Here is a 286462-nt window from a genome sequence, read left to right on the forward strand (position 1 = left end):
GTTCCCGGCCTAGAAACTTCCAACTTCCACTAATTCCACTAATGAGATCAACACTGTCAAACACCCACAATGATGCCAGACCTGGGGGTCTGCAGACCTGGATCAAGAGCAGACTCTGCCAATTTTCAGCTGTGTGACCAGAGAAGTCGCCGAACCTCTTTGACCTCAGTACATCCCCACAGGAAGAGAAAACCCACCTTGAGTTGGTGTGAGGTTCACACCGGATAGCTGAAACAGCCTTCAAAGGGACGGCAGAGTGGGGAGGATGACAGGGACTTTACCTGTGGCAGTATAAGCGCTCTCTATGAGCCTGGTTCCCTGGAAGGCGCTACTCAAGTCTTTTCCCATGGAATGCCCAGAGCAGCACTGTGATGCTGTGAACACAGCTGCTTTGCTCTTATATGCCCATTACACAGATGAGGAGACTGAGGCTCAGGGAGGCCAGTGGTCTTGCTCAAGTTCGTGGAGCTAGTAAGTGGCAGAACTGGCTTCCGGAGCTTACTTGTTCCTCCAAACCTCACCACACCACCCACGTTCCCTAACAGACGGACTAACGCAGAGCTGACTTCCTCCCTGAAGTATGAGAGAGGCTGGGGCCCCCGCACACCGCTCTTCGAGGAAAACACCACTGTGTCCCGGCAGGAAAGCAGCTGATGGCTGTAGCTCCTCCCACCTGAGGTTACAGAGCCCACAGCCCTCGGCAAGCAACCCGCACACTTCCCACTCCCCAGGACTGGCATTCCATGGGAGTGAAGGGGCAGATACAACGGCCAGTGGGGGCTCCGGAGAGCCCAGGGGAAGGCCAAGGAGGCTCATGAGACGGGGACACTCACCTAAGACACTGTCATTTCTCCTCCAAGAACGGCCTGTCGTTACACTAGTCTGGACTCTGGTTGGCAGAGAGCCGATTCAAATTAGCTTAAAGCCCTCAGAGGAGAATTCATGGGTGTGGGTGGGAACCCACGGGGTTCTTTCATGTGGTAGGTAACGTGTCAGGGCAACCTTGTCCTCAGGAGGACAGGAGTGTGCCACAAATCAGGCAGGACGGCCATCAGCCTCAGCATTGCCTAATGTATCCACTGGTCGTCAAAATCCGCCCTTGAAAGACACAGTCCGGGAATCGGTATCCCCAATTTACAGATGGGGAACTGGAGTCCCGGCAGATGGAAGACCCAGGCCTAGAGGGCAGGGCCCTGACGTCAGCCTGGGCTGCCCGACAGCACACATTCCCCAGACCTTGTGAACAATTCCAACCTCCCAGCCCCCGGGAGGTCCACCTCCCTGGCCCAACACCAGCTGGAGACACAGCTGCTGGGGGTTCTGGGTGGTCCAGGTCAGTTTCCCCCTCCAGCAGGGACCCAGCTCTCCCCTGAGACTGGGAGAAGGGAGCACAGAGCAGCCCCCAGGCTGGGGCAGGGGCAGCCTCTCTATCGGTTTGCAGGGAAAGACACGGCAGTTCAATGGCAAGCATAAGTAACAAGCTTTTGAGTTTAACTGCAAGATCTGCCCTGACTCGTGGGGCCATCTGAGCCTCATTCAGTAAAATGGAGACCAAGGTCAAGAGGACTTCTCGGCTTTCATGTCTGTGCACTGATTCAGAAATGGGAGATACAGATTGCATAGTGATTTCCATCCCATGGACTCCTTTGCTCCCCTCCGCAAGCCCATGGGGTGGGCATGTGTTCAATAAGAAAATGCAAACAGGCCCTGGCCGGTTGGCTCAGCGGTAGAGCGTCGGCCTGGCATGCGGGGGACCCGGGTTCGATTCCCGGCCAGGGCACATAGGGGAGGCGCCCATTTGCTTCTCCACCCCCACCCACCTTCCTCTCTGTCTCTCTCTTCCCCTCCCGCAGCTGAGGCTCCATTGGAGCGGAGATGGCCCGGGCGCTGGGGATGGCTCCTTGGCCTCTGCCCCAGGCGCTAGAGTGGCTCTGGTCGTGACAGAGCAATGCCCCGGAGGGGCAGAGCATCGCCCCCTGGTGGGCAGAGCATCGCCCCTGGTGAGCGTGCCGGGTGGATCCCAGTCAGGTGCATGCGGGAGTGTGTCTGACTGTCTCTCCCCGTTTCCAGCTTCAGAGAGAGAGAGAGAGAGAGAGAGAAGGGGGGAGGAGCTGGAAGAATCAACTCCCATATGTGCCTTGACTGGGCAAGCCCAGGAGACAGTGTGTCTGACTGTCTCTCCCCGTTTCCAGACAAAAAAAAAAAAAAAAAATGCAAACATTCGCTGGGCACCTGCAGAATCCTGGGGACAGAGAGAAGGAGACCCGGATCCCACCCTTGAAGAATGCTGGTCTATGACAGTAACCAGTCAGGCCTTGCAGTGCGGTGGGCGTGCACCTCCAGAGTCCTTCCAGAGCCATCAGCGACCCACAAGCACCTCCCCACACCGGGACAACCCCGAGCTCCTTTAGAGCCTGGAGCCTCCTCCTTGCTGTCCTTGGTTGGATATTCACAGCAAGTCTGCAAGCCAAGCACGCAGCCACACCCATGGCTGCACTGTGGGGGGGGGGGGCAGCTTCAGAATAAAACTGAGCCAAGTTTTGGAGAAAGTCACGTTCACAAGGCAGCTCCCTCCCCAGCGAGGACGGTGAGGGAAGACACAGGCAGCAGCCCAGATTCTGAGCTCTTTGTCACCCAGCAAAACCCAGCCCCCTCTGACGGAGGCAACTAGAATCGGAGAAAATGCCTTCCAAGGGGCCATCACATAGGAAGCAAGCCTTCAGTGATGGCCCTGCTCGATGGCTCAGATCAGTAAGGACAAGGGAAGGCGAGAGGGATGGAGCCACGTTAGAAAGCGCCGGAAAAGTGGCCCCGGGAAGAGCGCATGCCAGGAAATCTGGGGGGTGCAGCACAGGACAGTCCTGTGGGGAAGGCCCGACCCTCGGTGGAGGTGACAGATAATGACCAGGGACATTTGCTCCCTGAACTCAAAGCTGCCTTCCATGGACAGGCGCTCGCTTATTACCATTTTTTATCACCATGGTTACGTGGGGACAAAGTGAGTACCACACAATGGAAGATCAGGGTTGTTGGAATTTTATTTTTTTAATGTCATAAAGGGACTTTCACAGAAAGCACAGCAAACAGAGCTAGTTAGACATGTGTATTCATTTAACTTTTTATTCTTTTTATTGAATCTCTTGGGGTTAAAACCATACAGGTTTCAAGCGCACAACTGGATGACACATCATCTGCACAGAGCACCACAGGCCCCTGTCACGTCCCTTTCCTCCTGGGCCTCCTTTGCCCCCTCCCCGCCTCCTCCCCGCCCCCTTTCCCTCCGGCAATCACCACACTGTTGCCTGTGTCCGCTTTTTATTTCTGTTTAATCCCTTCGCCTTTTCCACCAATAGCCAAGATCTGGAAGCAGCTCACGTGCCCATCAGCAGACGGGTGGATAAAAAGCTGTGGTCCGTTTACACAATGGAATACTACTCAGTCATAAAAAGGAAGGAAATCTTCCCCTTGGCACCAGCATAGCGGGACCTGGAGAGCACTATGCAAAGTGACCTCACTTATACATGGAATCTAAGAAACAAGATAAACTAACACACAAAATAGAAACACAGTTACAGAGAACAGACTGTATCCATTTTAAAAAGCTATTTTTTTCTTTCGTCCACAGTTATCACTAGCCTCAAAATATGTTCTGAGTATTATCACTGTCGTTTCCTTCCATTCTGAGGTGACTTTCAGCACTAAAGTACTAGGGTGACAGTGCCAAGGGCAGTACCACAAAGCAGAAAGAACTCAGGCCTCCCAAACCAGCCTCGAATCAGTGCAGAGCTGGGAGCAGGCCCCTCGGTCTCTGTGTGGCTCGGTTTCCATCACTGCCACGTGGGGATAATGAGACCTAACTCGTTTAAAGCTTTGTCTGTGGATTATTCTGCAAAGTGGTTTGTTTTTTGTGTGTGTGCTATTCTTAGAGATCAGTAAACATTAATCAATATTGTAGATGCCAAAAGTAATAGTTTAGGGCTAGCTTCCTGCTTCCCTGACTCCTGATTCACTGACAGAAAATCGCCCGAGGAGTCCATCGCAGATATGTATGCAATTAGTTACCATGAACCCTGAGCTGGGAGCCAGACATATCCTGGGATCTTCCCACAACCCTACCACTGACGTGCCCCGGGCGGTGCGTCTCTGCCCTGTGAGCCTCGGTCTTCTCACTGGCAAAATAGGGACATTGAGTCCCACGAGGCTTTGCTATTCTGCAAGATTCTAACTACATCAGGGCGGCCCAGTGTCCTTCTCTCACATCATTGCTCCGAGCCTCGGCGCTTAGCAGGTGCAGGCTCCCTCCCTTCTGGGCCTGGATAACTGGAAAACTGGACTTCGGAGTCCGACTCCAGCTCCCGGCATGAGCTTTCCTGGGGCTGGCACCCTGGCAGCAACGAGTTCGGTGACTTTCAAGCTGTGGATATGTATTGAAGGTCAACCATGTCTCAGGCACAGTTCCAGGCTCTGGATGTGTTGTAAGCATTTCCTCCTCTGGACAGATGGGTGAAGTGGGTCTCAAAGCGGGATGAAGCTGTGGTCTTGCATGGCCTGGGCTCCCATCACCCTGCCCTCCAGGTGGCCTGCACCGCTGGTTCCACTGGACTGGGCCGCTTCAGGGAGGGACAATAAGGCTCTCTGGCGATACCAGGCACTCGCTAGCTGAGTGCTGAGGCCGCCCGGGATCATTTCCCGCATGGTGGAGGCGGTGGTGGCTGGACGGTGGAGCTTAGCGTTCCAACCCCCTGCAACTGCCCTGTAAGTAGGTAGGGCCACGAGACAGTGTGGGACAGCCCGCGGGATGCGTCCAGCCCAGCAGGTCTCTCTGAAGAACAAGTGAGTTCCCCCCGCTGAGTAATTCTCCAACAGCCTCCTTGTGAGCCGGTGCTGGGGGTGAGGCTGGGCCCCGGGCCGGGTGATTATCTCCACCAACAGAGGAGAAACTGAGGCACGACAGGTTTGGCTCCAACTGGCCAGGGCCGGGGTTGGAAGCTGTCAGCAAGCCTTCGCCTTCCTGCTCACCACAGTCAGTGGCGACGAAATCACCTCCCTCGGACACCCCAGCACACAGTAGGCCCTCCGTAACAAAATGTGTGGGGGCCACAGCGGCTCGCTGTCACCTCTCCCTTCATCCCCTCCTGAGGCTTGGAGGGGACCCTGCAGCCTCGGTGGTATTCACCTCGACTCTCCCACCTGCCAAGGCAGGGACGGGTCCCCTGGGAAGCCCCTTCCCCAACCCCTCCACCAAGCTTCTCCACCTCCGGGTCCTTCTTTCTAATCTGGCTCCTTTAAAACTCTGCTCAGAGCCCGAGGCCATGACCTTGCCTTTGAGTCCCCGTCCTGTGTATCTTAGTGGGGAGAGGGATCCTGGGGCCCGGCCCAAGGCCTCCCCCTCTGTTCCTAGCCCCCACCCTTCTACACCACAGACCCCAGGCCTTGATCTCTGAAAGGCCCAAGCAGCACAGACCCCGGGCCTTGATCTCTGCAAGGCCCAAGCAGCACAGACCCCGGGCCTTGATCTCTGCAAGGCCCAAGCAGCACAGACCCCGGGCCTTGATCTCTGCAAGGCCCAAGCAGCACAGACCCCGGGCCTTGATCTCTGCAAGGCCCAAGCAGCACAGACCCCGGGCCTTGATCTCTGCAAGGCCCAAGCAGCACAGACCCCGGGCCTTGATCTCTGAAAGGCCCAAGCAGCACAGACCCCGGGCCTTGATCTCTGCAAGGCCCAAGCAGCACAGACCCCGGGCCTTGATCTCTGCAAGGCCCAAGCAGCACAGACCCCGGGCCTTGATCTCTGCAAGGCCCAAGCAGCACAGACCCCGGGCCTTGATCTCTGCAAGGCCCAAGCAGCACAGACCCCGGGCCTTGATCTCTGCAAGGCCCAAGCAGCACAGACCCCGGGCCTTGATCTCTGCAAGGCCCAAGCAGCACAGACCCCGGGCCTTGATCTCTGCAAGGCCCAAGCAGCACAGACCCCGGGCCTTGATCTCTGCAAGGCCCAAGCAGCACAGACCCCGGGCCTTGATCTCTGAAAGGCCCAAGCAGCACAGACCCCAGGCCTTGATCTCTGCAAGGCCCACGCAGCACAGACCCCAGGCCTTGATCTCTGCAAGGCCCAGGTGTACTCATTAACTCTTCAGATAACCCTGCTATCTGTGCTGTCACCTCTGCCCCTTTCCTATCTGGGTTCACAGCCCATCTTGACCCTTTACTGATCTTAAAAGTTTTAGTTTGCAAAACCCATGACCTTCCTCCCCCAAAGCACCGACGTCCGGGTCTCTTTCTGGCTGTGCGTTTTGATGACTGGACTGATTTCACTCACTTCTCCCAACAATCACATTTTAAAGAGGAGGCTGAGAGATACTGACTTGGAGGTCCACAGCAGGGAAATGACAGAGGCAGGTCAGAACCCAGGCCGATGGAAGCTAAAAGAGATGCTTTTCCACCATTTCCTGCCCCTCCCCCATGTCCATCCACCCTGTGTCACTGGAGAAAGCAGGCCCCGTCCTCGGATCCCAGGCCGGGGAGGCAGGTCCTGCCTGTGTGGGCAGGTGAGCTGGCCGCCGGGACAGTGGACAATTCAGGGGATGGGGCCTGAGACACGCCATGGGGCCAGCGTGTGGCGTCTGGGGCTGGGGCTGGGTATGACCATTTAGTGCGGAGAGCCCTGACACTCAGAGGCTGACCCTGACACTCAGAGGCTGATGTCACTAAGCCTCTTAGAGGTGGTTGTCATTAAGCACCCAGTGAAGAAGGCCCACTGGGGCGTCCAAGCTCCCAAGGTGACAGGAGAGGTTTGTCGTGTCTCCTGAAGGCCTTGGCACAACTGCCACAGCAGAATTCTGGGATCCCTAGACAAGGTCCCCACCCGAGAGTGAATGCCCCAAACTGGCTGGGTCCAGTGACACATTGACTCCAATGAGCAAACTCAGTTGGGAGTCAGTTGCCCCAAACGCAATTGAAATGAGAAGTCTGTCTAACCAGAGGGGAGGAGGAAGCCTGCGGGGACGGGGGGCATGCACTGAGCCCCTCCTGCCCCCACAGGGGACCTCTGCAGGGGCACTTTTGACCTGAGAAGACACTGAGCAATGTCTGGAGAATTGCTGATTGTCACACCTGAGGGCTGGTTTTCTCTCGGATGCTGCCAGACGCCCTGTCGGACAGCATAGGCTAGCCCCGCGGCATAGAATTTTGCAGCCGGACGTTTATAGCTCTGAGCTTGCGACGCCTGACTCTGTGTGTGCGTGGCCCCTGGAGGCAGCCATGTTCCGCTTGGGAAGAGCCAGCAGGTGACCACCCCCTGGACAGAGTGCAGGACCAAAAGCACAGGGGCCCTTCCGTCCTGGCTCCGCCTGACCAGCTGCGTGGGCCGTGAGCAGGTGACTGACCCTCTCCCATCTCACTTTCGACATCCTATCACATGAAAATAACAAGATGCTCCATGAGACAAGGGGTTAATTCCTGTGCGCGAGGCCTCGAGGCGATACCTACGTGTGCTTTCTCCCACGGGCTCCCAGGCCTGGCCCTGGCGGGATCAGAGCATAACCCACCCCAGGCTCAGGCGGCCTCCACGTGAGAGCCACAGTCACCGCGGGGAAAGGGACATGGATGAAGCATGTGGCGTGAGGGAGAGTCGGGGCCAGAATCAGGCAGCTTGGGGTCCTCAGAGCTCTGGGCTGTTCTGGCAGCCGCCCTAGGGCTGTTCCAAATCCAGTCATCCCTGAGCCTGGTTGGACTGCTTCCTGAGTAATTGTGTGCATGTACTTTGTGCATCCTGTGCCTCAGTTTCCTATTTTGTGAGGTGGGGGCTGAGGCACTTGCACCTCAGGGTCAGTGTAGATGTTAGTGGAGCCGTAGAGAGCACGGAACCGGGACCCACACCACCAGTGTGTGTGACTCTGGTCCTGCTACTCCACTCTCCTCTGTGACCTTGGACAGGTGACTTCACCCACTGGAGCTTTGGTTTCCTCACCTATGGACTGAGAATTGTCATATTGTCATATGACCTAGGTCATAAGACTGTTCTAAGAGGACAATGAGACAAGACAATAAATGCTCAGCTGGAGCTTGGCACAGGGGAAGCACAGAGGGAAGTAGAAGTCTCAGCTATTGCTCCAAGTCTCTCCGTGAGGATGAGGGATGAGGTAGACAGTGCTCGGCACAGGGCTGCTCAAAGCAGACGTTTAATAAACTCTGGGTGCTTCACCTTGTGTTAATCAGTGCCAGGGGACTCATGCTGTGGCCTGACTTGGGCATGATGCCCCTTCTCTCTCTTGCAGGACAATGCCATCCTCCATCACGTGGGGCCTCCTCCTGCTGGCCAGCCTGTGCTGCCTGGTCCCTGCCTCCTTGGCTGGGGGACTCCAGGGAGATGCTGTCCAGGACACAGACGCATCTGAGAACAATGATAAGTCAGCCAGCCACAAGATCGCCCCGAACCTGGCTGACTTTGCTTTCAGCCTGTACCGCCAGGTGGCCCGGGAGTCCCACACCAGCAATGTCTTCTTCTCCCCAGTGAGCGAGGCTGCAGCCTTTGCGTTGCTCTCCCTGGGGGCCAAGGGGGGCACTCACACCCAGATCCTGCAGGGCATGAATTTAAACTTGAAGGGGTTACCCGAGTCGGATACTCACCAAGGCTTGCAGCACATCCTGGACCCCCTCTACCAGCCAGAGCACCAGGACCAGCTGAGCAGCGGCACTCTGCTATTTATTGGTCAGAAACTGAAGAAAGTGCATACGTTTTTGGAGAGCGTCAGGAAGCGTTACCACGTAGAAGGCTTCTCCATCAACTTGACAGACGCGGAGGCCAAGAAACGGATCAACGGCTATGTAGAGAAGGGAACCCAAGGAAAAGCTGTGGGTCTGGTCAAAGGGCTCGACAAAGACACAGCTCTTGCTCTGGTCAATTCCATTCTCTTTCATGGTAGGTGTTACTACCAGCCTGAGTGGTTCTCAGGGAGCCGTAAAGCAAACTTTAGCAGAGTGGATGAATCAAATGAGGTTGCTTGCAATATACTTTGATCAACTCTAGTGGAATGGAAGGAGTGACAGGCTTTAGAGTCAGAAAGACCAGGGTTCAAATCCTGCCTCTACCATTTATTAACTGTCTCTCGGCAAGTCACTTCACCTCGTGGAGGTTCTAATTTCCTACCTGAAGCATGAACATAACAGTCCCCTTGTCATCAGGTTTCTGTAAGGAGTAAACCTGTTATATAGAACATGGGACTAAAGTAGGTGCTCCACTAAACTTGAATCTCAGTCTATCTTTCTCCCTCTGAGTGATGAAAATGTCAGAACGCTGCGGAGCCCTGAGGGCGTCCGGAGGCTGTTTAGACAGTCCGTGGAAATAGCCCGGGGTAGGAGAGGTGAGAGTCAAGGGCAGGGGCTGCTCAGAACAGTGCAATGGACAGCACCAAGGTCAGTGTCAGCAGAGTTTGGGTCCCAGTTCAGCCATGGACTTTAAGTGGGTCTTGTCCCTCCCCAGCCTCAGTCTCTATCTTTCATCCAAAGAGAAACTTTGACTCAGGGGTCCCCGAGCCTCCTGTCTACACTGACTTGCCAGGAAGGTGACAGTCTCTTGGTATAGCAAAAGGGAGATGCCCAGACACCCACATTTTATATGTTGCTCCAGGAGAAGGCCATGAATAAGAACAAAAGTGATTTTCCTGAATGATGAGAACCACCGATTAACAAGGGGCCGGCCGGGATACTCAGACAAGGAGGTACCAAGTGTGGCTGATACCAATAACTTTCACTTAGAATCTTCCAGGAGACCCTCACCAGATAAGCATGAAACACAAGTTAAAGTGCTCCCTGCGCCCCACCAGATGGGCATCCCTCAGCCTCCGCGATGTAGAAAGGCTGGACCCTACTGCAGTCTGGCATCATCCTCACAAAAGTCCTTTCAGGGGACTGGTGTGCGTTTCAGCTCCATTTTACAGATGGCGAAACTGAGGCTCAGAAAGAGCCATCTCATTGAGGGGGTTCGGGCTTCCTTCACTCCACTCTGGCAGCTAAACCTTTTCCACCTCTGGCTAACAGGCATCTTCTTCTCTCCCCAGGCCAATGTATGGATACATTCGAGGCTGAGCGCCCTGTGGAAAGAGATCTCCGTGTGGACAAGAAGACCGCCATAAAGGAGCCCATGACCAGCCACGTGGGCACATTCGCGCTGCACCAGGACCAGGAGCTGTGCTGCTGGGGGCTGCTGCAGCACCTCCGGGGCGGGGTCTCCGCCTTCCTGCTCCTGCCCCGCCCGGGGAAGATGTGGCAGCTGGAGGCCAGGCTCCCCCAGAAGCACCTCTCCGATATCCTCACAGCCATCGACATACGGTGATTCCCGGCCCAGGGTGACCAGGAGCTGCCACACAGGGCCCAGCCACAGGCCAGGGGAGGGTGCGCCCACATCTTGTGCGTGACCTTGTGCTTTCGGACAGAGGCCAGTGTCGGTTCAGGTAGTCGGGCCCATGAGAAGGACAGTGCCCGCAGCTGAGCAGACATAAGCGGTGTCCTTGGGGACTTCTAGCATGGACACTGTCCCTTTCCTCTGTCAGCACCTGGTGGGGGGGGGGGGGAGCATCAGTACATTCCAGGAGAGAACCAGGAAGGAAGCAGTGAAAAAATAGCAAGGCTGGAATCCTGTCAGACCCTGCTCGGGGCCACACTTTGTCCCCATGGAAAACAGCAGCTGAGCAATCAGCCCTGTGCTGCCTCATCAGTCACTGAGCAAATGTCACTCAGCACCTGACACCACGGCCCACGTTCCCCTGGGATTCCAGCCCCTAAGTCCCAGTCTGGGGGTGACCAAACCCTGCAGGGCAGTGTGCAAAGTGTTTCCAGTGTACCCTGGATCTGCCCGGAGGGCTTCTCAGAGGAAGTGGCATTTGAGACACTTTGCAGGACAAGAGGACCCGCTGCATGCTAACATTCTCTGGCACAGGGGTAGAGGATCCAAAAATGCAGTAGTCCAACGCCGACCTCATCCTCCTGTGGGCAGAGAGACAGGGCGCTAAGTGGGAGAAATGACCAGGTAAGGAAACACTTTCAATGCTGTGAAATTCCTTTGTTTTCTAACCATCTTAACAGGTCTGCCAGTTTACATTTGCCCAAACTGTCCATCTCTGGCACCTACGATCTGGTAGACGTCCTGGGCAAAATGGGCATCACCAAGGTCTTCAGCCACGGGGCTGACCTCTCGGGCATCAGTGAGGAAACACCCCTGAAGCTGTCCCAGGTGAGCTTGTCCCTGGGTTCCACGGGTCAGGATGTGTGAGGGGACAAAGGGACACAAACACACACACCGACCGAGGTCTCTGAGGAATGCCATTGGTCGCACCAAGACTGGGACGTGGTCAGGCGATGAGTGAAGGAGGCATTTCTGGCACTTTAGGGACGTCCTCTGAGGTGGTGTCACTGACCCTCTGTCTCGTCTTTGGTCAGGGCCTTCCTTTCTTTGAGAATCAGTAGACCCATATTTACAGAGGCTGAGGGTCAGGGATTTCAAGGACTTTGGGCCCCCGCAGCCTGTGACACTGGAGCAAATGATGGCTCAGCAAGTCCAAGTTAATGAGTGATTTTAGCTAAAGGTGTCATTTATTTGAGGGAATTAGAAGTGACCAAAGAAACAACAGCATTTCAATTCTGGCTACAAACTGAGTGCCTATCTGTGAACTAGCCGCTCTGAAGGCCCCCAGCAAAGTCCCGGTCCCCAAGGAGCTACATTCAGATACGAGAAACAAGAGACCTCCAAGGGAGACAGAAAGTTCGAGCACATTTTCTCCGTCCTGAGGTTGTGGGCTGTTCCCAGGGAGGCCGAGCAGGTTGGTCAGGAAGAAGTGAGGGTGCACAGACGCAGTCAGGCAAAGGCCTTGAGAAGGTGGATGGAGGCCTGTGTGTCCCCTGGTGGGGGGGGGGGGGGACCTGGGTGGGGAAGGACAGGCCAGGCGATAAGAGAGGACTGAGTCTGGAGTTGCGGGGCAGGGAGGGAATAGAAAGAGGGGGAGTCTGGGATGAGGCTGAGTAAGTAGGTGCGACTAGTTGATGGTACCCCACAGTTACCCGGCAAAGATCTTTGATTTTGTGGTACTCACGAACACACGCACTGACACACGCCTCTAACATATGCACACACACATACCCACACAGGTACACACACACATACAGTGAGCACCGGCCTGATGGAGGGTCCTCACAGAAAGCACTGAGTGGCCCTTGGGGATCACACGGAGCTCTGACTTTCCTGCCTAGCAAAGCAAGGATTCAAGGAGAGTACCCGTCTCCGTGTGACAAGACACAGTTCGTTCATTAGCAGGAAAAACGACATTCAAACCCAGATCCTGTGGTGGATAGCCATGTTCTTTTCACCACCTCATGATGATTCAAGTTGTGACTCTGGTGGTTCTTTAACAAAAATGCTCAAATGGTAGACACCCGGCTGGCCTGTCTGCTTGTGTTTCATTGTTCTGTTTTGTAAATCAAGGAAAATACTACGAAGACCCAGGTTCCCACTGGGTCTGTTCCTTGAGCTGCCAGACAGCTCCCTCCCCGTCGGGCCTTGCTCCCAGGCCTGGGTGGCAGATGGTGCGGCCTGCCTTTGCCTTACACATGGCCCTGCTCTCTCCCCCGCAGGCACTGCATGAGGCTGGGCTGGCCATTGACGAGAACGGGACAGAACATGCCGGCCCCACCCTTGAGGAGCGTGATTGGTTCAGGCATTTGACTATCAAGTTCAACAAGCCCTTCTTAGTTATCATCATGGATAAAAGCACCAACATCCCCCTCTTCATGGGAAAGATGGTCAATCCCATGCAAAATTAACTGCGTCTCTGGGGTCAGCCCTTCACTTCCCAAGAGAAGCGTCCTCCCTAGACGATAGTAAAGAATGGATAGGCCCTGGCCGGTTGGCTCAGCGGTAGAGCGTCGGCCTAGCGTGCGGAGGATCCGGGTTCAATTCCCGGCCAGGGCACATAGGAGAAGCGCCCATTTGCTTCTCCACCCCTCTGCCGCACCTTCCTCTCTGTCTCTCTCTTCCCCTCCCGCAGCCAGGGCTCCATTGGAGCAAAGATGGCCCGGGCGCTGGGGATGGCTCTGTGGCCTCTGCCCCAGGCGCTAGAGTGGCTCTGGTCGCAACATGGCGACACCCAGGAGGGTCGCAACATGGCAACGCCCAGGATGGGCAGAGCATCGCCCCCTGGTGGACAGAGCGTCGCCCCTGGTAGGCGTGCCGGGTGGATCCCGGTCGGGCGCATGCGGGAGTCTGTCTGACTGTCTCTCCCTGTTTCTAGCTTCAGAAAAATGCAAAAAAAAAAAAAAAAAGAATGGATAAACTGGTCCAAGCCTGAATGTGACATGCAGGTCCCTGAGTCTCTGAGTCTCCTTTCACATCCCCCCGGGACATGTGTGTGGAATCCAGGTCACAACAATCTTTGTATCCACTTAATATTTATTAAGTATTTATACTGTCTGGGCACGGTGCTCGGCAAGCATGAAATTCTGGCTGAAGCTCATAGTTTACTTCCCATACACAGAAAACCAGCCATGACAGGAGATGCACTTACCAGAGATAGGGGAGAGGACACCTGATTAGTTGTTTAGATCCTGGTGGAAAAAAGGGCAAGAGTAAGGCAAGGCTCACCCAGGCAGAGCATGCAACAGGGAGAGAGCTTAGGGGTCCAACCAATTTAGAATAATAAAGACTCAAGTCCACATTAAATAATAGTGTTTGGATTTGAGTTAACAATTTCAAAAAAACTAGATATATGGCTAACAAGTACACAAAAAGATGCTCAACATCACTAGTCATCAGGGAAATGCAAATCAAAACCACAATGAGATACCAACTCACACCTGACTGTTATTTCCTTTTTTAAAAAAGAAAATAACAAACATTGGCAGGGAGAAATTAGAACCTATGTGCGCTGTTGGTAAGAACGTGAAGTGAGGCAGCCACTATGGAAATAGTATAGTATAGTAGTTCCTCAAACACGAAGAATTGAAATGCCACATGATCCGGCAGTTTCAGCTCTGGATCTCTATTCAAAGAATTGAGATCAGGGTCTTGAAGAGATTTTGTAAGTCCACGTTAACAGAAGCATTATTCATAAGAAACAAAAGACGGAAGCACCCTAAATGTCAATCAAATGGTGAATAAATAAACACAATTTGGTATATGCACACAATGAAGTGTTACTCAGCCTGAAAGGGAAAGAAATTTCACAGTGCGGATGAATTTTGAGGACATTATGCTACATGAAATAAGCCAGTCACAAAAGGACACGTGTATGGCGCCACTTACACGAGATGCCTTGAGTGCTCAGAACCACAGAGACGGAAGCTAACAGAATGGGGACTGCCGGGGGCTGGGGGGGAACAGGAGGCGATGTTTCACGGGCATACAGCTTCTGTTTTGCAGGATGAAAACTGTTCTGGAGGTTGGTTGCACGACAATGTGAATGGACTTAAGATGCTGAACTGTATGCTCAGAAATGGTGGAAATGGGCGTGACAAAAGCATCGTGTGGGAATGGGAAGGCCCCCTTTGAAGTCCGCTTAAATCTATCCTTCGTTACCCATCAATAACCAGACAAAGGTTTCTCTGCTTAACACACTGGCGTGCCTGAGATATCCACACATGGGTACATACGAATGTGTGCGTACTGGAGCAGGCAGCCCCACCCACACGGCTGAGTCCACACACCCGGCTGACACAGTAGCAGTGGAAGAGTCAGTGTGCAGCTGCCACACTATGACCAGGCAGAGGGTAAGGGGGGCAGGAGCAGTGCCAGTGCCCAAGAGTCCAGGTCCCTCTGCCAGTTGCAGCAGAGCCCAATAGCAGCTGCCCGGATGCTTCTACAACATCCTGACTACCGTGCAGCAGCACCAGCAGCCATAGGGAACCAGTGAGCAGTGCAGTGGGCTCACAAGCCCACTCCTTCCCACCCAACACGCCTCCCCCCACCACAGGGTGCTGCCCTGAGACCCAGGCAATCTGAACACAGCGAGGATACCTGTCCTCTTGGTCATGCAAGTGGTGACTCCCACAATCACAGCAATGACCCCCACACACACTCACACAAACACCTCAACTCTGGAGGTGCAAGTAGTGCAAGTAAGAGAAAACAAGAACTTGAGCTATAGCGTCATCTATTAGAAAACAAGATAAAGGCCTCCAATTATCAATGTGCCCAACTGTTAAAATCAAAATGGCACCTAAAGAAGAAAAGTGTTCACTACTTCACATGCACCTGCAGAGGAACAACCCATCAAGTATCAGGAACAACCAGGGTAACAAGGTAACACAGAAAGAAAAGGACAATTCCCCCGAAGCCAGACTCAAAGTGATTATAAATGGTAGAGAATTCAAACAGCAATCATGAGAAAAACTCAACCGGGTACAAGAAAACTCAGAAAGGTAGCTTGATGAGCTCAGGAACAAAATGAGTGAACAGAGGGGGTACTTGACTGAAGAGACTGAAATTATAAAATGGAACCAAACAGAAATGCTGGGGCTCACGAACCCCATAAATGATATTAAAGATGCGTTAGAAAGAATTGGAAATAGTGATAGATTATGTAAAAGAGAGAATTAGCAAGTTTAAAGACAGAAATCTAGAAATAATTCAGGTGAAAGAAGAGAACTAAGGTGGTTTTTTTTTTTTTAACAAAAGAATTCTACAAGAACCCCTGATTCCTTAGAAAGGGTGATATAAGGGAAATGGGTATCAAAAGGAGAAGAGAGGGAGAAGAAAACATGGAGTTTATTTAAAAAAATAATAATTGATGAGAATTTGAAAACCCGGGCAAGCTAGCAGAACACCTACTTATCTCAATGGAGGAAGACCTTCTTTAAGGCACATTACATTGAAACTGTCAAAAGTTAATGATAAAGAAAGAATTCTCAAGGCAGCCAGGGGAAAATAAAGACAATAGCCTACCAAGGAAACACTGTCAAAATGTCATTAGATTTCTCAGCAGAAACCCTACAGGCCAGAAGAGCATGGGATAATATACTCAAAATATTTAAAGAAAGAAACCACCAGCTAAGAGCAATATACCCAGCAAACTTATCCTTTAGATACGAAGGAGAAATAAAGGCTTTCCCAGACAAAAGCCAAGAGAATTTACCACCACAAGATCTGCATTACAAGAAATGTTGAAAGGAGGTCTTCTAACTGAAAGACAAAAGTACATAAAACTCCGAGTCAGGTGACAGACAGACAGAAGTCAGAAAATTGCAACTCAATTTCAGAAGATAGTATTAAACACTTTAATTATAAGACAAAGGTTATAAAGAGGAAAAAGCATTAGGAACAACTAGAGCTACTGCAAGTTGATGACAAACTCACAAGGTAAAAAAAAAGGATAATTTGTGGCAACAAATACATAAAAAGGGAGGAGAAAAGGAAAGAACTTACATAGGTGAATAGCGATAAGATGCTACCAGAAGAAAAAGGACTATTTTATCTATGAGATATATATATTTTTTTTTGTATTTTTCTGAAGCTAGAAACGGGGAGAGACAGTCAGACAGACTCCCGCATGCGCCCAACGGGGATCCACCTGGCACGCCCACCAGAGGGCGATGCTCTGCCCCTCCTGGGCGTCGCTCTGTCGTGACCAGAGCCACTCTAGCGCCTGGAGCAGAGGCCAAGGAGCCATCCCCAGCGCCCGGGCCATCTTTGTTCCAATGGAGCCTCGGCTGTGGGAGGGGAAGAGAGAGACAGAGAGGAAGGAGGGGGGGGTGGAGAAGCAGATGGGCACTTCCCTGTGTGCCCTGGCCGGGAATCGAACCCGGGACCCCTGCACGCCAGGCCGACGCTCTACCACTGAGCAAACTGGCCAGGACCTCTATGAGATATTTTATACAAGCCTCATGGTCCCCACAGAGCAAAAAAAAAAATTGAGCTGAGACATAAAATAGTTTTTAAAAATGCAGAAAAACCTCATAGAAAAGCATCACACTAAAACAGCAGACAGAAATACAGGGGAGAAGAAGCAAGGGAGAGGCAGAGCAACCAGAAAACAACAGGTGAAATGGCTGTAGCAAGTCTTCACCCAGCATTAACCACCTTCCATGGAAACAAACTGAACTCACCATTCAAAAGGTACAGAATCGCTGACAGGTTAAAAAATAAGAACCAACTATAGGCTGCCTCAGGAGACTCGCCTCAAAGTGAAGGGGTAGAAGATGCTACTCCAAGACAGTGGTACCCACAGAAAAGCAGGTATAGCCACGCGTATGCCAGACAAAACAGATTGCAAGACAGAGACAAAGATGGACATTTTAGCATGATAAAGGGGACAATCCATCAAGAAGACATAACATTTATTAATATACATGCACCCCAACGAAGGAACATCAAAATATATAAAGCAATTATTAACAGACCTTTAGGAAGAAATGGTCAGCAACACAACAATAGTGGGAGACTTTAACACCCCACTCACACCAATGGATAGATTTTTAGGCAGAAAATCAACACGGAAACATTAGCCTTAAGTGACACATTAGACCAGATGAAACTTAATAGGTATTTACAGAAATTTTCATCTCAAAGGAGCAGAACACACATTCTTCTCAAATGTACATGAAACATCTTTAAGCTAGATCATATCTTGGGACACAAAATCTCTAACCAGAACTTTCACTTGGGAGGCCTTCCCGCAGAAATGTTAGCCCAGGGTGCAAAGATAGCAGGCTTGGGAAGGCTTACTGCAACATTGCTCAGAATGCAGAAACCAGGAGAACAGCCAAAGGGCCATTCACAGAGATTTTTAGATAAATGGGACCGCTTGCAAGTGACTCATTATGTCAGAACTTCTAAATCTTGCTAGTGACTCATTCAATGACTAATACCCAGGCTGACTACAAGGACTATGAGATGATAATTATGAAATCACTTTGGGAAATTGCAAATGGTTTTACAAATGTAAAATAGTCTCAGTAAATTTAAGAAGATTGAAATTACATCAAGCATCTCTTCCAACCACAATGGTATGAAACTAAAAATCAATCAAAAGAAGAAAGGAGGAAAAATCATACATATGTGAAGATTAAACAATATGCTACTTAACAACTATTGGGTCAATGAAGAAATAAAAAGAAGGCTCGGTGATGTGGCTCAGTGGTAGAGCATCGGCCCAGTGTGTGGATGCCCCAGGTTTGATTCCTGATCAGGGCACACAGGAAAAGTGCCCGTCTGCTTCTCCACCCCTCCCCCTCCCACCCTCCCTTCCTTTCCTGCAGCCATGGCTCGATTGATTCAAGCACGTTGGTCCTGGGCACTAAGGATGGCTCTGTTGAGCCTCTACCTCAGGCTCTGAAAATAGCTCAGTTGCAAGCGTGGCTCCAGATGGGCAGAGCATCAGCCCTAGATGGGGGTCGCCGGGTGGATCCCAGTTTGGGTGCATGTGGGAGTCTGTCTCTCTAGCTCCCTTACTCTCACTTTAAAAAAAGTATCAAATATTAATTTAAGGATAAAATGGAAGGGGATGCTAGGAGATTAGGAAAGTTGGGTGGGCAAGGGGAAGGTCAGAGAGCTGGTCTGTGTCAGCCAGAGAAGCAGGGGCCTGTCCTGAAGGCGGACATTGCCCACAAGACATTTCCCTGGGGTGTTAGATTGTGTGATGGAGGGCAATGAGTTTGGGAAGCTCTGGATAAATCTTTACTGCAGAACTTCTCAGCTCCTTGTAAACATTACCATCCAAGTGGGAGAGAGACAGTGCAGAATTTCCCAAAATTCTTTGATCATGGAGCCATATTTTTTACAAGTCACCCATAAGATTCCACAGAACACACTTTGCAAAATGCTGCTGTGCATGAGAGGGCTCTTATGTAGGGGAGTGGGGAGCGCATACATAAGAGCCCCCTCATGCACAGCAGCATTTTAGTTAGCCCACTCGGGCAGTGGCGTTCAGTTAGCCCACTCGGGCAGTGGCCAGGCGAACTGACTGGCAAGGCACGAGGAGGAGACCTGGGAGCTCCCTCTCCTGTCACACACATCTGCTGAGCCGCCTGGGCCAACACGCCTTGGTGCTCAGAGACAGCGACTTGGACACCAGATGCCCCTGCACTCTGTGACTCGGCGCGTCTGCCGACAGCCTGCTGGTGCAGCACGGTGGTGTTCGACATTCCTGGCTCCGAAAGACTGCACCGCTTGCTGCTGCCCAGACACCCAGCCCACCTGCCCGCCCCTCGTCCGGAACTGCAGGGCAGCTGAGGTGCAGGGGCAGCTGAACAAACAGGACTGTCAGCCAGGGAGCAGGTGGCCAGGCCCAGGGTTACACAAGCCCCCATCACCTTGGGCCTGTTAATATTAACCCCATCTCCTGCCCCGGGAGCCCCAGCCATCCCCCACGTCAAGGCCCCGGTAAGTGTTGTTCTGCTCACGCTGTGGGTGGATCTCCACTGACTCTCAGCTGGCCTTCCACTGTGATCTTGCCTTGTCCCTCGTCAATCTGCGGCTTTAATTTCCTAAGGCCACATGGTGGGAGCCACATGGTGGGAGCCACATGGGACAATGCCAAGCCGGTGGAGGAATGGCTGAGCAGAAGCCCAGCAGAAGCAACATAAATGGTCAACCAGAGGACTTCAGGAAAATTGTCATCTTGAGCCATTACAATGATTGTGCCCCCAGAGTTGCTTCTAAAAAAGAACATACCTCTTCCTGGTGGGCACTCCCTGCGTTTGCTGTCTGCATTCATTACTCCCATATACTAAGCTTATGAAGAACTGGATTCAGTCAATCATTCTTTCATTCAAACCATCTGTCCTAACTGAATCATTCATTCATTCATTCAATCTTCTTGTAATAAGTGCCAACCACATCCAGCCCTGGGCTTCCCAACACACATGTGTGAGTTTCATGTGAGTTCGGTGAACGGTTCTGAATTTTGAACATCTTTGTAAAAAGAAGCCAGGGCTTTGTAGAAACTCTGTTTTCCTGCTGCTTCTTCAGATGAATGCACTTGGGGCTAATGAGCACAGCAGTGCAGGCTGCACCTGCAGGCGGACGCCTCGCAGAGGATATGGGGTCTGAAATCCAGCCCACGCTACGCTCGCCTGGTGATACACCCTGGTGTATGTCAACGTCCATTTAGTAAAAGAAGTGTTCTTTCCAATTTGAATAAAGATGCTATGACTCCAAGGGGTATGTGATAAAACAAGCATAACACAATGTTAGCGGTAGAATTTATGTGTAAAAATGTTTCTATTTTGCTCTATGCTTCAAAACTGTCATAATAAACGATTTAGGGGAGGGCGTGGAATGCCATCCTCATCAAGTTATGCGTGGGCCAGAGAGAGGCTGTAACGGGTTGAACTGTGTCTCCCCTCCACCACCCCTGAATTTATATGTTAAAGTTCTAGCCCTCGGTACCTTAGAATGTTGCCTCATTTGGAGATAGGGTCTTTGTAAATGTCATCAACTCAAAATGAGGTCATTAGGATGGGCTTTATTCCCATACAACTGGGACCTTATAAGAAAGAGAAATCAGGACACAGAGACAGGAGCACAGACACAGGATGCTGTGAAGACACGGTGAGGACACAGTGCGGGCACAGCGATGAGCAGAGAGAGAGACCTGGGACAGAGCCTCCCTCACAGCCCTTAGAGTCAGCCCCCAGCACTGCAGGAGAACAAATGCCAGCTGTGCGAGGCGCTCCGTTTGTGGTCCTTGGGTGGCAGCCCCAGCAAATGAATACAGGTGCCATTTCCTAGTCTGCATGGAGGGAGACCCCCTGGCTGGTCTGGGAGCTCCATTGCACTCCCAGGGTGGGCACAAGTGTCAGGAGGGCTTTCAGCAGTGTTGCAGAACAGGGACTTCCTACTGCAGGGTGTGGGGAGCTGGGAACCGACCAGGCTAATGTCTGCGGGAGGAAGAAGCGAGGGATAATGAGGGGAAGTCATTGCACATTGTGATGCAGACCAGCTAATGTCTAATAATGAGGATCAAGGCAAGAGTTTCTGTCACTACTGACTTTTGACACCCAGTGCTATGCCACAAATAAAGACACACCAAAAAAAGCTTGTTTAAAAACCCACAGGAGCCCAAGAAAACAGGGGCGGCAGAGAGAAGTGGAGGCTGGTTTCTAGTCCTGGCTCTCACCAGGCACAAGCTTCATCGTCCCGAGTTAAGCCAGGTAATCTCAACCTTCTCATCCACAAAGCCCCAGGTTGTTATGAGCTATTATAAGCAAATGAGGTATTATAAGCAGAGCTCTAAGCACATAGTAGGTGCTCAAGAAATGGGGGCAGGGGGAATCCAGAGGCAGGATTGAGATAAGCCGCCTGAGGCCTTATAAACAGGCTCAAAGGCTTGTTTGTTCAATAAAAACAAAATAGCTGCAGGTGAAGGTCCGCAGGACTGTGGATGTCAACGTCAGTACTCGGCTGATAGCCGGGGTTTATCCCCGTTAGGCACTGTGATTTCAGTCCTGAAAAAATGTACAGTGGTACAGAAAGAAGACTTGCTCCACGAGGCAAAAGAAGAGGTTCTAATTCCCTCTTTGCCTCAGGCTGTGTAACCCTTGGCATGCAAGTTCCTGTGACGTCTCTGAACCTCTATCCCCTCATCTGGAAAATGAGAGTATTGGCCTACGCTAGAATAGCAAATGTGGCCACGTGCAACGCCTGCTGTCACATCCACAGGCATCACCCATCAGTCATGGCTCTATCTGCATCTTTGTTTAGACACAGCCAAATTCTTCTCCAGTTAATATTCCAGGATCTACTGCAACAGATCCCAGATGGCAGCTTAGATACGCCCCATTTCCTGTCCTGTCCTGGATCACCCCTAAAATGCCCTCCGGTCCCTATGTTTTCTGAGCCTAATTCCGTTCTTGGCCAGATAGGACTTCACTTTGCATCTTTCCAGACTGTCACGTGCTGATTGTTTGGGATATTTCACTGCCTGGGGTCTTAACCCTGGAGTTGTCCTACTGCTCCACATCTGCTTCCTTTGGGCCAGATGTCCAACATCCCCACCAGAGTCCTGATTTGGATAATCCCATTATGTTAAGTAGTTTTCTCTGCCCAGCCCAAGATAGTCACAGTTAACTAATTAAATCACTCTAGCACAGAAAGATGGGAGTCTAAATGCCTTCTCAGCTCAGTCTTCCGGGCAGCCCATACCACTTACTTAACATTGGTGGGTCAGATAAAATGGCCATTGGCTACTTCATCCCAAGGAAGCATGTCCAAAGAAACTGGAGAGAAATTTGTTAAACCAAGAAAGAACTAGCCTGACCTGTGGTGGCGCAGTGGATAAAGCGTCGACCTGGAAATGCTGAGGTCACCGGTTCGAAACCCTGGGCTTGCCTGGTCAAGGCACATATGGGAGTTGATGCTTCCAGCTCCTCCCCCCTTCTCTCTCTCTGTCTCTCCTCTCTCTCTCTCTCTCTCTCTCTCTCTCTCTCTCTCTCTGTCTCTCCCTCTCCTCTCTAAAATGAATAAATAAATTTTTTTAAAAATTAAAAAAAAAAGAAAGAACTAGCTCTGTGTGTATATTTGTGTGCATTTAGAGATATCGATTTTAGTGCCATGTGAATAGCTTTCTCTTTGTACTTGGGACTGAACCTCAAGCCACCCTTCCACCTCTTCTTCCACCTCCGTGAACCTCCAAGTGTGTGTAGTCTCCGGAAGTTCCCTGGTATAGTGGGGTGTACATGTGGGCAGCACAGCGCTTCAGGCCAAGCCCGCCTCAACCTCTACCAGTCATTGGCTTTTCAACAAGTTCATCTCTCCTGGGCTCATCTGCAAAATAGGGCCAATGCCTCCTCAGAGGGTCATTTCAGCACACAGTACATATCTTATCACCCGGAAGACAGTCAACAAATAAACAAAATTGGCTGCTATTCTCGCACAGTTTATTATCATTACTGGCACTATTCCTCTATTGATCCATCAGTCCTGGGGCTTCTGCACAGAGAAATAAGATACTGCTCAGGCCCTAGAGAAGTGTAGAAGGGAGCAAAGCCAGATGAACAAACTGAGAAGTAGTGTGAGCGCAGCGGTCTCTGAGTCCACTTGGGGCACTACTCTGAGGCTGTTTAACCAACGTAGCCGCTTCCCTCCTATGGCCGCCCAAACTCTGCCCACCCTTCAGGACCTAGCTCAAGTCCACGTGCTTATAGGAGCTTCCACTGAGTGTTCAAGCCTCTCCTCTGTCTAGTGGAGGAAGTTTAACCTTACTTAATTCTAGTTATTTCTGTTTGTTCAACATAACCGTTGTCAACTCAAGGTTCTTTCAGTTACTTCAGGTTTCCCCAGTCCTGAGTTTCATACAGCCCACTACCCACCCCTGGGGTATTTCAGTGTGGAAACAATTGGCACCCACAGTCTCAGGTGAGACATGCTTTTTGACAGCAGCAATATGATTAATTGAAATCCCCCCTCCATGTGTACCCAAGGTTAAGTATATAGCAAGTGCTTCAAACATGGAGAGATGGATGGATGGGAGAATGCATGGATGGGTGGATTGGTGGGTGGGTGGGTGGGTAGGTGGATGGATGGATGGATGGATGGATGGATGGATGGATGGGAGGATGTATGGATGGGTAGATGGGTGGATGGGTGGGTGGATGGGTGGATGGATGGGAGGATGCATGGATGGGTGGGTTGGTGGATGGATGGATGGATGGATGGATGGATGGATGGATGGATGGATGGATGGGAAGATGTGTGGATGGGTAGATGGGTGGATGGATGGGTGGATGGATGGGAGGATGCATGGATGGGTGGGTGGGTGGATGGACAGATGCATGGATGAATGGATGGATGGATGTGGAGCACTTTTCTCACAGAATGTGGCATCTGTCCTTCCTCCTCAGCCTTTCCGACATGTATTGAGGCCACTGTCCATGACTAGGTCAGTCCATCTGTTCCTGTTCCTCTAGCTCCCCATGTACCAGGAAGCACTGCACACCATGCACCCAAAGGATAGGGGCAGGGGCTGAGGCTGGAACATTGTCTGAGGGGGATACAACCTGACCTTTCTGGGTGCTTCTGCATCTCTGACCACCAGAACCAGCTGCTGAGGTTGGACACCCTCTCTCACTCTCAGCCCAGGACAGTGGCCCACACTGGCCAGCCTTGAGAGCACTGTGGATGCATCAGACTCCTAGCGCCCGGTCGGTAGGAAGCACCTTCCCCCAGCCTCCTGGCCAGTCCCAGGGCTCCCAGGCAGCACCTGAGCAGGCAGAGCTCTCTGGCTGGCTGTGGACCGGGCAGAGGCAGGGACTGGTCAACAAGGAGAAGCAGCATAGCAGTGCCGCAGACCCGGAAGGGCCCACACACAGGTGGGTTGGATGGCAGAGTCGCCTTGTTCTGAAATAGGGAGCCTGCTCACGGAACAGGGAGGTCAGCCAAAGAGCGGGCCCAGGCCCACAATGCCAAGTACAAATTCTAGAGGAAAGTCTGGCTGTCCTGATCGGCTGCCCACTCCAGACAGATCAGCCTAGCCGGGGTGTCGAGCTCATGCTATGGGAGCTAATTTACAGTAGCGACAACGACAAACAAGTTATTGGAAGATGCTGCACCATACGGAATGTAAGTATAACAGGAAAAGGGCAAGGCCTGTATGAAAAAAAAATACAAGAAACTTCTTTTACTTTTTTTTTTTTTTGTATTTTTCCGAAGCTGGAAACGGGGAGAGACAGTCAGACAGACTCCCACATAAGCCCGACCGGGATCCACCCGGCACGCCCAACAGGGGGCGACGCTCTGCCCACCAGGGGTCGATGCTCTGCCCCTCCGGGGCATCGCTCTGTTGCGACCAGAGCCACTCTAGCGCCTGGGGCAGAGGCCAAGGAGCCATCCCCAGCGTCCGGGCCATCTTTGCTCCAATGGAGCCTCGCTGCAGGAAGGGAAGAGAAAGACAGAGAGGAAGGAGAGGGGAAGGGGTGGAGAAGCAGATGGGTGCCTCTCCTGTGTGCCCTGGCTGGGAATCGTACCTGGGACTTCTGCACGCCAGGCCGACACTCTACCACTGAGCCAACCAGCCAGGGCCCAAGAAACTTCTTTTAAAAGACATAAGTTATTCAAGAGCCATATTGCATCCTGGCTAAAAAGGCTCACTTTTAGAAAGAGAGGCATTTACTCTCAAATTAATAATTCAGATTGAAATCCACTTGGATTTTTTTCAATTTGGCACATTGATTCTAAAATTCATCTGGTGGAATAAGTCTATAAAAATTGCTGATGATTTTTTTGAAAAAGAAAAAAGATTATGTGGTACTGGCAGAAAAAATAAGTGAGTCTATGCGTGGAACAATAGAAAATGTCCAGGAAAACTGTGGGGAACAGAGTTGTATATATGACAATTACAGCTTTTCAAGTCCATGAGGAAGCTTCGGTTTAGCACATAAATGCTATCAATTCAATCCATCATTGATTTGGGGGATGAAACGCAAACCAAATTCCAAATAAATTAAAGAGCTAAGCATAACATTACAAAATACAAAAATACTAAAGAAACAAATACTAAAGCCTGTGGTATTTTTTTATCATCTTGGAATAGAGAGAGCTTCCATCAGCGTGCCAATACGGTCAGATCAGAACACATACAATGTCAAAGCTTCTTTCTTTAGGATGAAAGACAAGATGGTCAAAGTTAAAAAGACAAATGACAGACTCACAAGAGAACGTATTTACAACATCTATGACAGACAACGTTTTAATAACCATCATGTACATAAGAATGCCCTACAACCCAATAAAGGGCGTGGGAAAGACCACAATAAAATAGTACAGCAAAGGCTACTTCCCCTATCAGGCCCTCAGAGCTAAAACCACCTCAATATTCAGTGTCAGAGAGAACATGGAGAAGTAGACATTTCCCACCCAGAGTTTGTAAGAATAAAATTGGTACAAACTTTTTGGATGGCAAATTGGTAGTGTCTGGAAACTGTTTAACTGTGCAGGCTTACTTCATATATAAACTCACATTCTGATATGTTAATAGGTCCTAAGCTGTTCGTGGCAGCATTTTTAAAACAGCAGGAAGAAAATCAACCCCCATCAGTTGAGGATGATTAAACAGTTCACAGTAAGTAAATCCTTACTCTGTAAGAGACATATAAATCCTTACTCTGTAAGAGACATATATATATATATATATATATATCCATTAAAACAATGAAGTGATTGTGTGCTTTCTGAAAAATCAGTGAATCATACTACCATATATTGTTAAATTAAAAAGTAAGTGATGTGAAATAGAATTCCATTTCATTCTGAAGTATGCGTGTATCACTATACATGTAGGTGCGTTCTGTGCATAGTTATTACATATTTCATTCACATACACATCCAAACCAAAAGACAGTCAGACCAACACACAGCACATTCTAAACCCCACCTCTGAGGAGCAGGATTGGGGTGATCAGGTGGGGGGCTGAATTTTTATATTACTGTATTTTTTGCTCCATATGACGCACTTCCCCCCCCCCAAAGTGGAGGGGGAAATGCCTGTGCGTCTTATAGAGTGAAAAATAGGGTATTTTATTAAATATTTTTACACTCCATTTGGCTCAGAATATTTTTTTTTCTTATTTTCCTCCTTAAAACCCTAGGTGTGTCTTATGGTCAGGTGCGTCTTATGGAGTGAAAAATATGGTATATTTTAAATACAATGTATTATTATAACTAAAAGTCTAAAGAAGCCTAAGGGTATAGCGGAGACGTGTTCCTAACACTCATAATTATACGAAACACCTGTTGTGTTTCTCCCACTGTGTTCTTGCAGGAAGCCTCACACAGTTCCCGTCGGGATTCGAATCCCAGTCTGCCGGACTCCAAAGCCCATGCCTTCCCCGGGGGCTCCCCGTCCCCTTCGCGTCTCCCACTAGAGCTCACCCCAAGGCACTCGACGGGGAGGGAGAGCGGGAGGCACTCGGGCACCGTGCCTTGCCGGCCTGGGTGCGGGCGCTCTGTGTCCCTGTTCGTCCGGATGGCATACCCCTCTCTCTTCTTCCGGCTGCTGGTGGCCAGGCTGGGCCTCATGCCTGTGGCCAAGAGGCTCCTGACCAGGAGAATCACCTGACCCCGGCAATCCTGTTGGCCTCCTCGACCTTCCTGAACAACTCCCACTTTGCCTCCAGCCTGTGCAGCAGGACAGAGGCCAGGAACGTCCTCTCCCCACTGAGCCTCTCTGACCCCCTCAGCCCGCTGGCTCTCCAGGCCGGCCCAGCAATGGTGCCCAGATCCTGCCAGGTCCAGGGTTGAGCCTTGCCCAGGTCTCAGACAACAGGGTCCATGGGCTCTGCAGTCAGCTCCTCAGTGCCCTCCCGCCATGCCCCGGCGAGTGTGAGCTGGACGTGGGCAGCGTGCTCTTTGTGGACCAGAAGCAGCACATGGCACAGCAGCTAGTTGACAGTGCCTAGGATCTGCACCACACAGAGGTACAGGTTTAGGAAAAACAAAACAAAACACAAGATACGCTGATGTTAAAAAGGCAATCGTTGTTTCTCTCATATTCACATCTAACTGGGCGTCCTGTACCAAAGTAGGTGGTGGTGGGAAGAAATGGCTTCTGTTCGGAACATGCCGAGCTTGAGGCGTTTCTTGGGCTTTTGGATGGGGGTAAGCAGATGGCCAGTGGGGACATGGGTCTGGAGCTCATGAGAGGTGGGGGCTGGGCACAGAGACTGGAGAGTCTGCCGTGTCCAGGAGGGTGGGAGACCCTGGAGGGGACTTCTCCTGGGCTCTGGTAGTACCATTTCTTTTCTTTAATCTTAACACATAGTATTGTAGTTTTGTGATTCTTAGTCTCTAGCTCCTTAAGACTGCGGGCTCCATCATAAGGGAGATTTGATTGCTTGTGTAACTCTTGCCTTCACTGGAATCCAGATACTGTCAAGATAGGGCTCAGAAAGAAATTCAGGTCTCTGCTACTCTGGTTGCAAGGTTCACCACATGGTCCCTCGGAGCTGCACCCAACCCCTGCTGTAAGAGAAGACAGGAAGCCAGCTCCAAAGGAGGAACGGGCCCACCCAGGGTCTACTTATGACTCCATTCAAGCTTCTCCAGCAGATACCAGGAAATCTTTATATTTGGTCAAGTTGCAGTAAACACTGTAATAATGAATAGCCAACAGTTACTGCACAACTGCTTTGTGTCGGGCCTGGCCTCAGGCTTCACTTAGGACACCTCACTGAATGCTCACAGATATCCAACAAGGTGGATGTTATCACACCCAGTGTACACACGAGGAAACCCATGGTCCCTCTTCCCACTCTGTCCTCATCTCCCACCACCCCTCTCCCTCACTCCTGCTCCAGCTACACAGGCATCCAAAGTCCCTTGAATATATCAGACCTACTCCTGCCACTGGGCCTTTGCACATATCATTCCCATCCACTGGAATAATTTTTCTCCCTGACATGTCATGGTTCACTCTTTTACCTTTACTCCATGCCACCTTCTTAAGGAGGCTTTAATTGAAATTATAATTCTCCTCCCTTATTTCTTATCTCTCCTTGCTTTATTGCTCGCCCGCAGGGAGAGTCCCTTGTGCTTCTGGGGTGCAGACACGAAACGGTGGCCAAGGAGGAAACAGCAGACGCTGGCCCTCTGCCACCCTGGACCTATGCGCTGAGCCAAACACAGAGAGACACAGACTGTCCTACTCCGCTGGGCCCAGTGGCAGGCCACAGGATGAGAGCCAGCAGCACGACTGAGGAGGAGCTTGGGCTCTGGGTTCAGTCCTGGCTCTTCAGGAACTGTGGGACTTTGGGCAAATCATCTAACTCTTTGACCCTCCATGTCATTTGTAGGACAGAACTGTGCCCTGGAAAGGAAGTGACAGCAGAGCCTGAGGGTCTAAGGACAGCAGGTGGATGAGGCAGCAGGTGACAACCAAGGGAGGCCTCAGAGAGGCAACAGGGACGGAAAGAGGAATTAGACAGAAAAGGCATTTGGAGGCGGAGATGCCGACCTGTGTGGCTGACCCGGGACGAGCGTGAATGGAAAGGACACGCCGCCCGCCCATGGTGCGAGCCACAGCCATCACATGAGCACAGGTGGTGGAGACAGCGGTGAAGCGGGGGGAGGGGGGGGGGATCCTGCCATGGAGGAGGGACTGGGAGGAACAGGACAGCACGCCCTTCCTGGTGCAGAATGAGGGGAGACCGGCTCAGGGTGTGGCGCCTCATGGGGATAGGCAGTATCCTTGATCCCTGTGCATGAAGATACAGTCTTCAGAGGGTCGCGTGTCTAGTCGAGACAGAACCAGGACTCAAATCTGGGTCCCCTGGGCCCAGGCACGACAGGACGAGGCCTCTCCATCTCACCTCTCTTACCAGTGTTTGCAGCATCTGAGCTCAGGCCAGGGTGTGCGTGGCGCCCCCTGGGAGAGGGGCAGCTCCCGCTGGGGACAGTCAGCACTTGTCCTTGACACCTCACAGGCCGAGCACAGGGTGCGGCTGACCGTGGCTGAGAACAGAACAGAAGAGGAGGGTGTGGCGGGCTGCTAGTCCCTTCCCACGTCCCTGTCTCCTCGCCTCCCATTTCAACAGACCAGACCCTTCCTGCTGCTCATTTCTCAGGAGGAAAGCCGCAGCCTTCTCTGCATGAGGGAGGTGATGACCCCCCTAGCAAAGGCATAGTCAGATGAGGGCCCAGCCCCTCACCTTCCCCACGCGGTCAGATGCTCCGGGCCCCTGGAGAGGAAGGGAAACCATGACTGGGGCTCCCTGGCACAAGCTCATAGCTAATGGCTCTATTTTCTGGTCTTTGCACAAAACCCCTGAGTTATTATCCCATCATACAGGTTAGTAAACCAAGGTTCAGACACTTGCTCTTTTGGAAACCCAACGCACTGCCCGGCGCCGGCTTTCCTGGAGACTCCATGGATCCACGGCACTCTCATCACCTCCCGCCGGCTTCGCACCCTCTGCTGTGCCCCGGACTGTCCCCTCTGCTTCCCCCCGGACTGTCCCCTCTGCGGTGCCCCGGACTGTCCCCTCTGCTTCCCGTTTCCTTGGCCCCTGCCACCTGGACTGCAGCACAGCTGTGCTCCTTCCGAATCAGCTCAATAGGGCAGCGAATGACAACTTCGTGTGGGGGTGTTCGGGAGCCCCTGGAAGAAGTCTGTGTGACGTGGAGGGTAGGACTGTCCTGCCATCGCTGCCGCCTGGCATCCGACAGGCGCGGAGGGTTACGAGGTGCCAGCCGGGTCTCGGCCCCCTGCGCAAATGTCTGAGGAGGAAAGCGTGCAGGGAACGTCTCAGTGTCTCTTTAACAGAAAGGCTGCTTAATACTATTCTGTGCTCGGAAGCATCGGCATGCCTCACCCACCTTCCCGCAAAAGGGGACCCTGCATGAATGCTCCCTACACCGGCCGTGAGTCGTCCCAGGAGGGAACCTGCTCTGACAGAGGCTTGCAGAGCAGGGACGAGATCTGCACAAGCCTCCTCCCAACACTCAGCTTTAGGTACCACCACCACCTGCCTCCCAGCGCATCCCTCTTTAGCCAGCTCTGAGACCTTCCAGCCCCCTGAGTGTGCCATCCGCTGACGGCCCCGGGTTCCACCCCTCTCTGCTCCCTCATCGCCCAGCTGACTTCCCTGGCCAGTCATGCCCTCACTCCTTCACCTGCTCCGCCTTTATATTCGTTGCTTGGCAAAACCCTCCATTTCTTCCTCTCTTTCAGGCCTGCACTGGAATGGTAGCTAGAGAAACACACAACACACTGACTGGCTTCAGTTTAAGTTCGTGGCACTAGATGCCAGAGAGCCCTCCGTTCAGGGACCGTCACTCTGCCCTTGGGCCCCTCCTGCTCCCATTGTCTGAGCTAAATCCTTTCTATCTTCACTTCTCATCTCAGCCCCAACACCTCCTGCCCCAGCGTCTCTCAGCTGGTGCCCTTACTTCCTGTCTCACTGACAAAACAGAGGGAGTCACCTGCCCACAGCCCGCAGCTGGGGTCAAATCCCCCACACACACACACCCCACCTTCCAGCAGAGCACTTGGCCCTGCTCCTAGCTAAGGCCCTCCACCCCTGCACTGTCCCATCCCCACCCCTCCACCTCTGCACTGTCCCATCCCCACCCCTCCACCCCTGCACTGTCCCATCTCCCACCCCTCCACCCTTGCACTGTCCCATCCCCACCCCTCCACCTCTGCACTATCCCATCCCCACCCCTCCACCCCTGCACTGTCCCATCTCCCACTCCTCCACTTCTGCACTGTCCCATCCCTCACCCCACCACCCCTGCACTGTCCTATCCCCACCCCTCCACCCCTGCACTGTCCCATCCCCACCCCTCCACCTCTGCACTGTCCCATCCCCACCCCTCCACCCCTGCACTGTCCCATCTCCCACCCCTCCACCCCTGCACTGTCCCATCCCCACCCCTCCACCCCTGCACTGTCCCATCCCCACCCCTCCACCCCTGCACTGTCCCATCTCCCACCCCTCCACCTCTGCACTGTCCCATCTCCCACCCCTCCACCCCTGCACTGTCCCATCTCCCACCCCTCCACCTCTGCACTGTCCCATCTCCACCCTTCCACCTCTGCACTGTCCTATCCCCACCCCTCCACCCCTGCACTGTCCTATCCCCACCCCTCCACCCCTGCACTGTCCCATCTCCCACCCCTCCACCCCTGCACTGTCCCATCCCCACCCCTCCACCCCTGCACTGTCCCATCCCCACCCCTCCACCCCTGCACTGTCCCATCTCCCACCCCTCCACCCCTGCACTGTCCCATCTCCCACCCCTCCACCTCTGCACTGTCTCATCCCTCACCCCTCCACCTCTGCACTGTCCCATCTCCCACCCCTCCACCTCTGCACTGTCCCATCCCCACCCCTCCACCTCTGCACTGTCCCATCCCTCACCCCTCCACCTCTGCACTGTCCCATCTCCCACCCCTCCACCCCTGCATTGTCCCATCCCTCACCCCTCCACCTCTGCACTGTCCCATCCCCACCCCTCCACCCTTGCACTGTCCCATCCCCACCCCTCCACCCCTGCACTGATCCATCCCCACCCCTCCACCTCTGCACTGTCCCATCTCCCACCCCTCCACCCCTGCATTGTCCCATCCCTCACCCCTCCACCTCTGCACTGTCCCATCTCCCACCTCTCCACCCCTGCACTGTCCCATCCCTCACCCCTCCACCCCTGCACTGTTCCATCCCCACCCCTCCACCTCTGCACTGTCCCATCCCCACCCCTCCACCCTTGCACTGTCCCATCCCCACCCCTCCACCCCTGCACTGATCCATCCCCACCCCTCCACCTCTGCACTGTCCCATCTCCCACCCCTCCACCCCTGCATTGTCCCATCCCTCACCCCTCCACCTCTGCACTGTCCCATCTCCCACCTCTCCACCCCTGCACTGTCCCATCCCTCACCCCTCCACCCCTGCACTGTTCCATCCCCACCCCTCCACCTCTGCACTGTCCCATCTCCCACCCCTCCACCCCTGCATTGTCCCATCCCTCACCCCTCCACCTCTGCACTGTCCCATCTCCCACCCCTCCACCCCTGCACTGTCCCATCCCTCACCCCTCCACCTCTGCACTGTCCCATCTCCCACCTCTCCACCCCTGCACTGTCCCATCCCTCACCCCTCCACCCCTGCACTGTTCCATCCCCACCCCTCCACCCCTGCTCTGTCCTATCTCCCACCCCTCCACCCCTGCACTGTCCCATCCCTCACCCCTCCACCTCTGCACTGTCCCATCTCCCACCCCTCCACCCCTGCACTGTCCCATCCCTCACCCTTCCACCCCTGTACTGTTCTATCCCCCACCCCTCCACCCCTGCACTGTTCCATCTCCTACCCCTCCATCTCTGTGTTGTCCCATCTCTCACTCCTCCACCCCTGCACTGTCCCATCTCCCACCCCTCCACCCCTGCACTGTCCCATCCCTCACCCTTCCACCCCTGCCCTGTTCTATCCCCCACCCCTCCACCCCTACACTGTTCCATCTCCTACCCCTCCACCCTTGCACTGTCCCATCTCCCACCCCTCCACCTCTGCACTGTCCCATCCCCACCCCTCCACCTCTGCACTGTCTCATCTCCCACCCCTCCACCTCTGCACTGTTTCATCCCCCCACTCAAAGACATCACCCCCAGCAATTCCATCCTCTATCTCATCTATTACACTAGATACACTAGACTTTTTCTACCAGGATGCAAAAATGCTCTTATTTCTGCTATCTTAAGATACATGAATGAACATTTCTCAGGGTTTTTCAGGATACTGTCCACCTGTGAATTCATAGGCCACACCTTAGCTCAACAGGGGGCATTCACATCACCTCTCCACACCTGAAACCAACACCCTCATATCGGCCTCGGGATGTCACGGGATCAGACCGGAGCGTCCGTCTCCTCTGCTCTGACACAGAACAAGGCAGGGAAGGAATGAATGAACATGCAGAGGCAGTGAACTCTGTGTCAGGACTTTAGCTCAGGTACCTGGGTTCATGTTCTCATTAGTCTATGGCGTAGTGTGACTTTAGACGGGTCTCCCAAGCTCCCTCCGCCATAGGTCCCCTTCTGCCCGGTGCGAACAGCAGGACCATTAGCATTCACGCAGCTCTCATGGGGCGTGCCCACCACTCCTCTCACATGTCTCCTCGTGAGATCCTAGGGACTAGGTTCTCTGCTTCTCAGCCAGGGCATAGGGGGTTTGCATAGCTTTGCTCAGTGTAACACAGTTAAGGTCTGGGTTTGAACCCAGAGTCCACGCCCTTGACTGCTATACTGTCTTAGAGGAGAATAACACCTATCCCATACGGTTCTTGTGAGGATCAAAGAGGTCAACGCACTTAAAACAGCAGAGCGGGCAGCCAGTGAGGGCTCAGGGAATGTCAGCTACTGTCCTCACGAGGGGTGGCCCCGGGCTCAGCGTGGCTGTGGAGCCAGAGCAGGGTGGGACCTGGAAGGTGGCCAGTGACAGGAAGGTAACAGCTATGAGCCACCCGACATGGAACCTCATAGGCAAACTACTGGCCCCTAGGGGCTGTCACTGCCTGTCCAGAGGGGTGACAACCTGCTTGGTCTAGGAATAGCCCAAAGGTTGAGTTTATGGGCAGAACAGGAAGCCCCAGCAATGCCGGCAGGCACGGCTGCAGGAGGGGGAACCGGATTGTTCTTTGGACCAAGACCAGTGACAGCCAACTCAGGTCCAACCTCAGAAGCCTAAGAGTTAGCCCAAACTATGCATGCCACCCACCCCCACGCTGGCTACAAGTACTGGCTGGCATCTTCTTTGCCAACACAGCTCAAGATTCCTCAGGTAAACACCTGGCAGGACTCAGCAGAGGCCAGCCAAGACTTCTCCCTGGCGATTGTGATCACCGCAGGCTTTGGCCTGACGTGACCCGTCCCGTCCTGGGCACGGCCTGGGCCCTGTCTCCCTGCAGCCAGGACCCCAGACAGAGCAGCCGCACAAGCAGAACACCCTGAGCCGCGTTCGCAGGCCCGGCTGCTGTGGCTGGCAGAGAGGAGCCCAGAATGAGACACCTGTAGTGGAGTGTGATTTCAGACGAGGAGGTGGTTATTCAAGGGCCTTTGCCAGAAGCTCCTCCCAGGACGTAGGGTGAACCCTGAAAAACCAGTCAATCATTCTCAGATGAGACCCAGATGCAGCAGTGACTGACTGTCCCAGCGGGGACAGGTGAGCTGGGCCTTCTGGTAAGCAGGGAACAGTTCTCATCCCCTGAAGGTGGCTGGCAAGGCCTGGTGGACACAGACCAGTGGCTCAGGAAACACACAGTAGGGGATGAATGTCTGGCTCAAGTGTGCTTCTGAAAAATGGCATTTCCTTTTTTAAAAATTATTTTTCTGTTTTAAGAGGTTGATGATTTTTAAAAATGTCTTCTTATCAGGCACTGTCTAAGCAGAATCCAGTCTTGGTGGGTCCCAGTCACTGAAGAGATAAAATGGTAACAGTTTTAGCAATGGTTTCCCTGACTGAGGTCTGGTCACGTGCCTGCGCTGTGCTAGGGTCACAGGCTGTCCGGCCCCTACAGCCGTCCCATGCGTTTAGATATGAATATGTGTGTATGTGTATGTGCATGTGTGTGTAGTTTAAAGAATTGTTTGAGAGCAAATTTGTATTCATCATGACCCTTCAACCTTAAATATGTCTGAATTTAAAATATTATTTTTTAGTAGAGTGACCCACTTCAGGAAATTTAGCTCAGGTATAACACTTTTATCTATTGCGTCACTCATAGTCCAATTTTGTCATTTTTCTCCACAACAACCTTCATAGTATATGTATCTTTCAGTTGGGGACCTAAGCACTGCATTGCGTAAGCATCAGGGGTGATTCACTGGTCTTTCAGGGGTCACCCCAAACCCTGAGAGGGGCTTCTTGTCAGAGACATTCGAGAATCATCACCTCCTCTTCTTCAAAAGTGCCATTATAGATGTCATGCTTCTTTAGTCTCCTCCAAGAGGTAACATATTTTGTCTTTTATGGCACTGCCATTTTGAAAGAACATAGCCTCTGTTGTCACTAAAGGCATACGTATGAAATCTCAACATACCTATGAAAAAGGAGAAATTTGACCCTTACTTCACACCATACACAAATATCAAATCTGGATGGTTTGCAGCCCTAAATGTGAAAACTAAAGCAATAAAAGCTTCTAAAAACACAAAACAAAACAAAATTTTCACAACATGCGAGTAGGCAGATATCTTAAACCGAACATAATCAGCCTTAACTATAAAAGAATAAGTGGAAGAAAATCAGCGTTAACTATAAAAGAATAAATGGAAGAATGAGGCTCCACTGGAATTGTAAATTACGCTTATCAAAAGATTCCATAAAAAAGTGAAAAGCCAGGTCTCTAACTTAGAAAAAAACAATACATGTATATATACGGCACTCCTCCCAATCCATAAGAAAAAGATAAGTTGACAGGTTACCTGACTTAAACACTTCTCAGAAGATAATATCCTTGGCTAAGGAGGAGAAACTATATCATATTTTACCAGAAAGTCCTGTCTCTTTCATATTTAACAGCAATTTTAAGCTTGTCTATCTTCTCTCACATTTTACTATAAGTAGCCAGAAAAAGCCAGCCCAAACCTTCAACAGTTTTCCTGGAAATCTCAGCGGCTCTTGTTGTATTTTCTGTTTTCACGTCACCGCAGGTGACAGTGTTGTGAAACTCTCCATCACGCCATCATGAAGATGCCCTTCCCCTCGCTTCCCGTCACCACTTCCCGTCACGCCCTCATCGAAGCCTCCTCGAGGGCCATCGGGCGTCCACCAACAGCCTCCCAAAGGCCTTTCCAACTCACATTGGCCAACTGATCCCAGAGCCAATGCCACATTTTTAGGCTTTTGTTGTGCAACACTCCACTTCCAGATGACAAACTCTGCTCTAAGTACTATGGTCTAGTAAATTACCCCCAAATTGTAGTAGCTTAGAGTAACCATTGTTATATACTCTTGGGCTCTGTGGGTAGGCATTCTCAGGCACAGGGCATGGAGTGTCTCGGTTCTATGGTGGCCAGGCACTCAGCGGGGGGCTCTCAGCGGTTTTCGTTAAGGGCAACCACCATACTATCAACAAGGGAATCAATATCTTTTAAACCAATGGGAGAAAATTCGGCCTTTTCAATGCAAAGAGGTAAAGACACAAAAAGAAAAAGAACGTATGGAAAATGGGAAGAAAAGGAACGAAAGAGTATATCAATTCAAACACAATAATAATTAAAACAAATGTAAACAGTTTTGCTAATAAAAATACAGAAACCCTCTTTTTTTTGGATAATAAAAATAAACCCACCAAAATGTTATATACATTAGATACTCTTAAAACAGGAAGGCACAGGCAGTTTGGAAAATAAAAGAATGGGCCGTATCAGGCCAGTGTGAACCAAAAGAAATTAGGAAAGCAATCTTATTAGAGAAAGTAGAATTTAAGACAATGTGTCATACGAAACAAAGGAAAATAAACAATAGAGCAACCGGATATAATTATCAAAAGTGCATATGCTTTAACTGTCTCAAAGTATATCAACCAACAACTGACAAAGAAATAAACAAACAATTGTAATTGAAGATTTTAATGTTCCCTATTAAGTAAGTGAATAGCTCAAGTAAATAATGTATCAATAATTACAATATTAGAGAGTTGAATAAAATAATAAGCTCAGGCTAGTACACACACACACATACACACACACATATAGACATATCTGTCCATATCAAAAGATATTATCCATTTAAAAGAATAAGGCATTTATAAAAATAGACCACATATGATTGAAAAATAAACTTTGTAGCCCTGGCCAGTTGGCTCAGTGGTAGAGCGTTGGCCTGGCGTGCAGGAGTCCCAGGTTCGATTCCTGGCCAGGGCACACAGGAGAAGCGCCCATCTGCTTCTCCATCCCTCCCCCTCTCCTTCCTCTCTGTCTCTCTCTTCCCCTCCCACAGCCAAGGCTCCATTAGAGCAAAGTTTGCCCGGGCGCTGGGGATGGCTCCTTGGCCTCTGCCCCAGGCACTAGAATGGCTCTGATTGCAACAGAGCAAGGCCCCAGATGGGCAGAGCATCGCCCCCTGGTGGGCATGCTGGGTGGATCCTGGTCAGGCGCATGCGGGAGTCTGTCTGACTGCCTCCCGTTTCCAACTTCAGAAAAATACAAAAAGAAAGAAAGAAAGAAAGAAAGAAAGAAAGAAAGAAAGAAAGAAAGAAAGAAAAACTTTGTGAGTCCCAAATGTTCAATATCATATATATGACATTCTTTGACCATAATGAAATAAAAGCAAAAGTAATAGAAAACTATCCCAAAAATTCTAGATAAACTGAACAATGTATTACTAAATTACCCTTGGGTAAAAATGAAAACTATAAAGGCAATTAAGAAATATTTTTTAAAGTGGCGCTGAGAATAGTAAAAAAAAAATTGTGGGACATAGCTAACTCAGTACTAAGATTAAAAAAAAACTTTTAACTTTAAATACTTCTACAGAGACTAAAAATGTTGAAAAGTAAAAAAGAAAGAGCATTTAACTCAAGAAAACAGAAAAAAAAAGCAACAGAAAAAACTCAGAGAATTTTAAAGTAAAATAATAAAAGCAGAAATCAATGCAGATTTTTAAAAAACAGTATTAACAAAACTAAAAGCTTCCTTTAAAAAGATTAATTAGCTAAACAAATCTTCTTTAAAAGATTCATCAAGAGAAAAAAAGAAAATACACAAATAAAATATAGAACCAAAAAATTTTTAAATAATTACTGATATGAGATTTTAAAATAGTAAATTCCTGCCCTGGCCAGTTGGCTCAGCGGTAGAGCATCGGCCTGGTGTGCGGGGGACCCGGGTTCGATTCCCGGCCAGGGCACATAGGAGAAGCGCCCATTTGCTTCTCCACTCCCCCCTCCCCTCCTTCCTCTCTGTCTCTCTCTTCCCCTCCCGCAGCCAAGGATCCATTGGAGCAAAGATGGCCCGGGCGCTGGGGATGGCTCCTTGGCCTCTGCCCCAGGCGCTAGAGTGGCTCTGGTCGCGGCAGAGCGACGCCCTGGAGGGGCAGAGCACCGCCCCCTGGTGGTCAGAGCGTCGCCCCCTGGTGGGCAGAGCATCGCCCCTGGTGGGCGTGCCGGGTGGATCCCGGTCGGGCGCATGCGGGAGTCTGTCTGACTGTCTCTCCCCGTTCCAGCTTCAGGAAAATACAAACAAAAAAAAAATAGTAAATTCCTAGTTATAAGTTCCAAAAATGGCTTAAGTAATAAAACATTCAAAAGACCAGTAAGTATGAATAACGCTAAAAGCCCCTCAGAACTCCAGCCCCAGCTGGGGGCCGACTTCCTTCCTTCCTCATGGACACAGCTCCTCTTGCCCCTGGAGGGTGACACTGTCCACCTGCCAGCGGGTTCTGGACCCTGGCTGGGCATTTCACAGGCCCTATTCTGCACACTGTGATCAGTCTAAGGCTGGAAAACCATGCTTACCGTTCTTCTGTGGACCGACATGAATTCTGAGAAAAAGCGAGTTTCTTTCCTTCTGATGTCAAATAACTAACAGGAACCAGATAGCCTGGACCTGCGGAGGCCACCTTTGTCCCCACCGTGCAGAGATTAGAGCAGGAGAGCAGAGGAGAGCATAGGTAAGAAAGAACTTTTACAAAGAGGGACAGAGAGACCCGATGATCGACTTGGAACCCCTGGAGCCAGCCAGGCCTGAAGCCCTATCCATCTTTCAGAACTCTCATTCATAAGGCCCAATCAATATTCTTTTTCGCTTTAAAGCAGTTGGGGTTTGGTCTCTGTCACTACAATCGAAAGAGAACTAATGAATTAAAATGTGGGGATGAGGGAAGGTGCTACATTTGAGAGTTGCACAGTCTCGGATTCGAGTCTCAAGGGCAGCTCACGTAATCTCCCTGGGTCCTCATCTGGAGAAAGGTGGGACTAGCATACACTCCCAGAGTCACTGTGGATGTGCAGTGAGATGACCTGTGGGAAGAACCCGGCTGCTTCTGTTCCATGTTTGCCTCTTTTACCAGACTGAGGGTCCCCTTACGGGCAGGACCATGCTGACCCATCCCCAGCCTGAGCTTAGCACCAGCTTTTTCATAGCTGTTGGTGCCATCATGCACCTGTGGTTTCTGTGACAGCTGCCACCGGGCAAGCATGAACATTGATGCAATGCCAGCCACATTTTGATATTAAAAATAAAGCTTCAGGTAATTGAACTTAAAAGTTAATCTGGGGCATTGCTGTGTTTACTCAAAGTTCCTAGAAAAGCCTCCTATTGGTTAATAGCTAAGGGGAGGGGACCACCAGCAACTAAGGCCACTGTCCCCCCTCTAACCATTAACCAGCCAGGAAGCTGGCAAACAAGATTTAGGAGCAGCTGCCCCACTGGCTTACTGTACACACACGAGGACCCGGGACAGCAGGATTCAGCCGCAGGTGCAAGCTGAGCTCTGCAGACCGTGAGTATCACCCCATCCTCTGCTCCGACCGGGCCTCTAGAACACCATGACTGCCACTTGCTCATTTGATTTTTTCCATTAGGGCATTGCACAGCCAGCAGGCAGAGGAGGCAACGTGAAGAGGGCTCCCCCGAGTCTGTGTGTCCGCCCACAGGAGGTTTGATTGCCCCTGGCCTCCTGCCTTTCAGGGGTTGACACTGAGCCAAGAGCCATTCCCATCTGTCTCACAACTGATGCTCTTGAGCCAAACAGCGTAACAGGCTCAGAGACAGAATCCGAGAGCTGGCATGGGCAGTGCCCCATGGGAACATGCAGGGTCGGGGGGACAGGGTGCCTGGCTGGCATAGTGCAGACTGTGTCCTCTACAGAGTTACACACACCTCCTGGCTTGGTGACCTGATGCAGGAACACTGCAGATGAAACAAAACTCTCTGCTTCACAATACACGTACGAGGTTTGGATACAGAGGCCCAAGACTGTACCCGGCCCCCGGGGCACTTGAGAAAATAAAGAACACAGGAGGTGTTTACTATGTAGGTCACTTCAGAAATAAGGACCAAGGACATACCTAAAATGAAATTCACCAATAATGCTGACACTCTGCCGTTCAGAGAGCTGTTTCACTGCCCCTTTCGCTTCCTACAGAAAAAGGCACAAGGGCATGTCACAGGCTGGAAGTCAGGCCACTCGGCTTAGAACTTGAGCTCTGACTCCCTGCCCTCAGTTTCTCATCTGTACAATGGGCCCAGGATGACCCATTAAAGGGAAGTCACATAAGGAAACACTGACAACCGCTGTGACTGATAGTCACAACCATCTTGTAGCATTTTAACCCCCATCCAGGGACAGCAGGAAGGGAAGGGAAGCGAGAAGAACTTGTATTTGGGGCCAGCCCACCCCACTCCATGCCACGTACTGCATGGGGTCCTTGCTCAGAAGGGGCTCAAAGACAGGTGTGGAGGTGACTGGGGCTAAAGCAAAGATTTCACCATGGTGTGATAGGGGGCAGTGACAGAGAATCACAGAGGAAGGGCTTCCTGGAGGAGGTGACCTGGGACCCGAGTACCAAAGGGCAAGAGGGAGTGAGCCAGACAAGGCAGGGAGAGGACGGACCTACAGAGTGGAGCCACAGGGGGCAAGAACAGGACAGCTCCTGGGCCAGAGCTGGCTCCGCAAACATTGAGGAACTAAAATGATCTGCCCTGCCTTGACCCCAGCAGATGGACGAAAGTCTGGTATGTTCTGGCAGGAGACCCCCGAGACAGCCAGCCAGTGTGCGATGGCTAAGACTCCAAGGGGCCACGTTAGAGGCTGGGAGCAGGGCTGTCACCAGGGATGGGCTCATGAGGAACGACACCCCCCAGCCCCAGGCCACCTTAGTGAAGATCAACCCCGCCTAGAAGCCTTGGAGCCTTCCAGCAGGAGAAAGCCATTCAGCTTGAATTTTGGAGAAAGCCCCTGGCTTCAGGGGGAGAAAGGGTTGGAAGGAGCCGAGCAGGAGGCAAGGAGGCCTGGCAGGGGGCGGCTGCTAATCCCGAGAGAGGACAGCTCGGACTTGGGCTGTGTGCTGAGACTGGAGGAGAGGAGAAGAGCCAGAACACTGGAAGGTCAAAGGGGCAAGGTTGGGGTGGGCATTGTTACCTCGTTTATACTGAGCAGACTGAGGGTTTCAGTAGTCCACCCAGTCCTAGTTCATAAATCGTAATGTTGGGATCCTAACCCACCTTGATCTCCAGCGAAACCCAGGAAAACAGCAGAATTGTCTATAAAGCCAGGCAGCTGCCTAGAGGGCCGGGTGGGGGGGGGGGGACGCAACAGGGTCCTTATCAAAGCAGCGAGGCTGAGAGACGCTGGAACCCAGCTGGGCATTCTGTCACCAGGCGGAGGGAGCCCCATGGGGAAGGCTGGAAGAGAGCGCAGGGAGGGCAGAGGGGTGCCAGCCTCGGTCTCACGGGAAGGCTCTCGTCCGTCTGTCCATCTGTCCGTCTGTCCGTCCGTCCGGGAGAAAGCCAGGGAAAGGTGCTTGAGGGTGGTCCGTAGGAGTGGGTCCCACAGTCTAACTGCACCACACTCTCGGGGGGCAGGCACAGACTTCACTGGGGTCCGCGGCCTCTCCCAGGGTGGCTGGAGCCCGTGGGCGGGACAGAGCAGGGGAACCTGCTTCTCCGAGAACCCTCCTTTCTCTGTTAGGATGCAGGTGGCCCCACAAAGCCCAGGGCCTGGGAGCTGATTCTGACCTCGGCTCTATTTTGGTTTTTGTTTCCAACAGCTCTTCCCAAACATTTTTTAATGAAATACATTTAATTTTTTCTGAATTTTTATTGTGGTATAATATACAAACAATTTTTCTTTTGGGATTTTTTTATTTATTGCTTTTTGGAGAGAAAGAGGGAAAGTGAGAAAGAAGGGGGAGAAGCAGGAAGCAGGTACTTGTAGTAGTTGCTTCCTGCATGTGCCTTGACCGGGCAAGCCCAGGGATTCGAACCAGTAACCTCAGCGTGCCAGGTCAGCGCCTGATCCACTGCGCCACCACAGGTCAGGCGACGATTGGTCGTTTAAACTGTTCTTGAGCACAGAGCTCAGTGACATCAAGGACACTCACACTGTTGTGCACCCAACCCCACAACCACCTCCACACTTCATCTTCCCAAACTGCAAGTCTGTCCCCATTGAACAATAACTCCCTATCCTCCACCCCAGCCTCTGTTCACCACTGGTCTACTTTCTGTTTCTATGACTCTCACTGCTCTAGGCCCCTCATATAAGGGGAATTATATCATTGTCTTTTTGTGACTGGGTTATTTTACTTAGCATGTCTTCAAGGTTTGTCCATATTATCAAATGTCAAAATGTCCTTCTTTTTCAAGGGTGAGTAATATTCCATTGTATGTATAAAACTATTATTTTCTATTATCTCTTCCCCCAGTTCCTGGCACAGAGCTCCTAAAACTCTTGTAGTTTCCTAAGTGATATGAGCACTCAGACCATCCTTTGTGCTCATATCTGTTTGCTCTTTGGCCAGAGCTCCTGAACCCCTCGGGGTTTCCTGGGGGAGAGCAGTGCCTTCTGTTGTAATGAGGGGACTTCTGGTGGGCCCTGGGTGGCCTCAGAAGGGGGGGCCCCTCCCTCCATCCTCCGAGCTGGAGCCGGGTCGGTCACCGGCCCTGCCTGTGTGATGAAGCCTCCGCACAAACCCCTAAGGCACAGGGTTCGGAGAACTTCGGGGTCAGTGGACACGCGCACACGCCGCGGGGGCGGTGTACCCCAACTGCACAGGATCAGGAACTCCTGTGCTCAGGACCCTACGGACCTCACCCTCTTATCACCTCTTCATCTGTCTATTCATCTCCTTCATTATGTCCCTTAGAATAAACTGGCGCACCAGCGCCACGGCCGTGGAGCCCCGCACCCTCTAACGAGCACTTCCCATTTGGCAGGGCCCGGCCATCCTGAGCAATGCTGCTCTTCCTGTCCACCTGTCTCCTCTGGCTGGCCACCAGCGGCCTTGGGAGTGTCCGGGCTCAGGCCACCGACGCTGACCCGAGCGTGACGAGCCACCACCGAAACCTGGCCCCGAACAACGCTGACTTTGCCTTTGGGCTGTATAAGCACCTCGTGGCCTCAGCGCCCGACAAGAACATCTTCATCTCCCCCGTCAGCATCTCCATGGCCTTGGCTATGCTTTCCCTGGGGGCCCGTGGTGACACAAGGGCCCAGCTTCTCCAGAGCCTGGGCTTCAACCTCACCAAGATGTCTGAGGATGATGTTCATCAGGGATTCTGGCACCTTCATCGCCTCCTCAGAGAGTCAGATACCAGCCTGGAAATGACCATGGGCAATGCCTTGTTCCTCAACCAGAGCCTGCAGCTTCTAGACTCATTCTCAGCAGACACCAAGCGTTACTATGAGTTGGACACCTTGGCTACAGATTTCCAGGACTGGGCCAGAGCCAGTGAGCACATCAATGAGTACATTAAGAATAAGACACAAGGCAAAATCATGGACTTGTTCTCAGAGTTGGATAGCTCAGCCATGCTTATCCTGGTCAACTACATCTTCTTCAAAGGTACCCCTGTCCATCCCATTCTCATAAGACCCCATCTGCTATTGGCAAGAATAGTGACAGCTATCAAAACCCAGGGTGCACACTGGGGCAAAGCCTTTGCTTTACAAAGCACATGCATGTCTGTGAGTCTCTAACTTTACCATAATCCTATTAAGAAGGTGGAATTATATAATCTTACAAAAGATCCAAATTCAACCAGAAGAGTTGGGTGACAAGCCCTTACAGGTTGCTCCGGGGCCCAAACACGTAACCATGAACAGTGTGGCTGCTTCACAGCCTACAGACAGTGGCTGAGCTCTGGCTGTGAGTCGAGCACCGGGCCAGGGACAGGAAGTACAGCCTAGAGGTAGACAGACCTTGGAACCGTCGGACTGCCCCCACGCTGTCATACACGCATTTCCCAAGTGCTCACTGCCAGCTCTGACCAGGTGCCACCCATGCCAAACTGCAGTTCCTCCTCACCCATCTGCAACAGCCTTTCCACATTGCCTGTTCGTAAACATCAGATCCCACACCAGACCGACTAAAGCAAAAACTCCATGCAGGGGTCGTCAAACTTTTTATAAAAATCGCCCACTTTTGCAGTGCTGGTCAACCTGGTCCCTACCGTGCAACCAAACAGCGCCACGATTGGCCCATCATGAAAGCTGGACCGCCCACTAGTGGGCGGTAGTGACCAGGTCTACCAGCACTGCAAAAGTGGGCGGTTTATAAAAAGTTTGACGACCCCTGCTAGGGAAGTCCCAGAATTTGTTCTGTTAGTTTTTTAACAAGGCACCTCCAAGGGTGAAGGGGGAACAAGCTCTAAACCTCCAGAGATTTCCCATTTATCAGGAAACACTGGCAGATGGGCAGGAGACCTTCCCGGGGGCGGGAGGCTGCAGTGTCACTTGCTTATGGGGTCCCCCAGCGCTCAGCTGCCTCCCAAGCTCCTGCCCTCACAGGCCTGTGTCCTTCCCTCCCCTCCCCTCCCCTCCTCCCCCTTCCCAGGTACATGGGCACACCCCTTCGACCTGGAAAGCACCAGGGAGGAAAACTTCTATGTGAACGAGACGACCCTGGTGAAGGTGCCCATGATGTTCCAGTCGAGGGAGGTCAAGTACTTGAACGACCCCGTGCTCCCCTGCCAGCTGGTGCAGCTGGACTACATGGGCAACGAGACCGTGTTCTTCGTCCTTCCGGAGAAGGGGAAGATAGATACAGTCATCTCTGCACTCAGCCGGGACACCATTGAGAGGTGGTCCAGCTCCCTGACCAGCAGGTAAGCCCTCCAGCCAGCTGTGTGGGCCTCTGAAGTGGATGTGTTCCCAGAAAGTGGGGCAGGTGGAAAAGGGGTGCACCTGGGTGCCTTTCTTGCCCCAGACTCAGCCTCCCGGGCTCACTGCTTTCCTGTCTGCTGGGTCCCCAAAGGCCGAGAGGTCCTCTGACCTAGAGGTCACACTTACTTATACATCTGTCGATTGACACTGAGATGCTTGGGGGCATTCCACAAAGTAAGGTCCCTGGGAGGTGAACAGCCATCCTCTGTTATCACATTCTGCATAATTTTCTTAAACTGAGCTCGCCAATCCCTCAGCCTCCCACATATCCATTTCATTATCTTGCTTACTTGAAACTAAGCCCTGCTAAAAATGCCCAAGAGACTACATTTATTAAAATATATATAATGAAAATAACCACAATACACACCATGAAAGCAACACAAAACCTGTGAATGATTCTTCAATCATTCAGAGGCTCTAACTCTTCCTCATCAATCCGTGAATAAGTGAAAAGATCAGGACATAAAGCAGGTAATGCGTGAATCAGGAGAAGGAGAGTGAGGAGCGGCCGCGCTGACGGGTCAGTGGCCAGGAGGAGGACAGACAATGGATCTCAGGCGGGGAGGCTCAGAGTGCATATTCAGGGAGGGTTGGCTAAGCGTGTGAACAAGCAAAGAATAAATGGATGAATGAACAAACGAATGAATGAACTCATTTTCCCCCCAGGGCACTTCCGAGCTAGAGGACAACAAAAATTATGGCCAGGCGTGTGCCCTGCCCCCAGTCCTCACGCTGGAGGAGGAGCAGAGGGTTTTGAACATGATCCTTACTCCCGGGAGATTTGAGTTCTGTCTGTACATGAGCAGTCGGGATGACACCAGCCAACACGAGACCTGGCAGTGGGCGTAGGGGTACAGCCTCAGAGGGCGGAAGAGAGGCAGGGGAGGGAGCGGGCACTTGGATCTAGAGTAGCCCAGGAAGGCTCGTGGAGCAGGTGTCATCTTTGTCATTCCCTCATTCGCTCATTGACTTCTTCACGTAATATACATGAATGGAGGCGCCTGCTGCATACCACACACTAGGCTACGTAGAAGGGATAGAATGGGGGAGCAAGGCAACGTGTAGACCTCAAAGCCATGCGCTCCAGACCAGAGGCCAGAGTCTGGTGGAACTCATAGTGGTGCAACAGCATCAGCCCTGCCAGAGGGGGCGACAGAGAGACAGAGGGAGGCTGCCCAACTCTGCCCGGGAACTGGGGGAGGGGATGCAGAACAGGTTACTTTGGCTTTGAACTGTGTGTGAAGCCTCAGCGGAAGTTCAGGCCGCAGGAAGTGGCCCCTGGAGCATGAGCGGAAGAGGGAATGGCACCAACCAAGGCAGGGAGGCTGTGCCCAGGGCACCAGCAGAGCTGGGCAGCAGCAGCAGCAAAGAATGAGACAAATTCCACTCAGACAAATTTAGCTTTCCAAGTATTTGCAGGTACAAAATCGAGCAAGAAACTCTACTTTATCACATATGTAGGTTTTGAACTTTGCTCTCGAATTATTTTTACTTTGAATCATACCGCCTCTGTTCGCTGCTGCTGTGCCTGGAGAGGTTGATCCAGCTCTGTGAATGGATGTGGAGGTGCCTGGGAGTGTGATGTCACTCCTGCAGGGACGTGGGGTCAACAGGCTCTGGGATTTAGAAATCCCCTATGGCTTCATGAGGGACAGAGAATGTGTTCTTAGAGTCCTGGAGCCCAACATACCTGCCCTGAGTATGTGAGGTGCGAGTGTGTGTGAGTGTGTGTGAGTGTGTGTGTGTGTGTGAGAGTATGTGAGGTACGAGTGTGAGTGTGTGTGTATGCGAGTGTGTGTGTGAGTGTGTGTGTGTGCGAGTGTGTGTGTGTGAGTGTGTGTGAGTGTGTGAGTGTGTGTGAGTGTGTGTGTGCGAGTGTGTGTGTGAGTGTGTGTGTGAGAGTGTGTGTGTGAGTGTGTGTGTGAGTGTGTGTGTGTATGCGAGTGTGTGTGTGAGTGTGTGTGTGTGAGTGTGTGTGTGTGCGAGTGTGTGTGTGCGAGTGTGTGTGTGTGAGTGTGTGTGTGAGTGTGTGTGAGTGTGTGTGAGTGTGTGTGTGTGCGAGTGTGTGTGTGTGAGTGTGTGTGTGTGAGTGTGTGTGTATGCGAGTGTGTGTGTGAGTGTGTGTGTGAGTGTGTGTGTATGAGTGTGTGTGTGAGTGTGTGTGTGAGTGTGTGTGTGAGTGTGTGTGTATGCAGGCTGGTGTCAGGGTGATGATAGGTAAGGATCCATTTGCCAGCTCTTCACCATTTCAACTCCCCATTCCCCCCTCCAACACAAACACTCCTCGCCCCCCAGAAAGGGGACCTGTAATTCAGGTACAGTGCCACCAGGTGCCAGTAATGCACCGTGATTCTAACACATTCTGGACCTTAATATGTTGCAAATGGGGTGGATAATCTTTCTCTTTATACCAAAATTAATCTCTTCACTAAACTACTTTAATTTACCATTAAGCAATAACATATGCTATTTCCTTTTAAATACTTTAAACTGGTTGGCTCAGCGGTAGAGCGTTGGCCCAGCATGTGGAAGTCCCAGGTACGATTCCTGGTCAGGGCACACAGGAGAAGCAACCATCTGCTTCTCCACCCCTCCCCCTCTTCTTTCTCTCTGTGTGTCTCTCTCTTCTCCTCCAGCAGCCATGGCTCCATTGGAGCAAGTTGGCCCTGGGCACTGAGGATGGCTCCATGGCCTCCACCTCAGGCACTAAAATAACTTGGTTGCCAGGCAATGAGCAAAGGCCCCAGATGGGCAGAGCATCGCCCCCTAGTGGGCTTGCTGAGTGGATCCCAGTTTGGGTGCATGCGGGAGTCTGTCTCTGCGTCCCTGCTTCTCACTGAAGAAAAAAAATTTTAATTAAGTTAAATAACAAAGAAACAAACATCCAAGGTAAAATTTTGCACCTCTAGCCCTCATATGTGACTGGGTATGAAAAATTCTCTACTCCAACTGAATCGGGCCTGCCCAGCCCCGGAAGACAACCCCTCCGGTTCCTCACCTCCTTACCCCCATGCTATGTGACCCCTTCCCCACCTACTCTTCCCAGCGTCACCCCACCATGGTCCCCAACGCACTGAGCAGGCACCCTTCAGGCCCCCTTGCACCACTTCCCATGGGAAGCTTCTGCGTCCCACTCACAGTTCACCCACTCTCTCCTTCCTCTCTGGCCCCTTGTCCCACTGCCACTCAGCCACCTGCTGCGCTGGCCGTGCGTCGGGGCAGCTCTCCAGGGGTGAAGAGAAGGGGCTTCGGGGAAACCGGTCCTGGTTCCTTCACAATCCCGCTGCTTCCCAGTGCTGTGACTTTGAGGGGACTCCTTGGCTTCTCTCAGTTTCAGTCGCCCAGCCTGCACATTGAGGGCGGTGACCCCGATGCGGAGGACTGTGTGGGCGAGGGCGGACTAGATGACGCGCAGCCGGCAAAAAGCGGCCGCCAGGTGCGCGCTGGAGGTCCGCCTCCCTTACTCTGGGTTGCTATTTCCCGTTCGCTCACCTGCAATTCCCCGTCCATTCTCCTTGAGAGATGCCTTCGGGTACCTGCCGGCTGCGCCGCCTCAGGCCTCCAGGGCCACCTTAGCTTGAAGTGAGGCCGCCTGCCCCCAACCCCAACCCGCTGTCCCCCGCCTGCTGTGCAGCCCCTGCCATTTCGCTGACGCCCCTCGGACAATATTTATAAAGTGAATGTCTTGATAGGCAAAAACGTTTGGCATCCCATTCCCCGCACGGCTCCACTTTCTTTTCTAGAAACTGCACTGGCTTTATCAGATGGGAACTGCAGGCAGAATCAGGGAGTTCTTACAGAATCGATCTCAGGGCTTCAGCACGGAAGGGCCAGGGCAGAGGCCCGGGCTGCCCGGCGCTGCCGTGCTGTGTGGATGAAGACAAGCACAGATAGGGGCAGGCCTTGGCTATGCCACCCAGCATTAGAGGCACAGCTGGGCCAGGAGCCCTGCTCCCAGTGGGATGCCCCCCCTCCACTTCTGGCAGGGGAACCACAAGGACTTCATTAGGGACCCCTTATTTTCAACGTCCAGTGGCCCAGCTGTATCCCGGGCGGAGTCAGCTCAGTGACAGAGCTGAGAAAGACAGACTTCGCAGTTCAGAGGCCCAGAGAGGAAGCTGTGAGGTGGAAGGAGAGGCATGTCCGGCCCTGTCCCTGTCCCTGCTCCTGTCCTCAGAGAACGTGTCTAACTGGGAGGCAGGGTCTGCAGGCATCACAGGAAGTCTGGCTGGCCAGGCCCAGCCCTGGGAAAGTCTAACCCTGCCCGCTTACCCCGGAGCAGCCTGGTGGACCTGTACATCCCGAAAGTCTCCATCTCCGGAACCTACGACCTCGGGGGCCTGCTGGCGGACATGGGCATTGCAGACCTGCTCAACAGCCGGGCAGATTTCTCGGGCATCACCCAAGAAGCCAAGCTGAAGGTGTCAAAGGTAAATGTCTTTAGAGCCTATCTTTTTTTTTTCCCAGAAAACGTACAAATAAATAATAGCAAGCAACATGCTGTTTACTCATAAACAGGCCCTAAGGCCCCAGGCTGAGAGCTCCAGGTCTTGTCCAAGCCCCTAGTTGACAACAGGCTATGTAGAGGCTCAGCAAGAAAATGTGCTGTCCCCCAAGGTCACACAGGAAGCTAGTGACAAGGCAGAGCCCTAGGCTGGGCATTTACCTATTCCATCGGGCCACACAGAGGGGGCGCTATGCAAAATGAAGTCATCGTGGCGGGCCTGTGAGACAGCCTGCAAAATGGTACCACGGAAGGGGAAACAGTCTGAATGAGATCACACCGAACCCTCTGCCCAGTCACATTCATACCTTCATCAGCTTTTTGCTCTGTTATTCATTCGTTCATCCCTTCATTCGGGAAACACATCTCCTGAACATCTACAATGTACCTCAAACTATGCTAGGCGCTGGGTATGTCTCCCTTACTCAGACATGGCCCTGCCCCCACGGGACCTTACAGTCTAATGGGTGACACAACAAGATGGGGAACAGGACAAGGCGGTAGTGGCAGCAGCCCCCTCACTCAAGCACGTGGATTTTGACCACTGGGTATCTATCATCCCGATTTCTCAGAGGAGGAATTTCTGGCTCAGAGACGGTAAGTAACTGACCGAGGCCACAGAGCCAGTCAACAGCATCTGACATTTGACCCAGGGGCCCTATTCCTCTCAATACTTCAAATCCCAAGACAACCGCTGGGGTTCCTAGCCCAGTTCAGAGGGCCACATGTGCCTCGGTACAGAGCCACTCGGACCCTCCAGGCCCCTGCTGCGCAGTCCGTGAGAGTTCCTGCTCCACAGGACGCAGTTGTTTCATCAGCCAGTTCGTACCCATTGAAGGCTTTTATATAAGCTACTAAAGCATTCTACCAATTTCAGAATTCCTTCTAATTTTGTTCACAACAAAACAGAGATTACCCTATTTCTATACAGAGTAAGCACAAGCAGTTGGCTTAAGTTGAACCCTGGTATCGACCTAGCAGGGAGGAAAGGGAGCCATGGCTCCATCTACCAATGGAGGACCCACTGAGGTCCCATTAGTGCCACAAGAGCCTTAACTTCCATGCGGTGGGTTCCACCTGCCTGCTTCCTAAGGAGGAAGTCTAGGTGCAGCCCGAGTCCTGGCTGTAGACAGACCTCAGCTCCAGTCCCGCGGCTGCCACTCAGATGAGAAGCCAGCAGGTACCTCTGAGCATCAGCTCCGCCACCCATAAAGCCGAGGTGGGAGGGGCCCAAGCAACCAGGTGGGACGAGCTCCCCACACACAGCAGGTGCTGAGCCACCGCCTTCGGCCCATCCCAACAGGTGGTCCACAAGGCCATGCTGCAACTCGACGAGAAGGGTGTGGAGGCAGCTGCCCCGACTGGAGTCACCCAGAACGCGGCGTCTGGGCCTCTCGCCATTCACTTCAACCAGCCCTTCATCATCATGATCTTCGACAACTTCACGTGGAGCAGCCTCTTTCTGGTCAAGGTTGTGAAACCGACCTAAGGGTCTACCCTCCCAAGAGCCACAGCGCAGTCTGACTCCGGGCACCTGGGACCCCACAGGAATGATCTGTGGGATGGGAGGGTCCCCCCAGTCTTCCCCAGGTTCTCCTCGGTAATAACTGGCATTGCGACTGATGACAGTGTGTTGAAGGAGAAATGTGAGACAGCTGATACAATCTGAATAATATTCATAGAATAGAGCACCACTGTGATTTTCTGTTTTTGACCATTGTACTGTGGTCACGTAATAATATGTGGAAGCCGGGTAAAGGGGATTTGGAAACACTATTAGTTTTGGAAATGTCTGTATGTTTGAAATTATTTCTAAATAAAAACTTTAAAAAGAAGAAATCATGTAAGCCGAAATACAACAGGGAGACATTTTTAAAGTGCTTGGGGGAAAATGTCATATTTTTCAAAAAAAAAAAAAAAGGCATAAACAAGCCTTCAAAAATGCAGGCAAAAATAAAGATTTTTTTTCAGACCAACAAAAGCTGAGAAAGTTTATCACCTTCACTAAAGAAATTTTGAAAGTATTCTTTAGGCAGAAAAAAAAAAGATGATTGTAGATGGAAACTTGGACCTACACAAGGAGCCCTGAAAAGGGTAAATACGTATGAGGGTAAATATAAAATATTTTTAAATATAATTCCTGCTTAAAGTAGAAAAAGTTATCAATTTATTGTTTCTCAACTCCAAATCCTCCCTTCACTGCGACTCTGCAAAAATGAATCTGGACCTTTTGAATATTTCTGTGTTGCCTGTCGGGCGTGATGCTAAACTTTGCCAGGAGAGGACGCTAGAGCAACACTGCAGGAGGAAGAAGCCTTGCCCTCCGGGTTAAGGGCAAAAAGTATTAAATGAGAGAAAGAATCAAACTAACTGACTGACAAACAGGAATGTAAACAGATATGAACTAATAGATATGATAGATGATAGATAAATAGATGGATGCATAGGGCATATATCTTGAAAAATAAGAATTGAAGGATACTCTCTTAAATATACAATTTATACCATACATACACATGTGTGTGTGTGTGCGTGTGTGAATGTGTATATGCCTGAATCCTAAAGCCATGACCTTAGTAAGAAAACACAAAATGCATTCCCACTACAGTCAAGAGTAAGACAAGGCTGCTCATTATATCTAGTATCATTTTACATTGTCCTGGAGGTATCAGACAACGCAATTAGGAAAAGAAAGCAGGCCCTGGCCATTTGGCTCAGCAGTAGTGCGTGGGTCCAGAGCGTGGAAGTCCTGGGTTCGACTCCCAGTCAGGGCACACAGGAGAAGCGACCATCTGCTTCTCCACCCTCCCCTTTCCCCTTCTCTTTCTCTCTCTCTCTCCTCCCCTCCCACAGCTATGACTTAAATGGTTCAAGCAAGTTGGGCCTAGGTGCTGAGGATGGCTCTATGGCCTCGCCTTAGACACTGACATAGCAAAGGTTGATGAGCAATGGAGCAGTGGCCCTAGATGGGCAGAGCATCACCCTGTAGGGGACTTGCTGGGTGGATCCGGTCGGGGTGCATGTGGGAGTCTATCGCTCTACCTCCCCCCCCCCCAATTAATAAAAAAGAAAGAGAAAGCAAAGCCCCAAATGGGAAAAACTGAAGTAAAACTCTATTTTCAGATGACATGCAATATACCTGCTTAACCTTAGCAAATCAATGATAAAACAAACTCAGACAATAAAAGAATTCAGCCTGATATCAGGAAAATAAATTCACATGCAAGAACAGAAGCCTTCATATGCCTAAATAACATATAATGAAAGACATATAATGGAAGAGGAAACCCACGAGCAACCAGAAAGATATAACACTTAGGAATAAATAAGAAATGTGGACAATCTGTGTTTAGAAAATTATAAAATACTTTTTATAGATGCAAAATTAGATTTGAACAAATAGAAGGATATTTCTTCTTGAATAAGATGCTTCAACATCATTCAGATATGTTTCCCCTTAATCAATTTGACCATTGAATGGTATTCCAATAAAAATATCAACAAAGACCCTGGCTGGTGGCTCAGTGGACAGAGTATCGGCCCAGCATAGGGACATCCCAGGTTTGATTCCTGGTCAAGGCACACAGGAGAAGTGACCATCTACTTCTCCCCCCTCCCCCTCTCTTGCAGCCAGTGGCTCAGTTGGTTCAAGCCTGGTCCCAGGGCACTGAGGTACATTACCCTCAGGCACTAAAAACAGCTCAGTACTGGAGCATCAGCCCTAGAAAGGAGTTGCTGGGTGGGTCCTGGTCAAGGCGCATGTGGGAGTCTCTTTCAGTATTGCCACTCCTCTCACTTAAAAAAAATTATTTTTTTCTTTTTCTGGAGATAGACAAGATGATACCAAAGTCCATAGAGAAAAACAAACATGCAAGAATAGCCAGGAAAACACTGAAAAGGAAAAGATATGAAGGGTGAGGGGAAGGGAAAGCCTAGGGGACTAGCCTGACCAGAGAGATATTAAAACATATAACACAGATTCTTTAATTAACTCTGTGAAACTGGTACATGAATAGGCAGACCAGTGAAATAGGTTGGGTTAGGAGGTCTGGAAATAGACTAAAGTACAAATGGAAATATAATATTTGGTCAAGAATGACTTTTATGTAAATGATATTGGGACAACTGAATAGCCGTTTGGGAGTGGGGAGGATAAAATCAGACCCATTCCTCACACCATAAACAAGAATAAAGTAAGAATCAGAGATCTGAATATGGAAAAAAATACGTACAAGTACTAGAAGAAAACACCGGTAAATTCCTCTATAATTTATGTGTAAGAAAAGGTTTTCTAACCATGACTCAAAGTCCAGATGAAATTAAAGAAAGAATTAATACTTGACTACATGAAAAACATAGATTTTTAGTTACAAAACTTATAAGCAAAGTCAACAGAAATGAACATTTGAAAGAAATATTTGCAGTATGTGTCACTGATAGAGCAAATATCCCTAATATATATATGGTGGTCACCCATATGAAAATATGTTCAAATTCACTTATAATAAAAATGCAAATGAAAAACTACTGAGATACCACTTCCTATCTAACAGAAGGACAAAAAATTGAAAGCTTCAACAATATACTCTATTGATTGTGTGGGCCATACATTGCTAGTGGAAAATGCAAAAATTCCTCTAAGGAAGGGAATTGGGCAATATATCATATAAGATATTAGTTTCCCGAGAATGATGTAACAAATTACCACAAACTAGGTGGTTTTGAACGCAGAAATAAATTCTTTCCCAGTTTTGGAGGGCAAAAGTCAGAGATCAAGATGTTTACAAGGTCGGTTCCTCCTGGAGGCCCTGAGAGTCCGTCTGCGACTCTGTCCTGGCCTCAGTGGGCACCAGGCCTTGGTGATCCGTAGCCTGTAAACACATGCTCCAATCTCTGTCCCCGTCTTCGGGTGCCCTGGTCTTCTGTCTCTGTGTCTCAGACCTGCCTCCGCCTTTCTTCCATAAGGATACCTGTCATCGGGAGTTAGGGCCCACCCTAAATCCAGAATGATTTTATCTTCAGACCCCTACCTTAATTACATGTGAAAAGACCACTTTTTAAAAAAATATGGTCACAGCCCTGGCCAGTTGGCTCAGCGGTAGAGCGTCGGCCTGGCGTGCAGGAGTCCCCGGTTCGATTCCCGGCCAGGGCACACAGGAGAGGCGCCCATCTGCTTCTCTACCCCTCCCCCTCTCCTTCCTCTCTGTCTCTCTCTTCCCCTTCCGCAGCCGAGGCTCCATTGGAGCAAAGATGGCCCGGGCGCTGGGGATGGCTCTGTGGCCTCTGCCTCAGGCACTAGAGTGGCTCTGGATGCAACAGAGCGACGCCCCAGAGGGGCAGAACATCGCCCCCTGGTGGGCATGCCAGGTGGATCCCGGTCGGGCACATGCAGGAGTCTGTCTGACTGCCTCCCCGTTTCCAGCTTCGGAAAAATGAAAAAAAAATATGGTCATATTCACAAGTACCAGGAGTTAAGACTTGGACATACCTTTTGGGGGACCACTCTTCAACCAAATACATAACAAAATTACAGTTATATTATTTTTGATCCATAAATCTCACTTTTAGGAATTTAACCCACGGAGACACCTCCAACATTTAAAAAATAACAATCTGCTCTGAGTCCTTGAATGAGTTAACTGGCCTCACTGAGCACCCTCCAATGAAAATTTCTCATTTATCTCCTATTCAAATGTTCTTTTGATTCCATCAAATCAAAAGCCCATCTCAAGGAAGGTTTTGTTATTGAGCCTACTGGGCTAGGTGGAGTGCAGGTGCTAACTCAAAAGTTACCCTGAAGTTACCCCCACCTCGCTGGCCACTGTCCTGAGTACATCTTCTCAGGGCAACATGGAAAGTGATGGACTTGCCTGGGCCGTCCGTTTTGCAGTGCTGGGGACAGAACGGATCTGTCCACATTCTCGGCAGATATCAATGGAGCCAGGTGAAGCCAACAGAGGGTCGCTTGACCCCAGGCATGTGTGTGTGCATGCGTGCATCCGTGCGTATGTGAGTGCACGTGTATGCGCATGCGTGCGTATGTGCAGGCCTGTGTACATACATACGTGTGTGCATGCGTGTGTGTTGCAAGGACTCTAGAACCCTACCTGCCCCAGCGTCCCTCGATCTGCACCATCCAGAGTTAACTAACTGCAGTCCTCTCACTTTCTCCTGGAGCTAATTATGCCTTAGTTGTTTCTTGGACACTTAGCCCGGTGGGTTCCAGGGTGAATTTGTTGGAGAAGCCCCTCGACCTCGCCTTGTGCGGTGGCTTCCGCCTGCCTGCGAGGAGTTCCAGGAAGGATGGCTGAGTTGACTCTGGTCACCAGAGGCCTCCCTGTCTGGTCTTTCCCAACCTTTCTCTACAGATGCGTGTGACAAGCCGAACTCGGAGCAGACTGGTTCTGTTCCAGCTCCAACCCCGGCAGGGAAGGCTTAGAGGGCGTGGCCTGCATGTCCTCCTCTGAAACGTCCAAATCGGGCTTGCCCCTGAAGTTCATTCTGGCTCTCAAATTGTGCACAAATACCGCTCATCAGCACTTCTGACCAGGTGCCAAGCTCCACAGGCACGACGCATTAACTAACCCCCGCCTCCCCGCTGCAGTTCTGACAGCTCAGCCTCGGAGGCCCCTCTCTACAGACCCGGAAACAGAGGCAGAGGGGGTGAAGGAGCTTGTTCAGGGGCTGATCGGACCTGCTGGGGGCAATGCAGGATCCCTGTCCTCCCTGTGGTAGGGGCTGATCGGACCCGCTGGGAGCAATGCAGGATCCCTGTCCTCCCTGTGGTAGGGGCTGATCGGACCCGCTGGAAGCAATGCAGGATCCCTGTCCTCCCTGTGGCAGGGGCTGATCGGACCTGCTGGGGGCAATGCAGGATCCCTGTCCTCCCTGTGGTAGCGGCTGATGGGACCTGCTGGGAGCAATGCAGGATCCCTGTCCTCCCTGTGGTAGGGGCTGATGGGACCTGCTGGGGGCAATGCAGGATCCCTGTCCTCCCTGTGGTAGGGGCTGATGGGACCTGCTGGGAGCAATGCAGGATCCCTGTCCTCCCTGTGGTAGGGGCTGATGGGACCTGCTGGGGGCAATGCAGGGTTCCTGTCCTCCCTGTGGTAGGGGCTGATGGGACCTGCTGGGGGCAATGCAGGATCCCTGTCCTCCCTGTGGTAGGGGCTGATGGGACCTGCTGGGGGCAATGCAGGGTTCCTGTCCTCCCTGTGGTAGGGGCTGATCGGACCCGCTGGGGGCAATGCAGGATCCCTGTCCTCCCTGTGGTAGGGGCTGATGGGACCTGCTGGGAGCAATGCAGGATCCCTGTCCTCCCTGTGGTAGGGGCTGATCGGACCCGCTGGGGGCAATGCAGGGTTCCTGTCCTCCCTGTGGTAGGGGCTGATCGGACCCGCTGGGGGCAATGCAGGGTTCCTGTCCTCCCTGTGGTAGGGGCTGATCGGACCTGCTGGGAGCAATGCAGGATCCCTGTCCTCCCTGTGGTAGGGGCTGATCGGACCCGCTGGGAGCAATGCAGGGTTCCTGTCCTCCCTGTGGTAGGGGCTGATGGGACCCGCTGGGGGCAATGCAGGGTCCCTGTCCTCCCTGTGGTAGGGGCTGATGGGACCCGCTGGGGGCAATGCAGGATCCCTGTCCTCCCTGTGGTAGGGGCTGATGGGACCTGCTGGGAGCAATGCAGGATCCCTGTCCTCCCTGTGGTAGGGGCTGATGGGACCTGCTGGGAGCAATGCAGGGTCCCTGTCCTCCCTGTGGTAGGGGCTGATGGGACCTGCTGGGAGCAATGCAGGGTCCCTGTCCTCCCTGTGGTAGGGGCTGATGGGACCTGCTGGGAGCAATGCAGGGTTCCTGTCCTCCCTGTGGTAGGGGCTGATGGGACCTGCTGGGAGCAATGCAGGGTCCCTGTCCTCCCTGTGGTAGGGGCTGATGGGACCTGCTGGGGGCAATGCAGGATCCCTGTCTTCCCTGTGGTAGGGGCTGATCGGACCCGCTGGGGGCAATGCAGGATCCCTGTCCTCCCTGTGGTAGGGGCTGATGGGACCTGCTGGGGGCAATGCAGGATCCCTGTCCTCCCTGTGGTAGGGGCTGATGGGACCCGCTGGGAGCAATGCAGGATCCCTGTCCTCCCTGTCAGGGGCTGATCCGACCCGCTGGGAGCAATGCCTGATTCCTGTCCTCCCTGAGAGCTGGGAGCCTCTGAGCCACACTTCGAGAGCCAGGGCCCACGCTTTAGAAACAGTGTTGCCCATCTCCTTCCTGCTTCCTGGGCGCTGCAGAGATTTCCGTGGCCCAGAAGCTGTTCCCGCCATTTTACAGAGGGGACTGCGAGCTCAGATAGGTTGGGTTCCGTGCCCCAGGTGTGGCAGCTAGGAATGACATGCCCCGGGGTTCGAGGCCAGGCTGTCTGACGGAACCCTCATGCTCTGTCCTGTACAACTCGCTGGCTTCCTTCTGAAGAACGATTTCTGAACGGCAGCAGTTTTAAGAGCTGTCCAGATGGTGAAATGCACTGCGATGACTTTGATGTCATCTCTGAAGCCCCAGTGACTGCTGCCGTGCCTCACAGCGTCCACACTCCTGCTTCCTCTCAAACATCTGGTAACGGTCACACGTCCCCAGCCTGCAGGAAGAAGCCCTGCCTCACCTGGCTCTGGTGCTGCCCCTCAGCTGCAGGGCACAGGTCGGCCAAAGCTGGCCCCGGTGCTGTCTGAACAGAGAACCCGGGGCCCAGCCCCACCGTCTGCGCTGTGACCCCTTAAGATAGGGCCTCCAGCTGCCCCAGAGGCACACTCTGGAAACTTGGTGGGCACTTCTGATTTTCGCAGACTTTTGGGGAGTGGAACTAGCATTTAATGAATGAGGGCCGGAGATGGCCAGATACACTGGGACACTCAGGACCTCCACCGGAATGAAGTGACGTGAATCAGAAATCAGATGTCTCACATCAAGCCCGTATGGGCAAAAAACCCATTCCTAAGTTATCTGAGCCTAGACCCTCCCAGTCCCACAGTTGTTTTATTTCATAGAAAAACACCATTTCTCCCCAAGGTTTTAATTCCCACGGAGTTTTCCATGAAGACAATGACCATATAAATGAGAGGAAGATTTTTTTTTTTTAATTTTACCAAACAACATGATTTACCATTACAGAAAACCACATGGCTGGCAGTAATTCCGATTGTAGTCCTAAACAACAGTTTTCTACACTATGTTTTCTAGTGTAGTTATGCCGGAGCGTTTACCTATTAAAAGAAACAGATACTTTATTTTTATTTCCCTTTCATATTCTAGGTAGAGCAGTATTTTGCTTTTTAAAAAATATTTGTGGATACACTAAATATAACTATAAATTTTACTTCAGGATAGTAAAAGGCACATGAAATATTTATATTATAAAAAGGGGGTCTAATAGGTCTGAGAATCTTTGTCGTAAAGGGTCTTCATCAGCCTTGACTTTGGGTCCTTAAGGATTCCAGGCTCCTGAGTTTGGCGAAGTAGCAAGTTGACCTTGAGATGACTTTGTATTGCTGCTCATAGCAATTTAGCTGTCTCTCCCTCCCCCTGGACTGAGAGTTCCTTGGGGGTCAGGGAAGCAGGTCTTACTCATCTCTGCCCCACCCCCACATGGTGCCCAGCCCTTGGTCGGGGACCCAGGAGGCCTCCCTTCTCGTGAGCTGTTCAGCGTCAGGAACAACTCCGTCCCAACAGGAGCTGGGTCTCATGAAGGCCGTTCCTGGAGTTGAGAAACAAGCTCTCCTGGAGAAATTCCACATTCAGGGTTGGAGGGGCAGCTGGGGAGTATGGGAAGCGTCTCTGTCTCTGCTTTTCCGGGAACACCAGCACCTCTGAGCAGGATGTTAATCAGTAATGGTCCCACGGGGCGCATACTTTGGAATAGCAAATATTTGCTGCAGGCTTTCGGCTACAAACCCCGACTTTCTGTCTTTGCCCTGAATGAAGGACCTTCCCAGGCACCTGAGGGGCCACTCAGCGGTAAGAGGCAGTGGATTGAAGGGATGCCTTCACAGTCTAGCCGGCGAGGGGTGGGAAATGACATTCTTGCCCTCTCCAGATGGGTTCTAAGGTGAGGGGTGGGAGTCGGCACAGTGCCTGTCCCTCACTCGAGGACCGAGGAGGGCAGTGCTGGCGGCAGAGGTGTGTTGTAGGCACAGGGGCTTCCTTTGCAGGGAGGAAAGACGACAAGGCTTTTAGATCCTGAGAGTTTGTGCCTCAACACTCAATATTCAAGCCACACTCAACATCCTAGCTTTCTTCCTGCCCTGGCGAGCGAGCAAGTCCCCCAGATCCAGGGCTGGGTGGGCAGCTCTCCAACTGCCCTCAGGGCTGAGAGCGGGGGGGGGGGGGGAGCTCTCCAACTGCCCTCAGGGCTGAGAAGCGGAGAGGGAGCTGTGGATTTCTTACCACTCGACTTCTATTTAGGATGATACATCCTTGGTGTGCGTGAGGGGACAGGGTGTGCCTGATGCGTGAGGGGACAGACTCTGCTCCAGTCAGCAGATAAACAGTGACCTCAGGGGCTCCGTGTGTCTGTCCAGTAGATGAACAGTGACCTCAGGGGCTCCGTGTGTCTGTCCAGTAGATGAACAGTGACCTCAGGGGCTCCGTGTGCCTGTCCAGTAGGCTGCATACAGGGGCCCCCGTGCATTGCCGGGCTGCCGCTCCAAACCTAAGACTTCGCCACCGGGAGGGGTGACATCTGTTTGGGTGCTGGGGTTGTCTCCTGACCACCGTCAGGGAGAAGGGATCTGAATCCAGGAGTATGCTTCCATGGGATTAATTTATTAACTTACAGAGCAGTGCTGAGTAGTGTATACAGGCATGCCCGAGAGACACTGTGGGCACTGACGCTCCAGACTGCAATTAAGTGAATATCGTAACAAAGCGATCACATGAATTTTCTGGTTTCCCAGTGCATATGTTATACTATACTGTAGTCTGTTAGATGTGTAATACTATTATGTCTAGCCTGACCAGGTGGTGGCGCAGTGGATAGAGTGTCAGACTGGGATGCGGAGGACCCAGGTTTGAAACCCCGAGGTCGCCAGCTTGAACGCGGGCTCATCTGGTTTGAGCAAAGCTCACCAGCTTGAGCTCAAGGTCATTGGCTCGAGCAAGGGGTTACTCGGTCTGCTGAAGGCCCGCGGTCAAGGCACATATGAGAAAGCAATCAGTGAACAACTAAGGTGTTGCAATGAAGAATTGATGCTTCTCATCTCTCTCCCTTCCTGTCTGTCTGTCCTTATCTGTCCCTCTCCCTGTCTCTGTCACACACACACACAAAAATACCGTTATGTCTAAAAAACAATATACATAGCTTAATTTAAAAAATACATTATTGCAAAAACAAACAAACAAACAAACAAAAAACCGCTAACCGTCACCTGAGCCTTCAGCAAGCCGCGATCTTTCTGCTGGGGAGGGTCTTGTCTTGACGTTGATGAAAACGCAGAATCTGCGAAGCCCAGTGAAACAAGGCCGCCTGTGTAATGAAGGCGTGAGCCAGGGGTCTGTTTGGATTTTGCAGGAGGTACTTACCCTGCATTTGCAATGCTGGAGTGAGCTACTGAACTCGGCCTTGACATTTAGAATTGCACAGGAGTCCCTAAACACTAACATTTAAGAAACACAGCAGAACTAGTTCATGGAGTAAGGTAGTGACTTCAGGCTGAATTCTCTTGTGCCATTTAGCATAAGCAAGAACAGTGCACTGAATCCTGGGGCCCGGTGTCATTTTATACTAGGCACAGAGAAGGACACAGCCCGCTGCATTGGGAACTTCACCCTGGTACCGCATTCTGCTACAGGTGGCCTGGTTCAGGATGAGGGTCTCTACTAATGAGAACTCCCATAAGGCTTGTAGCCTCCCCTGTCTGATGCCCACTGAGCTGACTGGTCCTGTCCCACATAGGCTCTTCTGGGGCGGTGGGCCCAGAAGAGAGTGAGGGTGCATCTCAGTGACCTGCCCAGCCAGTCTGTGGGTCACAGACACGGTGCTGTCAGCTGAACAGCAGGAGCTGAGCATGGGACTGTCAGGCGGTGGCCCAGCCCAGCCCTCTGGTGTTTATCCAGATGGGGAATGTGCAGGTGCTCAGGAATCGGGCTCTGTGCCGGGAGATGCGAAGGAGCCCAGGATGGTGGTAGGGGCCAGGACGGCTAGTGGGTGGGGCTTGGAGACCCACTGCTGGGACCAGAAGGCTGGCTCCCGGGGCAGTGAGAGTGAGGATGCACTTCCCAGGTCACTGCAAGGTGTAGACGAGGCCAGCGCAGGCCTCGTGGGGACCGGCTGGCTAGTCATTTCTGTGCTGAGTGCTCCAGGTCTGGTGAAGGAAGGAAGACTGGGATAGGTCTATGCGTTTGGGCCCCAAGGCTGTAGGAGAGGTGCAGGGGGCAAATTCTGATCAGGCAACCTCAGCACTGTCCCTTCTCCTGGTACCGATCGCTACCTGGACCCTCTAAGTTCCTACCCAAACGTGCCCCAGACCCAGGTCCCCCAAACCAACTTGACGGGCTGCTGCCGGGCCCAGCGACCGGGGCCATGATAAAAGCAGACCAGTAAAGGGTCTGTGAACCTTCTGCCCCCAGCCCAGCGCCGACCCATACCCAGTCAGGCCTGGGACCCCGACCATGTCCTCTTTAGTCCACGCTCTCGAGAGGAAGTGGGGTGAGTGGGAATGGTGGGGGAGGCTAGCTGGGTGATGGGACCCGGAAGCTCTGTAACCCCTTCGTGTTCCCAGTCTCCCCAAGGGAACTAACCTGCGTGAGCCGGAGCTAAGCCCTTACCACCCACACCCCAAAGGAAGGAAGGGAGTCACTGGGGGATTGTACCAGAGCACAGCGATGGGCTGCTATGCCAGGCATTAAAAACCTCTGCCCTCCTTTCTCCCGAGGAAGTCTTGCTGCCGACGAGAAGTGCTCCCTTGGCCTCCACAGCTGACCGGATGAAGGTGGTGCAGAGCCTCCTCCTGCCCTGCCTCCTGGCCGAGGTGTGGCTGGTGGCCGGCTTGGCCCCTGGTCCCCAGTCCCCAGAGCCCCTGCAGACCCCCAGTGCCCAGAATGGGAGCTCCCAGGGAGTGCAGGCCCCGGAGGAGGAACAGGCTGAGGACTCCTGGCTGATGGCCGGCGGGCGCCAGCTCTCTGCAGACACCTCCAACATGGGGTTCAACCTACTGCGGAAGATCTCCATGAGGCACGAAGGCAACGTGGTCTTCTCCCCGCTCGGCCTGTCCGTGGCCATGGCCGCCCTGATGCTGGGCATCCAGAGGCAGACCAGAGCCCAGCCGGAGAGCGGGCCCCGCCTGCAGACCCTGAACCAGACCAGGCCCGGGCACTGGCTCGGCCTCTTCCGGCAGCTCCGGGAGCGCCTCGCCCGCAGCCAGGAGCTGGGCCTCAGCCAGGGCAGTCTGGCCTTCCTCCAGGAGGATTTTGACGTCAAAGAGACCTTCCTCAATTTATCCAAGAGGTATTTCGATGAGTGTGTGACCATGAATTTTCGCAATGCCTCCCAAGCCAAAGGGCTCATGAATCATTACATTAACAAAGAGACGCAGGGGAAAATCCCCCAACTCTTTGATGAGATTAACCCTGACACCAAATTAATTCTTGTGGATTACATCTTGCTCAAAGGTATTTGGATCCTGTTCTGCTCTCCCGAAGCCGTGGGTCTTTGCGTCCGTCCCCTCCTTTCCTGTTGGGCCCTCGTGTGGTTAATGCCAGATGCTTTTCTGTGAAGTTCTCAGGTTCCACAGACAGACTGAAATGGGCACTGACCGTGCAGGATGTACCAGGCACAGTGCTGGGCGTGTTCATTTGAGGCCCTGGTGACCCACGTGCTTGGAGTCCTTAGTTTCCAAGCACATCTGGTCCTGACACAGTGAATCTTCTGGGTCATTAAAAGAAAAAGGCCAATGGTCTGAGATATTCAGGATTACATCTGCGGTCCTTCACTCTCTCCTTTTGTGAGCTGGGGCAAGCGACAAAGTCACTTGTCCTCAGATTTTTAATACAGAAAACGGGGCACTCCCACCAACTGGAGAGATGAAGAGAGGCTGAGGGAGGTTAGCTTGCTCAAGGTGACATGATGCCCGGCACAGGGCACGCTCAGTGAGGGACCCTAACACTCACGCAGGTCCTTCCCCTCCTGCCCCTCTTACGGGGCAGTGGACCTGTGTGGCCACTGCTGTAGCAGAAAGCTGACATGAGGGACTTCCAAAGTGCAGGAGGAGAATGCTTCCAGTTGGCCAGGCCACAGCCCCGGGCAGAGGTCTGGGAAGGAAGTCATGCTGCTGCACGCTGGTGGCCTCCCTTGGATTGTGTGGCTATTTGTCAGCAAAGGGCCCCTTCTCTCAGAGCCACCGTAAGCAGCGCTGGGTGGGGAGTGTCACCACATCTGCCCAGTGGACTCTGTTTGCACATGGGTGTGCACCCACGAGACAAAGGCGGAGAGAAGGCCCCTCGCGAAGGCAGGGGCAGGGAGAGGCCCAGCCTCTTCCAGGCAGGCGCTAGCCACAGGGAACGACTAGGAGACATGTCCTTGCTGCTGTGACCCCAGTAGGCCCACGGGTGTGTCTATGCTCTGCCAGCTGGGAGTGAGCCCACCACGGCTGATCTTTGGGGAATAATCTTTGCCTGCCTGAGTTGTGGTCAAAAGCAACTCATAAGAGACTGCTTTCACAGCTAGGGCAGGAAGTGGGGTAGGGTCCTGGCCCTCTGTGGCTTTAGCAAGGACGATGTTCCCTAGGCTGGTGGCTTCCACAGTGAGTCCTTTCTCGCCTGCTCAGGGAGATGGCTGACCCCTTTCAACCCTCTGCTCACCGAGGCGGACTCTTTCCACGTGAGCAAGTACAGCTCGGTTAAGGTCCCCATGATGTACAGGGCCGGCGACTTCGCCCACACCTTCGATAAGAATTTTCGTTGCCATGTCCTCAAACTGCCCTACCGAGGAAACGCCACCATGCTGGTGGTCCTCATGGAGAAAGTGGGTGACCACCTCGCCCTCGAAGACTACCTGACCGCAGACCTGGTGGACACGTGGCTGAGAAACATGAAAACCAGGTACAGCAGGTCCCCTTGCCCGATACAGGCTCAGCCTGCCATCTGGGCCAGCACCCACAACGGCCCCATGACTGAATGCCCGTCTAACCCCGGCGCGTGGGGCTGCACCTGTCCTGTGTCCTGCTCTCTCTGGCACCTGCCACTGTGCCCGGCTCACTCGGTCACTTGGCCGGCACTTACTAAGTTTCTCCTACGCCGGGCACTGTGACGCATGTGCGAGGGAGCCCTCGAGGACCTTACATTCTAGGGACGGGAGACAACTAGGTCAGAGTGCAGGGAAGGTGACGGTGACGGTGACGGCGGCCCCGGCAGGTGCAGGTGGACGTCGGGGCAGCCGTTGCTAAGGGGGTGGCAGTAAGCAAACCCCAAAGTGAAGCAGGATCACGTGGGTATCTGGCGGGCGACAAGTGCTACGGGCAGAAGTGCGACAGTTCGGGGCCGAGAGAGTGCCTGGTGGGTTTAAGGGACATCAGGGCATCCGGGGAGAAGAGGAGGTCTAAGAGCCAGGGGGCCAGGCACAGTCTCCCAGGGCCATGCTGTAGGCCCCAGACACGACTTGGGCTTCTCCTGCGGGTGGCGGGAAGCCGCGGGGGGCTTCGGGCAGAGAAGCAGCATGGTCTGACTCGCACCTGAAAGGGCCACGCAGCCCCGGTGCCGAGTAAGACTCCATGGGGGCGGGGGGAGGCCAGGAGACCGGTCAGGCGGTCACTGTAACCATCCAGACCAGGACGCTGCCCCTTGGGCTGGGGGGGCAGTGCGCCCCACATCCGTTAGGAGGCCGGAGGTGACAGGACTTGCTAAGGGACCGGAGGTGGGTGAGAGGGAGGAAGACTGGGGGGATAAAGCAAGCAAAAGGAAGTAATGTTAAACTCCTACCGTACAGCCGACATTGTTCTGGGTACTTGCGTCTCATTCAATCCTCTGAATGACCCTGGGAAACTGGTGCTGGTATTTGTGGCTCCACTTGACAGAATAAGAAATTGAGACTTCTTTAAAGACTAATTTAGTGACAATTATTCGTTTTCATGCCTTTTATTTTTGAGCCACAATGCATATAAAATAGATCACCTCGGCATTTCTCTGGCTACCAAGGGGTAGGGGGCGGGAAGTTCCTTTCACTCCCCTCTTGCTGCCCTGCCCCCAGACTCCTTTCCCCTGGGAGCCCGCGGTCTACGGAATCCAGACACTGACTGCAGCCGCTACCCTGGAGTCTGGGGTTTGGGTTGCTTTTTAAAACATAGGGAAATGGATTCAAAATGCAGTATTCTTCGCTAAAGAGATTGTGCATCATTGGCTCGGAGGTAAAACTGGTTCCGTGAAGCTGAACTTACCTGTATACAGTTGATGAGCAAGGGCTGCTTTCTCCAAGCTGGACCATTACAGAAGAACAGAGTGGGCTCCACGCACAGCCAACTGAGGGGGACGCGTTAATGGAAATCATCTCAGAGGAAGGAAGGAACGTGTGATCTGTTTAGTGTGCAGAGTCTCTGTGTGGCTTTTGTCTGCGTTTCACCATGATGTCACGTGTACTTGTACCACAGGAACATGGAAGTTTCCTTCCCAAAGTTCAAGTTAGATCAGAAGTATGAGATGCACGAATTGCTCAAGCAGATGGGAATCAGAAGAATCTTCTCACCCTGGGCCAGCCTGAGCGAACTCTCAGCGACCGCGAGAGATCTGAAAGTATCCAAGGTAAGCCGGGACCTGTACTAGGACCAAACCCTCAGCAGGAAATGGGGCCAAGACCAACAACTATTTTTGCAAATCATTTTAGTAGAAATTTAGATTTAAGTTCTAAAGGCTTGAAATAGTACCCAAGTTGGATGTTTTAAGAATTTTGAGCTACTTTATTAAATTATTAGTTCACCTAATTTAATTTCTCTTATGCAGAACTCTCTCTCTCTCTCTCTCTCTACTCTTCCACATGCTCAAGAAAAAATTTACCCCTGAAGAGAAACTGATTCACAGGTTCATTTAACACTTCATGAAATTGTACCACTTGCAAAATGCAAGAACCCCCCAGAGGTCCTCTGCTCAACTTCCCGCCCTTGTTGGAATCCCCTCTGTTCAAATCCCTACAAACCAGCCCTCCAGCTCCTTCCTTCCTTCTTGTTTTTCCTTCCTTCCTTCCTTCCTTCCTTCCTTCCTTCCTTCCTTCCTTCCTTCCTTCCTTTTTTTCTTTCCCTCCCTCCCTCCCTTCCTCCTTCCCTCCCTCCCTCCCTCCCTTTTGCTTTCAGTGACAAGAAACTCAATACTCCTTTGAAAAGCAGTCCAATCCACAAATGGATAAAATTGTATTTAGGCTTTTTTCATATATATATAACTGCTCACAAAAATTAGGGGATATTTATAGCTTCATATTCAGTTTGAAATATTCCCTAATTTTTGTGAGTAGTATATTTGACTTATAACTCCTGCCTAATTCATGCTCTTTGACCCTTGTTCTGTCTCTAAAGCTACTGAGCCTAAGGTTAGTCACATTCCCCAAGGAATCCCTTCAGCTCATCTGTGTTCTCCGTGGAAGCCCTACTGGCTTTGAGGGGAAGCAATCGCCTGTTGTTCAGAGCAGCTCAGCGCATTGCAGGGAACTGGTTAGCCTTCCTGGCCGGCTGACTAATGCCAGCGGTCACCAGTCATCATTACAACTGAGGAAATGTTCCATTAAAAATGGCATCCACCTAAGCTGGATGGTAAGGTCACCGTGGCCTGAAGTCAGGCCTTAGCACCTCAGGGAAGGTAAGACAAGTAGACGTGACAATCCTGCAGACCAGCACCTGAAAGAATTTCTGCTGCACACATGGGCAATTGCAGCAATGTGCTGTTCGACATTTTAAATTGCAAACCACTCACTATTCTCCTTCTGCTCCAGGAAATAAATTTTCACTCCAGGAAATCAGGGAATCTCCAGATGTTGTTACACTGATGTTTCCGTTATCCCCTCTTATAATAATTATAGTATATGGGTGTACCGCCCAGCTAGTATGAGGCTCCTGGACAGAAGGGCCCCCCAGTCATGACCGATGGCCCGAGGACAGGCACTCAGAGTTCAGGAAGACCTCACGGACCCCAGGACTTGTTCCAGGGACCCCTCAGAAAAGTACTGGGTGCTGGGGAGCCTGCAGAAGTCTAGCCACACCCCTGACCCCACCTTGCCAGCCAGAAATAAGGTCAGAGTAGTCAGGAGTTCCAGACAGCTTGAGAACCTTCTGGAGGAGCACCAGCTCCGCTCAAGAATCAGTGGCATGAAGTCCACGCTCAGAGAGTATTTGCTGATCTGTGGCACACGTGTGTGGACCAGCCAGCCAGAGTCCTTGCGTCCACACCCAAAACATGCTTCATATCTGGGTGGTTGGGGTCTCCTGGTATTGTCTTGAGCTTCCAAGGCAAGTTCCATACCTGTCCGCACGGAGGAGTCCTGTGCCACTAATTCCTAGGAGTGTGGCCCTGTGGGTAGGGCCATTGCAAAAACTGTCAAGGGGCTCAGTTAATCCCCTCTTCTCCACTGCCGCCCTCTGGTCCTCCCCTCTACTTCCTGTCCCAGGTTTTACAGAGAGCAGCGATTGAGGTTGATGAGAAAGGAACCGAGGCCATGGCGGGAACTGTCTCGGAGATCACCGCTTACTCCATGCCTCCCGTCATCAGAGTAGACCGGCCGTTTCACTTCATGATCTACGAAGAAACCTCTGGGATGCTTCTATTTCTGGGCAGGGTAGTGAATCCAACTGTCCTATGATTTATGACAGGCCAGAGTCCTCGGTGCACAGGAGACACTGAATGTGGGGCATGGGAACCCATACTGGATGCTGGCTCGGGGGGCAGGAGACAGTGGCCCTGTCCTCTGCTAGTCTGAGCCATTCTTAGACAAACCTGAGTATTAAATTCAAACTAATTTTAAGATGTTTGTCCAATCTGTTTGGTAGTTTAAACCTGTTACTAAGAGCCTTCATTGTTGACTAAAGACAAGCCTGGTAGCCTATCTTTACCTTTCGCTGTTACTCATGTATTGCGGGACTTAAAAAAAAAAAAGGTAGACCAGGACACTGTTTCCAGAGGAAGGCTTTGGGAGGAAGACACGCTGACCTTCTCCATGAGCCATGTGCTTTACGCTCTTTACTGCCCTCTGGAGCAAAGAAAGTGTTTTCTTGCCCTCTATTATAGATCACTTCTTGCTAACGACAATCAGAACAACATGGCGGTAGTCGGCCCTGACCGCAGCTGCCTCAGTGTGGCCCATCTACTCCGGGGCATGTTCAACCAGGCACCCACTGAGACACAGGTCACCAAGTTCAAAACCTTCATTTTGCAAAGGGCAGAGACAGGGTCATATTACTTCCACGGGCCCCCAGACACTTTGGGGGTCATTCTTCCATAAAAAATACAGATGTCTTTATTGAAAGTTGTATGTTATGACTTCACTGACATAATAATGCATATATTGAATAGTATGGGTTATATCTGTCTTTATAGCAGTGCCGTCAAAGGAAGTAACTTGTTTATTGCAAGAGGTTAAACATGTTCCTGGGCCTCAGACACTGTGCCCACTGCACACAATGGACAAGCCACACAGGACATCTCAGATGAAGGCAAGCACTTGCTCAACGCCACCCATGTGGTGATGGCAGGGTCTCCAGACTCCAGGCTCCAACCCATTTCACTTTTCCTTCTTTTACTCTAAACCATCTGGTGAGGTCCAAACAAACAGGATGCATGTGCCCACTTCTCACCAACTGCAGGCACACAGAATAGGAGCGTGGGCCCGGGAGCCCGCTGCGGGCACACAGAATAGGAGTGTGGGCCCGGGTGCCCCCTGTCGGCACATGGAATAGAAGCGTGGGCCCGGGTGCCCCCTGTCGGCACATGGAATAGAAGCGTGGGCCTGGGTGCCCCCTGTCGGCACATGGAATAGAAGCGTGGGCCTGGGTGCCCCCTGGCGGCACACGGAATAGTAGCATGGGCCCGGGTGCCCCCTGACGGCACATGGAATAGAAGTGTGGGCCCGGGAGCCCGCTGTGGGCATACAGAATAGAAGCGTGGGCCTGGGTGCCCCCTGTCGGCACATGGAATAGAAGCGTGGGCCTGGGCGCCCCCTGTGGGCATATGGAATAGAAGCGTGGGCCCGGGTGCCCCCTGTGGGCACACGGAATAGAAGCGTGGGCCCAGGCGCCCGCTGCAGGCACACGGAATAGAAGCGTGGGCCCAGGTGCCCCCTGACGGCACACGGAATAGAAGCGTGGGCCCGGGTGCCCCCTGACGGCACACGGAATAGTAGCGTGGGCCCGGGTGCCCCCTGACGGCACACAGAATAGTAGCGTGGGTCTGGGCACCTGCTCCAGGCACACGGAATAGAAGCATGAACTCCATGCCAAGGTTAAAAGGAAAACAGCAAATACACCTGAAACTTGCCTAGGCAGTCATTTACTGTCACAAAGACAAGAAAATATTTTAGGAGTAAATTATGAGACTCCTAAATAGAGCTGACTAATCTTAGAGTGCCAGCTGTGTTAACTAAATGCCTCGTTGCATTTCTATCTGTCTGATATCCAATTTTACACCTAAAATTAACTTACTGAGTAGTCATCTTAACCGTTAATACAAATCGGAGTAACGTGTGTCCCATTATCCAGGGCGCTGGCTCACACCTGGGGAGGGCGAGGCAGTCCTGGGGCCTAGGAAGAGGGCAGAAACAGAGGACTGCTCCAGCTGGACTCCTCAGGGCCTTGTTAGTACTCGATCAATCAGGTTTACTTATGGAAAAATACTAAAAAGAGAAATAAAAGAGGCTCAATCAAATTACCCACCTTTAGGAGATGAAATTTAGAAAAAAAAAAGTCTATGAAAACATAATATCCTCTGAAATAGAGCTGGCCAAACCCAGTTATGAAAAGGTTCGTTATTATTGAAGGATTCGTAACACACAAAGCGAACTCTGCTCTCCCCTCCCACATGCCCTGCAAAACGGGAATGGCACAACGACTACACCTAACACAATGCTCCCTGAGGCAGAAAACGGCCCTGTTCTCTATTTAAGAAAAAGAATTTAATACCCCCACATATGCTTGAAGAAGCCCCTAAGACACTAAGTTGTCAGGTTAGAGACACAGACCAATGTAAAGTGCAATTAATGATACAAAAAAGTTCAAGGTTTCGACTAAGGGGAGAAATCTGAACATCATTATAACAAAGCTTCACTGTATTTAATTGTCAGGTTTTAAAAACTGTTCCTACACAGACAGATAGACACCCACATATAGACACTGTCTCTCACACATGCTATAATAATTGAGAACAGATTATTGAATCAATCTAATTCCTTTATCTTCACTGTAAAACTCCTACTCAAGCTGAAGAATCTGTTCATTTCAATTCAAACATTTCACGTTTGCCTATTTAACTGCAAATAGACCCGGCCCTTCCAGAGTAAGGTGTCTGCACTCAGGAAGTCAAATAATGGAAGTGATTTTCAAATGCATATGAGGTTGTGGAAGAAAATTTCTACATGCTCTTTATTTTACCTCTATGAAGTAAAATCCTTTTAAGCCTTCTCTATTCCTGCTATTAAAATTGAGTTTTTTGCTTGTAGTGCTAATCTGTGAAATTCTAGAACCTACCCTTAAGAACACAAGTTTCCATAATTACCAAACAGATGAAGGCGCTGTTTTGTTTCTCTGCAGTTACGGGAGGAGATCTTTCTCTGTCACACAGGTTTACAGGAACTATTTGGTAAGTCAGGCAATGAAGGTCTTTCACAAAAGCATCAGTCTCGTTTCCTGTGCAAATCTACATATGTGTGGATATTCATAATTGTCATCAATTTGTTTTTTGCTGTTTTTATATATCTGGTTTTGGAAATATATATAATTTTAACAAGTATTTCAACGATTTTTAACATTATCATGTTCTTAAAAAAAATCTTCCAAGCATAATTTTGATCAACTGTCATAACTGACAACTCGGTGCCTTGGAATAAGACTGCGGCTGACTTCTGCAAATTCCAGAATTGTATGCACAGTGGTGACTTTTCTGTCAAATCGCTTCCCTCTTCTCTCACATGCATAATGGAAATAAAAGTGCCTAACTCTGCTACACTCATCATTAAACAAATAAAGTGAAATGCTCCGTTTTATTTAAAATAAAGTCAATGCTGATTATGAATCCAAGTGCTGGGAAAACTGATGTCACTCCGATGTCCCATTTAGGCACAAAGACTCTGTACCAGAACACGTGTTCAATTCCATGTCAGTGATGCTGGCAAGAGACATCATTAAAATAGTTGAAGGAAATCCACAAAGAATGTATTAAACCGGCCGCATGGTCAAGCTTTTCTCCCTACTCAATTTGTAAGTACTGACAAAAGAGTAGTTGAACAATTTCATTAATGTGATTATCCTTAAATGAGAGATACTAAGAGAATCACTGAAAATAGCCCAAACGAGGCCAACTGTAAGAAAAGGGGGAAAATATTGATAGCATGAGAGTTCCACACTAAACAACTGTTCCTGAGTAATTTATAGTTGATGTTGGTGTGTTTTTGTTAGTACTTAAAAATGAACTGTCTTACTCTTTAATCATAGAATAAAAAACTGCAGAAAGGTATTTAAAACTTTTTTCACAAACACAGGTATCTCATCAACCTATGTTTTATTTGGAGTAAATTCACTATTCATTATTCCACATTATAAAAAGTAACCACACACGCATAAGCATTCACAAATTAGATCATCTTTATCATACATCAATATATTTTAAAAAACAAATATTTTCTAATATCAATATAGTTGTATGCTGATTGCATTTTGAAATAGAGAAGCTGACAATAGCTTCATACAGTATATCTCAAGAACTGACATTTTAAAATTAGTAACATATATGTTCCACAGGCAAATTCTGATGAAAATCTTAGCATCAGTACAAATAAATGCTGTTGACATAGCGTAAGCATGATAGCTTGGAATAACAGCTCATTCAAACTAGATTCATCATTTTTAATTAAATAAAGACAAACATTCTAAAATGTAAACAAAGTATAAAATAAATTTTTCTAGGAAAGAAAGGAAATCATCAATCTATTATTTTTAAGGTAGTTGTGGCTAAAAGTTATCAGAAATCTCTGTGGAATTTTCATTGCCAAATGTAAATTTCAGATTACCCGGGTACAACATGTTGTCACCACAGTGCAGACAGCTGTTTGTCCCCTTTTCGGCGTGACTTTTCAATTGGACTTGGAGATTGGTGAGGAACTGCAATGTCTTTCTTATCCTGTGTCCCCTCCCAGTGACGCGCTCTAGGGCAATGTCAGTGACACGGCTCTCACACAGCTTTGCGGTGCTAAAGCTCGAGCGCAGGGAGGTGGAGGGTCCTGCACAAATAAACGCGCTGTCTCTTCAGCAGTAGGAACGGCTCCGACTGAAGTTGCTTTTCGTTACACTTCACTATGACATTGGGATTCTGGAGTCACATTATTACTCAAGAAATATATATTCTACCTCCTAGGGATTCTAATTTCAAATATGGACCTCTTAGCAACATCAGCTGCCATAATGGATCTCATTCCAGTGAGTAAAAAAAAAAGAAGCCCCAGCCATTGCTTTAAGCTTTGTCCATCAATCATATTATCTCCAGTTGTCTTTGTTTGGTCTCCTTCATCAAGCAGATGATTTACGGGTTGGATTTTCTGGATTTTCTTTGACAAAAAGGAAGAAGGAAAGAGAGAGAGAGGGAGGGAGAAAGAGAGAGAGAGGAAAGGAGGGAGGGATTGAAGGAGGAAGGGTAGCAGGTGGAAGAGAAGAAAGAGAAAGGAAGAGAAGAAAGGAAAGAGAAAGGAGAGAGGAAAGAAGAGAGGAAAAAACAAAACATGAAAAATTTTATCCGTAAAATGTTTACAAAGTAAATAAAGACATATAGATAGAATCAACTTTGAACAAATCTAATATATGAGAATTCTGGTTAAGTGAAAAAAATTACACATTAAATATTACTTGGAATTACCTTTAATTTCCAAATCCTGTGTGTACGTAACATAGTAGTCAATTCAATTCATACAATGTTTCCTAAATTTTTTATTTTGTATAATCATAACAGAAATTAATGCAGCTTAAATTTGTCAATTATTTAGCCTTAAAAGACTATGCATTCCCATACCTCCTTTAAGACACTGGTGTGTGTCACCTCTATGATACTAAAAAGTGGGAAAATGTATTGCATAGACTTTTGCTGAGCAGCAAAAATGGATAATTAATATTTTCTGAAATCACTTCTAGGCTTATTTCAAGTAGAAAAGAATATATTTACACTTGGATATAATATGGTGCTGAACCGTGGATACTGCATCACAGAAATGTAAAGAAACATAAGCACACTGACCACCTGTTCCGGCTATGTGCAGTGTGCATTCATGACAAAGACTAGATTGGAAGCACATTCTATAGAGATTAAGTTATGGATGTGCAGATCGAGTCACATGTTAAAAAGCTTCTGTAATACCAATATCCCTCCTCCTTCAGAATATTCAGAACATAAGAAGCAAATGATGTGTTTTGTTAGCAGAAGTTTCTAGATGCATTTTTAAACAATTATACATGTAATTGATCATATAATTATTAGAATAATTATATATTATATCTACTATATCTACTATATTATATATTATATCTATATAGAGAAAATTCCATCTATAAACAGGAAAAGCATGCTCAACAATGGAAGAGCAGATGAAGATAGTCATCTGGAATAAAGGAGAGTTATATAAATATACAAAGTTTTAATGGTCTTTATTTTTTAAAAGTGCCTGGCATTTAGAAAAATTAGTTGAGAAAAGAATGAACTACATTCTGATGTTATTAATATAAGAATTCCAGGGCAATCTTCTGAGAGGAGGAGGGTCAGAGTGACAGAGAGGACAGATCTCACAATGCCAGAATATGAAAGCACCTTAGAACAAACCAGGAGTCACCCCTGTCATTTTCCTGATGAGTCGAGGCCCAGAGTGCTGAGCAAACGTCCACAGCCACTTAGCTGCCGCTGGAACCTGGCACAGGGCACAGGGCTCCAGCTCCGTGCTCTTTACAGACCATGACCTTGTCTGGCTCTAATTTCACGACTTTTAAATGGATCATCCACAGTATAAACATTAGAGCAAGTGTATCAAAGAGCATTCCCTGTAAATAAAAGTGTCCTCTGTATTAACACTACTAATCTGTAATACAGTATTATTTTTTCTACTTATTACTTTTTTCTATGATATATAGTCCTACTCTTTCCTTGAACTCTTTTCCATAAATTTGTTTCTAAGTTTTGAATGAATCTTAAATACACTTATATTTGTACATACTAATGACCAATTAAAAACTTAGAATCAGTTACAATATAGCTCAGTTCCTAAAGGGACACCAGCATGGAGTTTCCACTAAAAGATGCATGTCAGAAACTTTATTAGAAAATAGTCATGAATTAAGTGACATATGTCTAAAGGAAAATCTGAATGCTATTTAAATTCCATTTTAATCAGAAGATTCAGGTGTCCCGTAGAAAAGAGTAAACCTTTAAGTCTATTTTGGGCAGTCTGGATGAATCACTTCTCCTGTGATATGACCTTTAATCATGGTGATTCTTATGGGACCACCCTCTTCAATGTTTAAACTAAAAGAAACAAAGACTTCAACAATTCAAACAAGATACCAGCAGCACATAAAAAGGAACCACGGGGGGGATGGAGAACAGAGGTCCTTTATAATCTCAACTTTAAGGACAAGTATGTCTGCAGAAGGCTCCAGCTTCCTGACCCACAGCTCTGGACTCTATGCTGCCGAAGATTTCTTAAGTGGAAGCAGCAGTGCCCATCTTTCTGAGCACGGGCCGATGAAGCACTGTCCACTTACGCTAGCTCTTCTAAGGGATGCAAATATACCCAGTGTCTTCTCATATAAAGTTCCTGAAAGTAAACACCTCACAAAAACAATTTTAAAACCTCGGATATTAGTGGGAGCCATTTAAAGTTTCTTGTTGATTCCCTAAGGTTGCCCTGTCTTTGTCATATACAGATCATCTTATTCAAAGTATTAAACGTAACACAGGCACATGCGCTAATAATCCCCTTTAATTTAGAACATTTCCTCGTTACAGACATTTTCTGTTCTTTGGAAATAGTGGGAAGGAGAGTGCACCGCGGAGAAGAGTAGGATAATACACGTAGGAGTACATCGCTGCGTTACTTACAAGGTGGCCTTACGTGGCTGCATATCTTTACTTCCACTGCTCTTTGGATCAACCGAGGTACCCGTCCCGCGGGAGGTGCTGGGGAGGGGAGCATTAGGAGAAAAGGACGCTGGGAGACTGCTGGCATTACGAGTCCGGAACGAGTCATCTGAAAGCAACACGTGCAGAGTCAGACACACTGAATATACGAAGAAAGATGGGAACCTGAGAGAAAAAGGTTAATGGTAGCTGGCATTTTTTCTTTGTAAATAAATTTATTAGGATATAACTTATACATAATAAACTGCAGGAATTTAAGGATTTGTCATATGTACACACTCATGAAGCCGTCACCGCAAGCAGAAGTGAACACACACTCACTATCAAATGTCTCCTCCGGCCCCCTTGTAATGCCTCTCCGTTCCCCACCCCCAGGCAACCACAGATCTGCCTGTCACTAGAGATTAGTTTGCATTTTCTAGAACTTTATGTAAACGGAACCATACGATATGTCCTCTTCTTTTGTCTGGCTTCTTTCAGGCAGCAGTTATGTTGAGGTTCATGCATGTTGCTGCTATGTATATCAATACTTCATTCCTTTCTATTGCTGACTGGTCTTCCATTGTATGGATGTGTCAAAATTTGTTTATCCTTCTCCTATTGATGAGATATTTGAGTTTTCTCCAGGTTTTGACTATTACAAATAAAGCTGCTATGAACAATCATGTATAAGACCGTGTGTTCAGTAACAATCCAGGAGCGTCATTTCTGGATCACCTAGGAAGTGTACACTGAACTTCATAAGGAGCTGCCAATGTGTTGTCCGAAGCAGTAGTGGTACCACTCTGATTCCCCGCCACACCGACAGTTCTGGAGTGCTCTGCATCCTCACACACCCTCCCATCCTGAGCCACTCCTCGCACACCCTCCCATCCTGAGCCTTTAGCCGGGCATTCTAGGGGCTGTGAAGTGCCCTCAACTCGGGTTTTCTTCTCACTGCTCTTAATTTGCATTTCTCTGATGATTACTGGTATCTCTTCATGTTACTTATTTGCATAACTTCTTTTGTGAAATGCATGTTCAATGCTTTTTGCCATTTTAAAATTAGTTGCCTAATTAGTCTTAAAGATTTCTTTGTATATTCTGGTTCCAAGTCTTTTTGTCAGGCATATGTAATATGAATATTTTCTCCCAATCTGTGTCCTGCTATTTATATTTTTATGATTTATATCAAAGCACAGAAATTTTTAAATTTTGATGAAGTCCAATATGTTAATTTTTTCTTTTATGGTTTGGAGAAATCTTTGTCTATTTCAAAATTCCAATGACTTCTGTCTGTATTTTCAGAAATAAAATCTTAATAATTAAAAGTTTTAACTTATATGCTTAAATTGACACACATTTTGAGTTAATTTTGTGTATAGTGCAAGATAAAAGCTAAGGTTCAGTTTTTTATGTTTTTTTAAATTTTTATTTATTTATTCATTTTAGAGAAGAGAGAGTGAGAGTGAGAGAGAGAAAGGAGGAGGAGCAAGAAGCATCAACTCCCATATGTGCCTTGACCAGGCAAGCCCAGGGTTTTGAACTGGTGACCTCAGCGCCCCAGGTCAACACTTTATCCACTGCGCCACCACAGGTCAGGCTAATGTTTTTTTTTAAATATGGACATCCAATTATTCTAGCATCCCTTCTGAAAAATACTATCCCATCACCATTGATCACACGTGTTGATGTAGGCTACACGGTCTTGATTCCTGGAACTAAAATAAAATAATTTAGGTTTCCTAATAAAGTTTTCTTTATCAAAACAGTTTTGGCTATCCTCATTTCTGTGCATTTCACTATTGATGTTAGAATCAGCTTACAAACGTCTACAAAAAGACTGCTAGACTTCTGATCAGGATTGCACTGAACCTCTGGATCAATTTTAAAAGAACTGACATCATAACAACACGAAGACTTCCAAACCATAAACATGGTCTACCTCTCTGTTGTCAGGGTCCAAGACAGGCCACCTCAAAATATCCCACCATGGCATATCGATCACTTTGAATTGAAGCTACTTGACAAGCAGCCCGGGCCAGAATGGCACCGTGACCCTGCTGTCTCCATGACTATAGGAAATACACGTCCCATGTGAAAGGTGTCCTCCCCACAGCTGAACAGCCTTTACCACTAAAATGAACAACTCTAGCCAAAGAGTCTGTATAAGCAAGCCTTACTGTCCTTTGTTTTAAATTTACTATCCTGTTTAAATTCCTTACTAATAAATGCCCAAACCTCGCTTATATTCCTTTCTAATGAGCCCCACCATTTTTTCCCCTCCTTCTATCGATTTCTTCATAAATTTATTGTTTTTTGTCTAAAAAATATTAAAAGGTGCCTGGTTGATCGTTTCTCTTATGATCCGAGTATCATACTGTGACTCCTATGAACATGTATTAAGTTAGTTTGTCTGCTGCCAACCTAGCCTTATGTCAGTGCCATTAATTTATTATCAGCCCAGCTGTAAGAATTAAAGAAGGGGTCTCCCCTGCCCCAATACCACTTGTTTAGGTCCACCTTCATTTCTTTCAGCGACATTTTAAAGTCTTTAGTGTACATTTACCACAATTTTTCAGAATTTATCCCTGAGCACTTAACATTTTGAAGTTATTATTTTAAGTGTTATTTTTAAAATAGACTTTATTTTTTTAAGTTCTCCATTTACAGAAATATTGAGAAGACAGTAGAAAGATGTCCCGCTTACCCCGGCCCAGTTTCCCTCCTACTGATAAGGCCTTCCAGCAGTGCGCCACACTTGTTACGGATACTGAGCCAACAGTGACACCTTATCGAGTCAAATCCATGTGTGCTCAGACTGCCTTAGCTGTCACCTGATGTCTGTCCCAGGGTACCCTCCACAATACCACATTCCTTGTCCTCGGACTCTCCTTGGCTGTGGAAGTGTCTCAGCCTTTCCTCGTCTTCGGTGACTTTAAATAACATTTTTGAGGGGGTACCGGTCAAATCTTTTGTAGGATGCCCGACTACGGCATTTTTCTGATGCTTCTCTTACATCAGACTAGGGTCTCAGGGAGGACGACAAGGAAAAGTGCTATTTTCCTCGCATCTATCAAGGGTGCACACTAGGGTATACTGTTACCACGTTTTATTTTACTGCTTCATGACAGATGACTGGAAATGGGATTCTTTTTTAGTCATAAACCATTTAAAAAATCTAGGCCTCTTGATGAACTTTACCAAACTGCTTTCCAAAAGGATCCCACTGATTTTCACACTCACTCACAATGGACAGTCTACAATCTGTTTCCCTGAATCCTTACTAGCCTCTCCTCACATTCTCCGCCCCCGTCGGCTGTACCCACATAGCCTCGGAATGCTGTCACTGAAGACAGGCAAAAGTCACCAGACAGTCAAGGATGAGTCCATGTTAAGGAAAAAGTATTCCGTAGACCAGCCGAGCTATGACTTTGATCTTTCCTTCCAGTTTATGTAACACTACTCCCCCTTCCAGCCTGCATGCTCCAAACCAGCCTGCTGTTGCTCCTCAGGACACCAGCACTCAGCCTTTGCATATGACAGGGGCTCTGCAGGGGAGTTATTCCACACCACCCTCTGCCTGCCAGGCTCCTAGCACAACTCCCCGTGCATCTCTGCATCTCGCAGGACACAACCATCTTGCAGCCTGTCTTAACAACCATCTTGCAGCCTGTCTTAAGGGCCGCACGTAGATAAAAATCTCTTATCTAGGTGAACACTTCACACATCTGTTCAGAACCATTTCGCTTCCATTTTCTCTTTGTACCTCTATGTGTCATTGTTTAGTGACTTTCTCCTCAGTCTTCACTTCCTTAAGCAATCAATATAAGGAATAGGCACATTTTTCTAACCAAGAAACTTGGGAGATATTTCATTCAACCTACATTCCTGTCTCCAAAATAATTTTGAACCCTTAAGATAAAATCTATTTCAAATATTGCTCATTTAAAGACAATCTTATTTTATTGTATTTAGCAACTTTCTGAGGAGCTCAGATTGCTACTCACCTAGTGAAATCATGGAAGTCTTTGCTAACCCTGAGGCAGAAGGTGTATACGCTGCTGCAGAACTTTTACTAGAAAAGAGCATAAGTAAGTGTAAACCCAAGAACATGCCGTTTCCACCCACTCACCCAGCACCTGGTCCTTTTCAGTCTTGTTTTCCAGGCTGCCCCTACTTCTTATGAAACATGCTTGTTAGTTTTATTCATTTACTTCTTACGTTCCAGGCCTCACAACAATTATTTTGTCTATAACTTCAAAGCATTTCCTTAAACTTTTGCTGCATCGGAATAACAGTCTTTTGATGCTCAGTTAAGACAAGTAATATGAATGAAATTGCCTTGGAAACAACTTATCTTTAGTTCTCATCTCTTTAGTCCAAATGGAGATCACCTTTTTGGCTAGGAACTCTAGTTAGATCTGTTGATAATGTCCTAAAATATAACTAAAAATATGAATAAGCTATCTTCAACAAAAGAAAAACATGTTTTTTTATAGCATATTATTTTTCTGGATAAATAAATACTTTTAAAAACTTTGATGTTTGGCCCTGGCCATTGGCTCAGCGGTAGAGCATCAGCCTGGCGTGCGGGGGACCCGGGTTCGATTCCCGGCCAGGGTACATAGGAGAAGCGCCCATTTGCTTCTCCACCCCCACCCCTTCCTTCCTCTCTGTCTCTCTCTTCCCCTCCCGCAGCCAAGGCTCCACTGGAGCAAGGATGGCCCAGGCGCTGGGGATGGCTCCTTGGCCTCTGCCCCAGGTGCTAGAGTGGCTCTGGTCATGGCAGAGCAACGCCCTGGAGGGGCAGAGCATCGCCCCCTGGTGGGCAGAGCATCGCCCCTGGTGGGTGTGCCGGGTGGATCCCGGTCGGGCGCATGCGGGAGTCTGTCTGACTGTCTCTCCCCGTTTCCAGCTTCAGAAAAATACAAAAAACAAAAAAAAACTTTGATGTTTCCTTAAAATTACTTTGCTTGTTGGTTGATATGCAGCTGTTATACTACATGAGTATATTGCATATAAAATATCATGTTTGTTTCATTTATTCTGATTCTCTTCTAATCTTAACCATTCAGTCTGCGGGGCGGAAGGGGAAACTACACATTCATTTATTGTCAGCAGCACTCTGTTCTGAACACTCTGCCATAGAAACATGTCAGCGGCTTCTTAATAGACAAAAACAATATTAATAGCAAATAGATGAGGCTATTAAATATGGTCATAGCAGTAGTTTTCCTAGAATACCAGGATAGCTATTCTAATGTAAATTGGTTAACTACTATTTTTTTAAGTCTTTACAGAAGAAAACTTAAAAATCATTTACCTATAAAAACCTCAAAATTAACCAATTTTTATAATAATGTAAATATTTCACATACACAAAGACTTGTGACCACAAAATAAAAATTAAAACATGAATAGCTGACAGATCATACCTAGCACACTTATCAAAGTTGCCATATTTTGCATGAAAAGCTTGACTATTAATGGACTGGCTTCGAATCAATTTGGATTTCTTGATTTCTTTGCCTAGAGTAACAAGCAGAAGAAAAACGTAATTGTTCACTTCATCTTTAGATGTCCCAACCCCACTCCCTCTCCACGCCCACCATTCTCAGTGAACCACAGGTGGTCTAGACCCCTTTCCTCCATCTGAGCTGACTGGAGCATCTCTTACCACAGCTGCCCACTGAGAGCTACCACAACAAACAGCACTGAAAGGGCATGGTGACTTCCCCGTAACTAACTTTTATAGAAGGAAGAGGAGACACAAGAAGTTGTTCTTACTTGTTGACGGGGTGCTAGAAGAGGGCCCTGGCAGAGACACGGGGACGCTCTTGGGCAGAGTTGTTGATGTCTTGGTGTCTCTACCTAAAACAAACTCTGTTTTAAGGGCTGTAATTTCTTCTGGGTTCTTACTAATCTCCACAAATATACTAAATACAGAAAAAGTGAAACATTATCCCTTGCTAAGCCACACTCATTCCCAAATAGTCTTACTTTGCATATTTACAGATTTCAATCCTAGTTACTCATGACCAATTTCACAGCCTTTTTGCTGTTACCGGTTTCCTTTGAGGACCGGAAGCTCCACACTGATCCCCATCGTTTATTTATATACTCTAACATCATACAACACTAAGCAGCCAGTTTTTGAAAATGACTTTTAAAAACAAAAGAAAGAAAAGCAACTTTCCATGTAATGTTAACAACTCGACAGGGTCTTTCGGAACGCCAGGATGAAACATGAACTAACTGAGGGACGCGGTGGTGGAGACAGAAAACCGCTTACGTTTCTTGTCGAAGGCTCTCTCACTCACGGGCCTGCCGTCATTCTGCTGCTTCTCCTTCTCCAGTTGTTCCTATTATTAAAACCTTAGCGTTAAAGGTAATCATAAATAGATTTAGGAAAATGTTCTAATGAGAAATTAAGTTTAGAGATACAAATATTATTCACAAAAATTCCTAACAGAAGTACCTTTTCTAAATTAGTGTCTAAAGAAGTGCAGTTTTTTCCAGATTTGTGTTCTTTTAATATCTACAGAATTGTGCCTTGGGGATTTGTTAAGCTAAAACAAAAAGTTTAGTATCATTGTGGTAATAAGCCTTTATTTTCTAGAAGGTATTTACCGATTTTCATTAGCAAAATATTTGTTACTATTGGCCATTTACATTTCTGATTAGTAAAGAGCAAAATAATGTTTTCTTTCAAAAGATTGAGAGAAAAGAAAATTGTCTTTGGGACACTTTAAAAATGTTTTATTGAAGTCTAATATACATAGAAAGTATAAAATTATAAGTGTACAGCTCAATGAATTTTCCCAAAATGAACACACCTATATAGCCACACCAGCTCAAAGACCAGGGTATAAAACATTACCAAAACTCAGGAGTCCCTTATCCCAACAGAATAAGTAGGCAAGAAGATCAATAACCATATCAGGTTCCGAACAAACTACATGTATAAAACACTACACCCTATTACCCTGATCCCAGTAATCATAGCTATCTTGAAGTCCTTCGCTAACTGCCTATCAGGATCACCTATCGGTCTTTTGCTATTGCCTGATTTTTTCTCTTAGGCTTGAATCACTTAGTTTAAAAAAATTTTAGAGCCCTCTTAGAGTCAATCCTGAACTAGAAAGTGAAATTAAAAATTTTAATTCCATTTACAATGATGCCAAAAATATATCTAGAAATAAATGTAACAAAAGACTTCTCTGGAACTCTACAGTTAACACTTAGAAAAAGTAAAGAAGGCTAAATAAATGGAGTGGTAGATAATAATCTTTATGGATTAGAAGACTCATATTAAGATGGCAACTTTCCAAATTGATCTATAGATCCATCCTAATTAACATAATCCTCACAAAAATTCTAGCAGGCTTTTTATGGAGATAAACAAAATAATTCTAAGCTTTATATCAAATAAATTATGATGAAAAGAAGCATGACAAAAATTACATAATATATTATTAAATTTATATAAATTCTCGTAGCAAACTAATTTGTAGAAGTAGATGCTAGATTAGTGGTTTCTGGGGACTGGAATAGAAGATACGAATCACAAAGGGGAGAGAGGAAACTTTTAAAAGAATACAAATGTTTGTTATTTTGCTTGTGGTGTTGGTTTCACAGATATGTCCAATGTCAAAATTCATCAAACTTTACACTTAAAATGAATGCAGTTAATTGTATGTTAATAATACTTCAATAAAATAGTTTTTAAAGCCTTTTAAATGTAGTTTTCCTTATAATTCATAAAATAGCAGATTTTAAAAGATCAGGACTCTTATTCAGTCATTTTTTGGGGGGAGAAAGTAGTGTAAAATTCAAAGAAATTATTTATTAGGTTTAATAACAAAGCACAGTTAATACTGGTCAGAAATATGTATGTCTGCGCATGTGAAAACAACATACCATTTCCAAAAGAAGTAGTTCTTCTCTTTCTTTCTCTTGATCCAACAAATCTTTTTCATAAAACTTTTTCTGAAACTAAGTTTAAAGTTTAAAATGAAATGGTGAAACATTAATGTGAGTATATGCCAACTTTTAAATACCCTTTTCAACATGAGGCAAAGCGAGTGTACTTACAGCATCCATAGACATTTCCATTCTGTCCAACTCCAACACAGTCTATAAAGAAAGTTTTTCAAGTTATTCAACAGTAACTGAATCAACCATCATTTCTCAAAAGACTCTTTTTTAATAAACTAGTCAACTTTTAAAATTCTTCCCAACTCTACATTGTTTTTTTAATCAATCTCTATATATTAATGCTAAGATCTATTTAAACTTAAAAAAAAATTTTAACCTTAAGAAGAGCAAGTCTAGAGGAACATTTTAAATACAAAACATGCACAATTAAACTAGTGTCTAATCATTCCTGGTGCCACTCTTCTGAAGTTTCAGAAATACAGTATGATCTTTGAATTAAAAAAAATTTTTTTAGCAAAAAAAAAAATCTTTTAGCTAAATATATATGAAGCAATCTATTATTTGGCTTAAAATTCTTAATTCCTTTCCACAGAAACTTTTAATCATATGACACTTTAACCAACAGAAAGGAATTCATTCTGAAAGCATTCTCTCAATTTAGTATTTTTCTTTCAGAATACAGTAGTCTAAAACAAATATATGAGTCTAACAGTGGCCCATGTACCCCAGGGTTTTGTCTCTGACGGAGTATAGTGCTTCTCCAAAGAAGTAACTCTAACAGGCAAAATAAAGTACATCTGTAGTCATATGCCAAAGCTATTCATTGCAAACATATTTATTGAAAGCTTTATTTTTATGCTGAAATTTATAAATATTTGAAAGTTTATGCCATGAAATATCCCTTTTAAATAAAATTACTTCCCACCTTACAACACTGACTAGAGTCAGCTATTCCATTTTTATCCAGAAGCTTTGTGTAGGGCACCGGTTCTCAACCTGTGGGTCGCGACCCCAGCGGGGTCGCCTAAAGCCATTGGAAAATACATAATGCATAATAGGTATTTACATTCCAAATCATAACTGTAGCAAAATTACAGTTATGAAGTAGCCACCAAAATTATTTTTTGGTTTGGGGTCGCCGCAACATGAGGAACTGTATTGCGGGGTCACGGCATTAGAAAGGTTGAGAACCACTGGTGTAGGGCCTCTCAAAGGTTCCCATACCAACACCTGAGTCTGCTCACATTACACTACAGAATTTTCATGGGACAGATTGACTTGTACTTAAAAGAAGAGCTGTAATTTTGTTAACCAGTGTCACGCCAGTAAATTCAATAGAAAGGGGAAAAAAAGGACTATCAGACTAAAATAAAGAATCCTCCAGAATAATCTATTGTAGGTGACTAATTCATTATATTAATGATATAATTTCTGTACCTACTTATGGGGTTAGCTTATATTATCTCAAGCTAATAAATTCTTTCAGAAGAGTAACTAACTCTCTCATGTGTACTATTTTGACATATTAATTTCATTGTCTAAATTTCTCCAATTAAATGCAAGCAATGTGTGCGTGCGTGCGTGCGTGTTTAAATTTAGATGCATGTCCAGACTCTAGGTATTTCTGGCTATTTCAGTTTATGAAGAGGAATTCACATTTCAGTATAATAGAATTATACTAATAATACTAAGTTATTAAATCACTTTATTAAAAAGTTCCTCAAGTGACATCTGGCAATAATTTCTAGGGGGAAAAAAAAAAGACCACAGAATTTTTTTTTCAAATCAATGCTATTACTTGAGACATTAATAAATTAATTTCTCTTGCTACAAACACATTCTCAAAAACTATCTGTCCTGGAGTTCATTTATCCAGATGCATAAATGCAACCATTTTAATTTGACTTAATCTTATAAAAGCATTAGTCATTTATTAAGCAAAAAATTCTTGAAGGCTAAAGTATTTTAAGGTTTGACTTCACAAACTGAAAGTTTTACTGTTTTAGTTTTCCAACATTACCAAACAATCCATATAATTAGATCACATACTAAAACAAAACAAAAAATCCTATATGATTGATGCAATGTTATATTATTGATAAAAGAATGCACTTGGGGTAAGAGATGTATATTCTAGTCCTATTTCTGTCACTTAATAATATGATCTTGAGCAGACAATATTTCTAGGTCTAGATCTTCTGTAAAGACACTGAACTAACTTCATGGCTAAGCTTCTATCAAATGTGACTTTCCCAGTTTTAACAACAAAGTTTTCCCAGATTATAACTGCTTGTAAATAAAGTCTAGTGAATGAGGTATTCATTATTAGTTGAACAGCATTTACTGAGCACCTAAAATATGCCAAGCTCTCTCTTGTGGAGCTTATATTACTAGTAATATGGTTTAATGTCTAAGTGCTAACTCTCATATCCAACTGTAGCACACATCAACCAAATCAGTTATTAATTCTTATGACTCTAACATAGTGCCATCCCATCAAGTAAAATAATAAAGATATAATTAAGACTATCTTAATGCAAAAAATACAAATGTGGCAAATGTGACACTTTTTGTTTTATTTTTTAATTTATTGACTGGAGAGAGAGAGAGAGAAACATCGATTTGTTGTTCCACTTATTTATGTATTCATTGGCTGATTCCTGTATGTGCCCTAACCGGGGATCAAGCCCACAACCCTTGGCGTATTGGGTAACGCTCTAACCAACTGATCTACCCAGCCAGGGCCGATACTTACTCTTTTGACAATAGCCAGAACATCTTTATCTTTTTCTTGACATAGAAGTTTTCTCACACACATTTCTAACTGCTGAAGTAGATGTTTATCTGCAGGGATCTTCAAGGTAGATTTCACTTTGGGCAACAAGTAGCAAAGTTTCATTCTATAATAAATGAAATACTATTTACTTTGGATTAATCTATAACTTAAATTTAAGAACTGAATAATAACAGTAACATAAAACTGAAAGAATATTCAAGCTGTAGATAGCCTGAAACTGAATTTACTATGCAACATATGCTATGGAGTGCCTACCATGAAACAAGCATTCATCATTTGGGAGCTGAGATACACTGGTGAATAAAAGCAACAATACCCTCTGCTGACCTGGAGCTTCACGCTAGCACGGGGCTGGGGAGAGAGGGTTAACTAAGTAAATGTCTGCTGGACAGTGGGAGGTAGAGAAAAGAACTCGGGGAAAGAAGCCAGGGAGTGCTAGAGGAGGCGGCGTTTCAATTGTAAAACAGGTGGTCAGAGAGGGCTTCAGTGAAGGTTTCATTGAAAAGATGACACTTAAGCAAAGACCAGAAAAAAAAAAAGAGGAAATAAGCCACATGTCTCTGAACATGACAGGCAGTGGCTGCAGCAGGAGCAAAAGTCCTACATGCGGAGCTTACCTAGGCGTTGTCCCAAAGTAGCAAACTGGCAAATTGGCCCAAATGGCAAACTGGCTACAACGGATAGAACTGGGCAAAGATAAGATTAGGGGATGATCTCTAAAGAGGAGGAGGCCAGATCATCCAGGAACGTGCAGGCCACTGTTCTGAGACCGGCTTCTGTTTTAAGTGCAGTGAGAAGCCACGGAGGGTTTAGGTCGAGGAATGAAATGATGTTGAGGTTAGACTGCAGCTGGTCAAGCACAGCAGAGGCCCCTTCAATAATTCAGGGAAGAAAGATGGTGGCCTGAACCAGAGCGTAGCAGCCGAGCTCGTGAGAGTGGTTAGGTTCTGAAAACATTTTGCAAGCAGCAGGATGTGCTGAGGGATCGGAAGTGGAATGACAGAAAGGAGTTAAGGTTTTGATCTGAGCAAGTGGAAAACTGAAATGGTTATTTACTGAGAGGCAAAAGACCTCAGGAGCAAGATAGGGGGCGGTTACTTTGGACAGATTAAGTCGGAGGTGCCCATTAGATATTCAGTGGAAATGCTAAGTGGGCCAAGAGTTGAGAGGAAACCCAGAGAAGTGCAGGAAACCTTAGGAGGAGGCAGTCCCGAGGAACATTCTGCTTGACTAAACTCAAACTCGACTGCTTTGCTGGGGCTGGTGTTAGAAAGGGATGCTAGGCGGTTATACGTTTTGTGGCTGCTGTTTCATTTACCCACTGAGTGCTCTCCAGATATTACCTTCATTTCTGTGTCAAGCCTTGTGGTGGCTAAGTCCCATGCCTACAGACTTCAGATGGTTTGTCAGCTGAGCGTTCAGTTAAGGATTCTTCTCATACAACAAGATTTGCTTTCTATTCAATCAAAGAGGATAGCTCTTCCTCTAGAATTTTCAACTCTGTAAATAGCTATAATGGTCTCAAACTTATTCAGAGCTCACCATGGATACTGCTAAGCCTGGTGATGTGTTCTCCAATTACGGGATCTCAGTTTTCCCTTCTCACAACTCGGAAGAAGGCTTCTTTGAATACCAATAATATTTTTCCAGCCTTGATATTGTCTAGACTCAGTATTTTAAATTTTAAACACCCAACAAAAAACAACAGTCTATGCACACTTCATTCTTTATAACCCAAGTCAAGTCTAGAAAACATATATTCAGTAGCAGCTACGCAAACTATAGTAATGATTTATCTCTATGAGAATCCTGGGCCCATGCAATTATAAAGATTTTGAGGTGAGGGATGACATCTTCCTGGTAAACTAAACTCTTTATGTACGTTACCTCTGGTTTGTTCCTCAGGACACACTATGGGCTAGGTACTAAAGAGATGGACACACAGGGAGGTTTAGGAACTCACCCAAAGACACACCGCTAGTGAGCAGGTGTGTGAGCTGGGAATCGGAAACTCTCCTCCTAGCCTGCACGACCCTACCACCTTGGCCTGTGATGGTTCCTATTTTATCTGCACATCTCTATAACACTGAGCAAAGGCTTTGGTCCCCCCAAACCAATTAGTATATGCTGAAGCCATTTTTGGGGCCAGCAGCCAGGAACTGGGAACCAAGACAAACTGCTATACAATAATCCCTTACCCAAAATTATCACCAAAACTCACAGAGCAATACTCAATTATTCTCCCTTTGGTTTCTGCATCGGCAGGTTGCTTTCTCTTAGAACCAATGTCATCTTATTAGTCACGTTGCCCAGAGTACAGATGATTCAGTTTCCTTTCAAATAATTTCTGCCAACTGCTTGGCAAGTGATAATTCATCACATTGAAAGCTGCTTTTCTAGAATCACTTCGATGTGCAAAATGTTAACAATATAGTCAGATCCAGTACTTGTTTAGCAAGAGCTAAATTTTAAAGAATTAGCAACAGTCTTTTTTTAAAGATATTTTTGTTTGTTTGTTTATTGTATTGATCTGAGAGAGAAACACAGGAATACGGATCTGTTCCTGCATGTGCCCTGACTGGGGATCGAACCAGCAACCTCTGTGCTTTGGGTTGATGTTCTAACTAACTGAGCTCTCTGGCCAGGGCAGCAACAGTCGTTAAACCTCAAGTCAAGGAAACCTCACTGTCATTTACATAGCCCAGATAAGATGCACAATATACTGCAGCCACTGCAAGAATGCACTCTGTATTTTCTCACACTAAAAATACAAAACAAAAACCAGCTCTAGATCTGTTCCCCTTAAACAATGCTCACAAAGTTCTCAACATCCTCTGACAATTCTTTTTGGTATATTTTCTCTTAACAGCAACACCGTCCATCCAGACCATCTTCCCGTTAGTATCATAATGAGGAACATGGTGCCTGCAGTTCATGTCAGCTGGTTATAAAAGATGCATCCATATCACACAGCATAAAGCGAACTGTGGCTAGCATGGGAAAACTCAGCAAGGGCTCCGGAGTTCCTCTGTTTAAGGAAACCTTGGCCACCAGACTTTGTGTCCTTCCCTCCTACAGATCGGAGGTCCTCAAGTTCAGAACGGACATGGAGCATAGAACACAAGTCTAATGGCTGAGGGTTTAAAATTACCTTCAACTCATACAATGTACAAATAACCCTCATGGAAGAGTATGTGTGTGCTAAGTGCCCCCAAACTATTCACTTAAAAATGGTTAAAATTTTAGGTCAATTTTATGTTATGTATTTTTAACGCAATTTTAGAAGAAATAACATGCTTATTTTGGGAGGAAAAAAAAGGAAAAATATATTTATTCATTTTTTCAATTTCCAAGCAAGCCAATTTCAGGCCTGTTCCATTTAATCAAACAGTTCATTAATCAACTGCAATTAACATCTACTGGATTTCAAAAACGTAAGACAGCTGAACGTTAGAAAAGACAAGAAAAACACTTCTAAGCATCCCCGTTTCTATGAATCAATGGGGCCCTAAAAATGAACAGATCCTCTCCAATTCAACTCAGAACTATATTTTCTTTAGTCTCGGAAGACAGATAAATGAGAGTATCTACTCAACCACCTTTTGATGCCAATGTGTGTATTCAAGTGGCCAGACATGTCTGCCAGGCTGGCTTTGACTATTGCTCTCTCAACCCAATTAAGGAAAGACTCAAGATAGTGTTAAAGGACTGTGTTTCTAAATCCAATGATTGAAGCTTATCAATTAAAACTACTAAGAATTTCAAAGCAAAAAGATTCTTAACTTAATTTTTAATTGACTAAGAAAAAGATTTTGCATATATTCATAATAGTATATACATTAAAATATCATCTTTTCCAATATTTTCTTGGATTGATAGCCATACCTCACATTTGCTACTGGATCATGTGTCAGTTCAATAGCAGGTAGAAAGAAATATTTACAGAAAAATGATTTGGAAAAGATCTCTATAATAAATTCACAGGTATCCAAAAATCGAAGTCTATTCCAATAACTTTTTCCTTGGCCCAGTTCTAGAAACAAACAAAAAAAAATTATCACAAATTTAATCTGTCCTACATTAAATAATATGTGACAAAATCTGACACACAAAATCCATGTCAACTTTCTCTATACCCACAATTTGTCTAGCAAATATGAGAAATAAGAGGAAAAAACCATGTTATACACCGTTTGTAGACCCCTCAAATTAATACCTCAAAAAACAGAAAAAAATTTATTAAACACTGCATTCAATTCCATTAGCATTTAGTAAATACTGGATGACTATTTCTACTGTTTTTGATCATTCACTATGTGCTAAGTACTTGAAACAAATTCTCTCATTCAGTCCTGGAAAGCAATGCAATGGTATAAGCACATAATTATCTCTCCTAAAATATAAGGATACTGAGATTCAGAAACATTAAAGTTACAGAGCAAGTAAGTGCAGGGCTAGAATTCAAATACAGGTGTGTATAACTTCAAAATTTTTTAGCAATCAAATTAACTGTTTCTTCCCCATTTCCTTAAAAATGCTTTGAAGTGGTCTGACCAGTGGTGCTGCAGTTGATACAGTGTCAATCTGGAATGCTGAGATTCCAGGTTCGAAACCCCAAGGTCACTGGCTTGAGCACAGGCTCACCAGCTTGAGCACAGAGTCACTGGCTTGAGCATGGGATCACTGACATAATGGCTTGAGTGTGGGATCATCAACACGATCCCTTGGTCATCTAGCTTGAGCCCGAAGGTTACTGGCTTGAGGACTAGGTCGCTGGCTTGAGCAAGGGGTCACTGGATCAGCTAGAGCCCCTCCACCCCTGTTCAAGACACTTATGAGAAGCAATCAAAGAACAATTAAAATGCTGCAACAATGAGTTGATACTTCTCATCTCTCTCCCTTCCCGTCTGTGTCTCTCTCTTACTAAGAAAATAAAATAAAAATAAAAATGCTTTGAAGTAGATAAAATCTTATATAAACACACAATTATTAAAATAATTCAGATCAAATTAAAAGGATAATTTTCTCCCTTATTATAGTCTTCTTTCAAAAACATTTTACATATAAGATCCTGTCATTAAAAAATTAAAATTTAGTTAAAATATACTTTAAAAGATTAAAGAATAATAAGCATATTTTTTCTTAAATAAAATTTTGCATACTCCTAATTTTTTGAAAAGTAGCAATCACTACTTAAAATAGTAAACTCCAATAACCAGAAAATCCCATTACCTGACTTCATAAAAGCTTTAAGACAAGGGTCGGGAATCTTTTTGGCTGAGAGAGCCATGAACGCCACATATTTTAAAATGTAATTCCATGAGAGCCATACAATGACCCATATACCTTACGCATTATCCAATAAAAATTTGGTGTTGTCCTGGAGGACAGCTGTGATTGCCTCCAACCACCCGCAACCATGAACATGAGCGGTAGGAAATGAATGGATTGTAATACATGAGAATGTATTATATTTTTAACATTATTTTTTTTATTAAAGATTGTCTGCTGCATTCAAGAAAATTCTTGGGGAGACAAGATGGCGCTGGAGTAGGCGGACATACCAACATCTACCTCCCAGAACCAAAGTGGATTACAAACTAATTTTAAGAACTAGCATCTGGAAAAACCAACTTTGGACTAAACTAAGAGGACTCTTCAACCAAGGAACACTGAAGAAGCCACACCGAGACTGGTAGGAAAAGCGGAAATGCGGAGAGGGCTGCCCAGCTCCCCGGAGTGAACGGCAGCAGGGAGAGACTTGCGAGGCGGGAAGTGAGTTTAGCAGAGGGGGAAGGGTCCTGAGCCCCAGGAACAAAGCCCCAACCTGCAGCCCCAGAGCCCAGAAGAGGCGTAAGGACAGTATTTAGCTGGAAACAAGTCAGGATACTGTTTGTGAGAAAGAGTCTGATTTCTCAGACCCAGGATCCTTCTTAAAGGGACTGCACAGAACTCTCTCACACCCACTCACCCAGGGCTCCTGGGGATGGGGAGAGAGGAGAGGACCAGAGTAACAGGAAGAGAGTGTAATCTAGGAGGCACAGGGAGAAACATTTTGGGAGATAGTCACCCTAACCCCTGGGACAAGTCACTCCCCAAAGCTGAAGTGAATATTTCCCCCGGAAACAGCAATACCAGCAAAGGGAAGTAGAAGAGCAGCCAAACAAGCTCCCTCGGGGCACTCAGAGCAGAGTCGCATAGTAGGAGGGAGCTTTTGGGTCTATAGTAGTGAGTCTTAGGGTCCAAGCTGCAACACCCCCACCCACTCGGCTGAGGGCTCCCCGGAGGGTGGGTGGCAGCTGGAGACGAAAGCAAGGTTCTGCTGGAAGGGGCGGAAGCCGGCTGGCCACCACTGGGCCCAGGTGTGAGCTCAATCTTGACGGGCTGGGGAGAAGGGGGCGTGCAAAAGCGATCAAGCTCAGCTGCGGGCAGCCTGTAATCCAGCCTGTGGGAGAAGGGCGGGAACCCTGGAAAGGGTGGAGACCAGCCCCTGAGCAAGGGCACAGGAGCACAGCCTTGCCCCGCCCATGCAACCCAGGCTTGCTGTCTGACTTGGTACTTGGCTCCTCCCGCGGGGGTGGAGCCAAAAGCCCAGAAGAGGCGGAGTTCCGCTACTGAGCTGAGCTTGGGCACGCAGTCCTGCCCAGCGGTAGAGCCAAGGCTAGCAGCCATCCCTCGAACGGGCTCCTCATGCAAGAGCAGGGCGAAAGCCCGGAAACAGGCGGAGACCCGCAACTGAGCAAAGGTGCTCGCCAGTGCCCTCAGGACCAAGCATAACGTCACACACGGGGGCGGGGCAAAGGCCAAGGCCACCAACGCTTGTATAACCGAGCGCATGATCACAGCCACTCTCGCAAAGAGAAAATGCGGAGGCAGAGAAATACAACACAAATAAACCAAGAGAAATCCCCAGAAAAGGACCTAAGTGAATCATATATAACCAAATTACCAGATGCAGAGTTTAAAATAACGATTGTTAGGATGCTCAAAGATATTAGAACAACCATAGATGGCCATTACGAAAACCTAAATAAAGAGATAACAAATATAAAAAAGGACATTGAAATAATAAAAAAGAATCAGTCAGAAATGACAAATACAATATCTGAAATAATATAATGGAAGGAATTAAAAGCAGGATGGATGAAGCAGAGAATCGAATCAGCGAGTTAGAGGACACGATAAATAAAGGCACGGAAGCAGAGCAGAAAAAAGAAAAGAGACTCAAAAAGTCTGAGGAAACTCTAAGAGGGCTCTGTGACAACATGAAGAGAAATAACATCCGCATCATAGGGGTTCCTGAAGAAGAAGAGAAAGAACAAGGGATAGAGACTTTGTTCAAACATATCATAGTGGAAAACTTCCCCCAATTAAGGCAGGAAAACATTGCACATGTTCAGGGAGCACAGAGAACTAACTCCATTAAGGAGAAACCCAAAGAAACCAACACCAAGACACATCATAATTAAAATACCAAAGCTAAATGATAAAGAGAAAATATTAAAAGCTGCTAGAGAAAAAAAGACTATCACCTACAAAGGAGCCCCCATAAGGATGACTTCTGACTTCTCAACAGAAACACTTGAGGCCAGAAGGGAATGGCAAGAAATATTCAAAGTAATGCAGAACAAGAACCTACAACCAAGACTACTTTATCCAGCAAGGCTATCATTTAAAATTGAAGGAGAAATAAAAAGCTTTACAGACAAAAAAAAAAACTCAAGGAATTCACTGCAACCAAACCAAGGCTGCAAGAAATGCTAAGGGACCTGTTGTAAACAGATCAAAGGAAAAAAAGAATATAGCAAAAGAGGAAAACAGTTTTAAAGAAAAAAGTGGCAATAAACAATTACATATCAGTAATAACCTTAAATGTTAATGGATTAAGTGATCCGATCAAGAGACATAGGGTAGCTGCGTGGATAAGAAAACAGGACCCATACATATGCTGTCTACAGGAGACACACCTTAAATCAAAATATGCACACAGACTGAAGATAAAAGGATGGAAAAAAATATTTCACACAAATGGAAATGAAAAAAAAGCTGGGGTAGCAATACTTATATCAGACAAAATGGACTTTAAAACAAAGACCATAGTTAGAGATAAAGAAGGTCACTACATAATGATAGAGGGAGCAATCCAACAGGAAGATATAACCATTATAAATACCTACACACCTAATATAGGAGCACCTAAATATATAAAGCAGACTTTGATGGACTTAAAGGGCAAGATCAACAGCAATACTATAATAGTAGGGGATTTCAACACCCCATTAACATCATTAGATAGAGCCTCAAGAAAGAAAATTAATAAAGAAACAGCAGACTTAAAGGACATATTAGATCAACTCGATTTAATAGGTATCTTCAGAACCTTTCACCCTAAAACATCAGAATATACATTCTTTTCAAGTGCTCATGGTACATTCTCTAGAATAGACCACATGTTAGGGCACAAAAGCGGGCTCAACAAATTTAAGAAGATTGAAATCATATCGAGCACTTTCTCTGATCACAATGGCATTAAACTAGAAATCAACCGCAATAGAAAAATTGAAAAACATTCAAACACTTGGAAACTAAATAGCATGTTATTAAATCACAAATGGGTTAACACTGAGATCAAAGAAGAAATTTAAAAATTCCTAGAAACAAACGATAGTGAGCATACATCAACTCAAAATTTATGGGACACAGCAAAAGCAGTCCTGAGAAGGAAATTTATAGCATTACAGGCATACCTCAAGAAGCTAGAAAAAGCTCAAATAAACAACTTAACCCTGCATCTAAAAGAACTAGAAAAAGAACAGCAAGTAAAGCCCAGAGCTAGTAGAAGGAAGGAAATAATAAAGATCAGAGCAGAAATAAATGACATAGAGGCTAAAGAAACAATACAGGGGATCAATGAAACCAGGAGCTGGTTCTTTGAAAAGGTAAACAAGATCGATGAACCTTTAATGAGACTCACCAAGAAAAAAAGAGAGAGGACTCAAATAAATAAAATTAGAAATGAGAGTGGAGAAATAACAACTGACACAACAGAAATACAAAATATTATAAGAAAATATTATGAAGAACTGTACGCCAAAAAACTAGACAACCTAGATGAAATGGAAAAATTCCTTGAATTATATAATCTTCCAAAAATCAATCTGGAAGAATCAGAAAACCTAAACAGACCAATTACAACAAATGAGATTGAAACAGCTATCAAAAAACTCCCAAAAAAGAAAAGTCCTGGGCCTGATGGCTTCACAAGTGAATTCTACCAAATATTCAAAGAAGAACTAGCTCCTATCCTTCTCAAGCTATTTCAAAAAATTCAAGAGGAAGGAAGACTTCCAAACTCCTTTTATGAGGCGAGCAAAATTCTGATTCCAAAACCAGGCAAAGACAACACAAAAAAAGAAAATTATAGGCCAATATCCCTGATGAACTTAGATGAAAAATCGTCAACAAAATATTAGCAAACCGGATCCAGCAATATATGAAAAAAATCATACACCATGATCAAGTGGGATTTATTCTTGGGAGGCAAGGCTGGTACAATATTCACAAATCAATCAATGTGATTCATCACATAAACAAAAGAAAGGAGAAAAACTACATGATAATTTCAATAGATGCAGAAAAAGCATTTGATAAAATCCAGCACCCATTCATGATCAAAACTCTCAGCAAAGTGGGAATACAGGGAACATACCTCAACATGATAAAAGCCATCTATGACAAACCACAGCCAACATCATACTCAATAGGCAAAAATTAAAAGCAATACCGTTAAGATCAGGAACAAGGCAGGGGTGCCCCCTTTCACCACTCTTATTCAACATTGTTCTGGAAGTCCTAGCCACAGCAATCAGACAAGAAAAAGAAATAAAAGGCATCCAAATTGGAAAAGAAGAAGTAAAACTATCATTATTTGCAGATGACATGATATTGTATATAGAAAACCCTAAAATCTCAGTCAAAAAACTACTAGACCTGATAAATGAATTTGGCAAGGTGGCAGGATATAAAATCAATAGTCAGAAATCACAGGCATTTTTATACACTAATAATGAACTGTCAGAAAGAGAAATCAAGGAATCAATCCCCTTTACCATTGCAACTAAAAAAATAAAGTACCTAGGAATAAATCTAACCAACTAGATTAAAGACTTGTACTCAGAAAATTATAAAACATTGATAAAAGAAATCAGAAGATACGAATAAGTGGAGGCATATACCGTACTCATGGTTAGGAAGAATAAACATCATTAAAATGTCTTTATTACCCAAAGCAATTTATAAATTCAATGCAATACCGATTAAAATACCGATGACTTACTTCAAGGATATAGAACACATATTCCAAAAATTTATATGGAACCAAAAGAGAACACGAATAGCCTCAACAATCTTGAAAAGGAAGAATAAAGTGGGAGGTATCACACTTCCAAATATTAAGTTATATTATAAGGCCATTGTACTCAAAACAGCCTGGTACTGGCATAAGAACAGGCATATAGATCAATGGAACAGAACAGAGAACCCAGAAATAAACCCATAGCTCTATGGACAACTGATATTTGACAAAGGAGGTAAGGAAATACAATGGAGTACAGATAGCCTCTTCAACAAATGGTGTTGGGAAAATTGGACAGCTACCTGCAAAAAAATGAAACTAGACCACCAACTTAGACCACTCACAAAAATAAACTCAAAATGGATAAAAGACTTAAATGTAAGCCGTGAAACCATAAGCATCTTAGAAGAAAACATAGGCAGTAAGCTCTCTGACATCTCACGCAGCAATATATTTGCTGATTTGTCTCCACAGGCAAGTAAAATAAAAGACAGGATAAACAAATGGGACTTTATCAAACTAAAAAGCTTTTGCACAGCTAAAGACAATAAGAACGAATAAAAAGACAAACTACACAATGGGAGAATATATTTGACATTGCGTCTGATAAAGGGTTAATAACCAAAATTTATAAAGAACTTGTAAAACTTAATACCAGGAAGACAAACAAAAATGGGCAAAAGAAATGAATAGACACTTCTCCAAAGAGGACACACAGATGGCCAATAGGCATATGAAAAAATGTTCAACTTCACTAATGATTAGAGAAATGCAAATTAAAGCCACAATGAGATATCACCTCACACCAGTCAGAATGGCGCTCATCAATAAAACAACACAGAATAAGTGCTGGCGAGGATGTGGAGAAAAAGGAACCCTCCTGCACTGCTGGTGGGAATGCAGACTGGTGCAGCCACTGTGGAAAACAGTATAGAGATTCCTCAAGAAAATAAAAATCAAACTGCCTTTTGACCCAGCTATACCACTGTTAGGAATATACCCCAAGAATACCATAGCACTGCTTGAAAAGAAGAAATGCACCCCCATGTTTATGGCAGCATTGTTCACAATAGCAAAGATCTGGAAACAGCCCAAATGTCCATCAGAGGATGAGTGGATTAAAAAGCTTTGGTATATATATACTATGGAATACTACTCAGCCATAAGAAATGATGACATAGGATCTTTTACAACAACATGGATGGGCCTTCATAACATTATACTGAAGGAAAGAAGTAAATCAGAAAAAACTAAGAACTATAGGATTCCATACACAGGTGGGACATAAAGATGAGACTCAGAGACATGGACAACAGTGTTGGGGTTACAGGGTGGGGGGAGGAGAGGGAGGGGGTTGGGGGTGGGGAGGGGCACAAAGATCATGGCTTTTCAGCATTTGCCATATTCCCCCTTTAATGTATAGACAGACAGCAAATATTTACTTATGGTGTTTCCACTATACAGACTGCTGTCTTAGGGACAAATGCTGATGAACTATTTCAGCAGTTCCTCCTTCTTCAAAGACTTATATTAGTCAACATAGAGCTCCATGTTTCATAGGACATACTCAAGCTCACTTCATGCTCCCTGGAGCTTTAGCACAAGGGAATGCCCTTTATTTTTTCTCTTTTCATTTTTTTGTTCTTGTATTTTTTCTTTTAATTATTTATTTTTTGTATTTTTCTGAAGATGGAAATGGGGAGGCAGTCAGACAGACTCCCGCATGTGCCTGACTGGGATCCACCTGGCATGCCTACCAGGGGGAAATGCTCTGCCCATCTGGGGTGTTGCTCTGTTGCAACCAGAGCTATTCTAGCGACTGAGGCAGAGGCCATGGGGCCATCCTTAGTGCCCGAGGTGGCTTTGCTCTGGTGGAGCCTTGGCTGCGGGGTGGGGGGGGGGAGAGAGACAGAGAGGAAGGAGAGGGGAGGGGTGGAGAAATAGATGGGCGCTTCTTCTGTGTGCTCGGACTGGGAATCGAACCCAGGAATCCTGCACACAAGGCCAAGGCTCTACCACTGAGCCAACCGGCCAGGGCCTAGGAATGCCCTTGTTGATCAAGCTACCCAAAAGAAAATTATATAGAGCAACCATGACAGACCGAGCAAGTCAGTCTCATACTATTCATCACCAGAACGCTGCATCCCGGTGTAAATAGTTTCAACTTTCTCGGGAAGTAGCCCGGCAGATTGGGAAATCCTGTCCAAGGGGTCCTATACTGCCCCTTCATTTGGAGTTAACCCTCAAGGACCCCTACCAGGACAACTTTGGCAGATGGATGTTACTCATATACCTTCATTGGGCAAACAGTCGTATGTCCACATTACAGTGGATACATATTCCGGATCTATAGTAACTTCTGTCAGGACAGGAGAGGCTGCTAAGCATGTTATAGCTCATTGTCTGTATGCATTGTTCTATTATTGGATTTCCTAAACTGGCTAAACTGAAAATGCTCCTGCATATGGAACAAAAGCATTCACTGTATTTTGTCATGCTTACAATCTTTAAAGTTAAGGTATTATTAAAGTGTACTCAGCAAACATTTTAAGGTCAATTTAAAAAAAAAAATTTTTTTTTAAAGGGGGTAGTCATATCCTGGAACTCCTACGGGTCTACCATATCATACTTTTTACTTAAAAAAAAAAAATTTACATTTCTTTTGAATGCTGATGAACAAGAGACACCAAATCTTTTTCGCCTGCAAACTACTACCTTCTTTATTAGATCCAGCTAATAACACTGTTTTGTCATTTTCCAAATAGCTCCAGATATATGGAAAAGATTTATATAGGCAGATGGGGATCCTCAAACCCCTCAGCGAGATCTTCTGAGCATGGCTTTTAAGATACCTAGAGGCAGAAAAAGCCCAATAGAGATCAGGGGGAACTACCAGCTTTGAGGATACACCCTTAAAGGCTCCAATGCCCCAAAGGGGTCTCATAGGATGCCATCTGGAGCCTGCTTCAATAGTGAAAAGGAAGGTCATTGAGCTAAAACCTGCCAGGCTTACATGCCTCTGCTGTGAGGAAACAGGGACACTGGAAGGTAGGCTTCCCCCTCACTCTTCTAAGGGAGGGTTCAGTCTCTTCCAGGCCTGCTCCAGCCATTTATGACCTAACCTTGCCCAGAAAGCTGGGGTTTGCCATTGAAGGCTGAAGGTGCCCAGGGCCGTCGGCCCCATCTACAACACTGTGGACGAGCCTAGGGTGTTTCTTCCAAGAAGCAGGTAAACTGATCTCATTTGCACAAGGGCCACTTAACTATGTTTTGCCTGAATAGTCAGGTTTTTTATTCTTCCCTCAAAGATCTCTGTTGTGGGTGTTAATAGTCCTATTTTCTGCTGCTTTGCTTAATATATAGTGTTTCCTTTATCCCTCCTACCTCAATGCCCCACTCATATTTCAGGCTGGGACCTACTCCTAATTTAGAGCTCTCATGCCCCCTTTTGCCAACTTCTATTATGAATCTACCTTTGCCACCCAGCTTAGTGTATCCCAAGGTTCTCTTTACCATGCCACAGTCGCAGAGCTCCAGGGAAAAGCAACCTGGTCTCATCTCTCCAGGCAGAGGAGAACAGAAGCTCCATATCCATACATGCTGCAATTGGCTTTTCCAGTCTACCTGAATCACTACCAGCTAGAAGCAGCGGTCATTGGGACTTGGACATGAGCTGCAAAGTATAGAATGGTGACAACTCCAGTGCCATGCGGACTTTTCCTGGATGTGGACTTTTCCTGGACTCCTGCTCCCTGTGATAGCTCCTAACAGACTGAACTGTGGTTGGGTTGCATTTTTCAGGGATTTGGCATGGTGATGGGGCCAACTTGGACTTGGTGAACATGTTAAGGACACTACTTTTTTATGGATTCTTGCTGTATTGGCCAAGAGTTTGCTTAAAGGCTTTTAATCACTATAAAAAAATAGAAGACTGAATAAAGAAGATGTGGAACATATACACCATGGTATACTATTCAGCTAGAAGAAATGATGACATCGGATCACTTACAGCAGAATGGTGGAATCTTGATAACATTATGCGGAGTAAAATAAGTGAATCAGAAAAAAACAAGAACTGCAGCATTCCATACATTGGTGGACATAAAAACGAGACTAAGAGACATGGACAGGAGTGTGGTGGTTACAGGGGGTGGGGGGAGGGGAGGAGGGAGACGGGGAGAGGGAGGGGTACAAAGAAAACTGGAGAGAGGGTGACGGAGGACAATCTCTCTTTGGGTGATGGGTATGCAACAGAACTAAATGACAAGATAACCTGGAAATGTTTTCTTTGAATATATGTAACCTGATTTATTGATGTCACCCCATTAAAATAAAAATTTATTTATTAAAAAAAAAAAAAGATTGTCTGCGAGCCAGATGCAGCCATCAGAAGAGCCACATCTGGTTTGCGAGCCATAGGTTCCCGACCCCTGCTTTAAGACCTTATGGTCAAATCAAGCATACAATAATTAATGAACTCACTAAGTAGATACAGAAGTAGGCCAGTATTTTTAGAATTAACACCCTCACTAAAGGTTTTTGTCTTGATGTTGGCCTTTAGAAAATTAAAATAAATATGCATTTGTTAATTGACTTTGTTTTTTTTAAGACTTTATAAACCACCTAGACTCACCAGATTCACATTTATGGGTACTATCAACTCTATTCAAAAACAAAAAATTCCCTGTTAATATTTAAAGTAGAAACATGAAATCAATGCTGTGATTCATGGGTAGTCTGCTTATATTTTAGTTCCAAATTTTATTTCATTGGGGGAGAAACTAGGCTTTCAACATGAGTGTAAATATTTTAATTTCTCAAGTGTAGAAATTCACACCAAAAATCCCAAAGTATTATTACTTGCATTCATCACAGATCTGATCCTGTCACAACGATTTCTAAAACAAAACAAAACAAAATAACCAATAAAACTCAAATACAAAAGCTCTTCAAGTATTTACCAGCATCAGCCTAATTATTCATGGCAGAATGATACACAGTGTAAGTCAGACATAAACTATAACTAAGGCCAACCACTTTGTTAACTTTTTTTTTCAAAGAGACAATGATTACTTACGTTCAATTAATTTTTGAATGACCTCATGTCTTTGTTCTTGTTTACGATTATAACGTAGAAAAATGCATAGAGTTCGTGAAGCTGCTTTTTGGACAGGTAAGACATTCTTAAAGAAATAAGAAAGACAATTAAACTAGTCTATTAATACCTATTCTGAATAATCTGGCCCCACAAATCAATGTTAAATTCTTGAGTAACAGTACAAGCAGTGTTATCTGCTTCTCCAATCACTGTGCTTATATCCTTCTGGAAGCATCTTCATATTTCATGTTAACATCACGGATGCTAAAACTAACGGGTAAAAGGCTGATGGGAAATTGGGTGTTAGCTTCAGATTACAGTGCAAATCACAAGGGAAAAAATATAATATTGAAGTGGACTAATAGAGTTGTCATCACTCCACAGCCAACCTTAGGTCACTTATAGAGGGACAGCTATCCAGATACAATGCAATATAATACACAGTAGCATTTATGAAGTATTCTTGCCAAAAATGTTTAACCTAAAACTCAGCAAGCTCTTAGTTCTAACTTCCAGTTTACAAGAAACATGGAGAATAGATGAACAAAATGGCCTCATGAAGAAGCAATCTGACAAAGGCAGAGTTGGAATATTCCACAGGACAACTAAGTCTTTTCCACATTCAATATCATGAAAAAGTAGAGAAAGGGGGAGGAGGGACTCTGTTCTGGATTAAAAGAGAATTAAAAGCTGTAACAACCTAAGGAAATACAGAGACCTTAATTATATCCTGCATGGAATAAAACAAATATAAAAGACATTTGGTGAAAGATAATTGGTAAAATTTTAATATGGGTTAAATATTAAATGATATTAAAGAATACTTGTTCACTTGGTTAAATGTAATGGCATTATGATTATATAGAATGTCCTTTTTTAGAAATAAATATTGGATGTTTAGAGATAAAATATAATATCTAGAATTTAAAATTCTCCAGCATAATGAAATTAAAAAAGCAAATATAGACATCCCAACTTATGATGGCTTGATTTAGGATTTTTCAACTTCACTGTGGTGCAAAGCAATATACACAGTAAACTATATGAGATACTTAACACTGTTATAAAATAGGCTTTGTGTTAGATGATTTGGCTTAACTGTAGGCTAATTTAAGAGGTCTGAACATGTTTAAGGTAGGCTAAGCTATGACACTTGGTAGGCTGGGTGTATTAAATGTATATTCCACTTATATTTTCAACTTTCAATGGGTATACTGGGACGCAACCCCATCGTAAGTCCAGGAGCACCTGCATGACAAAATGTTAACAATAAAATCTAAGTGATGGGAACAGGAGAGTTCATTATAGTATTTTCTCCGTTTTGGGGTTTTGTTTTTTTTTGTATCTTGGAAATTTTTTCATAATGAAAGTAGGAAAAAAAGTCCTCCACTCAAAACCTTCCAAAGACGTCCCTGTCACAAAGAAAATTATCTAGACTCCAGTCACGGCCTTCAGGTCCCTGTGCTGTGGACCCAGCCATCTCTCTAGCCTCCTCTCTCTCTACCACTCAGCACACTCGCCTTGCTGCTCCTCACACGGCCACGCATACCTGTATCAACACTGCTGCGTCACTGTTCCCTTTGCCAGGACCACTCGTCCTTCACACATCCGCATGGCCACTCCACCACTCTGTTCAAGCCTCTGCACGCAGTGCACTTGCAGAGGGGGCCTCTTCCTGCCACTGTATCTGCAACAGCATGCTACTGCCCGCCATCACCTCTTTCCCTCTGGCTTCTCTATACTTATCCCTGACAACATTATACACGTCTGTGCTTGTTTATTGTCTGTTGCCAATAAAATGTAAAGTTCTACAAGATTAGGTCCTTTGTCTCTTCACTCACTACTGGATTCTTAGCATCTAGAACTGTGCTCGGCACGTAGTAAATGCTCAATAAATTTTGTTAAATAAATGACTGAATATGAAGACCATACATTTAAGGTGAGTCTATCTACCCTCTCCCTGGCAGCATACAAACACAGGGTAAGTGGAGGTACCACCTGTCACGCCTCTCTCCCACTAGGTAAAAGATGACCACAGGGCGAACTACTGGAGAAGCAAAGGGACTCGGGAAGAAAACATCCTTCTGGACAGAATGGAATGAACTGAGTTTGTTGTAATATTTCAAGCATGTAAAAAATTTGGTAGTAATTTCAAGCTCAAGTGTGAGTTCCAAAGATTAAGATAAAAGGTTTGGGGCTCACATTTGTCATCATGATTGTGAACATTCTTTGTAAGAAACGATAATAAATCTGATCACTTGATATGACGTGTGGCAGACAGGCATATTTCTGTAGCAGCTTTTCATGAGTTCTCCATTTTAAAGAAGCTGCAGCTCGCTGTTCAGCAGCTGTGAGTGCTGGAATCAAGTCAGGCAGAGATGAAAACTGGGAAAGAAAACACACCAAAAGCACCAACAATAATTAAATCAATTGCAGGATTTAGTCTGTTTATTCAGCTAAAAATACATGAGGCAAGAAATGCTCTTGTCTATCTCAGAACATAGGAGGCATCTCAGTTGTCACAGGGAGATAACAATCTGCTTAAATCAAATACTTTAAAAATAACCCATAAGTAAAATTTATTAGTTACTGAAAACAAAATTTTGAAATAAAGACTGGGATTCTTACAACCCTTCTAATTATAGTAAAATTTATTCTATTTCACTGTCAACAAACTCTGACCTTCTAAATTCCTACCCTTTTGTCCTCACCAGCTGCTATTCTTGGAATAATAATACAAATAAAAACTGAAAATATGCATGTAAACTCCAAGGACAACAAATAAGAATATGGTAGTAGAAGACCTGTGGAGGAAATTCCAGCTGTTCAAACTCCAGCAGACACTCACTGAGCATCTACATGTGGCCAGCTCTGCTGTTTCCCCACACAACCTTTCACTGATTCCTCACAACAGCTCCTCAGAGGGAGGTAAACTTTACAACGTTCAGAAACTTTCTGATATATGGGATTTACCTTATTTTCGTGAATACTGCTTTCTCCACCAGTAGACATAAGTTCCAGGATTTCTGGAAGATGATCTATAAGAGCATCTAGTACCTTTGAATAGAGATATTGATTACTACTACGGTGATTACGATGTTTTTCTAATCTTAGATTATTAGTTAACATCATCAGTCAATTCCTACACAGAAATAATAGTATTTACCAAACAACGTTTTGGAAGTTTCTATTTTCTTACTTCTTGCTGGAGAGTCTTAGAAACATGATCAACTGCCTTGGTCAAAGTACTTATCACCACCAAACTACCAAAAGAGATTAGTGTATCTGTTTCTTAATACTGTTCAAATAGTCTAGACCTGAGACAGCTATTTCTATACAACCAACATGTTCAAAAATTTTTGAAAAGCAGCATAATTCAGACAACACCCTCAGTAATGTCTAAGTGTTAAAATGTTGCACTGTAGCAAGCTCGCAGTCATTTAGGTAAGTAAAATATACTATTGCATCAAAATTAAGTATTTCAAAGCCTTCACAAATATACTTTCTAAACAATATTTAAAAAAAGATATAAAGTGTAACATAATATATGATTAAAAGTGTGTAAAATAAAAACCTTTATATGAAAAAAACAGAAAATGAAAAAAATGTAACAAAATAGTAATAGTTATTGGAATTAAAGGTACTCTTTTAAATCTGTCTACTTTTTTTGGCATTTCCAAATTTTGCTGAACAAACAAATATACATGTATATTTAAAAGCTGAATATATTTTAAAACCTAATCTTTTAAAAAGAGCTTCCCAACTTCCAGTCTATGATACATTGACTTAAAGCTTCTGGGGTCTTAAGAGTTCATGCAATTCCCAAGAAGCAGGAGGGAAAAGGGCAATGATACATTCAGACTTAACATAAAAGAAGTAAAAACCAAAGAGTAAGAAGATATTACCTCCAGTGATTCGTCTTGTAATAATGTCATTAGTTCTTTATGTATTAAATTTACTCCAGAATTCAGAAGTTTAGACACCTAAAATGTAGCAATCAGATTTAAGACTACTAGAGATAAAGGCTATAATAATAATTTTACATATTTAAAAATATTGTTCAATACTTCTTCTAAAATGAAACTAGGTTCAAACATAAATGCAAAATTACTGGTAGATTTGTAGAAGACCAACTGCACATAGAACTAGCCTTTCAATCTGCTTCATAATAAGATGAAGTGCAGACATATGAGGACGAGGAAATGAACATATGGCATTGGAAGTGTGGAAAGATGAATTTATCAGAGCCATGACTTTGATATCACCAGCAATAATAAGCCCACACATGCCTCTGGTGCACAGCGGGAAGTCTTAGAGCAGCCGCCAGGGTCCGAGAGGCTATCTCAGGCTCTGAGCACACACCCCGGCCAGGGCTGCTGAAAGAGGCAAGTTCAATTGAAGGGCTGCAGGGACAGACACCAGCCGGTACGTCACCTTTATTTTTACATATTGGGCTTCTGAGTTAAGCTTTATTTGAAAAAATGTTTCCTGATAAAATGTTTTAAAACCTTTACTCTATAGAGTTGAAAATATTTTCAAAATAATAATAAAGTTATAACATATTAATATAATTACCAGAATCTAGCAATAACACTATTAGGAAAATTTAAATCCACCAGTGTGGATTACAGTGTCATTATTAGCCTATCTACATGGTGTGATTGTGAGAATAAGGAAACTAGACACCCAGCAAATAACTATAGCAATGATTTCCAAACTCACTCTTACCAGTGAAATATTTTTTGTATACACATTTTAATGTTTAACATATTATGTCCACTTTAAAACATAAATAAAAATGAAACATTAAAGAAATGAGATAAAATAAACACAATTAGAAACTTTCATATTGCATAAATACGCATTCTCAGACTCTAATCTCATGCACCCATCACCAGAGACCACTGGAAAAATACAAGCACACGTGGCATCCCCACCTAAATACCCACTTAGTGCACATTAGAGACAGTGTTTCACTCAGCTGGCCAGAACCTCTGTCCTCTCCTCTCCAAAAGCACATTTCTATATGTATATTTACAAGGATGACTTAACTGTGCAACAGAGGAATTATTTTAATTATACCATTCAAAGGGAATATTTCCTAGATTTTGCACAATTAACATTTATTTCATTTGTACCAGAAAAAACATTATTCAAAAGAAGTTAATTTAACAATGTTTTGACATAGAAACACAGTACAAAGAGGGGGGTGAAATGTTCTCAGAGGAGAAGAATGTGTATTACACCTCTTATAAAGAAAGGAAATAGTTTGTTATGCCACTTATGAACAGATTTTTATGTGACAGTTTTGAAGTTTACAAATTAAAGTTTATATACATTTACTGCAACTATAGCATGCACATACTTACTGCAATCATTCAAGAAACACGCCCCAAATTTCAACCTCAAGGGCTACAGTAGTAATTAAATCCATCATAAAAATTCCAACTCACTTTTGCTCTTATATTATGAAGAGTTGTTGTAACAGCTGAATCTAAAAGTTATACTGATGAAACATGATACAATTGCAGTAAAAACAATAAATTTAAATAACTAGTTCTCAATTTTCCATTTGTTATCAAGTTCTTAGGTCTAGGTACAAAGTTAAATGTAAATATTATAAAGCATATAAAAACTGATTTTATTTTCAAATCTGCAACACTCACATCTACACCACAATGTTGGCTTAAAGTAAGCACTTAGTATAAATATGTTCAATGAATGGATTAATGAATGAAAAAAATATAACATTTATGTAAATGACTTCTATGAACATTCTTTTTGTTTTTTGGTTGTTTTTTTTTTCTGAAGCTGGAAACGGGGAGGCAGTCAGACAGACTCCCACATGCGCCCAACCAGGATCCACCCAGCACGCCCACCAGGGGGCGATGCTTTGCCCATCTGGGGTGTTGCTCTGTTGCGACCAGAGCCACTCTAGTGCCTGAGGCAGAGGCCATGGGGCCATCCCCAGTGCTCGAGCCATCTTTTGCTCCAGTGGAGCCTCAGCTGTGGGAGGGGAAGAGAGAGACAGAAGAAGGAGAGGGGGAGGGGTGGAGAAACAGATGGGCACTTCTCCTGTGTGCCCTGGCCGGGAATTGAACCCGGGACTCCCGCACGCCAGGCCAATGCTCTAGCACTGAGCCAACCGGCCAGGGTCTTCTATGAACATTCTAAGATGAAAATTTTAAAATAAGATTTAGGACTAGAATGTGAAAAAGATATAAAGCCTGTATTTTATAATACATCTGTAAACAAAATTGTACAAAATACCAAATAATCATCTAGTACACATAAAGTTAACAAATGTATCACTTCTTGAGACTTACTTCATAAAAGCAAATGGCAATAGTGTATCTGACTGGTACTTCAGGGTCATGACAGAGGCAAAAGAAGGTAGAATAGAGTTCCATGTGGAAGTTTTTAGGATCAACAAAAACGATCATGGCCTGGTGGAGGGGAAGAGAGAAGATGAGTGGGAAGGAGAGAAAAACATGCATCAATACCTAATATTATAATTCTTTCACTTAAATTGGAATCACATCCTCTGAATCATAATTTAGTTAGAAATCAAATTTGGAAGATCCAAATATATGCATGTAATTCTAATTTATATTATATATTGCAGTAATATAAACTACAGCAGTATTTACTAGGTTCCAATTAATAAAAAATGTTTAAAATTTTAAAAATATTTAAAAATTTAAAAAAATATATTTTCTAGGTTCCTACTGTATATACCAGACATAACGCTAAACAGCAAGTGTCAAATAAGGCAGTATTTTTAATGCTACCTATTCAATTAATTTTAGTAATAATCAAAATGCTTAATCAGTACACACATATAATTTATTACCGGAAAGTTATAAGCACAATTCTTCCGTACTGAAATGTATTTCTTCTCCTGCTCTAAGATTTGGGGTGGAATCTGGTTCTCGTTGTGTCCGTTTTCCTGTTGCAAACCTAGTGTGCAAAGTTTCTTATAAAACTCCAAAAATCTCAAGTGTTGATCTGGAGTAAAAATTCCTAGAGAAATTGAAAACATTTGTTCAATTGAAAACAAAAATTAGAAAGATAAAAGCATAATTAGAACCAAATATTTAAAGAAATGGTCAGTAGGCCCTGGCCGGTTGGCTCAGCAGTAGAGCGTCGGCCTGGTGTGTGGGGACCCGGGTTCGATTCCCGGCCAGGGCACATAGGAGAAGCGCCCATTTGCTTCTCCACCCCCTCCCCCTCCTTCCTCTCTGTCTCTCTCTTCCCCTCCCACAGCCGGGGCTCCATTGGAGCAAAGATGGCCCGGGCGCTGGGGATGGCTCTGTGGCCTCTGCCTCAGGCGCTAGAGTGGCTCTGGTTGCGGCAGAGCGACGCCTCGGAGGGGCAGAGCATCGCCCCTGGTGGGCGTGCCGGGTGGATCCCGGTCAGGCGCATGCGGGAGTCTGTCTGACTGTCTCTCCCCGTTTCCAGCTTCAGAAAAATGCAAAAAAAAAAAAAAAAAGTATACTTACTATGTACCAATAGTTATATACCTGAGCTCCTTTAATCATTTACCAACTAACACATAAAATGTTCAGAAATGTAAAGGCTATCCCTTCCTCACTCTGTCATTGTTCTTCAAGTAGGTTCTGTTAGGGAAAATGTCATCCCTAAATGTGTTCTAAATAATGCTACCAAAATTCTAAGATTTTACACACTTAAAGGATAGGTTCTACAACTGAATAGCTGAAGTTTAGTGACTTAAGAGAAGTCACTCGGAGAAAAAGGAAAAAATGATCTGTAATCTTGAAATTCTTAGGACACAACATACCATATAGTCCATGGCATAGTTTTCCTAGATGAAAAGATAAGGAAACAAGAATTGATTCATCTGCCTTGAAAGATTTTTCACAAAATGATTTCACTAAGGGAAGTATAGTTTGACTTCTGTCATCTGGAAAACAAAACAAAATTAAACATATTTTAGATCCATTGCCCACGTTGCACACTTGGAAATAAATGAATACAAATTCCAGAAAGAAATATGACTATACACAGGTCTACCATATCATGCGTCTTACTTAAAAAAAAAAAAAATTTACATTTCTTTTGAATGCTGATGAACAGGAGACACCAAATCTTTTTTGCCTGCAAACTACTACCTTCCTTATTAGATCCAGCTGATAACACTGTTTTGTCTTTTTCCAAATAGCTCCAGATATATGGAAAAGATTTATATAGGCAGATGGGGATCCTCAAACCCCTCAGCGAGATTTTCTGAGTATGGCTTTTAAGATACCTAGAGGCAGAAAAAGCCCAATAGAGATCAGGGGAACTACCAGCTTTGAGGATACACCCTTAAAGGCTCCAACGCCCCAAAGGGGTCTCATAGGATGCCATCTGGAGCCTGCTTCAATAGTGAAAAGGAAGGTCATTGAGCTAAAACCTGCCAGGCTTACATGCCTCTGCTGTGAGGAAACAGGGACACTAGAAGGTAGGCTTCCCCCTCGCTCCTCTAAGGGAGGGTTCAGTCTCTTCCAGCCCTGCTCCAGCCATTTATGACCTAACCTTGCCCAGAATGCTGGGGTTTGCCACTGAAGGCTGAAGGTGTCCCGGGCCGTCGGCCCCATCTACAACACTGTGGACGAGCCTAGGGTATTTCTTCCAAGAAGCAGGTAAACTGATCTCATTTGCACAAGGGCCACTTAACTATGTTTTGCCTGAATAGTCAGGTTTTTTATTCTTCCCTCAAAGATCTCTGTTGTGGGTGTTAATAGTCCTATTTTCTGCTGCTTTGCTTAATATATAGTGTTTCCTTTATCCCTCCTACCTCAATGCCCCACTCATATTTCAGGCTGGGACCTACTCCTAATTTAGAGCTCTCATGCCCCCTTTTGCCAACTTCTATTATGAATCTACCTTTGCCACCCAGCTTAGTGTATCCCAAGGTTCTCTTTACCATGCCACAGTCGCAGAGCTCCAGGGAAAAGCAACCTGGTCTCATCTCTCCAGGCAGAGGAGAACAGAAGCTCCATATCCATACATGCTGCAATTGGCTTTTCCAGTCTACCTGAATCACTACCAGCTAGAAGCAGCGGTCATTGGGACTTGGACATGAGCTGCAAAGTATAGAATGGTGACAACAATTCCAGTGCCATGCGGACCTTTCCTGGATGTGGACTTTTCCTGGACTCCTGCTCCCTGTGACAGCTCCTAATAGACTGAACTGTGGCTGGGTTGCATTTTTCAGGGATTTGGCATGGTGATGGGGCCAACTTGGACTTGGTGAACATGTTAAGGACACTATTCTTTTATGGATTCTTGCTGTATTGGCCAAGAGTTTGCTTAAAGGCTTTTAATCAGTGTAAAAAAATTTAGAAGACTGGATAAAGAAGATGGGGCACATATACACCATGGTATACTATTCAGCTAGAAGAAATGATGACATCGGATCACTTACAGCAGAATGGTGGAATCTTGATAACATTATGCGGAGTGAAATAAGTGAATCAGAAAAAAACAAGAACTGCAGGATTCCATACATTGGTGGGACATAAAAACGAGACTAAGAGACATGGACAGGCGTGTGGTGGTTACAGGGGGTGAGGGGAGGGGAGGAGGGAGGGGGGGAGGAGGAGGGGGAGGGGTACAAAGAAAACTGGATAGAGGGTGATGGAGGACGATCTCTCTTTGGGTGATGGGTATGCAACAGAACTAAATGACAAGATAACCTGGAAATGTTTTCTTTGAATATATATAACCTGATTTATTGATGTCACCCCATTAAAATAAAAATTTATTTATAAAAAAAAAGAAAAGAAATATGACTATGCTAGCCACACAGTCACAGGAAGTATCTGAAAACAAGGATGAGGGAGGAGCATAGTGAAGAATGGGTCAGAGGAGAACTGAAATGATCAAAAACTTCAATGCCAGACTGAGGGGGCTGGACTTTATATTGTGGGCCATAGGAAGTAATATATAAAGTGATTACACATTAAAAAGCTAAGATGATTGAGGTTTTGAGTCCGAATAACTAAAAGAATTCTAGCAACACTGATATCAACAGATGAGAAGCAGGCACAGAAAAACCTTCCTTACTCTCTCTGGCGTTCATCTCATACCATTCTGTAGCTTTTTAATTGAAATTAAGTTTGCTTATAGTCTATATAGTGAATTTTTCCACTTTTACTTCTTATAGATAACTCTTCTTTCAAGTTAAATAATTTTTGAGTATGTCTGCTTAAGTCAGAAGTTTCTGATGTATTCGTAGTATTTACTGGTAAGTCATAATACTAACTACTCTCTAAATTTCCCATAGTTCTCTTAAACTTTCAGAAAGAACCCACTGTTCTATGAAGGGTCTAACAATATTAAATAAAGTGCTGTAACGGGTTTATCAGTATTATTGTTATCACTGTTATTATAATTCCATTTCGGTACCACATCCACTGCTCTAACTAAATGACATTCTTTCAACAAAAACTTACTTCTTATGGAACAAACATGAATTAAATAGAAAGATGAATCATAAATGATGTCTGTACTTGAGAAACTCAGAGCAGCAAAGAAGCTAAAACCAAACACTATAAGACAAGATGGAGTATAGCCCAGGGGTCTGTAAATCCTTTTTGTAAACTCTCTAGGCTTTGCAGTTTACCTGTCCCCACAGCACAAAAATAACTATAGACAACACATAAACAAGAGGCCTGGCTATGTTCCATAAACTTCATTTACAAAACCAGGTGGCAGTGGGACTTGGCCTATAGGCCATAATTTGCCAACCCCTGGTGTAAAGGATTTGGAAAAGTGTCAAGGAGAGAAATATGAGAGCTAGCATTGAAGAAGGAGAAGAAGTAGGCTAGAAGAAAAATAGAGGGAAGGAAAAAAAATAGGAAGGGAAAGAGTGTGTGGAAAGGCTAAAGGTATGAATGAATCTGCTATGCCGGATACTGGCAAGTGGGGCTGGAGCATCAGACAGCAGAGGAGGAGAAGAACGGCAGGAAATAAAGCCATGAGCACAGGTTAGACCCGAGCTGCCAAAACCCAGGGGTGAGGCAGAGAAGGGGAAGAGGTCAAAGATGATACCAAGTTTCTAGTTTGGATGTGGGAGCTGCTGCATTGTTAGGATGAGAAGACCCATTCATTCAGTCATTCACCACGCACTACAGTTTTACACCTCTGGCTCATCATACGTACAGCCTAATGATTGTTCCATAACATTCATGCATAGTTATTATCCACACTGCAATAATCTTTAAGAGACTCTCCTAGTTTAGGCAACATTTTGTTAATCCCAGTGAATATAATCTTACAATTACATAATAGAGTTTCACATCTGAGTACTTGACATATACCTTTCCAATTTTCATCCTATTAAAATGGTAATGTTTCCTGATTAAAAAAAAAAAAGCCTTAGTCAAGAGTCTAGTCACACAGTCAGGAGAAAAGCTAACTGTCTTTGTGATTTAATTTGCACAACACTAAGAAATACCTCCTTACCCATTCCCATTTAAAACCCTATCCCAGATTTCTCCTTCTGTGGGCCATGAGATTTCTATAGCATTAAAATATTAAGGAGAGAAAACTAATTTAAATATTGTGGGGTTTTTTGTTTTGTTTTGTGACAGAGACAGACAGAGGGACAGACAGGAAGGGAGAGGGACGAGAAGCATCAACTCTTCATTGAGACTCCTTAGTTGTTCATTGATTGATTTCTCATATGTGCCTTGACCGTGGGGCCACAGCAGACCGAGTAACCCCTTGCTCAAGCCAGTGACCTTGGGCTCAAGCTGGTGAACCTTGCTCAAACCAGATGAGCTCGTGTTCAAGCCGGCGACCTCAGGTTTTCGAACCTGGGTCCTCCGCGTCCCAGTCTAACACTCTATTGACTGCACCACTGCCTGGTCAGGCAATTTAAATATTATTTTAATCAAGATCTTTCTTAGGATCAATTAGCTGAGGAAAGTTAAAGGCTAATAACCAAGGCAAATCTTTAGTCCTACACACGAGTCAGTTAAATTTTGCTGAGAGGAAAGAGCAGTATGTACTATGTAGCAACAATGGATGCCGTGAGGGGAAAAGTGGGAGCAGAGAGGAAGGACCACAAAGAGAGAGATGGGAACATTCATCATGAAACATAGAAATTCTGTCCTGCATCTACCTTACTCCTTATTAGTGAAGCAAAACTAATAAGGAAAACACTGCTTTCAGAAGCAATGATGTGTCCACATGAAGATTTACCTGAATCAAATATGTCAAGCAGATTAACCAACGTTTCAAATGCTGCAAGCCGCACACTGCCGCCTTCATCCCTAGAGAGTTCTATTAATTCAGGGAGCACCACACTTTTTGTAAGGTCTGTCCTGCACAATAAGCAACGGAAGAAAAGAAATCAAATCAAGAAATCTGTAACAATGACTTCTTAAATATGAGTCACTGGGTTAGATGCTATAGAAAAATAAGAAAAATCATAAAGATATGGCTTCTGCTTCCCAGAAAACTGAAATCTGATTGGGAAACCTTGACATAAACATAAGAAATGTTAATAGTAATTGCAAAATTATTTTAATCAATTCCAGTTCCCCCAAAACAATATTATTATCCACAGAGATCTAAATACTAGTTTATATTAAATTACAAATTAAAACATAGTTTTCCATTTTAAGCAACTTCAACAATGCCGATCCATGACTGCCTTTGCTGAGGCAGGTTGTAGAATTCAGACATGATGGGGCTGATGGTTGGTTCTTGTCCTCTGTCCATGCTTTTGTCTTTTGCAGATTGAAAGGCTGTTGATGAAGGGGAACCACCTAGGGGAGAGCTGAGTAAGAACAGTGGAGGCAACTTCATCTTGTGAAAAGAGACATGGAGATGATTGGGTCCCCAGTATTTCTTCTGGCCCAGTCTCCTTAGAACACTATGTTTTGATCTTAAAAAGTACAAACAAATGAGGAAGTTTCTCAAAACGCTGGTGCTGTCCTCTCTTGGCCAACCACAGATCACCATCAGCATTTAAGCTAGAGCAGACAGCTAACCATCAGATGACAACAAATCATAGCCAGCACCTCGGTAGGTTTGTATCCCACAGCCAGACACCAGAATTCCTGGTGGGCCATCTGGGTAACCCTGCCTATTTCATTCATCTCATTACCCCTGATCCTGTATCTTAGTCCCTTATGACATCATGGAGCATTAGACTAGAAATACTAGCACCTAGGCTGAAAAAACTGGGCGCTACAAAGACAATGGGATAAGGCTTTCCTCAGACTTCTATTCCATATACTTAAATGATAGAAGAGTTTTTAGTAGAAGGGATTATATAATCTAGAATTTTGCCCCAGCCAAGGTGAAGCTTACATGTGAAGGTAAGAGAAAGATACTCTCATAACTAGACTAGCTTACGCAGTATAAAACCCAAACCTACATCCTGAATAAGTTACTCCGCTACAATCCAGTTTTTAACAGGAGCTAAAGAAAGAGGAAAACATGTGCATCCTCTACGTGTAGCTCAGCCGTGCTGCCTTATTCCCCCCAACTTTTAAAATGTGACAAATGGGCAAAGAAAATTTCCATATGTCATAAAAAAGAAATAAAAGTGCCTAATAACTATATATTCAACCTCATTGGTTGTCAGAGAAATATATTCATTTCATGAATATAAATGAGCAACTCCTTAAGTAAGCACACTGGATTACATATGGGTGAGGTAACGATAAAAACAATACAATCCTGTCTTCCAGGTGCTGCAAGTTTATAAAGAGATATAGCCAAGGAGACAGAGGGTTATTGAATAATATGAGATATTTGCAAAACAACAGTGAAATATCACTTTTGCCAATGAGATTACAAAATCTGCATTGTTGGTAAAGGTGCAGGAAATGTCTTCACGTACTACTGGGAGAAGCATAAACTTAAGTCTTTTTGAGTTCTACAATATAGACACAGATTTTGCCCTTTTTTTTACCTACTTATTCCAGTTTTAGAGATGAGTCAAAGGAATTAGTTGTTTATGTCAAAATTTGTGAAATGATAATAGAAGTGAACACTCAGCTAGTATTCACAAAGAGCCAGGCACTACTCTACCCACTCTACAAGCTAAGTAGAATCTTTCTAGTTTTACTTTTATAAATTAATCTTTAAGCAATATTACCAATTTTCAGAACATTACACAATGACCTGCTTATTTTTAATAGTGGCAAAATATCAAGTGACAAAAAAAGAGAATACAAAAAAACAACAGTATGTTCTCTATGTTTTGATCTTAAAGAGCACAAATCTGGGCAAGACTGAATTAATTAGGAACCATAATGATTCAGAATCAACCTAGACTTAGAAGACCTATCATAAAAAGTTGTTTCTGAGATCAAAATTAGAGAATTGATTATTCATAAATACAAGTGCCTACATAGTTTCTATGAGGATATTGTCCCATCCTAGATTTAGGCATTTGGAATGATAAGTTATTCAAAGTGAGAAGGAAAGAAGTTAACATTAATTGAATATCCCCCAAACTGCTAAGCATTTTCACTTTTATCTCTTTTAAACCAGACACTCTAGGACAGTGGTCCCCAACCCCCAAGCCACGGACCAGTACTGGTCCATGGGCCATTTGGTACCGGTCCGTAGAGAAAGAATAAATAACTTACATTATTTCCATTTTATTTATATTTAAGTCTGAACGATGTTTTATTTTTAAAAAATGACCAGATTTCCTCTGTTACTCCGTCTAAGACTCACTCTTGATATTTGTCTCAGTCACGTGATACATTTATCCGTCTCACCCTAAAGGCCGGTCTGTAAAAATATTTTCTGACATTAAACCAGCCCGTGGCACAGAAAAGGTTGGGGACCACTGCTCTAGGAGACACTTGTGGTTACAATCATTCTTAAAGATAATATAAAGTTTAGCCTTTCAACAGCATGCTTTCATGGAATACAAGAATAGTATACGCATATTTGACTATCCAGAAATAAGAATACGACATAAGAAATTGAAAGTCTACTTACCCAATGCCCTGAGCTATATTTTCTAATTGCCGACACATACAAGATCGAACTTCGTATTCTACGTCTTGACAGAGTGATTTTACCAAGGGAAGTATTTCTCTCTTAATGCTAGAGGGGAGGAAAAGAACATGTAAATGGTGAGCGTTTTAAAATAATTAATATTTTCACACAATTATCATCAAAATCTTAGCATAAAAACAAATATACTTTAATATAAATCTTTATACTCTCCTATGTATTTTTACATAAGTGATTACATTTGGGTAGTATCAGCTACGTGTAAATTATGTAGATGACTGAGTATTTTTTAAATAATGGCTAATTTGGATTGGCAGTTAAACATTTACCTAAGATAAAAAGCTGTAGGCAAGTGGAATATCTGATTCTAGCAACCATTGACCAAAATATTACTCAATTTTATATTTTACTCTTGTGTCATAATTATACACTATTCCATCTATCCATTTGGGATTTATCATTTGGGCAGAGAGTAGCATACGAATTATAGACAATCTCTATAAAACCTCAAAATAAGGTGTATTATTCAAAATAATGAACTCATCTACTGGAAGGAAGAGGAAAACCTACCTTTATGTCATGTTTATCAATTTTTGAAGTCTATACGATAATGCCATTTACCCTCAAAACCACACTAGGTATGTATGTGTCAGGGAAGATTAAGATGGGAAACAGAAGAAAAATTAACCTTATTGATTTTGAAAAGCCATGAGATCAAGAAGAAATGCATCTGAATAAGTAGACTTCTGAGAATTCTATAAAGTTAAAACAGCTAAATTTGTATGCAGTATAGAATAATAAAAATCTACAATTGTTATTATTCACTTTTAATCAATTTCATTTAATAAAGTAGACAAAAAGTTAATACAAATACTCACGTATGGGCATCAAATTTGTTGGTCAATTTTCCTAAAATTTTACAACTCACTAAACGAGACTGCACTGTTTGGGAAAGTTGTGCCTTGGAAACGAGTGGATTCAAAATCTGAAGAGAAAGATTTAGAGAACAAATTCACAAAGTGTTATATATTCTGAACACTAATATCAGCTAGTGTTAACACTAATTAACTTAACTAATTAACACTAATTAATTAACACTAATTTTCTTCAAAGACTATGTCAATGTTCTCAATGGTTTTAAAGAATCTAAATTATAACTTGAGGTGCACGATTGTTAATCACCTAGATAACCCTGTTTGTCTTCTGGATTATAACATTTTATATATATATATATATAACATAAAGATGATGATAAATTATATAATTAAAAACAATTACACACAAAAAAAACACTGAATTAAAGCTTATGGTGAATTCTGCAATGTACAACAAGTAAGTAAAATATTATGTAGCTATTACCAAATGAGTTTAAAATAATATTAAAAAATTGGCCCTGGCCAGTTGGCTCGGTGGTAGAGCGTCGACCTGGCGTGCGGAAGTCCCGGGTTCGATTCCCAGCCAGGGCACACAGGAGAGGCGCCCATTTGCTTCTTCGCCCCTCCCCCTCTCCTTCCTCTCTGTCTCTCTCTTCCCCTCCCACAGCCGAGGCTTCTTTGGAGCAAAGATGGCCCAGGCGCTGGGGATGGCTCCTTGGCCTCTGCCCAGGCGCTAGAGTGGCTCTGGTCGCAACAGAGCGACGCCCCGGAGGGGCAGAGCATCACCCCCTGGTGGGCAGAGCATCGCCTCTGGTGGGCCTGCTGGGTGGATCCCGGTTGGGCACATGCGGGAGTCTGACTGTCTCTCCCCGTTTCCAGCTTCAGAAAAAAATACAAAAATAAATAAATAAATAATACTAAGTGAAAACCAAAATGATGCTAAATGATCATTAATATGGCCAACAGCAACCACATTGGTGGGGGGGAATTCTGCAATGAAAATATATTAGAATGTTAAAAATGGCTAAGTATAAAATCATGATTTTTTTCCCTACTAATTCCTGTTACTCAATTTTTCTATAATTAACATGTGTTGCTTTTAGAGTGAGAAATAACTTTATTCTTTTTTTTTCAAATACCATTTTTATCAAAAGAAAAATACCTTCCACTTACTATTTAACAAAAACAAGTATTACTTGCCTCGTGTCTTAGGGTTTCTTTGGGCAACACTTCTATTACGGACAGAAGAGTCTCCAGCCACGCGTTGCTGACGCCTGATGGACACAGACACACATGCCAAATTAAACGTCTCACAAATCTGGGGTCAACTCAGCCACTAATAGTTACAATATTATTTAATTATTTTTATTACTAATCTAAGAAGTTTCTCTATTTTTTATCTTAGCCAACATCTAGAAAATATTTATATCTTAAAAATACTAATGAGGCGATATTTTTAATCCAAATTGTGCCTTTCTGGATGAAGTACAATAATATTACAAACATAAATGCTATAAAATTTTTTAAAATCTAAGAAGAAAGTATAAATCATAAGATGACTAATGGGTCTTCTGATTTTTAAGGATACTGTTTTTTGTGGGTTTTGTAAGGAAACAGCATGGCTATTTTTAGTCATACTAATGATCAACTCTTGGGCAGCATGGCCTCGTTCAGTTGTGCTGCTCAGACTAACAAGAGTCACAGAACATCATGACCACAGACAAGAAACAGCAAGTAAGTATACAAAGAAGCATGCCCGGCCCCTGACCTGCATCCCTGTGCTCCAGATGCAGCAGAATGACTTGCAGGAAGGAGTGGGCATATGTATGAATGGACACTGATTCCTCCTGTAGAATGGTCAAAAACGATACCGCCGCCGTTAACTGCATTTCCACACCTGCAACATGCAGGACTTCCTGTGTAATCAGAAAGAGTTTGCTATTACATAGATGAGAAATCACAAATTAAAATTTTTAAAAATCCAATGTCATAGACACGAAACAGTCATATTTTACAAATAACTGCATCTGACTTTTAAGAGTATGTATGATTGCTTTATTTAAGAAAACTATATTGATCTGCTCCTGATCACTTACATCATTAGACCACATAAAGTTTAAACATCTTAGTAATTTATAAAATAAAATAACATTCCATTGCTTTATGAATGAAAAATTTAAAAGTACATAAACCTTTAAATAATAGAATAGGCATTTTTGATAGAGTTCAATTTCTACTTTGCTATTTGTATTTTACAGTTTGCCATCACACCTAAAACAATAATGTCAAAGCTCAGACCAGCACATGTTTTCATTACTTGTATTTCTCCTTCAAAAAATAAACACCATACATTTTACTATTAAAAACTAATACACTTAGGCCCTCGCCAGGTAGCTCAGGTGGTTAGAGCACAGTCTGACACGCCAAGGTTGCGGGTTCCTTCCCTGTCAGGGCACATACAAGAGCCAATCAATGGTTGCATGGATAAGTGGAACAACAAATTGATGTTTCTCTCTCTCTCCTTCTAAAATCAATTAAAAATTAAATTAAAAATTATAAAAAATAAAATAAACAAAAATGAAATACACTTAAGATTACACAAACATATTTTCCTCTTCAAACAACTGACAAGAACATATATTGTCATGAAGTAAACTGCATTTAAAAGAAGAAAAATTTAAATATAAGAATGTTTATAAAAATTCATTATATTCATTGCCATCTCCATTCACCATTTAAAAATATCTTAATGTATTTTCAAACTTAAAGCCTACATGAGAATAGTAGTTTTCAACACATCAAAAAGTAAAAAAAAAAAACTCTCACAATAAAACCTCATCAAAGATATTACCTATAAATCCTAGAAGAGATTGCGTGTACCCGTGATGTAAAGGTAGCTATGAGAAATACTTTATTTAACCAATCATGGCAATTATATAATTGAATGCCTATTTCATAACTAACATAGTTAAATTAGTAGGACGTGGAACTTGCAGCCACAAAAGAAAGTTTCATTACCTGTGATCTATATATATAAAATATGAATTATAACACCAAACTCTTAGAGATTTAAATCATTTAAACAGAACTTTTAAGACTTACCAACTTGTGCAAATTGAGCATTTTAAATACTGACCAATGCACATCCGACTATACCCTCTCTACACTAGGCTACCTAGTAGGAATCTCATCCTGTCCACACCTGAAATAATTTCTTCCCAAAACCTTCTCCTCCTCTCAGTTTCACCTCAGTAAACAGTAAGTGACAACTTTCCCCTTCCAGTTGTCAGCTCAAACACTTTGAGGTCATCCTTAACACCTTAGTCCCTCACATACCACATTCAAATGACCAATCAATCCTGATCCAGAACCTTATCATTTATCACTTCTACCACCACCACCTTGATGCAGGCCACCATCATTTCCAACCTGAATTATTCCAATAACCAGTTGACTAGTCCCTGATTCTATCACTGCCCCCTTCTACACAGCAGCTAGAGATTCTTTTAAGTCAGATCGTGTCACTTTTCTGTTCAAAACTCTCCAATGGCTTCCTATTCTACTCAAATGAAATATCAAAGTCCTTTTAATGGCTTTCAAGATCTGTTCCTTAGTCCCCTTTTCTCAGATTTCCACGTGGTTGGCTCCGTGAACTCTTTCAAACCTCTGTTCAAATATGACCTCTTCAATAAGCCTTATTTTAACCTGAAAGCCACTTCCTTGCCCCAGTTCTCACCACCCCCTCTCCAGGCTTATTAACTCCATCACTCTACGTATTCATTTGTGTATGGTCTGTCTCTCACATCTAGAACATAAGCCTCATGACTATAAGAATTTTTGTCTGCTTTGTTCACTACTGTATCCCTAGCTCACGACAGGCATTTGGTGTAATGGCTGGATGACTGAATATCTCTTACCCTACCCTCTAAAATTTCTGCTCTTGACCCTCTCTCCCTTCACATATATCATCCACATCTCCTAAAAAGTAGCTTCAAGAGATTTAGGTGAGTCCTAAAGATTAGAGATTGGTAGAATTAGATACAGGCAAAACAACAATGGATCACATAGAAATGCATTCCCGATCCTCTTACTATCACATCAACAAGGAGACGTTTCTGCCATCTTCTACCCCAGCACCTCTGTAACCATGAGTTAGACCATGTACACAGCCTCCTTGATTCAGCATGGCGGACCACTGCCAGTCATTGTACTAGAAGACATTCTACAGCATGTCATTCTAACAGAAGAAGAGACAAACTCAGAATCCTCGAGTATTTTGCCGAAGGCCAGCAAGCTAGTAACTGGCAACTCTAATACTTAACTCTGGTCTGCAAGATGCCAAATCTAAGCACTGAACTCTTCCTTCTGGATTCTGCACTCCCATTCATCCATTATTAAGGCATGGCTTAAACCAATCCAGAGCCTTCCTAAGGGAGCGTGGGAGACCTGCAGGGGTTACTGTGGCATGTGTTTATGTGCTGTGGTGACTTCCCAGAAAGCCTAGCACACGTTAGGCTGGCTGGGATTTGTATTTTGTTTGGTTGTTTTAAACTGTTTATCAGATGCATACACGTTATTTTAAAAGTTTTTTTCAACCAATAGTCAATTATGGATGTTACGAGTTCTTGGCTGAAAGAAAAAGAGAAGAATGACGAAGTGTCAAGCAGAGAAGCAGCAACTGGTCTCTGGAATCAGCCCTCCCGGACCTCCCTGTTTTACTGTTTCCAAAACAAACATGGTTCCACACTAACAATTTTGGATTTGGAAATCGCTTTCAAAAGACTTGATGTGGCCAGTATACATCACTTACAGGTTTCAGAAGGCACAGCTTTTATTTAGAAACAGAAAATACTTTGCGAAGCAATATTAAAAGAAATTGTGAGGGCCACAGTGTACGTTCCAGTTCACATGAGTCTGCCGTTTTAAGTTCCGAGATGTAATTTTGCCCTCTGAGAAAGTCAGTAAAGTCCTGGGTTTGTGCGCATGCACACTTTATGCAAAGAAGGACATGAGGAGCTCTCCAGCGTCACATCTTCTTACTGTATTACTTAAGTCTTCACTCCCGCAGCCACATGTGCCCCACTATTCTGCATTTAATTTTCGAAAAATCCTCAAGTCTTATCAGGATTTGGTTTTTTCTCTTGTGCTGACTTCAACATCTGGGACTGTCCACTGTTAAGAAACCAGCACAGACTAAGAGATTTTATCACTGCTAAAAGTCAATTGATTTCTAAACATATTTTTCTGAAACATAACAATAAGAGTTTGATACTTACCGATATGTATTCTCCTCCACAGTCCCACCTTCTGGACAAACATAGTGAGATCCATACTCTCTGGGTAAATAAGTGTGCATCCTCATGGACCTTGGAAGACACTGAAAAGTAAATTCCTCTATTGCTTAAGTGCCAGTTACCCTTCCTCTTAAATACTAATGTATGGCTGGCATTCCAACTTGAATTCTCAAAAATGAAATGAGACAGTTTATAAATGAGTTAATGGTATACTTCCAAATTTCAAAAACTATTCTGAGTCAAGGAAGAAAATATATGAGACACTTCTGTGTTTATCTTTTTTATTTTTTTATTTATTCATTTTTTTAATTCTTTATTTATTTATTCATTTTAGAGAGGAGAGAGAGACAGAGAGAGACAGAGAGGAGAGAGAGATAGGGGGGAGGAGCTGGAAGCATCAACTCCCATATGTGCCTTGACCAGGCAAGCCCAGGGTTTCGAACCGGCGACCTCAGCATTTCCAGGTCGACGCTTTATCCACTGCGCCACCACAGGTCAGGCCACTTCTGTGTTTAAATTCATCCTTTCGTTAGCATGAAGAGTGGAAGAAAGCATTATAATCCTTGCAGAGGGGAAACTGCTCTGCCTCCAATAAACCCGCATCAAGAAGAGAGTTCTCTTTATCATACACAACATAGAGAAGCAATAAATAAATCATTGGCTGATTTGAAAAGAGCAACTATTTTAGATTCACCCATTTGGAAACTAAGTTTACTGAATAAAACTGGTAAACACATTCACCATAAATGGTGCTGGTTAAAGGGGAAGGAGCCCTAAAATTACAAAGTTTCTTTGTGTATTTTTAGAAACAACATCATTGATTATTTTGAAATTAAATAATAGAGAGTTAAATATTAAAATATTGAAGATCTAGTACATAATTATAAGGAGTTTTGAGGGTCATAAATGTGGGAATTTTTAGTAACAGTAACAGTGAACAGTTTCTTTTCTCAATAAAATGGTAATATTTATGAAATACTTTAAAACTGAGTTAAAGATGAATAATTGGATCATGCCAACTCCAAGACACCCTTAGCAATTAACTATGATACCTCGTTCTTTACCCTGTCACTGACTGCTACGTTCCCCACTAAAATAAGGTGTAGGGAAGACGCATGGACAGCACTGAAAATCAAAGCTGAGAGGGAAAATAAAGTCAGACAATGAACAGGAATAAAGAAGATGTGTTTACCCTGCTAAAAATCTGTATTTCAGTGATCTGCAAGGTTCATGAGGAGGTACACATAAGAATATCCCAAAGATCTCTTTTACACTAAAGAAATACCAATACTAGCAATAACTATCATATGACCGTGTAAATGTGCAATGAAGTACCCTGCCATGTAAATCATGACAATACCAAACAAATAAACACATTTCAAGATGATAATTTTGAAACTAAATTTCTACGTAGGCTACTCTGCCAAGTTTTTGTTTGTTTGTTTGTTTGGTTGGTTGGTTGGTTGGTTGGGTTTTTTTACACATAATAAATTAGAATCATGTAATTTCATGATTTTGGCTTAAAATGTAAATAAAAAGCAATTTAAAATGTTATGAAGAAAAGATGTGCTTATCAAAGAAATATCTAGTTACTGGACACAATAGCTATAAGTAACCATTTCAAATGATCCATTGTTAAATATTTTTAGTTATATATAAATATTTTTAAATATATATAAATTGTTTTTTGAGGGAAAAAAACAGCAGTGGAAAGTGTGGCAAATTTCTATAAGCAAGTTGGAAACTAGGGTTTGCTTTCTAGTCAGTCATGGGACTTCCCTTCCATCCCCATTTTTCCCTAAAGTAGCCCAAAGAAAATATAATTCTGATAATATAATTCTAATTTCATGTACAGCTATTTATTAAGTACTGGCATTATATTAAGTACTCTGGGAAATTGGAGAAAAGTAAAAAACATGGTTCCCTACTTTTGAGGGACTCTTGTTGCCTATATACATTTAAATATTTGACAAATATTTATTTAATTACATACAAGACACTGTGCTGGGTGCTAGAGACTTAGCAATGGGCAATGTGCCTGTGAATACTGTAATTAAAACTGAAAGGAGCTAAGGATGAGAAGGACAGGATGGCAGAACATCCAATGAGTAAGCTGATCTCTTCTGAGGAAGGGTTACGGAGAAGTAACAATTGGCCCACGTGAAGTGAAAGAAACAACTACGCAAAAGTTGGAATAGAGAAGTAGGAAAGCAAGGAGAGGGAGAAAGAAAGCGTTCACAGCCCTGAGAAGTAGCGTGGAGTGGACTGAGGTACCGAGAGGCGGTCCGTGTGCCTGGAGCCGTCAGAGGAGGCCTGAGGTTGTGACCAGACGGAGCCCCAACTGTGTGGGGATTTAGGTACGGTAACAAAAGAACATTCAAACTGGAGTCCTAAACGCTTTGAAATATCATGCCGATTACAAAGATGACAATAAATCAGGAAGCAGTGAAGCAGGGTGGGGTGGGAGGAGAGTGGGCCGGGATCACTAGAGGAGCTGTCACACTTATCTGAGCAAACCCTCAGAGTAGCCTGGACCAGCACAGAGAGAGTGTGGCTGGAGAGAGGTGGATGGACTCAGGGAATATCTGAGATATAAAATAAATAGGATTGTATAAGAAAGTAGTAAAAGAATTTAAAATTAAGAATTTCAGAAGCTCCAGTTCATTTTTATTGTAAGCAGGATAAAATTAACCAATAAACAAATAACTAAGAAGCACATGTGAGAACACTGGTCTCCACTAGAATTTATTAAAAGGCAGTATGTATCTCTAGGTCTACTGGAAATATTAGCAAATGTAACATTTTACATATACCCCAAAACTATATGCTCAGTAACTGTTCCCATTGAATTTAATTATGAGTACATATTATAAAATAATTAACAGTATTAATCTATTTTGTCCTTAAACACAAATAGATATACATAAAAAAGAAAAAGACATAACACAGATCTGATTCTCAAAATGCATTGTAGTCAATGGCCAATGTACTTTTCTTTTTTTTGAGGTGTAATCCCCAGAAAAAAAGAGTAATTTGTTTCATCTGTTCATGCTCTCGAATTCCTTTGGTTCCTTAGTGAACTAGAAAAATAGTTATGTAATTTTATGCTTTCTAACCCATTAAAATCTCCCAGTAAGATCAATTCTGATCCTGGTGGTTGCTTTTCACCAAATTACATTACAGAAATCATTTCACATTCTTCCTCACGTCAGACTGTCCCTAAGTGTGTGGCCTGTGGATGCAGTGCTGTAGGCTACTGTGGGCTTTTCTGAAAGGTGTCTGGAACATCATGTTCTGCTCATTACGCAAACATGAGTTACTGTCACAAGAGCCTTTTGCTTTTCTCAGAACTTCTAACTTGTCTCAGAAAATATCACCTACATGAGGAAGGCCAGTACTGTTGTTTTTGAGCTGCACACAAAATGAAAAGCAATTTGTATGATCTATTTATGCTATTTAATTCCTTTAGTTAAGACTATTTTATTCTTGGTGAACTATAAGAATAAATCACATTTCATGCTTTCAGAAATCTCCCAACAAAATATTCATACTCAAACACTAAACTGTTTAGGTCTAGATTTTCTCAACTTTAAAATTAGAATCAATATATCACATGGAATTGTTGTAAGAAGCTTAAAAGGATGTGTCCAAAGCATTAAGCCAGTGCCTGGCCCACAGTAAGTGTTCCTCACATTATTATCGTTTAGCCACGTATCTTTACACAATAAAAGCTTTCTATATACAGCTGAAAATAAGATATTTTTTAAATATCTAGATCATCAGTAGATAGAAAATACTCTAATAAAAATTACATTGGGAGAAACTTATGTTATTTTTTCTATTATTTCCATTAGTGAAAATAAAATAATACAAAATTAATAAAAGTAGAACCAATGAATCTTCAGCATCAGGTAGACATTAGTTATCTTAAATAATCAAATGTCATATTGATTATATCTCTTCTGCCCTTTCCCCATTATGCGTCTTTTCCCCACTCACCCTCAGTCCTAAATCAAATGCTGATTTAGGACTATAAATCAGCATTATATCATTCTACTGGTATCCTGTTTCCACTTCTCATCCAAGAATACCGTTAGTGGATTAGGCCAATGTGCCACTGATCTTTCGGGTAGATACTCATTGTCTCACAATATACAGTTTAATCAGTGTTCATTTTAAAATTCCTTTTGAGTGCCTACTACAATATTTACCAAGCACTGCTCTCAGTTCTGGGGAATACAGTGATAAACCAGACTGACAAAGAGCCTGACCTTATGTAAGACAGAAAAAAGAATGGTAGTCAGAAAGCCAGATGGGATCATTTAAGGGCATGGCAAAGAGTTTTATTTTATCTGAAATGGAAAGCTACTTGCACTAGTTTCCTGTGGCTGTAGAAAGTAAACTACCACAAACTGAGTGGCTTACAACAACAGAAATTTATTCTGTCAAGTTCTACAGGCTCTAAGTCCTAAATCAGTATCACTCAACCAGTATCAAAGTGTCGGCCCCGAAGACACTAGGGTAGAATCTGGTCTGCCTGCGTTTCCTGACTCATGGCTGTTTCGCTCCAGTCTCTGCCTCCGTCTTCACGTGGCCTTCTCCTCAGTGTCTGTGTTACATCTCCCTCTGCTTGCCTTTTATAAGGATACACAGCATTTAGGGTCTAGCCAGATCTCCTTATCTCAACGTCCTTAACCACATTTTCCAAGTAAGATAACACACATAGGTTCAGAGAGTGAGACCTGATATCTTAGGGAGGCCACAAATCTGCCTACCACATCGCTTAAGCAATTCACACAAAGAAGATAGGATTAATGCTTTTAAAAGGTCTCTCTAAATAAAAAAAAAACAAACAATGTAATTATGTATGACAGATGCAATAATTAATTGTGGTAATCATTTCACAATGTATACATATATTAAATTATGTTGTACATTTTAAATATAAATAATTTTATTTGTCAAAAAAATTGTAAATTGCTCCCAAACAAATAAATAAATAAAAGATCTTCGGCATAGAGGGTTCTAGGGGGCAAAGTAGAAGCAATAGTTTCAGTAAGGAGGCTGTTGTAATAAGCACAAAAGAGATGACTAGGTTTGAGAAGAAAATTACACATTATAAATCTGTTATAGTCATGATCAGCTTATAAGAGGTTGTATAGCATTTAAAAGAAAGAACTCAGGAGTCCAGTTTCCTGATCGAACTAATTATACCACTTGCTAGCTTTGTAACTTTGGGTAGGTTACTCAACTAAGTTGTTTCTTTCTCTATCAAATGACCCTTACAGAACTGCTACAAGCATTCAAAGAGATAAAAAAGTGTAAAATGTTTGACAGTGCCTGACATACAGTAAAACTTCAATAAATGTTAGCTATAGTTATTTTTATCTTTTCCTGACATTGCACATATTTTATAATTTTATGACATATATTTTGGTTCCCAAAATAAGTAAAAAGACACAAGAATTCAGTAACTCAAACCTGACCTGTGGTGGCGCAGCGGATAGAGCGCCAGCCTGGAACACTGAGGTCGCAGGTTCGAACCCCTGGGCTTGCCTGCTCAAGGTACATACAACAAGCAACCAGTGAAAAGCTAGACTGAAGCAACTACTTCTCGTTCCCCCCACCCTCCACTCTCTGTAAAAGCAATAAATAAAATCTTTAATAAATAAAAGGATTCAATAACTCAACAAGTAGGAACTTTTTCACCCTCCATTACAAAGGAACCACCAATATTACCTGGTGTAATCATATTATTGCCATTTTAAATTTTATAAAGGTCCACAGTAATTTAGAGATTTTTCTTGACAATCAAATTCACTTCTAGATAATTAAAGTTCAAGCTGAATATTAAAATTTAACATCTAAGATTTCAATTTAATATCAATGTGGAAAAGAATTCAGACTTAATAAAGACTACAGAAAAAGTTTCTTTTTCAAAGATACTATAGAATTAAAATCTTATAACATGGATATAACAACTACAACTACAATTAAGTGTGTCTCCGTATCTAAGAAATTTAAATTAAAAGTCAAATATTTCCTCTCTGGATTTTTATTTAAATTTAACCTTGAGATGTATGATCTAACTGCATTATCATTCATTGTCCACTTCAGATAAAATTTAGAAAGTAAAATGCAGAAATACTATGGTTTACCTCAGTTCTAATCTTGACATGGTTTTCTGCCATTTTATTTTTAACCTTAAATTCCTTCATCTCTAAAACAGTGAAAACAGCAATCTATTTTGAAAAACACTTTTCAATTAACACATTATTGTAATGATAAAACACAAATTCAATAAAACAAAAAAATAAAAATATCATTGGTGAAATTTTATAATACGTAAGGTCAGAAAACTCTCCATCATTACTTATCCGACATTCTTTATGGCAAAGATAAGGCAAAGGGTGCGTTCTAAAAGCTACGTATACTACTGTTATAGACATGATAAAACTCTTGGGAATGATTAGCTTCTTACATAAAATATTTATTGTTCAGATCTTTAAATTCACTAAAAGTAAATCACTATAGAATGACTAGTATTAGTAAGTACCCAAACTATTTTTCCCCATGAATTAACAAACTATAAACCAAGATACTCAAAACCAACAAACATATGGATACCCAAGCCTAGACTCTGGAAGTCATCTCTCACTTCCCATATCCTATCCATTAGTGAGTTCTGTTCCTTCTACCTCTTAGGTATATACTGCCACACTCTACTGTCGCAAATTAGCTGTCCTAATCCAAGCCACCTTCGAATACCATGAAAATGAGGGCTGTAGTTTCTTAATTCTCCCACTCCAATTCTCGCTCCACACAATTATCAACATGACCACTGTGAAATACAAATGGGTAGGTCACTGCTCTGCTTCAAGCCTTCAGTTGCCACCATCCTAAGGAGGAACAACTCTTGCATGCTCTTCTCCACTGACCGTCACTCTAACATCTATCTGTTTAAGTCAATCCCACCTAGACCCACTGGATTCCACCCAAACATGGCTCTTTAAATTCCACCAAGCTCTTTCATCTTTCAGGCTATCTGGTGCTCTCTCCGCCTAGTCCACTCATTCCTGACTCTTCAAATATCTGCCTCTTTCTAATCCTTCAGTTTTTAGCTCCTCAAAAAGGCTTTCCTTGACCTCCCAATGCACAGATGGTGGCCCCAAGTCAGTTCATACTGATCTTTACACTCATCTACTTATGTTAAGCCTGTTGCTCTCTCTGGACTGTAACCTCCTTGAAGGCAAGTTCTCTATTTTGATCAGCTCTACTTTTTTTTTTTTTTTTTTTTTTTTTTGATCAGCTCTACTTTTGCAGAGCTCAGAATAGTGCCTAGCATGTGGGAGGTACTCAGTAAATATTTATGTACGAGAAACTGCCTTTATTACTAAATGCTAACTTATATTAAAAGATTGCTTTTTATAAAAATAACTAACAATTGTGACCATAACAAAAGTGAATAAAGTGGCTATGTGTGGTTTTTGTCATCATTTTACCCTTGAAAGTAACCACTCACAGAAGCAAGGCAGAACTGGAGAGGGTGCTAACTGTATACAAATGCATCTTAACAACATCTGAATACAATGATTTAAAAATGATTTGCACATAAACATAGGTTCTATAATTTGACATAAGACTGTTTAAGTGTTTATTTAGCTGCCTACAGGATATGGTAAACCCTCTATGAAAGTCATTATTATTGCCCCATAAAGTCTTACCCACTTGCTTAATTCCTCAGCATTTTTATATAAGGTCAGAATCACACAATTGAATACTTTCCTATGCTTCTTCTTCAATTGTTTTCCACAGTGTTTAGGCCTTCCTGATATACGATCTAATCTGGGACTGAATTCTACCTTTTTTGTATTTTCATTTTTAGTACAGGGCAAGATAAATGAGAATCCTAAATATATGACTGCTTGTTGATTAACTCAAGAAATAAAATAATTTCATCAATAAAAGGTTTTATTAGTACATAACTATTAGTATACATTTTCTTTATAGTACCCATTCATTCAGTTCATTATTACTTTAAAAGTTTATTAAAATCATCTTTTTATTTCAGTTATATAGTTTCAGCAGATATATTTGATTCTTTATCTAAATATACTCTATAGATGAGTGTATAATATTCTTTACACATTCTCATGAAATTAAAATTTTGGGGGGAGTTACTGTTTAATTAACTTTATTGTAACTTCATTAACAAAAGGATTTTTAAAAAATAATTTAAAGACCTCAAATTTATTATTGTCTTTCCTTCATCTTTTATTTTTACTTTTTGAAACTTTGGACATTCAGTATGCTATCTGTGGACTAGATTTAGCCTACTCAAACCAGTGCGTATATTGCATGCTCAATAGTTTTAGCTTTAAATCTAATATCTTTACATAGAGTAACTCTTAATCCAGAGGCCCTAACCATTTGTTCCCATCTAATGTTGTTTCAGGTATTATGCTAACAAGTTTCAGTCAATTAATCTCACTGAAGTTGAATGTATAATTAAACCTAGACTATGTAGACTTAATTTCATTTAAATTATAGCATAATTCTGGGAGAATAGATATGAAAAAGCTTGATTCACTTTTGAATCACATGTGATGCTAAAATAAACATCTCAATTCACTGCTGTAACTAGTAAAAAAAAACAAAAAAAAAAAACCTCAAATTGCCACATGGTACATCCCTAATTCTACATCACAGTAACTAAAAATATGCTATATATACCTGAGAATAAAACCCAAGAACACACTAATAATTACAGTATTTTAAACACATAAAAATTAATTCAGAAGTTATGAAAAAGTTATAACCAAACAGAAAGCCAAAAGAAAAGTATACAAAACCATTAGCAAACATAATCCCCACCCGTATGTAACCTCCCTATTCTATTAGTAGGTAAGCTCCCTGAGGACATACAGACTGTTGTCTATTTTGTTCATTCAAGTTCTTAAGAACAGCAGTTAGTACATAGATACAAATAAATAATAAATATTATGTATTAAATATTTAACATGTTAATAATCAACATTAAATAGAGAAGAGAATGTTCTAGTACAGTGGTAGTCAACCTGGTCCCTACTGCCCATTAGTGGGCGGTAGCGGGGCAACCAAAGTATAAACAAACAGATACATTTAACTATAGTAAGTTGTTTTATAAAGATTTATTCTGCCAAACTTAGCGAATATCTGACATAAAGTACTTGGTAAGTAATTATTATTATATGCTTTAACTTGCTGTAACTCTGCATTATAAATTTTATAAAGTAAAGTTACTTCCCTACTTTATATGTGGAACCAGTGGGTGGTTAGAAAATTTTACTACTAACAGAGATACAAAAGTTGGTGGTAGGTATAAAAAGGTTGACTACCCCTGTTCTAGTAGATCAAATATTTTTGTTTATAGCAGGAAGACTAATTCTGAAGAATTTAGGAAGCAATAGAATAAATATAAAACTATCATTGTGACGGCCACAATTCAATCTTTATTTGATGAATCTTTAGATGTCACCCCACAGGGTCATTAGAAATATCAGTGAAATGATATATTATCAATGTTGTAGAATACTGTTGATATACAATAAATGTAAGACAATGGACTACCAAATAAGATTGCTATGCTATGGCAAGACTGATTAAATTTTTCTGAGCTACTAAAAATCTAACTTTATTAAAATGTCTCTACTCAGAAAATCACTAAAGAAATCTTTACAACTTAAGATCTGGATTTCTCCATTTCCATCAGCTAATTTCCTTAAGTATTTTCATCACAATTCAAAATATCATAATACTTCCTTCACTCAGTGATTAAGTACAAAAGACCAGCCATCAGAAGCTCTGAAACTTTCCCCTGACAGTGACCACATGCTACTGGAGGAAGAAAATGGTAAATTCCAATCTTATTTCGCACCAACTTACTCTGACTTTTGGCAAGACTCTCCGAAGTGTCTCAGCAGGATTCTGTCGCATCAGAGACGGAAGATTTGCGATTACACTTGTTCCCTGGATATCTTGCCCAGCACTTACAAAGAAAAAAACCAAATTTTAAAAATTTAATTGTAAGCAGAATTCCTGGTTTATAATTATAAAAAGTAGAGAATAATTTGAAAAATGACTGCTTTTAATGTAGAAACTCAGATTTCGATAAAACTTTAAACTTTAAACACATTATTTAGATTTAAAAATAAAATCGGAATTTAAATTTCATTAAGTAAACCTTATAACAAGTGCATAAAAGATATTAAGTCTGATCATGCTAAAAACAAGATTATTTACATACATGTCTTAAGTCTAAAAGTCTTTAAGACTATTACTAAATTCTTACTTTAAAATAAGTTCTTATTATGGTAAACTATTAATAATCATAACAGCAGCAGGGACAGCAACGAAGTCAACTACAGCAGAATCATACAGCAGCTCTCTTCCGGCACAAGGAAGGTACCTGCGGCCCTAGACTGACTCTGAGATGCCAGCAACTTCTCAAAGATATACTCAATAGTCTTCAAGGTCAGTCGGGTATATTTATACAGTACCTTTATCACACAATCTGCATTATGTCACTAAAGCTTTACCAAAATAATCTCAGTGATATTCTAGTAGTCTAAATACCTTAGGAAAGGTGTTCAGATTCTTCTGAAAAACCAGTTCCATACAAAAAGTTCCTTGTTTTTAAAGCTAAGCAACATAAGAACCACAAGTATTTGAAATATATATATATATAAAAGATGCTAGTCAGTGTGCTACTGTTATTCTAACTGATGCCAACTTAAATGCTAATTGCTGGTGCCATACTTATTTATCTTAAATAAAATTATTTTTACTTAGCTCTTCAAATGGAACTATTTGTTATTACATGTATGTAAGACCTTAATATAGTTTTTAAAACAGCTTTAATTTTACAAATTCTTTTAAGAAGAACATATTCTGATTCAAAACAAAGGTGCCCTCCTACGCAGAAAGGCATTTTCCCTGCTGTAGTGAGGCACTATGAAACACAGGTCAGCACAATAAATACTCCACTACTCTCACCACTAGACTCTAAGTGAATACTTTAAAAGACAAAATCAAGAAGGAAAGGAACTGGAATAAGGGGCACATGCCAAGATGGGAGGAGATGAAAACAAAGAAATTAAAGTTGCACATAAAATTACTACTTGTAGTGGGTTGACTGCTGCCCCTCCCACCCCATAAAATGCCTAAACCCTAAACCTAGATGTTATCTTAATTAACCGGTGATGTTATCTTAACTTGAAAAGGGATTTTAGGATGAAGAGATGAGTCTGGATTATCCTGGTAGGCTACAGGATCAATAACAGATGTCCTCAAAAGAGACACTCAGAAGAAAAGACAGACAGACAGAAGGCAATCTGACCCCAGAGCAGGGACGGAAGAGATGCTGCCACAAATCAGAATGCTGACAAGCAGCAGAGGCTGGAAGAGGCGAAGAGAAGATTCTCCCCCAGAGTCCTGCTGCAACTTGATTTATTTTATCTTCATTTTTTTTAACTTTTTCCAATTAGAGTTGACATTCAACATTATATTAGTTTCAGATGTACAGTATAGTAACTTACAAAGTGATCCCCCGATAAGTCCTATATCCAGCTGACACCATATACAGCTCTTACAATATTACTGACTATATTCCCTATGCTGCATTGTACATCCCTGTGACTATTTGGAACTGCCAATTTGTATTTCTCAATACCTTCATCTTTTTCTTATTTAGAAAATTAAATTTAACAAGGTGACATTAGTCAACAAGAGTACATAGATTTTAAGCAAACATCTCCACATCATTTGACAGTCGATTTATGTTGTATACTCATCGTCCAGACAACTTGAATTTGACTCAGTGACTAATTTCAGAGTCCTGGCCTCCAGAACTGTGAGAGAATAAATTTCTGTTATTTTAAGCCATCCAGCTTATGGTAATTTGCCATAGCAGCCTCAAAAAACAACTGAAATACTATAGAACTGAGAGAAGAGAAATATCTGAAAAAGTAATGTTTAACATGACAATTTCTGGCCCAGAGCAGAGGTTCAGTAAATGTCTCTTAAAGGGATGAACAAATGGATGACTCTCTGTGTGCACTGATGTCAGTAATATTTAGCACTGAGCATTCACTAAATTTATTCACTAACTTTCCAATATATGATCTCTAATATTTTATAAAAGTGAAGATGTAACATTGCATGGGAGAAACAAAAAAGAACAAACAAAAAAAACCCAAAAAAATAAAATGTCAAATTTAAGTCCCAAAGTATCAATACTTACATTAAATGGAAATGGTCTGAATCTATCCATTAAAAGACAGCAACTGGTGGAGTGGATTTAAAAACATGACTCAACTAATTGCCTATAAGAAATATAACAATATGAGCACACTGAAAGTAAAAAGAAAAAAAAAAACACAGAAAACAATACATCATAGAATTGTAAATCAAAAGAGAGCAGGAGAGGCCCTGGCCGGTAGGCTCAGTGGTAGAGCGTCGGCCTGGCGTGCAAGGGGTCCCAGGTTCGATTCCCGGCCAGGGCACACAGGAGATGCGCCCATCTGCTTCTCCACCCCTCCCCCTCTCCTTCCTCTCTGTCTCTCTCTTCCCCTCCCGCAGTGAGGCTCCATTGGAGCAAAGATGGCCCGGGCGCTGGGGATGGCTCCTTGGCCTCTGCCCCAGGCGCTAGAGTGGCTCTGGTCGCAACAGAGCGACGCCCCCTGGTGGGCAGAGCATCGCCCCCTGGTGGGCGTGCCAGGTGGATCCCAGTCAGGTGCATGTGGGAGTCTGTCTGACTGTCTCTCCCCGTTTCCAGCTTCGGAAAAATACAAAAAAAAAAAAAAAAAGAGAGAGAGAGAGAGCAGGAGTGTCTATATTAGTATCAGCTAAAGTTGACTTGAGAAAAAATAAAATCACCAGATATAGAAATGGGATATTACATGATAATAAATGCGGCAATCCAACAGGAAGATATAACAATTCTAAATGTGTATACACCATATAGAGTTACAAAAATGTGAAACAAAACTTTGACAAACTTAAAAGGAGAAACAGACAAATACCCAGGTAGAGATTTGCACACCCCTCTCTCAACACCTGATAGAACAACTAGGCAGAAAATCCACAAGGACATGAAAGAACTCAACTACACACATCAACCAAAAAGATCTAATTGACTTTTACAGGACACTCCATCCAGCCACAGCAGAACACACCCCCTTTCATGCCCAAGGAACATGTATCAAGAAAGCCATATCTTAGACCATAAAAAAAGTCCTCAATAAATTTTTAAGAATTAAAATTATCCATAGTTTTCTTTGACCACAATGGAATTAAACTGGAAACCAATAATAGAAAACCAACATAAAGTCTCTAAATTTTTGAAACTAAATAACACATTTCTACATAGATCAAAGAGGAAGTCCCATTGAAAATTTCAAAAATACACTAAACTGAATAAAAATGAAAATATATTGAAATTTGGGGGACACAGTTTGTGGGTGGAGTGCAGAGCACATTCCTAGCAGCTGTGGCTGATGCAATGCTGTGAGAACACTCCAGCTCCCAGAAGCCTCCTGGGCATACCCAGGAAGGAAGCTCCCCCGCTATAAGGAAGTGATTGAGTGTCAACCATGCAGCTCCTTGATCTTTTCAGCCATTGGCTATGAAGGACACGATGTAACATCCTATTGGCTGAACCCATGTATATAAGCTAGCTTACTTCCTGAATAAATCGGATCTGCATCACTGAACTTGGTCCCCCGAGTCGGTCTTTGCGTCTCTGTTGCCCTCACCCCCCCACCCCCCCACCCCCCGCAGAACTTGTCCACAACAGTTGAAACAGTGAAAAGAGAGAAATTTATAACACTAAATGTTATACATTAGAAAAGATGAAAAATTTCAAATAAATAATCTAACTTTCTACTACAAGAACCTAGAGGAACAACAAAAAAAATTGCAACGCAAGCAGAAGAAGGAATTATAAAGAGCAGAAATTAATGAAATAAAAACAGAAGGCCCTGGCTGGTTGGCTCAGCAGTAGAGCGTCGGCCCAGTGTGTGGAAGTCCCGGGTTCGATTTCCGGTCAGGGCACACAGGAGAAGCACTCATCTGCTTCTCCACCCTCCCCCTTTCCTTCCTCTCTGTCTCTTTCTTCCCCTTCCACAGCCAAGGCTCCAATGGAGCAAAGTTGGCCTGGATGCTGAGGATGGCTCCATGGCCTCCACCTCAGGCACTAGAATGGCTCCAGCCGCAACAAAGCAACGCCCTAGATGGGCAGAGCATTGCCCCCTGGTGGGCATGCCAGGTGGATCCCAGTCAGGAGCATGTAAGAGTCTGTCTGACTGCCTCCTCACTTCTAACTTCGGAAAAATACAGAAAAATAAAACAACAGAGAAAATAAGTAAAAGAAAGTCCTGGTTCTTTTAAAGGATCAATAAAGTTCACTAACCTGTAGCAAGAAGATAGATAAAAAATGAGAGAAGACACAGATTACCAACATCAGGATTGAATAAAGAAGATGTGGTACATTTATACAATGGAATACTACTTAGCCATAAGAAATTATGACATATTGCCATTTACAACAACATCGATGACCTAAGAACATCATACTAAGTGAAATACATAAATCAGAAAAAGCTAAGAGCAATATAATTTCACACATAGGTGGTATATAAAAATGAGACTCATGGACATAAAGGTGAAGTGGATACCCGGGGGAAGGGAGTAAAGAGGGACAAATATACGGTGACGGAAAGTGATTTGACCTTGGGTGATGGGCATACAACATAGTCAATCGAAATGTTTACTTGAAACCTATGTATTCTTCTTTTTTAAATTTAATTTTAAATTTTTATTTTTAATTTATTGTGTTGACATGGTTTCAAGTATCCCACTCAATGTAACACCCTCTACACAGTGCATCACGCCTCCCACGCCTTATGCAAAGTCTCCCTCCACCCCCACCTATTACAAACAACTATATGCCAACAATTTAGACAATATGGATAAAATGGATAAATTTCTAGAAACATACAATCCTCCAAAAATGAATCCAGATGAATCAGAGAACCTGAATAGACAGATAACAACTAGTGAAATTGAAGCAGTAATCAAAATACTCCAAACAAATGTTCCAGACCAGACAACTTCACGGGTGAATTTTACCAAACATTCAAAGAATAGATAACATCTATTCTTCTCAAACTATTCCAAAAACATTCAAGAAGAGGGAAGATTCCCAAGTTCATTTGACAAGGCCAACATTATCCTAATTTCAAAACCATATAAAGAAAGAAAATTATAGGCCAATATTCTTGCTAAACATAGATGCTAAAAACCTCAACTAAATATTAGCAAACCAGATCCAGCTGTACATTAAAAAGATCATACACGCTGATCAAGTGAGATTTATTCCAGGAATGCAAGCTTGGTAAAATATCTGCAAATAAATAAATGTGATATACCATATGAACAAAATAAAGGATAAAAATCAAATGATTATATCAATAGATGCAGAAAAGCTATATGATAAAATCCAGCACCGATTTATGATTTAAAAATCTCAGCAAAGTCAGAATAGAAGGAACATAGCTCAACATAGTAAAGGCCATCTATGACAAACCCACAGCCGACATCATATTCAATGGGCAAAAACTACAAGCATTTCCCTTAAGATCGGGAACAAGGTGTGAGATACCACCTCACACCTGCCCAGTTTCATCACTCTTGTTCAACCTAGTTCTACAAGTCCTAGCCTCAGAAATCAGACAAAAAGAAATAAAAGGCATCCAAATTGAAAAGTAAGAAGTAAAACTGTGATTTCTTGCAGGTGACATGATACTGATATACAGAACCCTAAAGATTCTACAAAAAAAACTACTAGAATTAATTCAGTAACGTAGCAGGACACAAAATAAATGTCCAGAAATCAGTTGCACTTTTATACTTCAATAATAAACTATCAGAAAGGGAAACTAACAACCCCATCCACATTTGCTTTAAAAAGAATAAAGTACTCAGAAATAAATTTAACTAAGGATGTAAAAGATCTGTACTCAGAAAATTATAAGACCATGAGGAAAAAAATTGAAGAAGATACAAATTTGCCTGACCAGACAGTGGCACAGTGGATAGAGCATTGGACTGGGATGCAGAGAACCCAGGTTCAAAACCCCGAGGTCACTGGCTTGAGTGCAGGCTCATCTAGTTTGAGCAAGGCTCACCAGCTTGAACCCAAGATCGCTGGCTTGAACAAGGGGTCACTTGGTCTGCTGTAGCCCCCCCGGGCAAGGCACCTATGAGAAAGCAATCTATGAACAACTAAGGTGCCAAAATGAAGAATTGATGCTCCTCATCTCTCTCCCTTCCTGTCTGTCCATATCTGTCCCTCTCTGTCACAAAAAAAATAAATAATAATAATAATAATAAGTGGAAACTTATTATTTGTCCATGTTCATGGACAGGAAGAATTACTATCATTAAAATGTCCATACTACCCAAAGCAATCTATAGATTCAATGCAATTTCTGTCAAGATACCAATGGTGTATTTTACAGAACTAAAATTAATACTCCAAAAATTTATCTGGAACCACAAAAAACCCTGAATAGGAACAGCAACTTTGAGAAAGAAGAACAAAGTTGAAGGAATCACTGTTTCTGATATTTACAAGGCCATAGTAATTAACACAGCATGGTACTGGCGTAAAAACAGACATATAGATCAATGGAACAGAATAGAGAGCCAAGAAATAAAACCACACTTTTTTTTTAAAGACTTTATTCAATTTTCAGAGAGGAGAGAGAGAGAAAGAGAGAGAGAGAGAAGGGGGAGGTGCAGGAAGCATCAACTCCCATATGTGCCTTGACCAGGCAAGCCCAGGGCTTTGAACCAGCAACCTTAGTGTTCCAGGTCGACACTTTATCCCACTGTGCCACAACAGGTCAGACAAAAACCACACTTTTATAGTCAATTAATATTTGACAAAGGAGGCAAAAACATAAAATAGGGTAAAGATAGTCTATTCAATAAATGATGTTGGAAACACTGAACAGATACATGCAAAAAGTGAAACTAGACCACCTTCTTGCACCATACACAAGAATAAACTCAAAATGAATTGAAGACTTAAATGTTATACTCAAAACTAAAAATCTTAGAAGAAAACATAAGCAGTAAAATCTCAGACATTTCTCATAGCAATACTCTCTGAAATATCTACATAGGCAAGGAAAACAAAAGAAAAAATAAACACACGTGATTACATCTAACTAAAAGGTTTTTGCACAGCCAAGGAAACAATCAACAAAATGAAAAGACAGCCCACTGAATGGGACAACATATCTTCCAATACAACTGACAAGAGGTTAATATTCAAAATTTATAAAGAATAAAATTTAACACCAAGAAAACAATCCAATTGAGAAATGGGGAAAGTACCTGAAGAGACCCTTCTCCAAAGAGGACATACAGACGACCAACAGACATAAAAAGATGCTTAACACCAGTAACCATCAGAGAAATGCAAATTAAAGCCACAATGAGGTAGCACCGCACACCTGTCAGAATAGCTATCATCAGTAAATTAATAAGCAAGTGTTGGCAAGGACATGGAGAAAAGGGATCCCTCATGTACTGTTGGTGGGAATGCAGACTGGTGCAGACGCTACAGAAAATGGTACAGAGGTTCTTCAAAAAGAACTAAAACTGTCACTAACATCTGACCCAATGATTTCACTTCTGGGTATATATCCAAAGAAACCCAAAACACTAATTCAAAAGAATATATTTACCCCTATGTTCACTGCAGCATTATTTACAATAGCCAACATACAGAAGCAAGCCCAGTGCCCATTAATAGAGTGGATAAAAAAGCAGTGATACATATATTCAATAGAATATTACTCAGCCACAAGAAAGAACAAAATTTTACCAATTGTGACAGCAGGTATGGATCTATAGACTATTCTGCTTAGTGAAATAAGTCAGAGAAAGACAAATACCATACGATTTCATGTATATTTAGAGCCTAAAGAACAAAATAAACGAATAAAAAATTTTGAAACAGACTGATAGGTACAGAGAACAGACTGATGGTTGCCTGAGGGGAGGGAGCATGGGGGACTGGGTGAAAGAGGTGAAGGGATTAATAAGTTCAAATTGGTAATTACAAAATAGTCACAAGGCTATAAAGTACAACACAGGGAATATAGTCAATAATATTATAGTAAATATGTATGGTGCCAGATGGGAACTGGAAACACTGGGAGTAACACTTTGTGAAATACATGGTTTTCTAACCACTATTCTATACACCTGAAACCAATACAAAATAATATTGGAAGTAAACTGTAATTGAAAAATAAAATTTTTTTAAATATGAATTTAATTATTATAATCAATTTATGTCTGACCCTTCTCCCCCCAGGGAGAAAAGTGTATATATTTAGGCTGGGTATTAGTGCTTAGAAGGGGAAGCTACTGGGTTGGCCAGTGGCTCTCCACTGGGAGTGCTCCCCACTACCACCAGGGCACATAGGACAATGTCTGGAGACATTTTTGATCATCACAACTTGGGAGATGCTATGGAATCAAGGAATGCTGCTAACCATCCTACAATGCAGAGGACAACTGCTTGCAACAGATAATGTAAATGATTCAACAGGAAGAGTTCTAGAAATCCTGGTTTACACCAAGTAACTAATAGTTGAACCACACAGAACTGCCAACATTGGACAATTATTGACCTACGACAACGGCAATTTCATATTTTCAATCTCTAGTAGAAATATACTGCCAGAGACTTCAAGCAAATGTGTACAGCCTGGTAAGCACAATATGCTAGAGCAGGGGTTGTCAAACTTTAACATGTATCAGAATCACCCTGGAGCACTTGCTAAAACTGGGCCTCACCCCAGAGATTCTGGGGCAGCAGATTCTGGTAGGCCTGAGAATTTCACAGTTTTTAAATGACATGAGTAAATGAGCCAAGTGCACAGTAACAATTTGCCCAAATGAAGCAGAGGTTCGTCAGACACTGCATGCATTCACTACTTTTGTTTGTCCTGGCAACAGGGGCTCCTCTTCATAATTATGATATTAAAAGTGATAGGGCCTGACCTGTGGTGGCGCAGTGGATAAAGCGTCGACCTGGAAATGCTGAGGTTGCCGGTTCAAAACCCTGGGCTTGCCCGGTCAAGGCACATATGGGAGTTGATGCTTCCAGCTCCTCCCCCCTTCTCTCTCTCTCTCTGTCTCTCCCTCTCCTCTCTAAAATAAATAAATAAATAAAAATTAAAAAAAAAAAAAAGTGATAGGGCAAAAATTAGGTATCAGAGCTGGCTAACATGTGGTCTGCTTACGTGCACATTAGATGAAAGTATGAGGAGGAACTTGGGAAAGGGCTGTGGCTCAGACAGGAGACGGAGAAGAGTAGACCTGGCTGTACGTTCAAGTCGGGTGGGGCACTAAGTTTGCTTGTCCGGAAATTTCATGGGTGGTTGGATCCACTGTTATCTCCTGCTGACTTTGGTCAGAATCAGTATAAATAAGCCAAATATGTGTGACTATATGGCACCAATCACTGACTGGAAGAAACCCAAAACAATCAGCATAGGTTGAAGTCAACAGTATAAAATTCACTTCATTGCTATTCAATATGTACATACCTGTAATTCTAAAATAAATGTTTGATATTGATTTTATTTCTATATTTTATTTTTTATTTACAAAATTCGCTTTCTAGACTTCAAAACCTACAACTTTCAACTAAAAGTCACAAGGAATAATCATCTTGGCTACACCATGAGCTGCTCCTTTTTGCCCCAATTCTGCTATTCATTGGGACATGATATTCATTCAGCAACTAAAAGGACACAAGCCCACTCAGCAAACCATTCTTTTAAAACTAAAAAGAACTGGGTTAATCATCTAATCTGCGCACTCGTGGCTAAAAAGGAAAGAGGAAGGAAAAAAAGACTAGTTAAATAAATGAATTTAGGACAGCTGTCTTTTAAATTCTAAATTAATGTTACTAATTATTTTATTCCCATTGGGAGATATGACTATTTTAAAGAGCCATTTATAGTAATAGCTTAAGCCAATTAAAAACAAGTCAATCCACTCAAGCATTTTTTTTTTCAACAATAAAAAATTTCTCAGCCACAACTGTCATCCCAGCCCCTGCCACTGTCACTTCTTATTCAGGTGAATGACGAATAACTAGTTTTTGGCCCCCTCAAACCCAATGCCATTTTGTCCAAATTTTACGTTCTCCAGTGCTTAACACAGTATCTAGCACAAAATAAGGGTTCCATAAATATTTGATTTAAATTGAATTTGTCTCCATGTCAACAATCATCAAAAGCTAGATCAATCATTACCTGGAAATCCTCCATTTCTAGAATCTTAAACTCTGATCTCACTTGCTGTCTATAAACTCTTATTTTTGTATTTTTCCATTGTTAAATTCATTTTTTACCCTCATCACATTTCTAATCCCTCAATTCCTAATTCTCCAGTTTCTAATATTCCTTTTAGTTTTTTACTTGCCAGCCTCAACGTTCTTGACTATTACTTCAATGACTTTTTTCAATTCTCCTCCTCCTAATAACAACAATAAAAATACTATCTAATATACTACATACTAGGCATAATGTTAGTAGGCACCTTACTTGCAGTCATCTTATTTAATTCTCACAATAATCTTATGAAGTAGATTATATATTATTAGCCCCATTTTATAGATAAGCAAATTAGGGCTTGGAGAGATGAAGGTACTTGCCCAAAGTTACCCAGCCTGCATAACTGCAAAATCCATGCATAACCATTACACACAACACTGCCTCTCTTCCAGCCTGCACCCAGCCAATACCAAACCCACCCATCTTTATCCATCCCGCTCCTGATCCTAAGCTATGCAGCACTACTAGAGAAAAATGTATAACTATGATGTTTAATGCTTTTAAAAACATATAATTTCAAAAAAAAAAAAAAAAAAAGAAAAGTTGGGATTCAATAATGCTGGGGAAAAAAACAAAATGATAACCAATTTTTGAGAAATCAAGAAAAGGTCAAGAAATTCTTGGTGTATCGTATTGCTTAAAACACTTTCAGAAACATCATCTTGGGTCTCCCAAAACAAGACTATCTGTATTAGTTTATGAAACCGATGCCCTTCCCCACAAAAAAAGTATACGCTGCATGTTAGAACTGACCTAGGTACTACCAATATTGTCTTTCTCTTTTCTTGTACCATGCTTCAACCTTCTAACAGCTCAAATCTAATGAGAAAAACAGATTCACATACGAAGAATTCTGACTAACAAAGAGTCCTTCTCTTTTCCTAGCCAGATGGCCCTCACTGCTTAGTTAATACTAAACCATTAAGAAAAGAAAAAGGGGGAGGAGCATATCCAAAAATGACAACATAACATAGTCACTATTAGAGAAATTAATCTTAGAATTGTAGCTCTGCTACTGTTCAACTATGCGTAGAATCTGAAGTGATTTGAATATGCACACCCTGCAATTCTAATCCTAGCAGCTCTCATTTCAAAATCCAAAACATAACACAGAAGTTGCTGACACTGCTTGAATTTAGAATGATGAAGCAGATGCCACACAGGCCTTGCTTTGAGTTTGCAATGAAAACTAAACTCTAAATAGTTGATATTTAATTATTTCTTTACTCAAAGTAAATTATTCAACAGTTCTAATGAATAGAACAAAGTTAATTAAATGATTAGCTTAAAGAATTAAACTTTCAAGAAAAACAAAACTTTCTTTTAAAACAAAGATGACTCAGGATATAAAACAGAAGGTACTGAATACCAATCCATAATGTCAGTAATTTTTCAAATGTGGCTTATTTTCATGTTAGTACTGCAAAACTGAATCCTTAATACTGTTAAGTCTTCAAAACATTGCCTTAAAAGGTTCATATAGTTAGAGAGTCTTTCCACTCTGCTTGCAGTCATCACGCTTAGAATCATACAGAAACAAATCATATTTGTTAATAGCACCAAAGAAAGAATAAAAGAAAAATTAACATTTAAGGGAGTACTATGTGCCAGGCAAGGCACTTTATATACATTTTCACATTAATCTTGACAATATTTATATGCAGTATATTTCTATACTTACTTTACAGTTGAGAAAACAGTCCTGGTGCAGGGGGGATATCATTTACCCAAAGTCTTCCGACTACTGAAGATGAGAGCCAGGATTCCAACCTATGATTTCTAAGTTCATAACCGAGGGCCACTGTACCTCCTAGGATCATAGTCCCATCATAAGAAGTGGCTGAACTGTCAGCCTAAAAATGTCTCTAAGTTGATAAATTTGCAAGAGAAAAACCTGCGCATGAATTATTATAATAGTCATGTTACAATTATTGTAATAGTCATGTTACAATAAATTTCTTTGCCAATAATTTCTGCCATATATCTTTTACTATCCCAATGCCATGTCAGCATGTGTCAAGAAGTTTCACGTTCACTGTGGAGAAGAGACAAACTCCTCTTTCATTAAGCCAGGATCATCAGTTTTAGGGTGAGCATTTCCTTTTGAATGGCTCCTCAACTTCCTACATCAAAAATGGAGCTCGCCTCCCCTTCCCTCTTTTAACCAGCAGAGGTAGAACCAGCCCTCTGATTCCTCAGGTACACATCTTAGAATTACATTATCCTTTCCTTCCCCCTCACACTCCACAGCAAATCTCACAACAGTATGCAAGATAAGCATTATCTCTGCTTGCTCTAGAGCAGAAGGAACTTATTAGAGGGCAGACACCCCTACTGTATTCATAATCTTTCCTCACTTGTTGTTTTTGCATTGTTTATTTGGGATTTTTCCATATTCTAATTCAATATTATGATTACATTTCTTAATTCCTTGTGTTTATTTATTATACACAGAAGCATAATTATTAACATTTAGTGTCAATTACACATATTAGTCCACTCACACAAACATGTATGTGTATATTCAGGTCACAATTTAAAATGTATTCTTTACTGTGAGTCATGACTAAAAAGACATTTGAAAATCATCGTTCTACAGTATTTTGCAAAGAGTAAAAGGAAATATTACTAAGGTCTGCCCTAAATATATGACCCATAGCAGGAATATTGAAAGGTATATAAATTACAAGCTCAGGAATAACTACACAAATTTGGAAGATTTTCTGGTAACATTGTAACCTCTCTCATTATTTTTTTAAATCAGCTTTCTATTTCCCCATTAACAAATGGCAGTACACATTCCTTTAAAAATATATTAATTTATATATAAATACAGAACATAGCAGGGGAAGGGACAGCTCGGAAGGTGGGGTTTACGTAGCAGCTAACCCGGTAAGCGAGGAACCCAGAGGAAGAACTGAGCAGTGACCAACAGTTGTATGAAAAAGAAATAGAACCAGGCTACATCCTTGCAATCCACAGGAAGAAAGGATGATAATTAGCTATGGTAGGAAGGGGAAGGGACCAAATGACTCAAACTATAGAAGACAGATGGACTAAAATGTTCAATGATCATGGAGTATTTATTCAGGACCTGCTGGTTGCCAGGCACTGGTTCTGGGTCCTCCAATACAATCTAAGAATGTTATATGCCTGGCCATCGAACTTGTCAGACAACAAATATTGACTGAGTGCTTATTACATATTGGGCGCTGAACAAACTCCTGAAAAGGAAAACAGGGAAATCATGGTATAGACACACATGACCCTACCCTATTAGAGCTTCACAGTCAGAGAAGACAGGCATTAGACAACAAAAATCAGTTAAGTCATCCTAAGTGTGCAAAGACCTATAACAAAAACAGTATGTAGCACTCTCAAGAAAATCACCTTAAAAAAAGGAAGAAAAAGGAAAGAACATCATCTACTTTGGAGGTGAAGGGAGGGCTTCTCTGAAGAGCTGAAATCTGAAAAATGAGTAGGAATCAGTGAAAAAAAGGGTAGAAGGAACAGTGTGTTCAAACGTCCCATGCCAGATGGGATTTATTCAATCACTTCATAAAGATCTACGAACACTTATGAATGCCAGCCACTGTGCGCTGGAAATAGAAAGTAAACAACTAAAACAAAGCACTATGCTTCTGTGCATCGGAATTAGAACAAAAAGGAAGAAGTGGCTTCTTGCAGAAATAAAATCAATAGGACTGGATACAAAACTAATTTCTGAAAGGAAAAAAATAGTACAAAATTATTCCCAGGTTTCCTGCCACTGTGAATTAAAAGTATAATTAGGCTTCAATAACAAGTGGCGACATATTTAGATGAAAAAATGATGAATCTGTTTTAGGCACACAGAGTTTGAAAAGCCAGTGAGACAGTCTGGTAGAGGTGGCATGGTGACACCACCCAGCAAGCAGCCCTAGTCCAAAGTCGGGGAGAGGAGCCCAAAGCTAGAGCCACAGATTTGGAACAACTGAAATCTGGGAGTGGTAGTCTGACCCAGAAAGGGAGTCCCTAACAATATCCTGTGGCTCCTCTCTGTTCATTTGACTGATATTATTGTAACTGAGTCACTCAATCAGGAGAAACATAATACAAACAAATCAATTATAAAATTTAGATGTTCATTAGTTAACCAAAACTCAGTCTTGTGAAAGTTGTGTGAAATGATGATTCCTTTTCTCTAAAGCTAAAGATGGGATGTGACAGAATGTTGGCATTAAAGAAGGCCTTACAAATATGCATAATTCATCTCCTCACATTGTGCCACTGAAGAGACCAGCATCTACAGAGATTATGGAAGCTGCCCACGGTCAACCAGCTGGTTCTTGTCAGAGGCAGAACACTATCTTCACAAAGCAAAAACCTCATTCTAAAAAAAACAACAAAACTATTGATGCTATAAAATGTCTCATGGGTTCCTAAATAACAACTAATTTAAATTACGTTCAAACATATTTTCTTGAGAGAAAGAAATAAGGACAATTGTTCCATGATGTCTTATAATACAAGAACTATTTTAGACATCTGTATCATTCCTTTTGTAATATATGAATTACCAGTCCTCTAGTTGTCTTGAAAGAAAAATACTGTCTGAGAAAACATAATTGCTAATTATAACATATGTAATTCAATAAATAAAAATTGATAAATAAGTAACTAATGTATAAATTAAGCCACATGAGTAAATAATACATATATACTGTATATCATACCTAAATTACATATATATAATCCAGAAGACTAGGTCTACATGCTATTTATTTATATGGAAATAATGAAGAAACTAAGTAGTATAATAGACTTTTTAAATCACAATAAGTATAATTTTTAATAAAATTATTTGATGAAATAATAAGCCATTCTATTCTTATTTATACACTGTTTATCTACACAAAACAAAACAACATGTTTAACATGCAAAATAATGAACACTTTAGTATCTTTTAGAAAATAGTAAGCAAAGAATCAGAGCTGATTGGTATACCCTGAGTTGTGTTTTTTTTTTTTTTAATTTTTTTTTTAATTTTTTTTTTTAAAGATTTTATTTATTCATTTTAGAGAAGGGGGGAGAGAGGAGGGAGGAGCAGGAAGCATCAACTCCCATATATGCCTTGGCTGGGCAAGCCCAGGGTTTCGAACCGGCGACCTCAGCGTTCCAGGTCGACGCTTTATCCACTGAGCCACCACAGGTCAGGCGTGTTGTTTTTTTAATGTGGCAGGAAATGAATGTGTTAACCACCTGAAGCAAGTTGATACTTGGGGTGAGCACTGAATTCAATTCTGTCACAATGCAAGAAAGAATTGTAACAGTAGAACTAGTACATCTCCCTCACTTTACTGACACTACAGAGACGCTGAAGTATGTTACCAAGGTCACACAGCTTTTAGTGGCTGTGCTCTGTTTCTTAGCAACAATTAAAAAAAAGTTATATAGCTCTCACTGCTTAGTAAAAAGAAATAAGAAATGAGCCTGCAGACTGATTATAATACATATTCCTTAATAAAAAATAAGAGCCTAGATCTGGATGCAACAGAGCGACGCCCCAGAGGGGCAGAGCATCGCCCCCTGGTGGGCATGCCGGGTGGATCCCGGTTGGGCGCATGCGGGAGTCTGTCTGACTGCCTACCCGTTTCCAGCTTCGGAGAAATGAAAAAAAAAAAAAAGAAAGAAAGAAATAAGAGCCTAGAGCTGAACTAATAAAATGTTATTTTAGAGCATTAAGAAATATTTTCCTTAAGAAAAAAAAAAGGCCAGCCTGACCAGGCAGCGGCACAGTGAATAGAGCGTCAGATTGGGACACGGAGGACCCTGGTTTGAGACCCCAAGGTCGCTAGCTTGAGCGCAGGGTCATCTGCTTAGAACAAGGCTCACCAGCTTAAGCCCAAGGTCACTGCCTTGAGCAAGGGGTCACTCAGTCTGCTGTAGCCCCCCAGTCAAGGTACATATGATCAATGAACAACTAAGGTGCTGCAACAAGGAATTGATGCTTCTCATCTCTCTCCCTTCCTGTCTATCCCTATCTGTCCCTCTCTCTGACTCTCTCTGTCACTGTCACACACACACAAAAAAAGGCCAAATCTATTTGCCCGCAAGTGTACCAAAAGAAGTGAGTGTTTTCCAAAGTAAAAACACTGGAATTTTGAACCCCTAACAGGTTTCTGCTCATCAAGGATTTGAAAACCATCTTGACTATAAAAATGTGAGGGTTTTAAAATTTTTTATATCAGAAAACTACAGCAACCCTGTGAATGAGTCTATTCTGTCAAAGAAAGATGTAATCTGTATAAATCTCAGAGATACAGAACAGGAAAGTTTGAGGATACCCCAGGCTTTAAGCATGACTTTAGTAGGTGGTGGCACCATTGATCAGAAATAGGTAAGCAACCTACATGTGAGTGAAGATCTGAAAGCAATGGTAGAGCTAGCAAAGTATCTGAGGGAACAGTAAAAGCAGAAGGAACATGAAAAGCCCTGAGGAGAAGTGCGCCTGGTCTGTGTAATGAACAGCAAGGATGGCTGGAGTACACACCAAGGGAAGAGGGGCCAGCAAGAAATGAAATCAGAGCTGTAAGGGGAAGGAGGAAATCACAGAAATCAGATCAAGCCCATTCTCAAGAATGGAACTAGAGATTAGTAACAAAAATATCTGAAAATCTCTAGATATCTGGAAATTAAACAATACACTTCTAAATGACTCACAAGTCAAAGAAGTCTCGAGAATTAAAAAAAAATTTTTTTCAACTAAATAATAATAAAGGTATAACATCAGAATTTGGGAAATGTGGCTATAGCAGTGCCTAGAGAAATTTACACATTATAATGCACATATTAGAACAAAAGAGAAATTTACACATTATAATGCACATATTAGAACAAAAGAAAGCTCTAAAATCAATAACCTAAGCTTCTACCTTAAGAAACTAGAGAAGAAAGAAAAAATTAAGTGCATAGCAAGCAGAAGAAAGGAAATAATACATGCTAGAACAAAAATAGATAAGATTGAAAACAAAAACATTAGAGAAAAATAATGCAACCAAAAGCTGGATCTTTGAAAAGATCAATAAAACTGATAAACCTCTAGCCATATTAAACAAACAGTATTGTTGGTGTGCTTATATTATTGCATCCAATCAGTAATGAAACATGGGCACTTTCTGATAGAAAAGTACAAGTGACCATTTTTTAAAAAGCTCTGAAACTCTTCACTATCCAAGGAGATTCTGCCCTCAGGGATGCCCATTAGCATCCCCTAGTGGATGAAGCAAGAAACTGGGATACAACATCTTTTCCTTGCTTAGAACCAAGGAGAGCCTGCTGACGCAACAGACTGGAGAAAATATTCACAAAGCATATATCCAACAAAGAAGCAAAAGACTTCACCAAACAAGCTATGTGGCTGGCTCATAAACACATGTAGGGATGCTCAACATCCACTGGTCTTCTGGAAAATTCAATTACAAATACAATGAAATACCGGTACACTAGACCACTAGAAGTATCACTAGAATGGCTTAAATAAAGAGACTGATCCTACCAAGTATCAGCGAATATAGGGAGCAACACAATCCCTCAGACACCACTGGTGGAAATGTAAAATAGCACAATCACTTTGGAGACAGTTTAGCAGTGTCTTAAAAATGTAAACATACACCTACTATCCGACCCAGCCATTCAGCTCCTGTTTACCAGAATGGAATGGAAGGCACATTTAGTCTGCAGTAGCCAAAAACTGGAAATTACCCAAATATCCATCAACTAATGACTGAATATATACAATGTATTATATCCTTAAAATGTAATAATTATCAATAGTGAAAAGGGATAAACTAACAAATGCAACATCATAAACTTCAAAATAATTATATTGAATAAAGAAGCCAGACAAAAGAGTAGCTATTGCATGATTCATTTATACAATATTCTAGAAATTGAAAACTAATCTATAGTGACAGAAATCAGGTCAGTGGCTGCCTAAGTGGGGGAAGGGATCAGAGAAAGAGGAGAGGATATTACAGAGGGGCACAAAGTTATTTTGGGGGGTGATGTGTATGTTCATTATCTTAATTGTTATGATGGCTTTGTGGGTATATATATGTCAAAATTCATCAAATTGTATATTTTAAATATGTGCAGTTTATTGGATATCAATTATGGCTAAATAAAACTGTAAAAAGTTAAATAAATAAATATGTCATGACATGAAAACATGTGTACATTCTAGAAGAGGAAAAATTAATCTATTGTGACAAAAGGCAGATCATTGGTTGCATTAGGTCAGGGTGGAGGATTAACTGCAAAGGGACACCATCTGGAGAGAAAACTTTATAACAGGGGCAGTCAACCTTTTTATACCTACCGCCCACTTCTTTATCTCTGTTAGTAGTAGCATTTTCTAACCGCTCACCGTTCCACAGTAATGGTGATTTATAAAGTAGGGAAGTAACTTTACTTTATAAAATTTATAAAGCAGAGTTACAGCAAGTTAAAGCATATAACAATAATTACTTACCAAGTACTTTATGTCGGATTTTCGCTACGTTTGGCAGAATAAATCTTTATAAAACAACTTACTATAGTTAAATCTATCTTTTTATTTATACTTTGGTTGCTCCGCTACCGCCCACCATGAAAGCTGGAACGCCCACTAGTGGCGGTAGGGACCAGGTTGACTACCACTACTTTATAACTACATGAAGTTTCTGGATGGGAATTTTCCTATTCATTCAAAGTAATATATGTTCTGAATTGCAAGTAGATAATTTAGAAGACCAGTAACAATTATCCTTTATTGAACACAACTCAGCACAAAGCATTGTGCCCTCTACATACACTTCCTCTCATCTTCCAAACAACCCCATAATGTAAGTACTATTATTTCCAGTTTAGAGTAGGAGGCATGGACTCAGAGGAGATAAGGAACTTACCCAAAGTCTCTCAGTAAGTAAATGAGCAAGCCTCGGCCCCGAAAAATCAATCTGGATATGTCTTAATATAAAGTATTTCTGACACAGCACACTGCTTTCTCAATGCCCAACAAGCTGGTTAATTAGGGATGACGTCTAATCTATGGAAAATTTTTTTTTAATGTGTTTGTTTCCCAAACAAGTACTTCCTTGAACACAAGTAACTGCTGGTACAATGCCATTCATTTTCCCAGGAGATGCCTAATAAATAGTAAATACTCAATACATTAATAAGATTTATCCTAAAGTAACTATTAGTTGGGTTACAAATATTTTCCATTATTAACATCTTTGATTTGGATGGAAAGTTAACACTCTTAAGTAACATCCACACATGAGGATATAACAGACCTTGCCATTATTGCTACATAATTACCGCATGCCAAAGGATAAACCCAAAAGCGGGGACTGTGAAGAACTAAGTCTGAACACTTTCTCCACGCCTCCCACATATTCAATGGTTGAATACCTTCCATGTGACCGAATTCTAAGAGAGTTACGATTTTTATCACTTGACCCAGTTAGCACCTTAACTTTTATTTCCCGACTTGGTTGCAGAACTCTCACTCTTTGATATCACTAGGGGGCGCGCTTACTCCTTAAAAAAGTGGGAAGAGACAGAACAAGGAAAATTTTCTAAAGATGTGGTTATCCTGACTGTCCCTAGAAGGTAATGTGCAAGACGTTTCAAAATTCACAAAGTGAAAAATAGCTTAAAAGTGACAAATGATTGTAAAAGTAAACATAATTGTCAGGTTTGGCACATTAACCGATCAATACATTAATGCATAATGTAGATAGCAACTACTGCTTAAGGTCATTTGGTAAAACACGTACTGACCTTAACTAAAACTCAGTTTAAAATGCTTCATTATAATTTGTGAAGGTTCTGGTTTCTGATAAATACTATGAGCAAAAAAAGTTAATATTGATCACAAACTTCAGCTGATATACTTCACTTGCCTATTACTTTATTAATTTATTGGAAAGCCGAATTAACCCTGCTATCCTCTTTTAAGGTTTGAAATTTACCTTGAGCACTTAAGTAGCAAGGAAGTAGGAAAGGGGGGAAAATTAGTAGGGAATTAACCTTAATTAAATACCGATTCTGTGGCTCTATACGTAATGCAACAACCTGGGGGAACAGAAACTATCATTTCTACTTACAGATGAGGAAACAAGAGCTTAACAACCAAAGTAACTTGCCCATAGTCACACAGATAATGGTAGAAGAGGATATAACTTCAATCTGTTCAACTCTATTGCATATGATAACCAAAAGTCAGAAGTTGCACCTGGCATTTTGATCATCTTCAAATAAACAAATATACCTTATTCTACTAAGAGGTATATATTTATATCACAGCAAAAAAAAAGAAAGAACCAAAATATCAACAACATAAATATGGCTTGTCCTCCAAGAGCCTGTGCTCTGCTAAGGAAAATGCACACACACACACACACACACATATACATGTTAAGGAATACAAAGTAGTGAGTAATTAACTGAGGGATGCAGCCACTGAGTGATGGGGAGCCCAGCGAAGCCTGGGCTCCATGTGGGTTCAGCAGCCAAGGGAGGCCTTAGAAGAGATGCAAGATCACAGCTGGGTCCTGAGGACAGAAGACGTTGGGGACATACAATGAAAGGGCATCCCAGGACAGGGAGAAGGAGAAGTAAGGATGAACACAATATATCTAAGTTACGGTGAAGAGGCCAGCATGATTGGTTCAAAAAGTGAAGGGCTGAAAGGAAACAATCCAAGTGTCCCCTAACTGATAAATGAATCAACAAAATGTGCCACCCCACACAGTAGAACACTGTTCATCAATAAAAAAATAGAGTACTGATACATGCTACAACACGGATCAAACTGAAAACACGCTAATTGAAAGAAGTCAGTCACAACAGGTCACATACTCTATAATTTAATTTACATGGAAAGTTCACAACAGGCAAACCCAGGGAGACAGGAAAGCAGACCAGTAGTTTCCAAAGGCTGGGAAGGTGGGGAATAAGTGGGGAGACTGCTAATAGATACAGATTTTCTCACTGCGGCGATGGAATATTCTAAAACTGATTCTGGTGATGGTCGCACTATTCTGAATACACTGAACACTACACTTTAAATTGGTGAACGCTATAGAATATGAACTACTTTTCAATCAATCCGTTAAAACCAAGTGAGAGCCTAGTGGGAAGCACATTGCACAGTAAGATGGAGTCACTTGTACTAAGTTTGAGATCTAGAATTTACAGTATCTGGTACGCAATTAGAGATATAAGTAAAGATTTACCTAATGAAAGCACAGCATCCATATTTAAGGACTCTTCTCTAACAAAATAATTCAAATATTTTAAGTACATTTCTAAAAATATATGCCAAAATCAAGAAGAGAGAGAACAGAGAAAGATGTTGTGGTATGATTTTGACTAATCCACAAGCTGTGACTATTAGGAAAGTTGTTTTGCTTCAATTCAGCGCTGCCACAGATGGGTATATCTTCATCATATTTATGAAAAAGAAAAAAAAACAAAAAAACCCACAAATTCATCTGTGTCAAATCTTTAAATATCATAATGTCCTAAACTTAATTGTGAAAATAGCATTAATAATTGATCTATCATACTTTAGGTAAGATAATGAAGTATAGTTATAATATAATAAAGATAATTTGTTTTTCATTAGATGACGATGGTCTGTATATAATGCTTTTTTAAATATGAGATTCAATGTAAATGCTATCAGAATCTCCACTAATATAAAGCATTTCCTACTGATGTTTATACATTTGACTCTGAATATTAATTTAACATTATACTCCAAAATAGTTTTAATATACAAAATAAGAGAGCTACAGAAGCAAATCTGACATTCAAAAACAGAAAGAAAAAAAAAATTCTGGGTATCAAAGGAAAAGGTAAAAACCTCCAAAATAAACCTGAAAATCTGAGAGAAAAAAATAAAAATAAATAAAAAACAGGACTCAGTATTGGGTTCTACAGCATTAGGGAGTACAAATTTTTTTTTAAAGGAATAAATTGCATTTAAAATAGAAGGCTCAATACAGGAGGGCAGATGAGGCTTCCAGAGGAAAGTTTGGAACACATTTACAAACGAACCCACACCCTCCCGAATCCAGGGAAGAAAGAACCTTTCAGGCAGTGTAGTTATCCCTTCAGAAACTGGCCAAAAGGTGAAATCCCACTTTTCCCCAGGAGCTAGTGAGACGTTAGGAAAACAAAAGAAGAACTCAGCTGGATACCCAGACACAGCCAAACCAGTGTCTGCCTTCTCAGTCACCTTGCAAACCTCCTTCAAGGTAGATGAGCCACAAGAAACTAAAGGAGATATCAGATCTCTTTTAAAATTCTCTTGACTAGAATGAGAGGACCCATCTGTCTCTATCAGGGCTTTGTAGGTCCCAGAGCTGGATAAAACTTATGTTCTCAGCCTGAGAAATACAGGCAACTCAGAAGACTCGGTTCACTTACAAACAATAAAAGTAAAATAGAAAACAAATAAGCTATCCTAAAAAAGAAGCCTTGTCACTGATATCTAGAATAAGGTATCTGCTGTCACAAGTAAGTAGAGCAAGACTCTCCATTTCCTAATTGTAAGCCAGCGTTTATACAAAGAAAAGAACTCAGAAGGAGTAAGTAGGAATTTATTTCAAACCATTAACCGCTGTATGTTAAAACAAACTTATCCAGTCTGACCTGCGGTGGCACAGTGGATAAAGTGTCGACCTGGAACGCTCATGTTGCCGGTTCAAAACCCCAGGCTTGCTGGGTCAAGGCACATACCAGAACCAACTACTATGAGCTAATGTTTCCGGCTGCTCCTTTTCACCCCCTTTGTCTCTCTCTGTCCTCTCTCAAAAAATCAATAAATAAAATCTTAAAGCCTGATCGGGTGGTGGTGCAGTGGACAGAGCATCAACCTGGGACACTGAGGTCCCAGGTTTGAAACCCAACGTCACGGGCTTGAGCACAGGTTCACCAGCTTGAGCGCAGGGTCGCTGGCTTGAGGTGGGATCACAGCCATGATCCCATGGTCGCTGGCTTGAGGTGGGATCACAGCCATGATCCCATAGTCGCTGGCTTGAGCCCAAGGTGTCTGGCTTGAGCAAGAGGTCACTGGCTTGGCTGGAACCCCCGGGTCAAAGCACGTATGAGAAGCAATCAATTAACTACTAAAGTGCCGCAACTACAAGTTGATGCTTCTCATCTCTCCTTTCCTGTCTGTCTCTCTTGAGCATTAAAAAAAAATTTTTTTTTAACTTATCCAAACTTTTACCAATTGTCTACCTACTCCAATCAAAAGAACTTAGGGAGCCTGACCAGGCGGTGGCGCAGTGGATAGAGCATTGGACTGGGATGTCGAGGACCCAGGTTCGAGACCCCGAGGTCACCGGCTTGAGCACTTATCTGGTTTGAGCAAAGCTCACTAGCTTGGACCCAAGGTCACTGGCTCGAGCAAGGGGTTACTCAGTCTACTGAAGGCCCACAGTCAAGGCACATATGAGAAAGCAATCAATGAACAACTAAGGTGTCGCAACAAGCAACGAAATCTGATGATTGATGCTTCTCATCTCTCTCCGTTCCTGTCTGTCCCTGCCTATCCCTCTCTCCGTCTCTGTAAAAAAAAATTAAAAAAAGAAAAAAAAGAACTTAGGGAAAAGGCAGATGCTTATAACTACTGTTCACCATGGTGGACATGTTAATAATTAAGGAATAAAGTACTTCAAATATAACAATTAAAAATAGGTTAAATGTTGGATTATTCTCTATGTAAACACCAAAACACATACTGTTAATTTATACATACATAAAACAGTTTTCTTTTCAATAAACAGGTAGAAGTGATGAGAGCATGCTACCAAATATCACCAACATCATCAACAAAAGGTCCAAGATCCAGAAACATTTTGAAGTGACAGAATTATTGGAGAGGATGGTAGAAGTTGTAACTTTGCTAAAATTCTGACTAAACTAAAAACAGAAAGCCACTACTAGGCTAAAGAATAATTTTTATAATGAACTTCATGGAGAGGGGTTTTTTTTAACAATGAATAACATGGGACTGGAAACATGATCTATAAACAAGAAAGAAAAAGAAGTAACTTGCTAGCATCTGAAACTGGCAAATTAGACCTAAACTAAGGAAACAAGAATGAGAAATATCCCAGGAGGTAAATAACACCAGTTTTCAAAATCTGATTCTGAAAAATAAAGGTGAAAACTAATTTGTTAAAAGGGGAAAAATGTTGTGCAAGTTAAGGAAAAAAATTTAGAACAAAAGTACACAAAATACAAAAAGTACACCTTAGGAAATTTTCTGTTTGCTGAAGTATTTTCATAGATATGTTCATTAATGTTCGGCACATTAGCTTTTAAGAAGCTAAACCCACAATTTTTTTAAATAGTTTAGAGAAATCATGTAAACATTTGCAATAACCATCTGCCTTAAGCAACTCTGTAGAGCTTGTGAGATAAAACTTAAATGAGAGTAGACCCAATTAAATTTTAAAATCTCAAGCCTTATTATAAAGCTTACATAGCAAAAGTAATATGAACAGTATATATCCTGACAACAAACTGAACTACCGTATTTGTGGATTTCTTTCTGCATAGTAAATAGTACATATAAGTAAGGTCCAGGGTACCACAATTAACTTAAATTAATCCCTGGATATTCTGACATCTCATTTAAATTTATAGGATGCTATGTGAGAACCACCAAAGCTAAAAAATTAAAAAGAAGAAAAAATGAGATTCAACTCAAACCATTCGTGCTGTTCCTCCTCCTCCAAACAATATTCTTTAAGTTAGGTATCTCATTTGATTTCAGTTCTCAAGTGTATAAGCCCATACCTAAATCTTAATTTGTAATACAATTAAATGCTTGCTATGCATTCAAACGGTTAGGAAAATCTGAACGTAACTGTAGCATGACAATTCAGAAAGCATTTATCTATGCAGCCAGAGAGAGCAGCAATTTCAAGGACTTTTGGAAATACCTGAGCAGATAAACAGCCCTGTCAATATCACTGAGGTCTTCATCAACTGTCAATCTTTCTATTTCTTCTGGTGTCTGTCAAGTGTAAAATACAAATTAAGCACATAAACATCCATCAGTCTTGCCCCCCAATGCCACTCGGGCGACCCTATATAACTACTGAGTAATGAAAAAGTTTCACAATTAAACATTATCATTGAAAACTAATCAAGGGCCTGAGGACTGACTACCTTCCCCACAGAGGTCTGTCTCTAATTGTTGGATTTGGGTTGTGGAGGTTTGGGATTTGGTCTTTGTTTGTTTGTTTCTTTTTTACACTTCCAGCTTCTAGGCTGAAGCTGGAGAATCACATTGTGGCTTCAGAACATTGCTGGAATCAATTTTATATGCACCTATAAAATATATACATACTTTTTTTATCTCTAATACCCCAAGGCTGTTTCTTCCAGCACTTCCACCCCAGGATGGCTAAATGGCTGAAGACTGCAGCGGGGTGGGAATGAAAAAGCTGACACTCGGGGTGGGGGGTGGGTACACAACAGGACACGAATAAAATCTGGGACTGGAAGGAAATCAAAGATTCGAGATATTGCGGCAGATGGGAGTGAAAAGAGCTACTGAGAACATGGCTGGGGACCAGGGGGCACGAAAACTCGATTTGCCAGCAGTGAGGGCTGGAGCTCCGGGAGGCTGGGAGGAAGATGACTCTGCGGGAGGGGGCGGGGGGGGGAGCTAGTGAAGGTTGACTCCCTAAAGGGGGGTAGAGAGCAGGGTCCCAGCTAGAGTCGTGCAGGGGTGGGGAGGAAAGGAGGGAAAGGACTTGTGGTGACTCAGGATGGAAGCGAAGGGTCGACGGGGCTTGGAAGCTCGGTAGCAGGACGGCTAGTCCAGTAAGGGAGCTGGTTGGGAGGGGAAGGGAGGCCCGGATGACTCGGGGACAGGGGGACAAGCGCTCGCTCTAATGCGAGAAAGGGGGGACGAGATCAGGGGTGTCTCAGCGAGAGGTGGGGGTGGGGGGAGATCGCGGCTGTGTTGACTGAGTCGTGGGACGGGGGCCAGAACCCAGGCAGCTCCCAGGGGCCGAGGGGCACCCAGGAGAGGACGCAGGGTAAGCCGGCTGCGGCTCCGGGGGGAGCGCCTGCAGGGGCGGGAGGAACAGGGGCTGCGACCGCGGGACCACGGCTGTCCGAGGGGGCGGTGCGGGGGGCGGCGCGGAGCCGACCGAAGGACGGGGTTCGGCCCGGGCTGACGGAGGGCACTCGGGAGCCCAGGGCGTCCCGGAGCCGCGGCGCTGGCCCCGGGTCAGGGCCCACAGCCAGGGGCCCGTCCCTCGAGGATGGGGTCCAGGCTGGGAGATCCGGGGCTGCATCGAAGCAGGGGCCCGGGAAGGGCCGGTGTAGGATGACATGGCGACCGGAGGAGGACTGCGGGGCCAGCCGGACACCGGGACGGGGATCGGGAATCGGGGCCGGGGCCAGCCGCCGGGCGCCCTACGGGCAGTTCCTCCTCCCCGGGGCGCGCACCTTGAGGCTCCGGCGGACCGGCCTCTCGATGATGGTGAGCTCCTGCAGGTCATCCATGTAGCCGAACAGGCTGTTCTGACTGAAATCCATCGCGGCGACGGCAGCGGGCGGCGGCGGAGGCATGGACCGCCGGAGCCCCTCGCCGCCCGGGCCGGAGCGGCCCCGGGATGCGGGACGCGTACCGCCCCGCGGGCGCCCGCCAGCAGGACTTTCTCCCGCTCTCGACCGCGGGGACCGGGCGGGCGGCGGGCGGCGAGCGACAAGCGGGCAGCAAAAGAAGGAGCGCTGCCGCCGAGGGGGCGGGGCGGGCAAGGCGAGGGGGCGGGGCGGGGCTCGAGGGCGGGCTGCGTGGGCGGGGCCGGGAGGGGGCGGTGCTACGGCGCCCGCCTCAGTCCCGCCCCCTCCCCCGCTCCGCGCCCTCGCAGGCTGGACGCAACCGCCACGCAAGCGCCGGTGCCTTTCCGCTACCAGCTCCCAACTGCGTCCCACCCCGCGGCGCAGGCGCAGAGCCTTCCACTTTCCGCAATCAGTGGGGGCGGTTTGGGGGTGTGTTAGGGGGTGTGTTGGGGGCGGGATGGGGGGCGGGGGACGGGAGCGGAGAGGCTGAACCAATCAGACGGGAAGCAAAGGAGAGGAAAGTGAGTGAGGGTCTTGTTTAACCTGCTACGCTAGAGTCATCTTTCAGTTATTCCTGGGACGGCCCATCCCAGAAGGCTAGCAGTGGACACTGAGACCAGCCTAGCTAGCCCTGGGGGAGAGGCGTGTGCCCAAAAGAATCATTTTCCGCGCGGTTGGTACGGAGGCGATCGGGAAGGGGGTCTGGAAATGAGGTCCTGGAGGGGCTCGCATCTGGGAAAGGGCAGCAATCAGGAAAGGCCTCCTGAAGCGGAGACACTTAAACTGAATCTTAAACGATCAATAAGACTTTTCCAAGAGAAATAATGAGATCTCTTCAATCCACTGCGAATTGAAGCCTGGACGTGTTTTGGTTGTGGGACTTGCAATTAGAATAGAGCTTGGAGTGTTGGGAAGCAAGCGATTGGCAGAAGAGTGGAGAAGAAGCAGGTCCTTTATGCAGACAGGCCCTGCTCTGGGCAGCCACGTTGAGTCACTTGCCCTTAATTTTATTAATAAGAAGCGACTGGTTGTTCAGTGAATAGAGCCTCGGTCCTGCGTGCTGACGTCCGGGGTTCGGTGGATACCCGGTCAGAGCACTCATAAGAAGCAACCATCTGCTTCTCTTCCCCTCCTTCTCTCCCTTCTCTCCCCTTTCTCTCTCTCTTCTCTCACAGCCAGTAGCTGGGTTGGTCTGAGCCTCCTCCTCAGGCACTAAAGCTCAGTTGGTTAGAGCATCCGCCCCAGAGGGGGATTGCTGGGTGGATCCCAATCTGGGCACATGTGGGAGTCTGTCTCACTAGCTCTCCTCCTCTCACTTGAGAGAGAGAGAGAGAATAGGAAGCAAAGAAAGGGCTACTGGGGTGAGTTTTTGGACCTCAGGGATAGTTATGTTGATCATAGTCTTCAGCTTGTAAGGGTCAGCAAGGCCCCTTTCTCTCTCTTTTTTAAAATTTATTATTTTCCACTCATTCCCTCTCCACGTGCCCATTTTCTATCTCCTATTTGCACCCTCATATGTTTATGTCCAGTACAAGTTTATATCCTGGAAGATACTGTTTTTAGTTTATGTATCAATTTTTAATGTACATGAATGGTCTTGAGCTAAGAACTCAGTCTGGTTCTTGTTTCAACATAATGCTTTAGAGAGCTATCCATGAGGCTATATATATCAGGAGTTCATTAATTCCTACCACTGATGATACTGGATTTGTGCATTAAACACCTTTTTAGTTATTGATTCCTTAAATAATGGACAGTTATGTTGCCAGCAGTTTCTTGTTAACCACACACAATGCTGGGACGGAATGTGTCTCTTAGGGACCACAAGAAAAATGGTATTGCTGAGTCTTGGAGTCCACATGTACTTAGCTTCATTCTGCCACCGGAGTGGCTCTCCAGAATGGCTTTGTCACTTTGCACTCTCACCAATGGCACATAAAGGCAGGAAGATTCCTGCTTCCTCACTCTATATAGTAACATTTGGTATTATCTGATGCCCTAAATTATATCAATCTGATATTGGTAGGGTAATATCACACCGTAATTTTCATTTGTACTTATTTGATTAGTAATGTTAATCATTTTTTATATATACTTAAGAACCATTGAAGTATTTTCCTTCTATGAAATACCTATTGGCATCCTTTGTCTACTTTTTAGCCAGATTTCCTACTATTTTTCTGAATGAATTGAAGTTCTTACATATTAGTCTCTTGTCAGGCTTGGACATTGCAGATCTCCCAATCTTTCATGCATCCTGTTAACTTGGTTTTTGCTACCTTACAAAATAGGGGAAATTCTCAATTTTGATGTAGACAAATGCATCGACCTTTAGCCTTGCAGAGTGTGCTTTGGGGTCTTGTTTAAGAATCCTTTCTGCCTGACCTGTGGTGGCACAGTGGATAAAGCGTCAACCTGGAAACGCTGAGGTCACTGGTTCAAAACCCTGAGCTTGCCTGGTCAAGGCACATATGGGAGTTGATGCTTCCTGCTCCTTCTCTCTTTCTCTCTCTCTCTCTCTCTCTCTCTCCCTCCCTCCCTCCCTCTCTCTCTCCTCTCTAAAATGAATAAATAAAATCATAATTCTAGAACATTAAAAAAAAAGAATCCTTTCTACCCACAGTCACAAAATATTCTCCTATAGTTCCCTCTTATTTAACTTCATACTTTCCCCTATCATAGTTAGCTCTGAATTCATCCAAAATAGGAATATGATATCATTTTCACTGCACGAGTCAGTTTTCCCAGCAATTACCGTCAAACTGTCTTTTCCTCACTGATGTGTGATGGTGTCTGGGTTGTACGCCAAGTCTCCGTAGACCTGTCTCTGTTTCTGGGTTCTGGTTGGTGTTCTGTTGATCTAGTCCTGTCTGTGTACCAATGCTTCCCTCATCTTACTGGTATAGCTTCGCTCCATATGTCCTAATATCTGGTAGAGTGTGTTTTTTTAGTACTTGCTTATTTTGTTTATTTTAGTACTGACTTTGAAATTCAAAGCAAAAAAACAAAACAGTCAGTGGTTACCCCAAAGCTGGAATTCAGGTTTTCTGATCCCTACTCCACTAAGGATGGAGAGCAGTGTAAGGTCTTTTTCCCCACCGAGGAAGACAGAAAGGTGTAGTTACAAAGAGTGGAATAATAAAAGCTTTATTTAGTACAGCACTTCCTGGACAATGTTCTCTGGTCCCGGGGACAGAGGCCAGAGAAGTCGCATGGATGAAACTGCGTGGGGGAATTTAAAGGGTCTCGTCTAGGGTGGTCAGTTAATATGACATGGCGAAATTTCACTGGCTGACAGACGGTTGCTCTTTTCCAAAGGACTCCTGGGAAGTTTCTTTTGGAGCACATGGGTGTGGGCGGTTCCAGCCAGAGTTCCCAGGTCTGGTTCCTCACATGACCTTTCCCCATTGCCCACTGACCTTACATTCTGACCTTTTATATTAGATAGAGGCTCCACTATTCATCTGGCTACTTCCTGCTGGTTAGGGGCGTCGTGGGGAGGAGATGTTGGAAGATGGTGGCTTTGAGGGGAGTCACGAGGAACATCTGTTTGACCATGACTCGAGAAACTTCATGGGTGCAGTCCTGTAAGAATTTTTTTTAAAAAGAGGAGCAACAGGAGGATCTGCAGGGCCCAACCTTTTGGTGAGCTGGAGACGGGTAGGGCCCAGTGGTTCCGACTGCCAGTGGTCCTGCATGGGGGCAAGCTTGAGGTGAGAGACAGGGTTAGAAATGAGGGTAGTATTGATTATGGGGGAGCCCTTGGTAGTGAGGAAGATGTTGTCAGCTGGATAGTGGTTTCGAGACTTTGTAGAATGTCACAACCCAGAAGGGGTACAGGGCATGATGGCATAACTAAGAACAAGTGCAAAAAGGGGATTCCGTTCAAACTGCATGTCAGGGGTGGCGTGCGAAGGGGAAAAGAAGAGGTCACATCCACTCCCATAACTGAGACCTGTGAGGGAACTAGAGGTCCAGAGTGTGATGGCAAAACAGGGAAGGTAGCCCCCGTGTCCACAAGAAATGAGATGGACTTACCCACTCCTGTAGCATTACCCTGGGCTTGGTGTGGGTGATGGGAGTCTTTGAGTCCGGGCCATGTCAGTCGTCCTTGAGGTATAGGAGTTCGAGCAATGGGCCTGCCTGGCTGGCTTGGCCTCCCATTTGGGTGACTTGTCCTCCACATAGAGGCGCTGAGGAAAAGCCTGTTGCCCAAATGGGCAATTGCTCCGCCAGTGACCGGGCTGCTTGCAGTCAGGGCAGGGCTTAGTGGGCACTGACGTGAGCAGGGGCACTGTCAGGACTAGTGACCCTCCTTGCCACATTTAAAGCAAGCTTTTGGTGGGGTTCCTCTTTGTGGCCCAGACTTGGATCGGGCACTTCCTGTGCCTTGCTCCTGTTGCTTTGCCGGCCTCAGGGCTGCCACAAGAGCCTGGGTTTGGAGTGTTACCTTCTGCTGTATATGGGCCTGACAAACAGCCTCGGCCTTTTTCTACTATTTGTGACCATTAAAAACTTTATTTTTTTTTATTATTATTATTTTTTTTTGTATTTTTCTGAAGCTGGAAATGGGAAGAGACAGTCAGACAGACTCCTGCATGCGCCCGACCAGGATCCACCCGGCACGCCCACCAGGGGTGACACTCTGCCCACCAGGGGGCGATGCTCTGCCCCTCCGGGGCATCGCTCTTGCGCGACCAGAGCCACTCCAGCGCCTGGGGCAGAGGCCAAGGAGCCATCCCCAGCGCCCGGGGCCATCTTTGCTCCAATGGAGCCTTGGCTGCGGGAGGGGAAGAGAGAGACAGAGAGGAAGGAGGGGGAGGGGTGGAGAAGCAAATGGGCGCTTCTCCTATGTGCCCTGGATGGGAATCGAACCCGGGTCCCCCACATGCCAGGCTGATGCTCTACTGCTGAGCCAACCGGCCAGGGCCCATTAAAAACTTTAAATGCCATGTTCACAGGTTCCGGATAGGGGTTTAGGGGCTGAGAATAAGAGGAGGGGGGCTCCTGGGGAGCCCAGCACCCAGATTCTGCTGGAAATGCTGGAGCCAGAGGAAGGACAAGGCCAGACCTTCCTGAAAGAAAACCAGAGCTGGGGCGTAGGGTCAGGAATCCTGCAAACCAGCATAAGGGCCAATGGCTGGCAGAGGGTGACCTGACGGAGGAGGGGTTTAAGAACACAGTGGAGAAGGGAGGTACCCCTGGCCAGCAGGGGAGGAGAAAGAGAAAATGGTATTTGCAGGTGAATGAGAAACAGGATTCTGTGAAGGGAGGGCAGGGGGCCCCTAGAGAAAAGAGACCCGAGCGGAATAGGTCCGCAGAGGGACCAGAGAGGGATCCCAAGAGAGGGGTGCCCCGGGTGTTAGGCAGGAGGGGGAGAAAGTTGGGGGTCTGGCAAAGGAGGAAAAATCAGGAGCGGAGGGTTTAGCTGAGGTTTCTCTGGCCACAAAGGGCCTGCGCCATGTAGTAGGTGGCACAGAGATTAGGACAGGAGCGCAAATACTAGAAGCCCTGAATGTGAGGGATCTCCAACCAGTTCCCAGTTCTTTTGGCGATAGTTAAATTGGTGAGAATGTTAAAATCGAAAGTCCCTTCAGGAGGCCACCTGGTTCGGTTATCCAGTGGGTTCTATGGCCTGGCCACAGCGGAGAAGAAGAACAGTTTTTTCTTCTTTAGGGAAGAAGAGATTTCAGATAAGGCACTCCAGGAGTGTTTTTGAGTCAGGTTTAGATCCCTGTGCCTCTCGTGGCCACCCTCAGTTCTCGGAGTGATCAGAGATGAGAATTGGTGTTCCGCAACTCAATTTCTGGCCACCAGACGGTTAGGTAAAGTGAGAGTGACTGGGACGTCTCCATGGGCACACATGCAATCAGAACAGAAAAGAGGTCCCTGACACAGCTGCAGTTACAGACAGGGAGTCTCAGGCGGAAAAAACTGAGGGGAGGCTGGAGGCAGAAGACTTACTGCACTGTGTGCCGAAGTGGGTGGAAAGTCGGAGGTCCTGGTTCTTTCTTGGAAGGGAAGGGGAGAAGAGCAATCCTTGCGGACTTCAACTCCTCCCGGGTTTTGGCACCAAATGTAAGGTATTTTCAGCCGAGGAAGAAGGAAGGGCGTAGCCACCAAGTGTGGATAAGCAAAATCTTTATTTAGTACAGCGCTTCTCGGACGAGGTTCTCTGGTCCGGGGGACAGAGGCCAGAGAAGTCACATAGATGAAACCGCGTGGGGGAAATTTAAAGGGTCTCGTCTAGGGTGGTCAAGTTAATATGACACGGCGAAATTTTACTGGCTGACAGACAGTCACTCTTTACCAATGGACTCCTGGGAAGTTTCTTTTGGCGCGCATGGGTGTGGGCGGCTCCAGCCAGAGTTCCCAGGTCTGGTTCCTCATGTGACCTTCCCCGATTGCCCACCAACCTTACAAGCAGAAAGAGGTATATCTTGATGAGATCAAGATAGAGAAGAGGCAAAGTGTATGGGGGTGGGTGTTGGGTGTTCCTTAACTGCAGCCTCCCTTTTCTGTCAGCTTCTGAAATTATCCTCCTTTTCCCCTTGATCTGTAACTGATATTGAATAAAACTTTGCCCTATTTCAGCTGAAAAGTAGTATCTCATGTTTGGATTTTGTAACAGCATCATCTGAGGTTTATTAACACTCTTAATGCTCATTCAATACACAGAGACAGAGCTTTGATATTGGTGGTTACAGGGCAGGAGGTTGACAAAGAACCATTCCATTTGATGACTGAAATCTGTAATACTACAGTTAGCTTGTGGTAGAAACAATCCACCCCCACCTGGCTGCCAGGAAACCCGAGTCCCAGTCCTGACTCTGCCAGTAACACACAGTGGAACAACTTCTTGGAGCCTGTTTTCCATATCTGAACTTCTTCCTTAAGACTTGTTTCAATGTGCCCTGGAAGCAGCCCTGTGACGTGCACAACTTTGCCAATTTTACAGGTAATGAAACTGATGCTCAGAGAAGTTCTGTGACTTAAGCTGTGGCACACAGCAATGGGAAGCTAAATTTATTCACTTCATTAGTTCATTCAACAATAGCATGGTTATTAAGCACATGGAATTTAAAGCCCAGCCACCTGGTTTGATCCTGGTTCTGCTACTTCCTACTGTGGGAAGGTATTTAGCCACTCTGTCCTTCACCTTATGTATCTATGTATCTCTAAGACAGTTATAAAAATAGTACTTAGCTCAAAGTCTTGTTGTACGAATTAAATGAGATAATATGTATACAATACTTAGAGAAATTCCTGGCACAAAGGAAAAACTCAGTGTTTGCTATTATTATTATTACCACTAGGCCAGTGTCCCCCACCCTAGCACCCAGCTTCAGGAAAGACAAATTGCGCTGAATCAATTGACTACTGTGAAAGTCAGAATAATGCTCTCCCAAAGATGTGCACATTCTAATCCCCTGAAACTGTGACTATGTTAACGTATGTGGCAAAAGAAACTTTGAAGATGTGACTGAATGAAAAATCTTGAGAGTAGAGAGATTATCTTGGATGATCTAGGTGGGCCCACAGTAATCATCCATCCTATGTGTGAAAGAAAGCCAGAGGGTCAGTTTCAGAGTGGTGTGAGGGAAGAGAAACTTGACTGGCCAGCTGCTGGCCTTGGAGATGGAGGTAGGAAGTCTCTAGAAGCTGGAAAAGGGAGAAACCGAAATCTCAACTCTCCTCGAGCCTCCCCATGGAAATGCAACCCTGCTCACATCTTGGTGTCAGTGAGTGAACGCCCAGAACTGTAAGGTAATATATGTGTGTGGTTTTTTTTTGTTTGTTTGTTTGTTTTTTTGTATTTTTCTGAAGCTGGAAACGGGGAGAGACAGTCAGACAGACTCCCGCATGCGCCCGACCGGGATCCACCCGGCACGCCCACCAGGGGCGATGCTCTGGCCACCAGGGGGCGATGCTCTGCCCCTCCGGGGGGGTCGCTCTGCCTCGACCAGAGCCACTCTAGCGCCTGGGGCAGAGGCCAAGGAGCCATCCCCAGCGCCCGGGCCACCTTTGCTCCAATGGAGCCTTGGCTGCGGGAGGGGAAGAGAGAGACAGAGAGGAAGGAGGGGGGGGTGGAGAAGCAAATGGGTGCTTCTCCTATGTGCCCTGGCCGGGAATCGAACCCAGGTCCCCAGCACGCCAGGCCGACGCTCTACCGCTGAGCCAAACGGCCAGGGCCTATGCGTGTTGTTTTAATCTGCTAGATTGACGGTACTTTGTTACAGCAGCAACAAGAAACTAATGCAGTTTTCTATGTGAGAAAATATTTAAATTAGATATCTACCTCAGACTATACACAAAAGTCAGCTTCAGGTGAATAAAGAACCTGAACATGAAAGACAAATCTTTCAGACTTTTAGAAGAAAATGTAGGAGAATCATTGTATGACATCAGAATACAATGGGAGAGTTTTCTTAAACAAAACAAAAAGCACATGCTATAAAAGAAAAGATTGATAAATCTAACTACTTTAAAATTAAAAACTTAGAGTCATCAAAAGACACCACAAAGACAAGGACAAGATAAACTATAGACTTGGAAAAGATATTTACAACACATCAATCATAGAGAATTGCTTTTCAGAATCAAGAACTCCAACAAAGCAGAAGACAACTGAATAGAAAAATGGGCAAAACATAAACAACCACAGTATGGAAGAGGTGTCACCAATGACACCTCTGTAAACTTATGAAAAGAAGTTCATCTCATTAATAATCAGAGAAAAGCAAACGTACACATCCACGAAATGAAGAAAAGAGTGACAACGGAGAGACCATGTGGGAAATGATAATAGTTTGGGTTGGAGTCATTATGACAAAGATGGAGTAATACGAACAGATTTGAGAGACTTTGGAGGAGTGTGGGATGTGCTGGGGGTTGGAGTAGAGGTCTGGAAGGCAGAAGCATTAGGGTGATTTCCAGGTGTTTAGCTTGTGCAGCTGGATGGACACATCACCCATCCAGCACTCATTTTGTGCTCTCTTTAGTATCTGAGTAGATGGCAGCTGGGGACAGTTGCCACACAGCTCCATCTGCAACCCCAAGCAGACTTCCCAAAGTCTGTCCCCATGTCAGCAACTGCTCCCTGTAGCTCTCTTCTCTTCAGCTTGAATCTGGACAGATAAGTGAAGTTCCTAGTGGGCCATGTCTATTGGGATCTGCCCAGTACCTGACACATGGTTAGCACATAGTAAGGGCTCTGTTGATGTTACTGAAAAAGTGGAAAAGAAAGAGGAAAGAGGGAGGATGGATAGCACAGGGAGCACAGCATTGCGTAGTGGAAGATCTTCTGCCCCATGGTCCAAGCCACCATTATTTCTCACCTGGATTAATGGACCCTCTGCTTCTGCTCTGCTACTTTTAAAGATGCTTCCAACACAACCAGACTGGCCTCTCCCCACTAGCTGTCAGTATCCTTTCCTGACCTCTTCTAGACATTCCCACCCTCAATTGTGACCATGGAAAATGTCTTCAGACATTGCTGAATGGGACATCGAGGAACAAAACTCCCCCCCCTCCGCAATTAATACCCTGTTACAAACTCCACAATGTCTCCCCGTCTCACACAGAGAATGTCTTCCCGCATCCTTTCTGACTTCATATCTTCCTGTCTTCTCCCTCCCCCGGCCCTGCTTTCTTCATGTATACCAGCTGCCTTGCTCTTTCGCAAACACTGGCAGTACAGTCCCGGCCAGAGCCATGGAGCCACCGGCCAGAGCCATGGAGCCACCATTTCCTCTGCTTGGAATGCTCTGCCGGTGGACTTTCAGATAACTCCCTCCACCATGTCCCTTCAAGGTGTTGCTCAAATGGCACCTTGTCAGTGAGGCCAGCTCAGGGTATCTTTTATGAAATGAAAATCCAACTGCATCAATTTTCTAAGTCCTCCTTAACAAAATACCACAGACTGGGTGACTGAACAACAGAAATGTATTGTCTCACGGCTCTGGAAGCTGGAAGTCCAAGATCAAGGAACAGGCAGGTTCGTTTCTCCTGAGGCTTGCACGTGGCCAGCCGCCTTCCCACTGTGTCCTCACATGGTCTTTTCTATGTGTGGAGGCATCCCTGGTGTCTCTCTGTGCGTCCGGATTTCCTCTTCTTACAAGGACACCAGTCATACTGGGTTAGGGCCCACCCTAATAGCCTCGTTTTAACTCACTCACCTCTTTAATGGCCCTATCTCCAAATACAGTCACAGTCTAAGGTACTGGCGTTAGACTTTGACATATGAATTTCAGGGGACACAATTTAGCCCATAACACCCACCATCACTCCCACTAGCACTTATCAGTCTTAATATGCTGAATATTTTACTTATTCATCTCATTTACAATCTTTTTCTCCTCCTATTCCTCACTCAAAAATTGTGTTTTATAAGGGAAGGGGTTTTATCCATTTTAGTCACCGTTTCAATCCCAATGACTAGAATAATGCCTGGTACACAGTAGGTGCCCATCAATTATTTTTTAAAGTAGTGGCAGAGCTGCTCCACTAACTAGCTGTAAACTGGGGAAAGTCACTTTAATTATTTGAGCCTCAGCTCTTCTGTCTAATAAGGGAATTAGGCTAGATAATATAGAACCAGAATTCTGTCCTATCTGAATCTGGGTGCTAACTTTGCCCAGATTCCGTAGAAAACAGTCCAAGGCAAGGCTTAAGTGCTCCCTCTTCCTTGGGGGGTGAAACCCAGGGAAATCAGCCAGAAGGGAGGCAGGGCAGGGTGGGAATCACGTGCCTGGCACTGGCTACACGCTGGCCCCCAGTTCATGAAGAGACACAGCCAGCTGCGTGACCACCCAGACGTCCCCACAGGCCCAGGCTCGGGAACTCTCCACGCTCGCTAGATGGCAGGTCCTCCAGCCTTTTGCTTCCCGTGGGTCAAAGTCAGCTCCTTGGAGAGTTAACCCCCTTGCACTTTAATGTTCCCTGGAGAAGCCAGACCCCAGTCCCTTGGGAGGAGGGCTGAGGGGGTTGGCCCCAGACTGCAGAGACAGAGGAAGGAAGGTAATCAAGACAGCAATCCCTGGCCCCCAGGGCTGAGCAAGTAAGTGGCTCAGAGCCTAGGAGACAGGTGAGACCCAGAGAATCTGACACGGCCTAGATGTGTCCAAAAGAGGGGGGTGGCGGAAGGAGTGAGCGAGGAGACGATAGCAGGAGAGTCTGGGACAGAAGTCAGGACGGAGCTGGCAGGAAGCACTGCTCAGCTCCAGCAGGAGGGGAGGGAGCTCGCCCTGCGGACAGCGTGCTCGGGTGGTCCCTGGGGCTGCGGAGCTGGGTGGAATCGGTTTGTTTGAAGTCGTGCTGGGGACTCCATGGCCCTAGCTGCCTGGCCTCTTGGAACTGTATCGGTGAGGTCCTTGGAGAGGGCGCCAGCCTCCTTCCCTGCACGGGCAGAGCCCAGTGTCTGTGGTGGGGGAGGCGCTGGATCTCCTAGGCAGGGAGGGCCCTGGGCGGGCGCCAAGCCAGGGAGCTGCATCGCCCCAGTCTTCCTCCCCGCTTGCTGCTCCGGCCCCCCCCTCCCATGTCACTTTGCAAACTTGCTAAACTCCAGCCGCCCCCTCAGCTGTCTCTGGAGGGAGAGAGGACGTTCACTGCCAAGGGTCCCCTCCTCCGGGAGGGGGTGTTTTTCTCCTGCGTGGGCCGTGTGTGTTGGGTTGTGCCCCAGCTGGAGGGCAGATCCCGCCCTCTGAGGTGATGATACACGCTTAGAGCAGATTGCACATTTGTCTCCTGGGAGGCAGTGGGCGAGGGAAGCAAACACGCGTGTGCGCGCGGGGAGGGCATCTGCAGCGCCGTGTGTGTGTGTGGGGGGGGGGGGGTAATGGGCACCGAGAGCAGGGCGCTGTCTGACGGGTCGTTGTTCCCCGTGTGCAGAAGCAGCGGGAGATTGATTATAGGGCTGGGTCTGGAGGCCCTGGATGTGGGTGCAAGGAGCTGGGTATGCACTTGACTGGCAAGGTGGGGGTGATGGTTACCCCGGTGACCGAGCTAGGAAGTGGGTTGGCCTTGCAGACAAAAAATACTGGAAAGAAAGACTAATAAGTACTGGTTAAAGCTTCTCTCTCCCTCTTTTTCTTCGTTGGAGCACTAGTTAGACGGAGCCCTGTCACCATAAATGAAGAACTTCTAGTGGCTGGCCCATCCCTGTCTTGTTCTGGCTCCCTGTGAACACCCCTCTCCACACTCAAAGACAACGAAGCTGGCATAGAAGACCTGGGTCCTAGCCCCAGCTGACTCTGGGGCCTGGACAGATCACTCCCTTCTTCCCTTCTCCAGGCTCCGCTCAGATCAGGCATCCCAAGATGTGTTCTGATTCCTGGGCCCCACCCCAGACGTTCTGCTTCTGCAGCTTTGGAGCTGCACTTAAGAACCTGCATTCTATCATTCCCCCTTCCTTACCCCCAGGCACACGGCCACTGTGGTTCAGAACCACTGCCACATGACACTGAGGGCACAGGCTGGGGAATCAGACACACCCAGATTCTCCTCTCAGCTCAGCTCTCTCCTTGGGCAGTTTATCTGTTGCCCAGCTGAGCCTCAGTTTCCTCATCTCTGTAATGGAGGGAAAAGGACCACCGACCACATAGCATCGTTGTGACAACCGGCGGAGATGAAGCGGCCACGCACAGCACAGTGCCTGGCACGGGATGAGGGTCTAGGAAGTGTCCGGCTTTTTAGCGTATTATTCTACCTGCCTCTATCGTGTCTCTGCTGTCCCCTCCTCTTCCCAATCAGCTTTCTTCCTTCTGCTCCTTCTTCTGCAGCCAAATCCTACATCCTGGAAAATTGTGTCTGCAATAAGCAAGGAATCATCAGGCTAGAGTTCAGGCAGAGCAGGAGGGGACAGGGCACTCACAGCTGGGGCCCTCACACCCAGGTCCAACTTCATTTCATCTGTTGCCATGACGACTTATGACTTGCCAACTTCTGTGAGGTAAAATGACTTCCTCCAGCATCAGGGGGCTCCAGATTCAAGCAGTCAGTTTCCCAAGGCACCAAGAGATGGGAGAGCTCCATGCCCACCCTCAAACCAACCACTACATTTTCATTTCAGGATAAACTGACAGCTCCTCTCCCACGAGGACTTAAGCTGAATTTTGCATCAAAGCCCCAGCACCTAACACAATGCCTAGCATACAGCAATGCTCGAGAAATGGTGGTGGAGTGAATAAATAATGTGGTGTAAATCTGATTTTCTTGATTGTCTTTACCAACGAGCTTTATTTAGGAGAGACATAAAATGGACTTAGGATTCCAGGCATCTGTCATTTGATTTCTTCCCCACATATCCATCCCCTTCGGGGAAGCTGTGATCCAGTCTCTTCCGATGGCATTTATTCACCTTGACCTCAACATGTTAACACGCAGGAAAGCCCAGGGACTGCAGCTACAATTCGCCCTCGCCACAACCCCCCCAAAGTTTTGAAGTAGTGTTGCCTCAACAAATTTGTTCATCTAAGCTCTTCTGAACCAGATTGGTTATTATATATCAAATTCTGTACGCCATGAAAATCAATCCTTCCTTTGCAGGGACCTCTTCCCCCAGCCATGAATTTTTTATGCCTTGTCAACTCCCATCCTCCTCTCTCTCGAGAACTGCCTCTCTCTAGCAAAAGACAGAATCGATGGAACTCAAATCTGTTGAGGATCGCAGCTGATTAACATGTCATAAAGAAAAAGATTAAAACTCTTGGCTCAAAGCTTTTCTAAAAATTATCAGAGAGATTAATGTATCTATTCTGTCTGCCATTAATAGACAATTGTGAGGTAATAAGAAATATATGTATTGATCTCTGCCTCCCAGTTGCTGGCACACTGCTCCTAAAACTGTTGTGATTTCCTAAATGATAAGAGTAACAGGTGCATCTCTCATTTTAATAATTATCTTTGAAGACAAAAACCATATGATTTCACTTATATGTGGAATCTAAAAATGACCTTGGCCAGATGGCTCGGTTGGTTAAAGCATCACCCTTATACCCAAAGTTTGTGAGTTTGATCCCTGGTCAGGGCACATATAGGAACAGATTGGTGTTTCTGTCTCTCTCACTTTCCCTTCTGTAAAATCAATGAATCAAACAATCAATAAAATGAACAAATAAAACAGAAACAAACTCATAGATACAGAGAACAAATTGATGGCTGCCAGATGGGAGGGGGTGCCAGAGATGCGTGGAAGGGGTGAAGGAAGTAAGAAGCACAAATTGGCAGTTACAAAATAGTCATGGGGATGTAAAGTGCAGCAGAGAGGATATAGTCAATGATATAATAATTGTATATGGTGTCAGATGGGTACTAGACTTTTTGGGGTGATGATAACTTTTATAAAGGTCTAATCAGTATGTTGTATATCTGAAACTAATATATGTCAACTGTAATTGGAAACAATTACTTTTTCAATTATAAAATTAAATGTGTGTTTTTTTGGGGTTTTTTGACCCTGTCCTTGACATGGCTCCTAAAACTCTTGTAAATTCCCTAAGTGATGAGAGCACTAATAGTGTCTTTTGTTCTAATGAGGTGACTTTGGATGGGCTTCTGGGTGGGTTTCTGGGTGTGTCTGGTCACCAGAAAAACCAAGACATGATGATAAATTTTCAGCCCCAGTCCCATCCTCCAGAGAGGGGAGAGGGATGGGAATGGAGTTTATTGTTGATCATGCCTCCGTGAGGAAGCCTCCATAAAAACCTAATCATAGGAGGTCCAGAGAGCTTCCGGGTTGGTGATGGTGAAGGTTCAGAGGGAGTGGCACACCAGCCTCACTACTCCCTGCTGGTGTACGTCCACTTGGCCACACCACACGTGTGTTATTTGTCTGTGTTATCGCCTTGAGTGCACTTATCAGTTCCTTCCACAAGCAGAGTTGAAAGCTGGTTCTGGTTCCTGGCCCACGCGCTCAGCTCTGTTGCATAAAGGAAGTGACTCTTTTACTCAAAACCCAATGTGAAAAAATGTATTCAATCTAACAAAAATATTTATACAGCATTACTCTACTTGGGTCTAAGAGGTTACAAAGAGGTGTGATAAAGAGAGCCCCTGCCCATATGAGCTTATGACCTAACAGGAGAAACAAGCCTTACAGGATGTTTGGTCCTATCCAAACCTCCACAGAGACATGTGGTCCACGCTGAATGTCTCACCCCATGTGCCATGATCAACCACACTACCAAGGCAAAAAAGGTTATTATTAGCAATACAGACACAACACAATTATTGAGCAAATAAAACATGAGAGTATTAATCCTGAAAACCAGGGGTAGTCAACCTTTTTATACCTACCGCCCACTTTTGTATCTGTTAGTAGTAACATTTTCTAACCGCCCACCGGTTCCACAGTAATGGTGATTTATAAAGTAAGGAAGTAACTTTACTTTATAAAATTTATAAAGCAGAGTTACAGCAAGTTAAAGCATATAATAATAATTACTTACCAAGTACTTTGTCAGATTTTCACTAAGTTTGGCAGAATAAATCTTTATAAAACAACTTACTATAGTTAAATCTATCTTTTTATTTATACTTTGGTTGCTCCGCTACCACCCACCATGAAAGCTGGAACACCCACTAGTGGGCGGTAGGGACCAGGTTGACTACCACTGCTGTAAACCAAAAGTACAAATAAATATTATGAACTATTCAAACCCTGGGATGTTTTCTAAGCATGGATGTTTTGGACAGGACCATTTGGCACAGACCAAATATGTTCAGGGACATTTTTGATACCACCAAATTTCAGAGACCTTATGGCATGGACCAAATGTCAACAACATATACAAACTATTGACAAGTGCAGCTTCATACGTTAACCATCTAAGTGTTTTAAAACCAAAAACTGGTTGTAGTTCCTCAAACGTGACTTTTAAGCCAAAGCGGGTGGGGGATGTGAAGGAGAAAGTGTGTGGTATAGTTTACATCCACGGGGAAATTAAGTCTTTATACTACTCGCTCCCTCTCCTGAAAAAGAGAGATGGAAGAGGGAGTAAGACCTATGACGGGTGCTTACTGTGTGAAGAGATTACATCAGTGAATCTATCCATCAAAGGTGTTCCCTGAATCATCTGGAGGACGGAAATAAAAGTCTCCTTCTCTGGGAAAAAGAAGAGAGAGGAGATGGCTGAAATACCAAGAGACAGGGTACTGGAAAGACTTAAAGACTTTCTAATATTCCATATTAACTTGCTGGCATTGCTGAGTTTTAAAGGCCCCCTCTTTTGCCGGTAAATCTTCAACAAAATTTGCGCCAAAAAGACACTGTGTCCCATGAGTGGAGCTTCTTCATCATGAAGAATGACATTCACCATGAAGAATGACATCTCTCAGTTTATCAGACACTTGGCAAGAAATTGATGAGTATGTATTATAAGGGAGGCAAAATAGAAGAAATGACTAATGACTAGACACAAATGAAAGCATGAATGATAGTTCGCTAGCACAAGGGTTTCTCTAGCCCTCACAATTGGGTATAAGCTGGAGATACAGGATGCACAATGAGGTGCTGGGATTCAGACCCAGATCAACCCACTGTGTCATGTCTGTGGAATGTGGAGAAGGTTTCCAGTTTGAAAAATGACTTCATACCGTGTCTCCTTGGGTGTCTGTGATGTATGTTATCACTCTCCTCGAGCACAGCATCAAATGGTCATTGTTCTGGGAGGCTTTTCCTCTGGATCAAGATGTGGGAGGGAATAAAGCCAGACCCAGACACCATGGTGTATACTTCCTGCTATGTCACTGGTATTCTGTTAGCACGTGCTGAATGAATGAATGAGTGAATGAATGAATGACTCTAATTTCACTCACAGCCATGGTTTATGCTTGCTGTGCAAATGGAAGCAGAACATAATGGTTTCTCTTACCCAATACTCAGGATGTATTTTGCTGTAAATGACAGTACCTTTGCGCATTACCAGAGAATTATAAGTTCTCATTGTTCAAATTATTGTCCTCAGTAATTATTGTGGTGACACAGGGAGAGAAACTGAGCTGCCCCCTCTTATGAAACAGTGAGCCAGCGTGAGTCAGGAATGAGCATTAGCAGGTGTTATGGCAAATACTGGTGGCAACGGACTGCGTAGGGCTCTGTGTGCCAAGACAAACCTCACAAGGCACAGCGTTAAGATCCTTGCTCTGTCTTGCTGAGAAATTGTGTAGAAGCATTTGATACCAGCTTAGTTCATTTCATCCTAAATGTGAGCCATTCTGACACTGCCTTGCTCCTGAGGTGCTTTCAGTCTTTTGGGTCACATCATTTATTTATAGCTGGGTCTCCAAATATAAACTAAAAAGTTCTGCCTCATCTCCCCGTCCAACCCAGACTTTCTGGACACTAGAATACCAGTGACATAGCAGGAAGTATATATACACCATGGAGTATAGGTCTGGCATTATTCCCTCCCACATCTTGATCCAGAGGAAGAGCCTCCCAGAACAATGACCATTTGATGCTGTGCTCTAGGGGAGTGATAACATACATCACAGACACCCAAGGAGACACTATATGTCACGTTTCAAACCAGAAACGTCCTCCATACCCCACAGACATGACACAGTGGACTGATCTGGTTCTGAATCCCAGTCTTGTCCCTCACTAGCTGAGAGACCTGGGGCATGTTTCTTTTCCTCTCTGAACCTCTACTGCAGGAGATAAAACAGAAATAAGGTATTCTAAGATCATTCAAGTAACAGAAAAAGGAGGGGTTGATGGACTTAGAAACTAAGGCAGATCTTCAAAATGTATAGTCTATTCCACTCCAAACAAATTGCTGTAAGTCAAAGCACAGCACACATGAAACTGGTAACATAAACAGATAAGATGCTTCTCTTAAAATTAGCTCCAGACCCATGAAACAATTTTAAGAATTCTATAACCCTTCAAACTCTTCACTAGGTGACTACATTGTGGTAGAGTCTAGAGAAGCAATCAATGCATGCACAAAACACCCATCTACATTCAATGGTGACTCCTGATACACATGAACCTAGACACAAGCAAGACCTACTTAACACAGTTTCTAGTTTGTTGCTAAGAAACCACAACTGCCTGGCATGAATGTGTGACTACTCTGTGTCTTGTGTCAACTCATTATGCCAACATGATTAGAGTGAACTTAACATTGGAGAATGAAATGTGGGATTGTGTTTTTCATCACCTATACGGTTAATCTATTATTGTCCAGAGAACTAAAGAATATTTTCCAGGGCCAAGTGAAAGAACAGAAAGGTCAAAGAAGAATGAAGATCATGTGGAGGGAGGAAGGAAACATGATTCTTCACATGACAGTCCACAAAGACCCACCCACTGGGTGACAACCATTCATCTTCTGTCTTTTATCCCTTTCAGATATGGTGCTGTCATACTAGTCAAGCAGGGACACCTAGGGCTTGACACCAGGATATAAGTAGGACAGTGAGAAGCAATGTTTCCATGGTTAATGGGCATTGTTGTCACCCTAAGCCACTCTCCTCTCCCAGTCCTAAGAGAACAAAGACTGGTAGAAAGTGGCTGCACTCTCCTCCCCAAAAGTGAGAGGGTCAGAGGTGATGGGCCTTTTCTTCTAGTAGCTCTGCCCACCCTAGCCTATCTCCATGGGCTAGGCATCCATTAGCCTTTCAGTGGCTGCCATTTCTCAGAATTCTACGATCACCCTGGAGCCCAGAAGCACATGAAATTTTTTTTTTCTGAGCTCCTAAAGAAGGACACTTAGTAAATCAAGTCTCTTAAGAAAGTAAATGGTCTCAAGATAACTCAAAGCTATTCATATACTCCTTCAGCTGGATTTAAATTCTTTTACCCTTATGCTCTGGTTTCTCTTCAGATCATATAAATCTTTCGCCCTTTAAGTTCTTTTACCCCGTTTTACTGGATGATCAATTTTTTAAAAAATTGGCAGATCCTTTTTAAAATATACTCAACAATAGAAAACTTAGACAATGTGTTTAAAAGCCACTTGTTATTAATACCTGATTTATAGAGCTGTATCACGTACATTCTTCAAAGTCCCGATGGTTGGCGCAAACATGTACCTTGGGTGTTAATCTCTTTTAATCTCTGCTTTTATCCCATCACTTTTCTGTTCAAGAACTTGACCTCATGCCTGAATCCCATTGCAGCCAGTCCAAAGCCTATTTTTTTTAAAGCAAAGTCCCACCTCAACTTAGCCTCCAGCTCCCACCACGATGGCTGCCTCTGCTTGTGCTACAAGGCATGCTCTTTCCTGCTGTCCTATATTTGGTTATGCTGTCCCCAAATGATAGATAAAATGGCTATTCAGCCACCATCTTTCTTAAGAGCAATGCAGGCCTGAAGCGGGAAGAAGGACCTCCCTATTCAGTAACCCGGCTCAGACCTCCCTTGAAGCTGGATGCTGATGAGGGACAGTTGGATGAGGGTACAGACAATTATGAGGAACTGTAGCGCCACTCCCAACTACAAACAGAAGAAGCAATCTTGCAGCTGCCTTTGCCTAAGGCCCTTTGGTGACTCCATATAAACCCTGCCCTGTCCCTCCCTCGGGGCTGACACCCTTTGCTGGTCTCAGCCAGCCTGCACCCAGGTGTTTTTAAAATAAACTTTCCTTTTGGAACACATTAGCCTCTCGTTTTTGGTTTCACCTGTGGTTTCTGCCTTTCACCCACCATGCTCTGTTCTTTATCTCCGTAAATAGTAGTAATCCAACTGTTGGGCAGATAAAATATATTATGCTCACTTTGTTAAAGATGGCGCTGCCCATGTGGAGGCCGTTGCCCAGGTGATATTAATGTGTGTCTCTGTGGGCTGTGAACAGGCAGAATCCTTGTAGCCTGGGGCTTGGTTTTGGGATTAAGCCTTTCCCACCCTTTTTGATGTGGGATGGTACAATCCCATCATGCCCCAGATAAGTGACTTTGTATTAGAGACTTCCCTATTTTGTATATTGGATTAAAGGTTTGGATTTCTACACTATAAAATAGGGGCAGAACGGGAGCTTGCTCTCTTGGTTCCTGAGATTATCATTAGAGGAGAGAGCAGAGAGCAGAGAAAGGCCACGTGGACGAGGCCAGGAGAAGCAGCCAAGATGGTGGAGTGTTGAGTGAGAAGCCAGTTTGTGCAGAGTTTGTAAAGGGAGAAGGAAGGAGATGGGGAATGTTACATCCCAGGAGACAGACCACAGCAAACCCAAAGTGGATTTTATAAGTTTTATTGCAAACCTTCTCAGGGACTGCAGGCAATCCATGCAAGGGAGCACTGCAGCCCCGAGCTTCTAAAATGGCTCCTTTTTATATAGGGTGGCTATCTAGGCTGAGCAAGCATTATACAGAAGCAGGTGTGGCAGTTAGCTATTCTCTAGGGAGGTCGCATGCAGCATAGCAACAGGGGGGGAATAGCTCAGTGGAGAATTTCAAACATAAACTTCTGATAAGGGTCTCTGACTCACAGAATGCAGGATGTTGGGTCTACATTTCTAACGATTGTTTATCTTTTTTTTTTTTTCCTCCAGCCATGTACTGGATGTACTCAGTTTTCATGGCTAGTGGCCTGCACCGCTTGTCCTAAGATGTCACAGGGAACAGAGGTGAATAAATCTGGTGAGCTAGAAACCTTTGATTCTAGGAAACTCGGATAAGTCAGTAGCTTTGTGAGCACTGAATGTGAGTGGATTTTGGAGCCCAGTGTATGTTTTTTTGTTTTTTTGTTTGTTTGGTTGTTTTTTTTTGTATTTTTCTGAAGCTGGAAACAGGGAGAGACAGTCAGACAGACTCCCGCATGCGCCCAACCGGGATCCACCCGGCACACCCACCAGGGGGTGACGCTCTGCCCACCAGGGGGCAATGCTCTGCCCCTCCGGGCGTCGCTCTGTTGCGACCAGAGCCACTCTAGCGCCTGGGGCAGAGGCCAAGGAGCCATCCCCAGCGCCCGGGCCATCTCTGCTCCAATGGAGCCTCATTGCAGGAGGGGAAGAGAGAGACAGAGAGGAAGGAGAGGGGGTGGGGTGGAGAAGCAGATGGGCGCTTCTCCTGTGTGCCCTGGTCGGGAATCGAACCCGGGACTTCTTCATGCCAGGCTGACGCTCTACCACCGAGCCAACCGGCCAGAGCCAGTGTGTGTTTTTTACTTGCCCGCCGGGTGCAAGCTAGAATTAAAGATGGTGGCCCACCAGTTTTTGGCTCCGTTGTTTCTTTACCGGCTGTCCGAATCCAATGCAAACCTGCATAGGCCAGGCTGCTGTGGTAGTGGCCGCGGCCACTGGCTATACACCAACTTTGCCCATTAAAGTTCAATTTATGTTTGCTTTCCTCCAGGAACTACCTCAGATAATCTTAACCCTCAATTTCTCCTCAGTCCAGATGCCCAATTGTTTACACCTAGTCTGTTCCAGTCTTCTGCACTCCCTGTGTTTTGCATCTCCATTGTTGATGCGGAAGGCAACATAAATACAATAGAAAGCTTATTGGATTTGGAATTGAATCTCAGCTTTGTCGTCTATTCCCTGTGTGGCCTTGGATTAAGTTACTTAACCTCTCTGGATCTCAAGTTTCTTCATCTATGAAAACATGGACAATAATATCTAGTTTGCAAGATGGTGGTGATTGTTAGAGGTAATGGCTACAAAAAAGTACCTGGCAAACAGGGAGTTTAATAATGATGGCCGCCACTGGTGTTAGCGATCTCCAAGGCTTTTTTCTCCCTGCGGGACATGGTTAAAGAGAGCTGGCTGGCTGCTGCCAAGGCAGGAAGACCTGACCTTCTTCCTGACCCCGCTCCTGTCTGAACACGCCAACTCCTCCTCCCCCCTCCTCCCCTTCCTCCCGCCACACGCAGAATACCCTTGTTGGCTCTGGGATAAACTGTGCATTTTGATCCAGGGGTGTTGTTCGCTCCTCCTTTGTGCCTCCATCTGGACGTTTCACATCAGTGTGTCCCCTTTGAGCCACTCCACCCTGTGAGACCCAACTCAAATCTATCTCCTCCCTCACCCCTTCCATCGAAATCTGCTTGAAATGCCTCTTTATCCTCACCTTGCTGTCTGTGTTCTTTGCTCTCATGGCCCTGCGGGGATGGCATGATTAACCTATAAAAGGGCCTTAGAATCATTTCTGACCCAGCAAGCACAATGGAAGTGTTAGCTTTTACTATCCTCATCTTCATCTTCACCCTCCATCACCTACTGTGCTGTACACCTCTCCGGACCGGGCTGTCCACGGAGGCTGAGCCCCAGGCTGTCCGAGGAGGCTGAGCCCCAGGCTGTCCATGGAGGCTGAGCCCCAGGCTGTCCATGGAGGCTGAGCCCCAGGCTGTCCATGGAGGCAGAGTCTCAGGCTGTCCATGGAGGCTGAGCCGCAGGCTGTCCGAGGAGGCTGAGCCCCAGGCTGTCCATGGAGGCTGAGCCCCAGGCTGTCCATGGAGGCAGAGTCCCAGGCTGTCCGAGGAGGCAGAGTCCCAGGCTGTCCGAGGAGGCAGAGTCCCAGGCTGTCCAAGGAGGCTGAGCCCCAGGCTGTCCATGGAGGCAGAGTCCCAGGCTGTCCGAGGAGGCAGAGTCCCAGGCTGTCCTAGGAGGCTGAGCCCCAGGCTGTCCGAGGAGGCAGAGCCCCAGGCTGTCCGAGGAGGCTGAGCCCCAGGCTGTCCATGGAGGCAGAGTCCCAGGTTGTCCGAGGAGGCAGAGCCCCAGGCTGTCCGAGGAGGCTGAGCCCCAGGCTGTCCGGGGAGGCTGAGCCCCAGGCTGTCCACGGAGGCAGAGTCCCAGGCACCGCAGGGCCAGGCTCCTTGCCTCTACTTCCCATTGTGTGAGGCTAATAAGGAACCCTGAGGAAGGAGAGGAGGAGGGACGAGAGTGTTGTCCAGTAGTGAAGTCTCCCCTGTGGACTGCTGAAAGCTAAGCCTATAGAAGCCCCCTCTCCTCACCTCTCTCCCTGTCAACAGCTCCCTCCCCTCCCCCCTCAGGATGTTACTAGCCCCAAGCACCATTTGGTCCCTTCATTCAATCCTCCTGAAATTACCCAGATTGGCTTGGTCATCTGTTTCTTGCCAGGACGCTGACTGAGACACCAACCTTCTAAATATCGTTTATAACAAGGTTTGGTTTAGTCGAAAGTCATGGGTCAGTCGGGTTCTGGGAAGCTCTTCTGAAATTTTTTTTAACTATTATAAATACATATGTATTTTTAAGATCATTTAAATATTTGACCCTGGAGCTCCCTGAGACTGTGTCAAGGATGCTGAGATGTGAGGGGCTCCCTGAGAAGTCCAAGCAGCGCCCTAAAGCATGGATGAGGGGGCTGACCAGATGCTGAGGAGGCTGCGGCCTTCACGTCCAGAGCAGAGTCTCCGACGAGCCCTCAGTAAGGGCAACTTTTTGTCCCCTCCACAGAGTGCAGTGCCCCTCAGGGAACAAAGGAGGCCCCTGTCAGCTGCACTAAGCAGCAGAGGGAGACACACACCAGGGCTCTCTCCCCGCACTGCTCTGGACAGCGGAGCCCATGTGCTAGCAAGGCCCACAGAGCAGCCGACAGCCAGCCTGTCCCTGACCTTGGTAATGGCAGCTCCAAGTCAAATTTAATATATATATATATATATATATATATATATATATATATATATATATATATGTACATACATATTTTTTTTGAGAGAGAGAGAGAGAGAGAGAGAGAGAGAGAAAGAAAAGCATCAACTCATTTCTCCACTTAGTTGAGCATTCATTGCTTCTTGTACATGCCTTAACCAGAGATTGAACCGGCGACCTCGGGCTCCAGCTGGCGACCTCAGGGTTCAACCTGGTGACCTCAGCATTCTGGGTCAATGCTCTATTCACTGCACCACCACCAGTCAGACTAGATTTGATTGGTTTTTAAAAATAAAAAATGGGACATTACTTGAGCCTCATTATTGTGGCATAGATTGTAATTGTCATTCCCTTTCCATTTTATAGGAGAAGCTCATACAACAGCTGTCCAGAAAAAGAAAAAAGAAAAAAAAAAAAAAAGACCTGATTTCCCAGAATCCTTTGCAGTTAGATGTTAACAGAATTTCCGGGTTCTGCCCTTAAGGAAAGGGGCATGATGGTAAGGGTTTGTTCTCACTCAGTTCTGTTCTGTGCAGCCCTGGGGGCCCTGCACCTTCATCTGCAGGGTCCTAATGGGCTCCCCACTCAGGTTTGCATTCCAGGGGTTTCCAGAACTTCAGGATGGAGAATGAGGGTGACTGTAAAGAAGGACAAGGGGGCATTTATTGGGTTGATGGATCAGTTCTGTATCTCGATTATAGTGGGGGTCACACAAACCTATACAAGTGTTAAAATGTATAGAACTATACTCCAGACTGGATGGAAAGTCAACTTTACTGCATAATTTAAAGAATGAAATTAATACACACCTTTAAGTATATGTGTATGTATATGTATGTATCTATATGTACCCACACTATTTGTACATATAAATAATGCACAGAAAGTACTACTCAATGTTTGGTCGGCAGACCGGCAGCCACAATCATTGTCAGGGTCCGTATAGGACCTTTTGCTAGAAGATCAATCAACTACTTTGCTAAGCACACAGTTTATTTAGGCTGTAGCTGACTTTTCTTTTTTAAAGAAAGATCTTCTCAGTCAACAGTGTGTTGGTTTACATTACAGTGCAAGCTCCTTTTATAGAAGCTGACGGGCCCCTTGAGCAGCCCCGCTTTAGAAGGTGTGGCTATGGTCATGTCCATGTTATTTACGTAAGGGCATTGTAACACTGCTCGCTGAGGGCAGACCATGGCCTTGGTCTCTGGGTGGCCAGTGCCGGGCACGGGACCTGGCTGGCAGACAGGCGGTGTCAAGTCAGGTTTGTCGGCGACACAAATAAGGACCTGAAAGGCCAGTGACTGTCACACACAGCTCATTTCATTTATTCATTCGTTCATTCAACTGACAAATTTGTTGAGGAGCAGACAGACAAACAATATACTCTAATGCAAGGCGTCCCGATATGCCAGCTGAATAATGGCCCGAGGGAAGAGTCTGGCACGAGGACCAAAATGGGTGACAACCTGCTGAAACGTATATATCTTTCCCTGATGCCAGACATCTTGCCTTTTTCCTCGTGCGCCCCCAGCATGGGTCCTTCACTCCAAAGCTCTATAGTCCCCTGTTTTAAATCCAGAGCCTCTTGTCCTGCTTGAGAAAAGTCAGACAAGACCTGGCCCATGAAAAGGCAAAGAGGTGATGCAGGGAAGAGATGACAGCCCTGGCCCCAGTGCTGCCCACAGTGAGCTGTCTGCCTCGGGCAGGTGTCCCCCTCTAGGACCTCGGTTTGCCCCCCTGCCCAGTGGGTGAGCTGGGCTCTCAGACTTCCGTAGCTTCACCCCTCCTATCTGGCTGTCTCAGATTCCTTGGGGATGAAATTGTCACTCATTGATTAGACCCTTTTCATCCTTCTCTTTCTGCCCTAGATCTGCAACTCATGAGTATATTGGTTCTTTGCCAAACGCCAGCGAGCTTTGACTGCAGACAAAAGCATGTGTCCCCACTGATAGAAAAATCAGAAGCTGAACGCCTGGCCGCCACCTCCCCACCCTCCTTGAGTCCTCTCAGTGCCCTTGGCACTGCCCACAGTTCCCGGGGTGGGCGACGAAGTCCGAAGAAGGCCGTTGTCTCCACCATGGCAGACCTCGGGCAGACTGCGGCGGCCTCTATTATTTCAATGTATTATTTATATGGCCCACTTTCCACCGCCAAGGACAGCCCACAAAGCACACTTGATCTTGCACAAGGAAACCACAAGCTCTGCCCTCCGAGATGTGTGTGCTCTCCACCTACAGCCACACACAAGTTGGCCAAAGCCTTTCACTTCACTGGGGCACGTCACTAGGCCGGGAACAATGGGACCTCAGAATAATAGGACAGTCCAAGATTCAAGGCTGCTTTCAAGGCAGGGGTGTGGGCGACATGAGACACGGTCATGGGGGGGGGGGTGCGGCAGCTGCCGAGTGCACCTGGCAGGCTGCAGCCCATGGCTTCACACAGTTACATCTCAGAGGCGAGCAGCGTAGCAGGCCAGGCATCGGGTTCCTAACCAGAGCCTGGGTTCCAGTTCCTTGCTGTCACTGCTACCCAGACGGCTTCAGACTTATGCATGCCAACTCTCTGAGGTCTACCTCCTCACCTGTAAAATATAAATGTACTAACTCTGCCCTGCCAGCCACACGGGGCTATGGCAAGGAGCAAGGGAACAGTAGACGTTGAAGTTCGCTGGAAGACACTAGGCTGGCACAGAGCCCCCAGTTTCTCCAGGAGGGATGGAGGGATCCAGCCTTCCCCCAGGCCACCGGCCATCCCCGCACGGTACCTGGAGACTCGGGACTCAGCTCAGCAAGTGAATGGCGGGGAGAACCACCCAGCAGCCCCGCCCTCCAGGTTGCAAAGGGCAGAGTCCAGGGGGGCTTGCAGGCGGACTCCGAGGCGTGGCCTGTACCTTTAATGAGTGACATTCTTATTACACTGGATCTTCTACTACCCAAACTTGATGCAACTTGAAGCTGAGCGAACTTGACCTGTGTTTAAAGATTTTCCGGCGATGCTGGGAAATGGACTACATCACACTTGACAAAATTCCATTCAAGTAATTACCCAGGGAGAGGTATTATCACTGCACAGATGCAAGTGCTCCATTTCATGGGGTTAAAAATACCCACTTGCAGAGCCGTGGTGAGCACTCCTGGAGACAGCGTGCGGACAGCTCCTGGCACGGCCTCGTGAGCCTCTTCCCCGAAGTCTTGCCGATGAGCTGAAAGCTTCTCCCTGGCCCGGAGCCCTCTCCCTTGGCTCAGCCCTGGCAGCTGCACTTTCTAATGGCTCTGCTAATCAATGTTTCAAGTCCACGCTGATGGAGCCCAGGCCCTGATCCCAAAAGCCCCAACTCACGGCTGGTGGAGTTTTGTTGTTTCTCAGAAAAAGCTTGCCTATTTTTTTCAAGGCCATAAACAGCATGGTCCTCTGGGCTTTCTGCAGCCAAAACAGATCTCTTGAGGAAATCAAGTTAAAGAAATCCTCACAGACAATAGTTTTAAATGCTCCTGAGTCTTCCTTCCAGACCTAGAGAAATACAGGTCAACATGTGGGTCAACTGGACAAGTATCTTACCGAACACTGACCAGGTATGGGAGATTGAATGACTGCCCCCAAGTATTCATCACTCCCTGTATTCACACCTTTGCCACGGCTTCGTTTTGGGCAGAATGATTCTACATTCTTTGATTTGGGGGCTTGACCATGTGACTTGCTTTGGCCAATGGAATGCAATGTCAGTTCCAAGCCTAAGCCTTAAGAAGTGTCATAGGTTTTTGAGATGGACATAAAAGACATACTTCTCCTCGGTAGTTGCTGCCCCACCAGTCTGCCACAAGAGAGCGCTCACAACCAGGAAATGAATTCTCCCCCAAATCCTGTCCTCAGAATTCCAGGTTGGCAGCTGGTAGTCTGAAAGGTTGACAGAAGGGACTGTGTGAGGGTGGAATCCAAGATGTCAGCATTTTTGGCCTGCTGCCCAGTTCTGAATTAAGTTTATTTAGTGTTTAAATTTAGTTTATTTTTTCAGGTTTTCTATTTCTTCTTGGGTCAATTTGTTAATTTCTCAACAATTGTCCATTTTCTTTTCTTTTTTTTTTTGATGGTTAATTTTACTTTTTTATTTTTAATTTATTGTGTTGACATGCTTACTAGTGAATGTCCATTTACTTTATATTATCGTATTTAGGCATAAAGTTACTTTTAATGTTTCCTTATTATCCTTTTAGTATTGTGATAACTACTCTTTTTTTTTTTTTTTTTTTTTTTTTTTTTTTGTATTTTTCTGAAGCTGGAAACGGGGAGAGATAGTCAGACTCCCGCATGCGCCCGACCAGGATCCACCCGGCACGCCCACCAGGGGCGACGCTCTGCCCACCAGGGGGCGATGCTCTGCCCCTCCGGGCGTTGCTCTGCCACGACCAGAGCCACTCTAGCGCCTGGGGCAGAGGCCAAGGAACCATCCCCAGCGCCCGGGCCATCTTTGCTCCAATGGAGCCTTGGCTGCGGGAAGGGAAGAGAGAGACAGAGAGGAAGGGGGGGGGTGGAGAAGCAAATGGGCGCTTCTCCTGTGTGCCCTGGCTGGGAATCGAACCCGGGTCCCCCTCACGCCAGGCTGATGCTCTACCACTGAGCCAACCAGCCAGGGCCTACTCTTTTATTCCTGATGATGGTGATTTTTGTTTTCTCTCATTTTTCCCCCTTTATCAAGGAAAACCTTAGCTGTGGTTTTAATGTAAAAGCTGAAATTGTTCATTTTTTCCATTGTGTTTGTTTTCTATTTTATTGATTTCTGCTCTTTATTTCTTTTCTTTCACTTACTTTGGATTTAATTTTCCCTTCCTAATTTAGAAACAGATCACTTATTTCAAATCTTTCTTTTCTTCTAATACAAACATGTAAAGCTACACAAAAATATTCTTATGTGCCAATTTAGTTACATACTACACATTTTGGTGTTTTATCTACATTCATTCAAAATATTTTCTGATTTCACTTGTGATTTTTTTTAATGTGCCCCTTGCATTATTGAGAACTGTTTTACTCCATTCCTATATATCTGCTGAATCTTATTGTTATCTTATTGTTATTAATTATAAATTTAATAGCTCTGTGGTTACATAATATACTCTGTATGTCTTTGATCTTCTGAAACTTATGGGACTTATATTCTGGCTCAGTATATGTTCTGTTTTGGGATGGTCTATAAGCTTTACACAGTGTGACAATCCCAGCTTTTTGCATAAAGTGTTTAGTTCATTGATATTTAAATAATTATCAGTATGGTTGGGTTTAAGACTGCCATCTTGATTAAGTTTTTCATTTGTCCTGTATGTTCTTTGTTCCTCTGCTCATACTTCCCTGCCTTATTTTGGGTGAGTTAAGTATGATTGATTATGTCATTTAGTTATTCAATTAACCTTTTAGCAAAACCTATGTGTGTTGTTTCTAATGTATTTTTTTTTTAGAAATTGAAACCTGATTTTTTAACTTAATCACATTCTATTCTTTTTTTTTTTTTTTTTTTTTTGTATTTTTCTGAAGCTGGAAATGGGGAGAGACAGTCAGACAGACTCCCGCATGCACCCGACGGGGATCCACCCGGCACGCCCACCAGGGGCAATGCTCTGCCCACCAGGGGGCGATGCTCTGCCCCTCCAGGGTGTCGCTCTGCCGAGACCAGAGCCACTCTAGCGCCTGGGGCAGAGGCCAAGGAACCATCCCCAGCGCCCGGGGCCATCTTTGCTCCAATGGAGCCTTGGCTGCGGGAGGGGAAGAGAGAGACAGAGAGGAAGGAGGGGGGGGTGGAGAAGCAAATGGGCGCTTCTCCTATCTGCCCTGGCCGGGAATCAAACCCGGGTCCCCCGCACGCCAGGCCGACGCTCTACCACTGAGCCAACCGGCCAGGGCCACATTCTATTCTTTAACTAATAGTATTCTACGCCACAAACAATATCAGAAACCTACACTATTACATCCCAGTTATCCCTTCCCTGTCCTGTGCGCTCTTCTCCTATACTTTAATTCTGTGTATGTAATAACCCCATAATGCGTTGCTATTATTCTCAGTTATTATCTTTAAGATTATATTTACATGTGTGTATAAAGATAATTCAGAAGGTCTTTTACATTACCCCACACGTTCACCCCTTCTGACGCCCTTGGCTCCTTCCTGCACACTCAGGCCTCCGTCTGGCGTAGGCTTCCTTGAACCTGCATAAATTCCTTTAGCATTTCTTTCAGTGTTCATCGGCTGGCAAAGAAATTCCCTAAACTTGGTTCATCTTAAAATGTATTTGTTTCTCTTTCAGTTTTGTAGGATATTTTCCCTAAAGAATTCCAGATCGATATTTTTTTCTTTTAATATTAATTTTTTTTTTCAATATTTTTTCATCATTCTGTTGTCTTCCGTTCACCATTGGTTTTGTTTTTTTTATTTTAAAAGATTGTTACTAATCTTGTGGTTTCCCTATATAAATGTTTCTTTTTATTGATCTCTGGACTGTTTATAATTCTTTTATTTCCATATTTGATTGCCAGGAGTTTGACTACAATCTGCCTAGCTGATTTATCCTCTTTGGGGGTTCTTGGAGCTTTTTGGATCAGTGAGTTATTGTTTTTGTCTTTATCAAATTTGTAAAAAGTTAAGCCAATATTTTTTCAAATATTATTTTTCACCTATTATTTCTCTTCTCACCAATTACATGTGTGTTTGGCCACTCAGTACTGCTGTACAATTTATTGATACACTGTTCATTTTTTTCCCATTTTCCCCTTTCTATGCTTCAGTTGGATTATCTTTAGTGACCTTTCTTCAATTCTCGTGTCCAGTATGCTGTTAACCCCATTCCATAAATTTATAATTTATATATTGTATTTTTCAGTTCCATAATTTCCATTTAGTTATTTTTTAGAGCAACCAACTTTCTCCTTTTCTGAATTTCTAATCTTTCCAATTATTATATTTATATATTCTTCTAGATTCTTATATATATTTATCAAAAATAATTTTAAAGTATATTTCTGATAATTCTAACAATATGGGTCATCTGTGGAACTGTGCCTATTAACTGATTTTTTTTCTTGACTACAGGTTACACTTCTCTGCCTCACAGTATGTCCTGTATTTTTTATTTCTTTCTTATTCTGAACTTTGTATCAGGGAAGGGTTTATCTCTGGTTAGTTATTTTATATTTCTTTGTCCACAGTTCTTTAATGACTTTAAGTATGAGTTGGCCAATGATGGCCCACAGTTCAAATCCAGCTCACACCCTGTCTTGGTACATGTTATGAAATAAAAATGGCTTCTGTATTTTTTAAAGAACTGTGAAGAAGAAAAAGGAGGAGAAGGAGCAGAAGGAGAAGGAGGAGGAGGAGAAACAAAGACCATGGGTAACAAAGTATTTAATCTCTGGTCCATAACAAAATATTTGTCAAGACCAATTCAAAGAAAAAAAAATATCTTTCTGTTTATCCATTGTTTTCTTGTATTTCAGCAGTAGCAACGGTCTTTCGCATCCTTCCAGAATTCATACTGTAGTTTTAATTTCTATAGCCTTATTCATGCAAACTGTGCATCTTCTCATTTATGTATTGGTTATTTGAATAGCCTCACTTTTTTTTGTTTGTTTCTTTTTTCTTTTGTAAGTTAAAAGAAATTTTTCATTGAAAGATTTTTCATGAAAAAAGTTATTGTATATTTTTTAACAATTTTATTGAGGCCTAACTTACATGCAATAAAAAACACAGATTTAAAGTGTATCCTTTAAGGGGCTTTGATATACACCTACATTTGTAAGACCATCACCACAGTTGAGACAATGAACATACTCAGTGCTTCTGGAATCTCTCCACCTGCCTGCATCTCTCCAACCCCACAACCGCTAATCTTTTCTTCTGTAACTCCTAATCTGTCTTTAATACCATCTAGTATGGTTTTTATCTTGTTGTTTTCATTGCTAGAATTTCAATTTGGGTCTTTTTTTAAAATATAGTTCATGCTTTTATTTAACATGTTCAATCCTTTCTTTAGCTTCTTGAAAATATAACATGCAGTTGTTGGTGTTTTAATGACCTTATCTACAAATTCTATCATTTGTGTTTTTTTTTGTTTTGTTTTGTTTTTTTTTTTGCACTTTTCTGAAGCTGGAAACAGGGAGAGACAGTCAGACAGACTCCCGCATGCGCCCGACCGGGATCCACCCGGCACGCCCACCAGGGGCGACGCTCTGCCCACCAGGGGGCGATGCTCTGCCCATCCTGGGCGTCGCCATGTTGCGACCCTCCTGGGTGTCGCCATGTTGCGACCAGAGCCACTCTAGCGCCTGGGGCAGAGGCCACAGAGCCATCCCCAGCGCTCGGGCCATCTTTGCTCCAATGGAGCCTTGGCTGCTGGAGGGGAAGAGAGAGACAGAGAGGAAGGTGCGGCGGAGGGGTGGAGAAGCAAATGGGCGCTTCTCCTATGTGCCCTGGCCGGGAATCGAACCCGGGTCCTCCGCACGCTAGGCCGACGCTCTACCGCTGAGCCAACCGGCCAGGGCCTTGTGTTATTTTTTTATTAGTGTCAATTACTTTTTTTAAAAACCTTATTATGGGTTGTATTTCCCTGTTTCTTGGCTTGTGACTTTTTACCAGATGCAGATATTTACCATGTTGTTGAGCTTTGTTCTGAGATGTGATCAAGGTCCTTGGAAACGTCAAGTCTTGCTTTGTTAGGCAGGACTGGAGCAACATTTAAAGTAAAACTAATATTCTTCTGCTACTGAGAGAAAATACTTCTCAGTACCTCACCTGATGCTCCATGAAGTATGACGTTTTCCACTTCTGCTCATGGGAATAGACACTATTTCCTCTGTTGTGTGAGCCAGAGAGATTGCTCACTATCAGTTTGAGAGGCTCTTCCCTTCATCATGTTTGCTTTTCCATAAGCAGTGCACTCAGCTGAATACTGAAGGGGACCTTGTGCAGATCTTTGAAATTCTGTCTATGTGCCTCTTTCTCATCTCTGCTTCTCTGCTATGTGAACTTTTGACCATTTGGGTTATCTGCACTTCCAGTTTCAGACCCCTAACCTTGTGGAAACTGTGGATGGTTTGTTAAGCCTCTTGCATGTTTTTCTACTAGACAGTTTGACTTTTTATTGATTTCTGAAAGTGATTTATATATTCTGGGTATCAGTTCTTTGTTATACTTGTGACAAATAGTTTCACCTATTGTGTGGCTTGATTTTTTCATTCTTCTCATGGTGACTTTATTGAATAGAGCTTCTTAATTTTAGTATATTCAAATTAATAACTTTTCCCCTTATGATTAAGTGTTTTTATTGTGTTTGGCTTAAGCATATAGTCTTTATTTGCAAATTTCAGGAAACCAGAACTAACCCAGTTGGCACTACTCAAGGGAGACACTAAGAAGGTGAGTAGTATACATTGAGTTTGAAGTTATCTTCAAGAGCAGCTTTTATAAACAATAAAGTCTATTTGTGGCTTGGTTGTTTTTTTTTAATTAACATTGAGTTTATTGAAAAAAATTAAAAGCTAATATCCTTAAGTTTTTAGGTTTAATTAAAACCTTGATCTTCCATGTATAAATCTAAGAGGATTTTTACAACCTAGTTGATAAAATCCCCTAAATATTTTAGGTTGAATATGTATTAACATAACCAATTTTCTTTTTAAGTTTGTATCTATAATTAATTTTATTTTTAAACACTGCTTTTGTCTCTAACAAGCAAGGCCTTCGCACAAATCTGGTGAATCTTATGAACCTGATAAAATAAACTTACACAATTTTGAATGTTTCATCTTTATAATCACAAGTTAAATCTCTTACTGAAGTGCACCAGTAAAATTAGAATCGTAACCCTAATCTGTCACATACACCAAATTCTTATGCACAAATAAAATCTTTAATATGCACAAATTATTCTTAAAACATTCCAAACTTATAATGCCATTATTTTTATATTTTATTTTCTTTTTAAATAATGAAAAACATGCCCAGGTCTTTGATGGGCCCTGTCTGGGTAGTTCAGTTGGTTGGGGCGTTGTCCCGGCTCAGTCTCCGATTGGTGTGCATATGGGAGTCAATCAGTGAATACATGGGCAAGTGGAACAGTAGGAGAGTGTTTTTCTTTCTCTCCTTCTCTCTTTCTTCCTCTCTTTCTAAAAATCAATCAATAATTTTTTTAATTAATCAATTTATATTAAAAAAATAAAGTTACCAAGATGCTAATTTTTAACCAGGCTGGCACTGCCCCCTAGGGGACATTTTTCAAATTTGACAGCGAGTATTTTGCAGTCCCAGTGATGGATGGATGTTCTAGTTTGTAGCACATGGGTGTCAGGGATGCCTGACATTCTGAAATACACAGGACAGTCCCATACAACTAAGTTATCCTGTACAAATTTCAAAAGTCTCTTCATGTAAGCAAAAATTTATAATTACTTGCGCCTAGAACTTTACCACATGCTCCAAGTAAGTATTTTTTTTGCATAGTTTTAATTTAGGCTGACTTTTTTAGGAATTGAAATTATCTTGCAAATCTAGGAGAGACTATATTTTGATATGTTCTGAACTTTACCAAGAGTTACTGACCATTTCAGGAAATTGTGTTGTGAGTAGCAATGTCACTCATAGTGCTTGAGCCAGTGTGTATGTGCAGTGATCACATTCATGGAGAATAGATATAGATGTATAGATAGGGATAAATAGATGTATTTCTTAATCCCTTGTTTCATATGATCTAATATAAAAAGAAAACTTCATGACTTTCTTGAATGCAAAAACAACTGATCTATTTTGTCTTCTGCTATAATAGTGTTTGACTATATACATATTGAAATATGTATGTTTTATTATAAATAACTTTCTTTTATTTCTCTTTTACATTACAGTTTGGGCAGTATCTTGTGTGCAATGAGATGATCTTATATACGAATTCCATTACAGGATAAGAGAGATTATTACAAACTATTTTTTTAATTTATTTTTTGTATTTTTCTGAAGCTGGAAACGGGGAGGCAGTCAGACAGACTCCCGCATGCGCCTGACCAGGATCCACCTGGCACGCCCACCAGGGGGCGATGCTCTGCCCATCCGGGGCGTCGCTTTGTCGCGACCAGAGCCACTCTAGTGCCTGGGGCAGAGGCCAAGGAGCCATCCCCAGCGCCCGGACCATCTTTTGCTCCAATGGAGCCTCGGCTGCGGGAGGGGAAGAGAGAGACACAGAGGAAGGAGAGGGGGAGGGGTGGAGAAGCAGATGGGCGCTTCTCCTGTGTGCCCTGGCCGGGAATCGAACCCGGGACTTCCGCACACCAGGCTGACGCTCTACCACTGAGCCAACCGGCCAGGGCCTACAAAGTATTTTTAAACCTAAAAAAATATATATGTGTAGCCCAGGATCAATAGTTATGATACTACTGTACTGTATACTAAAATTGAACAATAAAGCAAGTGGATGACAGGTAAAAGGAGTATGTTTTTTCTTACTTGAGTGGGAATTAACATATAAGAAGGGGGAAGAAGCTAGAATGACCCATATGGTGATAGATTAGAGTTGGAGACATCAGTGTAAACTCATGTTTAGCTTAGTATCAATACAGGTGGTTACAAAGAGAAATATTTATAAATATCTGTACATACATGGATTAGTATATATACATACATTTCCTTGCTCTATAGCTGAGAAGGCATAGAAGCAACAACACCCTAGTAACAATGAGCACACCCAGTATGCAGATGTTGACATTAAATACCAAGTTCTAATAACAGAACCAGAATTTCAGTTCTAGGACTAGGATAAGAAATGGACAAAATAAGCCTATAGCATCAGGTAGTACCAGAACATAAAAGAGTCCTCCACACACACACATACACACACACACAGAGTGATGGGGGTATGTCAGAGAGACACAGGAGCCAACTCCAAGTCTCACAATGGCCAAAGCTGGAAAAAACTTGAGCCACAAAATAATTAAAGTGCTATCGATTATGAACCAAAGTGTGAAATAAATAACAATGAGTTCATAATGATTTAAACAAATGATTAAATAAATAAATAGGAGAGAAGAGAGAAATCTCCCATGCAGAAGTATTCCAAATAACTTTTGTTTTGAAGACTCTCCACCCTCAAAGAGGTGGAGGTAACTGCCCACTCTCTCCATGTGGGCTATATACATAGTGACCCTGAGCTTCTTCCAAAGAGAACAGTGTTGAGAGGAATGTGGGTGTAGGAGACAACCCTGCACCAACATAAACGGCAGTTAACTGCAGAGCAAGGGTTACTTGGAGACAAGAGATCTTGGGGTATGTTAGCTGTTGCACTCGCCGGGTAAAACAAACACTGGAGACGTTTGGAGAGTTTTAGACAAAGTTTTATGGCCAAGAGAAAAAGAAGAAAAACAAACCTGCGCAGGGGCGAACTCAGGCGGTAGTCACCAGAGTCACACCGAGCGCCTACAGTCTAGGGGTTTTTATAGCGTAGCAAGCAAGCGGTTCATACAGAAGCGAATTTGACGTTTAGCAATTGGCTTCCCTAAATTAAATTTTAGTCACGTGCCTTAGTAACCAGTCATACAGTTGAAAGCCCCCAGCTGGAAATGTCCCTATCTATCCCCTAGGATGTGATTACATTAACTATCTTAGGAGTTTTTAGGACTTCCTTATCTCAAGGGACTCCTCAGCTCCTAGTCATCCTGGGAGTCTAACGACTTCCCTATCTCAAGGACTCATCTGTTTTTGTTTTTTTTTAGTCATCCTGGGAGTCTGGGCTCATCTGTTTACTGGACTAGTTCCTTTGAAGTTATTTCCAAAGCCCATTAATGTATTTTATGGCTTTTATTCGAATGTCACATTAGCAATGGGGAGACATTGGCCTGGGTTACTTGAATGCAAGTACGCAGGATTCTTGGAGGAATGCCTCCAAGAACCAGATGTCCTTTATGGCTGATAAGTTTAAGTTCTGAGGCTCTGACTCTTCTTGTGTCCTTGTTCATGAAAGAAACAATAGACATGCAGGGTTGGGATGAAACGGATGGGGAAAAAAGGCTCGTGTAACTTTCTAGTTTTATCTGCCGATCTATGGCTTTTGCACCTCAATAAATATGCAGTGGCTCAGTTTCTCAGTCTGAATCCGCCTAAGAGTTTCAGCCCTCTGCCCATTAACTTGCATCTGGTGTGTCTTTTTTTTTTTTCCTTTTTGTATTTTTCTTAAGTTGGAAACGGGGAGGCAGTCAGACAGACTCCCGCATGCGGCCAACCGGGATCCACCCAGAACGCCCACCAGGGGGCGATGCTCTGCCCATCTGGGGCACCGCTCTGCTGCAACCAGAGCCATTCTAGCACCTGAGGCAGAGACCACAGAGCCATCCCCAGCACCCAGGCAAACTTTGCTCCAATGGAGCCTTGGCTGCAAGAGGGGAAGAGAGAGACAGAGAGGAAGGAGAGGGGGAGGGGTGGAGAAGCAGATGGGCGCTTCTCCTGTGTGCCCTGGCCGGGAATCGAACCCGGGACTCCTGCCTGCCAGGCCGACGCTCTACCACTGAGCCAACTGGCCAGGGCCTGGTGTGTCTTGTCTCGCGAGTCTGAACCATAAAGAAATTTGTAACATCTGGCGTCCAACATGGGGCACGATCCCACAAATGGGTGCTTGAAGCGGTCAGAGTTTGCAGTCTTGGAACCATCAGACCAAAGGGGTATAAGACTGCTCAGTAGGTAAACGAAACCTTTGGGATGCAGAGTAATGGGGAATTCTCACGCCAATTCCTCATCAATAGAGACCCAGCACATGAAACTACTGCAAACATTATTAAAAGGGTCTGGTATAACTGTTAAAAATGAAAGTAAAGGCCCTGGCCGGTTGGCTCAGCGGTAGAGCGTCAGCCTGGTGTGCAGGAGTCCCAGGTTTGATTCCCGGCCAGGGCACACAGGAGAAGCGCCCATCTGCTTCTCCACCCCTCCTCCTCTCCTTCCTCTCTGTCTCTCTCTTCCCTTCCCGCAGCCAAGTCTCCATTGGAGCAAAGATGGCCCGGGCGCTGGGGATGGCTCTGTGGCCTCTGCCTCAGGCGCGAGAATGGCTCTGGATGCAACAGAGCGGCGCCCCAGAGGGGCAGAACATCGCCCCCTGGTGGGCATGCCGGGTGGATCCCGGTCGGGCACATGCGGGAGTCTGTCTGACTGCCTCCCCGTTTCCAGCTTCGGAAAAATGAAAAAAAAATTAAGTTATTATTTAAAAATATAAAGAAGCATTGTTACTGGTTTCAGCCACAAGGAAATGCTGCTTTAAGTTTAAAAACCTGGAACCAAGTAATGAGAGCTTTATGGCAGATCAACAAGGACACACTATTTCTCTTTCTGTTTGGTCTCTTTGTAATTTCACTTCTTTGGTTTTGCAATCTTTGCAGTCTGCTTCTGAATCCTCATGGCCTCCAGCTCGTCAGGTAATGTCTGATATTGGTATAGGTTGAGCAGTAACTGTTAAAAGGAGAGAAGCTTGAAGCATTACATCAATTGGTACAAACTCAATTAGAATTAGGACATATAGAAGAATCACAAAGTCCTTAGAATTCTCCAATCTTTGTAATAAAGAAATAATACTGATTTTCTTTGGTGTTTTGGCTATGATCCTCTGAGCTATCATTTTGTTTCTTTCCTGTTCTTTGCCTGGAAATCAAGACAGGGGACTCCTGATGGATCTGATTACAAAATCTTTTAGTGGCCCCCGAGTTTTATTTTCTTTTTGGGAGATTTTGATTAGTCTCATCCATCCTTAGTCACTGTCAGAAAATGCCTTGACTAAAATCAGGCAGGCATCTTTCTAGTCTGATTGTGCTCTGAAATCCTGGTTTCTTTCTGGCTTGTCTGGTCTGGTTTGTTTGAATCTAGTCTCCGTTTAGTTTTTGTTTGATGTTGTCTAAAATATAATTTTTAAGGCCTGAATTAAGTTCTTGTATGCAAAAATTGGAAATGCCACCTTTTATATTGAAAAAATTATTTCATCCATATATTTTTTATTTTATATTATTTTTTGTTGCTTTTTTAAAATTGATTTTAACTTATTGTGTTTACATAGATTCTACTGTTGCTCCAAATGCATCCCCACTTCCCGGTATTCCCCTCAACATCTCCCTTACCCCCTCCTCAGAGTGCCCTCCCCCCTTCCCTTCAGGTTTATCCCATCCTATCATCCATTTTCCCTCTGTCCTCTTTTCCTCTGGTCCCTTTGATCCCTCCTCTGTCTCATTCCATTCCTCAGTTCATTGGATTTCTCAAATGAGTGAGGTATGATATTTTTCTTTCTCTGCCTGGCTTATTTCACTTAACATAATAGTTTTCAGGTCCATCTAAGTTATTGCAAAAGGTAAGAATTCCTTCTTTTTCAAAGCCCCATAGCATTCCATTGCATATATGTACCACTGCTTTATAATCCACTCGTCCACTGATGGACACTTGGGCTGTTTCCAGATCTTCACTATTGTGAACAATGCTGCCATAAACATGGGGGTTCATTTCTCCTTTTGAAACAGTGCTATGGTGTTCTTGGGATATATTCCTAAAAGTGGGATAGCTGGGTCAAAAGGCAGTTTGATTTTTAATTTTTTGAGGAATCTCCATACTGTTTTCCACAGTGACTGTACCAGTCTGCATTCCCACCAGCATGCAGGAGGGTTCCCTTTTCTCCACATCCTCGCCAGCACTTATTCTGTGTTGTTTTGTTGATGAGCGTCATTCTGACTGATGTGAGGTGATATCTCATTGTGGTTTTAATTTGCATTTCTCTAATGATTAGTGATATTGAGCATTTTTTCATATGCCTATTGGCCATCTGTATGTCCTCTTTGGAGAAGTGTCTATTCATTTCTTTTGCCCATTTTTTATAGGATTGTTTGTCTTCCTGGTGTTGAGTTTTACAAGTTCTTTTTAAATTTTGGTTATTAACCCCTTATCAGATGTATTGTCAAATATGTTCTCCCATTGTGTCATTTGTCTTTTTATTCTGTTCTTATTGTCTTTAGCTGTGCAAAAGCTTTTTAGTTTGATATAGTCCCATTTGTTTATCCTGTCTTTTATTTCCCTTGCCCGTGGAGATAAATTAGCAAATATATTGTTGCAAGAGATGTCAGAGAACTTACTGCCTATGTTTTCTTCTAAGATGCTTATGGTTTCATGGATTACATTTAAGTCTTTTATCCATTTTGAGTTTATTTTTCTGAATGGTGTAAGTTGGTGGTCTAATTTCATTTTTTTGCAAGTAGCTGTCCAATTTTCCCAACACCATTTGTTGAAGAGGCTGTCTTTACGTCATTGTATGCTCTTACCTCCTTTGTCAAATATCAGTTGTCCATAAAGGTGTGGATTTATTTCTGGGTTCTCTGTTCTGTTCCATTGATCTATATGCGTGTTTTTATGCCAGTACCAAGCTGTTTTGAGTACAATGACCTTGTAGTATAACTTGATATCAGGAAGTGTGATGCCTCCCACTTTATTCTTCCTTTTCAAGATTGCTGAGGTTATTCCTGTTCTTATATGGTTCCATATAAATTTTTGGAATGTGTGTTCTATATCTTTGAAGTATGTCATTGCTATTTTAATCGGTATTGCATTGAATTTATAAATTGCTTTGGGTAATATAGACATTTTATTGATGTTTATTCTTCCTATCCATGAACATGGTATATGCTTCCACGTGTTTGTATCTTTCTTGATTTTTTTTATCAATGTTTTCTAATTTTCCAAGTACAAGTCTTTAATCACTTTGGTTAAATTTACTCCTACTTTATTTTTTTTGTTGCAATAGTGAAGGTGATTGTTTCCTTAATTTCTCTTTCTGACTGTTCATTGTTGGTGTATAAAAATGTCTCTGATTGCTGAGTATTGATTTTATATCCTGCCACCTTGCTGAATTCATTTATCAGGTCCAATAGTTTTTTGACTGAGACTTTAGGGTTTTCAATATACAATATCATATCATCTGCAAATAATGATATTTTTACTTCTTCTTTTCCAATATGGATGCCTTTTATTTCTTCTTCTTGTCTGATAGTTGTGACTAGGACTTCCAGTACTATGTTGAATGAGAGTGGTGAAAGGGGGCACCCCTGCCTTGTTCCTGATCTTAAGGGGATTGCTTTTAATTTTTGCCCATTGAGTATGATGTTGCCTGTGGGTTTGTCATAGATGGCCTTTATCATGTTGAGGTATATTCTCTGTATTCCCACTTTGCTGAGAGTTTTGATCATGAATAAGTGCTGGATTTTATCAAATGCTTTTTCTGCATCTACTGAAATTATCATGTGGTTTTTCTCCTTCCTTTTGTTTATGTGATGAATCAATTGATTTGCAAATATTGTACCAGCATTGCCTCCCCAGAATAAATCCCACTTGATTATGGTGTATGATTTTTTTCATATATTGCTGGATCTGGTTTGCTAATATTTTGTTGAGGATTTTAGCATCTAAATTCATCAGGGATATTGGCCTATAATTTTCTTTCTTTGTGTTGTCTTTGCCTGGTATTGGGATCAGAATAATGCTAGCATCATAAAAGGAGCTTGGAACTCTTCCTTCTTGACTTTTTTGAAATAGCTTGTGAAGGATAGGAGTTAGCTCTTCTTTGAATATTTGGTAGATTTCACTTGTGAAAACATCTGGCCCCGGGCTTTTGTTTGTTGGAGTTTTTTGATAACTATTTCAATCTCAGTTGTTGTAGTCAGTCTGTTTAGGCTTTCTGATACTTCCAGATTGATTTTTAAAAGATTATATGTTTCAAGAAATGTATCCATTTCATCTAGGTTGTCTAATTTTTTGGCATACAGTTCTTCATAGTATTTTCTTACAATCCTTTGTATTTCTGTTGTGTCAGTTGTTATTTCTCCACTCTCATTTCTAATTTTATTTATTTATTTATTTATTTATTTATTTTTGGTGAGTCTGGCTAAAGGTTCATCAATCTTGTTTACCTTTTCAAAGAACGAGCTCCTGGTTTCATTGATTCTCTGTATTGTTTCTTTAGCCTTTATGTCATTTATTTCCACTCTGATCTTTATTATTTCCTTCCTTCTACTACTTCTGGACTTTACTTGCTGATCTTTTTCTAGTTCTTTTAGATGCAGGGTTAAGTTGTTTATTTGAGCTTTTTCTAGCTTCTTAAAGTGTGCCTGTAGTGCTATGAACTTCCCTCTCAGTACTGCTTTTGCTGTGTCCCATAAATTTTGAGTTGTTGTATGCTCATTATCATTCATTTCTAGGAATTTTTTTATTTTTTCTTTAATCTCATTGTTAACCCATTCATTATTTAATAACATGCTATTTAATTTCCAAGTGTTTGAGTATTTTTCAGTTTTTCTTTTGTAGTTGATTTTTAGTTTCACGCCATTGTGATCAGAGAAAGTGCTTGATATGATTTCAATCTTCTTAAATTTGTTGAGACTGCTTTTGTACGCTAACATGTGCTCTATCCTAGAGAATGTACCATGAGCACTTGAAAAGAATGTATATTCTGCTGCTTTAGGGTGAAAGGTTCTGAAGATATCTATTAAATTGAGTTGATCTAGTGTGTCCTTTAAGTCTGCTGTTTCTTTGTTAATTTTCTTTCTTGAGGGTTTATCTAGTGATGTTAGTGGGGTATTGAAATCCCCTACTATTATAGTATTGCTGTTGATCTCGTCCTTTATATCCATCAAAGTATGCTTTATATATTTAGGTGCTCCTATATTAGGTGCGTAGATATTTATAATGGTTATATCTTCCTGTTAGATTGCTCCCTTTATCATTATGTAGTGACCTCCTTTATCTCTTACTTTAGCCTTTGTTTTAAAGTCCATTCTGTCTGATTTAAGTATTGCTACCCCAGCTTTTTTTTTCATTCCCATTTGCATGAAATATTTTTTTCCATCCTTTTACCTTCAGTCTATGTGCATCTTTTGTTTTGAGGTGTGTCTCTTGTAGACAGTATACGTATGGGTCCTGTTTTTTTATCCACACAGCTACCCTATGTCTTTTGATTGGATCATTTAATCCATTTACATTTAAGGTTATTATTGATATGTAGTTGTTTCTTGCCATTTTATTCTTTAAAGCTGTATTCCTATTTTGCTATATTCTTTTCCCCCTTTGATATGTTTACAACAGGCCCCTTAACATTTCTTGCAGCATTGGTTTGGTTTTAATGAATTCCTTGAGTTTGTTTTTTGTCTGGGATGATTTTTATTTCTTCTTTAATTTTAAACGACAGCCTTGCTGGATAAAGTAGTCTTGGTTATAGGCTCTTGTTCTGCATTACTTTGAATATTTCTTGCCATTCCCTTCTGGCCTCAAGTGTTTCCATTGAGAAGTCAGATGTCATCCTTATGGGCTCCTTTGTAGGTGATATCCTTTTTTTCTCTAGCAGCTTTTAATGTTTTCTCTTAGCTTTGGTATTTTAATTATGATGTGTCTTGGTGTAGATTTCTTTGGGTTTCTCTTTAATGGTATTCTCTGTGCTTCTTGAACTTGTGTGACTTCTTTTATTCTTTTTAATAAAAATAGTTAAAATCTATACATTTTAAGAGCCTGAACACGAGTCTGAATTCCAGTACAGATCCATCAAAGGTGGCAAGATTTTTCTTCCATGATGCTGTTGCAACATCTTATTAAGTCTTTAAAGCAAACCAAGAGACTTGTTGAACTAATCATCGCTGTCATTATGGGACTAATAGCTGTAACCACTGTGGCTGCTGTATCTGGAATTGCATTACATCAAAGCATACAGACTGTGGTCTTTGTACAAAAATGGCATGAAAATTCTAAACAACTGTGGATTTCTCAACAACATATAAATAGTAACATTAATGCTAAAGTTAATAATTTAGAACAAACTGTGATTATGTTAGGAAATCAAATTGTTAGTCTACAAAGACAAATTAAGCTAAAATGTGATTGGAATGTAACTACTTTTTGTGTTACCTTTTTTTCTTGGAATTATACTTATTTCCCTTGGGAAAATATTAAAAAGCATTTGTTAAATCATGGAAACTTAACTATGAAAATTTTAAATTTACGAAAGCATATTAATGCTTTTAGGAATCAGTTGAAATTGATTAATGAAGAAAATTTACTAACAGCTATTTCTAATGGAATTAGTAACTTGTATCCTTTAAAACAATTTAAGATTTTTTGGAGGAACTGTAGGAGGCATTGTACTAATCATTTGTTTTATATTTCTTTTATTATATTTAGTTAGAAGAAGAGACATTCGACGTCAAAGCAAAATAGCCTTTATATAGCATTCAGCTCTAGAAATTAGAAGGAAATGTATTATAAGTTTTTAAAAAGGTAGAAACATCATCTGCTAAAACTAAGCATTTCAGAAGGGATGTTGCTCCTCACTCACATAACTATAATTAACTCTGTTTGGCCCCTAAATGGCTGGTTAGTCAAAGACGGGTAAGATTCCTGAAGGTAGGAACAACCTAAGACAGGCACAGTCGAAGAGGGGCCATCAGAAGAAGACTTAAGAACTAACAAAAATGAGGCTCAAACCCTCACCCCGGAGACTACCAGAGACTGCTCCCCTGAAGTAGTGGCCATCACCTACTGTCCAGGGAACCTAAAGAGGGGGACTCAATGGAAACTCTAGAAAAAACAAGCAGCTGATAATACTACCAATAAAGTAGCCCTAAAACTGGTAGGGTTTTTAGGAAATTTTAGTAATTTCACTAGAACCCTTGTTGCCTAAGGTTATTTTGTAACCAATTAGAAAAAAAATTTTCCAGAAAGAAAAGGATGACTAAGGATAAGAAATGATTAGAAAAGTCAGTGCAAGCTAAAGAAAAAAGAAAAAAGGAGGATATGTAGGAGACAACCCTGCACCAATATAAGCGGCAGTTAACTGCAGAGCAAAGGTTACTTGGAGACAAGAGATCTTGGTATATATTAGCCATGGAGAGACATTGGCCTGGGTTACTTAAATGCAAGTATGCAGAATTCTTGTAGGAATGTCTCCAAGAATCAGATGTCCTTTATGATTGATAAGCTCTGAGGCTCTGACTCTTCTTGTGTCTTTGTTCATGAAAGAAACAATAGATGTGCAGGGTTAGGGATGAAACAGATGGGGAAAAAAGACTTGTGCAACTTTCTAGTTTTATCTGCTGACCTATGTATGGCTTTTGAAACTCAATAAATATGCAGTGGCTCAGTTTATCGGGCTGAATCTGTGTCTAAGAGTTTCAGCTTTCTGCCCATTAACTTGCATCTGGTGTGTCTTTTGCCTCGCAAGTCCAAACTGTAAAGAAATTCATAACATGTGGGAAAATAACTTCACAGTGGGGAAACCTGACAAATGCAACTTCAGTCAGGTGGTCAAGCTCAGCATCAATAGCAATAAGTCATGTTGACAGCATGTACCCCTGACAAGATATGGTAAGAATGGCACTTTATCTCTGTGGTCTTTCTTCCTCCCCCCAATCCATAACTCTAATCTAATCATGAGGAAAATTCAAGAGAGATCACTGCCGCGGACCAGCGCAGCTCCTAATAACGGTGCGGAATTAAGGAAACATACTCATCAAGAAAAAATGGGACCGGGAAGACTCTTTAAATGCTGATGGCAATATCTGAGAGCCCCAAAGCCCCAGTTTGCTTTATTATATAGCCATATGCAAATCAAGGAAGTCTTTGTAACAAAGTTACACATCAGAGGCTAAAGCAGGAACTCTCCCAAGGCAAAAACAGAAATCCCCCCACCATGCATAAGTGAAATCAACCAACATCTGAACAGACAAAGAGTAAGAGGAAGGACATGTAAATTGCTTCCAGAAACTTAAGGAAGCAAGTGAAGTGGGTGCTCATAGCCAACATGGAGGTGAAGGGGGGAGAACCCAGCCTTTTGCTAAGCCTCAAATCTATAGTGGCTTTTTGCCATTTATGGTCCACAACAGATTACAGTGAAAAAACATTCTCCAAAATACCTGACCAGCCTCCGTCAAAGCTGGCAAGGTCATCAAAGACACGAAAAGCATGAGAAACTGTCACAGCCTCAAGGAGCCTAAATTGGCACGATGTCTAATGTGATATCCTGAATGGGGCCCTGGACCAGAAGGATATTAGGTTAAAACTAAGAAAATCTGCATAAACTATGGACTTCAATTAATAATAATGTGCCAACAATGGTTCATTAATTATACCAAATATACCCTACCTATATATAAGATGTTAAGGAGAAAATGGGTGTGGGGTATATTTGAACCCTGTACTATATTTGAAATCTTTCTATAAATCTAAAATTTTCTTTAAAAATAAAGTTTATTTATCCCAGGCAATGGTGCAGTGGATAGAGCATCAGACTGGGATGCAGAGATCCCAGGTTTGAGTCCCCAAGGTCGCCGGCTTGAGCACGGGCTTATCCAGCTCGAGTATGAGCTCACCAACTTGAGCACAGGTTGACAGCTTGACTGTGGGATCATAGACATGACTCATGGTCTCTGGCTTGAGCCCAAGCTTGCTGGTTTGAGCAAGGGGCCACTCGTTTTGCTGTAGTACCCCAGTCAAGGCATGTATGAGAAGGCAATCAATGAACACCTAAAGTGCCGCAATGAAGAGTCGATGCTTCTTATCTCTCTCTTCCTGCCTGTCTGTCCCTGTCTTTCTCTCTCTGTCTCTCTCTCTCTCTGTTCCTGTCTCTCGTTCTAAAAAATAAAAAAATAAAGTTTATTTAAAAATATGTAGTCCCAATATGCCCACAACTACAAACTTTACCAAGGGATATAAAAGAAAACTTGAATACATAGGAAGACTTATCAGGTTCCTCGATGTAAAAAATAGGTTTTGTAAAGATAACTCTTCGGCCCTGGCCGTTTGGCTCAGTGGTAGAGCGTTGGCCTGGTGTGCAGGAGTCCCAGGTTCGATTCCCGACCAGGGCACACAGGAGAAGTGCCCATCTGCTTCTCCACCCCTCCCCCTCTCCTTCCTCTCTCTCTCTCTTTCCCTCCCGCAGCAAGACTCCATTGGAGCAAGGATGGCGCGAGTGCTGGGGATGGCTCCTTGGCCTCTGCCCCAGGCGCTAGAGTGGCTCTGGTCGCGGCAGAGCGACGCCTCGGAGGGGCAGAGTATCGCCCCCTGGTGGGCAGAGCGTCACCCCCTGGTGGGCGTGCCGGGTGGATCCCAGTCGGGCGCATGCGGGAGTCTGTCTGTCTCTCCCTGTTTCCAGCTTCAGAAAAATGCAAAAAAGGCCCTGGCCAGTTGGCTCAGCGGTAGAGCGTCAGCCTGGCGTGTGGGGGACCCGGGTTCGATTCCCGGCCAGGGCACATAGGAGAGGCGCCCATTTGCTTCTTCACCCTCCCCCTCCTTCCTCTCTGTCTCTCTCTTCCCCTCCCGCAGCCAAGGCTCCATTGGAGCAAAGATGGCCCAGGCACTGGGGTTGGCTCCTTGGCCTCTGCCCCAGGCGCTAGAGTGGCTCTGGTTGCGGCAGAGCATCACCCCCTGGTGGGCAAAGCGTCGCCCCCTGGTGGACGTGCCGGGTGGATCCCGGTCGGGTGCATGCGGGAGTCTGTCTGACTGTCTCTCCCCGTTTCCAGCTTCAGAAAGAAAAAAAAAATGTAAAAAAAAAAAAAAAAAAAAGATAACTCTCCGTAAATATTTATTCCAACCTTTAGCTCAATTTCAATCAAATTAGCAAACAATATTTTTTGAAAATTAAAAAAAGTTTTGAAGTTCATCTTAAGAATTAACAGGTAGGGAAAGGTAACTTTTAAAAATATTTTTATTTATTGATTTTAGAGCAGAAGAGAGAGACAGACAGACAGACAGACAGACAGGAACATCTATCTGTTCTGTCATGTGCCCTGACTGGAGATTGAACTATCAACTTCTGTGCTTCTGGACAAAGCTCTCACCAACTGAACTATCCAGTCACAGCTAGGTAGATTTTTTAAACCTAAATAAAAATGGAACAATCAAATATTAAATGAAATATTAAGTTAATAAACATTAAAACAGTGTAATATTGTTGTGAGAAGAGATAGCTCATTAGAACAGAGTAGAAATTTCCAAAGTAAGACCTGACCAGTAGTGGCACAGTGGATAGAGTGTCAAGCTAGGACAGAAACCCCAAGATCACTGGCTTGAGTGTAGGATCATCAACATGACCTCATGGTTGCCAGCTTGAGCCCAAGGTCACTGGCTTGAGCAAAGGGTCACTTGGCCGGCTGAAGCCCCCCAGTCAAGGTACATATGAGAAACAATCAATGAACAAGTAAAAATGCTGCAACTACAAATGGATGCTTCTCATCTCTCTTCTTTCCTGTCTCACTCTCTCTCTTTCTTTCACAAATAAATAAAAAGTTTTATTAGTAGTAAAAAGAAATGTAGATCAGAGTAAGTTACCATTTTTTCACCTTTCATCAGCATATATATATAAGTATATATATTTTTTGTATTTTTCTGAAGTTAGAAACGGGGAGGCAGTCAGACAGACTCCCACATGCGCCCGACCGGGATCCACCCGGCATGCCCACCAGGGGGTGATGCTCTGCCCATCTGGGGCGTCGCTCTGTTGCAACCAGAGCCTTTCTAGCACCTGAGGCAGAGGCCATAGAGCCATCCTCAGCACCCGGGCCAACCTTGCTCCAGTGGAGCCTCGGCTGCAGGAGGGGAAGAGAGAGACAGAGAGGAAGGAGAGGGGGAGGGGTGGAGAAGCAGATGGGCGCTTCTCCTGTGTGCCCTGGCCAGGAATTGAACCCAGGACTCCTGCATGCCAGGCCGATACTCTACCACTGAGCCAACCAGCCAGGGCTCATCAGCATATATTTTTAACGACAAAACTAATGTTAGGAATAGAAAAAAAAAAAAGATCCTCCCACATACTTCTGGTAGGAGTGCAAACTGATACAATATTTTTAGTGGGAAACCAAACAGCAAGTACCAATTGTCATAGAAATGTGTAGTTTCTGACTCAGCGATTCCACCTTGAGGGATATAGTATCAGAAAATACTGTGTGCCAGGATAACTCATAGGAGCAAAATTTAGAAAGAATTTAAAGTCTTTGAAAGTGGAGTTGACATATTGAACTATTCTAACACATCCACAGGGCAGAATATTTGATAAGCAAAAGTCATTTTGAAATTCCGGGCCTTGGCCGGTTGGCTCAGTGGTAGAGCATCGGGCTGGTGTGCAGGAGTCCCAGGTTCGATTCCTGGCCAGGGCACAAAGGAGAAGCGCCCATCTGCTTCTCCACCCCTCCCCCTCTCCTTCCTCTCTGTCTCTCTCTTCCCCTCCCACAGCCAAGGCTCCATTGGAGCAAAGTTTGCCCGGGCGCTGAGGATGGCTCTATGGCCTCTGCCTCAGGCACTAGAATGGCTCTGGTTGCAACAGAGCAAAGCCCCAGATGTGCAGAGCATCGCCCCCTGGTGGGCTTGCCGGGTGGATCCCGGTCGGGTGCATGTGGGAGTCTGTCTGCCTCCCCGTTTCCAACTTCAGAAAAATACAAAAAAAAAAAAAAAGAAAAAAAAAAAGAAAGAAATTCCGGCAAAGGTGGATGTGTAGAGAAGGAAAACAGATCAGGGATCCCCAAGGCCTGGGGTTGGGTCTGGGAGGGGTTGGCATGAAAGAATTGGGAGTGGAGGGGAGAGCTGGTGAGAATGTTCTATATCTGAGCTGGTGGTTCCATACCTGTAAGAGTTTGTCCACACTTATGGAAGTACACACTGAAAGGCTGAATTCACTTTGAGTTACACCTCAATAAATTTGACTTTTAAAAAATCCTATTGAATGAGTTCTGGCAAGGTAACTAAGAGTTTGATAATATACACCAAGATCGCAGGCTGGATCTCCCCGCATGCCACATACAAGAATCAACGATGAAAATAAATTTAAAAATTAAACAAACAAAAACCCTTGAGGGATGTTGTAAGTTGAAATAAAAAATTAAGGAATGATTCCACCATTTAAAAATAAATAAATAGGCCCTGGCCGGTTGGCTCAGCGGTAGAGCATCGGTCTAGCGTGCGGAGGACCCGGGCTCGATTCCCGGCCAGGGCACATAGGAGAAGCGCCCATTTGCTTCTCCACCCCTCCGCCGCACCTTCCTCTCTGTCTCTCTCTTCCCCTCCCGCAGCCAAGGCTCCATTGGAGCAAAGATGGCCCGGGCGCTGGGGATGGCTCTGTGGCCTCTGCCCCAGGCGCTAGAGTGGCTCTGGTTGCAACATGGCGACACCCAGGAGGGTCGCAACATGGCGACGCCCAGGATGGGCAGAGCATCGCCCCCTGGTGGGCAGAGCGTCGCCCCTGGTGGGCGTGCCGGGTGGATCCTGGTCGGGCGCATGCGGGAGTCTGTCTGTCTCTCCCTGTTTCCAGCTTCAGAAAAATGCAAAAATAAATAAATAAATAAATAAATAAATAAAAATAAATAAATAAATAAAAGTAAAACATTCCGTTGAAGAGTGTTAAACAGCCTGGGGAAATCTAAATGAGCGATTAAATAAAATTAGGACTTTGCAAAAGAGTGTGCATAGAGTGAACGGAACCTGGGGGTGGGCGGTTACATGTTCCGAGAGCGAGTGACAGAGATGGGGTGGCCTTGGAGAGGCAGATCGGAGGGAAATGCTCCCAAACGAAATTAAATGAGATTAAATATTGGTTTTTTGCCTTGGGTTGTGTTTGTTTTTTTGTTGGGGTTTTTTGCTTTGCATTGTTATGGTTTTTGCAGTGAACTGCTCTTCTGTCATGCGGCGGTGGTGGAGGGAGGGCAGGTGGATCCAAGTTGGAGCATAGCTCACCAGCTTAAGCTTCGGCTCTCAGGTGGATACAAGTTGGAGCACTGCTCATCACCAGCTTCGGCCCTCAGGTGCTCTAGGTTCCTTTTCCTTCGGTAGGGCCATCAAGCAAGAGACAAACCTACCCAAGGGAAACCGCGAGTGGGCAGGAGAGCCAGCGGGGGAACGGTAGGTCGGCGAGTGGGGTGGGGATTAGGGAGAGTGAGCAGACCCGTGAGTGGGGTGCGGGTGGGCGCGGGCCAGCGCGCCTGGAACTGATAAGACCGGCGGGCGGGCTGAAGATGCGTCCCCTGGCGTTGTGCCTGCGGGAAGGAGCTGCGAGAGGCGGGCGGTGTCCCCATTGGTTCTTCTGTGAAGTAATATCCCAAAGATCAGAGTCATTTTCTGAGCTGAGCTGGGACCAGGGCGCCTCACCATGATCCGTGAGTCTTGCTTTCGCACCGGGGTGGCGGCCTGGGCAGGGGGTTGGCCTCCCCCACTGCAATCCACGAAGGGCCAGGGGAGTCGCCACTTTCCCTCACTCCCTCAAATAGCTAACTGCCGTCCCCCACCCCCACTTTGTCTCCCTAGAGATAGCGGCAGCTGCTGTAATCGGAGGAGGTGAGTGACCAGAATCCCCTCCACTGCTACCCCACGGAGCCGTCCTGGGGTGGGTGGGAGACCCCGTGGACCCAGCGCTGCAGGGTTCCGGGGACTGGCTGTCCACCACCCATCTGCTCCCGAAACTGCCTATGTTAATCTTTGGGGCACAAAACAATACTCTCACCAAGAGGTCACCTGGATCCCCGACCTAGCTGCTCCTCTGGTCCTCATATATAAGGAGCATGCAGAGAAGACAGAGAAGAGTTCATTTGAAAGGAGGGCTGCTACTAAAAACTGCAAAGGTTTATTTCTCTCTCTCTCACACACACACACACACACACACACATCCACAAACCTGATGCTCACTGAGCAGGTAGTGACTGCCCCAGTGTTACCCCGCAAGTTAGGCACTCAACCAGGGCTTTGCTTGGACCTCCTATGACCTCTCTGTCCCCACCTGGCTCCCCCCACACACACACACACCTTCTTTACCTCGGCACCCCTCTCCAAGCTGTCTCCTGGACGCTCAGAGCCGACACTGTCAGGGAGTTCCCCAGGGCTGCACCCCCCTGTGCCCACGTCCCGACCCAGCGCCTCCTCCCCGCAGTGGTGGCCGTGGGCGCTGTGCCCTTGGTGCTGGGCGCCATGGGCTTCACCGGGGCAGGAATCGCCACCTCCTCTGTAGCGGCCAACATGATGTCATCCGCCGCTGTGGCCAACGGGGGCGGAGTTGCCGCCGGTAGCCTGGTGGCCACTCTGCAGTCTGTGGGTAAGTGTCCTGAGCCGGAGGAGGAGGGGGAGGATCCGGGCCAGGACGGGACTCGGCCAGGGGTGGAATTCAGCCGGCTGGCACCGGTTGGGCAGAACCGATACCTAAATTTTCGTTGAGTTTGGCAAACCTGTTGTTAAAATGGCATTTGTAATCAGAGTTCTCTCTAAGGTGGGCGCCTGGGCAGCCGCCCAATGTGGAAATTACAAACTGCCATTCCTTACTCTTTTTTAATGTTCATCTGAACAACAGCGTATTCTAAGCGGTGGTGGTAATGTCCATTCCATCCATAGGGTAAACAAATTTGACAGAACTATGCTTGTAATATTTACTTATTCATTTCATAAAACTCATTATACCTTTGATGAAATACTACAACTCCTTCACATTTGATTCTTCAGTAAACAAACAGATAAGGTAAAGAGAAAAAGTGCCAACCAGGAGGTGACAAGCTGTCATTGGAAATATCTTAACAGTTTTTTTGTTTTTTGGTCAGGTATTATTTAATATCTTTTCATTAATATTTTATAACTCTTTCTTATAACATAATCTAGATTTGTGTACGTCTTTTATTGTCCTTATTTAAGTATTAAATGCATGAAATAATAAACTACCTTTCGGTATATCATTTTTTTTAATAGTTAAAACGGTCATTAAGGCAGAGAACCAGTTGTTAAGTTATTTGAATCCCACCTCTGGATTCAGCCCCGAGGCAAAGCCTGAGAGGAGGACCTGTCCTCTCCCTCCAGTCCATCGTCCTCAGGGTCTCTGATCCTTTTGTCATTCCCTCACTGTCCTCTTTCCTGCCCCTTCTGAGTGAGGTTAGAGTGGACGTGGAGGGGTGGGGGAGTTCTGGGAGGGAGGAGAAGGGAAGGGGTCCAGTGGGAGTGATGTCTGGGCTATGGGTCCAGCTCTACCCAAATCTGATACCTGGGTGGCCTACATGGGTCCCCTCACTCTCTGGGCCTCAGTGACCTCCTGTATAAAGTGAGGGGACTTGGAGCTCTCTGAGCCTGTGGCCACTTCTCTTCTGTCTCCCATTTCCCATGAACTCACCCTGTCTCTTCTCTTTCTGCCGCCTCCATCATCCTCTACCCAAAGCAGAGCCCTGCAGGTTTTAGGACCTAGAGGAGAGATCCAGGCAGGACCTCTGGGCCTCAGACCTCCTGAGGCTCACCGGCCACTGACCACTGCATGTTCCCTGTGCTCTCACCCTCTCTTCTCCCCCAGGGGCGGCTGGACTCTCCACGTCAGCCAAGGTCCTCCTGGCCTCCACTGGGTCAGTTTTGGGGGCCTGGCTTCTTCCTTTCCCCCTGCTGGACCCAGAGCTGAAGGAGATCACCCAGGAGAAAATGAATCCCAAGTCAAACCTCTGCAACCCCCACCCAGATCAGAGAAGCATGAGAAATAAAGACCATGTTCAGATGCACTTTCCTGCGTTTGCTTCTTGAAGCCCTGGTTGGGATGTTGTGCATTAGAGGTTTCTGGTTCTCCCCATTCTCCCAACCTGTCTTGTCATGGAAGGACACAGGGGGTGGCAGGCTGATCAAGCACAGAATCAGTTGGCAGAAGGCCTTGGTTATTCCTAATCTTACCAGGAATGGGTTGTATAACCCAGGGCCTCTCATGGGCTTTCTGTGGGCCTCAGTTTACCCCTCATTCCGTGGTGGGGTTGATAAAGGTTTCGTTGAGAGGCTGGGGTGAGGGTTAGCCAAGATGCATAGTGAGCCACTGGCCCCAGAGGCCCCTGCCCTTGTCCCTGAATGAACACTAGCTATCCAGAGATGACAGGCACCAGCCTTTCTTACCTGAGCTAAGAATTCCTGCAGGGCGGCTGGCAAGGGAACCACAGGGACAACACAGTGTGCCCGCTGTCATGTGGGCTGAGTGCTTCAGGGGATGGAGCCTGAATCAAGTGTCCCTACCCCGCCTGCCTTTTGAAATCAAACAAGAACTGACATTCACCTGCTCCTACCCTGGCCACAGGGCTTTTGGGTGTCCCTGGGTCTCCGTTCACCTCCAGGATGAGGTCTTATTTCCTGCCAGAGAGGTGTCATTCTCTGGAGTTTTCATTTGTTTGCTCTGTTTTTTATGATTTTTAAGGATGAGATGTGAAATAAATAAAAACAGGAGTTCTAAGATGCCTTAGATGGTCCAGTCAGTGGTCTCTGGGAGGCCTCGGGGGTGCGCAGGCTGCAGTTGGTAGACCACCCGTGACCACACCTAGAAAGAAGGGCTGCTTCTAGCATAGGAAGCTGGAGAGCGTGTCACTCCCAGCCTGCGACCAGCAGAAGCCAGACAACCTACCCGATCATAACTTCTTGAGCCCCTAAGACAGCTGGAGTGGCAGGGCCACCAGATGGCCTGAACTCTCAGGAAAGTCCGGTGCCCCCAGGAGAGCACTGAGCCACGTGGGTCAGAACACAGGAGACAGGTGGAACACACTGCGAGCAGGGGAGAATTCAGCACAAGGCCTGACTGATTGCTCCAGGCCAAGTATGGGCTAGCGTGAGCGTGTGGGACCCTGGGGTCTACAGACACAGGGTGGTTCACGCCAATCTGTAGGTTATTCTCAAAGGATCTGCTGAGTGCTCCTAAGAAAGATTAGAGGCGGGCAGAAACCCAGAGAAAACTTTCCTCACTGAGGCCAGACTGGGGGAGAGGAGCTGCGGCCCCCATCTTCCTTCTCCCCTCGGGGTTGAGAGCTTTTCGCTGCTGAGGGAAGGACAACAAACCCTGTAACCGATCCCACGCCCTGCATACTGCACAGCGCAGTCAAAGACCATGGCAGATGGGAAAGAAAAAGATAAAAACTCTACCCTTGGCCCTGGCCTGTTGGCTCAGCGGTAGGGCATCGGCCTGGCGTGCAGGAGTCCTGGGTTCAATTCTCGGCCAGGGCACACAGGAGAAGCGCCCATCTGCTTCTCCACCCCTCCCCCTTTCCTTCCTCTCTGTCTCTCTCTTCTCTTCCCGCAGCCAAGGCTCCATTGGAGCAAAGTTGGCCGCGGCACTGAGGATGGCTCTATGGCCTCTGCCTCAGGCACTAGAATGGCTCTGGTTGCAACAGAGCGACGCCCCAGATGGGCAGAGCATCGCCCCCTGGTGGGCATGCCGGGTGGATCCCGGTCGGGCGCATGTGAGAGTCTGTCTGACTGCCTCCCTGTTTCCAACTTCAGAAAAATACAAAAAAACAACAACAACAACTCTACCCTTAAGATTGGGGTGCAGAACCTTCTTGGACCAGACAGGCAGAACCCACCCACCACCGGGAAGAGGTGCAGGGTTATTGAGAAAACCCCACTCCAAGGCCCAGGGCCCACTGAGCTGCCCAGACTGATGACCACAGAGAACCGCAGCGCCCCCACAGGTGTGCAGAGGGACCCACTCCAAGATGCACACACAACATGGAAGCCTTAAAGCTCAGCGTGGCGCAGACACGGGAAAACACAGGCTCGACAGGGAGCACCCGGTAACGCTGATTTGAAGCTGGTGGCGCACTCAGAGCAACCAGAGCAACAGAGCAGCAGCGTCCGAGCTCCGGTAGGATTGACTGGACCTCCACTACAGACCTCCCAGAAGAGGCGGACCGCCTTCCTGGCATAAACACTGCTCACCACACTGTTGGAGACCTCCCCCTACATATCCCTTGACACTTCCAGAACCTACCTGTGGCCCGCACTGCCCACTCCTGTGAGTGACTCCTTCCCGGGGCATCACTGTGAGGCCTACAGAGCTGGCTGGAAGTATCAGGTGCTGGTCCCCCCAGAACAGCCTTCAGCCAATGGTGGGTTTTAACAGGGGGATCAATGTCCTGGAACTCTGAGGCCGGTTCCACACTATGCCCCAGAAGTCAGTAGGGTTGAGCCTCACTTGTCACCGTGCAAAGTCACTCATTAACGGGCCCTGTCTTGGCTGCCTCTTTCCCTGTCGCATCCCCTGTACCTCTGTTTGTACTCCCTAGGGCCACCTCCCCACAATAAACCACTTACACTAAATCTTTGTTTCAGGATCTCAGCCACAGACAGGTTCCAGCCCCTCTCAGGAGCCCACAGGGCTGAGCAGAGACACCGCACTCCATCATACTGTTCCTGAAGTCCGTCAGGGGCCAGGCCTTGTCCATCTCCTCCCTCAGATGAGGCTCAGACAGGGGGCTCCAGCGCCTGTCTCATAGTGACCCACCCGGTCAGGACCCCAGACAGGCCCCGGGCTGTCAGAATCCCGGCAAAGGATGCAGCTCAGCTCGGGGTCTGGCTCCCCAGCCACGCTGCCCTGGACAATGCCACATGCCCAAGGCCACGGGGCAGGTCACTCAAACCAGAGGACCTAAGTTTTTGCAATTTGTCAGGGGAAGCATTGCCCGATTTCAGTGTGAAAAACGTTCTTTCTCGGTTTGCCTTTCCCGTTACCAAAAATGCCCGAGAGTGCCCGACCGGGGCTGCCTGAAGGTGGTGGGCACCGGCGAACCACTCCTTCCTCCCCCACCCTGACCATCCTTGTCAATTTGAAATTGTTTGATTCGTGATGAAAACAACTTTTTCTCCCTGACCACAGGTAGGTTGTTCAAGGAAGCTGCCGGGAGGGAGCGGGTGGGCGTGGAGTCAGTTCGAGGCTCCAGATCTGGAAGGAAACCACGAAGTGGACCTTCCAACCTACGGAAGGGTGGCCATCTTCAGTAGCAGTGGCAGTTAGGGACTCTGGGTCATTGCTTTTTATCTAGAAATATTTACGTTATTTGTTACAGAGAGAGGCACATGAAATATATGTGTGCCTGGCTTCCCTGACACTGGGTGCTCCTGGGGGCAGGCAGGGACCCTGGTGTCCCACAGGGGCAGGACCCAGGACAGAGTCCCAGGGGTCACCTGAAGCCAGGGATTTCAGGAATCCTGGGGCTGCCAGAGTATGTTCGGCCAGTTCTGAAGCGAACAACCCCTCAGCCTGAGAAAGAGAGAGGGGGTATCAAGGCTGTTTTCTGTTCCCACATAACAAATTATTACAAATTTAGCAGCTTAAAATACCCATTTACTGCTTTATACATAGTTGTAGATCAGAAGCCCAAGTGCGCTTAACTGAGTTCTGTTTAGGGTCCAAATCACGGGTTCAGCCAGACTGGGCTCTCATTTGGAGGCTGTGGTAAGAATGTTCAAATTCCCCTCTTGCTTCAAACTGACTTGCTTCTCTGTGATGAGCAGAAAACGCTCTCTGCTTTTAAGAGGCCAGTGTGATTACATTAGACCCACCTGTGAAACCTCCCTTTCCTTGTCGTATAGCTTACATAATCACAGGAGTGAGATGTCATCCTACTCACAGGATTCACCTACACCCACAAAGGGAGGAGCGGACAAGGGTAAGGGTGACCGAGAGCCAAGCTTAGAGTTCTGCCGACTACAGAGGCCCAGCCTGAGGGCCAGAAGTAGAGAGCCCAGAGGTGGAGCTGCTCACTCAGTGTCAGAAGAGAAACAGGCCCTCTGGGGACTGGGAAGCTTCATCTTCATGAGTGGGACGGGGAAGAAGGTCAGGACAGAGTCCGGAGCAATGGGTCCTCTGGGGATGGGGGGAGGCAGCTTACAGAGCTGTGTGCTGGGCTTCAGTGGGAGGGAGGCCCATCTGTCCATCCTCCTGGGTGCAGGTCAGACTCCAGTGCCCTTCTTGCGGGAACGTGGACTTCTCAGTAAGGCGGGACTCTCACCCTCAGCTCTAGGGAGGGCTTCAGAAGCTCTAATGCCTTGGAGTTGGAGGCATTATTTTGTGAATGTGTGCATTTTTTGGGGAAAAAGGTTCACAGCTTTTATTGGATTCTCCAAGGCATCAAAGAAAGGGAAGAAAGAAAAGGAACCAAGTAGTGAATTAATCAAAACCCCAAGGGGTGTGTTCTTTCGGTTGGGGGGCAACCACGCTTCATTAACCCAACTAGGAGCCACTTGAGAGTGCAGGTGAGCTGTTCAACTGTTTGAAATGTCACCCAGACTCATCAGTTCAGCTCCTGTTGGAAACTGCCATCCTGTGAGGCTGCTGACAGCACCTCGGAGAGGGCGGACAGGGTGGACAGGACGGACAGGGCTGTAAGGTCTGTGATTGGGTCACCGGCATGTTGAAAACCCGTCAGTGTCTCCTCAAAACTCCCAGGATAAAGTCCAGACTCCTTTCCCAACGTGTCTACTGTGGTCTGAATGTTTATGTCCCTCCCCCCAAATTCACGTGTAAATAAATTTTAACACACCCAACGTGATGGTGTCAGGAGATGGGACCTTTAGGAGGAGCTTAGATCATGAGAGTGGAGACTTCATTGACTGGAATTTAATGACCTTATAAAGAGATGTCCCGAAGAACCTTGGCTGGTGGCACAGTGAGCATTGTCGGAAGTAGAGGTCGCTAGTTCAAGCCCGGGGTCACCAGCTTGACCCCCAGGGTGCCTGTTCAAGCCCTGATCAGGGTACCTATGAGAAGCAATCAATGGGCGCACAACTACATGGAACAATGAGTTGATGTTTTCTTTTTCTCTCTTTCCCTTCCTCTCTCAAAGAGAGAGAAAGAGAGAGAGAGACCCCAGAGAACTCTCTTGTTCCTTCTGCCATGGGAAGACATTGAAAAAAGACGGCTTTCCAGGAAGCAGGATCGCACCAGACATCTAATTTACCAGTGCCTTGGTCTCTGACCTCCCAGCCTCCAGGACCAGGAGAAATAAATTTCAGTGGTCTTATAAGTCACCAGTCTTTGTGACTTGCATTACAGCAGCCCAGGTGGAAAAAGACACCGCTGTTCCACTCTGTCCTCTGGGCCCCCAGAGCCCTGGGCTGCCCTCCGGCAGTGCACAGGGCACCAAGCCGATGGCTCCTGCCTGTGGGGTCATCCTGCCACCAGACCATGAGCACTGCCTAGGGAAAGGTGGGGTGTCCTAGCACCCAGCCCAGGGCCCGACTCCCAGCCCATGCATGCTCAGAGTTTGTGAAAAAGGGGTATGAATCAACACAGGAGTGCATTTTCCCTGTGGTAAGTTTCTACACAATCTTGTTCTGGGACGAGAGGCACATTTCTCTTCCCAGGGACCTGAAGCAGGAAGGTCAGAGCCCGATAAGCTAGATTTTCCTTCGATCTGCGGGAGTAGGGAAAATCCCGGGCTGGGGTGGTGACAGCACAGAGCCTGTGCTTTGGAAGCCTGAGCCAGGCCACTTAGGAAGCAGCCGCTGGGTAGGTAGCAGCCAGGGCTAGGGTGAGTGTGCACATGTGACTCCGGCTTTCAGATAAGTGGCTCCAAACAGGCGGCCTTGCCCCCGACACCCCCCTTCCTAACTCTGCACAGAAACGGAGCCAACACTCATCCTGGACGGGATCTTTGAAGTTATTTATATCAAATCCCCATTCAGAGAGGGGAACACAGGCCCAGAGAGGAGCTGGCCTGCCCATGGCCACATTTGGGGTCAGAAACTGGGCCGGGGCAGTTTCCAGCTCAAGTACCCCAACACCTTGCGGCTCTGTGACCACACACTTTGGGAAAGAGAAGTGAGCCTCCTCCCATCTGACGACTGAGCGAGAAGGAAGGGATCCGGGAAGGGTTGTAACGTCTCACTTTTATTCCTTGGTTTTTTTTTCTGGGGATGCAGCGTTGAGCACATTATCAGCCCGGGTCTGGTGCCCACTGCATCAGGCTGGCGGGCAAAGCCCCAGCTGGTCCTCTTCTCCCAACTGAAAGCAACAGGAAGCTAAAATATGAGGGACACCAGGGCAGAGCCTGCGGTGCCCAGGATGACGTTGGATGGTGTTGAGAGCCCAGTCGCTCCTGGGGAAGAAGAGGAGGGTGAGCAGAGAGGGACCAGTAGGCAAGGACACCTCCGTGGACAGAACTGTGGGGTTGGAGTTTCCAGGGCCTCTTAGGAGGCCTGAGAACCAACCAGATGCCCCACCCAGGGCCGTCCTCGGTTTTCCCAAACCCCAGGATCTCTGCTTTAGGACAGCGGCTGCAGGAAGCTGGCCAGTAGCATGAACTCCAGGGGGGACACTGAGAGCTGGAAGCCACCTTGCTCTCCAGGGAAGGGGAGGCTGACCCAGGTGGGGCGAGGACGCTCCAAGTGACCCAGCAAACATGCCTGGGGCAGAGTCCGCTTGAACGCGCATACCCCAGGTCAGGGCTCCCTCCCTGCCTCATACATCTCGTGCGGAGAAACCGAGAGAGAGGACTTGGAGGGCGCGACAGAGGCGCAGAGAGGGCTGCTGTGGCTAGGCCCCGGGGAAACCCTCTGAGGCTCTGGCCCTTCCCGTCTCTCTGGGGACACTTACCGACAGACTGCAGAGTGGCCACCAGGCTGCCGGCGGCAATTCCACCCCCGTTTTTGATGGCAGCCACTGACATCATCTTGGCGGCTAAGGAGGAGGCGGCGATCCCTGCCCCGGTGAAGCCCATGGCGCCCAACACCGTGGGCACAGCGCTGACAGCCAAAGCTGTCCAGGGAGAGGGGCTGGGTCAAGGTGACACTCAAAGAATGGAAAACACACACACACAAGGTCACTCAAGCTCAGGGGGCCTCAACGGGGTGGACTCTGAACTTGGGAGAGATGACAGGCCTGGCCAGCAGTCACCAGACAAAGTAGGGAAAGCAGGATGGACTATGGGTCGCCGGGGACAGGACACCAGGCCTGGCTCTGGTCTCCAGTGGACCTTCCTTGGGCAAGTGCCCTCTGCCTCTCGGTTTCTGCATTACTAAGATGCAGGACCCAGGGCAGGCTCTCAAGCTCCTTGTCTTTGCTGAGGACATCTTTCACACAAGCAAGCTTACCCAGGGGGCTAGCACAAGCAAGGGGCACATTCTGAGCTCCATGTGAACCCCAACTCCAGGGCTCCATGCTGTCACCGCAGAGCAACCCGAAGCCCCTAGGCCCCTAGGGGTCACTGAGTCAGCAGCATCTCTTCAATGCCTTGACTACGTTCTGACTCCGTGCACGTTTCACCCCGTGGGACCCTCACAATAGCCCGAAACGACCAACCCTGGCCCGTATGTCAGAGGCGGAAATGGGAGCTCACAGGGGAGTTTGAAGAAATGTGAGGTCACCCAGCAGACACTCTGCAAGGAGGAAACTGAGTCCCCTGCAGGGCTGCCTCCACCCTGGAGTTTCCCAGGACACTCCCTGTTTCAGTGTCTCTGTTACTTGTTTCCTCCCCCACTCACCCCCCCATTTCCTTCCTGACCTTCCTCGTGAGGCCTGGACGGACCTGGGCAGGCACAAAGGTGGCTGCTCCCCAAGCCCCAGAGTCTGGGACAAAGGGGAACCTGAGTCCCTTTCCTACAGAGACTTACCTCCTCCGATCACAGCTACAGCAGCCTTGGCTGGAAACCAAAAGAACATTCTGTGAGTAGAGCCACACTGGCCTCCCCTCCACTCCCTGAGCCTGCGACCCACCTACAGGGAGAGGCTGCCCCAAGGCAGGGAACACAGGGGGGATGAGCCCTGCCTGACGTGCCCCACGTCCCCCCATCTGTGGGATTTCCCGGGAGGGGGCTGGCTGCACAGCCCCGAGTTTGGCGAGGACGGCTGGGGAGTCTGATTGTCAAGGAGGAAGACCTGTCCCCGGTGAGTGGGCAGCCTTGGCCTAAACTTATCTGGAAACGGGGTTTGAGGTCCTTGTGCCCCCAAACTCAGTCATCGGATACTGTTTTGGTTTGATCTGTATGCTGACCAGTTGGTTAAAGGTTTGTGGGGAGATCAGAAGTTGTCTTTTTCTTTCTCTGTCTCCAAAGCCAGGTTTGGTTAAAACCAAGACCAAGATGAAAACTAACAAAACCCCACAAGCCACTGCTGCCTTCCTTCTCAGCAAAGGTGGAACCCTTGGCCAAGAAATGGAGGGCAGGCAGTTGGACTGGGGCAGGGAGAGGCGAAGGGGATAGGTCTCCGAGCCAGGGTGTTCGTTCATCTAAGATCAAGTCAGTGTTTGCCTAGTGGGGTATTATACAAGCTTCAGACGGCAGTCGGTCCTCATGCAGAGAGGACACGCTTCTTTTGCACAGCCTGGCTGACGCCAGGCCAGCACTTGAATGCTTGAATGCTACTCGAGAGCAATGTCTGACTGAGTCAGATGCTCCTGATTCCTCAGGGCCTGGCTTGTTGCCCCCTCCTCCAGGAAGCTACCCAGATCCTCCATTCAGAACTCATCCTTACTCCCGAGGCCAGAGCCGCTCAAGCACTGGACCGTATTTTAGCGTGTGAGGGCCTAGCTCTCCAATGCCATGGGCCCCTGGGGAGCAGGCAGGGGTCTTGGTCTGCAGAAGCCATAGTGGCCAGCACTGCGATCTTTCAATGGGAGGAGGAGTGTTAAAGATGGTGAGAGGTGCAGGAGTGAGCTCAGCCAGCTCCCGGGGGAAGAGCCTGGAAGCGACAATGGAGAAAGCCAAGAGAGAAGGGGTGCATAAGCCAAAACTGAGTTGTCAGAGGGGCCCCCCTGGGTGTACGAGCCAAAGACTCAAGACTCAAGAGCCTGGCTAGACATACTTGCTGCTTAACCTTATCGCTTGGTAAGGGAGGTGATGCCAGCCTAGGCCCCGACCTCACGAGGCCCAGGGATAAATGGGTGCTGCCTGACACCCTACCTGCTGGGCAGCCCCAGTTGTCACCCGTTGGAAGGGTGGCCTGGCTCTTCTGAGCGGTTCCGAGCCTGCCCTGCCGTGAGGCCTCTGCTTGGGCATTTGCATTTTCTCTAAACCTCAGTTCCCAGCAGCCTAACCCTCCCCCTTCCTGCTCAGGGCTCCTGCACAAGGGTTTCTTCCTCGGAAACTAGGAGGCAGTGTGATCTTCAGCTGGGGTGGTTAGGAGAATTAAACAAATTGCTAAATGTCGAGTGCTAAGCCTTGTGACTAGGACATCACGGCGTTTGAGACAATCTAGCTGTTGTTATTACTTTCTTGTCATCAACTGAGGAGTCCTCTGCATTTGTGTCAAACAGGAAGGACGGTTGGCTGTGGGCCCGGCCCTACCTTTCTTGTCACACTTCCGAGTGCTCGCTGGGGACCCAGGGAGGGTGTCTGTTACACAAGGTCAGTTACCTCCAACGGGGCAAGCAGTCAGGGCCACAGCAGGGGATCCCAGTGTTCCCAGCAAGGACCCCAGGCTGGATGTAGCAGAGATCAGGGCAGCATTGGATGTCAGAGTGAGCCCTGAGGAAGAACACAGGGTGAGTGTGCAGGGGTCAGAGGTCAGGCAGTAGTCAGAGGCCCTGTTCCAGTGGCGGAATTAAAATAATTTAATAACTGGTTCTCTGCCCTAATGATCATTGTAAGTATTAAAAAAAAACAATACAGCCCTGGTCGGTTGGCTCAGCAGTAGAGCGTCGGCCTGGCGTGCTGGGGACCCGGGTTTGATTCCCGGCCAGGGCACATAGAAGCGTCCATTTGCTTCTCCATCCCCCCACCTCCTTCCTCTCTGTCTCTCTTCCCCTCCCGCAGCCAAGGCTCCATTGGAGCAAAGATTGTCCGGGCGCTGGGGATGGCTCCTTGGCCTCTGCCCCAGGCGCTGGAGTGGCTCTGGTCGCGGCCGAGCATCGCCCCCTGGTGGGCAGAGCATCGCCCCTGGTGGGCGTGCCGGGTGGATCCCAGTCGGGCGCATGCAGGAGTCTGTCTGACTGTCTCTCCCCGTTTCCAGCTTCAGAAAAATACAAAACACAATACACTGAAAGGTAGTTGTAAGGCCAGTAGGCGCCCAGTAGGCGCGGCCACCATCACAGCCACCTGGCCCACATAGGTTTACATTTGATTCGGACAGATCGTAAAGAAACAGTTGAGCCAAGAACAGGTGAGCCATTTTCCTTTTTCTAGCTCGTAACGGCCAATGCGTAAAAAACAAACACACGGGGCACCAAAATCACAATATTCTCCGGTTCCACAGCTAGGAGAATCCTTCCGGTTTTCCTAGAATCAAAGGCGTACTAGCCTCACTCAGTGCTCTTCACCTCTGTTCCCCACCTCCTTCTCCTTGCAGGCCTCCATCATGGCTGCTTGCCCCCTCCGCCCCCAAGTGGCCTCTCCGCCCTGCTACAACATGGGCCCCTCCTCTCTCCAACAACCTCTCTCTCTTCTCCAATGGCCTCCTAGTTCCTCCTTTTAAAACTTTTGGTGAGAAAGCCCTCCCCCCCACACACATTAGTATAACCCAGTCCCTTCCCAATCAGGAAGGTAATCAGCGCTGTCCCAGGTGGGCATCGCCATCTTTTACTAAGAGTGAATAAAACCAAAAAAAAAATAAAGATTTTACAACTCATTTGTCCGACAGTAGTTTATTATTTCATGCATTTATTTTATTTTTTATTTTTTTAAATTTTGCCCTGGCCAGACAGCTCAGTTGGTTTTTTGTTTGTTTGTTTGTTTTTTTAAGATTTTACTTATTCATTATAGAGAGGGGAGAGAGAGAGAGAAAGGGGGAGGAGCTGGAAGCATCAACTCCCATATGTGCGTTGACCAGGCAAGCCCAGGGTTTTGAACCGGCAACCTCAGCATTTCCAGGTTGACGCTTTATCCACTGTACCACCACAGGTCAGGCCTATTTCATGCATTTAAGACTTAAATAAGAACAATAAAAGAGGTACACAAAACTAGATTATAACAGTTTTAAAATGTTAATGAAAAAAATATTAAATAATACCTGACAAAAAACAATCAAAGTGTTATTTAAGATATTTCCATACTGTTTCTTGACTGGTGTCCTCACTTGCAATTTGTTTCACCTATGGATGGAATGAACATGACTGCGGATGCTTAGACTATGCTATTGGGCAGAGGAACATTAAAAAAAAGTAAGGAATGTAAATTTGTGATCTCCACATTGGGCGGCTGCCCAGGCGCTCACCTCAGAGAGAACCCTGCTTACTAGTGCCATTTTAACAACCGGTTCGCCAAACTCAACAAATAACTAGGCATCAGTTCTGCCGAAATGGTGCGAACCGGCTGAATGCCATCACTGCTCTGCCCCCCCCCATTCCATACTATGCTATTTGTGCTGGTAGGGGTTGGAGGACCCCTGCCCCCCCCAGGGGAGAGGAAGGTAAATGGTGTTGGGTGCACACGGGATCACTTTGCAGCAGGTGGAAGCGAGTTGTGGATGCTTACCTAGCGACATGGACAGATAAAAAAAACATGGGTTTTTCGTGCAAAACAAAAAAAAGGCAATAGAATGAAATACACAACTCACTATTTACTTACTTCTATAAGTAAATGAAAACACGTGGAAACAGAAAATACCCATTTTGCAAAAACTGTGTACGAAAAACAGATCCACATCATCCAAACACGTATTAGGAAGCCCAGTCCCTAGCTCATTACCTTTGTTTCTCTCTCTAAGCTCAGAGCTCAGAGGGCCCCCCTGCCTCTGTAACCTGTTTCCTGAGCTCCAGGGCCCAGCTGGCTGACTTCCACTACGTCTATAACTTCCTAAAGAATCTTTATCTTATCGTTTGGGAATTTTATTTTATATTTTTTTACCCCAAGAGGGGACTCACATAAACTAACAAAGAAAATAGGCCCAAACTGAAGAATTTCATAAAAATCAATGCTCTAGATCTGAGAACCCAAGATTACAAACTGCTACAAAAGGCTGGTTGGAAGCATATGTTAAAAACAACTAAAGGAGGTAAATTGTGGTGGGAAATCCAGGGGAGAGAGAGCGAGGTGGACCCAGGCCAGTCCCTTCTGTCGGGGGCGGGCAGGGGAGACCCAGGCCCAGTGGAAGGGGCTCAGTCCCCCTGAGCCTCCGCCAGGTCCTGCCTCCCTCTGGCCCTTCTCAGAGAGACAGACAGCCAGGACAGACACCCACGGGGACGACAGGACAGGGGAGAGAGGCCACTGTGGGGTGCCCCCCGCTGCACCCCCACAGGTCCCTGAGCAGGACCTTGTGATCTGCCTGCCTCCTTGCCCCCCTCCCGTCAGCCCTCCCAGGAGCACTCACCCATTGAGGACAGTCCCGTCAGGACACTGCCCGAGGCTGCCACACCGGCTTTGGCCAGGCTCCCTGCTGACAGTATCTTGGCGACAGAAGAGGCTACGAGGGCTTCCATGGCGCTTCAAGTAATAAGCACCTGGCCGAGGCGAACCTGCATGAAGGACAAAGCTTCAATCGGGGACGGGATGCTGAGACTGGGGCCTCCCCCACGCGGATAGAGGGGTTTCTCTCCGCTGGCGGTGGGCAGGCCCGGGAGGGGGCCGGAGGTGGGGCTTGGGAGTGGGGGAGGACCTGTTGGTGGCAGGAGGGGTAGAGGGGTGGATCTTATTTCCCCAAGCCGGGGGCTTCCTTGCTCCTGAAAACACCAGCAAACAAGTGCCTCAGAGACTTCTGGGACTCCTTTAAATCTCCACAGAGCCATGAAAAAGCCACGAAAATTTCGATTACCAAAAATTAGGAAATCAGAACCAATTTTGTTTTTAAGGTTACTCTGGGTTCCTGCTTTGGTGCAGTCTCCTCGCTAAGACAATGAGAAAGATGAGATTACCATCGTCCTTTCCTAAACGAAAACACTGTCTGGCACAGAGCAGGTGAGTGAGCCACCCAGGATCACAGGGCTTTGTATGTCAAAGTGCCACCCGGCCCAGGGCCAACTGCTTCCAAAGCTCAGGCACGGGATGGCTCTGATCCAGTGCCTCCTAAACCTAATTGCTGTCTTCCGCACCCCCACTTATCTCACCCCAACCCAGGAATGGATGAGGCTCATTGTCTCCAGAGTCCCAGAGCCCAGGGACAGGTGGGGGTTTGAGTCCCTTCCCTCCCAAGACTGGCGGCAGCCGCCCAGATGAGGAACAAAAGCACGTTCTGTGAGTGGGCTCACACGGGTCTCCCGTCCACTTCCTGAGCCCACTGCCCACCCCAGGTGGGAGGCTAGGGAACGGAGCAGCCCCCACCACCCCTCCGGATCTTACCAAGAGAAGAGGGTTTTCTGAAATGCAGAACTGACCAGAATCCACTTGGCTGGAGGGCTTTTATTTCCACACCATCCTGAGCTGCTCCACCCCCTAGGGCTGCAAGCCCAAGATAAGGAAAGTTTTGTTTTACAGGAAAATGAAACTATGTTTTGCAGGAAACATGTTTGTATAAATATATATAAACAGTAGCTGGCATTTTCAGGAGGGAAGAAGCTGCCAGCTGGAAAATCTAGTTATAGAGATGGAATCTGACCACTATATCCACCACTGTTGGTTAATGGAAGATACTTTTGTCACTTAATGCAGGGAAGGGGTGTGCTCTATGCATAATAAAAGTCACAAGAAATCTGATCAAAGATATATAATAAAAGGATAAATACTTATTTTTAATGGAGACGAGAAGGTGGGTTTCAGAATAGCATTGATCCTTGCAATGAACAGCTGTTCTGTTATTCCAAAGATCTATACTGAAGGCCCACCATGCCAGATACTGATCTAGGTACTGAGTTAGAGCAGGGATCAAACAAACCCAAAATTTGTGTCCTCATGGAGTTTATAAGCTGTAAGGGGTGATGAAATAAGATAAATAACTGAATGAACAGTGTACAATTTGAATAAGTACTAAAGCAAAAAGGGGCATGCCCCGGACCAGCGCGGCTCCTAATAACGGTGCTGAATTAAGGAAACACACTTATCAAAACTTAGCAAACACACTTACCAAAACAAAAGCGATGGGGCCTGCCTGGAAGATTCTTCAACATGCCTGGCAGTATCTGAGTGCCCCATAGCCCGTTTGCTTTATTATATAGCCATATGCAAATCAAGGACCCTGATACAAAGCTGCACATCCAAGACTAAGACAGGAACTCTCCCAAGGCATAAAACAGGATGCATTAGTGAAATCTACCAACATCTGAAAACAAACAAAGAGTCAGAGGAAGGGCATGTATATTGCTTCCAGTAACCCAAGGAAGCAAGTGGAGTGGATGCAAATACTCAGCATTATAGCCAATATGGAGGTGAAGGGGGGAGAACTTAGCCTTTTGCTAAGCCTCGAATCTAACAATGGCTTTTTGCCATTTAAGGTCCACAACAGAGGCAGAGGAGGAATGTCACTCCAGGCAGAAGGAACAGAGATGGCAAAGAGTCCAGATATGAGAGGTAGAAAGAGGGAGGGAGGCAGGAAGCGGTGTCAAAGTTTAACAAGGAGCCAACCAGGCCGTTTGAAGCCTCACAAGCCATTGCAAGGACTTGACCTCGTGCTCTGAGCAAGATGGGAGGCGATGGCAGCGCCTGACACAGAGAGATGCCAAGCTCAGGTTCACTATGGCTGCTGCCTTGAGAACGAACTGAAAATAAATGTCTGTCATTTAACTTTAAATATTCAGCATGGGAAGAGTTGTATGCACCTGTCATTTTCTCTGGTTTCGGCTACACTGGGATGGAGATCTGTAGCCCTGTTCAGGATTCCTCACACCTCCCATGATCTTTCAATGCCAGAGAATCTACTAATTCACACAATGACTGTGTCTGGGTGGAGTTAGGAGTCTCAACATCCTAACAATGTTTTGGGTGGGGGTGTACATCCTGGTTCTGCAGGTGTGTTCAGAACAGGTGTTAAGGCTTAAATCACTTCAGGTTGAAGGACATCTGATCAGCATAATCTAGCGGATAAGGGTTTTATCCAACAATTCTCTAAAGTTTCAATAGTAAATTCAACTTCTGCTAAAGCTCCTACCACCATTCTTCCCTGCTCATTCTCAGATGATCACTTCTTCTTTTTTTTTTTATTGTTTGAATTTTTTATTTTATTTATTTATTTATTTATTTTTATTAAATTTAATGCAGTGACATTGATAAATCAGGGTATATATGTTGAGAGAAAATATCTCTAGATTATTTTGACATTTGATTGTGCTGTATACCCCTCCCCCAAAGTTAAATTGTCTTCTGTCACCTTCTATCTGGTTTTCTTTGTGCCCCTCCCCTCCCCTAACCCCTCTCTCCTTCTTCACCCCATCCCCCCTCCCCCAACCCCCCAACCCTGTTGCCATCCCATTCTTGTTCATGTCTCTGAGTCTCATGTTTATGTCCCTTCTATGTCTGGATTCATCTTAGTTTTTTTTCTGATTTACTTATTTCACTCTGTATAATGTTGTCAAGGTCCATCCATGTTATTGTAAATGATCCGATGTCATCATTTCTTATGACTGAGTAGTATTCCATAGTATATATGTACCAAAGCTTTTTAATCCACTCGTCCTCTGACGGACACTTGGGCTGTTTCCAGATCTTCGCTATTGTGAACAATGCTGCCACAAACATGGGGGTGCATTTCTCCTTTTCGAGCTGTTCTATAGTGTCCTTGGGGTATATTCCTAAAAGTGGGATAGCTGGGTCAAAAGGCAGTTCGATTTTCAGTTTTTTGAGGAATCTCCATACTGTTTTCCACAGTGGCTGCACCAGTCTGCATTCCCACCAGCAGTGCAGGAGGGTTCCCTTTTCTCCACATCCTCGCCAGCACTTATTCTGTGTTGTTTTGTTGATAAGCGCCATTCTGACTGGTGTGAGGTGATATCTCATTGTGGTTTTAATTTGCATTTCTCTAATGATTAGTGATGTTGAGCATTTTTTCATATGCCTATTGGCCATCTGTATGTCCTCTTTGGAGAAGTGTCTATTCATCTCTTTTGCCCATTTTTGGATTGGGTTGTTTGTCTTCCTGGTGTTGGGTTTTACAAGTTCTTTATAAATTTTGGTTATTAACCCCTTATCAGACGTATTGTCAAATATGTTCTCCCATTGTGTAGTTTGTCTTTTTATTCTGTTCTTGTTGTCTTTAGCTGTGCAAAAGCTTTTTAGTTTGATATAGTCCCATTTGTTTATCCTGTCTTTTAATTCACTTCCCCGTGGAGATAAATCAGCAAATATATTGCTCCGAGAGAAGTCCGAGAGCTTATTGCCTATGTTTTCTTCTAAGATGTTTATGGTTTCACGGCCTACATTTAAGTCTTTTATCCATTTTGAGTTTATTTTTGTGAGTGGTGTAAGGTGGTGATCTAGTTTCATTTTTTTGCAGGTAGCTGTCCAGTTTTCCCAACACCATTTGTTAAAGAGGCTGTCTTTACTCCATTGTATTTCCTTACCCTCTTTGTCAAATATCAGTTGTCCATAGAACTGTGGGTTTATTTCTGGGTTCCCTGTTCTGTTTCATTGATCTATATGCCTGTTCTTATGCCAGTACCAGGCTGTTTTGAGTACAACAGCCTTGTAGTATAACTTGATATCAGGAAGTGTGATACCTCCCACTTTATTCTTCTTTTTTAAGATTGCTGAGGCTATTCGTGTCCTCTTTTGGTTCCATATAAATTTTTGGAATATGTGTTCTATATCTTTGAAGTATGTCATTGGTATTTTAATTGGTATTGCATTGAATTTATAGATTGCTTTGGGTAATATAGACATTTTAATGATGTTTATTCTTCCTAGCCATGAGCACGGTATATGCTTCCACTTGTTTGTATCTTCCTTGATTTCTTTTATCAATGCTTTGTAATTTTCCGAGTACAAGTCTTTAGTCTCCTTGGTTAAGTTTACTCCTAGGTACTTTATTTTTTTGGTTGTAATTGTGAAGGGGATTGTTTCCTTAATTTCTCTTTCTGACTGTTCATTGTTGGTGCATAAAAATGCTTCTGATTTCTGAGTATTGATTTTATATCCTGCCACTTTGCTGAATTTATTTATCAGGTCCAGTAGTTTTTTGACTGAGACTTTAGGGTTTTCTATATACAATATCATATCATCTGCAAATAATGATAGTTTTACTTCTTCTTTTCTAATATGGATGCCTTTTATTTCTTCTTCTTGTCTGATTGCTGTGGCTAGGACTTCCAGGACTATGTTAAATAAGAGTGGTGAAAGGGGGCACCCCTGCCTTGTTCCTGATCTTAAGGGTATTGCTTTTAATTTTTTCCCATTGAGTATGATGTTGGCTGTGGGTTTCTCATAGATGGCTTTTATCATGTTGAGGTATGTTCCCTGTATTCCCACTTTGCTGAGAGTTTTGATCATGAATGGGTGCTGGATTTTATCAAATGCTTTTTCTGCATCTATTGAAATTGTCATATGGTTTTTCTCCTTCTTTTTGTTTATGTGATGAATCACATTGATTGATTTACGAATATTGTACCAGCCTTGCCTCCCCAGAATAAATCCCACTTGATCATGGTGTATGATTTTTTCCATATATTGTTGGATCCGGTTTGCTAATATTTTGTTGAAGATTTTAGCATCTATATTCATCAGAGATATTGGCCTATAATTTTCTTTCTTTGTGTTGTCTTTGCCTGGTTTTGGAATCAGAATTATGCTCGCCTCATAAAAGGAGCTTGGAAGTCTTCCTTCCTCTTGAATTTTTTGAAATAATTTGAGAAGGATAGGAGTTAGTTCTTCTTTGAATATTTGGTAGAATTCCGTTGTGAAGCCATCGGGCCCCGGACTTTTCTTTGTTGGGAGTTTTTTGATAACTGTTTCGATCTTATTTGTTGTAATTGGTCTGTTTAGGTTTTCTGATTCTTCCAGATTGATTTTTGGAAGATTGTATGTTTCAAGGAATTTGTCCATTTCATCTAGGTTGTCTAGTTTTTTGGCATACAGTTCTTCATAGTATTCTCTTACAATATTTTGTATTTCTGTTGTGTCAGTTGTTATTTCTCCTCTCTCATTTCTTATTTTATTTATTTGAGTCCTCTCTCTCTTTTTCTTGGTGAGTCTACTTAAAGGTTCATCAATCTTGTTTACCTTTTCAAAGAACCAGCTCCTAGTTTCATTGATCCTCTGTATTGTTTCTTTAGCCTCTATGTCATTTATTTCTGCTCTGATCTTTATTATTTCCTTCCTTCTACTACATTTGGGCTTTACTTGCTGTCCTTTTTCTAATTCTTTTAGATGCAGGGTTAAGTTGTTTATTTGAGCTTTTTCTAGCTTCTGAAAGTGTGCCTGTAGTGCTATGAACTTCCCTCTCAGCACTGCTTTCGCTGTGTCCCATAAATTTTGAGTTGTTGTATGCTCATTGTCATTCATTTCTAGGAATTTTTTTATTTCTTCTTTGATCTCATTCTTAATCCATTCATTATTTAACACCCTGCTATTTAGTTTCCATCTGTTTCAGAATTTTTGAGCTTTTCTGCTGTGATTCATTTCTAGTTTCATGCCGTTGTGATCGGAGAAAGTGCTTGATATGATTTCAGTCTTCTTAAATTTGTTGAGAGCATTTTTGTGCCCTAACATGTGGTCTATCCTAGAGAATGTACCATGAGCACTTGAAAAGAATGTATATTCTGCTACTTTAGGGTGAAAGATTCTGAAGATATCTATTAAATCGAGTTGATCTAGTGTTTCCAATAAGTCTGCTGTTTCTTTGTTAATTTTCTTTCTTGAGGATCTATCTAGTGATGTTAGTGGGGTATTGAAACCCCCTACTATTATAGTATTGCTGTTGATCTCGCCCTTTAAATCCATCAGTCTGTTTTATATATTTGGGTGCTCCTATATTAGGTGCATAGATATTTATAATAGTTATATCTTCCTGTTGGATTACTCCCTTTATCATTATGTAGTGGCCTTCTTTATCTCTTACTATATCCTTTGTTTTAAAGTCCAATTTGTCTGATATAAGTATTTCTACCCCAGCTTTTTTTTCATTTCCGTTTGCATGAAATGTTTTTTTCCATCCTTTTACCTTCAATCTATGTGTGTCTTTTGTTCTAAGGTGGATCACTTCTTAATTCATTAAGAAATTAGATGCGGCCCTGGCCGGTTGGCTCAGTGGTAGAGCGTCGGCCTGGCGTGCAGAAGTCCCGGGTTCAATTCCCGGCCAGGGCACACAGGAGAAGCGCCCATCTGCTTCTCCACCCCCCCCTCCTTCCTCTCTGTCTCTCTCTTCCCCTTCCGCAGCTGAGGCTCCATTGGAGCAAAGATGGCCCGGGAGCTGGGGATGGCTCCTTGGCCTCTGCCCCAGGCACTAGAGTGGCTCTGGTCGCAGCAGAGCGACGCCCTGGAGGGGCAGAGCATCACCCCCTGGTGGGCGTGTGGGTGGATCCCGGTGGGGCGCATGCGGGAGTCTGTCTGACTATCTCTCCCCATTTCCAGTTTCAGAAAAATACAAAAAAAAAAAAAAAAAAAAAAAAAAAAAAGAAAAGAAATTAGATGCAATCAGAAAAGAATTCTCTTCCCAATGCCAAGTCCACCCACCTCCAGCATCTGCACCCATAGACTCTGCCTCACGTCCATTGCTAGGGGTGGGCTATCCTGGCTCCTATGATTTCATCCAACTCAAAGACATTGAACTTGCAACTATCCGCTCTCTGTCCTGGATTTCTGAGAATGAGCCTGGCCGTGTTCCTGGAGGGGCTGGCTCAAGTGTTCAAAACAGCTCCAGCCGGAAGGAAGCACAGCCCAAGCCAGGCTGTGAGGCAGGAAATGAGTTAGGTTTCACTTTCCCAAGAAACCGAAACCACACTTCTCACCACTTTTTCCTAGTTAAGGGAAAACTCTAGTTGTTATAGGGATAAACTTTCCAATCACTTTGTGACCCCAAGCTCTCACCAAGTGTCATTCAACTTCTCTGCTGCCATCACAACAAACTGTTGAAAAAGATGTGTGTGGCCCTGGCCGGTTGGCTCAGCGGTAGAGCGTCGGCCTAGCGTGCGGAGAACCTGGGTTCGATTCCCGGCCAGGGCACACAGGAGAAGCGCCCATTTGCTTCTCCACCCCTCCGCCACGCCTTCCTCTCTGTCTCTCTCTTCCCCTCCCGCAGCCAAGGCTCCATTGGAGCAAAGATGGCCCGGGCGCTGGGGATGGCTCTGTGGCCTCTGCCCCAGACGCTAGAGTGGCTCTGGTCGCAACATGGCAACGCCCAGGATGGGCAGAGCATCGCCCCCTGGTGGGCAGAGCATCGCCCCATGGTGGGCGTGCCGGGTGGATCCCGGTCGGGCGCATGCGGGAGTCTGTCTGACTGTCTCTCCCTGTTTCCAGCTTCAGAAAAATGCAAAAAAAAAAGATGTGTGTATCTGCCTCTTTCTCACCTTAGAGGTGCTTTTAAAATACGCACTGTTTATAATAGGAAATATATTCAGGCATCAAAAAAAAACAAACTATAGATAATAATGCAACACTTATTTGCCTGCCACTCAGGTCAAGAACTCAAACGATATAGATGTAATGAACACGACCCGAGGACCTCCTCCTCCTCTCCTTTCTCAGCTCCATCCCCACAGGTAACCACTCTCCAGAATTTATGGTCAATTCTTCCCAAGCATGGCTTTATGCTTCTACCTCAGATGAATGCTCAGGGCAGAACTTCCCTGGCAATCACTGAATGTTCATGGGTGTTTCGGCTGAGGTTCAAAGACAGGGAGCAGTACATTAATGTGCCAAGAACCTCCATCCACTTCCTAACCTTTCCCGAGAGGGTATGTGAAGAAACTGTGCTAGTTTTAAAAGAAGTAGAGGAATTAAATAGCAGAGACTGGAGAGGAAGGAAAAAGAAAGGGAGAGAGAATTGGTGGGTTGGGCTTTTCTAAACCCCAGGGTGAATTGGAGAGCAAGGGGTCTACCCATCTGCACCTTAGCCGGACCCCCTGGAAAACTTGACATGAACCCCTTGAGATTTGAGGGAAGCAAAGCAGGTGTGTCAGTTGGGCCTATAACGACTAAAGGCAGGAGGCTGTGCCTTGCAGGTCTCCCTAGGGCAGGAGAGCAAGGGGACAACTCTAGGCGTCAGCTGCCCCTTTGGAGTTTGTGGGCCAGACGTGGCACCAGACCAGTGGAGCTGGAGGAACTTGGCCATGATCACCATGTGTGGGATCGAGGGGATGCAGGAGGGATGGATTGTTGGAGAACAGCGGCTACAACAGAATTAGAGGTGTCCAGCCAGGCAAGGCTCCCCCTTGTCAAGGACCCTGCAGATGAGTGAACCCTGCTGACAGGAGGACGCAATAGCCTGCAAAGAAAGTTAACAGTTTGAACCTCTGCCATCAGAGGGGGCAAAAGACAGATGGCGACAGCATCGTTGGTGTGTCTGGTCCAGGCACTTGCTCTGGGGTTGCATAAGAATTGAAACCCTCACAAAGTTAAGTATTTTAACTTTCACAACAACCACATGAAGAAATATTATCTCCACTTTCCAGATGCACTTTTATAATTCCTGCAGAGAGTTCTCTGGACCCTTTCTCTTTCCCTGACACCCCCACCCCTGCATCCACTGCCTCTTTTTATTATTATTATTATTATTATTATTATTATTGTACTTTTCTGAAGCTAGAAACGGGAAGAGACAGTCAGACTCCCACATGCGCCCGACCGGGATCCACCCGGCACGCCCACCAGGGGGCGATACTCTGCCCCTCCGGGGCGTCGCTCTGTTGCGACCAGAGCCACTCCAGCGCCTGGGGCAGAGGCCACAGAGCCATCCCCAGCGCCCAGGCCATCCTTGCTCCAATGGAGCCTCGGCTGCGGAAGGGGAAGAGAGAGACAGAGAGGAAGGAGGGGGGGAGGGGTGGAGAAGCAGATGGGCACTTCTCCTGTGTGTGTGCCCTGGCCGGGAATCGAACCAGGACTTCTGCATGCCAGGCCAACGCTCTACCACTGAGCCAACCGGCCAGGGCCTCCACTGCCTCTTTACGGGGTCTCCACAGCTAGGTGGATGCCCCTCTTGGCTGACTCTTTTTGAGACAGCGCAAGCCCCGTTCTCTTTCCAAGCTTCTATGCAACCCTCAGAAATGCAGCTTCTTCCAACAGCGTCTTCTCCCCTGCTCCCTGTGGACCCACAGCCCCAGACGGACTCCACCAGGCAGGCAACAGACGCAGGCCTCACAGATCTCACACCCCTATCCCCTGAGGCTCCAAGAGAGGAACCCAGAAAAGCCAAAGCACCTGGAAGCGCTCCGTGGAAACTCCAGGACAGAGGTCTCTGTCTTATGAACCCGTGTCACAGCCCTAGAGCAGGAATGGACCCTCAACAAATATTTATTGAGTGAATTCCTTTTACAGCATCCTCCCCAGTGAATCCCAAGCGCTCCTCTGCCAAGGCCAGATGCGGGTGCTGGGTGCTGGTGGTCACAGGGCTGTGACACTCCTACAGCAAACCCTGGGTAGGCATGGCCAGCAGCTCTTTTTGGAAGGGGGGGCCCTTGTCCCCCACTGTTCTCAGCTTCAGATGTTGAGATTTCTCCAAAATACGAAACTTTAAAAATATATATATATCCAGCTACACAAGTATTAGTAAAATAGGGAAAAGGCTAAAGTATGGTGTATTATTACCATAGAATATTAAGCAGTAATTAAAATAAGGAAAAAGATTTATAGAATAGAAAAAGGCCAGCTACAGAACAATATGTATGAGGTATATCAACAAAACTACGTCAATAAGAAGACACAAAACAGTACTGCATAAAATGTTTTATATAGAGATCTAATATCTGTCTCCTGTCTATCTATCTATATCTATCATCTATCTATCTATCTATCTATCCATCTATCTATATCTATCATCTACCTATCTATATCTATTATCTATATATCTACCTACCTATCATCTATCTATCATCTATTTATCTATCATCTATCTATCTATCTATCTATCTATCATCTATCTATCTATCATCTATCAATAGAAATCACTTTAGTGGGCACAGAAAGCACTTACCAAGTTGTAGCAGCCCTCACGTCTGGGAGGGAGAGACTGATCATGGATGAGGATGGCTGTCAGATCCAAAGAGATGTACCCTTCACTGTAGTAATTTAGATATTTAAGAGCAGAATGTCTGAATATTTCTTAGGTTATTTTTTTAAATGAACTTTATTTTTTAGAGCACCTTTAGGTTCATAACAAAATTTAGGTTCACAACAGAGTTTTTCCCTGTATTCTCTGCCCCCACATACGTAAAGCCTCTGCCATTAGCATTACCCACGTTAGGTAATTTAAATGCCATAAAATGTTGATGTTCATCAGAAAATAATACAATCCCACTTTGTAAAATCAAAAAATAAGAAGACAGAAACCTGCTCACGGCCTGCCTTCAGAGTCACCCGTCTCTTTCTGCATTGCTGAGGCAGTAGGAAGATTTTAGGAAGACAGAGAAAGACGCAGCCGCCTGGCTAGGAGCCTGCTTTGGTTTCCCCAAGGGCCATTGGAGGCCCAGTCTCCCCTCCGAGGACAGCCCTGATGCTGTGTCTGGGAGACAGTCACTGTCTTTGTCCACTCCTATCCTCTTTCAGACAGGAACCTACTTCCGTTCCAGGTCCTGGAGTCCCTGCCGTGACCCTGGGCTTGCCCAGACCTTGGGCTCTCCCCCCAGCCTCCAAAGCTGAGCCCAGAACGACCGAAACCTATCACCACCCTTTTGGCCGAAGTCATTGGTTGAGGGGTGAGCGGATGACTCCACTGTCATCTGTTACGAGCAGGAACCTTTACCAGAGGTATTTGGAAGAGAGGCTTCTTTGCTCTTCAGCAGAAATTTCATGGGAATATGTCCTTGAGGAAGACATGAATGAAGCACCCGGTAGCCTCCGGAGCCTGCTAACAGCCACCTTGTAACAGTGAGACTTGGCAGCCACAGGATGAAGGCGATAACTTAGAAAGCAGAGGAGGGATAGAAAAAAAACAAAACAAAACAAGTCCTTGGCATCAGTTTTGTGTTGCTGAATCAAACCTTGGCTGAAGCTTTCTTACCTTTGTCTTTTCAGTTCAATAAAGCCAGTAAAACCACTGGAAACCCACACCAGTTGTAGTCAAGTTTCTATAACTTACAACTATATAATCTTAGATTAAATGGCTCCTCCTTCAGGAAGTTTCCTCAGATAGCAACAATCCTAATTCCTACTTTCTCTGGCCTCCGTGCTCTATAGCAGTGGTAGTCAACCTGGTCCCTACCGCCCACTAGGGGGCATTCCAGCTTTCATGGTGGGCGGTAGCAGAGCAACCAAAGTATAAATAAAAAGATAGATTTAACTATAGTAAGTTGTTTTATAAAGATTTATTTTTCCCTGGCCGGTTGGCTCAGCGGTAGAGCGTCGGCCTGGCGTGCGGGGGACCCGGGTTTGATTCCCGGCCAGGGCACATAGGAGAAGCACCCATTTGCTTCTCCACCCCCCCCTTCCTCTCTGTCTCTCTCTTCCCCTCCTGCAGCCAAGGCTCCATTGGAGCAAAGATGGCCCGGGCACTGGGGATGGCTCCTTGGCCTCTGCCCCAGGCGCTAGAGTGGCTCTGGTCGCGGCAGAGCGACGCCCCGGAGGGGCAGAGCATCGCCCCCTGGTGGACAGAGCGTTGCCCCTGGTGGGCGTGCCGGGTGGATCCTGGTCAGGTGCATGCGGGAGTCTGTCTGACTGTCTCTCCCCGTTTCCAGCTTCAGAAAAAAAAAAAGAAGAAAAAAAAGATTTATTCTGCCAAACTTAGCAAAAATCCAACATAAAGTACTTGGTAATTAACTATTATTATATGCTTTAACTTGCTGTAACTCTGCTTCATAAATTTTATAAAGTTACTTCCCTACTTTATAAAACACCATTACTGTGGAACTGGTGGGCGGTTAGAAAATTTTACTACTAACAGATAGAAAAGTGGGCGGTAGGTACGAAAAGGCTGACTACCCCCGCTCTAGAGCTTGATCCTCTCAATATATTGCATACATTGCCCTGTGTCGTCAATTACTATTGGTGGGCAACAATCCACCATAAAACTTAGTGACTTAAAAATATTTAACTCATGATTCAGTGGGTCAGCAATTTAGGCAGGTGGTTCTTCTGGGCCCAGCTGGGCCCTATCATATCTCCACAGTCAGCTTTGGACTGGCTTTTCAGATCTTAGCCGGGCTCATTCACACGTCGGGGGCCGTATCTAAAATAACTGGGCTGACGCTAGTTAAGAAACAAGTGTGAAGGCCAGGGTGGGGACCTCTGCTGAGGTCCTGGAGCTGACAGGTTGAGTTGAGACTCAAGCCTAACATTGGAAAAGGACTTCCAGAAGCCGGTGTGGGTTATCTGCTTGGCACACAGGAGGCAGATGCCAGGTCAGTGGGCGTAGAACACCCAACACATGGTCCAGGGCTGGGCACATAGTGGGCCTTTGGAAATTAGTGATTGGCACTAGTGCACCCCTTGGGAGTCCCCCCAGGGGCGGGAGGCCTGTTCGTCCCTGCAGGCTCTGGTCGGTCTCTTCTGGGGGCTGAGGACCCAGGGCTTTGGACCAACAGGGACAGAGCTTCCTGAAGAAATGCAGCTTCTCCACTTCCCTGGAGAGCCCCAGGGTCACCAGGCCGGCAGACACGACATCTCTAAACTTACAGAGCAGCAACTTTCAGCAGCTGTGCTGCAAGAATTTTCATTTGTATTTTATTTTTTAATTGAATTTCTTGGGGATGACATTGGTTAATAAAACTGTACAGCTTTCAGTATACAATTCTTAATAACTCATCTGTATATTGTCAGTGTGCTCACCACCCCAGGTCGAGTCTCCCTCAAGAATTTTAAAAACATGCAATGCCTGACTTTAGTCAGGGGCACTGACCTCTTTCCCTAAAACTGTCAAATTAAAAAAATGACAACAGCCATCCAGTGTGAATGTGAAGTGTTTGTTTTTTATTGACTGATTTTTAAAGAGAGAGAAAGAGAGAGACATCGATTTGTTGTTCCACCTATTTATGCATTAATTGGTTGATTCTTGTATGTGCCGTGACCGGGAATCGAACCTGCAACCTTGGTGTATGGGGATCATACTATAACCAGTTGCGTTACATGACCAGGGCCTGTCTGGTGTAAATGAATCAGAATTTTACCTATTTTTTCTTTTCTTTTCTTTCTTTGTCAAATCTGCAAAAAATATGTTTTTGGTATGCCGCAGAATTTACTAATTAGTTTATATGAGCCATGAGATGAAAATGACTGAAAATTGCTGTTCTAGAGTCACGATACAGCCAGACCCTGAGTCCTGGGTGGGGGGGAGGGGTCAATAATGCCTGAGGGTAAAAGGGTCCGGTAGCTGAGGGTCAATGGCACAAACAGTGACCCCCAGAACCAAGCCATCCTATCACACTGGCCATGGTTGAGACTGAAGACACTTGGTCCAAGTCCCTGTCTGCAGAGCAGCAAACTGAGACCCGAAGGGGAGACACAGCATTCTCAGGGTTACGGTGAGTGATGGGACAGGAAGGAGACCCGGCCTCTAGTCACGGAGGACGTCGGTGCTCTGTCCTGCGGAGCTCCGGCCGGCTCGCCCTGCTGCCCACAAGAACGTAGTGCAGATACCAGGGAAGGTCACTGCATCTCGTCTTTATTCCCCATCCTTCTCTGAGCCATTGTGGGAGGCAGGGGGCTTGCATTTGGGGGGACTGCCACCCTGAGTGTCACCTCCAACAGGGGGATCCCTCTCTGCTTCAGTACCGCGTCCAGCTAGAGGAGAGGAATGATGTGGCTTTTTTAAAGACCCCAGCCAGGCCCCCAGAGATGATCCGGTCATACCCAGGAGGATGTTGGATGACGTGGAGAGTCCAGCTGCCCCTGGGGGAGAAGAGAAGAGAGGGTGAGAGCACAGGGGACAGGCAGCCTGGCGCTCCTGCCAAGGGCATGGGGGTCAGAGATCCCAGGGGCCCCAACATCCCATTCTGCTCCCTCCTCAACTTCCTAAAACCCCAGGACTTCTGCTGTGGGGAGAGGCTACCAGGAGAGGAGACACGGGCTCTGGAGGTGAGTCCCCCCGTGACAGACAGGGCAGACCCTCTGAGAAATGGCAGGCAGCTCGCCTTCCACAGGACAAGGCTGGGGCCCACAGAGGAAAGGGGACCTGCCCAGGTTTGGTAGGGTTGGCTGGGAATGCAGACCCACTGTACCCCTGGGTCCATCCCCCCACCCCAACCAAAAGAGGAGACAGCAAAGGAGAGACCATGGTCCAGGGACACTGAGGACAATGAGCTGGAGGGAGAGGACGGGCCCTGCCCTCAGCCTTAGCCCCTGGCTGAATCCTGTCCTGGCCCCGTTCTGCCCTCCCCCCCCCCCCTCCTCCGGCTCAGGACACTTACCCACAGACTGCAGAGTGGCCACCAGGCTACCGGCGGCAACCCCGCCCCCATTGGCAACAGCGGCGGCTGACATCATCTTGGCGGCTACGGAGGAGGCGGCGATTCCTGCCCCGGTGAAGCCCATGGCGCCCAGCACTGCGGGCACAGCGCCCACGGCCACCACTGCAGGGAGGAGGCGTCTGAGGTGGGCCCCATGGGACAGACTCCCCAGGTCTCCCTGACATCTTCCTGGGGGGTGACCCGGGGGTCTGCTGTGCCCCTAGGAGAGTCACAGGGCAGGGACAGGGACCCAACACAAAGGCAGCTGACATGTGGACATAAGCGAGCGCACAGGCTCCCAGGGGAACTGCATCCAGGTCTGTTGGGGCCTCTGTTTTGCTGACACCTGGGGGCAGGGGGCGCTCAGCCCTCCTGGGCCTCAGTGACCCTTCTGGAAAATAAGTTAAAATGAGCGATGGTCTTCAATGTCCCCCTTTGGCAGGGAAAACAGTATCACTCCCCCAAGCATAGGGTCGACAGGAGATAACACCAGAGCTGCTCTTTGGAAGAGGTGATGAGTGTGGGGGCTCCTCCCTCTGCGCTCAAGGTCCCCAGCAGCGTATGGGAGTCCCCACCCCACGTGTGCAGGGGTCTTCCCTCCTCTCCCACCCTCCAGAGCAGCGCACTCAGAGCATTCTTCAGTGACGAAATGTTCTCTACCTGCTCCGTCCAATACTGGAGCCAGTATTGAGCATCGAGATGCGGTTAGTATGACAGAAATGTTTTTCTTTAATTCTGCTCACTGTATTAGAGCATGCTGCTCTAGAGCACAGCTGGAAACATCTGGGCTCACTGGAAGAGCCACTAGGTGATCGCAAAGCAGTTGCAGGGACCAGACACAGCTCAGCTTACACATTCGTGACAGTCCCCTGGAGGACAGCCTGGCCCTGCTTTCTGGGGAGGGGCCATGGGCTCCAACAGGTCTGACAGCTCACCCAGGGTCACAGGCTCACCCGTGGGAGAAGCCGAGCTTGGACCTGGGTATGGCTCCAACAGATCTGATGGCTCACCCAGGATCACAGGCTCACCCGTGGGAGAAGCCGAGCTTGGACCTGGGCATGGCTCCAACAGGTCTGACGGCTCACCCAGGGTCACAGGCTCACCCGTGGGAGAAGCCGAGCTTGGACCTGGGGTGCTGGTAATGGCTTCGCTTTGTTCGGTTCCTGAGCTCTAAGGTTCACTCAGGTACTCCGCCTCTGTCCCCTGCCCGCCCCACCCTTACACACCATGTCTTGTGGCTCGGGGAATCCTGGGCTTAGACAAGGGGGCTGCTCCCAGATGCCCAGGGCCGGGGGCAAGTGGGGTCCTGAACCCCTTCCAGAAAGACTCACCTCCTCCAGTCACGCCCATAGCAACTATTTCTGGAAACAAAGAGAACGGTGTGAGTGGCCCCACGGGCTCTCCACTGCGATTCCCCCCTGCTGCCCACAGTGGGCGGTGTGCTCTGGAGCTGGGAGCAGAGGCCAGAGCAGCTTGCCTGTGCTCCCGCTGAAGTTGGAGTCACTGAGCATGCAGAGGGGGATGGGTGTCCACAGCTCTGTGACACTCCACACAGAGAAGGGCGCCCCCTGCTGTTTGAAGCCAATACATTTGGTATCATTTAAAAAAAAGAAAACAAAAAGAAAAAGCAAGACAAGCATGCAGTGGGATACATCACACTGTTCCCTCCCTCTTCCGGGAAGGCTATTCCCAGCCCAGGCCGTGGGCTGCGGCGAAAGCCTTCCACCCTCCAGGGCTCAGCCTACTTGTCACCTTCTGCAGGAAGCACCCCCAGCCCTCCCCCCCCACGTCACCCTGCCTCCCCTGTGGCTGGAGCCCCTTGTAGCACCGGGCAGAGAATACCTGGACCGCAGTGGATTACTTAGAGGTCCTGGAGCCGGAGGGGACATCTGACAGGGACAGGGACTGCAGTGTTTGGGCAGCTGGGACCAGGAGTTCCGGCGATTTTGGGACCTGGGGGGCATGAGCTCAGCCAGCTCCCCACGAGGGAGTCCTGCTCCCAGCCAAAGCAGAGAAGGTGCCAACTCGGCCTCTGGCCTCCGGGGCACCCCGGCCTTCCCTGAAGGTTGTAGCTCCTGGCTCATGGTCACCTCTCCCTCCACTCCTGACCTGCCTTGATGATTTCAATTCCAGCGTAGATGAGATTTCCAACAAACTGGGCTTCCAGTTCTCAATTCCAATAATCTTGGTCTCTATACCCCACACAGTCATGCCCTGGTACCATGCTGCCCACTATGGTAACCACTAGCCACATGTGGCTATTTAAATCTTAATCAATTAAAATTACATTATAAATTAAAAACTCAGTTCCTCATCTTCAGTGCTCAAATGGCACATGTGGCAAGTGGCCACCATACTGGATGGCACAGAGAACGTAGAGATTATTGCAGAAGGTTGTGTTGGACAGTGCTGCCCTAGACCTTGTTATTAACAGAGACCGCCCCCTCACGATTATCAACATCCGACTGTTGGTGGGATATAGAATGATGCAGCAGCTATTGAAAACCGTACGGAGGTTCCTCAAACAATTCAAACAGAATGCTGTATGTTCCAGCAGTCCCACTTTTGGGTATGTGCCCAAGGAACCAAAGGAGGTCTTAAAGAGAGACCTGCATCCCATGTTCATAGAAGAATATTCACAACAACCAAGAGGCGTAAGCAATCCCAGTGTCCACAGAAGAATGAATGAGTCAACAAAATGTGGTATTTGCATGCAATGAAATATCCTTCAGCCTTAAAAAGGAAAGAAATTCTGACGTATGGGAAAACCCTGGATGTTATAATAAGTGAAATAAGTCAACCACAAAAAGACAAATACTGTATGATTCGCTATGGATGAATAAAAGAGATTCTATGAACCTCATGGTCTGATCATGAATTCCTAACTGGGCAGGTCATGGTGGGTAGTCAGACCCCAGGCTTAGAACTTCTTTAGCAAAAGGTTTTAAGCCAGTCCTATCCTTTCTTCTGGCGCATCTAGGTTAACACACCTTTGACAAATACCAGAAGTAATACCCCTGGGAGGGGATATTAACCCTCAAGAGAGCACATAATCTTTTTTTTTTTTTTTTTTTTTTTAAATTTATTCATTTTAGAGAGGAGAGGGAGAGACAGAGAAAGAGAGAGACAGAGAGAGAGAGAGGAGAGACAGAGAGAGAGAAGGGGGGAGGAGCTGGAAGCATCAACTCCCATATGTGCCTTGACCAGGCAAGCCCAGGGTTTCGAACCGGCGACCTAAGCATTTCCAGGTCGACGCTTTATCCACTGCGCCACCACAGGTCAGGCCATGAGAGCACATAATCTTAACTGTCCTGTAATCCAGGCCCCACCCGGCTTTCTCCAATCTTCCTTCTGTTCCCTCTTTAAATCCAAATGCACAAAAGAAGCTGCAAGACTGTTAACCCCAAGAACATCTGAGATCTTGCTTCCTGGCATATGTTGTCAGTTTGGCTCAAGTAAATTCTTATAAAAAAATCTCTACAGGTATGAACACTTCTTACACCAACACCACTCACACAATATCCCTAGCGTAATCAGATTCATAGGGACAGAAAGCGTGGTGGCCAGGGGCCGGGGGGTGGGGGGGGAGGGGGGCAGGCGGTTAGTGTTCGATGCGGACAGAGTTTCGGTTTGCAGAGATGAAGTGCTCTGAAGACTGGTCACACGACAACGGAAGTCCACTTAACACTGTGGAACTGTACACTTAAAAATGGTTATGTTGGCAATATTTTTTACGTGATGTATATTTTGCCACTGTTAAAAAGAACAGCAACACAGAGTGGGCCTTTTGCTGCCCTGTGCCTGGGCTGGCCCACCCTCGAGGTGAGACTGCTCTGGAAGAGTGCGCCCTGGGAGCAAGTTATTGACAGGCCCTGGTGCGCCAGGGGAGGGCCGATGGCAGAAACGAAACTACCCAGGCCTCGCGTGCTGTGGGGCCAACAGGCAGGGCACTGGCAGCAGACTTTAACCAGCAAAGAGCCAGGCCTGAGCCTGTGCCCACTGCTGGCCAGGAGCCTGAGCAGCAGACCTTTGTAAACAGCATAAGGCCAATGACAAAATCCTACCCCTGCACTTAGAAGCAAACTGATTAAGGCCCAGAGAGGGCATGTGAATGGCTCGGGGTCACTCAGCAAGTCAGTCGCAGAGCCAGGACCGGAAGTATGGTCTCTCTGACTCTAGAGCAGGGGTCCCCAAACTTTTTACACAGGGGGCCAGTTCACTGTCCCTCAGACCATTGGAGGGCCAGACTATAAAAAAAACTATGAACAAATCCCTATGCACACTGCACATATCTTATTTTAAAGTAAAAAAACAAAACAGGAACAAATACAATATTTAAAGTAAAGGACGAGTAAATTTAAATCAATAAACTGACCAGTATTTCAATGGGAACTACGGGCCTGCTTTTGGCTAATGAGATGGTCAATGTCCGGTTCCATATTTGTCACTGCTAGATGTAACAAGTGATGTGACGTGCTTCTGGAGCCGTGAGGTGTGCATCCCACGTCACTAGAAGTAGTACTGTATGTGAGCGATGCCATGCTTTGCGTCTCTCACTGACTACCAATGAAAAAGGTACCCCTTCCAGAAGTGCGGCGGGGGCTGGATAAATGGCCTCGGGGGCCGCATGTGGCCCGCAGGCCGTAGTTTGGGGACCCCTGCTCTAGAGCATTGTTTATTTCATTGCCACATACACTGTGCCCCTTTCCTGGCAGTGGGGCTGTAGCAGAGATCCCGTCAGGGATGCACACCTTAGTGCTGAGAACTTAGAAGGCTGCGCTGAGCAGTGAGGGTGGGTGAGGGCTGGCGGGTTGGTGCCCAGGGACCACTTACTTGCAGCGTGGTAGTATTTCTTTCTTTTGTCTTTGGGCTGGTCTGTGGAGGGCGGGTCTGTGGAGTCCGAGCCAGGTCCGTCAGAACCAGCGGAGGATGGCTGAAAGGGTTCTTCCTCCTCTGGAAAAGAAGCAGAGGAAGAGCACCTGGTGGGTAGGCAGCTGTGGGACCAAAGGCCGCCGCCCCAGGCCCCTGCGGAGGGCATGAGGCCCCGAGGCCCCCGCACAGTAGCACAGTACTGCCCTCCATTTCCGGAAGCTGCTGGGAACTCTGACATGGGGAGGGGACCTCAGTGGCAGCTCACAGAGGTGACGGGAGTGCTTGGGGATGAACTCAAGGAAAAGACAAGAGGGAGACCTGGCCTCCAGTTGAGAGCTGGAAGGTCCCTCCCTTCACAGAGGGGCAGGCTGAGGTCCCGGAGAGAAGAGACTTATTCAGATACAATATACCTTTGTTAGCTCCAGGCCAGAACCCAGACCCCCTCCACTCTGGCCATGCACCCCAAGCTCTGGGCCACTTTACCCTCCAGCCTCCCTGAGGACACTCACCATCAGACTGAGACTCCTGCAGGAAGGCATCAGCAGCTAAGCCTTCACCATTTTCTATGGCTTTATCTGACATCTTGGTTGTAGTGTGGGAACACCAGACACACAGCCTACGGTCACCACTATCTTTGCTAGAAACAGAGTGTGAAAACCAAAGTGCTGGGATGGACTCGGGGGGAAGGGGGTGCATGTGGGTACCTCTGTTGCCCGAGCCCTGCCCTCTGTTCTGTAGCAGTCCGTGGGCCACTTCCAGCATGTACCCCAAATATGCACAGACCCCAGCTATTTAAGTTAATGACTTTGCTTGGCTTCCTGATCTCCAGGGTTCTGTCCCCTAACCACTACCCCTACCCAGCCTAGGTCTTAGGACTTGAGAGTAACCTGCGTTAGAACAAGACCAGTTGCTCCAAGTCTCAGGGTGAATGTGGACTCAAACCCCTTCCCAGAACACTTATTTCTGATCACAGAGACAATAGCCCTGGATGGCAGCAAAAAGGATGCCGTGTGTGGAGTCCTGTTGCTCCCCCCCCCTTCCCCACTTCCCAGGCCCCTGCCTACCTGAGAAGTAACTGCCTGGGAAGGCAGAGCTGTGTCAGAAATCCTGGGTGTTGTGAGGCTGCTGAGGACTCCAGCAGGTTAGATACTTCTTTCCTGGATGATGTGCAAATCCAAAAGTCAAATGAATCATGAATGAGTCATTCTCATTCTAGGCTTAGAGCCAGGCAGACCTCACTTTTGCCTTGCTAATGCAAAGATGGGGTGAGTGTGGGCTGGTCCTCAAGATAATATAATTCTAACACATCCCAATGCCCCATACATGATACTCATGATACTCAGCTTCTCTAATCCCCTCATGGTGGCTGCCTGGATGTAACAGGGCAAAGCTTAAGTCAGACACAATGTCCATATTAATAAAGGCATATTTAGAAGCCTCATTTGCAGGGAGGAGCCGATATTATCAATTTGCTAATCTTCCATTGGTTGGGGATTCTGGTGGATGGTCCCAGACTCCTCTGCTAGTTGCCTTGACTGTTGTCAAACACAGGACATGCTGCTACCATGATCTGCATGAACCAAATCACTCTATTTCAAGGGCAATCTGCCATCCCACCCAGGCAATGCACTGGTTGCTCTTGTTTGTTTGCTTTTTAAAGATTTTATTTATTGATTTTAGAGACAGAAAGAGAAAGAGAGAGAAAGAGAAGTGGGGAGGAGCAGGAAGCATCAACTGGTAGTTACTTCTTGTATGTGTCTTGACTGGGCAAGTCCAGGTTTCGAACCAGTGATCTCAGCACTGTATGTCAACGCTTTATCTATTGTGCCACCACAGGGCAGACAGGGGCTGCTCTTTTGTGTATCTAATCTGCTGCATCTACTGAAGGGTCAGTTACTAGAGCTCTACTGGAGCTAGGACATCAGCTTCCTGATTGCCAGGCGGTGTCAGTGCCTTATGAGCCAAGATGTGGAAAACAGGGCTGCCTGGGTTCTTGCAGGTAGACCCAAATGTCTTTCCACATATCCTGATACCACATGGGTCACTTACCCCTTTGTTTCCCATTATCCAAGCCATTGGGTTAATTCCTTTAGAACAATGTTTTTCAACCAGTGTGCCGTGAGACATGGTCAGGTGTGCCGTGGGGAAATTAATTTAAACATGGGTTCCCAAACTACGGCCCACGTGCCAGATACGACCCGCGGAGGTTATTTATCCTGCCCGCTGTCTCCATCCGAACATAAACATTCCCCTCACAATCCCTCCAGCTATCAGCGACAGGAAGAGTGGAGGCACAGGGAACGCTCACTGACCAATCACCTTCTAGGATTCATCCCGACCACTAGTGATGAACTAATAGTAGGCTACCTCTCATCCACACCCAGGAAGGTCCCCGCTTGGGCTGCCGTGCACTTGTCATTGTATGGCTGCAGCGAGTAGTTAAAGCTGCCACTCCTCCCCATGGTCCCGATTTCTAATCCTGGTCAGAACTGGAGGTAAATGTTGCCACCACTAGATGAAGCCTCAGCCTCAGCTGGTTATATCTATCCTGATGGTGTATATAGATATTTGACCTTTTTCTTTTTAAAAGAGGCCCCGCAGAGGGTGATATACAATGCATCATAATGCATCACAATGTTATCTATATTGTATATGGCCTCCTGAAGGATCATCTTCTTAAAGAGCTCAAATCTCTATATACACTATTAAAACAGACAGAACCAAGGCCCCTGCACCCAGCTGACCATGGGATTTGAACCCACAACCTCAGGGAGAACTCTAGTATTTATCAGAATCCTTACCTAGAAAGCAAACTTCTCAATCTGACAGTAGAGATGCTCTGAGGACTTACGATGTTACACAAGTACCCAACATTTTCTAAAATTGATTTTGTTCAGTCTCTATATAGAGAGAGTATTTGCCAAATTGATTTGAACCCACAACCTTGATGAAAGCTCCAGTATCTATTAGCGGGACTGTACATATGAGGGGATACACAGGACTGTATATATGAGGGGTTACATGGGACTGTATATATGAGGTTACATGGGACTGTATATGAGGGGATGTTACGTGGGACTGTATATGAGGGGATGTTACGTGGGACTGTATATGAGGAGATGTTACGTGGGACTGTATATGAGGGGATGTTACGAGGGACTGTATTTATAAGAGGATGTTATGTGGGACTATATATATGAGGGATGTTACCTGGGACTGTATATATGAGGGATATTACATGGGACTGTATATATGAGGGGGTTATCCTTTTTTATTTAACTTTTTTTTTTTAATAAATGTAATTTATTTAAACTTTAAATAAATTCTAACAGTTAGAATGTCATTTTGTGTCATTTGGGTAGGTGGTGTGCTCCAGGATTTTGTAAATGTAAAAAATGTGTCGTGGGCCCTGGCCGGTTGGCTCAGTGGTAGAGCGTTGGCCTGGCGTGCAGAAGTCCCGGGTTCGATTCCCGGCCAGGGCACATAGGAGAAGCGCCCATTTGCTTCTCCACCCCTCCCCCTCTCCTTCCTCTCTGTCTCTCTCTTCCCCTCCCTCAGCCAAGGCTCCATTGGAGCAAAGATGGCCCGGGCGCTGAGGATGGCTCCTTGGCCTCTGCCCCAGGCGCTGGAGTGGCTCTGGTCGCAACAGAGCGACACCCCGAGGGGCAGAGCATCGCCCCTTGGTGGGCAGAGCGTCGCCCCTGGTGGGCGTGCCAGGTGGGTCCTGGTCGGGCGCATGCGGGAGTCTGTCTGACTGTCTCTCCCCATTTCCAGCTTCAGAAAAATACAAGAAAAACAACAAAAAACTAAAAAAACAAAAAAACAAAACAAAACAAAACAAAAATGTGCTGTGGATCAAAAAAGGTTGAAAATCACTGCTTTAGAACAGGCTAACTATCAGTGCAAAACGTTAACAGCCAGAGCTCACTTTCCAAGGTATGTAACTGGCCCAGGGGAGACAGGAAACGTTGTCCTGTCTTGGAAGGACATGCAGCCCTTCCTCCTCACTCCGTCTTTAGGGACAGCTCCAGTCACCACTTGAACACAGGGTCTATGCCACTCAGACTCTTGGGGACATGCTGGCAAGCTTCCCCAATGAATGAGTGCTGTCCCAAAGTGGCTCCAAGTACTTAGGGAGGCTCACTGGACCCAAGCTTGGTGATTTCCCCGTTGTCCTTTAGGACTTCCCAAGGTCACCAGATAGTAATATGGGAAAGGTTCCCCAGACTATAAAGCCGATTTCTCTCTGCGTATAACAAAAGGACCAGTTTATCTTGGAGGTTATAAATGCATAGACAGCAACTGCCCAGAAGGCAACCAACCTCGCGTTCCCGAGCGTGAGTAGCGGGGGTAGAGCTCTTTCGGAGAGGGCACAGCGACCTCCGCCTACTTCCAATAAAAGTGAGATCACCGCCCTAGAAGCCATGCCTAAATTCCCTTTTAGGATCTTCACTCCGCGCTGCAGACGAATCAGGCTGCGATGTCTAGAATGGAGGCGGGACTTCCTGTGCGGAGGGCTAGCGTGCGTGAGTGTAAGCTCCGCCCCGGAACTGCGGTCTGCGCTGCAGCGGAGGGAGAGCCGTGGCGTCTTCCGAGGCTGTGGGTCCGCTGGCGTTCGAGCGAGCGGATGCGGCTCCTCTACACGGTGCGTGCGGGAGCTGGAGAGGAGCTGGGGGCGGGCTGCCCGGCGCCCATCGCGGGCCTCTCCAGGTCACTGGGTTGTCGGGTACCGAGGGGGCGGCCGCCGGCCCAGCCAGGCAGCCTGCCGAACCCGCGACGGGGCCCCGACCGTGGGCGTCAAGGTTCGGCGACCTCGGCTTCGTGCGCCGGTTCTTGCGTGGGGCGAGGCGCGATCGCCGGTCAGCAGGCCGAGCGCCGCGAGGAGGGGCCCCGCTCGCTCTGCGGGCCGCAGCCGCCGCCCCCACGTGCGTGCGCATCGCCCACGCCTCTCGCGGTTGCACTCGGGCTCCTGGCGAGCGCTCGGTGGGCCAGCCTTCCTGCGTGCGGCCTGGTCCACCTCGTGGGGCGCCATGTCAGCTGTTTTTGACGTGCGTCACCTTTTTGTATTCATCTGGGGATTCAATGAAACAAATAGACACACGGCCCCCATTTCACAGACGAGGAAACTGAGGCTCGCGGAGGTCACCTGTGTGTCCACAGACTCACAGCTGGCGAGAGGGGTGGTCCGGCTTGGTCTTTTCTAAAGGATGCTGTTTTTCTCAGCCTTGCTGAAAAGGAAAGACATGGATCAAGTTCTACTCAAACTACTGGTGCTAGTTGGTTTTTAAATCACTGGACATGTAATGAAAAAGCTGGATGCTTTTAAGCCATTTGGCCGAGGCCAGGATGGTGGAACAGGCATTTGTTTGCTCTCTTGAGTTGAGCCCTTTGAATAAAGCTGGCCCCCTTAACCCCCACCCCCATCCCCAGATTCTCATTCAGCCTTCGAAATGGCTTAGGTATGGCAGACCTGATCCTCCGTGCTCTGTGTGAAACACGTTGTGACGTAGGCATCATCAGGTCCTTCCTCCCTTTAAGAAGGTGAGAACACTGAGGTTCAGAGAGTTTCAGGCAGGGCTCTCTCAAAGGGCACACAAGCACCAGGTGTTGGATCTGGACTCCAGAGCCGACCTAGCTCGTGTGTCTGCTCAGTCTTCCTCCAGTTGAAGCCAAGCTGCGTGCTTTGTGGGTGCACTTCTTCCCTCCTCTGATCTCCTTTAGCTGAGGGCATCCGTGTTCGAGCCATTTTTGTGTCCTCACATCTCTGCAAGGCCTTATAGCCTGTAGGCTGCTTAGAACACATTTGTGCCCTCAGGGTCCTGTGCTGCTCTGTTGCCAACCTAATGGCACCTTTCTCTTTTTCAGCAACCATGAAGTTGAAGGAGACAAAATCGAGGCCAAAGTCACGAAGCTATCGCAGATTTCAGATGAAGGGAATCAAAGTTGTGGGGAAATGGAAGCAGGTGAAGATTGACCCAAACGTGTTTGCAGACGGACAGATGGATGACCTGGTATGCTTTGAGGAACTGACAGATTACCAGTTGGTCTCGCCTGCCAAGAACCCCTCCAGTCTCTTCTCGAAGGAGCAGCCCAAGAAGAGAAAGGTCCAGGCTGTTTCAGAAGGAGAAGGGGATGGAGAGGGTAGCTCCTCAAAGAAAAAGAAGAAGTTGAACAAGAGTCAAGATGTGGAAACTGAAGGAGCCAGCGCCCAGAAAGAGTCTGAGGTCAAAGATGCTGAGCCAGAGGCCCCGGGAGATGGCACAGTTTGTCCTGATCCAGAAGTCGGGGAGACGGCTTCAGGAAGCCCAGCCCTGACTGTTCCAAAAAAGAAGAAAAAGAAAGGGAAAAAAAAGTCGGAGCCTTCTCAGGGTACCGCTCCAAAGGCGCCCAAGAAGGCGAAGACATGGATGCCGGAAGTGGGTGACCAGAAGGCAGATGTATCAGCTTGGAAGGATCTGTTTGTACCCAAGCCCGTGCTCCGTGCACTCAGCTTCCTCGGCTTCTCTGCACCCACACCAATCCAAGCTCTGACCTTGGCGCCTGCCATCCGTGACAGACTGGACATCCTTGGGGCTGCTGAGACAGGTAAGGGCACCCTTATCTGGCCAGGGCAAGATGGCTTCTAGATTGAGCCTGCGGCTGCTAACAGGCTGGGTGACCACGAGGGAGCGGGATGCTGGGAACATAACCACAAAAGCCATGATAAGGAAAGTGTTTAGAAGTCAGCCAGCTCTGGGTTGAAATGTGCCAATTTCTAATTGGCACCGTTGGGAAGTCATTTTACCTCCCAGCAGGATAGGCCCCTTTATAAAATGGTGGTAACAGCAGCACCCATTTCTTTTGCTGTGTGGATTAAATGTAAATGCTACTGTAAGCCAAAATTTACGCAGTCATTTTAAGTCATCTGCAAGTGCTAGTTTTTGCCTGTTTTTGAGTCTTTTCTAAATGATTCAGAGAGTTAAAGTAGGGCTAAAATCAGCCCTCTGGAGAGGTAGGTCTTCATTAGTATAAAAAAGTATCTAATTCTCAAGTTGTCCAAAGATAAAATGGGCTGCTTATGATTTGGTGAGCTTATTGTCGTTGGGAGGATTTGAGTGTGGTAGGTAAGCATTAGGTGAATTTTGCAGGCAGATTTAGGCATGAGGTGATTGTTGGACTAGTTATTGTTTAAAGTTCCCTTATTCCTCAGGCCATCTCAGACACAGGTTGACTCTCCTCAGGTGACTTGGGGGGGCGGAGAGCTTGCAGTCACATATATGTACATATGATATATATGTATGTGTATGATGCATATACTATATGAATAATGTGAGCCACATACGTAATTTTAAATTTCTCAGGAGCAGTGTTAAAAAGGTAAAAAAGAAGAGATGAAATTAATTTTAATGATATATATTAACCAATTATATAAAAAAAATTTACATCCTTTTTTATACTGTTTTTAACATCTGGTGTATATTTTGAACTTGCAGCACATCTCAGTTTAGAGTAGCCACATTTTAAGTGCTCAATGGCTGTATACTATATACTGTATATTGTATGGCACAGACTAAACCACCTAGACAGTACATTCTGGAAGAGCGGTCAAGAAACTTGGATGAGGCCCTGCATAAGAGTCACATAGATGGAAGAGCAGGGAAACCCCAAGAAAGGGGAATAAGGACAATAATACGGAGTGACTTAGGACATTTACTTCGCATCTGAAATGCATCATGCCGTGTTAGGTTCTTACAGCCACCCTGAGGTCAGTCCGTTATTCCCAGCTCACTGATGAGGAAGCTGGGCATCACAGAGGATAGATGGTGTCCCTAAACCTGCACAGCTGGAAGTGGTAGTGCCTGGCCTGGATTCTAGCCTGGGTCTTTGTCCTGGTCAGCATGCGGCTGCGCTGCTTTGTTCTGTGCGAAGGCCTGGAAGTGAGTTTCTGGAAGGCAGAGAAGCAAGGCTGTTGTGAGCCACTGCGGCCAAAGCCTGATATTTGGGTTTATACCATAGTTTCCATTAGGCCATCCGAAAGGGACGTCATGAGTCTGAAGGTCCAAGATTCAGAAAGACTTGGTGTGGACTAACTGCTGCCGGTGTAGATGATAACTGTACCCACGCCTGCACAAGATGCTTTGGGCCCCTTTGTAATCTCCTTCCCAGCCTCCCTCCCTTGCATCCCCAGGCCTCTGATACTTCAGTTTTCCGAATTTGGGCTTTTGGTTTTATACTTTATATGTGTCAGAAACCCTAGAGTACAGTTTTATAATTTGTGCTTTAAAAGGTAAATTATTTTTAAGAGAAATAAAAGAAAAAGACATCTTTTCTGTTTACCTGTCGTTTCTGGCACTCTTCTTGTCCACCCAGATTTTCTTCTGCATGGAAAACTGCCTTTGTTATTTTGTATAGTTCAGGTCTACTGATACATTATTGCAACTTTTGTATGTCTGAACAAAGTCTTTATTTTGCATTTGTTTGGAAAGAGATTTTTGCTGAATCTCCAGTTCTAGATTGTCAGTTACTTTTTAGGTCTTGGAATACAGATACTGTTACACTGTCTTCTAGCTTTCATTGTTTCCGATAATGAAAAGCACTGTTTTTCTTACCTGAAGTTTTGTGGGTCTGTGTTTACTCTCCTTTTCTCTCCTAGTTCTTGCTTATAAGCACCTCGCTTCCTTGTGGGATTTTTTTTTTCTTTTTTGTATTTTTCTGAAGCTGGAAACGGGGAGAGACAGTCAGACAGACTCCCGCATGTGCCCGACCGGGATCCACCCAGCACGCCCACCAGGGGCGACGTCTGCCCACCAGGGGGCGATGCTCTGCCCCTCCGGTGCGTCGCTCTGCTGCGACCAGAGCCACTCTAGCGCCTGGGGCAGAGGCCAAGGAGCCATCCCCAGCGCCCGGGCCATCTTTGCTCCAATGGAGCCTTGGCTGAGGGAGGGGAAGAGAGAGACAGAGAGGAAGGAGGGGGGCGGGTGGAGAAGCAAATGGGTGCTTCTCCTATGTGCCCTGGCCGGGAATCGAACCCGGGTCCCCCACACACCAGGCTGACGCTCTACCGCTGAGCCAACTGGCCAGGGCCTTTTTTTTTTTTTTTAATATGGAGAGCTGCTCACTTTCCTCTGAAAATTATTTGTGAGAATTCTTTGAGGCTTATGATAAAGGTTTCTTCTTCCAGAGATCACTTAAATTTGCTTCTGCTTTAGTCTTTATAATTTTGGAACTACTTTAAATTGTCAGCTTGAGGTATTTTGTTTTGCTTGTTTTGACTGCCCAGATGATATGGATTTGGACCCCATGTACATTCGAAGGCCAGATTGGAAATGTTCAAGCATAGACAAAAGTATGCTAGTTTAAATTTTCTCAAAAAGTAAAAATTTTTTTTCTTTTACTTCTTCCCTACCAAAAAAAGGTCCTGGCAAAGTGCTATACAGATGTCCATTTCTTACCATCTCCCCCATCCCCCAAGTGGTGTTCCTCTGCAGCAGCAACAAGACACACAGCAACGTGCCCATCTCGTGGGGGTTCCATTGCTTGGACAGTTGTGTGTGGTTCACCATTGGGGACCTCGGTTTCGGCGCCAGTTTGCCAGATTATCCCCAGGCTCCTAGTTATAGGTGCAGTGCTGGAAGGGGGCCTGTGCAGGGTGGAGGGCTTCGGGGTGGTCAGGTGGCACTTTGCTATTTCAGGGGTACCTATTCTGTGTAAAAGAAAGGACCCCAGACACAAGTATGTGCAGCTGTTGATTCACACCCTTTCTGCTTTCCTTCTAAGGAAGTGGGAAAACGCTGGCCTTTGCTATCCCAATGATTCACTCAGTGCTGCAGTGGCAGGTGGACACGCAGCCCGCCCCCGCTCCACGGAACACAGCAGGGGCTCCTGGTGAGACTGGAGCAGAGACGGGGTCCCCACACGAGGCTGGCGCTGAGTCTGGAGCTTTGTCTGATGAGAGAGGCATCGAGGGCGGAGCACTGCCCTGTGAGCCTGGAAGGATGGCTGGGGCACCGGCCAGCAAGGCGAGAGCCAGGGCCGGAGCTGCCGAGTCAGACCGGGAGCTGCCCTTCCGTGATGACGATGCTGGGGAGGGACCTTCTTCCCTGACCAGGGAGAAGCCCGTCCGCAAACAGGATGAAGACAAAGAGGAAACGCTGGATGCAGAGCAGACCGGAAAGCTGAAGCAAGAGCTGGGTGGCAAAACTGGCACCTGTCAGTCCCACCCAAAGCGTCCTCTACTCGGACTGGTTCTGACTCCCACTCGAGAGCTAGCTATCCAGGTCAAACAGCACATTGACGCTGTGGCCAGGTTTACAGGTGAGCTTTAGCTCCACTTAATAAGTATTTCCCGAGAGGATCCTAGGTGCTGGGCTGGCAGAGTGACCGAGCTGCGGCTGCCACCCTCTGGGGAAACGTTTCTCATCCGCCAGAGGGTTAAGGCCTACAGAAAACTGAGTGATAACTTTCTCAGTTGTCCTAAGAATGACACACAGCTAATGCCATTCTAGATGCTCAGGAACTTAATTTATTGGTACAACAGACACATAGGGCAGTGTTTGGCAATGCGCTTGTTACGTATTATCTGTGGCGGCCTTCCGCCAAGGCCGAGTGGGGTAGGGTTTAGTAGTTGTGAGAGACCTCTTACTCACAAAGCCAACAATTTTTGCTGTTGACCCTTTAGGAATCACTTGGCTGGCCTCTGCCTAGGGGGTTAGAACTTAATTCTCATGGAGTTCCTTTTGGGAAGGCGGGCACAGTGGGAATTTGAATTGTATAATAAGAGCAGCAGTTAGTTGCCAAGCTCTTACGGTGTGCCAGGTACTTTGTTAAGCCCTTTGCCTGCGTGATTGTATGATTCTGTGTATTTCTTTCACACCGAACACCGTGAGAATTCTTCCACAAGTGAGGAGGGAAGAATACAGGCATTGGAGGAGATACGAGTTCATTCCAGGTGCGGGGAATGGCAGGGCTTTCAGAGGAGGCGTGTCACAGCTACAGGTGACATTAGTCCCAGCGTTGTGGCGCACCACTGCTCGGTTTTTTGGAGCTTTGGGTGTAAGTATGACCTGGGTTCAGATGGATTCCTTGTGTTGCGGTTGGAGAGGAGAAAGTAGAAAGAAACGTGGTTGGGGAAGTAGGCAAGACCCAGACCACGGACTCGGTAAGACCTCTAGAGGGGCACCAACAGGCGGGCCGAGGCAGCCCTTTCCGCCCCTGGAGAGGGAAGTGCGCGGGTGACTGACCGCCTCTGCTGATCTGGAGGTGCCTGTGTCAGCTGTAGGGGACGGGCGGCTAGGTCCAGTAACAGTGGCCTTCTGTTTGTGTACCGTAGGAATTAAAACTGCCATCTTAGTTGGTGGGATGTCCACGGAGAAACAGCAGAGGATGCTGAGCCGCCAGCCGGAGATTGTGGTCGCCACCCCGGGCCGCCTGTGGGAGCTGGTTAAGGAAAAGCACCCTCATTTGAGCAGCCTTCGGGAGCTCAGGTGAGCGACGGTAGCTCCCCTTCCCCGCCCATGCCCCGCTCTGAACTGGGCCCAGGATGACATGGTAGTGTGTACAGTGTCTCCCCCGGTCACAGAGTGCCACGCTGTGGTACCAGTCAGATCTCAGCCTTTAGAAAACCAAGCATGCATGATGGAGGTTAGTTGAGGCCCTTGGTGGTGGGGGGGGGGGGGTGTTTTAAGGGTTGATGTATTAGTAGAGTGTTCTAGATGTTCCTCTTACCTGCTGTTAACCAGCTTACGTGGGTCTGTCTGGATCCACAGGTGCCTGGTGATTGACGAGGCTGACCGCATGATTGAGAAAGGCCACTTCGCTGAGCTCTCACAGCTGCTGGAGATGCTCAGTGACTCCCAGTACAACCCAGACAGACAGACGCTTGTCTTTTCTGCCACGCTGACCCTGGTACATCAAGCCCCTGCTCGAATCCTTCACAAGAAACACACCCAGAAAATTGACAAAACTGCCAAACTGAACAACCTCGTGCACAAGATTGGCATGAAGGGCAAGGCCAAGGTCATTGACCTCACCAGAGACGAGGCCACAGTGGAGACTCTGACGGAAAGCAAGGTCCACTGTGAGAACGAGGAGAAGGACTTGTATCTGTACTACTTCCTGATGCAGCACCCGGGCCGCACCCTCGTGTTTGCCAACAGCATCTCCTGCATTAAACGCCTCTCCGGGCTCCTCAAGGTCTTAGACATCATGCCGCTGACCCTGCACGCCTGCATGCACCAGAAGCAGCGGCTCAGAAACTTGGAGCAGTTCGCCCGTCTGGAAGAGTAAGTCAGGCCTGTCCCTAGTGCCCGGCCTGTGGCCATCGGGTCAATGTTGTCAGGACGGTGGGGAGACGGTAGAAAGCTACCTTCCGTCACGGGGCCTTATCAGTAGGAGGTTTCCTTTTTTTGCATGGCATGAGGTAGGCTCATCCTCATCTAGTGCATTTAGTTGCTGGTAATACCCAATAGAAACTTCCTTAGTAGTGAGAATTGATACAGTAATGCTTACCATTATTGAACACTTCATGGATGAAGTACTATGCTGGTTTTTACATAGACTACTACATTCATTCGTGTCTAACATTCTTGAGCTCAGCAGAGCAGATTGATGACTAAGAGCACAGACTGGAGCCAGCCTGCCTGAAGTCAAACCCTGGCTGCTCCACTTCTAGTGGGTCAGATTACTTCTGTTTCAGTTTTTATTTTTGTGTTTTTTTTTTTGTTTGGTTGGGGTTTTTTTTTTCTGCAAGGGAGAGAAAGAAGCATCAACTCATAGTTGTGGCACCTTAGTTGTTCATTAATTGCTTCTCATACGTGCCTTGACCAGGGGGCTCCTGCTGAGCTAGTAACCCCTTGTTCAAACCAGCAACCTTGGGCTCAAGCCAGCGACCTTTGGCTTCAAGCCAGCGACCTTTGGGCTCAAGCCAGCGATCATGGGATCATGTCTCTGATCCCATGCTCAAGCCAGCACCCCTGCGCTCAAGCCAGCAACCTCGGGATTTCGAATCTGGGACCTCAGTGTCCCAGGTCAGCGCTCAGGCCACTGCACCGCCACCAGCCAGGCTCAGTGCTCTCGTAATAAAATAATAGGCGCTGCCCAGAGGGCTGTTACAGAGATAAAGTGAATACACGCATGTAACAATGCCTGGCATGCATGTACTTGTTAAATGTTAGTGTTAACACCATTTCTTATCGTTATTCTAGTATTTTTAGGTGAAAGAAGTAAGGTCTGGAAAAGCTAATCAGTTTGTCCAAGGTTTCTCAGCCTGGCAGAGCTGGGCCTCAGACAGGCCCGTCAGGCATCAGCTCGCGCTGTGCCCTCCGTGCCGCGCCCTCTCGTCCATCTGCTCCAGAGCCTGGCCGAGGCTCAGGCCGCAGGGTGCAGCTCGTCGAGATGAGGCCTGGCAAGTTTACGCTCACTCTGAATAGGCATTTGCCCACTGTGTTTTTTGTCAGGTTATAGGATGATTAGTTTCTAGAGCAAGTGCCTGTTTTACCTCTCCTTGAATGTTGATAGGTAGGGCATGGTTTACTGGATGTGTGGTTGGCAAACTGGCCCGTGGGCCAGATCAGCTCACTGCCTGTTTTTATAAATAAAGTTTTATTGGAACACAGCAGGCCCGTTCCTCTACTGTCTGTGGCTGCTTTTGCACTTATTACAGCAGAGCTGAGTAGTTTCAACAGAAACTATCACCCACGCCAAAGATCATTTCTTTCTGGCCTTTCATAGAAAAGATTTGCTGACCTTGACTTAGGGCAGTGGTTTAATGTTTCACAAATGTGGTTTGCATTGTACTCCCCTTCTTGCCTCACAGATACAGGGAGTTTGGACCTTGAAGGGTCCAGAATCTTAAGTTTTGATGCCACACCTCAAGTGCTTTTGACTTTCCTTGAACGAGAGGTACATTTAGAGACATGACCCCACACATATTATCACATGCTTGCTATGAGCACTGTTCTAGGGGCTGGGAGGAGCACAGCGAGTAAGGCGCAGTCTCACAGTCCACTTCCAGTGCAGGGAGCTAGTAAACGGGAAGTAATACTGTGTGTATACTAAGTGCTCAACAGAAAGGCTGGAAGGGAGCTGTGCAGACTGCGTGGCCAGCGAAGCTTCTCTGGCAAGGAGAAATGGGAGCAGAGAATGGAAGAAAGAAAGGAAATGTAAATATCTGAGGAAGACTTTTTAAGACCAAAGGTATAGCAAGTGCAAAGGCTTGGAGGCAGGGTGCGTTCAGCATGTTGGAGGAGGAGAGAAGACATCTCTGTGACTGGAGGGAAAGTGAGGGTGACAGGAGACGCGGCCACCCACCTGGAATAGGTGTGCCTTCACTTAACACATGTGTGGCGGGGGCTTTAGTATTTACTGCAGTGTGGCGTTTTGACAATGGCCGTGTGTGTACCTTGGGAAGTTAATCTCTCTGTATTTTTCTGAAGTGAGAAGCAAAGAGGCAGAGAGACTCCTGCATGCGCCAGACTGGGATTCACCCGGCATGCCCACCAGGGGGCAATGTTCTGCCCATCTGGAGCGTTGCTCTGCTGCAATCAGAGCCACTCTAGCGCCTGAGGCAGAGGCCACAGAGCCATCCCCAGCGCCCGGGCCAACTTTGCTCCAATGGAGCCTTGGCTGCAGGAGGGGAAGAGACAGAGAGGAAGGAGAGGGGGAGGGGTGGAGAAGCAGATGGGCGCTTCTCCTGTGTGCCCTGGCTAGGAATTGAACCAAGGACGTCCATATGTGGGGCCAACACTTTGCCACTGAGCCAGCCGGCCAGGGCCTCTTTGAGCCTCAATTTCTGAACCTGTAAAAGAGAGATGCATAGTATTATCTCATGGAGTGTAAGGGTTATAGTGTTTAGAGTACTCAGTGGATGGCAAAATTTGATTGGTGGTAGCTTTTAGGTATTATTAATGAGATTTCTTTCTTTACCACAGTTGTGTCCTCCTGGCAACAGACGTGGCAGCTCGGGGCCTGGATATTCCTCAAGTCCAGCACGTCATCCATTACCAGGTAGGGCAGCAGGACTGGTAGACCTCTCCCAGCATCAAATGGGGGAATTTGTTTTTAAAGATTCCTTATTTATTTACTTATTTTAGGGGGGGTAAGAAATATGAACTCATAGTTGCTTCACTTTAGTTGTTCGTTGCTTGAGTGTTGCTTATTGTTTAAGTCTTGACCGGGCAAGCTCAGGGTTTCAAGCCAGAGGCCTCAGCATCCCAGATCAATGCTCTATCCACTGTGCCACCACAGGTCAGGCAGGTGGGGGAATTTTTAAAGCAAAAGTGGGAGAAGGAGGAAGGAGAGCAAGGAGGAATTGTTGGTCCCGGGGTCTCATGCAGCGGAGAATACCACTGGCACCTGTGACTGACCAGCTGCTGCTGCTTTTGGAACTCTGAGTGAGATTTATGCAGAACCTCCTTGCATTCCTGATGTCAAAGGGCCCCTCTCTCTCTGACTTGTGCAGGCTACAGGGTCTTGGCAGGTTAGTCTTAGTTTCTTAGGGCTTGTAATACAAATAATCTTAAAAGTTTACATTTGTGAGGAATAAATAGGGTAATACATGCAGAGTGCTGAGAATGCCTGGCACCTTGTGATCACTCAGGAAATGTTAGTTACAATTGCTATCATCAGTTATCCGTCAGAGGTAATGAACTAGTGGAGTTTCTGGAGGGGGATGATGGTCAGAGCTGGGACTCGGGAAGCCGACCCTGGCAGCAGTGGGCGGGGTCAGGGAGAGTGGGGAGAACTAGAGACAATATAAGAAGTGACTGCTATGTTCCGCTTGAGTGGTCCTGAGGGCCTGGACCGGGGCAGGCGGCACGGGAGGGCGGGGCCTGCACAGTGAGCAGGCAGTAACCCTGGGGACGGTGACTGTGGGACTTGAGGAGAAGGGCTGGCTCAGCCCACAGTGCTGGGAGGTTCCTAGCTGCCTGGCTGAGAGAGGAGGAGCACTGGGTTGCTGGCCTTGAGGGGAGGAGCAGTTTGGTGCCGGCCACGCCTTGACCTTCCGTTCCTCCTCCGGCAGGTCCCTCGCACCTCCGAGATTTATGTCCACCGAAGTGGTCGAACTGCCCGTGCCGCCAGTGAAGGTCTCAGCCTGATGCTGATTGGGCCTGAGGACGTGATCAACTTTAAGAAGATTTACAAAACCCTCAAGAAAGATGAGGACATCCCGTTGTTCCCCGTGCAGACAAAGCACATGGATGCAGTCAAGGTGAGCAGCGGGAGGCCCAGCGCCGATGAGGGAGGGTCGAGCTGCTTCCTCGGCGTGGGAGTGGAACCCCTGGCAACCAAGTCATGGTCTGCCCGAGCTAAACAGGGAGACTCGTAAAGTGAAATGGGCGCTGCGCCTGGTACGAGGAAGCAAGGGTGAGTGGCCCAAAGAGGGCTTTTCTTCCTGAGGCCTTTCTGCCCTGTCTGCCTCTAAAGCGCCCGCACCTCCTCTGGACGGGGCCATGGGCACTGCTGCCTGGCGTCCCGGGGTGACTAGGAAAGCGAGGGCAGCGTGGCTTGCTGAGGCAGACACTCGAGCTTTGTCACGGTCCTGAAGCAGATGCCGATGACTCCTACCTTAGTGCAGCCAGAGGGCGCCCGGTAGCAGCGCAGGGCGCGTGCCCGTGGAGTCCCGGCCCGTGGGGCAGGCCGAGCCCACGCTGGAGCTCAGGCAGATGGAGTGCTGTGGGACTGGCGGGCACGTGGTCGAATTGGTAGGAGACGAGGTCTCCTCCACGCCTCCTGTGGGCAGAGATGAGGGCAGGTGAGGAGGAGATGGAATTCCAGGAAGTGAGGGCGCAGGAGCCTCCCCTGGCTCCAAAGGCCCGTGGGCAGCATGGTGGGAGACGGCGATGGGGGTGTCCGGAGGGTCCCGTGAGTGAGGGGGAGGCGCCCGCTGGCTTCCACGGCTCCTGTCCCTCGCGAGCAGGAGCTCGCCCTTGTGTTGGTGTGTCCTGTCACTGGTGTGCCGCCAGCGCCCACGGGAGGGGAGCTGAAGGGTCCACAGGCCCAGTGTGTTAGAGGGAGGGCCGCTCTCTGAGTGGGGCAGTGGGCAGCCTGTGGTGGAGGGCTGGGCCCGTCAGGGCTGGGGCTGTTTCGGGGTCTCAGCCCAGCCCCGGAAGCCGGCTGCGGTGCTGGGGAGCAGATGCCTTCGGACACCGTGGATTGGCAGTCCGGCCAGGGTGGGCTTCCAAGGGAGGCTGTCAGGTTGGCTTGGAAAGCCGCTCCGTGCTTCTGTGCACACTCACAGGTCATGATTACCCTCTGCCTTTCCATCAGGAACCACTGATCTCAAGGGCGTTTTTAAAAACCCAACTCAGATAGACCCACTGGGCTTCGCAGAGGCCCGAGCCCTTTGTCAGATGAGCCCTTCGTGTTCCTTTCCCAGGAGCGAATCCAGTTAGCCCGGCAGATAGAGAAGGCCGAGTATCGGAACTTCCAGGCTTGTCTGCACAACTCCTGGATGGAGCAGGCGGCCGCCGCGCTGGAGATCGAGCTGGACGAAGAGATGTACAAGGGTGAGTGGGCCGGGCGGGTCTGCCCTTCGGCTCTGTTCCTGTTGGAGCCTCCCCCTGCCGTGGTCCTGTCAGAACAGCAGGGCGCCGTTTCCTGCTCTGCGGCGGGCCCTCGTCTCAGAGGAGCCTGAAGCCCTCGGCCTCGGTTCCCTGTCTTGTTCGTCCGGAGCCTTCAGCCACACCCACGTGTGACGGACAGTGACTTCAGGAGCAGGCTCTGGCGGACGGCCGTGTTGGGGTGCTGGCTCATCCCCTAACTGGCTATGTCACCAGGTCAGGTGTCCTGATCCCTTGTGCCTAGGCTGTCCTCATTTATAAAAGTGCTTATCTCATGGGGTTGTTGGGAAGATGGCTTGGCTTAATGGATTTAAAGTGTCTGGAACAGTGACTGGCAAGTAGAAAGTATTTGATACATTTCAAGTAATTAATTACTGTCATTACTACCACGCCTGCCTTCCAAGGTAATGAAGCACTTTGGTCATCATCTCCCCTGCTCTTCTCGGTGGTCTTGTGGCATAAACATCAGGAATAACTATGTTTACATGTGGGAAAAGGGGCTCCCAGAAGGAAAGGGATTGTGCAGGAGACAGTCCTGCCATCCGGCATTGCCTGAACCCCTCCTCCAAACCTGGGCCGAAGGCGAAGGGTTCAGGGGTCAGTCTGTGTGGTCCCTGCTCCGGGAACGCTGTGGAGTCTCAGAAGTAGCGGAATCCCATCTGAACCTGACAACACTAGTGAGGTCCTGGGAGCTTTCAGCCCACAAGTGAGCGGCTCAGCTGGGATGTTGGCATCTTGGTGTCAAATCCAGCAGATTCATAGGCAGACATACTACCCTCTGCGCAGCGTGGGAGCCGGAAACCCCGCCCCTGGGCTTGGTGACAGCGCACTAGTCCTCCTGGCAGCGCGGTGTGGGGCTCCGGCGGACACGGGCCGCTCTGGCTCCCCTTCCTGAGCACAGGCTGGTGTGGAGCCCTTTGGCCGTGCTCACGCTGCAGGTGCAGTCACGGTGCTCGTGGGGGTGCGGGAGAGCTGGGCTGCATGCACAGTGGTTCCTGTCTCCTGAGGGGTTTTAGCTGTCCACTAGTCAGTCCCCAGGCTGCAGGTGGGTCGGACGTAGGAAGAAAACTGATACTTAAGTCCAGAGACTTGGGTTCTAGTCTCAGTCTGACAGCTAGCTCTGACCTTCGGCCAGGGACCTCTGAGTTTCCTGGACTATAAAATGAGGACAGTTCTTGTCGTGGAGGGTTTTTGTGAGAGGTAAAGGACCGGGAGGCCCTGAGCCTCCCTCCCAGCTGTGTTAGAGGTTAGTCAACACCAGTTTCTGTGGAGAGTTTTTGAGTCCCGCTTCTCTTAAGAGTTCCAAACATTTTTCGTCACAAGTATTATCCATCGGGGGAACGGTTTTCTAGTCTAGTCAATAAGTCTTTTCCATCTTGTGTTTCAAGGAGGTAGAGCCGACCAGCAAGAAGAGCGTCGGAGACAGAAGCAGATGAAGGTCCTTAAGAGGGAGCTGCGCCACTTACTGTCCCAGCCGCTGTTTAAAGACAACCTGAAAACCAAGTACCCGACCCAGTCCGGCGCGCCGCCCGTGTTCCTGGCCGCCCTGAGACGCGGCCAGTGCGCTCTGAGCTGCCTCCCACCGAGGAAGGAGCCGCAGCCAAGAGCAAAAGGGCAGCAGCCGCAGCAAGAGCCGCAGCCAAGTACGAGTGCCCCTTAACCGCGCCCCGAGCCGGGTCTGCCGCTGAGCACACTCCGTGCTCCGGTCCCGGGGTGGGGGGTGCCGGTCCCCTGACTCCGCTGGTCCCATGGGGGGCCTGCCAGTCCCTTCAGTCCAGTCCGCCGGGCCCTCACCCTGCTGGTCCCATGGGGGGCCTGCCAGTCCCTTCAGTCCAGTCCGCCGGGCCCTCACCCTGCTGGTCCCATGGGGGGCCTGCCAGTCCCTTCAGTCCAGTCCGCCGGGCCCTCACCCTGCTGGTCCCATGGGGGGTCTGCCAGTCCCTTCAGTCCAGTCCGCCGGGCCCTCACCCTGCTGGTCCCATGGGGGGCCTGCCAGTCCCTTCAGTCCAGTCCGCCGGGCCCTCACCCTGCTGGTCCCATGGGGGGCCTGCCAGTCCCTTCAGTCCAGTCCGCCGGGCCCTCACCCTGCTGGTCCCATGGGGGGCCTGCCAGTCCCTTCAGTCCAGTCTGCCGGGCCCTCACCCTGCCGGTCCCATGGGAGGTCTGCCAGGCCCCTGACTCCGTGAGTCCCCTCAGTCCGCTGTTCAGCCCATTGCAGAGCTCCCCCCTCGTCCACCGGCCCGCGTGGAGGGCCTCGTGCAGGTCTGTGCTGTTGTGGAGTAAGAGTTCTAGGCACAGCCTATGTATTTCTGTGTTTCCGTGTTTACAGGCTTGTATGTGCGCTTGATTTCCTTAATTAAAGACACGAGAACCAGTATGACGTGTCCTCTGTTTTTAGCCAGAATATGGGGGACATTGCCATAGTCCTAGCAGCTGGGTGCATGTGGGGGTGTCACACCCTCTGGGCTGTGAGGGAGCAGGCCAGATGGTTTTGCAGATCGCTGTATAGCCGTTGCTGCCAGGGCCCCGGGTGTGCCTGCCTCCCCCATAGCAGGGCCCCCATGTGCCTGCCTCCCCCACAGCAGGGCCCCATGTGCCTGCCTCCCCCACCACGGGCTCATAGCTCTTGTTTGGTCAGAGCCCCCCCCCCCCCCCCCCCCAGAGGTGCTTAGGGAAGGGTCGCCATCCCTGGGTTCCAAGAGAACACAGGCTTCCTTAACATCAGAGCCACCTGTGGGAAGGCAGTGGTTGTACCGAGTCTGGCGTGCGGGGCCCTCGGGACCTGCCCCAGCCAGCTCCTCTGGCCTGTCTCCACTCCACTTCTCTGTGACAGCACTGGGGGCCGCCCAGTCCTATGCGCCCCTTCTCTGTCCTGAGACTTTTAAGTTTTCCCTCGGCCAGATTGCCTTCCTCACCGTTGAGCACTGCTATGTGCTTTGTGGTCCCTGGGCCCCCAAGAGATTGAAGTGTCCCTGCTGTGGGCCCCGATGTAGCCGTGCTCACGCTCTGCACAGTACCTGCCACATGGTTCTCCTCGCTGAGCTCCCTAAGAGCAGAGGCTGTTGATTACCCCTGCAGCCCTTCGCTCGGGTCAGGGCACGGTGTGACTGTGCCGAGGGGCCCGGGACCTCCCGGTTCCCCCAGCTTTCTCTGGGTCGGTCTGGGGGAGTAGCCACAGTTCCCGCAGTCATGGCTGTGTCTGGGATCTGGAAGAGAGAGGTCTTCTCTCGGCCTCACGGCTGGCCGGGTCGGCAGATGGGCAGCAGTGTGCTCTCAACCCCTTTGGGTAACTACAACAGGGTAGTCGGTCTCAACTCTGGTTCAGGCATCATGGTGGATTGACCAAGTACCAGACAGTTGGACACTGTTAGCTACTTTATCATTTTGCCCCCGCCAGGTCCCTGAGACAGAAGTCTTCGTATCCTTTCTCGTGGCTCAGAAAGCTGACGCTGGTTAAGGCTTGCTCCGGGTCACACAGCAGCCGGTGGCAGAGCTGGGTTTGGGACCCTGGGTGTTTCCTGTGGGCCCCACAACTGCTTTGTTCTTAAAAGATAGCAGCGTTGCTAAGGAGGGTCTCCCCAGTGTCACCAGTGACCTGGAGAGAATGCAGAAGAAAACAGCCTTGTCGGTGAGGTTAGCCCCTGAGTGACAGCTGTCATAGGATGGCAGGGGGACTCTCCATTTTCCGAATAATGCCTGGAGATTTAGGGGGCCTCAGGTCCCTTAGCAGCACCTGAGCCACGAGAGGCCTGGGGCCACTTGTCACAGATCAAACAGATCCACCAATGTCCATTGACATCCTGCCTTTACCCTCTCACAGCAAATTATTATTTGGGTGGGGTGGGGTGGGGTGGGTGGGTACCGTGTTAAGGGGATGAGTTTTCAAAGGTGAGGCTAGCTTGCCGCCCAGGCAGTTCTCTCTGACCCGATGAGGGGAAGCTTTGATGAGGCCCGAGGTTCCTTGGCCCCCTCCAGCCCCAGCACAGGAACTTCTCGAGTGTCTTCCACTAAACAGGAAGCCCCTCAATCCCCTCACACACATAAGCCCCATGGGTACCAAATACTAAGAAGCCAGGACAGAAGTTGCTATGGAAACAATTTTAATGCTAGGAAAGATTTTCACCGACCGCCTGGGGAAGCTCTAGGGCCTGGCCCACCTCCCATTGGCCCTGGGCCCTGGGCAGCCACCCAGAGCCACCACCGCTGCCCCTCCTGCTCAGTGTGGGGATGGGCTTTCTTCTTCGTGCACGGCTGGGGAGCCGCAGCGCCACTGGCAAGGCGCACGCTCCCTCGTCTCGCAGTCCCCGCTGCTGCCTGTGGGAGTGGGAGGCTGGGGCACCCGGCTGGAGAACACGCGCTGTGTGTCGGGGCTTGTTCTTATTATTTTCACAGTCATAATCTCGTTCCACCTGAACTATATAGTAGCCCTGTGACATGTAGGTATTGTCTCCCTTTTACTAATGCAGGATTGGGGCTCAGAGAGGTGAAATGTCTGGGCCAAGGTCACATAGCTAGTTAAGTGACAAAGTTGCCATTCAAACCCAGGCTGCCTCCAGAGCCCCTTTGTGCTTAAAACAGGAACCAGGTCAAAAGCAAGGACAGTTTGTTCCTGTTGCTAAATATTCTCATTAATTTATAAAGTTTCCTTCGGCAAGAAAGTAACAAATATGCAACTATACAGACAAACTCTCAAAACAAGGGTCCTTCCAGCCTTTGGTCTGGAAAGAGATGGCTTCCCAGGAGTAGGGTGGAGAATTATCCAGGAAGACTGACTGTTAGTGTAAACAAGGCAAGGTGACTGGATTTTAACAAATCCCAGGTGGACAAGCAAGGCCCCGTCCACAGGTGACTGGATTATAACAAATCCCAGACTGTCCCCGATTTAACGACTTTTTGAGTTGGTGCTAGTGCAGAAGTTACCTACACATTCAGTAGAAAGCGTACTCTGAACGTTGGTCCTTTCCCGGGCTGGCGAAATGTAGGACACTCCCTTTTGAGGCTGGGCAGCCCCAGTCAGCCCCAAGCTCGCGAGGGTTGGATTTTGTTTCCTCATCCCGCCCTGTCTACAAAACGCCCATCTGTGTCTCCTGCTTCTGGGGAGCAGAGGAAGGCATCTCTTGAGATGAAACGCAAGCTAACTGCCCGGCCGTCGGCTGATAGAGGTGCTCTGAGCACATGGGAGGTGGGCGAGGCTGAACTCCGATGTCCGCCAGGTTAGAGGTGAATCACATGCATTTTTGACTTCAAATATTTCCAATTCACGATGGGTTGACGGGGACCCAAGCCCACCTTAAGGCGAGCGACACCTGTACTTTCTCCACCACTCCTTTTTCTCCACGGGCTTACCCTTGGAGAAGATAACTTGGCCCGCCTGCCCTGGGCATTCAGGCTGTAAGGTGACAGGCCCTCCTGGGAAGAGACTCCCATTGGGAGCATGGCGGGCCCTCGGCCTGGAAGCACATCACAGGCTGGGCTCAGAGAGGGTTCCTCCCGCCCACCTGCCAGACAGAACCCTACTCTCGCAAATGCTACACAAGCCAGAGACGCAGAGAGGTGGCTGCCGGTGCTCCTTACGCAGGGCTTGGGAGCCTGGCTGGGGGCCCAGGACCTGTCTCGGCCCTCGGAGTGGCTGCGTGTTCACACCCTTCAGTTTGGAAACGGGGACGTTGATACAAACACGTAACAGGTTCGCCCCACTCCTAACGTGTACTGTCACAGCCCAGCACTCCTACCCAGAACGGGACACTAAACCAATTCAGAGACAGGGTCAGCTTTATACTCCTGTGGAGGAGTGACATGATCACTTCGCTTGAGTCCTTGGGTTCAAATTTCAGCCAACGGCAGGATGGAACCCGGGCCCCTGCCTGGAATTAAAGCACCCTGACATCTGTCTTCACAAAGCCGATGAACGACACAGCTCCGACGTGTGAGTGTCAGGAACTTGGAGCGGTCTGCTCCCCAGTGCGCAGCCTGGCAGGCCAGCAAGACTCACACTGCAGCACCAAAGACTGCAATAAATCCCTGCAGAATGGAACCTGGGAGAGGGCCTTCAGCTCAGGCTGCGACCCACAGGGCAGCTCCACAGCCTTGCGTGCTCCATCACCCCGCAGAGCAGGAGAACCGGCTAGCAGAGCCCTCGCCCCCCCAGGGCTCCCTGAGGTCCCGAGGCAGCAAGGCGAGGCCACGAAGGGGCCCACCCAGGCAGATGGAGGAGGAGGCTGCCGGCCAGGGCTCCCGACTCCCAGGCAGCTTCCATTAACAAGCCTCCCCCACGGCCAACTTCTTCGGGCTGCCTGCCTATCCCACCTAACCTCTCACAAGCCCCCAAACAGAGCAGAAACGGGAATAATGTGCTCGGCTGGAGCTGACGGCATGGGCCAGTGTCTCCGCCTGGCTGAGGGGCTAGGTTCTGCTTCCGGGATGTGCTGGAGGCGAACAGACGGCTTCCAGGTCCCAGCCCCTAATTCTTCTCCAGCTGTTGACCTAGTGGGGCTGGTGGTAGAACCCTAATGGGCCAGGCAGGCAGTCTGGGTCCTGAGAGAGGTAGAGGGGCCCCAACCACTTGAACTTCAGGCTGAGGACCCCTTTCTAGATCTCGGTGTAAAAGTCTCTGTTTCCTTCTTAAGTTAGGGGTAAGAAAATATGTCCGTCAGGAAGCTTTTAAAACCACTCTGGAGCCCTCACGTTCAAGTTGACCTCAACTAGGCAACACTTCATTCATCCATCCACCCAAGTCCAGTCCAACAGCTGCCTGGACGTCATTCTCTTTTATGGAACCAGTAAGTCACTCACGACAGTTGACCGTGACCGTTTCCTCCCTTACAGAGAGGCTCCGCCCACGGTGGAAGAAGCCAGAGGGCCCTGGCTTTTTTTTTATATACAACAACAGAATGTCAACATTGGTAGAAACCTCTTCCAGATGAAGAAACAGGCCCAGGGAGGGGAGGTGACCTGCCCAAGGTCTCGGAGAACTGGGAGTAGAGCCAGGGGTCCTGGCTTCCTAGCCCCAAGTTAAAAAGCATTTGATCCTCCACGAAAATAAATACTAAAAATATTGCCAAGCTGCCGCAGTCCTTAACTGGTAGGCCTCATTCCCAGCGTCTTTGCCCAAAAGGCTGTATGTATGTAGGTTCTGTTTTCTAACTACAGTCTAAATTGCTTAAAAAACTGAAAAGCCATAACTGTTCTCTTCAGAATGCAGTCCCGTTAGGTGACAGACTCCACTTCGGGGCGGCCTAAAATCAGTCGCGTCTGTCGGCTGCGTAGAGGATGTTGTAGTGGGATGTTTTATACAGCAGGTACACAGAGGGGGCCGCACCCTCCGGGAACACGTGGTGGTTCAGGGCCGTGTCCATCTCGTCCACGTACTCCACCTGCAGGGCGATGTTCAGCGCCTGAGACAGGGCCGTGATCTGGATGTGGTCACACTCCGTGGCCATGGGCTCCACTTCCTGCAAAGGCCGAAAAGAAAAGAAAAGAAAAGAAAAGAAAGAAAAAAAAGAAAAGAAAATCCAGCTTAGGAAAGAGGCCTCGCAGAGAGAGACCAAGTGAGCAGTGACCCCTGGCTGCTGTGGTCCTGGGTCACAGCGGGTCTGCCCTGCGCTTCCGCCGGCGGCTGCGGGTAGGAAGGAGGCCTGGGAGCTGGGTCTCCCCCCTCTGCCAGAGAAACCCAGGTTTTCATATGAAAACTGCCCGATGCTTCAATGTTGGCAACTCTTTCAGGTAGATATCATCTGTCATAAAACCGATCCTGGGGCAAGTGTGCCTTCGGGGGGCCGTGACTCCTTCATTAGGTCAGCAGGCCAGTCCAAAGCCCACATTTCTCAGACGGGAAATCTGAGAGCCCAGAGGTAAAGGTGACTTGCCCAAAGCCGCCCAGTTCAGGCAGCTGGAGAGGGATGCACCCGGCTGGCTGATCTGTGCTCCTTGAACTGTAAGGCAGAGCTGCACCCAAGTCCCCCATTTCGGGGTGCGGGTGCTCAGGGCCCCTAAGGGGGGAGGGAGGAGAGCGGAGCCCGGGGCTGGGGGCTGTGAGGACCTACATGAATGCAGAAGTCTTTGATGTCCATCTCCTCGTCGACAAAGTGGCGGAAGAAGTCGGCGCGGTTCCTGATGAAGGCGGAGGTGAGCAGGCGCAGGAACTGCACGACCCTGTCGGAGCAGCCCTGCTCGTTGAACACCTTCAGCAGGCTGGACACCGAGCCGTCCTTCTCCACCAGCTCCACCACGCTGTAAAACTGGACCGCAGAGGTGTCGGCCAGCCGGGCTCAGGCCACGCCCCCAGGGGACGCCCTCTACTGCATTTTCATTCTTAAGTCCTCAGACCAAGGTCCCAAAGTCAAGCAATCTGAGATCCCACCAAAGCTGCTACAGGGTTAGAAAGACTCCCTAACGAGTGACTTAGCCCCGAGTCATCTCCACCCAAGAGCCGTGGGGGTCTCCCTCCATCACTCTCTGGCTGGGATGCTTATTTAGAGATTCAGAACCGATAGTGTCCCCTCAACCCCCCAACCTCCACCTTCACTAATGGGATCAGGGGAGTAGGGTAGAGATGGGGGGAAGCAGGTTGGGCTGAGTTTCCAGCCTGAGAGCTACCCAGAGAAGGTGGCTCCTCCCCGAGGGAGGCCACGGCCCTGGGTTCCCTGTCCCTCCACGTCCCCACAAGCGGGAAGCCACCCTCAGTCCTCCCGCAGCTGGGAGGAGCCAGTGAGGCCCAGCCCCAGAGCCCCCAGCTGTGACGGGCTCCAGCCAGCGCCACGCCTGGCCTGGCCGCTGGCTCGGAAGCCCCGGGTCCCTTGGCCACGTGCCCAGGCTCACTCACAGCATTGAAGAAGTTTCGGAACCGGTGCTCCTCAAAGCCTGCCGCCACCAGGTCGTTCGGGGTCTGCAGTACTCGCTCTTTGAACCTAAAGGGGGAGACGTGCTTACAGGGGGGCGTGGGGAGCGCTGCGGTGACTGTCAACTGCCATCCCACCCTCGCCCGCTGTCCCCCAACCCAGCACGATGAGGTGTCTGTCACAGCAGGTGAAGGGCTTTTCTGCCTTTCAGAGCACTTCCACACGGACCACACGCTGACTTGTTCTGTCTTCACTGCACAGTCCCAGGAGGGGGATTACACACATTTCATAGATACGGGAACTGAGGTAATCCCCACCCACCCCCAGACAAGGGCCTCTGGGCTCTGTCCCTCCTTCCTGCCCCCATGGTTTACCACCATCTCTGGCTTGGGGCATGCCCAGCCTTTCCTGGCTCCTGGTCCCTTCTCCACAGGGACTTCCGAGTGACCTACCCCCGCCTTCCCCCTCAGCACAGGGGCGGTCCCTGCCCAGCTTGCCAGCCTCATCTCTAGCCCAGGGTCACAGCTCCTGCCTGCCCCACAGCCATGCCCCGTGCGCATTTCCACCCCTGAGGACCCTCTGCTCCTCACGCAGGGGTGCTCTTCTCAGGAGTGTGCCAGCGACGGTGTGTCCCTACTCACAAAAGCTGACTGTTACATTTTTAGGAATTTTGCCAGCCAGGTGTTAAACACAACCATTATTTAGAAGTTACATGTAAACTTATATAAGGTCTACCGGAAAGTTCTGTCCGTTTCTATCACAACAAGTTTCGACACGTAAGCACATGTTTATTTGGCGCATGTGTGCCTATTTTTATCACTTAATGTATACATACTGACGTAGCAAATTAACTAAAACAAAGTTGATTCACATTAGTCTTATGTGTGAAGCGATAGTGGCTACTAATAAAGTTCATTTACGCCACTGTAACTTTTACGAATTTCAACAGGGAAGAAATGCTACAGAAGCATGTCTGTCGCATCCACCATATTCCCCGAACTTAGCACCCTCCGACTATCACTTGTTTTTGTCCTTACAAAAGTTTTTGAAGGGCAAAAAATTCAAAAATGAAGAAGATATCAAACAAGCACTGGTTCAATTTTTCGCATCAAAAGATAAAACATTTTTCAAAAATGGGATATACAAATTGCCCTCATGCTGGCAAGAAATCATTAATAATAATAGCAATTATATTATTTAATAAAGTTTACTGACAGTAAGAAAAATTTGTATTTTGTTTTATTCCAAAAACGGACAGAACATTCTGGTAAACCTTTTAATTAAATGATACTAAAATACAAAGATAATAAATATTAAAAACTCATTATTTTCTAATCATTTTTCCATTAGTTGTGCTCTTAAGGTGACCTGTCTATGGTGTGTGTACAGTGGAAATACAGTTTGGACTAGTTGTGTGTTGTGTATCTCCTCCCAACTGTCTGCTCGGTGCCCCTGTAACAGCAGCTTGAATATTGGTTATGAGGGGGGTATTCATGCCACAGAAATCAGCTCACACCATACATCAGACCCCTCCCTCACACTGACCACCCTTCAGGACCTGACCCAATGGCCCTTGATTGGTCAGTGCTGGGTCGCCCCTCTGTGCTCCCACGGCAGGCCTCGTAATGGCACGGCCTCGATTCGGGACCTGTCCGGGTCCTCTTGGGGAGCACGGTGAGGACCCCCATCGGCCCCTGGCCCCAGGACACAGGTGCAGACCACTTGACTGTGGTCCACAGAGGGAGAGATGCAGCCCAGTCAAGAAGGCCCCAGGGAAAGGCTCAGGGGCCAGCTGGCACGGGCAGCACTGCAGCCTGTCCCCCAGGGAGGGAGGCCAGACTCCCAGGAGGACACAGTACGGGTTCTCACAGGGACTGATGGTGCAGGAAGGGCCGGGAGGGCCCTAAGGAGCCTTGTTGCAGAGGAGGGGGAGGTGAGTGGGGAGGGCACAGCAGAAAGAGATCTCCGAGACTAGAAGGCGGGTGTTTTGGCCCAAAGGCAACTTGCGCCCCAGCTGGGCCTGGCCTCTCAGTCTGGTCTGGCCAGGGCAGGTGGGAACGGGCACGGTGCTGGGGGTCACAGTCCCTTCGCTATGTGGCTCTCAGGCTCCCCTTCCGCGCAGTGTGGGTGGGGTAGGGTGCCTCCGCGAGGGCTGCTGTGAGGATCTGTCGCTCTGTCCCTGCGAGGCTGTGACGTGAACAGCTCCACTCCCCCCAGCGCTCTCCCCCCCCCCCAGCCACCTCCCTCCCGGAACCTCCACAGCATTCCCACATCCATTCTCTAATTCCCACTGTGCTGGGCACTGGGGACACCGTGAGGAACGGGACACGGGCCCAGTCGTAGGGGACAAACACCCAGGCCGGGCCGCATGCCCCGGGAGGAGAGGGAGAGAAGGAGGATGGCATTGGGACTTGGAGAGCAGGCTCTCCGTGGACCCCAGCTTCAGTGTGACCTCGGGCAAGTCATTCCTGGGCTCCGTTTACTCAACTGTGAAATGGGGGTAACACCAGCCTCACTCATCCCACTGTCTGCGGGGCACCCCTGCTTGGATGGCTCACAGTCATTTCAGACTTAGCACCATTAAAATGGGGCTCCCGACCTCCCCATCCTTTGTTCGCAAGTGGCTCCTCTGTCCTAACTCCTCAGGCCAAACCGCTGGCAGTCACCCCCGACTCCCTGTCCCAACGCCCGACGCCCGAGCTCTGAGTGAATCCGACCACTTCTCTCCACCTGCTCAGGCCCCCATCACCATCCCCCTCCACTGGGCTTCTCCTCGCACACCCACATCCCCTGGTGCCCCCCAGCTGTGCCCGCCAGACACCGCGGGCGCACAACGCAGCCAGCAGTCAGGCCCCTTGCTCTGCTCGAACCCTCGGTGGTTCCATCTCACTCAGATGGAAATTCAAGGTCCTTATAACAGCCCAGGAGGCCCCACGTGACCTGCTCCCCGACCTCTCCAGCCCTCCCATCCCCTGGACAACCTGGCCACCTTCCTGGCCCATTTTTCCTCACATTTATCACCACCCAACACATCGAATACCCGTAGAGCCAGGGAGCCGCCCTCGGGCCACTCACTTGAGGATCTCTCTGTTCTTCCCCAGCAGAGACTCCAGGTAGGAGTAGCCCAGGGCCCGGTAGAAGCAGTTCCCATCCCCCTTGGTCTTGCGGATTGCGGTGAATCTTTTGCTGAGCTCCTGCGGGGAGATAGAGAAACGTGGCCGTCTGTGTCCTAGAAGAGCTGGGACCCCCTTCCCCCAGGTAACACCAGCCCCCTGCCCTCAGACTCTCTGCCCCTTCACTGTCCCCCAACTCTCATTCACCCCATAACTATGAGGAAACGCTGAGCATATCCTGTGTCCGGCGCTGGGCGGTGACGGGCCTGTGTCCGGCGCTGGGTGGTGACTGGGGCCTCAGCCCTGCCCTCAGGCACCCTGCGGGCTAGCTAATGTGTGTGTGGGGGGGGGGGGGAGAGAAGATCAGGACAGGACGGGGGAAGCCAGCAGGGGTGGGGGGCTGCCTTGGAGCCATGGCATCTACCAGGCTTCAGAAGAAGAGCTGGCGGGGTGGGCCTGGCAGGGGTGACATGTGAGCCCAGATGGTGACAGGTTCACAGTGGCTGTGTGGCAGGCCAGGCGGCTGCAGGGCCCACCAGGAAGGCCTCCTCAGACATATGGAGCACGTCACCCTATTTCTGTCCCCGCATCCCCACCCACTGTCAGTTTCCCTCTGAAATGGCCTGGGGTCCCCTTTGCTGCCTCAAGTGGCTATCGTCTGAGCAGCAGAAATGTTTTCCAATAGGTCACAGAGTCCCGTCTCACTGTAGATGAGAGAGGGCTCAGAGCTGATGGGCCACCTCAGGCAGGCCAGCAGGGAAGAACCAGAGAGCTCCGGGCGCACGAGAGTCCAGCATGCCGCCTGCCCTCGCCCCTGCCCCAGGAAGTGCTTGCTCCCTGCGGCTGCAGGACACAGTTCCGCTAATGCGCAGGGAGAAGCAGAGGCGTGCTGCCCGCCAGCCGGTCTGTGAGCTGTCCTTGCTTCCTCCCAGCCAACGCCCCTTGACCCCCAGTGGAGGGGTCTTTCTCTCCCAGCGGCCTGGCTGACTATGCGATCAGGCTGCCTGCTCCAAATCCCAGCTTGTTCATGCACTCGCTGTAGGAGCCTGCGCCTGCCATTTGACTTCTGTGCCTCAGTTTCCTCAGCTGTAAACATGGATAATAAAAGTTCTGACCTTTAATGTTGTAATGAGGCTTCAGTGAGTAAATCAAGCACTTAGGATAGTGCCTACTATTAAAAAATTTTTTATTTTTGCAACTAAAGGGTTTTTCCCTAAGGCAAAGGCCCAACAACAGACTATCCTGGGAGCCCTTTGATTTGCCCGGGATCCTGGTCCAAATGTTAAGCCTTTTTGCCTTCAAGCTGGTACTGTCTGTCCCCTCTGCTCTGAACTCCAATCCATCTAATCCTCCTCCCAGCCCCCTGTCTCACCTGGATTTTCCTCTGGTAAATCCTGTTCTCAGGATGATCCCGGAGAATTGATAGAATGTCACATTTTTCTGATATTAGGTTGAAAGATGTTTCCCCCTGAAAGACAAAGAAGCAAAGCTGTGACCGTTTCCAAAGCAACCGATAGGCGTTCGCCATGGACAAAGACTCTGAACTGCCAGCTACCTGACGCAGTGACTGTTACAACCTTCCCACAAAAGGCACGTGTGATGTTACCAGGATCCTGTGGGCCATGCTCCCTGGACGGGGAGTCAGGTCCGCCCCCTCCATCACGGAGGGGTATACTAAATCACGACCGTTGACGTGGCTTTAGAGACTATAACGCTTCAAACCTAGGACTTTCACACTGGACTATGTTCCTTTGTCTCTTCTGTTCTTCCCGTCTCACTCATTCATTCCCTCTTTTAATCACCCAGCAATTCCCCCGAACATCCCGCCTGCACCAAGCACCTGCTAGAAATGCAGAGGTGATAACATCTGGCCAGATGCACCACCTACTGGTAAAAGTTCACATTGCAGCCCAGCTCGGAGTCCAGGTCAATACAACCCAGAGAGATCAGCCATCTGGCCCCGAGTCCCGGCCTCAGGAGGGCTGACAAGTCATCTGGCAGGGAGCAGGTGACAGCAGGCCAAGGCTCCGCAGCCAGGGACAGTGCAGGAGCCGGTGCTGTTCTAACAGCCAACTCCCCGCGGGCCGTGCCTCTGCCTTACGCTTTTCCTGCCCAGACAAGTGGGAGATGCATCTCTGCTTCCAACCCACCCTCCACCCTGGGAACAGCTCTGACTTCAGCACAAAAATGATAAAAGAGGAATTGGTGTTTAAGCCACTGGTTGTTACCAGTTTAAAATAAGTGATTCTGGTACCTGTGTACAACCCAAGGAGATAATTCTTATGGGATTGTTCACAGCTGAAAGGTGGATGCTAATTGGGATTTTTGTAAATGGAAACTCAGTTTTACATCAACTTATTGCCATAATTTTTGACAGAGGCCTCCACCCACAAGTGCTTTACCAGAGCGGCCTCTTAGCCAGTGACTTCAACCCAAGACCACTGTGCTCATAGAGGGGGCTTTGCGGTTACAAATCCCCTCCCATTTGGACAAACGTGCCTGGAGTTTACTGACTGGATTTCTGGACGCTCACCACCAGAAGCACTAAGTGACTTGTAGGAATACCCCATCTCCACATCAGACGGACTTCAAAATTCTCTCTGACAGTGAGCTTCTCTGGCCTGATTCCTGTACCCAGTACCCAGGACAGGGAGCTAGGAAGGAGTGTTTCTGGGGGCCTGGATGCCCCTGCTTATCCAAGTGTCCAAAGCCATGCAGGCCTTCCTTGGCACAGGACAGCTTGTCAAACCCTCTGAGACCTTCCGTTCACCTGGCTGATTCTCCAGGGCCCATCCCAGGGCCTGGAATAGAGCAGGGGGTGAGGTTTGTTAGATGAATGAACAGAGGCTGCCTCCTTTCGGCCCCCTCTCCCCTCCACGGAGAGAATCCACCCGGGCCTGCATGTGTCTTGTCGTCATTGCCCGACGGCTCCTCAGCAGCCAGGCCTCAGGCTCACGTCTCTGCCTACAACCCCCCATCAGCACACCCTTAGTGCACTGTGAGCACCTTCAGCCCAAGCTCTGAGGTCCTCCCTGGGCCCCGGCGGGAAGTGCCAGCCCTCGGCCAGCCCGAGCCCCTCTGAGGCTCCCCGGCAGGGCTACCTTGGGCTGTGAGTCAGCCCCGTTAGCCATGCCCAGCCGCCCAGAAGCCGGACTCATGGCGTGGCCCGACCTCAAGCTACCGACTCCTTCACGGTCAAGGCCAGAGCCTCCAGGCTCACCCGCCAGCAGGGCAGGGCCCAGAGCCTGGCCCGCCTCCCCTCTCAGAAGTTCCTCACTTCCGGAGGTGCCCAGGGTCCCCAGCCCTGGCCTCGCCTGCCTGGGGCTGGGGTCTCAGAGTGGGCCGGTTCAAGGTCTGGAAGGAAATGCTCTTTTAAATGTCTACTTTAGGGTACAAATGCGGGGAATGATCCAAACATTTCTACTGAGGTGCGTAATCAAAAATGTTTGGAGCCCAAAGATTTAGGAGGGCCCGAGAGTCCTGAACTGGGTTCCTATCACGGCTATAGCACAAGCTCAGGAACTGAAAGCAGCACAGCTTCACTACTATCCGGTGTTTCGGGGCTCCGAGCAGAACCCATCTCCTCCCCTTCTCTGTTCCGAGAGGCTGCCTGCACTCCCTGGCTCACGAGCCCTTCCTTCTGTCGTCCCCGCTCCTTCTCACGCTGGCCCTCCTGTCGTCCCCGTGCTTACATCATGGGCCCGCCTGGGTGATCCAGGCTATCTCCCCATCTCAGGAGCCTTAACTTCATCACACCTGCAAATGCCTCTTGCCCTGTGAGGTACCCTATTCACAGGTTCTGGGGATTAGGACGTGGACATCTTGGGGGAGAGCTATTAGCCCACGACCCAACTGCCCCCCTTCTCTGCTGTTCAGCTCAGGAAATAGGGAAGACCCTATACCTGGGTCCCCACACTTGGGTCACAGTTATTGGCTGGCCACGCAGAGACCCTGAATGCAGACACTGGCCCCCTCTCATGTGCTGCCTTAACCACGCAGAGGCCCTGAATGCGGACACGGGCCCCCTCTCATGTGCTGCCTCAACCACGCAGAGACCCTGAATGCAGACACGGGCCCCCTCTCATGTGCTGCCTCAACTTGTACAATATCCTCCTGCTGGACCCTCAGAACTCGTCTCCGGCTCTGACCTCCCGTGGAGATCTGGCCTCAGACGGCCACCAGCCACTGGCGTGTCTGACCAGCATCCCCGAATCACTGCGCCCCTAACTGCTCTCTCATCCCACCCTCTCCCCCTCTCCCAGGTGTCCCCGCTCCCCAAAGGGCCCTCCAGCCAGCAGAGCTCACACCAAATAGCCAGGAGTCCTCTTCCCCTCCCCTCCTCCCTCATCAGCTCTGCTCTGGGTCCAGCCAGAGCTGCCACCATCGCCCCCAGCCGCCAAGGTTGCAACAGGGTCCCCAAGTAACTCTTGGTTTCCACTCCTGCCCCCATCCTGACCGTCTGCACGACAGCCAGGACAGACTGCTGAGCATGTACATCAGAGGACAGCGCGCCCTTCCCCAGCACCCTCCAGGGCCTTCCCTCACTTAGGAAGACTCCGCCTTGCGGGGACAGCCTCCCAGGTCCTGCGCCAGCTGGCCCTGCTCCGCTCCTGCTGCCTGCGCTCCCGCCACAGTGACCTCTGTGTGCTCCTCCAGCCAGACACACACACGTCTGTCCCAGGGCACCTGCGCCCGCTGCTCCGGCTGCCCCGGACGCTCTGCTGCCTCTTCACAGGACTCGGGTGCCGCCGCCTCCTCAGGGAGGTCCTCCCTGACCACCCAGTCTAAAGTGCCCCCCCACTGCCTTGACCTGTTTTATTTCTTCAGCGCTTTCTCTGACAGGTAGGTCCCCCCACTTGCATGCTGTCTCCCCCCACTGGAATGTCAGCTCCGTACGGGTAACGACGGCCTGCCTGTCATGACTAGCTCCCCAGGGCCTGGCACACAGTCACGCTCCAAAACCACACACCAAGCGGATGACTGAGTGATGGGTGAGCCGGTCTCAGACTCCAGCGCGGCCACCTCCAGCCGGCCAGAGAGGCCAGCGAAGTCCACCATCTCTTTCTTGTCAGAAACGTGTTGCTGTTCCCCCCACCAGCAGAGCAAAGCCCAGCCTCACAGTGCAGCAGATGAGCCCCTCACAGCACATTCTGACCCCACCTACCTTTCCCAGCAGCCCGCTGCCGTCCCAGCTCCTGCACCCACACTGACCACTGTCCTTCCCTAGAATATCCCGTTGTTAACTGACTCCCAGGCCTTCAAGCATGCGGTCCCACCTGCCTGGAACGGACTCTTCCCTGGATCCCCCTGCAGGGCCTCCACTCCCAGTTCCAAAGCCCCCTCAGCAAGGCCTTGCCCACACTTCCCACGCCCACCGTGGGCACTGGCTTCCTGCTGTGCTCCCAGAGCCCTTGGTCACACCTCTTAGGCCACGATCACTAGCCCAGGAATTGCCTGTGTCCTCTTATGTCTTGACCGACAGGCATTTGGCTCCTAAGAGAGGGCAAGCCCCCGGTCTTTCTCAGTGTCCGCCATGGGGCCTGACTAGAATGCCTACTGGGGTCTTGTTTGACAAATAAAAGAACAAAGCCACAGAAGGGCCCCGTGAATCACTGTTCACTACTGACACTCACTCACTCACGCAGCATTAAGTGCTCTCTGAGTGAGCGTGAGGCCCCTCCTACCACAGCCCCTCCAGTGGCAGTCCCAGGCCCGTCCTCATCCGGCCGTCACAGGGGTTCTGCGTCTCCTGCCTCGGGCCCTTCCTTACGCTTAGCCCATGACTTTGAGACAGGAAAGGAAAGAAGCTGTATTTTCCAAAGACATTCTCCTCTGCCTGTCACACACACACTCACCACCATCCACACCATGCAGGGACCACAACAAGGTGCCTGGCAAACAGCAGGTGCTCAGTAAATGCCGAGGGAATGGAAGAGGACAAACCCTGCACTGCCTGTGCCCCCATGATTTGGGAGGCGTGGGCACCTTGGAGACGTCCTACTTAGTGTGTTGATCGCAATCTCCATCTCCAAGGCAGCCAAGCCTCCAGGTGCCGGGGTGAGGGCTCGGTGCTCTGGCCCCCACCTGCCCTCTAGCTTCCAGTCTCATGAGTTCAGGGCAGAAGGGGGGGGGTTGAGGTCAGAGGTCTTACTGTGCAGCACAGAGGCCAGAAGTTGAGGTCCGAGCCCCCACTGTCCCTGCTGTCCTCTCAGATACCCAGTGGTGTCGAGAAGGCATGCCAGCCTCTGGCTCCAGGGTGGCTAAACCCAAGTATTACCCCATCTCTGGCCACTCCCTCATGAGTGATGCAGAAACACCTGGGCCCCCTTCCAGGAGCAGCAGAACCAGGTAAACCCTCAGGCACTGGGTACAAGCAGGAAACCGGTGCTCTCAGATGCACCCAAGTGGCCTCAGCCCCACCCCAGCACCAAGCTGGTTTGTCCAGGACAGCTCTGGCTCAGATGATGTGACTGCCCACGCCACACCCAGAACGTGCCGGGCCATGACCAGGCTTTGACCTGACCCATAACCCTGCCAGCAGCATCCGGTAGTGTGACCCATTTCCATGCCCAGACATGGGGGGAAGGAGGCCAAGCACAAAGAACCAGGCACTTGTGCACACCTATCCAGAACTCCGTTATCACAGGAAAAGCCACAGCACATCTTGTGGTCCTCACAGCAGCCCACTGTACAGATGAGCAAAATAGTGCTCGGGAGAGGAACAGGCCAACCAAAGCATCTTGGCTTCCCAAGGGGTGGAGGTGAGGTTTGAACTCAGGCTGTGTGACCCCCAAGCCACCATAAGGGCCACTAGCTCTTACACTTTATAGGAACCCTAGAACAGGAGGCTCAGGGCAACGTGTTTTAGGCAGTCATCACGCCCAGTCCCCTGCAGACTATCTGGCCCTCCGCAAACAGAGGTGTGCTGATGTGACACAGAGCCCTGGACTGAGTCCAGAGGCTCGGATTCAAGTCCAGGTCCACCTCAATCAGTCCCAGTCCCATTCCTACCTGGGCCTCCCTGTCCCTACCTGCTCAAGCCCCAGATTTGGCTCAGCTCAGAGGGTCTCTGGGGCCCTTTCTGCTCGGATAGGATTCTCAACCACGGGTTCCTCTCGTCTTTGCTTTGCCCTAAACTCCTGATTCACGTGCCACACAACTTGAGGCAGCCTCTTCGCGTGAGTCCTAACTCCAAACATCTTCTTTGGATGTGCGGGACCAGAGAATGTTAAGTGATCCGGCCACCCCTGCAGCCCCTAGGTCCACTCGTGGGGAGAGGGAGCGAGGTCTCCGGTGGCTGAGCTGCCAACTGGGGGGTTACTTAACAAAAAGGAGGCAACCCTTAGCCGTGGAGCCTTCTTCTGTCCTGGTTCCAGTCGAGGGCACCTACCTTGCGCCGTCAGGGCGGCACCTTCGCAGACACCTGAGATGAACGCGCCGGGCGTGGGGTGGTGGTGAGATCACAGGGACCGGGCTGGGTCCCCTTCGCTGTGCGTCCATGGGGGATGGCAGGGTGCGTCCCGAGCCCAGCAGGGCCTTCCGAGAATGGCAAGGGGCCCCCAGCATCCGCCCCCGACTCAGTATTCCCGGGGTCCGAACGCCACGGATCTCGCGCTAGGAGCTGCTCCTTGCACCCGACCCGCGTCCCACGAGTGCACACGCGCCACCGCAGCGACCCCTCCTACCTCTCCCACTCCCTGCTCCCACTTCTCCACCTCCCCCCACGACTACTGACCATAGTGACCAGAGCTGTCGGGCCAGGTCCCGCCCCAGCGAGGAGAGATCCGGTGCGGGAGGGCGCAGCGGGAGCCAGTGGCTGGCTCTGCCGCTGGGTCGGGCGCCGGGGACCTCGAGGGCGTGGGGGAGAACGGAGGTGAATACACCCGACCGCGCCGCAGACCAGAGGTGAGACCTCCACTGTGTCCCAGCAAGACACACGCCTCGCGATTGACGTCTGCAGCGAGCAATCAGAGACCAGGACACAAAACGTCACAGAAAGTGAATGGGACTTCACGCACCTTCAGCCTATGCTTCAGGGTCCATTTGACAGGGTCCCGCCCCCTTTTAAAGAAACAGAAAGCTTTTAACTAACGAAAGAGCGCAAGCCAGAGAGGTAGGTCTTCATTTGTAAAGGCTGAAAGACTTTTGACCAAAACTGCAAATCGAAGTCTTCTGAAAGATTAGCTCGACCTCATTAATTCATAAACAAGGTCATAAAACTATAGTTTGCTCAAGATCAGAAGACAGACACATAGGAAACATGTCTGCCTGCCCTGTGTAGCTTCTAAATAATATTTACCCCCTTTCGACTCTTGAGTCAGTAGGTTGCCAGGCACTCAATTAATGTTTGTTGAGTCAATGAATTTCCAGGATCCAAGTTGATTTTGGGCCTTTGAAAATGTATAGCTAAGTATGAGGCACAGACTGTAAACGAGGTTTGGTGACTCACCCGGCATACAAGCTCATTATTACAAAATATCAAACAGAGGAACATGCATCATTCAAAGATTGAGTCACCAGACCTTAATCCTGGAGGGCTAGGTTTATGGGGAAGGGGCTGCAGTGCATTGCATATGCCCTTTCCACAAGGATAAACACTTCCAGAAGCAGGTATTAAGCAATTTCCCACCACACTGTCATTCCCCTGGCCCAGGCACCAGCTAGGCTCTTGGGCAAACAGACACCTGTGTCTTCCAAGTGCATCTATGTACTAGGTGGGAAGTGTGGGGTCAGTGGAGGCTCAAGGAGCAATAACAGTAATAGCTGACTTTTACTGAGCACTTACTGTGTTTCAGGCACTGTCCTAAACTCTCAACCTATATTATCTTTCTTAATTTCCCCACATCTAGCTTATGGGGGTAAATGGCACAGCACGCAGTGGGAGTCAATCCCGGGCAGTCAGAGCCCAGAGATGGTTTTGAATTCCCCATGCTCGTGACTGCGAGAGGCGTGTACAACCCCACCCCTATTTGCTTTTGGAGAGTTTCTGCTCTTTGTTCTTTACAGCCTAGGAAGCCGGAGAGGTGACGAAAGCAACTCATGCCACTCAGGTAGGAAGTGGCCCAACTGGGTTGGAACCCTGAACTTCTGACTCCTCATCTAGTCCTCATACCAGGCTGTGTTAGGCTTCACTTGGTGGAGGAATGACTGAGTCAGGTACGGTCAGATGGGGTGCAGGAGTCAGCCAGGGAGAGGAGAGAAGGGCTTGCGGGGGCATTGCCTGGGGCCTGGTCTCAGGCTTTGCTCTGGTCAAGTCCCCATCCAAGGCATCTGGGGTCCCCAGGAGGAAGACGCTAGGTGAGCTAAGATTTCTAAGAATACTCATGCTGGATGGCACTAAGCCCTGAGCCCTCGGCCCACTCTCCTCCATGCCCCAGACCACAGCAGCTCCAGGCCGGGCCAACATTGCTGTGTGGAAGGAGAGTTGGGCTGGTTTGCAGCAACCCTGGGCCCCGGGCTAGATTGACTCTCCACTCAATGCTGTGTGACCTCAAGTGACTTCTAGGCCCTCTCTGGGCTTCTAATTCCTAACTTTATGAGAGGGTTGGACAATATATATATAAATATAAAGATATTTAAAAACTGCTTTTAAATGAGACAGTCTTACCGAGAATCTCAGTATATGTGTAATGGAATCTTTCCTCAACTACAGCTGGGATAAACAGGGGAAAATGTTATCTTTTTAATCTGTAACTAATCAGGCTTCTTCCTGAGCTCTCTAAAGCCTGATTAGAAGAGAAGAAAATGTTTACAAAAGAGTCCAGCTGGTTTTCAAGCTGGGTCTGAAGTAAAAGTGTGAGCAGTTCTTTTAGGGACCACCTCATAGCTGAGGGTGAATGTGTTCCGTCTGAAATGAACTGGCTCTCCTCCCCTGAACACCTTCTACCTGGTGCCCAGGGTGTGGGGTGGGGGGTTCAGGGGTGACTGCCATGGCCTCACAGGTTCGAAGAAGAGGGTCCTCCAGCAAAAGAGCACCCCAGCATCCAGGCTGGGCCCCGTGGCCATGCCTGACCTTCCCAGAGGTTGTCCTCACCTTAATGTGGCCCCAGCCCACCTTTCTCGTCCCCTCTTCCCTCACCTCTCCATGTGCCCAGTACTTGAGCTTGAGAGGATGGCTTCAAATGCTCAGAACCTTCCCCCTGCTTTCTTTCCCACCCCTGAGCCTTTGCTCTTCCTGGAATGCCTATTTCACAGGCTCCACGAGTCAGGTCTCACCCATCCTTCCGATCCTGACCCCTCCTCCGTGAAGCCTTCCCAGGTTACCAAGCTGGTCACGAAGCCTTCTGAATTTCCACCACGCCACATCTGTCCTTCTCTGGTGCTGATCCCTTGTGACTGTAATTTGGAAGGAGGCAGTAGGCCATGGTAATTATAAGTGTGGACGATGGCGTCAAGTATATTTGTGGCATGTTTCTCATGGCATTGTTCCTTGAGCAAGTCCGAGCCTCAGTTTCCTCATCTGTGACATGGGTACCAGGAAGACTACCTGAGGTGACTAAGCCCAAGAGGGACAGGTAGGGATGTGCTCGGCAGGAGGAGCCCCAGGGCGTGTGCGTCTGCATGTCCGGAAGCAGGTCACCTGCCTTCTTCCTGGATCGGAAACTGTGCGGGCGGAACCTCAGGCAGCCACCCCCACGCTGGCAGGAGCTCTTTTAGCTGTGACATGTTTCAGCGCAGGCCCATTATTCTAGAGCCCTTTACATTGGGCTATTTTGTGCACTTGACAGTCTCCGCCCTGCAAGCAGGGAGCGCTGTAGGAGGACCGGACCTGGGTTGTAAACTGCCTTACGCCTGTCACCTCGGTATAACAAGTGTACGCTGTCCCCCTGACTAGCTCCACCCCCGTCCATCACAGCCTGCCGCCTTGAGCTGAAAAAACACTCGAGGAGATAGATTCCTGTGGGGAAA

At 46.4% G+C, this 286462-nt stretch overlaps 9 protein-coding genes across 19 annotated transcripts; 5 read left to right on the forward strand and 4 right to left on the reverse strand.

Annotated features, from left to right (window-relative positions):
* Positions 1–8280: 8280 nt before the first annotated feature.
* Positions 8281–12813, forward strand: LOC136335385 (alpha-1-antiproteinase-like). The gene is made up of 4 exons (XM_066276664.1): positions 8281–8920; positions 10059–10329; positions 11083–11230; positions 12625–12813. Exons 1-4 carry the CDS (start codon positions 8281–8283, stop codon positions 12811–12813), a joined length of 1248 nt encoding a protein of 415 aa, XP_066132761.1.
* A 26955-nt stretch (positions 12814–39768) lies between these two features.
* SERPINA6 (serpin family A member 6) lies at positions 39769–51652 on the forward strand. The gene is made up of 5 exons (XM_066277155.1): positions 39769–39918; positions 43356–43984; positions 44975–45245; positions 49589–49736; positions 51114–51652. Exons 2-5 carry the CDS (start codon positions 43375–43377, stop codon positions 51297–51299), a joined length of 1215 nt encoding a protein of 404 aa, XP_066133252.1. The 5' UTR covers positions 39769–39918; positions 43356–43374; the 3' UTR covers positions 51300–51652.
* Positions 51653–59687: 8035 nt separating this feature from the next.
* Positions 59688–71959, forward strand: SERPINA10 (serpin family A member 10). 2 transcript variants are annotated; one of them, XM_066276574.1, is made up of 5 exons: positions 59688–59806; positions 62722–63457; positions 64612–64885; positions 66427–66577; positions 68427–71959. In XM_066276574.1, the coding sequence occupies exons 1-5, from the start codon at positions 59768–59770 to the stop codon at positions 68616–68618; spliced, it is 1392 nt and encodes a 463-aa protein (XP_066132671.1). In that variant the 5' UTR covers positions 59688–59767; the 3' UTR covers positions 68619–71959. The 2 variants fall into 2 exon arrangements, with proteins under 2 accessions (XP_066132671.1, XP_066132673.1); XM_066276576.1 differs by having other exon boundaries at positions 59699–59806; positions 62726–63457.
* A 598-nt stretch (positions 71960–72557) lies between these two features.
* Positions 72558–160728, reverse strand: PPP4R4 (protein phosphatase 4 regulatory subunit 4). 5 transcript variants are annotated; one of them, XM_066276530.1, is made up of 26 exons: positions 160449–160728; positions 158927–159000; positions 133395–133497; positions 123453–123542; positions 119945–120092; positions 119377–119450; positions 118180–118286; positions 117284–117391; positions 114518–114639; positions 110106–110228; positions 109158–109327; positions 108631–108750; positions 106210–106287; positions 105278–105361; positions 104507–104689; positions 102284–102389; positions 90738–90885; positions 86811–86955; positions 84212–84253; positions 84038–84112; positions 82410–82479; positions 81905–81988; positions 81553–81646; positions 80125–80192; positions 76097–76244; positions 72558–73565 (listed from the first exon to the last, which is right to left on the reverse strand). In XM_066276530.1, the coding sequence occupies exons 1-26, from the start codon at positions 160569–160571 to the stop codon at positions 73541–73543; spliced, it is 2712 nt and encodes a 903-aa protein (XP_066132627.1). In that variant the 5' UTR covers positions 160572–160728; the 3' UTR covers positions 72558–73540. The 5 variants fall into 5 exon arrangements, with proteins under 5 accessions (XP_066132627.1, XP_066132630.1, XP_066132629.1 ...); XM_066276533.1 differs by lacking the exon at positions 160449–160728 and adding an exon at positions 135751–135832 and having other exon boundaries at positions 123453–123553; XM_066276532.1 differs by lacking the exon at positions 123453–123542.
* A 50425-nt stretch (positions 160729–211153) lies between these two features.
* On the forward strand, positions 211154–213628 carry LOC136335084 (interferon alpha-inducible protein 27-like protein 2). The gene is given in 5 exon segments (XM_066276107.1): positions 211154–211270; positions 211419–211448; positions 212038–212199; positions 213430–213498; positions 213501–213628. Coding segments are annotated over 5 exon segments (378 nt in total). The 5' UTR covers positions 211154–211263; the 3' UTR covers positions 213611–213628.
* Positions 213629–219745: 6117 nt separating this feature from the next.
* On the reverse strand, positions 219746–227183 carry LOC136335302 (interferon alpha-inducible protein 27-like protein 2A). Its single transcript, XM_066276524.1, has 6 exons — positions 227082–227183; positions 226117–226261; positions 223227–223337; positions 221487–221516; positions 220471–220632; positions 219746–219973 (listed from the first exon to the last, which is right to left on the reverse strand). The coding sequence occupies exons 2-6, from the start codon at positions 226223–226225 to the stop codon at positions 219897–219899; spliced, it is 489 nt and encodes a 162-aa protein (XP_066132621.1). The 5' UTR covers positions 226226–226261; positions 227082–227183; the 3' UTR covers positions 219746–219896.
* Positions 227184–239692: 12509 nt separating this feature from the next.
* On the reverse strand, positions 239693–250521 carry LOC136333448 (interferon alpha-inducible protein 27-like protein 2). 3 transcript variants are annotated; one of them, XM_066272603.1, is made up of 7 exons: positions 250390–250521; positions 247132–247224; positions 246577–246695; positions 246029–246148; positions 242527–242556; positions 241157–241318; positions 239693–240638 (listed from the first exon to the last, which is right to left on the reverse strand). In XM_066272603.1, exons 1-7 carry the CDS (start codon positions 250491–250493, stop codon positions 240412–240414), a joined length of 855 nt encoding a protein of 284 aa, XP_066128700.1. In that variant the 5' UTR covers positions 250494–250521; the 3' UTR covers positions 239693–240411. The 3 variants fall into 3 exon arrangements, with proteins under 3 accessions (XP_066128700.1, XP_066128699.1, XP_066128702.1); XM_066272602.1 differs by having other exon boundaries at positions 246577–246704; XM_066272605.1 differs by lacking the exon at positions 247132–247224.
* A 91-nt stretch (positions 250522–250612) lies between these two features.
* DDX24 (DEAD-box helicase 24) lies at positions 250613–265981 on the forward strand. The gene is made up of 9 exons (XM_066272601.1): positions 250613–250712; positions 251933–252652; positions 255824–256360; positions 257376–257529; positions 257812–258327; positions 260974–261049; positions 262065–262253; positions 263421–263550; positions 264993–265981. Exons 2-9 carry the CDS (start codon positions 251938–251940, stop codon positions 265262–265264), a joined length of 2589 nt encoding a protein of 862 aa, XP_066128698.1. The 5' UTR covers positions 250613–250712; positions 251933–251937; the 3' UTR covers positions 265265–265981.
* Positions 265982–270441: 4460 nt separating this feature from the next.
* On the reverse strand, positions 270442–285947 carry OTUB2 (OTU deubiquitinase, ubiquitin aldehyde binding 2). 4 transcript variants are annotated; one of them, XM_066275956.1, is made up of 7 exons: positions 285770–285941; positions 283290–283508; positions 276927–277022; positions 275517–275635; positions 272426–272510; positions 271647–271841; positions 270442–271055 (listed from the first exon to the last, which is right to left on the reverse strand). In XM_066275956.1, exons 1-7 carry the CDS (start codon positions 285857–285859, stop codon positions 270846–270848), a joined length of 1014 nt encoding a protein of 337 aa, XP_066132053.1. In that variant the 5' UTR covers positions 285860–285941; the 3' UTR covers positions 270442–270845. The 4 variants fall into 4 exon arrangements, with proteins under 4 accessions (XP_066132053.1, XP_066132054.1, XP_066132056.1 ...); XM_066275957.1 differs by having other exon boundaries at positions 285818–285938; XM_066275959.1 differs by lacking the exon at positions 283290–283508 and having other exon boundaries at positions 285818–285947.
* Between the last annotated feature and the right edge of the window lie 515 nt (positions 285948–286462).

This window comes from Saccopteryx bilineata, chromosome 4, assembly GCF_036850765.1.
Source record: "Saccopteryx bilineata isolate mSacBil1 chromosome 4, mSacBil1_pri_phased_curated, whole genome shotgun sequence".
NCBI lineage: Eukaryota > Metazoa > Chordata > Mammalia > Chiroptera > Emballonuridae > Saccopteryx > Saccopteryx bilineata.

Coding starts and splice junctions, on each gene's coding strand:
- DDX24 (XM_066272601.1), top strand. CDS start 251,938: ATGAAGTTGAAGGAGACAAAATCGAGGCCAAAGTCACGAAGCTATCGC. Junction 261,050..262,064: donor AGCACGTCATCCATTACCAG/GTAGGGCAGCAG, acceptor CTCCTCCGGCAG/GTCCCTCGCACCTCCGAGAT. Junction 262,254..263,420: donor AGCACATGGATGCAGTCAAG/GTGAGCAGCGGG, acceptor TTCCTTTCCCAG/GAGCGAATCCAGTTAGCCCG.
- LOC136333448 (XM_066272602.1), bottom strand. CDS start 250,493: ATGGCTTCTAGGGCGGTGATCTCACTTTTATTGGAAGTAGGCGGAGGT. Junction 246,149..246,576: donor GCAGGAGTCTCAGTCTGATG/GTGAGTGTCCTC, acceptor CTTCTTTTCCAG/AGGAGGAAGAACCCTTTCAG. Junction 242,557..246,028: donor GAAATACTACCACGCTGCAA/GTAAGTGGTCCC, acceptor CTTTGTTTCCAG/AAATAGTTGCTATGGGCGTG.
- PPP4R4 (XM_066276530.1), bottom strand. CDS start 160,571: ATGCCTCCGCCGCCGCCCGCTGCCGTCGCCGCGATGGATTTCAGTCAG. Junction 123,543..133,394: donor GAGTCTTGCCAAAAGTCAGA/GTAAGTTGGTGC, acceptor GTGTCTTCCAAG/GTCCATGAGGATGCACACTT. Junction 81,989..82,409: donor GAGAGCCTTCGACAAGAAAC/GTAAGCGGTTTT, acceptor AGTTTGTTTTAG/GTAGAGACACCAAGACATCA.
- OTUB2 (XM_066275956.1), bottom strand. CDS start 285,859: ATGTGGCGTGGTGGAAATTCAGAAGGCTTCGTGACCAGCTTGGTAACC. Junction 275,636..276,926: donor TTTACCAGAGGAAAATCCAG/GTGAGACAGGGG, acceptor ATCTCCCCGCAG/GAGCTCAGCAAAAGATTCAC. Junction 271,056..271,646: donor TCAAAGACTTCTGCATTCAT/GTAGGTCCTCAC, acceptor CGGCCTTTGCAG/GAAGTGGAGCCCATGGCCAC.
- SERPINA10 (XM_066276574.1), top strand. CDS start 59,768: ATGAAGGACCTTCCCAGGCACCTGAGGGGCCACTCAGCG. Junction 64,886..66,426: donor CTGAGAAACATGAAAACCAG/GTACAGCAGGTC, acceptor CTTGTACCACAG/GAACATGGAAGTTTCCTTCC. Junction 66,578..68,426: donor GAGATCTGAAAGTATCCAAG/GTAAGCCGGGAC, acceptor TTCCTGTCCCAG/GTTTTACAGAGAGCAGCGAT.
- SERPINA6 (XM_066277155.1), top strand. CDS start 43,375: ATGCTGCTCTTCCTGTCCACCTGTCTCCTCTGGCTGGCCACCAGCGGC. Junction 45,246..49,588: donor TCCAGCTCCCTGACCAGCAG/GTAAGCCCTCCA, acceptor ACCCCGGAGCAG/CCTGGTGGACCTGTACATCC. Junction 49,737..51,113: donor CCAAGCTGAAGGTGTCAAAG/GTAAATGTCTTT, acceptor CCATCCCAACAG/GTGGTCCACAAGGCCATGCT.
- LOC136335385 (XM_066276664.1), top strand. CDS start 8,281: ATGCCATCCTCCATCACGTGGGGCCTCCTCCTGCTGGCCAGCCTGTGC. Junction 8,921..10,058: donor CAATTCCATTCTCTTTCATG/GTAGGTGTTACT, acceptor TTCTCTCCCCAG/GCCAATGTATGGATACATTC. Junction 10,330..11,082: donor CTCACAGCCATCGACATACG/GTGATTCCCGGC, acceptor CCATCTTAACAG/GTCTGCCAGTTTACATTTGC.
- LOC136335302 (XM_066276524.1), bottom strand. CDS start 226,225: ATGGAAGCCCTCGTAGCCTCTTCTGTCGCCAAGATACTGTCAGCAGGG. Junction 223,338..226,116: donor GACGGGACTGTCCTCAATGG/GTGAGTGCTCCT, acceptor GTTCTTCCTCAG/GGCTCACTCTGACATCCAAT. Junction 221,517..223,226: donor GACTGCTTGCCCCGTTGGAG/GTAACTGACCTT, acceptor TTTGGTTTCCAG/CCAAGGCTGCTGTAGCTGTG.